The sequence below is a fragment of the Musca autumnalis genome, unplaced genomic scaffold, assembly GCF_047663935.1.
Source record: "Musca autumnalis isolate F117 unplaced genomic scaffold, ASM4766393v1 scaffold_5, whole genome shotgun sequence".
In the NCBI taxonomy this organism is placed as follows: domain Eukaryota; kingdom Metazoa; phylum Arthropoda; class Insecta; order Diptera; family Muscidae; genus Musca; species Musca autumnalis.
This window is the reverse complement of record NW_027412088.1, coordinates 71,014,820-71,303,177: the sequence shown is the minus strand read 5'-3', so window position 1 is coordinate 71,303,177 and position 288,358 is coordinate 71,014,820. Positions and strand designations below refer to the sequence as shown.

Sequence of the window (288,358 nt, the reverse complement as noted above, 5' to 3'; positions counted from 1 at the left end):
TGAACGGATAGAGCTGGAATCCTAAAGTTTTGAATTAAGATTACTGTAGGGGTGTAGGATTGAGATAGTTTTGGAAATTCGTACCTTTGGGTACGAAAAGTACTAAATGGTACTAAATTTGGTACAATTTGGATTTGGATGAACGGATAGAGCTGGAATTCTGAAATTTGGAATTAAGATTAAAGCCGGACAGTAGAATTGAGGTAGTTTTGGAAATTCGTACTTATGGGCACAGAAAGCACTAAATTTGGTACAATTTGAATTTTAGTAAACGGATAGTGTTGGAATTAGGAATTAAGATTACTGTAGGAGTGTAGTATTGAGGAAAGTTTGAAAAGTCGTACGTATGGTTAAGAGAAGTACTAAATGGTACTAAATATGGTACAATATGGATTTGGGTGAACGGGTAGAGCTGTAATCCTGAAATTTTTGTTTGGGAAAGAAATGGTACTAAATTTGATACAATTTGGATTCGGGTGAATCAATAGAGCTGGAATCCTGAAATTTGGAATTACGATTACAGTCGAAGAGTAGGATTCAGATTGTTTTGAAAAAGCAAACTTATGGTTACGAAAAGCACTAAATGGTACTAAATTTAGTACAATTTGTATGTAGTTGAACGGATAGCGGTGGAATCCTGCAATTTGAAAGTATGATTATTGTAGCCCTGTTGCGTTGAGGAAGTTTTAAAAATTGGTACGAAAATTATAAATTGTTCTAAATTTAGTACAATTTTAATTTGGTTTAACGGATAGAGTTTGAATCCTGAAATTTTGAAGTAAGATTACTACTAAAGTGAAGGATTGAGGTAGTTTTGGAAAATCTTACTTATGGGTACGAAGAGTTCGACTTGATACTAAGTTTGGTACAATTTGGAATTAGACGAACGGATACAGCTACCATAAGTATACGAAAATTACTTAATGGTACTCAATTTGTTTTTGGGTGTAGGGACAGTGCTGGAATTTTTATTTTTTGGAGTTAGGGTGTGTATTGGTGTGCAACGTTGATCTCGCTGTTAATGTGTAAGGGTGAGATACGGCTGATCTTTTTGAAAATCGAACTTAAGGGGTACGTACAGTACTAAGATAAAAATAAATATTTATTAAAATTGGTATTAGTGCGACCAAATTTTCAGTGTTTGTCATTTCCATATTATATATTGTTTATTTGTTTTTTTATATCCTTTCCGCATACGAAGTAGCGGGCATTTTGCTAGTTTTACTACAAATGGTTTGACACAGCAATATTTCAATATGCCTTGAGGTAGACAGACCGACCAATGGTTGAGTTCAAAAAATCCAACACTTATCAATGAATTTGTTAAGATTTGCTCTGGTCCAGAACCTGCAACAATCTACTATAGTTCATTTTCTTGACAAATTTATAAAGGAAAAAATTCAAAAATAGCAGGCTGTAGCAGGTTCTGGAACATTTATTAACAAATAAATGATTTCAAAAAATTCAATTTCGAAAACATTCGGTTGACAAACTGTGTTTTGAAGTGATAGCACTTTAACTACCCAGAAATAGATAATCAGTGAAAATCACAATGGTTTTTTACATAATCTATTTCCATAAATAAACTGCAAACATATAGTTGGCTAACTGTATCCCCTTTTAAGTTTTGTAACACCCCAGCAAAATTTTTTGGAAGTTGTGCATGTTGTTGTGTTACCCCCTTCACACCGTGACCGCCCTGGCTACTCTGGTATGGGTCGTGGTTTCTCAACCCTATGTCACCTGAGGGCACAACAAGTAAACTCAACGGATACATACAGGGACTAATAACACTGACAATGGGATTAAGCAACCAACACTTGATTCGGGGACTCCGGGATACCGGTCCCCTTCATTACCCTCCCATCCGTACGCTCCTGGGTCACCAGGAACCCCATTTGAAACACCACCAACAATTATAACCTTTTACATTCCCAACATATCCCCCTTATCCTTCTTCCCCTTCCCTCCAAATAATCTTAGCACAACATATTCCTTTAACAACTTAACATTTATTACCTATTATAAAAAACACATAATTAAAATTATAATAAAAAAACTAATTAATATTTTTAATCTTTTTTTCTCTTCTCTTTTCAGCTTCTATAAAATTATTCCTTAAATACAATAAAAAATTTTAACTTGTAAAAAAAAAAAAACTAATAAATATAATAAAAAAAACTATTAAATTAACCTTTGTTACGTTTTACTTAAAAATGGAAAACAAAAAATTAGAAAAAATTATCAAAAGTGAAAATACTATTAGGATCTAGCCTCAGGGTATTATCTTTGGTATAACTATTGTCCTTAAAGATCAGAAACCCCTACCTAGATTGAGCTCTTTCTAGCAGGAATCCCTACCGGACTAATACCTTGGTGGTTTGCCAAGAATAGATCCCTAACAATTTAAAAAAAATATATATATTCAAATATTGTATTAGAAATAGATCTAAAAAAACTTATTACTAAAACTAACTACGACACACACAGACAAACACAAAATTGAAATTTTGGCAGCTCCTTAGCGTATGCTATAACTTAGCTTGATTTTTGCTCTGTTTCCACACGAATTCCACAGAGTTGGATGTCAAGTGGGAATTGGATGGCGATTTGAGTCTTCACTAACGAAGTCCCACAAAAATTCCACAACTACTGTACAGGCTGATCCGGTGTCAGTGGCTAAATGGCAAATGCGCCTTACGTAAATGTTACGACACGTCGCCGACCACTTTTGCAAAACACCACGTAAGATTTCAAAATAGCCAAGTTAACTGGAAACCAAAGAGCACTATAACAAAGAAAACCATTACTACCACTTTTTTGTTTTAACATCCACACGCACAAACTTACATTTGACCACTATTGTACCAAACTTCAGCAAAATAATTCTCTTGGATTTCAGCAATTTTTTAAACAAAAATTATTCTTCCGCAGTCAATGTTCATAGAGATAAATTAATTAACTTAATTTTTATCTCCTTTCTTTACAAAAAATCGATAAGACTTCAGTTATCCCTTTTCAAATTATCAAGTTTGAACTTTGAGCTTTACTTCACTGTAAAATTACACTGTGTGTGAGACACTTTTCATCGCTGAAACACTTTTGATCATTCTAATACCATTAAAATCCGTCATAGCTCTCATAATATGTTCATCCACCAATCATTTCATTAGCCTGCAGTTGTTCTCCGGTACCCTTAAACTTGTCTCTCTACTACCAACAAAATACCCATGCTTGAACAACGGTCAGGTTCATTGTACGTCTGGCCTTGAAAAATATTCATCTTACGCTCCTTTTACGAGCGTGAAACTCTCTTCCTGTACGCTCTTAAATACAACCCTGAACATACGATTACACTTATCCAGCCCTGGTTTGTCACACAAACGAGTTCCACAAAACAGCTGATCTCATACCACCACTTGGCACTGGTGGTATCAGCACGTTTTAGAAATTACTCCCGAAAAACAAAAAAAACTCATGAAATTTCATACAAAATTCAAGCATCAAAATAAAACAAACAAACATGAGAACTAAACGCAAATCATGGCTGGCCACCACAACACAGCCAATAACAATGTGGCCCTCCAAATCAACAAAAAAAACTCCTACGAGCAAATTTTATTGATGACATTCAATCTTTGCCTGGACATTATTGGCAACAAGAGTAAACACGGATTGTTCCGTCTCCAGGTAACCATCATTGGGAAATATCCCAACGCAATCTGAGCCCTGTTATCTCACCATCCTGTTCCTCAACGTGGCATTCTTTTAACGGAGGTAATCGACCAGTACTCAACCCTTGAGCCATGGCCAGGACTTTAATTGAAACATCATAAACAGTGCATTGGCAAAACATACAGCCACTGCAATTTCTTTACGCTTTATGACGGATGTGGGGCATTTCCCTTGTAAGAAACCATTATGTTCCCCATTCGTTTCCTTCATACCCGGGCAACCATAATTAAAGCCTGTTAGTCCCATCCTTTGTTGGGCCAGCAATTGCCAAATCCACAACATAGCTAACTTCCAAAACGTCACATGCTTTGCAAGAATACCCAAAGTATGCAAATTCTTCGCAACACGATTACCAGTGAGTGAAAATAAATTTTGACCAACTATTTTGTAAACACGGCCCAGACGTTTGCATTTTCCCTAGCTTGTTTGGTACGGAAAATTACATAGCTATAGAATAAAACGGCCTGATGTTTGTTTAATTTTACCTTAACAACCGACATGGCATAAATTTTGCACTTTCTTTTCCTTAGAGGTATACAACCTACCAAGAGGGTATTGCTGGTATATGCCCACAATTATTTTGGTGTTTTTAAGGTTTGAGCCATATTTTACAAAAGAACTTGTTGTAAATTGGTTTAGTTTTCCGAAGTGGTGGAAAATCTCTTCCTAAAAGGCAGGCCGCATAGGCGTATAACATCCAAGTCGATGTGTCCCAAAAACATCCTGACTACAATCTTTATACTCCGCGCTGAACGATATGCCAAAACGCACAGAGGTTTAGTGATTTTTTTTCAGTGTTGAGTAATACGTAAATGTTGGTAGGAAAGCAATAATTTGGCGGTTTGTTCAAGCGTTAACAAGTTTACCAAAAGGACTTCAGATACGTAACCATGATGGTCGTCAGTGTGGCGAATGGTACTTCCGCTTAATTCTTGCACATGACTCAATTGTGAGGGTCAACCAACCATAGGTTCTGAGCATTAGTCATTAGCACTTCGTAAACTACTGCTAATCACCAACAGATCATGAGAAAGTTTGTGCCCTATTGTAGTCTATCGTAGTAGGGAAGGGACTGGCTATGGTGAAGTTGCTCGTCGAGTGAGGCTATGGTCGTTTTGGCCGGACCTCCCACACTTTTTGGTCCCTGATTCATAGTATAGGTCAACCAGTTCCTCCAGCCTACTTCGACTGCCTTACTTCTGTTAAGCTTCTCCACGCGCATGGTGGCTAAGCTTACATGGTTCATCCATTTCCCGTCATTTGTTTTCTAATGTAGAGCAACATCCCTCAACAAAACTCTGGGGTTTCAAAGTACACTGATGAAACGCCAGTGTGAGGGATTATCCGTTTGATCGTCAAGTCGGGATTTTTCTTTTTATACCCTGATTTCTTCACACAATTCCTATGTTTTTTTTTTTTTTTACCTTGAACCGCTCTATATCGTGGTATATTATAATTTTGGATATGTCGCGCTCCCCTTGCGACCTGATTACTTTATAAACTAAATCATCTTTTTATATATATATTTTTGTCAATATTCCTCGTATATAGGAAACAATAGTACCTATTAATTATCGATAGCCCACTAGGGCAAAAGCGGTCTCCGCAAACATTTTCTCCAAACTTAAACTAAACTACGAATATTTCACATCCTTAGAATGCATATATATTTTTTTAAGCTTTATAGTGGATACAATGTCCTTATGTCCTGACATTGTAAGCTAATTGAGCTCTACACATGTAGACATTAATATTCTAATCGACTAACTTAACTATACATAATTATAATGGGGATGTTCATAATATCCCTAACCACGACATTTTCAAGAGCGTTACGGGAACATTAAGGCTATTTTGAGCTTACTAAGTTAACAAGTCGCAAAATAACCTATATCTTTCCTCCATAGAAATTGAGTAAATACTCTTTAAACAACTTTCAATCATTATTTTTGACGCGCCCAACGTAGGCTACACCCACCACTTTCGTTTCATTGAAGTAAACACTTGTATCATGTACGACTGAGTTAGCCGGGCACTAAACTAAAGACTTAAGTCCGCAACTTGCTCGTATATTACTTTGAGTATAGAAAAGGATGGTAAATATCACAGATGTTCTTACCCTATATACGTAAACCTATATCACAGATGAGACATATAACATTGGACGCATATTATACGGCAAATAATTCATATATAAAATAAATCAAGACCGAGACACTACCTTACTCTAATATTGCACCTAGTAAAAAAACATATTGCACTATTGAGTAAGAACTCGGTTACAAGCCTTATTACGCCTCTATTGTTTTATGTCTTTTGAGTGATATACTCCAAGAGGGTCACCTTTCAAGGACTCTAGACGGTACATATTATTGCCAAGAACCTCTGCGACTCTACACTTAGTAAATTTCTTACAGAACTTAGCATTTCGATTATCTTGGAACTTGCTCAGGACGAAATTTCTTTTATAGACCTCTTGGCCTGGAGTGAAACGTACTACTCTGGCTCGCCTGTTGTATCTGAGAGCACTTCTCTCATACGCACTATGCAAATTTTTCTTTATCAAGTCTCTAATAATGCTAATTCTATCATTTTTATCTAATAACATGAGTTCCCCATCGCTCAATGCCTGTAGTTTTCTAGCCAGCTTGTAGTCCTTTCCACATGTGAACATATTATGTCCAAATAGGGCAAAAAATGGTGTAACCCCTATTGCTCGGTGGACGGATGTCCTCAATGCCATCTCGATTTTGGACAAATTTATGTCCCAGTTGGTATGATCATTGTCCAAATAGGATCTAATGGCATTCAGAACACTTTGATTCACCCTTTCGGCGGCGTTTGATTGGGGTGAGTAAAAAGCTGTTTTCATGTGCTCTATTTTATAACCCTCAATCATTCGCTGAAATTCCTTGGACACAAACTGCTTGCCGTTATCTGTATGTATCGTTTCCGGCACCCCAAACTGCTGGAAAACCTGTTCTATTAAAAACTTTATAACATTACTGCTAGTTGCATCCTTCATAGGTTTTAAAAATACAAATTTGGTCAAATGGTCCACCACCACTAAAACGTACGCATTGCCTCTACCCGATCGTGGATATTTGCCCAAAAAATCTACATAAAGTTTTTGAAACGGCCGGTCAGTAATAACCTCGTTTCCTATTTCTGGCATAAGGTGTTGGTTTGAACTCTTACACTCTTTACAGGTGTTACAGTTCCGGATAAAATTACGGACCTGAACTGCCATATTTGGCCAATAATATTTGAGGCGTAAGTGCCCTAAAGTTTTCTTGATGCCTCCGTGTGATTTATCTTCAGGCTCGTGAGCCATTTGTATGAGTGCGTTCGTCAAGCTCTCTGGAATCCATAGCTTCCATTCGAACTCTTCTAATTCCATATCAGCACGGGACGTAGTGCGTTTAAAAACCATGCCGTTTTCGATTTTAACGTCTGGAAATTTCTCCCTATTCTCTTCGACTGTTTTTATCAATTCTAGATACATTTCCGACTCAAATTCTATAGTTTCAAATCCCACTATATCTTCCGGCATCAACATTTCTTCCACGGCCCTTGACAAGGTGTCTGCGACGATGTTTTCAGACCCTTTTTTGTGTTCTATTTGAAAGTCAAACATTTGTAGCTGGAGTGCCCACCTCGCCAGTCTGCCATTGAGGTCTCGTAGTGACATCAGCCACTTCAGGCTCGCATGGTCGGTGATGATCGTGAAGGGCATCAACTCCACGTACGGCCTGAAGCGCTTAACTGCCATTATCGCCGCCAAGCATTCTTTCTCAGTAACGCTATAGTTCATCTGAGCACTATTTAGCTTCTGAGAGAAGAATGCTATAGGCCTTTCGTTTCCCTCACTGTCCTTCTGGAATAACACTGCACCTATACCCACATTGGACGCATCACACTGGATGTAAAATCGTTTTTTGAAGTCCGGGTGAACTAATACCAGGGCATGTGTTAGGGCATGTTTGATTTTGTTGAATGCTTCTTGAACCTCGTTATTTATAATAAACTTCCTGTCCTTTTTAATGAGATTTGTAAGTGGTGCCGTCAATTCGGAGAAGTTTTTGATGAATCGCCGGTACCAACCGGCAACTCCTATGAAACTTCGTACTTCCCTTACGTTCTTAGGCAATGGAATCTTACGGATGGCTTCAACCTTTGCCGGATCTGGCCTCATTATTCCGCCTCCAACTATGAAACCTAAATAATGGAGTTCTTTGTGGCAAAATTTCGACTTTTTCAAGCCTATAGTTAGATTAGCCTGCTTAAGGCATTCGGCTACCTTCGCTAAGAGCTTCATATGTGACTCGAAATCGGAAGAAATGACCAATAAGTCGTCTAAATAGACAAAGACGTTGGTCTTGAGTTCCTCTGGAATTACCCTATCCATGAGCCTACAAAGCCTTTGTGCCGCATTGCACAGTCCGAACGGCATCACCACGTACTGGTAAAGAGGCCGTCCAGGTACTGTGAATGCGGTGTAGGGTCTGGATTTCGGGTCTAATTCTATTTGCCAGAATGCGAACTTGAGGTCCACACTACTAATAAAGTAGGTGTCCTCAAGTCGGCTCAAGATTCCCTCTATATTCTGGATGGGGTATGCGTCCTTTATTGTCCTTTCATTCAATTTCCTGGCATCCAGGCATAAGCGATTTTTTCCTGGTTTCCTCACTAAAGTGGATCTATTGCTCCATGGGCTAGAACATTCCTCGATTACTCCTAACCTAAGCATATTATCGACTTCGGCATAAATAAGCTCTTGAACGGCTGGGGACACGGGGTAATACCGCTCTTTCACCGGCTGAGCGCCTTCCACAAGTTCTATAGTATGTTTTTCTAAACTAGTCCTACCTAACCCATGCTCCTCATATGACTTAAATAACCTTTTCACCTGTTTTAGTTTCTGGCGCATTTCATCTGATAGCTCATGTTCTGAATTTTCGGTTATCAATGGTGGGAATTCTTCTAGTACCTCCTGACTTATCTCATCTATTCCAAATATCCTAGGAGCCAGCTGAAAGGCTTTGAAAAAGTCAACTCCTAAGTAAGCCGTTTGGACCAAGTCGGGGCACAGGTAGAAAACCATCTCTTTCTCCATGTCTTCATATTTCACCAAAACTTTGATCCTGCCTACGACCGAAAAATGATTTCCTCCGGCTGTCCCTATAGAGGTACAGAAAGGTTCTACCTTCGTCTGTAATTGGTCCACTATATGGTCACAATCCTTTCCCAATATACTGACCGAAGCTCCCGAATCTAAAAGGCCTTTCAAATTTATATCACCTATCAAGAAATTAACATACGCTCTATTATCTAAGGAATCTAACATTACAGTGGAACAACTTAAAACTGAACGCTTAACTAGATTACACAATTGCTTCTTATTTCTGAACTTATTTCTAACTTTCCTAATTCTATTTAATTTACCATTATTACTAAACCCAATTGTACCTTCATCTATGTTATTGACTACCTCTCCTAATTTTTCTTGAACTTTTCCCATACTATTGGCCTTTTCTTTATTCACTTTCTCTTCCTTTTCATGCCTATACTCAACGTTCTCACCGATCGGAATATCCTCATTTTCTATACCGCTACTTTCACTCCCAAAAATCCTGTTCCTAACTCTCTTATAGTTTTCCAGCCTTTCCTCATAACTTAATTTATTGACTGGTATTACCCTCCTCACAACCTGTTTACTAATTTGCCCATCTTTTTTCAGAATCTTCACCTTACTTCCGGAGTCGATGGTACCTGATCCTGAAACATCTGTTACTGTGCGGGAGGTGGAGCAGAGTGTGCCTCTCCCGATTTCGACACACTCTTCCGGCCATTTCCCAGACAATTCTGGCATGTGGGACAGGTCACTCCTGGGCATCCGCATCGGTAACAGAATAAGGCCCGTTGTGGAACTGGACATTCAATGAACGTATGTCCCGGAGCCTGGCAGTTCCAACAGGTAAGGGCTAGTTGCTTCCTTTCAGTTGGCCTTTTTTGATGAACTTCTTCTACAACTAGGTCTTCATCTAAGGGATCATCATCATGAGGTTCGAGATAAGCCTCATGCACGGGATATGGACGACGATTTGGCTGTGGAGGTCTAATTGGAGCAAGTGAGTATTTTTCCTTTCTCAAGTAATTCTTCTCCAATTCCTTGCATTCATCCCTTAACTGGTCAATAGTATAAATTTTCATTGAATAAATTATATGTGACAGGTCTGGCCTTAAATTCCTCTTAACTATTCTGATCATTTCTGGTTCGGGCAATGGTGTTCTTAATTTGGCCCTTAGTTTTTTCATCGAGTGAAAATACTCATCAATGGATTCCCCACTCCGTTGTTTCCTCTCTTCCAGATCACGAAGGTATTCATATTCACTTCGGCTGGATCTATATTGCTGGATTAGAGCTTCTTTAAGATCTGTCCAATGATTAATTTGATGGGTTCCAATTAACACCCAAAACCACTCTTTGGCATCTCCCTTAAGAAGAAGTTGAAAGTCCCTAATGACCTCACTCCATGGACAACCATACATTCGTTGAAGATGCTCAATTCTAAATACAAAATCTTCAACATCTAACCCATCTGATTTTCCATCGAAACATAGGTTCCATTTGTCTACTACAATACGGTGCCTATTGGTATAATCGGGATGAACATTTGGTACTGGATGGAAATTTTCCTGAGTAGGTACACCAAAGTCCAACTTCTTCTGAGCTTTATTCTCAGACTTTGACTTGGACTTGGTTGGGGCTCCGCTAACGTTGTCTTTACCCCCCACTAAACCATCTAGTCTAGGGGAACCTAAAGTAGAATTCTCCAACTCTGATTCCGACTGCCTATTTCCAATGTCTAGCCTGTTTAGTTCCCTTATGATCTTCTCAAATCCTACCTGAATACTCTTTTCGATTTTTCTTTCCATCTTTTCTTCCAACTGAGACCTATATTCATTATTAGCATCTTTGATTAAAGCTGTTACCATTGAAGCATACTTCTCTGGACTACTTTTCTGTCGTTGTGATGTTGTGGAAAAAGATGGTGGTGGATGTGAAAAATCAAACATTGGGCTGTTTATGGCTGACCGATTTTCCTCTGCAGAATGTCCTGATGCTGCATTAAAAGGACCGGACAAACTTGGTTTTTGAGCCAAGTTTTTTTCTGCCCCAGACGTGCATGGGGGAGACCGGTCAAGTGGCATCTTGTTGGTAAAGAGAAACAACAATACTATTTGACCTAGATTCAAAAGGGTCTTTAAAACCGTCTAGCAAAATGATTGGGGAATGTAGATCGATATAGAATGACCAAGAGCAATTTAATTTGGTATAATATAGAAAAAATTCAATAAAGTTGGATACACAATATAGCCAAATGTATACACACACTACAACAATAAACATTTAGGAAGGTTTCAAAGGATAAGTTTTCTGAGGATATGTCGTTTTGTTGGTGGCTAAGTGTTGGTTATTCATCCCCATTCTATACTACATACATACACAAATATCAACGAACATCCAAAACTCAAACTATTTGGGCTTCATTTTGCTGTTTCATGGACAGAAATCGAGCAACAGTCTCATTATGTATAAATGGGTCTCGATTTCTCTCACTGGATCACAATTAATAGAAGCTTTTGTAATTAACATGAACAAAACAATTAAAAGGGTACTTTATAAGATTTTGTCTCATGTTCTCTCGTCATAATTTTGATCATATTGACGGTTATTACAAAAACTTATAATTTTCTATTATATTGCCAAAATCACATAGTGATTAAGGCTCTGGATATATTTTATTTGGGCGCCATTACTGTTGTGTTACCCCCTTCACACCGTGACCGCCCTGGCTACTCTGGTATGGGTCGTGGTTTCTCAACCCTATGTCACCTGAGGGCACAACAAGTAAACTCAACGGATACATACAGGGACTAATAACACTGACAATGGGATTAAGCAACCAACACTTGATTCGGGGACTCCGGGATACCGGTCCCCTTCATTACCCTCCCATCCGTACGCTCCTGGGTCACCAGGAACCCCATTTGAAACACCACCAACAATTATAACCTTTTACATTCCCAACATATCCCCCTTATCCTTCTTCCCCTTCCCTCCAAATAATCTTAGCACAACATATTCCTTTAACAACTTAACATTTATTACCTATTATAAAAAACACATAATTAAAATTATAATAAAAAAACTAATTAATATTTTTAATCTTTTTTTCTCTTCTCTTTTCAGCTTCTATAAAATTATTCCTTAAATACAATAAAAAATTTTAACTTGTAAAAAAAAAAAAAAACTAATAAATATAATAAAAAAAACTATTAAATTAACCTTTGTTACGTTTTACTTAAAAATGGAAAACAAAAAATTAGAAAAAATTATCAAAAGTGAAAATACTATTAGGATCTAGCCTCAGGGTATTATCTTTGGTATAACTATTGTCCTTAAAGATCAGAAACCCCTACCTAGATTGAGCTCTTTCTAGCAGGAATCCCTACCGGACTAATACCTTGGTGGTTTGCCAAGAATAGATCCCTAACAATTTAAAAAAAATATATATATTCAAATATTGTATTAGAAATAGATCTAAAAAAACTTATTACTAAAACTAACTACGACACACACAGACAAACACAAAATTGAAATTTTGGCAGCTCCTTAGCGTATGCTATAACTTAGCTTGATTTTTGCTCTGTTTCCACACGAATTCCACAGAGTTGGATGTCAAGTGGGAATTGGATGGCGATTTGAGTCTTCACTAACGAAGTCCCACAAAAATTCCACAACTACTGTACAGGCTGATCCGGTGTCAGTGGCTAAATGGCAAATGCGCCTTACGTAAATGTTACGACACGTCGCCGACCACTTTTGCAAAACACCACGTAAGATTTCAAAATAGCCAAGTTAACTGGAAACCAAAGAGCACTATAACAAAGAAAACCATTACTACCACTTTTTTGTTTTAACATCCACACGCACAAACTTACATTTGACCACTATTGTACCAAACTTCAGCAAAATAATTCTCTTGGATTTCAGCAATTTTTTAAACAAAAATTATTCTTCCGCAGTCAATGTTCATAGAGATAAATTAATTAACTTAATTTTTATCTCCTTTCTTTACAAAAAATCGATAAGACTTCAGTTATCCCTTTTCAAATTATCAAGTTTGAACTTTGAGCTTTACTTCACTGTAAAATTACACTGTGTGTGAGACACTTTTCATCGCTGAAACACTTTTGATCATTCTAATACCATTAAAATCCGTCATAGCTCTCATAATATGTTCATCCACCAATCATTTCATTAGCCTGCAGTTGTTCTCCGGTACCCTTAAACTTGTCTCTCTACTACCAACAAAATACCCATGCTTGAACAACGGTCAGGTTCATTGTACGTCTGGCCTTGAAAAATATTCATCTTACGCTCCTTTTACGAGCGTGAAACTCTCTTCCTGTACGCTCTTAAATACAACCCTGAACATACGATTACACTTATCCAGCCCTGGTTTGTCACACAAACGAGTTCCACAAAACAGCTGATCTCATACCACCACTTGGCACTGGTGGTATCAGCACGTTTTAGAAATTACTCCCGAAAAACAAAAAAAACTCATGAAATTTCATACAAAATTCAAGCATCAAAATAAAACAAACAAACATGAGAACTAAACGCAAATCATGGCTGGCCACCACAACACAGCCAATAACAATGTGGCCCTCCAAATCAACAAAAAAAACTCCTACGAGCAAATTTTATTGATGACATTCAATCTTTGCCTGGACATTATTGGCAACAAGAGTAAACACGGATTGTTCCGTCTCCAGGTAACCATCATTGGGAAATATCCCAACGCAATCTGAGCCCTGTTATCTCACCATCCTGTTCCTCAACGTGGCATTCTTTTAACGGAGGTAATCGACCAGTACTCAACCCTTGAGCCATGGCCAGGACTTTAATTGAAACATCATAAACAGTGCATTGGCAAAACATACAGCCACTGCAATTTCTTTACGCTTTATGACGGATGTGGGGCATTTCCCTTGTAAGAAACCATTATGTTCCCCATTCGTTTCCTTCATACCCGGGCAACCATAATTAAAGCCTGTTAGTCCCATCCTTTGTTGGGCCAGCAATTGCCAAATCCACAACATAGCTAACTTCCAAAACGTCACATGCTTTGCAAGAATACCCAAAGTATGCAAATTCTTCGCAACACGATTACCAGTGAGTGAAAATAAATTTTGACCAACTATTTTGTAAACACGGCCCAGACGTTTGCATTTTCCCTAGCTTGTTTGGTACGGAAAATTACATAGCTATAGAATAAAACGGCCTGATGTTTGTTTAATTTTACCTTAACAACCGACATGGCATAAATTTTGCACTTTCTTTTCCTTAGAGGTATACAACCTACCAAGAGGGTATTGCTGGTATATGCCCACAATTATTTTGGTGTTTTTAAGGTTTGAGCCATATTTTACAAAAGAACTTGTTGTAAATTGGTTTAGTTTTCCGAAGTGGTGGAAAATCTCTTCCTAAAAGGCAGGCCGCATAGGCGTATAACATCCAAGTCGATGTGTCCCAAAAACATCCTGACTACAATCTTTATACTCCGCGCTGAACGATATGCCAAAACGCACAGAGGTTTAGTGATTTTTTTTCAGTGTTGAGTAATACGTAAATGTTGGTAGGAAAGCAATAATTTGGCGGTTTGTTCAAGCGTTAACAAGTTTACCAAAAGGACTTCAGATACGTAACCATGATGGTCGTCAGTGTGGCGAATGGTACTTCCGCTTAATTCTTGCACATGACTCAATTGTGAGGGTCAACCAACCATAGGTTCTGAGCATTAGTCATTAGCACTTCGTAAACTACTGCTAATCACCAACAGATCATGAGAAAGTTTGTGCCCTATTGTAGTCTATCGTAGTAGGGAAGGGACTGGCTATGGTGAAGTTGCTCGTCGAGTGAGGCTATGGTCGTTTTGGCCGGACCTCCCACACTTTTTGGTCCCTGATTCATAGTATAGGTCAACCAGTTCCTCCAGCCTACTTCGACTGCCTTACTTCTGTTAAGCTTCTCCACGCGCATGGTGGCTAAGCTTACATGGTTCATCCATTTCCCGTCATTTGTTTTCTAATGTAGAGCAACATCCCTCAACAATGTGGAGTTATGATTTCACTACATCCTTCGATGCAGTACATGCGGAGTTATGAAATATGCACTCCGTTGGATACAATTTATAAGCAGATGCTTTAGAGATCCCTACAAAAAAAAAAAAATACAATTAGCTAATAGCTACACGCCGCTGGCGAAATAATTTCTACCACAAATAAAAAAGAGTGTATACTTTTCTAAGAATTTGTTATAAAATAAAGAAATAAAAATTTAAGTTGCGAACATTTTTGTGGTAATTCACGAGACGGAAATTTTTAATGGATTGGAGTTGGAGTCCATGTCGAAAGCTGAACTAGTGATGGGAACGCAACATAAAAAGCCTTTAGGATGATGAAGCAAAATTAGATGCGCTTGGATTATTTGGAGAACGGAGAAAGTAAACTCAAAAGTGATTGAATTTAATGGAAACTTTTTTATTTTAACACGTTCGCGGACGTGAATGCTATAGCATTCATTTGCAAAGCCAATTTTTTGTCATTTACTTCTATACAATCGTACGTTTTTGCGATTAAAGTACATAGAACAATTAATTTTATCAATATCCATAATATAATAAATAAAAATTGTAATAGGACTAATAATTATTTAATAGATATAAAAAAACCAACTTCTGAAAAAATTGGGTGTCCGCGAACGTGTTAATTTGTGTTTATATAATAAATTTCTTTGTATTATTGTTTTACACAAAAATTAAATGCATTTTATTTATTCTGGGATATTTCGCAATGGCTTGCATTTTTATTGCATCTTTAGACTGACTAAAAATGCAATCCGTAGAGTGCCTTTAAATTCAATCCAAAACACTACATCAAAAGCTGTGATTTAGATCGAAAATGGAGTGGATCCTAGCTGCGCGCTCTCTTGTAAAATTCAAAAGTGAATTCATAGGAAAAGATGTACTCCAACGGCAAATGTACTGTACACTTGTAGTGATTCAACTGCACCCGCGAATGCAAACTTTTTGCTGGGACGGTATTACTAATCTATTACGTTCCATTCAATGCCACTTCCGTTGATTCCTTTACCAACACTGTATTTTTGCTTTTTATTTTGTCTCAGAACCGTTACGGCATGCACTTGTCTTTCGTTGGTTATTTGAAACATCTGTTTATTTTAAAAAGCAAAGTTGAAAATTCCTGCCTCTCAATTACCATATGTGTAGATTTCCCGAATACTCTCCCTCCCACTGCGCGAATGGGCAGACAGAAGAGAACATTTTGTTTTATTTTTACATTCCACACGAGAAGACACACAGTTCGTGACGCGGACGAAACTAACGGGAATATTTTCAATATTCTTGCGCTTGTGAAGTCGATTCAGTAGTGAAAAAAATAAACAAATAAAAAATCGAATACAAATTTGTGCAGAAAAATATATATTAAGAAATCTATCCAATATGGATATGTGTTTGTTGTGTTTGGAATTACGGCATGAATCGGTTGATTGCATTTATGTTGCATCCGAACAATGGCAGGAAAATAATGTCGAACAATTAATAGAGCAACATTTTTGGCCACTTGTAAGTTTTAAAGAAAAAAAAACGGATCTGAAAATTTGTTTGTGATTCACATTTGAGTGTCTTGTATATATTATAAAGATATTTTATGTAGATGTATAGGAATATGCATTTGTGTGTATATTTTAGTATTTATAATAAAAAAAATTGTCGAATCGAATCGTATTGAAAATGAAAACGAGACAAACGATCAAAGATCAATGTGATTGTCTGTATATGTACAACTAATGAGACTATTTTAAAGTGTAACAAAAAAAAAACGCATTCAGATTAGATAGATAACAGATGTTATAGGAAAGGGTTATTCATGTTTCGAAAAAAATAAACAATAGAAAACATAACATAAACGACCCACTGATTTCTTGATCATCACAATTGAGATTAAAAAAATTGAATAGTAAAAAACCATTAAAATAATTTTTTTTAAATGAATGGATAAGAATGGTGTATTAGATGAAATCAGTTTGAAGCCGAAAACACAAACCTTTGAATAAAGTGTTGTGTCATTTCTGGTAATGTGTAAAATAAGTTGTTCTGTCTTGTAAAATGTTATCGAAATATTCCATTATTTTTCAGACTGCAGATAATGATGCAGCTTTTTTACATTACTTTGTAATGCGTTATTTGGTCATATGGCACCAAAATTTTAGCTGGACAATTCAAAACTCGACAACATGAATTTGTATACCCTACATTACTTTGCAACATGCAAAAAGAACCAAATATACCCATGGTTCATTTTGATGCTCTGCATAAATTCACTTTTTGAATCGTCTGTCTGTCGGTCCGTCTGTCCTTGTACAGTACAAGTATTGTCCGATTCGCATACAAATTTGGGAAGATTTATTTTGGTAAAAATCGGATCAGATTTGGATATAACTCCCATAAATATTTTTGCCCGGTTTTAAGTATTTGATCACGATACGTTTGTTCAATTTTGATGAAATATTTGAAATGTGTGGCGGAATTCGGTCTACACCATTTTCACATGTAATTCAAAGAATTTCAGTTGTAATTTGATCATTTTATTTGAAATTCGAAACATTTCACTTGTAATTTTAGAATTCCAATTGAATTTCGAAATATTTTAAATTTGAGAATTCCAATTGAAATTCAAAATTTTTCATTTGTAGTAGATCGAAATATTTCATTTGTAATTCGAATATTTCCATTTGAATTTTTCTACATGTATTCGAATAATTTCAGTTGTATTTCGAAACATTTCACTTGCAATTTGAGAGTTACAATTGAATTTCGAAATGTTTTATTTGTAATTTGAGAATTCCAATTGAATTTCGAGTTATTTCACTTTTAATTTGAGTTTTTTTCATTTGTAATTCGAATTATTTTTTTTCTATTTGTAATTTGAATTTTTATATTTGTAATTCGAATTTTCCATTTGTAATTTGAATTTTTCCATTTGTAATTTGAATTTTATCATTTGAAATTACAAATGAAAAACTTCGCTTTACAAATATAAAAATTCAAATTACAAATGGAAAAATTCGAATTACAAATGAAATAATTCGAATTACAAATGAGAAAATTCTAATTATAAATGATTTATTTAAAATTTAATTCTTAAAATACAAACGAAATAACTCGACATTCAATTGGAATTCTCAAATTACAAGTGAAATGTTTCGAATTTCAAATGAAATAATTAAATTACAACTGAAATTATTCGAATTACATGTGGAAGTGGTGTAGTTGTAATACAAGTTTTTTTCATTTGTAATTTCAACTGAAAATATTCAATTACGAATGAAAAAATTCAAATTATAAATGGAAAAATTCAAATTACAAATGAAAGAAATTGAAATTATAAATGAAAAAATTGGAACTTCAATTGGAATTCTCAAATTACAAAAGAAATAATTCGAAATTCAATTGTAATTCTCAAATTACAAGTGAAATGTTTCAAATTTAAACTGAAATTATTCGAATAACATGTGAAAATGGTGTAGAAAAAAGTTTTTCAAAAAAATTGAAAACGGTTCAGACTTGAATATAGCTCCCATATATGCTTGACCGATTTCTGTTCAATTTTTATAAAATTTGCAAAAAGTCGCGAAATTCAGACTAGAAATAACTTTGTAAAATTATATTGCCTGCGGTAGTCAGCAAAATTAATCTCCTTTCCATTTGCAGGACATTAATTTGATTTTGCAATTTGCAGTGATTACTCCTATTGCTAATTTCAGATCGAAATTATTCAGGGAAAGTAGAAAAGTGGTACTTCGTTTGGAGAGGATTGGACGTGTACATCTTGCAGCTGCGTTCGTTTTGGCAAATCGGGCTAGCCTTACCTCGATAGCGTACTTGCCGCATAAAATGGCGCAAGGGTGAATTGGCCGAGTTATTGATTGCAACATCGGCTATGCCATTTCCTTCAATGTTGCAATGAATGTTGCGATTGATTATAGGGTCCGCAAAGAGTAGGTAATCCAAGGAGTAGGACCTGAGTGCTTAGAGGACCGCAGGACGAGCAACGTCAACGGTCCATCTATGCCCCTTTTCCTTTTGTTTATCAGTTCTGTAGTCTTTTTGATTGTAAAGACTTCTTCTTGGAAGACACTAAAATTGTCCTTCCACTTATATGAGAATATTGCTGTAGATTCGTGCTCCTGTTCCTTAGAGACAATGGTATAAATCTCTATACCTTCTAGAGGTGGGCTCAGGCCTCTCAATGGGGTATGAGTGTACATGAAAATCTCTCCTGACGTGCCTGGGTGAGGGAAGCATGTCAATTAAATCGTGTTCACTGCGATAACACCCACACAGGTACTTACTTTACTTACTTAGCTGGCCTTTTACAGAACATTTGTTCCACAAGCCGAACTAAGAAAAAATCTCCAATCCTCTCTGTTTGCTGCTGTATTTTCCCTATGTGGGATATGTAGTTTTCTGATATCTCGTTTCACTTGTTCGCTCCAACGATGCTTTGGCCTTCCAGATCTGCGAGAACAGGGTTCATCATCACTCATTCTTATAACATGGCCTAGCCATCGCAATCGTTGTATCTCGATTCGTTCAACTATATTGATGTCATTGTATAGTTGATACAGCTTGTTGTTCATACGACGCCGATATTCGCCGTCAACACAGATTGGCCCGTAGATCTTTCAAATAATTTTTCTCTCGAACGCACACAGCACTGCCTTATCTGCCTTATCTGCTTGAGCATGTACCCATGCTTCGGAACCATACATTAGCACGGGTAGTATCAGTGTTTTGTAAAGTGTTAATTTTGTTTGACGAGAGGTGGCTTTATTCCTAAACTGCTTACTCAGCCCAAAGTAGCATCTGTTAGCCAACACTATTCTTCTTCGTATTTCACAACTGATGTTATTTGTTGTGTTTATGGCGGTGCCGAGGTAGACGAAGTCCTTTACTACCTCAAAATTGTAGGTACCAACATTCACAGATGGTGCGGGGTTTGTGGACATATTACGCGTCGATACCATCAATATGGTTTTTTCGCCGTTTACTGCCAGACCAACTTTAGCAAATTCTCTTTCGACTTTTGCAAAGGTGTCAGTTACTTCCTTTACCGATCGACCCATGATGTCAATGTTGTCGGCATAAGCCAGTAACATATGGCTGTTCGTGTATATCGTTCCATTTCTTTTGACCTTCGCGTCTCGTATGACCTTTTCCAGCAGGATGTTGAATGGATCACACCACAGGCCGTCTCCTTGTCTGAAACCTCTTTTGGTAATAAACTCTTCGGAGAGGTTCTTTCCTATTTTAACTGAGGATCTCGTCTCACTTAATGTCATTCTACAAAGCCGAATGAGCTTTGCAGGAATACCAAAATCAGACATGGCTTGGAACACCTTTGAACGTATAGGGCTGTCGAATGCTGCTTTATTATCGACGAAAAGATGGAAGGTGTCGATCTGCATTTCTTGGGTCTTTTCCAGGATTTGTCTCAAGGTAAATATTTGGTCAATGGTGGATTTGCCAGGTCTAAAGCCGCACTGATAGGGTCCAATAATTTCATTGACCATAGGCTTTAGTCTCTCACACAATATGCCAGATATTATCTTATATGCAATAGGGAGCAGACTTATGCCCCTGTAATTGGAGCACACAGTCTTATCACCCTTCTTGTGGACTGGGCATAGGATGCTCACGTTCCAATCGTCGGGTACGCGTTCTTCCTGCCAGATGGTGATAACTAGCTGATGCATACACATTATCAGCGTGTCGCCTCCGGTTTTGAACAGCTCGGCTGGTAGGCCATCTGCTCCTGCCGCCTTATTATTCTTCAGCCGGTTTATTGCTGTCGTTACCTCATCTTGGCTGGGCGGTATACATTCAATACCATCTTCTGGGATTGGATCTGTGGTATCATCGCCGTCTTCACTGCTATCGGATACCAACAGTTTGGAAAAATGTTCTTTCCATATCCTGAGCACACTATCTGTATCAGTTACCAAATTACCTTTTTGGTATCTACAGGAGGATATGCCTGTACCAAAGCCATCAGTTTGATGCTTCACTCTTTAGTAGAATTTTCGGACTTCGTTCTGTCTCCTGTACATCTCTATTTGTTCACACTCCCTCTTTTCCATCTCTCTCTTTTTCCTGCGTAAAAGACGTTTCTTCTCTCCTTTTCTCCCGATACTTCTCTCGTGGGCTACGCGTTGCTTCTGATTGTAATGTAGCCCTATATGCCGCATTTTTTTCTTCGGTAGCAGCACGGAACTCCTGGTCATACCATGGATTCTTTGGTGGAGGTCTCTGGTATCCAAGTACTAATTTTGCGGCTGTTTGCATGGAGTGGGCAATATTTTGCCATTGTGCTGATATGTTATCGGGACGAGAAGCGCTTTCATTAAGCAATTGGGTCAGTTGAGTGGAATATGCTGTAGCTATCTGTTGTGTTTGCAGCTTAGCGATGTCCAACTTTCGTGTTGTGTCTGTCCGTGCTTTATTTGCAACGTTTAGACGGGTACGTACCTTTGCTGCAACGAGGTAATGGTCCGGATCTATGTTTGCTCCTCGGAACGATCGTACATCCAACACGCTCGATGAATGTCTTCCATCTATCACAACATGATCAATTTGATTACTTGTTCTTTGATCTGGAGACAGCCAAGTGCCCTTATGAATATCGAGATGCTTAATTCTGGTACTGCTAACTACATACCATGTTTTTTGCCACTGCGAAGTCTATCAGCCTCATTCCATTGTCTGATGTTTCACTATGTAGACTGAATTTCCCGACTGTTTGTTCGAAGATATTCTCCTTTCCAATTTTGGCATTAAAATCGCCTAGAACAATTTTAATGTCATGGGCAGGACAACGGTCATATGTTTCTTCTAAGGGCTCGTAGAATATATGTTTGGTCTGTTCGTCCTTGTCTTCGGTTGGAGCATGAGCGCAGATACAGCTGTTGAAGAATTTTGCTTTTAATCGAATTGTAGCAAGTCTTTCACTCACTGGGGTGAAGCTGGAGACCAGATGTTTAACCTCTGACCAACTACAAAACCGCAACCAAACTCATGCTTTGTGTCATGGCAGCTATACTACAGTGCGTCACCTTTAGGTGTTGTTGTGACATCTTTCCCAGTCCATCGTATTTCCTGTATGGCAGTAATGTCGGCCTTGTACTTTTCAAGTACATCTGCCAGCGCGTAAACTGCACCTTCTCTATAATGAGTGCGAACATTCCAGGTGCAGATTCGCAGATCATGGTCCTTAAAGCGTTTGCGGGAGTCGTCAACTTTAGAGGGGTTGTGTTTCTTTTCTTTCGTTTTTTCATAGTAGGCTGCTTTTTTCTAGTGTTTTACTAGCCCGACGCCCAAACAGCATGACATGGTCGACGGTATCGAAGGCTTTCGATAGGTCAAGTGTCACCATGACTGTTCAGTCGCACGGCTATTCTGGTTCAGTCCTCTACTGATATGTATGGATATGGCGTGCAATGCTGTTTTAGTACTATGTATTTTCCGGAATTCATGTTGATGTTGTGTTACTGGATAACTGCTTCTCATCGTGCCTCTAGAATCTGTGCTAACGGCGACAGGAGGAAAATCAGCCTGTACGATTCATTTCTGCTAGCATCCTTGCCGGCCTTCTGTAGCGGGACCACCCTGCCAACTTTCCAGGCTTTCCAGATATAATATGGATGGCTAAAGATAGGTTGATGAGACTTGTTTAATACCCAACTCCGGACATTCTTTGTGGGTTCAACGCTTCGGATGGTTTCGCATTTCGGATGACGTCTGCAACATCGTCCATTGTAAATTGAGAGTGAAACCTCTTCGGCAGGGAGTGCTCTTCTTATACGGCGTAGCACACTCCTCTTCGTCCTATCACTCTCGGAGTGCTCGGTCCGTCCGTCTATTGTAATCACTCTAGCGTTAGCAAAAAATTAGATAGAACCTAAAATATTTGTGTCTTTTTTCCATAGGCAGATCAAGTTCGAAGATGGACTATGTAGGTCCACGTTTTGGTATAGCCCCCATATAACGGTACCACCCGATTTAAGATATTTTGAGGATTTTAGCTAAATTTGTTTACCTAACTGGCTGAATTTTGACAATTGAGGTTCCCAATGGCCACTAAAACTTGTCAAGATAGGTCCACGTTTTGGTGTAGCCCTCCTATAACGGTGCCTCTTAAGGTATTTTGAGGATTTTAGAAACAATTTTTAACAGAAACTTCTCCACCAAAAATCGTTAACATAGGTCCATGTTTTGGTATATGACGGTACCCCCGATTTTCTGTATTTTTGGAATTTTAGCTACAAATTTTAACCGACCTAACTGTAATTTAACACTTGAGGTTTTCAGCGCTCACAAAACTTCTCCACCAAAAATCGTCCACATTTGGGGTATCCGTGGTCAAACCATTTTTGCACTATCAAGAAACTAATTATTCCATTTTAGTTGAGAATATTTTAATGAAGTGGTTATAAAAAGTTCGAAAGAGAAGTTCGACTGTTTATATCAGACTTTAGAATAGTTAATTGAATTTTCATCAAATTTCCTTTCGTATATTCTCTTTGCAGGACTCCATAAAACCGAATTCATGGATGTGCGTACCATGTTTTCATATTCTCAATGAATTTCACAAATTCTACTTACGTATCGAGGAGGCTCATGTGGACTTTGCAATGAGTATGAAAACGGTCACAACAGGATCATCGCCGGAGCAATTACCACCAGAACAGAATGATTTCGAAGAACTTATCGATAAAGATATTCGAAGTATTGATATTGTACTTAAATTTAAAGAAAATAATGAAGATGAAAGTGAAAATGAACACCAAAAGATTGAGGCAAAAGTTACCCGATCAAGAAAAGAAATGCAAAGTGAAAAAATGTTTCAGAAAAATGTTAATGAATTTTCGACAATTTCAGAGGATTCCCAAAAATTCAGAAGTGGTGATAATAATTCAACTCATTTTCCACAATCACCTCTACAAAATACCTCAGATTTTCAGTTACAAGAAAATCAGGAGAACGATCTATTGGTACAAGAGGAATTAAATCGTTTATTAGAAGAAAGTTTTCGGGAAGATTCAAACGCCCTTATGCACGATATAAGATCAGATGGGCTAAGTGTAACGACCGATGTTATTGATGCAGATCAGCAGCAGCAGCTAATGGATCTTTTAGGAGATGAAATTCTTGATAGTTTATCTAGAGATTTTCTAGAAAACCAGAACCAAATGCAACCCTATAATTCAAGCAAAGAAGGCCAAAGAAAACTTGAAGCACACGCAGGTAGTGAAAATAGAGGAAACCAAGTTGACTTTTCTCTTGGCGAATATTGTGGAAAGAATATCCTTAATAACCAAAATGGTGGAATACTTGGCGATTCTTTAAATCAAAAAAGTCAAATAGTCGATCAAGAAGAAACCTCCACGAATAGATTGGATATTATGACAAACCATGAGAAATCGACTACGAATTTGGCTGGGAATGACAAAGATGAAGAAAATTCTGTTTTAAGTTCCAAGGAAGTGTCCACTGAAGACAAAGAAGATGAATGTATGTTGGAGAACAAAGCAATTGATGAAGAACCAATAATATATGATGAATCTAAACCAAGAAAACGCAAGGATCCGTTGGAAAAGAATGTGTTCTCCAAAATTCCTAAAATTGTGATAAAAGTTGATGAAGTAGTAAATGAATCTGGAAAAAATTCAAATTTCGGATTCGGCGAAGAATTAATCGATGATGGCAAAGAACAAAACAATACGCAATGCAAATCAGCATCAAAGGACTTGAAAACAAATACCAAAGACATTCCAAAACGTAATAGAAAATCAAAACGCATAGAAAGCAAGAAAGAATCCAACGAGATGCCACAAACTACTTTTCAATCAACAAAAGAAAACACTAGCAATACAAATGATAAACAAAGTGAACAGGAAAAATCCGAATCGGAAACAAACTTTAAAAATGCCAATGAAAAGCCACGACGCTCACTACGTAAATTATCCACCCGATCCATTAGCAGTAATGAGTTTAGTAGTTACTCTACCTCATCTCAAATCAGCCTCACGGAAACAGAAAATAGCATGGATGGTTTGGAAATGTTGCCGCTAGATGAAAATCCAACGCGAGATACAAATTCAGATTCTCAAAATGATACCGATCCTTCGGCACATTCTTCTGCAATGGAGGAACACACAAAGTTAACACGAAAAGAATACGACAGTTTTCTAGCCAATAATTTTCGTATACACTGCGATATTTGTAAAGAGGAATCGAAAACGTTTCTTGAACTGCGTCGTCACTTTAAGACCGTGCACAATGAACAGGCCTATGTCTTGTGTTGTGATAGGAAATTTTTACGACGTTTTCATCTGGTCGAACATATACGAAGTCATTCGGATACATATAGCTATAAGTGTAAATATTGTGAAAAAGTTATGTCCACAAAACGTTGTCTGCAGCTGCACGAAAAACATGTCCATGAGAAAGAATATAAACGACACATTTGCGATATTTGTGGCAAGGCTTTTGTATCGGCTTGCGTTCTGAAGAAGCACAAATTGATACATTTATCGGAGGAGGAGAAACAGTTCAAATGTGATGAATGTGGAAAGAGGTAAGAATGTGATGATTTTGGATTACTTATTTTCTTAGATGGTCCCCGATACAGAATATTTCTGCCATAAGCCGTATAGAAAAGTAGATTTTAACCTCTATTACTTTTCCAGCAAAAAGTTTGCATTCGCTGATGCAGTTGAATTACTGCAAGTGTACAGTACAAGTGCCGTTGGAGTACATCTTTTTCTATGAATTCACTCCCAGCAAAAAGTTTGCATCCGCGAATGCAATTAAATCACTACAAGTGTACAGTACATTTGCCGTTGGAGTACATCTTTTCCTATGAATTCACTCATGAATTTTGCAAGAGAGCGTGCAGCTAGGATGCACTCCATTTTGCTTCCATAGCACACAGCTAGGATGCACTCCGTTTTCGATACAAATCACAGCTTTTGATGTAGTGTTTTGGATTGAATTTAAAGGCACTCTTCGGATTGTGTTTTTAATCATTCTAAAGATGCAGTAAAAATGCAAGCTATTGCGAAATATCCCTGAATAAATAAAATTCATTTTTTATTTGTTTAAAACAAGAATATTAAGAACTTTATTAAATAAACACAAATTAAAAAAAGTTGTCATTAAATTCAATCACAATTGAGTGTACTTCCTCCGTTCTCCATTTAATCCAAGGCAACTGATTTTGATTCGTCATCCTAAAGGTTTTTATGTTGCCTTCCCATCACTAGTTCGGCTTTCGACATGGACTCCAACTCCACTCCATTAAAAATTTCCGTCTCGTAAATTACCACAAAACTGTTCGCAACTTTAGTTTGTATTTTTTTGTTTTATTTTATAACAAATTCTTCGAAATATATTCACACTTGTTTCTCTTTTGAAGAAATTATGTCGACAGCGACGGGTAGTGCTCAACCAACTGTTTTTGTTTTGTAGGGATCTCTAAAGCAACTGCTTATAAAATGTATCGAAAGGAGTGCATTTTTCATAACTCTTTTGGACTACATCGAAAGATGTTGTAAAATCATAACTTCCAATTTTTTGCTGGGCGGATACAGTTTAATCAGTACAAGTGCCGTTGGTGTACATCTTTTTCTATGAATTCACTTATGAATTTTACAAGAGAGCGCGCAGCTAGGATGCAATCCATTTTGGTTCCACAGCACACAGCTAGGATGCACTCCGCTTCCGATCCAAATCACAGCTTTTGATGTAGTGTTTTGGATGGAATTTAAAGGCACTCTTCGGATTGTGTTTTTTAATCAATCTAAAGATGCAATAAAAATGCTAGCTATTGCGAAATATCCCTGAATAAATAAAATTCATCAGTCTACCTTCAGCATTCATTGTGAACGGTCGATTTTGTGTTAAGCGCTTACTCACAAACAACATTGCCTGTTTTTTGTTTTAACAAATCATAACTTAAAATTTTGTTTTTGTTTGCCATCATTTTTCTTCGGTAAAGGGTGTTAAATTTAATTTGACAAGTGATTGAAAGTTAATAAAACTATGTCTTCCTCTTCTGGAGGAAATTATTATGGGATCTTGGACCCGGGAGGGACGTCCCCAAAACGAAAACGACCGAAAAACCAAACTACGTATAACCTGGGGAATTCCCTAGAATACCCCGAGCTTGTGCGACCTAGATTGAAAAAAGCATGTCCAAAATACATCATTGTAAAAACAACAAATCCGGACAAACCGTTAAAATCATATAACATTTTCCTGGTCTCTAAAGCAATAAAAGGAATATCAAGTGAGCCTACGCTAAAAACCATTATGACAAGAGACGGAAATTTCCTGATTTTAACCAAAAGTGAAGCCCAAGCAACTCGTTTTATCAAAGCTAAAAACTTAGGTGGTATTTGCGACATCGAATGTTCTTTACATCCCAAGTTAAATACAATCCAAGGATTTGTAAGATGTGATTTCCTCACAGAACTTACAGAAAATGAAATAGTGGAAGGTCTAAAAATGCAAGGTGTAGTAGCGTGTAGAAAAATTACTTCCTTTAGAGATGGTAAAATATCTAATACTCCATCTTGTATCTTGAGCTTTAACCTTTACGATCTGCCAGATACAATTGAAGTTGGTATGATTGATGTAAAGGTGAAAGAGTATATCCCAGATCCTTTGCAATGCAAGAATTGCTTCCAACTCGGACACACCAAAAAATTCTGCACAAACGATCCTGTATGCGAAGTTTGTTCTACCACGCCTCATGATCCAACACCCTGTTCAAAACTCATTTGTATTAACTGCAGTCAAGCACACAGAGCCAACAACAAATGTCCAGTGTTTCAGAATTAAAACAAAAAACAAATGCTCATTTAGAGAGGCCATGCAAAATACCCCCAAAGCAGACACATTCGAAACTCCAACAGAAACTCTCGATGAAGCTATTGCCGCACATAAAAAGAGGATAGAAAATACAAGAAATAATAATACCGTTAATGACAGCAACACAACACCAACAAATAGCAAACCCCAGGCCACCGAGAAAGAGAAAACAAATTCCATCACTACTACTCAAAACACAACACCAAAACCTTCAACGTCAACACAAAACCATACAACAAAAACAACCAAAGAACAAAACTCATCATCAAAACCATCAACACAAAACCATACAGCAAAAACAACCAAAGAACAAAACACATCAAACTCAAATTTAAATACTACAACAAACAAAACTGCAATCAACAAACAGAAATTACTTGAGTGCTTCCACTCAAAAATAGAATCGCTCTCTCAGAGCGATGCTAACAAACAAAATAATGTATCTGAAAACATAACACAGAATCCAACATCAGATACTCCAGTTGTATCTGTACCAGCTACAGGTACATCTGCGAAAATAACTTCCAGAAGACCTGAAATAGACTATGGCGACATAGATATGACAGAGAATTAATATTTTGTAATATTAATTCTTTTTTTTTCTCATTATCTATGTCTAATTTCAAAGTTGCCCAATGGAATATAAAGGGCTTAATTAATAACTACATTGATCTCCAATTATCAAAGATCACAACCCACAATTTATATCGCTGCAAGAGACGCACATACCCGTACAATCACACCCAATTGCACCAAATTCTTTTATCTCATACTCGTCCAATCATATTGCCAATACAACCGCTAAAAGCGGTTTGGCAGTATTTATCAAAAACAACATTCCTCATAAACGCATTTTTAATTCATCGAAAATATTAAATATTGTAATTGAAATCACTTTAAATATCAAAATAACAATAGTATCGCTCTATATTCACCCGAATGAAAACTTCGATGTCAATGATATTTTGAAGCTGTTTGAAAACACAAATACTCCCATTTTACTAGTTGGAGACGTGAACAGCTGGAATGTATTATGGGGCTCTGACAAAAACAACCACAGAGGCGTTATATTAGAAAACGCATTCAACATACATGGTCTATGCATCCTAAATGATGGAAAACCAACCCACCTGTCAACTTTATATACATTTACAAACATTGATATTTCTTGCTGTTCTCCATCTCTTCTTCCAATTGTCAACAGCTACACACTCAACGACCTCTACAATAGTGATCACTTCCCTATTATCACAAACATAACTACCACCGTAAATATATCCCGTTCTAAATCTACATCTAAATTTAACTTCAAAAAGGCTAATTGGAGTGGATATCAAAAAAATGTTGATGATCTATTAGAGAACAAACTGCTGGATGGAAATGTAAATAAGGTGAATGCCATATTTACAAAAACAATAAGAACGGCTGCCAATTTGAATATACCACTAAAACATTCCAAAAATAGGCCAATGGTTCCTTGGTGGAATCGAAATCTGGCAATACTTCGTGAAGCAAAGGTTAAAAGCTTTCGTATTTTCAAAAAAAATCGAACTATAGATAACTTAATTATGTATAAAAGAAGCAAAGCCAAATTCAGATATGAAAATAAGAGGGCAAAAGCAATATGCTTCGAGAACTTTACGAAAACAATAAGTAGAGACACTCCTCTTTCTATTGTATGGACCAGGATCAACAGAATATCTTGTAAAAACACCTCACACACTATAACGGCAATTGATGTAAACAACACTCTCTTAACTGACTCAATCGATATTGCAAACTACTTTGCAAGTCGTTGGTCTAACGAATCTTTAAACAGCAACTTCCACTCGGATTTCTGTACTGCAAAAAATACTATGCCTTCAAGATTTATTCAGTCGCCTAGTAATAAACACGCATCTATTATAGAGCAAAGTATCTCCATAGCCGAATTAAAACTGGCCTTAAAAAAAGTAAAAGGAAGCACTCCGGGTCACGACCGAATTACTTATTCCATGATACAAAACCTTTCACATGTAAGTTTATCAAAGCTATTATCCTTATATAATGAAGTTTTCAACATGGGAATTCTACCACACTCATGGAAGTCAGCGATAATTTCAGCAGTTCCTAAACCTCATAAAAGTAAAACTGTTTTTTCCGGTTACCGTCCCATTTCATTATTGTCGTGTGTATCAAAACTAATGGAACGTATTATTTCAAAAAGACTCTCGTGGTTCCTTAGTACCCGCAAACTTATTGCTTTAAATCAGGTAGCATTTAAAGAAAAACAAGGTTGTACAGATGCTCTATTACACATTGACTACTACGTTACAAAGGCACTATCATCTAGAAGCCACGCTACAATATTAGCAATCGACTTTGAAAAAGCGTTTGATCGCGTAGGCATTCACATTATACTTGAAGCTTTATCATCATGGGGAGTTGGATCGAAGATCTTAAACTATATTAAATCATTCTTAACAAATAGGCATTTTCGTGTTAAGATAAACAACAACCTTTCTCAACAATTCCCGTTACACAATGGTATACCCCAAGGTTCACCACTCTCTGTCGTCCTTTTCCAAGTAGCTTTTAATGAAATAAGCGGTATCATCAATAAACACAACATTTACCATTGCCTATATGCTGACGACTTGTATATCATTAGCATAAATAAAAACAATGATGCTACAACAAATATATTCTCTGAAGTTATACAAGAAATCAACAACTGGACAAAAAAATCTGGCGCTAAAATGTCACCATCAAAATCATCTATAATTCACATTTGCAGGAAGCACAATTGTACTCCTCCAGAAGTTTCAGTCAACAACACTGTCTTTCCTCGAGTAAATAATTTGAAAATCTTGGGGATTATCTTTGAAAAAAACTATCTTTGGAATCAACATATACTCAACTTGAAAAAAAATCTTGTCCACAGGGCAAATATTATTAAATATTTGGCTGGTCGAAGTTTTACACACATAACGACATTAACGTACTTAGTTAAAACGTTGGTACTCAGCAAAATCGATTATGGACTTTTCCTATTTGGTAACAGTCCAAAAACTACCCTACAGCATATAAAATCTATTTATCATGATAGCATTCGAGCTAGCACCTATGCCTTTAGAACCACGCCCATTAATATCCTTTACATGGAATCAGGATTACCTTCCCTAGAAGACCGTTATTTGGAATCCAAGCACATGCTTCTGCCTAAAATTATGTCTGAAAACTCATCTATTATAGATGATATGGTCACCAAAATTATCTCTGCTAAGAGAAAACCAAAATATAAATCAGTTATGTATAACTGTGTTCACAACAACATTCTGTCATTTAAGGAAAAACTGACTTCTTATAAGGAAAAATACCCCTCATGGATGTTTCCTGAGTCCAGTTGCGATCTACATCTTACTGCTTTTGTAAAAGCAAGCACTACAAGCGAAACATTTGAACAACATTATAGAAATTTTTTGTCAAAAAATATGGATTCGAAATGGTTATTTACAGATGCATCCAAGAATGGCTCATCAACTGCATATGCTGTCGTCGACAATAGTGGTCAGATTCTAGCAGCACATACTCTAAGAAACGCTGCTTCTATTTTTACCGCAGAAGCAGCGGGAATTTTACACGCCATAAACATCGCTAAATACTCAGCAACAAAAACCATTATATTTACGGACAGTTTATCTGTTATAAAAGCTATATGCAACGTCGCTAACAATAAATGGGCATCTATTAATAATATACGCGATTTGTTAATTGATAACAAAAACAAGATTACACTTTTCTGGATCCCTGGACATATTGGTCTAACCGGAAATGTGTACGCTGACTCTGCAGCAAAATATGCTTGTTCAGCACCATTAGTCACAGATACATTAATGGAAAAAGTCGATTTAAAGAAAGTTATAAAGTCAGAAATAAAAGCTTTTGTTTCCGATAAATACAAGGATTTTACACACCACCATTACAACATTATAAATCCTGATAATTCATTTCCAATTTATTCTTCCAAATTGGAGAAAAGGAAAATTAGAATTTTTTCAAGACTGCGAATGGGACATACAGTTTCAACACACTTGCACCTACTGAACAGGAATTTCGATGATAAATGTACAAAATGTAATAATATTTGCACCGTCCGTCACATCCTTTCTGAATGCCCGTCTCTACATCAAGAACACAACCTAATACTGCACAACAAAGGATTGGATATTCTTAAAACTCCTACAATTGAAAATGTCAACACAATTTTTGAATTTATATCATATTGTAAAATACACATTTAATATGTACTATAATCATTATACCAAAAAATACTCTGTAACTAAATTTGGATAGCTGATGGCCTAAGCTGCTAATGCTATTCTCCAAATTTATCTTATATTTATATAAGATAAATTATATAAATAAATAAAATAAATAAATAAAATTCATTTTTTATTTGTTTAAAACAAGAATATTAAGATCTTTATTACATTAGCAAAAATTATAAAAATTCTCATTAAATTTGATCACAACTAAATCTACTTTCTCCTACTCTGCATTTTATACAACCCCATCTGAATTTGCTTCATCATCCAAAAGGTATTTTATGTTGCCTTCCCATCACTAGTACAGCTTTCGACATGAACTCCAACTCCACTCCATTAAGAATTTCCGTCTCGTGAATTACATCAAAAATGTTCGTCTTTAGCTTGTACATCTTTATTTTGTAACAATTTCTTAGAAAATTAAACAGACTTTTTTCTTGTCTTTAGAAAAAAATGCTAACGCTGAATAGGGATCAACCAACCGTTTTTTTTTTTTTTTTTTTTTGTTTTGTAGGGATCTCTATCTGAATTTGCTTCATCATCCAAAAGGTATTTTATGTTGCCTTCCCATCACTAGTACAGCTTTCGACATGAACTCCAACTCCACTCCATTAAGAATTTCCGTCTCGTGAATTACATCAAAAATGTTCGTCTTTAGCTTGTACATCTTTATTTTGTAACAATTTCTTAGAAAATTAAACAGACTTTTTTCTTGTCTTTAGAAAAAAATGCTAACGCTGAATAGGGATCAACCAACCGTTTTTTTTTTTTTTTTTTTGTTTTGTAGGGATCTCTAAAGCAACTGCTTATATAATGTATCGAACGAAATGCATTTTTCATAACTACGTTGGACTACATCGAAAGATGTTGTGAAATCATAACTCCAATTGCACAACTTCCAATTTTGTTGCTGGGTTGTATTTCCAATTTTAATTCTTATTATTTTTGATATCATTTGATATCATCATCTACCACTTGGGTGGTGCTCTGAGAAAAAACCATCAGATGGGAGGGGCTAGACAAAGATCGTGTTTGAGTGTGCGTTCCCGTACTCAAAAACTTGTAAAACTTTGCAGGCCAAATATTTTCAGGGATACCATAGCGTTTTCTATAACCTTATACTGCATAGTAAACACGCTTAAGCCCGCAACATTTTCTCAGTAAAGTAGGTGAGAACGTAAGTGTAAGATTGTGGTACAGTGCAGACTACCAAAGCGAGGGTTCCCAGCTTTTATGTTTTTTGTCCCTGAGAAACCAAGATAGAGAGCAGGGGCTGGATTATTGCTCTATGAAAATTTGAAATGAAAAATATTTCCTTTCCAGGGGAAATAGTGCTTCTAGAAAGCCTTTTCAGAGGAAAGGGTAATGCAAATGAACCTTTCCAGAGGATAGGGTGCTTCTAAAAATCCTTTCTAGGGGAAAGGGTGCTTCTAGAAACCCTTTTCAGAGAAAAGGGGGCTTCTAGAAAGCTTTTTCAGAGAAAAGGGGGCTTCTAGAAAGCTTTTTCAGAGGAAAGGTGCTAACAAAGCTTTTTCAGAGGAATGGACGCTTCTAGAAAGCCTTTTCAGAGGAAAGAGGGCTTCTAGAAAGCCTTTTCAGAAGAAGGAGGCTTCTAAAAACCTTTTCAGAGGAAAGCGGGCTTCTAGAAAGCCTTTTCAGAGAATGGGGTGCTTCTAGAAAACTTTTTCAGAGGAAAGAATGCTTCTAGAAAGCCTTTTCAGAGGAAAGGGTGCTTCTAGAAAGCCTTTTCAGAAGAAAGGCTGCTTCCCAGAAGTCTTTTCAGAGGAGAGAGTTCTTCTAGAAAGCCATTTCAGAGGAAATTGTGCTTCTAGAAGGCCTTTTCGGAGGAAAGGGTGCTTCTAGAAAGCCTTTTAAGAGGAAAGGGGGTTTCTAGAAAGCCTTTTTAGAGGAAAGGGGGCTTCTAGAAAGCCTTTTCAGAGGAAAAGGTGCTTCTAGAAAGCCTTTTCAAAGGAAGGGTTCTTCTAGAAAGCCTTTTTAGAGGAAAGGGGGCTTCTAGAAAAACTTTTCAGAGGAAAGCGGGCTTTTACAAAGCCTTTTCAGAGGAATGGGGGCTTCTAGAAAGCCTTTACAGAGGAAAGGGTGCTTCTAGAAAGCCTTTACATAGGAAAGGGTGCTTCTAAACAGCCTATTCTGAGGAAAGGGTGCTTCTAGAAAGCCTTTTCAGAGGAAAAGCGCTTCCAACAAAGTTTTTCAGAGGAAAGGTGGCTTCTAGAAAGCATTTTTCAGAGGAAAGGTCGCTTCTAGAAAGCTTTTTCAGAGGAAAGTGTGCTTCAGAAAGCTTTTATAGAGGAAAGGTTGCTTCAGAAAAGCCATTCCAGATGAAAGGATGCTTCTAGAAAGCCTTTTCAGAAGAAAGGGTGCTTCTAGGAAGCCTTTTCTGAGGAAATTGTGCTTCTAGGAAGCCTTTTCAGAGAAAAGGTGCTTCTAACAAAGCTTTTTCAGAGGAAAGGACGCTTCTAGAAAGCTTTTTCAGAGGAAAGGGTGCTTCTAGAAAGCCTTTTCAGAGGAAAGGGGACTTCTAGAAAGCCTTTCAGAGGAAAGAGTGCTTCTAGAAAGCCTTTTCAGAGGAAAGAGGGCTTCTAGAAAACTTTTTCAGAGGAAAGAATGCTTCTGGAGGAAAGGGTGCTTCTAGAAAACTTTTTCAGAGAAAAAGAATGCTTCTTGAAAGCCTTTTCAGAGGAAAGAGGGCTTCTAGAAAGCATTTTCAGAGGCAAGGATGCTTCTAGAAAGCTTTTTTAGAGGAAAGGGGGCTTCTAGAAAGCCTTTTCAGAGGAAAGGGGGCTTCTAGAAAGCCTTTTTCCGAGGAAGGGGTACTTCTAGAAAACTTTTTCAGGGAAAGAATGCTTCTAGAAAGCCTTTTCAGAGAAAAGGTTGCTTCTAGAAAGCCTTTTTAGAGGAAGTGGTGCTTCTAGAAAGCCTTTTCAGAGGAAAGGGGACTTCTAGAAATCTTTTTCAGAGGAAAGAATGCTTCTAGAAAGCCTTTTCAGAGGAAAGGGTGCTTCTAGAAAGCCTTTTTAGTGGAAAGTGGGCTTCTTCTAGAAAGCCTTTCAGAGGAAAGAGTGCTTCTAGAAAGCCTTTTCAGAGGAAGGGGTGCTTCTAGAAAACTTTTCAGGGAAAGAATGCTTCTAGAAAGCCTTTTCAGAGGAAAGGGGGCTTCTAGAAAGCCTTTTCAGGGGAAAGGTGGCAAAGGGTACTTCTAGAAAGCCTTTTCAGGCGAAAGGTGGCAAAGACTTTTCAGAGGAAAGGGTGATTCTAGAAAGACTATTCAGAGAAAAGGATGCTTCTAGAAAGCCTTTTCAGAGGAAAGAGGGGGCTTCTAGAAAGCTTTTTCAGAGAAAAGGGGGCTTCTAGAAAGCTTTTTCAGAGGAAAGGTGCTAACAAAGCTTTTTCAGAGGAATGGACGCTTCTAGAAAGCCTTTTCAGAGGAAAGAGGGCTTCTAGAAAGCCTTTTCAGAAGAAGGAGGCTTCTAAAAACCTTTTCAGAGGAAAGCGGGCTTCTAGAAAGCCTTTTCAGAGAATGGGGTGCTTCTAGAAAACTTTTTCAGAGGAAAGAATGCTTCTAGAAAGCCTTTTCAGAGGAAAGGGTGCTTCTAGAAAGCCTTTTCAGAAGAAAGGCTGCTTCCCAGAAGTCTTTTCAGAGGAGAGAGTTCTTCTAGAAAGCCATTTCAGAGGAAATTGTGCTTCTAGAAGGCCTTTTCGGAGGAAAGGGTGCTTCTAGAAAGCCTTTTAAGAGGAAAGGGGGTTTCTAGAAAGCCTTTTTAGAGGAAAGGGGGCTTCTAGAAAGCCTTTTCAGAGGAAAAGGTGCTTCTAGAAAGCCTTTTCAAAGGAAGGGTTCTTCTAGAAAGCCTTTTTAGAGGAAAGGGGGCTTCTAGAAAAACTTTTCAGAGGAAAGCGGGCTTTTACAAAGCCTTTTCAGAGGAATGGGGGCTTCTAGAAAGCCTTTACAGAGGAAAGGGTGCTTCTAGAAAGCCTTTACATAGGAAAGGGTGCTTCTAAACAGCCTATTCTGAGGAAAGGGTGCTTCTAGAAAGCCTTTTCAGAGGAAAAGCGCTTCCAACAAAGTTTTTCAGAGGAAAGGTGGCTTCTAGAAAGCATTTTTCAGAGGAAAGGTCGCTTCTAGAAAGCTTTTTCAGAGGAAAGTGTGCTTCAGAAAGCTTTTATAGAGGAAAGGTTGCTTCAGAAAAGCCATTCCAGATGAAAGGATGCTTCTAGAAAGCCTTTTCAGAAGAAAGGGTGCTTCTAGGAAGCCTTTTCTGAGGAAATTGTGCTTCTAGGAAGCCTTTTCAGAGAAAAGGTGCTTCTAACAAAGCTTTTTCAGAGGAAAGGACGCTTCTAGAAAGCTTTTTCAGAGGAAAGGGTGCTTCTAGAAAGCCTTTTCAGAGGAAAGGGGACTTCTAGAAAGCCTTTCAGAGGAAAGAGTGCTTCTAGAAAGCCTTTTCAGAGGAAAGAGGGCTTCTAGAAAACTTTTTCAGAGGAAAGAATGCTTCTGGAGGAAAGGGTGCTTCTAGAAAACTTTTTCAGAGAAAAAGAATGCTTCTTGAAAGCCTTTTCAGAGGAAAGAGGGCTTCTAGAAAGCTTTTTCAGAGGCAAGGATGCTTCTAGAAAGCTTTTTTAGAGGAAAGGGGGCTTCTAGAAAGCCTTTTCAGAGGAAAGGGGGCTTCTAGAAAGCCTTTTCCGAGGAAGGGGTACTTCTAGAAAACTTTTTCAGGGAAAGAATGCTTCTAGAAAGCCTTTTCAGAGAAAAGGTTGCTTCTAGAAAGCCTTTTTAGAGGAAGTGGTGCTTCTAGAAAGCCTTTTCAGAGGAAAGGGGACTTCTAGAAATCTTTTTCAGAGGAAAGAATGCTTCTAGAAAGCCTTTTCAGAGGAAAGGGTGCTTCTAGAAAGCCTTTTTAGTGGAAAGTGGGCTTCTTCTAGAAAGCCTTTCAGAGGAAAGAGTGCTTCTAGAAAGCCTTTTCAGAGGAAGGGGTGCTTCTAGAAAACTTTTCAGGGAAAGAATGCTTCTAGAAAGCCTTTTCAGAGGAAAGGGGGCTTCTAGAAAGCCTTTTCAGGGGAAAGGTGGCAAAGGGTACTTCTAGAAAGCCTTTTCAGGCGAAAGGTGGCAAAGGGTACTTCTAGAAAGCCTGTTCAGAAGAAAGGGGGCTTCTAGAAAGCCTTTTCAGAGGAAGGGGTGCTTCTAGAAAGCCTTTTTAGTGGAAAGTGGGCTTCTTCTAGAAAGCCTTTCAGAGGAAAGAGTGCTTCTAGAAAGCCTTTTCAGAGGAAGGGTGCTTCTAGAAAGCTTTTTCAGAGGAAAGGGTGCTTCTAGAAAGCCATTTCGGAGGAAAGGGTGCTTCTAGAAAGCCTTTTCAGAGGAAATGGTGTTTCTAGGAAACCTTTTCAGAGGAAAGGGTGCTTATAGAAAGCCTTTTTAGAGGAAAGCGAGCTTCTATAAAGCCTTTTCCGAGAAAAGGGTGCTTTTAGGAAGCCTTTTCAGAGGAAAGGGTGCTTCTAGAAAGCCTTTTCAGAGGAAAGGGTGCTTCTAGAAATCCTTTTCAGAGGAAAGTGGGTTTCTAGGAAACTTTTTCAGAGGATAGGGTGCTTCTAGAAAGCCTTTTCAGAGGAAAGAATGCTTCTGGAAAGCCTTTTTAGAGGAAAGGGTGCTTCTGGAAAGCCTTTTTAGAGGAAAGGGTGCTTCTAGAAAGCCTTTTCAGAGGAAAGGGGGCTTCTAGAAAGCCTTTTCAGAGAAAAGGGGGCTTCTAGAAAGCCTTTTCCGAGGAAGGGGTGCTTCTAGAAAGCCTTTTCAGACAAAAGGGTGCTTCTAGAAAGCCTGTTTAGAGGAAATGGTGCTTCTAGAAAGCCTTTTCAGAGAAAAGGGGGCTTCTAGAAAGCCTTTTCCGAGGAAAGGGGGCTTCTAGAAAGCGTTTTCAGAGAAAAGGGTGCTTCTAGAAATCCTTTTCAGAGAAAAGGGTGCTTCTAGAAAGCCTTTTCAGAGGAAAGGGTGCTTCTAGAAAGCCTTTTCAGTGGAAAGGGAGCTTCTTCTAGAAAGCCTTTCAGAGGAAAGAATGCTTCTAGAATGCCTTTCAGAGGATAGGGGGCTTCTAGAAAGCCTTTTCAGAGAAAAGGAGGCTTCTAGAAAGCCTTTTCCGAGGAAGGGGTGCTTCTAGAAAGCCTTTTCAGAGAAAAGGGTGCTTCTAGAAAGCCTTTTCAGAGGAAAGGGTGCTTCTAGAAAGCCTTTTCAGAGGAAAGGGTGCTTCTAGAAAGCCTTTTCAGAGGAAAGGGTGCTTCTAGAAAGCCTTTTCAGAGGAAAGGGTGCTTCTAGAAAGCCTTTTCAGTGGAAAGGGGGCTTCTTCTAGAAAGCCTTTCAGAGGAAAGAATGCTTCTAGAATGCCTTTCAGAGGAAAGTGGGCTTCTAGAAAGCTTTTTCAGAGGAAAGGACGCTTCTAGAAAGCTTTTTCAAAGGAAAGAGGGCTTCTAGAAAGCCTTTTGCAGAGGAAAGGCTGCTTCTAGAAAATCTTTTCGGAGGAAAGTTTACTTCTAGAAAGCCTTTCCAGAGGAAAGGGTGCTTCTAGAAAGCCTTTTCAGAGGAAAGGGTGCTTCTAGAAGCATTCTTTCCTCTGAAAGGCTTTCTAGAAGAAGCCCCCTTTCCTTTTCAGAAGAAAGGGTGCTTCTAAAAAGCCTTTTCAGAGGAAAGGGGGCTTCTAGAAAGCCTTTTCAGAGAAAAGGGTGCTACTAGAAAGACTTTTCAGAGGAAAGGGTGATTCTAAAAAGACTTTTCAGAGGAAAGGGTGATTCTAGAAAGACTATTCAGAGAAAAGGATGCTTCTAGAAAGCCTTTTCAGAGGAAAGAGTGCTTCCAGAAAGTTTTTCAGAGGAAAGGGGGATTCTAGAAAGCTTTTTTTAGAGGAAAGACTGCTTCTAGAAAGCATTTTCAGAGGGAAGGGTGCTTCTAGAAAGTTTTTCCTAGGAAAGGGTGCTTCTAGAAAGCCTTTTCAGAGCAAAGGGTGCTTCTAAGAAGCCTTTTCAGAGCAAAGGGTGCTTCTAAGAAGCCTTTGCAGAGGAAAGGGTGCTTCTACAAAGTTTTTCCTAGGAAAGGGTGCTTCTAGAAAGCCTTTCATTTATTGAGTCAAATATAGAGCTAATGGGATCACGATATATTCAACGTTCGGGTGTAGTTAATAGGGAGCACTTTTTAGAGGAAAGGGTGCTTCTAGAAAGCCTTTTCAGAGGAAAGGGGGCTTCTAGAAAGCCTTTTCAGAGAAAAGGGGGCTTCTAGAAAGCCTTTTCAGAAAAAAGGGGGCTTCTAGAAAGCCTTTTCCGAGGAAGGGGTGCTTCTAGAAAGCCTTTTCAGAGAAAAGGGTGCTTGTTGAAAGCCTTTTCAGAGGAAAGGGTGCTTCTAGAAAGCCCTTTCAGTGGAAAGGGGGCTTCTTCTAGAAAGCCTTTCAGAGGAAAGAATGCTTCTAGAATGCCTTTTCAGAGGAAAGTGGGCTTCTAGAAAGCTTTTTCAGAGGAAAGGACGCTTCTAGAAAGCTTTATCAGAGGAAAGGGTGCTTCTAGAAAGCCTTTTCAGGGGAAAGGTGGCAAAGGTTACTTCTAGAAAGTCTTTTCAGAAGAAAGGGGGCTTCTAGAAAGCCTTTTCAAAGGAAGGGTCGCTTCTAGAATGATTTTTTAGATGAAAGGGGGCTTCTAGAAAGCCTTTTGCAGAGGAATGGCTGCTTCTAGAAAATCTTTTCAGAGGAAAGTTTACTTCTAGAAAGTCTTTCCAGAGGAAAGGGTGCTTCTAGAAAGCCTTTTCAGAGGAAAGGGTGCTTCTAGAAGCATTCTTTCCTCTGAAAGGCTTTCTAGAAGAAGCCCCCTTTCCTTTTCAGAAGAAAGGGTGCTTCTAAAAAGCCTTTTCAGAGGAAAGGGGGCTTCTAGAAAGCCTTTTCAGAGAAAAGGATGCTTCTAGAAAGCCTTTTCAGAGGAAAGAGTGCTTCCAGAAAGTTTTTCAGAGGAAAGGGGGATTCTAGAAAGCTTTTTTCAGAGGAAAGACTGCTTCTAGAAAGCATTTTCAGAGGGAAGGGTGCTTCTAGAAAGTTTTTCCTAGGAAAGGGTGCTTCTAGAAAGCCTTTTCAGAGCAAAGGGTGCTTCTAAGAAGCCTTTTCAGAGCAAAGGGTGCTTCTAAGAAGCCTTTGCAGAGGAAAGGGTGCTTCTACAAAGTTTTTCCTAGGAAAAGGTGCTTCTAGAAAGCCTTTCATTTATTGAGTCAAATATAGAGCTATTGGGATCACGATATATTCAACGTTCGGGTGTAGTTAATAGGGAACACGATGCATTCAGCGATCGGATGTAGATGATCAGAAAATGTTAGCACTATGGCTACTGTCTCTTCCATGCGCTACTGGTTCCTATATACGGAATAGAAGTTCGAAGTTCCTGTGGAACCAGTGGAACTGCGACCCGAATGACCTGTGTGTATGAATTGCCCACTACACCTTATTAGGTAGCCTTCAAAATAGAATTTCGAACGTAATGACACCGAGGTGAAAGTTAACAGATATAGAACAGCTTCTTTCAGAAGAGAAGTATTTCAACAGCTGAAATTACTGCCTGCTGAAGTAATCTTCCCTTTGTTATCAAGAGCTGAATTACTTATGTATGTGAACAGTGACAACTTATGTACCGAGGCCTTAACAATCCAAAACATGGCTGAACTTCTATCATAGAGAATTGCTGAAAATACTCAGGAAATGCAAACCAACATTTCGATGAGGGTTTCTTGCTTGCCACCGATAAACATTTTTGATATTGTTTAGCCTTTCCCTAATTTTTCAGAGAGCTTCAATATGACATGGTTTTGGTCGAAGCTTTATATTCCTAATCATAAGTTTATGATAACTGAGAATGTTAGTTGAAATGGTGCGACCATTGAATTCTGGGAAAGATTTCCCAAAGATGGCACTAATTCTTCCTTTTTCTTTTCATAATTTTTTGTTTTCCTCTTTTCTTTCCTTTACAGATACGGTTCAAAACCATTACTCGACGATCATGTACGAACTATACATATGGAGAAATATGTCAAGATTTGTGATATTTGTGGCATGGTATTGCGTAAACAAGATGCATTCGAAAGGCACATGGTGAAACATTCCGATAAACCAATAACATATAAACGATGTGAAATATGTGGAACACGATTTATACATGAACGGGCGCTAAGAAGTCACATGGCACTGAAACATCCCGAGGGTGGTGTTGTTGAGTACACTTGCGATATATGTGGAAAAGTTTCAATTAACCTGCGTAATCATCGACGACATGTTCAGTATAATCATCAAATGACAAGTAAATATGAATGCAACCTATGTCCGAAGAAGTTTAAACAACGAACGGCATTGAAGGTAATTGTTCTATTGAATTGTTGGGATATTAGACTTCTTTATAATCTGTTTTTGGCTTTGTTTTAGGACCATCTTGCTTACCACAGTCAAACTCCTTTGTACACCTGCACCTATTGCCCAATGAAATTTATTTCAAATGGTAACATGCATGCTCATCGAAAGAATGCTCATCCATTGGAATGGTTGGAAGATCGTCGTGCTAAATATTCGGGAAAGTTGCCACCAAACCATATACCCCCGTCTACACTACCGAGAGATGAAAGTGATTCGGCATGCGATAGTTGATGTTAATTATTTTTTTTTTTAATTTTGTTATATATGAAGAATAAAATTTATATCGGATGTTACTGCTTATTAAATTGTTAAATGGTTCTTGTTTTTATAAAAGCAATAGGAAGATAATTACATATGTAGTAATAAATAATTATTGATTAAAAAAGAATGGTAAATTTGTTCATTGATATATAGGGGAAATTACGTTCGTCTGTCCTTATAAACCTTGAAATCACGTTAAAGGTCCTAATTTTAGTCGGATCCTCACGAATGCAGATGGAGTTCCCAGAGAGGAAGAAGCCCTTTTGATGATAGTCAGATAATAATCAGGGATCGGAATGGACAAACATCTGCAGTTTTTTTATACCCTTAGCATTTATGCTAACGAGGGTATGTATATACACTTTCATACGGGCAAAATGTGCCTCATCGAAATAATGATTTTAGACCCCATGTATGTTTGGACGAAATGTGTTTCAGACAATTTGAGCCGATTGAGCAATGTCCGTCCGTCTGTCCGTCTATCTGGCTGGCTGGTGCGCACGATAACTCTCGAACGGATCAACCGATTCGATCCAAACTTTGGCTTTCGTAATATTTTGTACAAACTTAGTTTAAGTTCGAAGATGGGCTATATCGGTCCACTCCTTCCAGTACCTCCCCCACAAAAGTTCGAAAATGTTCGGAAAATTTGTGCGCACGATAACTCTTGAAGTAACCGATTTGGTCCATACTTTGCACATCGTGAAATTTCTACTAAACTTAGATAAGTTTCCAAAATGAACTCAATCGGTCCACTCCTTCTGGTACTTCCCACACAAAATTTCGGATAAGTTCAGATTAGGACCTGCTCTCGAATCGCTTTTTGTTGCAACAACTTGTATTCATTGCCCCCCATACGACGGTACAAGTTTCATCAGGGGCATACTTCCTGAGAAAATATCCTGAAAGATGCAAAAAGCCCCTATAACACCGTGTGCAGTGGATGGAGCGCAAGATAACTCTCGAACGGATCTGCCGATTCGGTCCAAAATTTGGCCTTCGTAATATTTTGTCCAAACATAGTTTAAATTCGAAGATGAGCCATATCGTTCCACTCCTTCAGGTACCTCCCCCACAAAAGTTCAAAAATGTTCGGACAAGTTGTGCGCACGATAACTCTTGTAGGGAATAACCGATTTGGTCCATTCTTTGCACATCGTGTAATTTCTACCAAACTTAGATGAGGTTTCAATATGGACTCAATCGGTCCACTCCTTCGGGTACCTCCCACACAAAATTTCAGAAAAGTTCAGTTTAGGACCTGGTCTCGAATCGCTTTGATTTTTGTTTACGCAAGTTGTATTCGCTGTCCTCTATACGATGCTGTAAGTTTCATTAGGGGCAAGTCCATACTTCCTGAGGAAATAGCCTGAAAGTTACAAAAAACCCTATGACACCGTGTGTAATGGTTGGAGCGCAAGATAACCCTCGAACGGATCTGCCGATTCGGTCCAAAATTTGGCTTTCGTAATATTTTGTTCAAACTTAGTTCAAGTTCAAAGATGGATTATATCGGTCCACTCCTTCCGTTACCTTCCCCACAAAAGTTCGAAAATATTCGGAAAATTTGTGCGTACGATAACTCTTGAAGGAAGTTACCGATTTGGTCATTACTTTGCACATTATGAAATTTCTACCAGACTTAGATGAGGTTCCAATATGGACTCAATCGGTAAACTCCTTCGAGTACCTCCCACACAAAATTTCGGAAAAGTTCAGTGTAGGACCTGCTCACGAATCGCCTTGGTTTTTGTTGTAACATCTTGTATTCACTGTCCCCTATACGAAGGTACAAGTTTCCTCAGGGGCAAGTCCATACTTCCTGAAAAATAGCCTGAAAGTTGAAAAACAAACCCTATGACACCATGTTTATTGGTGGAACCGCAAGATAATTCTCGAACAGAAATGCCGATTCCGGCCAAAATTTGGCCTTCGTAATATTGTTTCCAAACTTAGTTTAAGTTCGTAGATAAGCCATATCGGTCCACTCCTTCAGGTACCTACCCCACAAAAGTTCAAAAATATTCGGAAAAATGGTGCGCACGATAACTCTTGATGGGAGTGACCGATTTGGTCCATACTTTACACATTCTCATAATATCTACCAGATATAGATCAGGTTCGAATATGGACTATATTTGTCTACTCCTTCTGGTAACTCTCACACACAATTTCGGATAAATTCACTTTAAGACCTGCTCTCGAATCACTTTGATTTTTGTTGATACGATTTACATTCGCTACATCCATTACGACGGTAAAGGTTTTTTTCGGGGCAAGTCCATATTTCTTAGGAAAACAGCCCGAACGGTGTTAAGGGTACCTCCCCCACAAAGGTTCAACATTTGTGCCTTAGTGCAGTTAATTCCTAATCCACATGTTTGTCGGCAAGTTCGAATGTCCAGAAAGGGCCACAAAATTCTGAAGAGACCTTAAATACATTCGATCTGTCCGTAGGTGAAAGTTTCACTTCACATTGGCTGAGGGTACATATCTATCGGCAAAGCCGACTGACACATTTTTACTTGTTTACTTAACTATTAGGGTGGGCGATTTGTGCGGAAGGAAAAAAACCTTAATGAGCCCTTCGCGTTTCTGATTCCTGGGATTGAACTGAGCAAAAAAGTCCACTGGACCATATATCTACCGTGAAAATCGAACCTCCCGATTTTGACTTAAAGTTTTTTATTGACGTTTTTTAGATATTTTGGCATATAACAGCCAAGCCATTGAGATTTTCGATCCAACACAAATACAGAAATTGTAGCCAAGACAGTAATTAAGAGCTCTCTAATACATCGCGAAAGCATTGGAACGCTCCTTCAGGCAGTTTTAGCCTTGAGAAGGTGTAAACTTTTCGAAAAATGTCGATAAATGACACTGTGCTACAAAAGTTGACCAGAAAAATATTCAAGTGTTCTGATGCAAAATTTCATCATGTTGGGATCCATGCACAACGACAATGCCTTTAGTTCGTTGAGGTCACTTCGTTTTATTTTTTTATAACGGAAAAAGTAGTGAAAATCTGGGTTTCTTACATTTTCAAATTTAAACGGACATATCTTCTTTTTCTCACAACGGATTTCTATTGATCCTTCTTCCTTTTAAAGGGATGAATAATATCTTTCGAACAAGTTGTTATTTTTTTAAATCGGTTAAAAAATGGCTAAGTTATAGTGGTTTAAGTCTGAAAACCCCCTCAAAAAAACTATAACTGAATTTTTCATAATTTTGAAAATAATTATTGAACAAAACAAAAAAACATTATATTTTTGAAAATTATGAGAAACTCAGTTATAGTTTTTTGAGGGGGTTTTCAGACTTAAACCACTATAACTTAGCCATTTTTTAAACGATTTAAAAAATAATAACTTGTTCGTAAGATATTATTCACCCCTTTAAAAGGAAGAAGGATCAATAGAAATCCGTTGTGAGAAAAAGAAGATATGTCCGTTTAAATTTGGAAATGTAAGAAACCCAGATTTTCACTACCTTAGCCGTTATAAAAAAATAAAACGAAGTGACCTCAACGAACTAAAGGCATTGTCGTTTTCCATGGATCCCAACACGATATAATTTTGCATCAGAACACTTGAATATTTTTCTGGTCAACTTTTGTAGCACAGTGTCATTTATCGACATTTTTCGAAAAAACTGCCTGAAGGAGCGTTCCAATGCTTTCGCGATGTATTAGAGAGTTCTTAATTAATGTCTTGGCTACAATTTTTGTATTTGTGTTGGATCGAAAATCTCAATGGTTTGGCTGTTATATGCCAAAATATCCAAAAAACGTCAATAAAAAACTTAAAGTCAAAATCGGGAGGCTCGATTTTCACGGTAGATATATGGTCCAGCGGACTTTATTGCTCAGTTCAATCCCAGGAATCAGAAACGCGATGGGCTCATTAAGGTTTTCAAATCGCCCCGGCCTATTAACTATTTATATTTTTCTATTGTAATGTAGTATCATCGGCCTTAGTAGGCTTATTTATATTACATCGAAATAAATAAAATGAAAAATGAAATGAAATAGTAAATTTTAATCTGATGCGAGTACCTCCGCATCTATTAAGCGTATTCCAAAAGAAGAGTCTGACAATGAAAGTAGGAAAAATTATTATTTACAATGATGCAAAGTAGGTTGGAGTAGTCTTCTCTATATCCTTGAAAAGCTTGACATGGTTGACGGTATCGAAGGCCTTCGATAGTGGTGGCTCTTGCACCATAACTGCTCCTAAAAATCTTTAAAAAATCCAAGCCTTTTTTGTTTTTAGGGTGCTCCTAAAAATCTTTAAAAATTCCACGCATTTTGTGTTTTTAAATCCACGACTTTTGTGTTTTAGGGTGCTCCTAAAAATCTTTAAAAATTCCACTCCCATTGTGCTGTAAGGGTGCCCCCAAAAATCTTTAAAAATTTCAATCCCATTGTGTTGTTAGGGTGCTCCTTAAAATCTTTAAAAAATCAACGACTTTTGTGTTGTTAGGGTGCTCATAAAAATCCTTAAAAAATCCACGCATTCTGGATTTAAAACATCCACTCTTTTTGTGTTTTAGGGTGCTCTTAAATTTTTAAAACTTCCACTCATTAAAAAATCTAAATCCAAAAATCGACATTTCACAATTTCTGTAATTTTCATAAATTTTGGGTTTTACACCTTCCTTGGTTCCTTGTCTATTTCAATTATACTGTCAATTTGCAATAGTGGCAATCATGAAATTATTGCGGACACTTATCAAATAGTATGAAATGAAAAGATATTACAACATCCCCCAATATGTGTTTTAACCATCAATCATAAATTCATTTTTTTTTCATTCTTATAATTTATTCAACAGTCTGTCTATACATTTAGGTTAACTTTTAATGAAGCAAAACGATAATTGCGACTATTTGTCGAACGAATCAAACATTGTGGCTGTTTTATGTGACACTGTTGACACAATTTCAAAAGTTCACGTAAACCCTCAATTGTCACATAAGCAATGCCACCGACAGTACCTTCGGTCAGGCAGAAATGTGCTGAAGTCATATAGCCAAAACAATCACGAGTTCCTTGTTTTCTTACACTGTACAATGTTTCGGTATTTTCGGGTAGCCATAATTTACACATTGTTTTCATGTGTTCCAAACACATGGCAGACGTATTAGCTGGTCGTATTACAACTTTGGTTGTGCTAGTTTCCTGGAAAAGAAGGAAAAGAAACGCAAACATATGTTTTTAATAAACATGGAATAACACAATAATATTTCAAATAGGATACAATAATTTCTAAAGTATTACTAACCTGCTTCTTACGTTTCTCTCGCACACGCTGCCTCCGCAAACGCTTCAATTGTTTCTTGTGTTGCATGCGTAACCGTTTTCTTTCTTTTTCATCTGTGTCTGGTAATAAAGGCTCCACATAAACTGGTTCATGATTACGATTTTTAATTTGTTTTAATTTCTTTTTAAAATCTTTACGATTTGGCAAACATATTAGTGAGAAATCACCAGGATTTCCTCTTGAGGTCATACTGATTTTCACTTGTATTAGACATTGTGCTGCAGGCAGGTCTTTTGGAAATTTATAAAGTTTTGCCTTTTTAACACATTCTCCAATGTCTTGTAGTTTACAACGATCTCTTAGTATAAAGAAATCGTTAGATTTCTGTTCACCATTTGAATTGTTTATGTCCCAGTCTCTTAATAGTTGTGCAAATGGGGCTCGAAATGGTGATACTATGGCAAATTTACGATAATTACAACGTTTTCCCGGTGGTAAGCGGAAATATTTATTAAACAATTCATTGTAACGGTGACCTGATGTCTGTTGACCTGTGGCGGAAGAAATTTAGAATATGCACGAGAATTAACAGAAATTTTTCGAAGTGGAGTAGGAGGAAGTCATTTTTATTTTAAAATTAAAAAAAAATATTCAAATTTTTAAATCTCTAATTTTTTTATATTATCTGTCTATCCAAAAATTCAAGTGAGATGTAATCCAATACTATGTTATCAAATTTTATGTCTTTCCTGGGTTAAACACTTGAAGCGAAAATGGGGACAGATTTCAAAATTCTTAAAACTATTATCAGTTGCGATCTCAATAGGCAGTTTATATTCTATGATGAATTGAAGGGGGTTTCAATTACAGTGACAAATCCACTTCGATTCTTAAACGGAGTGAGATTTTTTCTGGAATATACGCCAGAGAAGGTGTCAATTCGAAACTATTGTCAACTATTTATGAGCAAGCATTGGTTCAAAGGACGTCGTGAAAGATCCGATATTTTCATCAGGATTTGAGCAAATACCATCGATGAAATAGAAATGACTTTTCTGTTTTTATTTAAATGTGTACAAACATCGAACGGGTGCCACCGTGGTGCAATGGTATGCACACCCGCCTTGTACGCTGAAGGTCGTGGGTTCGATTCCCCGGCCAGTCAACATCAAAATTTTCAACGGTGGCAAAATACCCCTCACTAATGTTGGCGACATTTCAAGAGTATTTTAGCCATGTAAAACTTCTCTACAAAGTGGTGTCTTAAGACACGCCGTTCGGACTCGGCGATAAACAGTAGGTCCCATATCATTGAGCTAATATGAATCGGGGTGTCCTCATTGATATGAGAGAAGTCTCCCTTGTCCCGTATGGGATGTTTGTGGAACAATTATATTATTACAAACATCGAACATTTTGCTGGGTATTATGTTCAGCACTGTTACATACCTCAATGTTACACTGTTACATACCTCAATGAATGGAAGGCATTTCGGATATGGTACGATCTCAAAAAATGACTACCGTTTTACCATTACCAATTGTTAATTTCCCCACAAAACTCGGAACTACGCCCCGTAAGGGTTTTAAGTTTTACTATGCCATGAATAATCACTTCTAGCGACAGTAGCATAAAACTAGATCTTCTAGTCGAAGTAGTATTTCGTCCAGTAGTATCCCTATTAGTTCCAAACATGTAGTCAAACTATTTATTATACTACAGATTCAATCAGTCAGACAATTCCATTCCATCGCGACCAACAATCCGCCTGCTCTTGCAGGGTAGTATTTCATGACTATTACATTTATTATAGTGGTCAACAAAATAGTAAAAATTGCATTAAATTATCTCAACATGTTACCAACAGAAGCAAGCAATCCTTTCGATCGCCACGAACACTTATGGTGGCTCTGCCCTTATCCTTCGATAGTGTCAACTATGCCAAGCAGTTCTTGGATATAGAGAAGACTACCCTCCAGCCGTGTTTGAATCGTTGCATAATCAACTATATGTGCGGACGCCAGTCATATGTAGAATTTAGAAATAAGAAGTCCAAGACCCGTAGAGGAAAATAAGCAGTTCCCCATGGCAAGGTGATATCTCCGGAACTGTTTAACATCTGCCTTTCTGAAATTCCACACCCTCAAGACGACATAAAGATCGTTATGTATGTGAATGATTGTACGATCCTGACGTCGGTTCCTATCGTCGATAACATACAATAGATATGTGATAGGTTAAATGTCTACATAGTTGACTTAATGCAGTTCTTCCATCTGAGAATATTAATATGTACGCCACTTAATCCACTGTCATATTGTTCAGCTGCCAAGGCAAACACGAGTGGATTTAGCACAGTTAGAATCCGAACGATGCAGCCGCCTCAATTCGTATTACTGGGGATTCAGAACCAGGTAACTAAATAAAATAGACTAACGAACATATTTGCTTTTCTACAACAACAGGTTTTGCAAAGACTGGTCTATTGTCTGTATGCAGGTCAAGTTCGAAGATGGGCTATACAGGTCCCCTTTTGGATTAGGCCTCATATAAGAGTACCGCCAGATTTCAGTTATTTTGCAGCTTTTAGTTACGTTTTCTAGCCGAACTAGCTTTGTATTTAGGGTTCATAGTGGTCAAAAAACTTTTCCACCAAAAATTGTACCCATTGGACCACATTTTGGAACAGACCACATATAAAAGTACCACCCAACTTCAGGGAATTTGGAGTTTTTAGCTAAATTTTGTAGCCGAATAAGCTATTATTTGGTATTTAGGGTTCCTAATGGTCTCAAAACTTCTCCACCAAAATTTGTGGACATAAGTCAACGATTTGGAGTAGGCCCCACAAAACGGTACCGTCCGATTTCAGGGATTTTAAAGTTTTTATCCACTTTTTAGGCCCAAATTGGATATAATTTGGTTTTTAGGGTCAATAGTGGTCAGATAACCTCTCCGCCAAAAGTTGTAGACATAGGTCCATGTTTTGGATTAACATCCATATAACGGTACCGCCCGATTTCAGGTATTGTAAAGTTTTTATCCATATTTTCGTCTCAAATTGGATATAATTTTGCTTTTAGGGTTCCTGATCATCACAAAACTTCTCCGCCAAAACCTGTAGACGTAGGTCTTCGTTTTGGAGTAGCATCCATATAACGATACCGCCCAATTTCAGGTATTTAGAGGTAGCTACATTTTCAACCAAACCTAACCTACCTTTTCATAGAAGATTTTACTGATAAAATCGCAAACTCGTTCTTAGTTGGGAAGTTTACACTAGCAAATTTAGGCTAGATAACTCAGCTCATGATTACTTAAAAATACAATTATTATATCAAAAAAAAAAAAACTTACCCCCTATGGTATCTGGTAAATGTTCTTCTGTACCCATTTCTCTTGCTACCGATTCGAATTCTCTCAAACCGCCGGGACGAGCACCCCACATAATGAACGATAACCATAAGGACATACCATAACCTGCTGGTGCTATAACATCCCAACCACAAGCATATGAAAGACGTTTATAATCTCCTTCCTGTGATGCGGGTCTTTGTATCAACACTATGGGTATAGGTTGCATTGCATCTTCAAATTTACAAGGTTTACCAGGAACTATAGAATGTTTTGCTCTCAAAGAACAATAATCATGGGTACTTAACATTTCATCAGATATACGATTTCTGGTTTCTTCACACCATAATGCCGAAGAACTAAGCTCAGGAACTATATCGCAAAGTAGTGGCTGATTTGATTCGTGGAATGCCTGTTCATTATAGGTGATTAAAGCTTTTGTACGTTTTTGTGGTCGGTTCAGACGAGGATCTTCAACATTAAGAGCCAATATCATATTCGATAGTAACTCAGCTGGGGAGGTAATAAGTTTTTGACATTTATGCCAAAAATCTTGTTGTTGTTTATGCAGCGCAGAGAATTTGTGTATTTGTGCTTTTTCACATATCCAGGTACTTTGTTTATTGTCAACTTTATCTAGGTCAACAACTTTTAAAGCTTTTTGCAAAACACTTTGACTTAAAGGTCCAGTCAAACGAAACCTATTCAATGTGTCCTTCAGCTCCTTTAGTTGTACCATAGAATCTTCACTTTTGTAGATAGGAACATTATGTCGGGTCTGTGTTTTTGTCATAAATTGCAAACGTCTTTGGATTTTTTGGGACTTCACAATAGGCTTCTTTTGCTGATCCACCACAGTGTTTGCAGACTGATTTTCTGTAGCATCTTTTGTAGGCTCTTCATCTTTTAAAGGCACTTTAATGGTTTTTTGACTTTTCAGATCGAATACCTTTATGAGTTCTTCTAAAATCTGAGTATAACCGGCAGGATGTAACCACAACCAAAGTGTTCTTGGAGCATTGTAGTCATTTGTTTCTCCTTCTTGATGACGCCATAAAAAGCTCACTTTCCCCAATGCTTTGTGTGGATATTGATGATCTTTAAATAGATCCACACAACCTTCCCTTCGACCAGTCACAAAAGTTTTTGCAGTAATGGACAAGCCACATTCCCTGCTTGTCAGCCTATCAAGTCCTTCCTTTAATCTATTAATTGCTCCCCTGATTTCAACACAGCCATAAAATGAAATATCCTGCAGAAGACAGTGTTCAGCGGTGGCTCGATAACAAGCACGATACGTTTTATCACAGCTTGCATATGGAAGTTTATAGCCCCATTTTTCAATCATATGAAATCGTTTGGCATGCCATATATGGGTCTCCAGCCATTTGTGTTTCCTTTGGCGCCTTAAATACTCCTTTAAAAGATTTTTAGGACGACGTCGATATTTCCTTGATGGCCGTTTTGTCTGTGTCGGTTTTCCAGATTTTGACATCTGATGTATGTGACCAGCTCTATATTTTCGTGGCAGTCTCTTGGGATGATGAGACATTGCCCTTCGACGCATATGCTTGGGCAATGATTGAAATATAAGTTTTGTTGATGTTGTCTGCTTCGTGGCATTGACCAATTCCTTAATTTCCTGATATGCAGAGGCTGCATATTTGTATGTTGGCATATGTGTACCCAGTACCACTGGCCCTCCCAACGTGGAGTCATATTCAAGTTTGCGTTCATCCATTCTTTTTATTTGTAATAATCTAATTCGAAATCAAACAAGAATAACTTAACAAAACAAACCGAGTGCACATTTCATTGAAAGCATGGGTGAGGAGATGGGAATTTGCGTTATAACGGCGTCTACCGGCTTTTGAATAAATACCAAATAACGCCGTTGGAAAACAGTTGAGCCAGCGAACTAGTAATGCTATGTTTATACTACCTCCGTTGTAAGTCCATATTTATATTAGGTAATTTTACTTGCGGCAATTGTCAATTTGATGGAGAGAGAGGTAAGGCATATGGTAACCCTTTGCCTCTCGACACCCTCTCTCATCGACAAGCTGACAATTGCTGGTTACCCTAAAACTTCCAACAATTTACACCAATTGTTGCCTTAAGTCGTCTGTTAACACAAAAAGTCAGCAACAGAGAGCGATTCGAGAGAGACATTTTGACAGTTCTTTTACTGAGAGTTTGCAAATTCTTGCTGGACAAATTTCTTCTAGCAAGCACTAACAATTCTTCTTCTTCCGAAAACAATCAATCACCTTTTTTAAATTGTTTGTTGATTTATGTTTATTTTATTGTGGAAATAGCAAGCATAATTGTATTTTTCTTTTCTTTTTTTTTGGAGAACAAAGTTGCGTAGTGGAAAAATCCTTTTTTGGGTCATTTTGTTTTTTAATTTTTAATAAAATACAACATTTTTGCTTCCTTTGGTTTCTTTAGTGGCGGACAAATTGTTCTGTTTTGCAAGTCAGCTAATTGCTTGCTGGTTTTTGCTGGGAAGGTGTCTGTTTACTTTGTACAATTTTCTTGTCAAAGAGAATAAAAACTCCGTATACTATGTTTACATTTACGAAATCCACTCGATTTCATCTGCATTTCATCGATTTCCCGTTTGCATTTAACCGGATTTAATAAACCCTCTGGTTTCCATAGCGCAAACGTCAAATAAATGCTCACAAAGAAGGTTAACCCGGCAAAAACTTTGATGCAAACGCCGTTCAAAGGAGGGTAACACATCAAATGTAAATCATCTTTTACATGGCAAAGGGCTCTTAAGGCCTAGGTACAGAAGCTACCTCGCCTGCTTGCCTTGCTTGCCTCTAACCCTGCGTTTACAAATGACAGGACAGTTGACTTCATGTATTGGTTGTCAAAATCCCACAACTTGCCTGTGTGACGTAGGCGTCCCGACAAGTGCAAAAACAGTTGTAAAATTATGAATGAAAATCATCGATTTCCTTTTGTTTCCCGTTCACAAATTTTGTTTTTGTTCATGTTCTTTTGTTTTCAACACATTTCAATTATTATCTCACACATTTTTACAAAAATGTCAAAAATTTGTTAACAATACTGTCTGTGAAAAACTGAGGGACAGCTGGGAGACAGCCGACAAATGTATGTATGTGTTAGTAAATCAGAGTTGTATTTGAAGACAAACTGTCTGGTGTAAACGCCTAGTAATAAAAGAATAAAAAAGAAAAGGGCAACACAGTTCGAAATTTCTTACTTGAAATTGAGCGTGAAGCAAGCAACAAAGGTCATTGTTTTTCTACCTTTATGTCATGGTAGAACAAGAAAAGGTAGCAGCAATACCCAGCTGACTGAACTGGGTTGTAGTGTTAGTGTCAAATTCCATTCGACATTTTATGTATTTATTTCTATGTTCGATGTATATTAGGGATATATATTTTTGAAGAACAAATTTATTCATCAGAAAAAAAACTATTTCCCATAAAGACGGCTTCATATCATTGACATGTAACCTCCTCCAGGTCCGAACGACATGCCGCACACTAAAACACCGCTTATAGAGGCGGTACAATATTTGTTAATATGTGTGGTATTTTGTTAAACTTGAAAAGAATAAAGCCCTAATAAACATGTGTTTTTTTGTTTTCAAAAGCAAATGATTGAAACATCTTCTCTTTTTTCAATGAATTACCAGCGACCCGAAACATTTTTGCAAGTATTCTACTTTCTGCGAGAAATTATGCATTTAGTGGAATGATATGGAAATATTCAAATCGAAAATCTAACGAGTTTTCATTCATGTTTTCCAAAATATTCAATCAAATGTGAAAAATTATTAGTTTTTTAAATTCCAATAATTTATAGACATTTCCTTGTTTTGTTTACATTTACGTTGACACTAAGGTTTACAAACAAAAACAAATTCCTTTGTGGTTGTTGTTCGAGTTGTATTTGTTCTAGTATTAACTTTACCTTGTATTTGTTCTACCATGCCTTTATGTAAACAAGCTTTCAGTTTACATTTTGACACGAATTTAAATGAGGTCGCACAGTTCCGCAGTACATTTGAAACGATCACATTTCCTTTTTCAACAAATATATACATTTTAATAACAAAAGAAATATTTTACGCCCATATTTACGTACATTATTTTGTTTCCCCTTTATCATCTGTTCAATACAATAATTTATTAATTGACTTCTATAATTAATTTAATAAATTGAACTCAAATACCGATTACTCCATATTTCCACGCCGGAAGTACTCGGTATTTTTTGCAAAATTTTTAACGCCGTTGCTAAATTTTCACTCGCCGCAGTTTTCCCAAGTTGTAGCGTCATAGCGTCGAAAAATTTTGTGGATCTAGTGTGCGGAGACTAAAAAAATTGGGAAAAAATATTTTAGTCTGTTATTTGTTTAAATAAACGTTTTTGTATTATAATAAAATATACATATTATATGTATAAACAATGTTTTTGTTCGCGTTAAAACGTATAACATAAAATTTGTTATTTATTCGTTCGAAGAAAAAAACCCGTATACATAGAATATTGGAGTGGTGTGGTGGTGGTTGAAATAAAAAAATCGGTGTTTGCTTAGACCGAAGAACATTAAAGCGAACAACATGGTTAAGTGCATTCTGTGCCTGGAATATCCAACAATACCAGGTCCAAAGTTCTTGGACATCTTTTCCGAGGAAGGTTTACGCCTGGGCATAAGTGCGATTATTAACAAACATTTTTGGATAAAGGTAAGTTGATGTTTGCAAAAATCGATTTTTCATCAGCCTTGAATGCAATTATTTTGTGTGTATACAGACATATCGTAATGGCGGCGGCGGCGAGAAGCAGCAAGTTTGCATGACATGCTGGGAAGTTGTGCGAGACTTTCATATACTATACGAACGAGTCGAAGAGGCTCATAAGCACTTGGGAAATGTAAGCACAATAGATATACTAGATGATCCGCTACCTCACCAAGATGTGGTTATGCTCAAATCTGAGGATACCCCTGTGCCTATGATGCTACCAGATCCTATAATGGGGCATTCTTCAATGGGCAATAATATATTTGATCCGGAAGTTAAGGTGGAAGTAAATGATTTGGATTTATTGCCACAAATAGAGATTTTAGAAACTGGTCATGATATATCGATGGGTGGAGATGGTGTGGGTGGTGTTACTGATGAAGATGTAAAAACAAGACGCACACGCAATGCACCGGCGAGTCCTAAAACAACGGCCGGTGCGAAACGCATAAAAAAAGAATCGTCTCCAACATTAGATAATGATTATGATGACGATGATGTCGATGTTTTCGGTGACAGTGCTCCTCAAGTTGCCTATTCTAGTGATGAAGATTCTGACAAACCATTGTTGCCACCCTCTTTGAATGTCACACAAGAAGAGGAAGATAATAAAGAAAAAGGAGTAACACGGCCTAGAAGAGGTAGACCTCGCAAGTCTGAAGCTGAAAAGGCAGCCGCAAAGACTACAACTTCGTCAGCCAAAAAGACGCCAGTTGCGCGTAAACGTAACTCCAAAAAATCGGTGGCCTCAACAATTAAAAACGAGGGTGACGAAAGTGAAGAACCATCATGTTCAACATCAGCGGCGGCAGCAGCAGCGGCGACCACACACATCAAAACTGAAGGTGAAACAACCGAGGACCAACAGAATAAGCCTAGCACAGCAGATGCAAGTGGTGCCGGTGAAGGGTTTGATATACCTGACTTTACGAATGAAAATGAAGACGATGATGATGATCCCGAATATGGGGACAATGACAATGATTTTGTTGCCAAAGATTCGGATGATTCCTCAAATTCTGAATCTGAAGAAGAAAATGATTCAGATGCCTCTGACTGGGCAGATAAGGGAAAATCAGAGAAATTCGCTGTGATTTTGAAAAAAGAACGCAACACGCCCAAAAAATATAAGAAACGCGAAAAGACTGCTGGCGAACCTAAGAAAATGTCTAAAGAGGATATTGCTGCCCGCCAAGCTCAACAAGCTGAATATGATAATATTATAACCAAGTTCTTTGAAAAATTACGCTGTCCCAAATGTGAGCTTATGGTACACACCTTTAGTGACATGCGTGCCCATTTCCGTCTCGATCACAACGATGACCATGGCTTTGTTGAGTGTTGTGGTCGCCGATTTGCTACACGTAAATTTTTGGCTGAGCACATTATGGTCCACTATAATCCCGAACACTTTAAGTGTAAAACATGTAATAAAATATGTCGTGATTCAACACAATTGGAAGCTCACGAGCAAACCCACTTACCCAATCCACCCGAAGCTAAATACAAAAAGACCTTCCAATGTGAGAAATGCTCAAAGACATTCTCATCGAAAGCATCATTTGAACATCATATGGTGGCCAAACATGTACCACGTGAAGAATTCAAATTCGAGTGTCCTGAATGCAAGAAAAAGTGAGTACCATATTTTCATTTTTTACTATATAGTCTTATTTTTGCCAAAAAAAAACATAGTAACGAAAGTTGGAGTTGTTTGAGACAACGATGAAAAAAGAAAACACTAAAAACAAATGCTTCCCTACCTTAAGTGGCCTAGAATATTATGTGATATTAGTAATAACTATTTCTCTTGCTCTCTCTTTTTTGCAAATTTAAAATTTTGAGAAAGTCAAAACTAATATCATTTCAAAATTCTTTATTGAATAATTTACGGAAATCTTTTTAAAAATTTGATGTGATTTTTTCCGGTTAATGGTGATGAAAAATTTTAAGAACATGTAGGGATTTCGATTTGGAATTAGAAATTGTAGGTTCGGTTGTAGTGCCTTCACTCCCCTTTAGGGTGATTAGTTTAATTATTTTTTCCGGTTATTTTCAAGGTTTTTTTCACACACAACCCCCTACACAATGAGCTTCACGTAAAATAAGCTTAGCTCATGTTTAGGAAGCTTAAGTCATGTTTCGGGCCCGGTCTGTGATCGTTTTGAACTTACAACTTATTTATAAATGTATCCAAATCTGTACTTCCCGATATGGGAACATTTAAACTTCCTTAAACGTTCTTGCTTAGTACCCAAATATTTAAAAACTAATTACAGTCGAAATCACTTAAAACGGTCGTTATAGACCATATTAATAAAAGTATGTGAATATATATTATAGGAAGTGATTTTAAGACAAAACGTTTGAATATTAAACTTAATTCAGCCGGAGATGAGTATTAAATTCAGTGTTCCGGTAGATATATTACATAAATATGGAATGACGTACTATTTAAAATAGTCTGTTATTTTAGTTCGGGATCCACCGTAGTGCAATGGTATGCACACCGCCTTGCACGCTGAAGCTCGAGGGTTTGATTCCCCGGCCAGTCAATATCAAATTTTCAACGGTGGCAAAATACCCCTCAGTAATGTTGGCGACATTTCAAGACAATTTTAGCCACTCTCTACAAGTGGCGTCTTAAGACTCGCCTCTCATTGAGCTAATATGAATCGGGGTGCACTCATTGATATGAGAGAAGTCTCCTTGTCCCGTATGGCATGTTTGTGGAACAATTATTATTATTATTTTACTTTGAGCCATTTTGGACTTCATAACTCAAAGATGAGTTCTAACAGGTTCTCCAAAAAACTTTGTTTGCTTGTAAAGCCTTCTGAGACTGAGTAAATAAGATTTTGTCCAAGCCCATCTTCGAACTTTTTTACATACGTTGGGAGTACCTATTCCTGACCGCTTCTTTGTTTTTGAAAAATACAACAAGAAATGTTCCTTCTCCGTATCTTTCGTCGTTATAATCGCTATAAAAATTCAAATATTGCACGAAAACAAGTCGTTACATTTCGACGACATTACAAGCGCGATATTTATTTATGTGGGATATAATGGGCAGAAATGTCGTTATGTCGTAATAAATGATGACGTTTTAAGCGATTTCGGCTGTAATTAAATAAAAAAGTGTGACAGAATTCCATCGCGCATCAAATCTACACATACTAGGTTATTGTGTAATTATATAAATTACACACTTATACAATATTTATATTCATTTCATAAATAAAGCAACCCCATGTGTTTTACATGTCCACAGGAGAATATTTTATTTTTTGATAAGAGTTTCTCACGTAGAAGATTTCCATTTTCGCTGCTTTTTTAAGCAATCATATTCTAGGTTAGGTTAGGTTTAAAAGAGGGGCGAGTAATCGCCACATGTCCTGGTGGACATACACATAAGCCATGAAGTAGGCCTGTTGTGCGCTCTAGTCTAAGTTTTTTGAAGAAGGCGACTCTACTATAAATTATATTTAAGGAACTCTGTTCATTTTCTAGAGATTTTAATTTTTCACTTTTCAAATCGCATCTAGGAGAAGTACGGGAAATTATGAAGTGAAGAATTTTTTACTTTTTTCGACTGGTGACACATCCAAAAAATCTCTGCCCCATAGTTGATCAATTTTTACCAAGCGTTTGAAGATCACAACATTTCTACCAAACTTGGAGCAAATTCACTTCTGATTCAACGTCCAATAAAATTTCGCCCCTCAAACCAGTTCTATCTATCTTATAGTTCCTAAGACTCCCTTTGGTCACCATCCAAAGTTATTATTCTACTCCAAACCAGTTTTATTTCCTCACACAAACAAATTTCACCCTTATATTATTTATGAGACCCACTCTGATATATGGTTCAAACTTTGCAGTTCGTAATATTTCTAACAAACTTAGGTTATAATCCGAAATGGGATGATATATGTCCCAATTTTGAATTTTGTACACCATCCCTCTAAATTTAGTTTAAGGGCAGAAAGCTATTCGTTGTTACCTACTACGGACCAATCAACCAAAAACTGAAATATAAAATGAAAATTTTGTCTATTAAGGGGCGAAGATCATTTTTAATAGTAATTTTTTTATTAATTTCTCGTTGGAAACGAGCTTAATGACCATTTATTTTTGCAAGTGAAAATGGAAAGCCGAAGATTCGAACCCACACAACCACCACTACGTGACATTTATATTGAAAGCTCGTTTTGTTAGTAGCCGATGTTAGATATGGTCGAGGTTGAAAGAAAAACTGTTGTTTCAGCTTATTCCTACACAAAGGTTCAAAACGCGATGAAAAGAAAATTTGGAATAAATGGGCAGCACAGAGCCCATACTCCCTTCGTTCATTTTACTCACGTCTTCCCTAGTAGGCTTGGCTGGGATCACCGTAGTATACAGCTCGTAGCCAGTATTCATTTCAAGTTGAGAAACATGTCATCTGGGAGTATGCCCTGATTCTGTTCTTCTGGAACAAGTCTGTCCCGTAGGCCGAGAAGTACCCTACTCTGTTTCTCCAAGTGATCTTCAATAGGTAGGTCTTGGGTCGTCCCCGTTCAAAGAATCGATCCTGTCAGCCATAGACTGCTTTAACCACATCTTGGCTATATCTTTTGGCTTAAGAATCGCTGATCCGTCAACTTTCCTATCGTTAGTTTTGTGTTCTTGTAGCACGTACACCTGTAGGTGCCATGGCATCCACACATAAAACAGCCGGATCATAATCACTTGATCTCGACGACACATGGCTCATCAACGCCTGCCGCCCATACTGGGTTATTTATGCCCTGCACTGTAACATTATTCCGTTTATTTTTCCTACTCGTCGTAGTAGTTAGGAAACTAAAACGATCCGTCTTTGGTCCAGAGGAGCAGACATTTATTAGAGGTCATCTCTGTTATGCCACATGCCACATCTTTAATCACAGCTTACTGAATTTCCAAATGATCCCCAAGATTGTCGAAATAACCCCCTTTTCATCCGCTACAAGGGGGCGCGTCTTACCAGTAGGAATGGAATCTCCTCCTTAACGATAACCATGAATATCCAATACCAATTTTTTCGCTGGATTTAAGACTTTCCTTTTATTTTCGAAAGTGCCCTCTCCTCACTTTTCGGATGAGAACGACCACTATTTATAAACATATTTCTTTCCCCAGTTCCTCTGCAATGATGCAATACTATATTAACGGTTATAATGGTCCATAATTAAATAGAGTTTTTTCTTTACTTTATAACCATATTGAAAGTCAATTCCTTTAAAACTGGGTTATGGGTAGTGCTACACTTTTTCCTTATATGCTCTCTTCTTTAGGACAGACAGTTAATTCCTTGGTACATAAGAAGCCTCGTCTGCTTGCCTTGCTTGCTTGTGATAAAAAGAATAAAAAAGAAAAGGGGCAACCTATTATTATTATTCTTTTGTCAGAAGCAAGCAAATAAAGGAGGCGAGGCTTCTTACGTACCTGGGTCTTAAATCTCTAAATACACTTCAAGTGTCTCGTTATTTAGCACTACTTCCACTGGCGCCATGTTTGCAAATTTATTCTATGTTTGAGCTTTAAAATAGGAAATTTGGTATTCCCACTCTTTACTTTTTAGTTAGAGTGACCTCAGTCATTCTCAAAACATAAACATAGTCAGCAGGATATTCTTCTTAATCATCTTAACTTCATGTTTAATGTAGGTCTCTTAAACTTGAGGATAACTTCAAAATTTTGTCTTTCACCATCTTTTACACCATTCGTCATCCGGTTCTCGTAGTAAGTTTATACTCTGCAATTGTGGGCATGTAGTTCACAAAGCTTGTGGTTTATACTACACCGATATTCCTAGGCTATTCAGATAGGCCCACGGATTTTAAAAGATTTTTTCGTCTAACATCGCAAGGCGATGGTTTTGGATAGGTGCACATATAGTGATCTTGTTGCGATCAACAACGGACTATCAAGCGATCAAATGGACCTGAGCAAAACCCCTAAACTGGACTTAAGCCATTAACCCCATTAAACAAAAAAAAGTTAAATCGTTATATTTAATCTATTTTATGGACTGGTTTTAGGTAGTATTTGTGAAATAGTTTTCAGCTGATAATAATAAAGTTTTGGACATACAGTAAAGTACAGATAATTACACGGAAATAATACATACGAATTCCCTAAGATTAATATACACCGAGCAAAAGGAATCGGCAATCTGTTACAAATTATGGTGTTGGGTTATTGGGTATCTCTGTATGAAATACATCGGTGATCGTAACAAAAATTTTGGTTTTTTTTCCAAAATTACTCATTTGGCTCAACAAAAAGCAATAATAATTGAATATACTGCAATGATAAACTGATAATATTTACAACTGTACATATTTTTCCTAAAATTGCTTATATTACTATTTACGTTTGGATGTAATTTTTTTTCAACAATTATATCAAACCTCGTCTTTACTCTATTACGTCGTGGTTTCATGAAATCATTAAAGTTTCAAGTCTGGTGAATAACGAAAAAAGTGCAAAAGCAAAGAAAGAAAAAGAAATACAAAAACTGTGGATGATCAATAATCAAAATTTTGTAAGTTACATCAATATTTTGTAAAATTTCAATAAATCTCTATCTATTATTGTCTTTATTACAGATGTCCAACAGATCGTAAGCTTAAAGATCACATGAAATCTGTTCATGATCCACAACGATCGGTGATCTGTGATAAATGTGGTAAAACTCTTAAAAGTGGCTATAGCCTTAAGAAACATCATGAGCTAGAACATTCAGATAAACCAAAACCCATTCCCATACCACAGCAATGTGAAATTTGTGGTGCTTGGCTAAGGCATGTGGCGGGTTTAAAACAGCACATGAAAAATATGCACGAGTCTGTTGAGGCCGAGCATCGTTGTCACATTTGTAATAAGGTCTCATCAACATCTCGGGCCCTGAAAAGGCACATCTATCATAATCATGAATGTGCTAAGAAATTCCAGTGTACCATGTGTGAGAAGGCATTCAAAAGGGCTCAAGATTTGAGGGTAAGTTTTGCCAGGTTGAAAATGAATTCATTTTTTCTAATAATTTATATTTATTGTCTTTTCAGGAACACACCTCTGTACACACTGGTGAGGTTTTATACACCTGTCCCAATTGTCCCATGACATTCTTTTCAAATGCCAATATGTATAAACATCGTCAGCGTTTACATCGTACAGAATGGGAAGCTGATCGTAGTAAACCCATTCCACCCAATATTATGCGGCAAGCCAAACAGGGCAGTAAAATGATTAAAAAACGCAAAAGTAGCGAACTAACTGAAAGTGATGACGATAATAAGTTGTTGGTTCCATTAGTGCCGATTACACCCGCCACAATAGCCAATCAACAGCCACCATTTCAAAATCCCTCTTTAAATATATCCTATACTATGGCAATGCCTTAAGTTGTTTACCAACAATTTTCCTACAGAAATTTTAAAAATGGGTATTAATGTACATATTTTTAGCTTTCTTTATAATTATTATTTTTGTATTATTTTTTAGCTCTAAGTATTATTATTTTAATAAGATTTTCCCAAGTTCATAGACTGTGTTTACCCTCTGCAAAAATTCGATCGCAATAAATTAACTTATTTTCTCCCCCCAATGATTCTTCTGCATTATTGTGCAAGGGTTTTGTTTTCTACGGCTTTCACATAAACATGATTTCTCCAAACATTATGGAAAACATAACTTTGAAATGAATACTAAAAGATTTTAAGGTCACCTAAGGTATGGAGGAAACGTAAGCTAGGTAGTAGTTTAAAAATGTAGTTTTTAAGTTATCACTAAATTACTTACAACACAATCATCATATATACGGCACATTTGAATTTATATACAAATTGCATAGCTGTTGTTATTACATTATTACATATATAAAAGTATATTACCTATAAGCCAACAAATGTCATCAAACAACATGTTGCAGAAGTTGTGACAAGAAGGTAAGTACCCCTATTTATGTATATTTATTTCTATTATAAATATTTTATATATAAATAATGGACAGCGAATAGACGACATACTGGTGATATATGTACTGTGCAAACTTATATTTGGGAATATACTTGGACTGGAAAGCTTAAATATCATGGCACAAATATTCTTGACCAATGACCAAATAAAATCAGATAAAACTTTCTGGAACACAACAATATTTGAAGGACATTTGGCAAAACCGCCATTGCTAACTGGAAAATCGCCAAGACATATTTTTGGATTATGACATGACAAATTTATTTAAAATTGATCAAAACTGCATGAACAAATGTAGAATTTCATAAAACGGAATCAAAGGTGAATGCCTCTCAGAATACCATAAAAACGCGGTTAATAGTATATATGCCCAAGCAATTAATATTGTCTGATTATGAAAACGATATATTTATTTCAATTGAACAGAGTGGTTTGGAACATACATTATATTTATATTATGAAACTAATATTATATTAATGATGGTTTATTTCGATGAATGCCCTTGAATATATTAGTTTTAAAAGAAGGTATACTGGACCTGAAATTTGATTTATACTCGTCACAGAAGAAATGTCATCCAAGACAATATCATACTTAAATTATTGAATTCAATTCTTACAATATTTTGGATATAACATCTGTGTATATTTCAACAAAGCAATCCAAACTTAATATTCTTATCATACTTTGTTGGTTCTGTGTGGGAAATAAGTGTACTGCAATATCTATTTTAGTTTTTTTTTTTTTTAATGTGTAATTCTTTGAAAATACTTATGCTTTGCTTACGTTTCGAAATGTTTTTGAAATTCGGGAATAAATCATCCTGAATAAAACAGTGAATTTGTGATCGATTGCAACATTTCAAACAACAGTTTCTCTATAAGTGATTCATAGTGATAGTTAAAAGCAGAAATAACTATACAAGGACGATTAAACTTCCACCAAGAACTGGCGCTCTTTTAAAACATTTTTTATCAAAGACATGGTCATCCAGCTAGAAAATTTCAAAATCTTCTATAAAAGGTAAGTTTCAAGGGAAATTATTTTATAGAATTAATACAAATAATAATATGTCCATGGAATTATTTAAAATTTGAATGGAGGGAACTTAATTAAATGTTTATATTAAACGAAACATTTGAATATCTAAATATATAGATATTTTAGTTGCGTTCTAAAATCATTGGATATTCATTAGATACCGTATTTTGGAAACTCTTAAATCGTAAATATTTGATTTTATATACACTAAAGTGAATTTTCGTAGAACTAAATTCTTTTTCATAGTTTCAAAATAAAATATAATAATATTTGTGTGGTGTTTCATATTAGCCGTTATAATAACTTGAAGTTTTTGCATTTTCATTACGGATAAATGTCTTTAAAACATGTTACTAAAAATATAAAATCCGGTACAATGAACCCGAGTGATTGAAGCCACCGAAATGAGGTTGCCTCTGTTTGTTTGAAGCAAATTGTTACTGTACACGAAATCGATTATGTTGCTTTCAATAATCGGGTATAATTTCAGAAAATCCAAAAAAATAATGGCTTATTTGAAAGTATAAGTAGCATAGAATATGTGGTAAAATTATTAAGACGCTCGGAACAATATTGCCTGAGCTATGGGCGTTGGAAAGCTAAAATTCATTGTGTTCCTTTTCGAAATGGCATTTTGAAATCGGCGAAAACTCTAGCTCAAAAACTAATTAACCGCTTGTCATATATTTTTTTGCTTATCAAGAACATCAAAATCTAGAAAATCATCGATCGATTTTACTTTTAAAAATTGTTGCTGCCCGTATTATCACTAGAAACGTCAGTTTTTAAGCCAAAAATTGAAATTTTGACTTTTTCTGCCCACCATTTCCTAATATTTTTGTACTAGTACGGCTTAAAACTAGTTCTGAATTAATAAAATTAAGTCAATTATAATTTTCATTGCTAAAATGGTAGAAATGTCAAAACCACTCCTGTCAGAAATGACTAAATGGACTTATCAGGAGCAAGTAAAACTGCTCCAAGATTTTAATATTAAATTTTGTCCAATAAAATATTATAGACGAGAAAATACAGTATGTTTGCTCTTTTTTTAAATACAGTCGAAATCGCTTATAACGTCGGTCAAGGGACCGACGGAATTTGTCGCTATAACCGATATGTCGTTATAAGCGATAGCGCTATAAAGGGCCCCAGAGATTTGGGACTTTTGGATATCGTTATAACGATATAACCGATATGACGTTATATGCGATTTCGACTGTAACACTGGTCAGTTAAATGTGGCCTCGGACTATAATTACATCCATTTTCCGGCCATTTCTGAACCTTGAACGCCTTGATTTTCTCTCAAATTAAAATTGTACCTCTCTTTCAGTACAATTTCTCTCTTGCTAAAGATTGCAGGGTAGTCATGTTTGCCAAAATTATTTTCGAAATCTCTATCGTTTTTTCGTCGTGGGCAATTTTTATTTTTTTACGACTTCTACTTTATCTTGTGTCAAATTTTCATGTTGATATCTCTAAAACTTAACGAGTTAGAGTTTACTTTCTGTGATTTTGGCATAAATCAACTTGCACAGAATATAGCACTGATATTTGGATAGCTCTTTATAAAAGATGGTTCAAGTTGTTATTTTAATTTTTTTTAAGTTGGGAAGTCCAGTAACAATCTTCAACTTAAATCTCGTTTTTCTTCAGACTTGATTTTTTGAGATGTGACACTCTTTGTGTAAATGGACGATATGTATGTTTTTGGAACCGACATTAAGTCATCAACGTTATTGGGACCCCTTGGAAGGATTTTATAAAAGTTGAAAAGTTTTAGTTTTTATAATTTCTTACAGAGAAAAGAAAGGAATGGCATTGACTAAAATTTTATAGCGGTTGATATGAAAACACACACTCGTTTACTTAGTTTCCATGTCGATATAATTATGAAATATTTTGAAGGCTTCGGTGGCTAAAAGTTTTATTTCTTAATACAAAAACAAATTAGTTCAAAACTGTGTTCTTGTCTGAGTGTCTGTTTACAAGCCTTGGTGAAAACTTTGTTGTTATTTTAATGTTCGGAAGTGAAATAGATTTGTGTTTATTTTATGCGCGTCACCCGTTCTAGTCATTGAAGAGGTTGTCAAACCCAGCACCGGATTGACTTGGAAGAATCTTTCAATAAGGGCCGTCACCACCTCAATAATTATGTGTTTTTATTGAAGAAGTAGTGAAACATTTACTCAGACTGCAACTCCCGAGACCATAGCTTGAATACGAAGCTTAAAAATACTCTTGTGCTTCGTTTTTAAAAGTGAATTTAAATTGATTTCGTGATTTTAGTGCAAGTCAGTCATCCGTCTGAATCTTTAGTGAAATATATGTTTATTACAACATGAGGCACAGATTCGGCCTTCAACTCCGTCATTCTTAAATCTTTAGACCAAAACATTGTGTACAAGTTCGAAATTTCAAATGAAGTTGAACTCGTATTCAATGAAAATCTTATGTTTGAAAGGTTAAAGTAGTAGTGAAATTTTACTTTGAAATATATAATCCGTTTAAGTCGTTCGAAAGAAATGTCGTACTAAATGTGTGTGTCAGTGTTCAAAAGTGATACAATATGGATCCAAGCGAATCGTATAAAGAAAGGTACAAAATTAACAGAAACCTGATCAAGAGGAATATTGTACAGAAAGCAGATGGTGCACGAGATTCCAAACACAAAAAGAGGTGGGTATCGTTCAAATGCAGAATTTTCCTTCATTTCTTATTATCGCGATATGTTTATATACTGTGATATTTTTAATTTAAAATTGTGGTATTTTAGTGATATATAATGCAACTGCGAATGTATCAGAAATAAAAAATGATACATGCTTGCTTTTTTACTGCGTCAAAAATGCACAAATGTGATGTTCTGATATACATAACTTCGCAATAGCTATGAAATACAGTACTTAAAACATATGCAAAGGAACTGACGTTTCGGGAGTCAGTCATACTATACTGTCATTTTAAATGAAATTGTCGATGTCTGTTTGTTGGAATTGCATCCGTTTTATTGTGTTTCAGAGTTTTGAACTTGATTTTTCTGTTGTTTCTCCATGATCAGATATATTCGCTTTTAACATTTTTAAATTTATGGTTACAGTATAGGGATATGAATTTTCGCTTTAAAGGGGATCGTTCGGTCGAAATCACTTATAACGACATTGTTTATAACTCTGTAACGGTTTTATGGGAATAAAGAAAACACGATTTTCTTTCCCAGCTTTATAGCCCACACAAACGAAATCAACTTTGATCTTTGCTATAAGCGATTTCTTCGACTGTATAATTTTACTTTTCATAAAAATGTCTGAGGATGAGCATCGATTTTTTTGTCAATTAAAGAAAAATTGAACAAATTTTAACATTCATCGTTTTTTGCAGAACTAATTACACTACCCTTTTTTAAGTCTATAAACATGAACACAGTTCTTGTGACACATGCACATCTTTATTAAATTTTGAGAAATAACCAATTTCGTTTGTCTATATAATTTTCTTCTGAATTATGATCACATTTCGGTACCTGCAACTCTTTTTTTTATTACGTGTTAGAAGTGAAAAAGTGATAAAATAAGCAAATGTCGTGTTAAAGGACATTGAAACAAGTTTTAAGAGTTGCATTTCGTGTGATCCTTTATATTCTCGTACCTATTTTACAAGATTATACAAAACGACATTTTTGTCACGTAAACGTTATTATATTATTTGCAATTTAAGAATTCTGTGGATAGTTACATATATAAATGTGATAAATGAAACAAAACGACAAGCCACTTAGGGTAAGAGAGTATCAACCAACCAAACAATACTTGTTTCCAACTGAAAAATACTAAATCAACCGCATTTGTTTTTTGCCCCTTCTTCTTTAATCCTCCATCCAGATGGCCCTCAAAGGCAAAATTACAAAAACACATGACCAGCCATGATATAAGCAAACAAAAGATATGCGATCAATGTGGTAAAACGTTCCGTTGCAATACCAGTATGCGAAAACATGTGGAAGCTGAGCATTCGGAAATAAAGCCCGAACCACAACAGTGTACGATATGTAATACTTGGTATCGAAATTTGTCTGGCCTAAGGACACATCAAAAATTCATGCATGAAAATGTGGGAGGAGAAAATCGTTGTCATATTTGCAATAAAGTTTCATCAAATTATCGAGCATTACGAAGGCACATCTACTTGAATCATGAATGTGAAAGGAAATATAAGTGTCATATGTGTGAGAAGGCATTTAAACGCGAACAAGATTTGAGAGTGAGTTGAAAAACAACAACAAATTAGACGTTTAAAAAAAGAAATAATTTAAATGAAAATTGTTGTTATTTTGTTATTTTTTACTCCCTTTTGTTATAGGAGCACATATCTGTACATACTGGTGAAGCGTTATACACCTGTCCCAATTGTCCCATGACATTCTCTTCCAGTGCAAATATGTACAAACATCGTCAACGCTTACATAAAGCCGAATATGCTGCACACAAACAACAACCATTGGCTGTTAATATCATTAAACAGGCAAAATCAATGCCCAATACATTGCGCACAAAACGGCGCATGCCAACGTCAGAAACACAAAATGCCAATAATGCAACAGAGTCTGCTCCTCCTCCTCCTACAACACCAGCCGCCAATTCAGCAACATCACCACCTGTTGTTGTACCGCAAACATCACTGAATTCTGCAGCAGCATTTGTCAATAATCATTTAATAGCACCACATTTTCTGGTGGGATCACATTTTCCCACGAAAATGGAATAATTTGAACAATAATAATAATATCTTTTGTTTGAAAGTAAAATACATCACTAATGTAGATTTGTCACAGAAAATGTCATCATTGACGACTTTTTTCAAAAGTAAAGGTTGTCGCTGACAACTTTTACTACAAGAAAAGGTAATTATTGATGACTTTTCTAATAGGAAAGATCATCATTAATGAAATTCCTGTAGACCAGCTTGTTGTCATTAATTACTTGTTTCTTACATATAAGTTCAACATTAGTGACTATTCCTAAAGATAAAAACATTAGGTTTGATTTTTTTTAAAGGCGCTGCTCATTGATGTCTTTCTTAGCTTCTTTTCCCAATATCTATTAAAAAAATGCCCATCATTAAATGTCATATTGAAACCACCAGCCATTAATTGATAATTTCCGATATTGATAACATTTGACATTTCTCAATCACATTGAAATAAGTTAGGTTATAAAATACATACTCTTTAGCATGTACAAATTCATTTTAGTACATATTTAATTTTTTTTAAGTTAATTATGGTTTGAGACCATATAAACATACATTGATATTTGCCACAGATATTACTTTTAATATATATACATTAGGGATATAACTTTTTGCACTTTTTTGCAAATATCAAAAATACCACCACATAGCCGTGTAGAGCATGAAAAACTATTATGAAATACGGTGTCAATTTTTCTCTACCGCGAAAAAAGTTTCCGCACCAAATGCATTGAAGTTCTGTAATGCATTTTTTAATTTTAGCTGTTATGACAACATATTTGCTTTTCATTAAAATTTTTATTTTTTTGTAATCTAATTTAAAATCATTATCAAAGCGTTCTGGACCAATTTGTTCTAAAATCGCGCCATTTCGGACCATATTAGGATTTTTTGACACTATTGCAATTTTTGGTTTTTCTTTATAAACTCGTGAATTTTATGTTTATATTTTTTTAACCTATCGGACAAGAGAATATGGAGTCATTTGCAACTAATTCGCGAAAGTTACAGGCTGTTTTTGTTGACTTTGCCTGTGAGAATTTTATTTTTTGCTACAAATATTTATTCAAACAAAGCAAATTTAAAATTTTAAGTAGAAAAAATATCAAAAGGGTTTTAGTAATCACGGCCGGTGCGGGAACTTTTTTCACAGAATCGGTCTTAGAAACGCGTTTTCATTATTAGGACAAAATTCCCCACATGGTACTGGTGTTGTATTTTTGTAGAAAACAAATACGATTCTCACAAGCAAAGTCAACAAAAACAGCCTGTAACTTTCGCGAATTCGTTTCAAATGACCCCATATTCCCTGGTCCGATAGGTTAAAAAAATATAAACATAAAATTCACGAGTTTATAAAGAAAAACCAAAAATTGCAATAGTGTCAAAAAATCCTAATCTGGTCCGAAATGGCGCGATTTGAGAAGAAATTGGTCCAGAACGCTTTGATAATGATTTTAAATTAGATTACAAAAAAATAAAAATTTTAATGAAAAGCAAATATGTTGTCATAACAGCTAAAATTAAAAAATGCATTGCAGAACTTCAATGCATTTGGTGCGGAAACTTTTTTCGCGATAGAGAAAAATTGACTCCGTTTTTCATAATAGTTTTCCGTGCTCTACACGGCTATGTGGTGGTATTTTTTTGGTTATAGCCCTAATATACATACTTACAAAAAATGTATGAAACGCCAATACATTTTTATAAAAAAACTGAACCATTATTATGTAACTTACTCAAAGTAATTGTACTTTGAAAGAAATTAATAAATATTAAAACAAGAAATCTAGTATAAATTCATAATGATTCCCTGGTTAAGGTTTTACATGGGTGGGCGAAACATAATTTATTTGCGAGTGAGGGAAATGTTCATCGGATATGCATTTTCATATAGAAAGTTTCATTGGAGATGACTTTTCGTATAGAATGACTTCTCTCCTATGAAAAAAGTTAATCCGGGGTGACTTCATCATTGGTAAAGACTTTTTCCTATAAGTATCTCCCGTATCTTTTCCTACAAAAAATCATCGGAGATGATTTTTCACTTAAAAACAATCATGGGAGATGGCTTTCTGTAGCAGAAAGGAATATAGAAAAGAAGGAATTTTTGGGTATTTCTAAAAAATTAATATTGTATCACCAAAATTATTAACATAAGAATTTGATGATATGTGATTACTTTTCGCATAAAAACGTTCTTCACCTTCCTAATAGGAATATATATTTACAGATTTTTTAAGTGATATGGGGATTGTTGTGGTCTTTATGCTTCCTAAAATCATTATTGTATTCTTAATTCGGATGAAAAAGAAAAACTTCTTCGAAAAATACATACTTCATTGGTAAAAACAATGTGTAAAAAACTAAAAAAAGCCACTTAGGGTAAGCATTTCGGTTTTGTGTAGGGGTTCTCCAAAAATAATTCCATTTTACCTTCATTTCCTCTTTGTTTTAGATTCCCTACACAAAGTAAACAGAAAGAGCATATGAATAGCCATGATCCCACAAAATGGCACATCTGCCCTGAATGTGGTAAATCGTTTAAGAGCCTGATCGGTATGAGAAACCATGAAGTTTCTGAGCATGCCGCAGTTAAACCCGAACCCCAACAATGTCTCATTTGTAATACATGGTATCGTAATATTGATGGTCTCAAGACCCATCAAAAGAATATGCATGTTGACGAGGGTGCCGAACATCGTTGTCATATTTGTAATAAAACTTCAGTTACAAATCGTGCTCTTAAACGACATATTTACTTGAATCACACATGCGAGAAGAAATTCAAGTGTACCATGTGTGAGAAGGCATTTAAGCGTAAACAGGATTTGAAAGTGAGTTTGTATGAAATACTCATTAGTAGATTTTTGTTAAATTTTTAACTTGTATTATTTCCTTTATAGGAACACATATCGGTACACACAGGTGTAGCCTTATACACATGTCCCAGTTGCCCAAAGACATTTTTCTCTAGTGCCAATCTGTATAAACATCGTCAACGTTTACATAAGGCTGAATACGACGCTTGCAAGTCACAAGCAATGCCTCCTAATATTATTAAAGCTGCAAAATTGTTACACAATCGATAATCCAGAGAAATTTATTTTTTTAAGTCCTCCATTATTGCCCCATAACATTTGAAGGTTATAACCAGGGTTAGCCACAGTAGCGCTTACACACCAAAAGAAATGCTAATGTATTGAAACTTAATTTTTAAACCCCCTAAATGAATAGAAAATAAAATTTAAGCGGAAGCGAAAAATAGAAAATCAGATCTTATTGAATAAAGTGCAATATACTTTGTAAACAGTTTAAGGTTATTACAGATTCCATATTTCATATTATAATCTCATATTTCCATATTTTGTATAATTAAAATTGTACATAAACCTTTTAGTATAAAAAATATAGAAAACACATCGGAAATATTTTTTTCGTATAAAAAGTTCTAGGAAATAATTTTTTCACCGAAAAGATTGTTGGAGATGACTTTTATACATAAAATGTCATCAGAGACGACTTTTCCTATAGAAAAGATCATCGGATATGACTTTTCTTACTTTTCCTATAGAAAAGTTCATCGGAGATGACTTTTCGTATAGAAAAGTTCATCGGTGATGACTTTTCGTATAGAAAAGTTCATCGGTGATGACTTTTCGTATAGAAAAGTTCATCGGTGATGACTTTTCGTATAGAAAAGTTCATCGGTGATGACTTTTCGTATAGAAAAGTTCATCGGTGATGACTTTTCGTATAGAAAAGTTCATCGGTGATGACTTTTCGTATAGAAAAGTTCATCGGTGATGACTTTTCGTATAGAAAAGTTCATCGGTGATGACTTTTCGTATAGAAAAGTTCATCGGTGATGACTTTTCGTATAGAAAAGTTCATCGGTGATGACTTTTCGTATAGAAAAGTTCATCGGTGATGACTTTTCGTATAGAAAAGTTCATCGGTGATGACTTTTCGTATAGAAAAGTTCATCGGTGATGACTTTTCGTATAGAAAAGTTCATCGGTGATGACTTTTCGTATAGAAAAGTTCATCGGTGATGACTTTTCGTATAGAAAAGTTCATCGGTGATGACTTTTCGTATAGAAAAGTTCATCGGTGATGACTTTTCGTATAGAAAAGTTCATCGGTGATGACTTTTCGTATAGAAAAGTTCATCGGTGATGACTTTTCGTATAGAAAAGTTCATCGGTGATGACTTTTCGTATAGAAAAGTTCATCGGTGATGACTTTTCGTATAGAAAAGTTCATCGGTGATGACTTTTCGTATAGAAAAGTTCATCGGTGATGACTTTTCGTATAGAAAAGTTCATCGGTGATGACTTTTCGTATAGAAAAGTTCATCGGTGATGACTTTTCGTATAGAAAAGTTCATCGGTGATGACTTTTCGTATAGAAAAGTTCATCGGTGATGACTTTTCGTATAGAAAAGTTCATCGGTGATGACTTTTCGTATAGAAAAGTTCATCGGTGATGACTTTTCGTATAGAAAAGTTCATCGGTGATGACTTTTCGTATAGAAAAGTTCATCGGTGATGACTTTTCGTATAGAAAAGTTCATCGGTGATGATTTTTCGTATAGAAAAGTTCATCGGAGATGACTTTTCCTATAGAAAAGTTCATCGGAGATGACTTTTCCTATAGAAAAGTTCATCGGAGATGACTTTTCCTATAGAAAAGTTCATCGGAGGTGACCTTTCCTATAGAAAAGTTCATCGGAGATGACTTTTCCTATAGAAAAGTTCATCGGAGATGACTTTTCCTATAGAAAAGTTCATCGGAGATGACTTTTCCTATAGAAAAGTTCATCGGAGATGACTTTTCCTATAGAAAAGTTCATCGGAGATGACTTTTCCTATAGAAAAGTTCATCGGAGATGACTTTTCCTATAGAAAAGTTCATCGGAGATGACTTTTCCTATAGAAAAGTTCATCGGAGATGACTTTTCCTATAGAAAAGTTCATCGGAGATGACTTTTCCTATAGAAAAGTTCATCGGAGATGACTTTTCCTATAGAAAAGTTCATCGGAGATGACTTTTCCTATAGAAAAGTTCATCGGAGATGACTTTTCCTATAGAAAAGTTCATCGGAGATGACTTTTCCTATAGAAAAGTTCATCGGAGATGACTTTTCCTATAGAAAAGTTCATCGGAGATGACTTTTCCTATAGAAAAGTTCATCGGAGATGACTTTTCCTATAGAAAAGTTCATCGGAGATGACTTTTCCTATAGAAAAGTTCATCGGAGATGACTTTTCCTATAGAAAAGTTCATCGGAGATGACTTTTCCTATAGAAAAGTTCATCGGAGATGACTTTTCCTATAGAAAAGTTCATCGGAGATGACTTTTCCTATAGAAAAGTTCATCGGAGATGACTTTTCCTATAGAAAAGTTCATCGGAGATGACTTTTCCTATAGAAAAGTTCATCGGAGAGGACTTTTCGTATAGAAAAGTTCATCGGAGAGGACTTTTCGTATAGAAAAGTTCATCGGAGAGGACTTTTCGTATAGAAAAGTTCATCGGAGAGGACTTTTCGTATAGAAAAGTTCATCGGAGAGGACTTTTCGTATAGAAAAGTTCATCGGAGATGACTTTTCGTATAGAAAAGTTCATTGGAGATTACTTTTCGTATAGAAAAATTCATCAGAGATGACTTTTCGTATATAAAAGTTCATTGGAGATGACTTTTCGTATAGAAAAGTTCATCGGAGATGAAATTTTATCATTTATAATTTTTTATATAAACATTGTTTGATCTGTGATTACTTTTCCTATAAAAAAATGCACCTTCCTAATATTAGAATATCTTCGTGCAATTACTTTGTTTGAGAGTGATGGTGATTGTGACGGTTTTTGTTTTTATTCCTAATATTCTTATTCTATTCTTAATTCGGTTTGAGCTTTTGGAAATGCTTCCAAAAATACTTCTTCATTTCTACTGTCATTGGCAAAAACAATGTGCGAATGTGATTTTATTTTCCTAGAAAATATAAAGAAAAGAAACCTAAAACAGCCACTTAGGGTAAGAGAAACATGCATTTCAATTTTGTGTAGTAGTTTTTTTCAAAAAAAGAATTCCATTTTACCTTCATTTCTTCTTTGTTTTAGATTCCCTTCACAAGCTAAACAGAAAGAGCACATGAATACCCATGATCCGACAAAATGTCACATCTGTCCTAAATGTGGTAAATCTTTTAAGAGCATGTACAATATGAGAAAGCATGAAGATTCTGAGCATGCTGCAGTTAAACCCGAACCTCAACAATGTCTCATTTGTAATACATGGTATCGTAATATTGATGGTCTCAAGACCCATCAAAAGAATATGCATGTTGACGAGGGTGCCGAACATCGTTGTCATATTTGTAATAAAACTTCAACAACTAATCGTGCTCTGAAACGTCACATTTATTTGAATCATATATGCGAGAAGAAATTCAAGTGTACCATGTGTGAGAAGGCATTTAAGCGTAAACAGGATTTGAAAGTGAGTTTGTATTAAATTCTCATTAGTAGAAATGTGTTTAATTTGTAACTTCTATCATTTCCTTTGTTATAGGAGCACATATCGGTACACACAGGCGAAGCCTTATACACTTGCCCCAGTTGCCCAATGACATTTTCCTCTAGTGCCAATATGTATAAACATCGTCAACGTTTACATAAGGCTGAATATGCAGCCTGCAAGTCACAAGCAATGCCTCCTAATATTATCAAGGCTGCGAAATCGTTACCCAACACATTGCGTACTAAAAGACGTTTTATGCCCCCAGAACCTAAGCAAGAGTTCATATCAACTCCACCACCACCATCAGCAATTAATTCCCAATCACAATCTCAATCACTATCACATCCTCCACCACCAACACATTTACAACTGCAAATTCCACCACCTATTATTACCCCAACACATTCACAGTCACAATCTCAATCGCATTCACAGCCACACTCGCCAACATCATCGATGATACCGAGAAATCCCTTCTTAAATCCTCCATTACTGCCCATAAAATTTGAAGGTTATAACCAGGGTTATCCACAGTAGCGCTCTCATACGAAAAGAAATGCTAATGTATTGAAACTTAATATTATTAAAACATAAGATTACAATAAAGCTTATATATAAAATATATCGAAAGATTTTCGCTTTTCAATATTTCAAATCCCTAAAGCGATAGAAAATATGAGAGGAATTTTTGTAAAAAAAAATCATTCATAAAGGAAATAACGTCGGGAATACTTTTCGTATACAAAAGACCATCGGAAATGAGATAGAAAAGATCATTGGAGAGGACTTTTCATATAGAAAATATAATTGACGATTACTTTTTGTACAGAAAAGATCATCGGATATGACTCTTAGTATGGAAAGGATCGTCGGAGATGACTATCGTGTAGAAAAGATTATGGGAAATGATTTTCGTAGGGAAAGATTGTCGCCGATAACTTTTCGCATGGAAAAGATTATCGGAGATGACTTTTCCTATGGGAAAGATCATCGGAGATGACTTTTCCTATGGAAAAGATTATCGGAGATGACTTTTTCCTATGGAAAAGATTATCGGATATGACTTTTTCCTATGGAAAAGATCATCGGAGATAAAGATAATCGGAGATAAAGATCATCGTAGATGACTTTTCATATGGAAAAGATCACCGTAGATGACAGTTCCTATTAAAAAGAGCACCGGATATGACTTTCCTATGGAAAAGATCATCGGAGATGATTTTTCCTATGGAAAAGTCATCTTCGGAAAAGATCGTCGTAGATGACTTTTGCTATGGAAAAGATCATGGTAAATGACTTTTTCCTATGGAGAAGAAAATAATAGTTTTCCTATGGAAAAGATCATCGTAGTTGACTTTTCCTATGGAAAAGATCATCGTAGTTGACTTTTCCTACCCAGCAAAATTTTATGGAAGTGGTTCCATGAGATGCCATGATTTCACTGGATCCTTTGCATTGGTTCAAATGAAGTCGTGAAAGATCCGATCTTTTCATCAGCATTTGAACCCATTCGAAGGAAGTCGTGAAAGATCCGATCGTTTCATCAGCATTTGTACCAATTCAAAGGAAGTCGTGATAGATCCGATCTTTTCCTTAGCATTTGAACCCATTCCATCGATCCAATAGAGATGAATTTTGTGTTTTTATTTTTACACATGTACGAGTATATATTCTTTTATTTATCTACTCGTAAATACATATGTACGTTTAAAGCAATGTAAAATTTATTATGCTAGGAAGTCCCAATCATTGGGCTAAAAGTAGAGTCGGACTGCACTCTTTGGTATTAGTCGTGTTCCTTTACGTGCCTGAGGTTACCAGTTTTTACCCGCAAAGTGTTTCCTTACTTTTAAAAGCATACAATTTATATGAGAGCAGTTCACCACTTTTACCATTTTTGCAAGAATTACCATTTTTAAAAGTAAAGGAACAGACCAATTATAAAAGTTTCCTTGCTTGCTCTACAGAACCCTGCTCAACAAGTCGATTTGTAGATCCCCACAAAACAACAAACATTTCCAAAACGTTGTAAAATAAAATTCACGAAATAGTAATCGGCAGTTGGAGTTAATGTCGAAATCTGCATTGCACTGATGGGAAGTAAAATCCTTTTATAAGATGAATAAAAACCTGGTGCGGAGGAAGTAAACTCTGTTGCCAGCAGCGGCGGTGGGACGGCCGGAAGTCAAGTTCCTCACTTAAATTTACAACCTGTCGCTTGCCAAACACATCGTTCCCGAAGTCTGGAAAATATGCCAGCTACTGAAGCCCGAAAAGGATGCCAGCAAAGGTGAACCTTACAAACCAATTTCGCTTTTGTCACCCGTAGCAAGGCTTTAGTTCTTCCAGCATCAGAAATAACTTTCCAGTTGCCGATCAATAGCATAGGATCCGTAAGCAAGCACCCTCGTTGTTTGATGTCATCGAACAGACTATGCACCGTCCAAGTTTGAAACGTTGGATAATAAATTTTAAATGTGGATGACAGTAGTACGTAGAATTTAGGATCAAGAATTCCAAGACCCGTAGAGTGAAGAAAACCTCTTCTGTATTCCAAACGCTGCAGACGGCATTGAGATCGTAACGTATGCGAATGATTGTACTATCTTGGCGTCAGGTGCTTCCCTGCCGACATTTGTGAAAGACTGAACTCCTTTTTGTCTGATCTTACCATTTTTTCTACGCGAGGAATATGCAAATACCAGCCAATAAATCTACGGCCACTCTGTTCACTACCTGGGCGTCCGAGTTGGGAACAATAGAGTTGAATGTCATGGTCGATGACAGCAGAATTCAGACCACAGACCCAGGCAGCCAGGGGATCTTCATAATCTAGAAAGAGAAGTCTAGCGTTACAAGAGAGAACCTCTAGATCAACAAGCCTTTCAACCAGGTTTAAGTAGCAATCACACGAATGCAGTCGCAGATGCAGTAAACAGTTATCGTGTGAATGCGGCCCTTGGAGAACATCCACCATCTATCGCAGCTGAGAAGCGCCAGCTGTCAGGACAAACCAGAGTAGTTTTGGGTCAATACGCTCGGGATGGTGCAGCCGTCAAAATTCCTACAGGGCAAGTACTGATGACACCGTGGAAAACATCTGCCCAGCTATCCTGCTAAGAAACTTAAGTTTGCAGCTTTGTGGTTACAAACCATATAAATAGCGAAATAGCCACATTCTTACGACTGATAGACCCAGATTCAGATTAAGCAGAAAAATGAGAATACAAACATATTAACTACTGTTACAACAACGAGAACAAACTGCAATTATAGATGTAAACTTTATGATGATAAATAAATTATAGTTATTTCATTAATTCCTTGGAATTAATAAAATAAAAAATGAAAATCATTTTTCAATACAGCATTTTCCATTTTCCGAACAAGACGTGAAAATTACATGCCAAAGATTAGTGAAAATGCTATTCTTGGGAATTGGTTAAGATGGCATGCCGAAGGATTGGTATAGATGCCATGCCGAAGGATTGCTATAGATGCCATGCCAAAGAATTGTTGAAGATGCCATTCCATCGAGTTAGTAAACATGACATGCTTAGGATCTGAAAATGAATTGCATCTTTTGGGGGTCACGCTCTTGTAAAAAGAATGAGTGAAGATGCTGAAAAAATGACATTCCATTTCACTTGCACCCATTCTTGAATAGCATCTTTGGCATCGAACATTTTGCTGGGTATGGAAAAGATCATCGGAGATGACTTTTCCTATGGAAAAGGTAATCGGAGATGACTTTTCCTATGGAAAAGATCATCGTAAATGGCTTTTCTTATGGAAAATATCATTGGATATGACTTTTCGTATGGAAAAGTTCATTGGAGATAACTTTTCGTATGGAAAAGTTCATCGGAGACGGCTTTTCGTATGGAAAAGTTCATCGGAGATGACTTTTCGTATGGAAAAGTTCATCGGAGATGACTTTTCGTATGGAAAAGTTCATCGGAGACGGCTTTTCGTATGGAAAAGTTCATCGGAGATGACTTTTCGTATGGAAAAGTTCATCGGAGATGACTTTTCGTATGGAAAAGTTCATCGGAGATGACTTTTCGTATGGAAAAGATCATCGGAGATGATTTTACCTATGGAAAAGTCATCTTCGGAAAAGATCATCGGAGATGACTTCCTATGGAAAAGATCATCGGAGATGACTTTTCCTATGGAAAAGATCATCGTAGATGACTTCGTATGGAAAAGTTCATAGGAGATGACTTTTCATATGGAAAAGTTCATCGGAGATGACTTCGTATGGAAAAGTTCATAGGAGATGACTTTTCATATGGAAAAGTTCATCGGAGATGACTTTTCGTAAGGAAAATTTCATCGGAGATGACTTTTCGTATGGAAAAGTTCATCGGAGATGACTTTTCGTATAGAAAAGATTAAAGGAATTTTTTATAGAAAATATTGATCGGAAATGAAAATTTTTATAGACAATTGACGGCAATAGAAAAGTTTTCCGGAGATGACTTTGTGTATCAAAAAGTTTTCCGAAGATGACTTTTCGCATAGAATAGGTCTTAGGAGATTTCTGACAAGGTGCATAAAGTGGCCGTCGCCATCTTTATACAATCTGGTTAGGGTCTGTCGTATAATGTTCAAAAGAACTCTTCGATAATATATTCTTTGATAGCACTGTATTATATTTTATCGGAGGCTTCCACCTGCCCATGCCCTGAGGCAGCTCGCTAGAATGCTGCAGACAAATATGTTTTCAATTGCTCTCCAATCATTATCTTTAAAATTTTTGTCCAGTTGAACTTGAACAGGCGTAATTTTACGCGCACATCCTTCTTTTGTGCTTTCACAGCAGCTGTCGCCATTAAAATATAACGATGATAGTGATGGTGATCGTCTTAGCCTCACATTCAGCATTCTGTAGATCAGCTCGGACCGATTTTTCCGCTTTGCCAGTTATGGTTCGTTCTGGGAGTCAAAGCTAAAATTTATACAGAATCCAAAGTAGCGATTAATTTTCAGTTTACAATATTATTTTCGGTAGTCTCTTCTAAATATTCTTGAAGCATTTATCCCTAGCGTTATTGGGAAACTGCTATGTCCAATTTTCTATAATACAAATTAAAGATGTTTTACAAATTAAAGATGGTATAGAACTTTTGAAATTGTATTTTAAAGTTAATATTTTTCATCGTCCCCAGAACCCTTTTTGGGCGCAATTTGATAACATTTTTATAAGACGGTGTCAAATGTGTTTGTTTTCAAAACTTCGGCTTTGACATTCTAACATAATTTCAAGGGCCACTTAGGGAAGAAAGGAATAGGCGGCAAGCAAGATATTGTTTTCGCAAACAAACCCCAACGTTTCTTCTATAAATTTTCAATCAATCTACTTCTGGATCATATTCCTTGTATATTTTTAGATTCCCTCTAAAGTCGAAATTACGAACTCATATGAAATACCATGGTGGCACAACTCGACAAATTTGTGATAAATGTGGCAAAACATTTCAAAATAAATACAATCTTAGTAAACACATTGAAAATGAACATCTAAGGGTTGAGTCTGAGCCACTACAATGCCTTATTTGTAATACATGGTATCGTAATCCCGATGGCCTAAAGGCACACAATAAAAATATGCATTCAAATACCGATACCGAACATCGTTGTCACATATGTCAAAAAGTCTCTACGACACATCGTGCCCTATTGCGTCACATAAATTTCAATCATGTGCGGGAACGTAAATTCAAGTGTACCATGTGTGAGAAGGCTTTCAAACGTAGTCAGGATTTGAAGGTGAGTTTGAGAGATGTGTGGAGACAGCTTTAATGAGCGTTCTTTTAATTTCCTCCATTTTGAATAGGAACACATTTCTGTGCACACGGGGCAACCATTATACACCTGTCCCAAATGCCCCATGACATTTGCGTCTAGCGCCAATATGTACAAACATTTGCAACGTTCCCACAAGGATGAATATGAAGCTCAGAGAAAACAAAAACAGCCACCAAATTTTATAGAACAAGCCAAAGCCGGGACGGGTTTGCTAATGGCCAGCGAAAAAGTGTCAAAAAAGCCCATGAATAAACGTTTAGCGTCAGACAGAGAACAAATGTTCCAATTACCATCGACTTCAGTTTCTAGTGATCTGCCCGAAGCTATTTTGGATACTCCTGATATCATACGAATTGAATGGACGTCGCCTTAGATTAATGATGATAAACGAGTTTTTAAAGTAGTTTAATTTTCCTTTGAAAATTTAACCTTATTTTTAATTTTAAAATTAATTGAAAATTAATTACAATTGTTAAATTACATTTAATTAATTATGAAATGCACTCTTAGTTTTTAATTATTAAATGATGCGAATGTTTGAATTAATTTATGCATGAAAAAAGTTTCATAGAAGAAAAACTGGGATGACGTGTAAGAGCAGAATGTTGTTGAGTTTATGGAAAGGATTTTAGGTAACTAGATAGAATAGGTCACAAGAGTACGTATGTATATGTAAATAATTTTACTAATTTGAGAAATTTGTATACGATTCAACTGACCCCACCTTGGTCGTCAACACGACCGTCTATCAAACAGTTGTCGATATAAAAAAACGTATGTAGAAAATTCCCAGGGATAGGAGGTTTAGGTCTCAGGAGCCAACAAAACAGTGAACCCTTTACTCGGAAACCATTGATCTATTTTGTTTAACCTGTTTGTTGAATTGGGGATAAAGATGAAGAAATTTCGGGGATATTGTTGTTGTTGTAGCAACGCAAATATGTATGCTCGTTTTTGTATTATTTCTGTTATCCGGTTGTGGTTCCTCTGTATCGAGACTCAAAAATTCTGCAACCTGGAGTGGCTGCGTCCATAGAAAATCAGGAGACAGGTGAATTGATGTTAGCTGGGCCGCCAAACAAATCCAGCGTGTCGTTGTTGTTGTTGTAACAGTGTTTATAATTATGTTTGTATATTCGTTCTTCTGTTCAATCTGGCTCTGGGTTTATCTCCAGTTCCAGGAAAGTGGCTGCTTCGATGGGATGTAACCACAGATCCACTGGAGTTAGATGAGTAGGTTTGGCTGGGAAGTTGAAAAGGTTTTTTGTGTCGTGCGGGCCCATGCCGCATGCTGGGCAGATGTCTTGCACGGCTCAGCCGATTTACGCCCAATAATAATTTAGGCGACTGCAATATCGCGAGTGTAGTTAAGCCAAAAGTACTCTAGTTTGTTGTGGCTGCTGACGCTCCTCAGCTGCGATAGATGGAGGGATGTACTCGGAGGACTTTATTCACACTATATTTGCTTATGTCCTTAGCAACTGCATCCGTGTGAATACCATTTTAAACCTGCTTGATATGCCTGTTGATCTAGGGGTTCTCTCCTATGTGCTCTCTAGAGCATTAATATCCTTCCTGATATGCCTGAATGTGTCGGGCCTTGCCAGCAGATGGTGATTGGGATGGCTCTCAAGGTAACACCCAAGTAAGTACTGCAACGAAAGCATCTCATTGTGTTAAAGAAGAATCTTTGCCTCCTCATGTAGATGGTCCGCTAAAGATTTGAGGAGGCACCCTTTTGCTCTTCCGGCATTCCGGCAAGTTTGACTATTTTTCCAATTCGTATCACATAATCCCGGGGACCAGACTGGCTCCGCATAGCTTACCACAGCGTGTCGTGTGGTCCCCAATCATGGCTTCAATTCGGGCCCAATATGAAATGTGGCTGCATTGTCTGGATCTTAACTGGGATAAAACCACTCGTGTTTGCATTGGTAGCTGTCGTTCCACTGCATCTCCATACTGCCTGCGCGACTACATACTATCGTGACTGAATACTATCTCCACGCGTGCCTGATACATAGGCTCCTTGGTCTAGAGGTTCTCGTTTGTTCCTTTGGTTTGGATCTCTCTTTAGATCATGAAGATTTCTTCTGACGTGCCTGGGTAGGAGAAGCCTGTCCACCTGATTACATTGGCGATCAGAATTGACACGTGCCCTTGAAGGCTTTCTATATATTGATAATAAATAAATAAATAAATATGTTCAAAGATGGGCCATAACGATTTCTTTCGGTGCCTGCCTCCCCCACCAAAATTCAAAAATGCCCGCAAAAATTTTGCGCACGAAAACGCTCGAACGGATTAATCGATTTGGTGCAAAATATTTCAACTCTGCGAAAGATTTCTTTCAGACACAGGTCAGGTTCGAAAATGGACTATATCGGTCCACTTCTTCAGGTACCTCCCATATAAAATTTAATTTTTTTTTCGCACAAGTGCAGTTTTATTTACACATCTAGCATCGTTTTGATTTTTTTGCAACGGGGCAATTGTTTTCAGAGCCTAGTCCGGAGATTATGGATGCTTCTACGGACCTTTTCTTAAGGCAATGACCCTTTCTGAGAGATAGGGTACTTCTATAGACCCTTTCTTAAACAAAGGAGATTATGGATGCTTCTATAGATCCTTTCTGCAAGAAAGGGTGCTTTTATGGACCCTTTCAAAAGGCCATAACTAATTTGGTCCATACTTTGCATATCGTAATATTTCTACGAGACATAGATCAGGTTCGAATATGGACTATATCGGTCCACTCCTTGGGATACTTCAGACACAAAAATTCGGAAAATTGCGGTTTAAGGTCATTTCTCGGATCGTTTTGTTTCTTTTTCAACACCTTGCATTCGGTGTTCCCCTTACAAAGGTACAATTTTGCAGTGGCACCACCATACTTCCCTTGAAAGCGCCCCGAAAGCTGTAAGAAAAACCCCCACGCCCACAATAACTTTCGCACTGGATACTCCGTTAGTCCAAACTGTACATATTGTAATATTTCTGCAGATCTTAGATAAATTTTGAATATTGCGCTCATCAGTCCACTCCTTGTGATACCCCTTCCCCACGAAAGTTCAAAATTATTCGCTAAAATGCTACAGGCGATATCTCTTAAACGGAACAAACCGATTCGGTCCAAACTTGGGATTTCGTAATATTTACACAAAACTTAGTTTAAGTTCAAAAATGGACCATATCGATCTACTCATTAGTTTACCTCCCACACAAAATTCAACATTTCGTCCTCCTCCGAAAGTACTCCTTGTGGTCCTATTCACAGCGATATTTTTATTTATTTTATTTATATTGAATTCTTACATGCAAACAAAGCCTCTTGGCCTATTAAAATGGGGGTTAATCTGAACGAAAATTCCTCGTGAGTTTTCTCACTTTCTCCTTTATGTTGAAACGGTTGAAAGACAGAACGCACGGGGAATTTCGGTTCAGAATAACCCGTTATGTTTTTGGTGGGCGATGCCATGGTTCCGGAGATATAATAATGGCCCAAAAATTCTAAACCAACCAACTGACCACCTGATACGACTGGTAGGCGGCGCAATATCAAGCGAAAGGAATGACTCGCAAAATAAGAAACTTCTCTAAAATAGACTATGGTCGGTCCATTCCTTCCGGAGGTACCGCAACACTTGTGAGTTTTAATCCAAATCCATATTTTTGTCGGCAAGTTCATACGACTAAAGTTCTGAAAACATGTTTTTTAGGGAGAAAGGGCGTTTCAGTTTACACAGGCTGTGGGTGTTATATCTCTGTTGGCAATGCCGACTGATACTTTTTTACTTTTTTGTTATCTTGCATGGAATTTCTTAATTATTTAGGTTTATAGCTCCTGACTGGTACATTTTTATTTGTTAAAATATGAAATATTGAATTTTTTTCACGATGAATTAATGGATTCGATTAACAACGATGGAATAAACCAACCTCTCTACCTAATTTCACTTGCCTCCTTGGCCTTACAACAATCATCGGCGTTTTTTTAAGAACCACTTCATTGCAAGCATAATAACGTCTTCCACTTGGGGTAGGGAATGCCACCAACTATGTTTCGGAGCAACATCCTACTATAAATGCTGTTGCTTGATTTCCACATTCATAACAAATTACTTTTTTTCCCATATACTCGTAGATCAAAATAGCTGATCAATTTTTGCCCATAAAAAAAAAAATGTTTCATCTGCTTTTTTAGATTCCCCATTAGACGTAAACTTGATTCACACATGTTAACGCACAATGAAGTATTTAATTTTATATGTGACATCTGTGGTAATAAGTACAAAACAAAGTACAGTTTGAAAAAACACTATCAAAAATATCACACGGACATGGTGCGTACCGATCTGGAACCGCAACAATGCCCAATATGTTTGAAATGGTTGCGTGGCCTGTATGGCCTTAGGGCTCACATGAAAAATCTCCACGAAGATCCGGGCGCGGAACATCGTTGTAAGATATGTAATCATGTGTCAACAACGGCCAGGGGTTTGCGAAATCATGAGGCATTCCGACATAAGCGTGAAAGAAAATATCAATGTTATTTGTGTGATAAGGCCTTTAAGCGACCGCTGGGCTTGAGGGTAAGTTGTTGTGCATGGCAAGTCAAGTACGCCGCGAATATTCATTAAATTTTCTTCTCCTATCATTTAAGGAACACATTGCAACCCACACAGGCGAATCATTGTATAAGTGTGCTGAATGTCATGCCACATTTAAATCAAATTCGAATTATTATCAACACATACGGCGTTTCCACAAAGAAAGACCGAAAAAAGATTTAATGATAAAAATCGAAGATATACAACAGAAACAAGATACACATATTTTCCTATAATTTCTTAGAATTAAGAAATGTTTGGGTTTCTTTTTTTATTGTAAAGTATCGTTATAAATTTTAATGTCCATTGAAAGTAATGTTTGTGTTATTTTATCATTAAGAGCTATGCATAGGTTTGTTACACAGTAGAAAAGGGGAATTCGGATTTATCGTCTTAAAAATTTTTAAACTTTTTTACAAGTACCGTTAGTACAAGCGCAGTATTCTTTTTCTTTTTGATATGAGAAAAATTCCCTCTATGTCTTCTTTGGTTTAGTTTTGTGTCTGCTGCTGGTCTGGTTTAAGTGTTTCGATGGGACGACTGGGTGGAAGTAGTAGGTTTAAAATATAAATAATGAATGTCTCTAAAAGTATTTCTTTTAAATTTGTATACATACGTAAGGGTGGGACGATTTGAATGCCTTATTGAGCCCTTCGCGTTTCTGATTCCTGGGAGTGTACTAAGCAAAAAAGTCTACTATACCATATGTCTACAGTTAAAATCGAGCCTCCCGATTTTGATTTAAAGTTTTTTATCCACAAGGCTAAAACTGCCTGAAGGAGCGTTCCAATGCTTTTGCGATGTACTAGAGTGATCTTAATTATTGTCTTGGCTACAATTTTTGTCTTAGTGTTGGATTGAAAATCTCAATGATTTGGCTGTTATATACCAAAATATCCAAAAAAAAAAAAAAAACGTGAATAAAAAACTTCAAAATCGGGAGGCTCGATTTTCACCGTACACATATCGTCGGTGTCATGCTTAAGTGTTCCACACGCCATTTGCCTGATTCGAGAAAAACTCAAGTTAATGTTTAAGGCCATACAGGATAAAAGTGGTGCAATAATCCAATACTTTAAGAGCTCAGTTCTACTTAACTAAACTCACAGAGTATATCAGTAGTTTATTTTAGTCAGATATCGGTGATAGTTATGGCCAATTTTTATAATTGCAAAAAGTTGCTGAATTGTTCCATGGAATCTTTTTTTTTTTTGTTTTGTCACATTTTAACCAAAACACTTTTTATCAGTCGTGTTCCACCTCACTTATATGAAGTGCTACTGTGGAGTTTAAAAATCAGGACTTTAAATTAAACATTTATTTTCTCATATAAATACAATAAGGAGCATTATTATAGGTTTCTCTAACATTTATTTAAGGGATTGCCTTCACTTATCACGATTTTTTTGTGGTAAAAGTTTCCATCGGACAAAACTGATTGATATTTTTCATTTCTAAGGTGACATAAAACATTTAAACGCGGTTTTCTTATAATACCATTTTTGTAGTCGGTGTCCCACACTAGCCTCAAGTCGAATGGACGTTTTTGCGTTTATTTTTGTGGACTTACCTCAAAATTTTGTCTTCAAACTACGGATTTTTTGTTTAAACGATTGATAAATTTTCGTTTTCATATAACAATACAATATTCAAAAATATTTGGATTTAGAAATTATTATACATACTTCAGTTTTTAACCAAGTCCTTTAAAACAATTTGTTCCATACGCCACAAAATGGGCAATTTTTTGTTCCAAACGCCATCATTTTTGGTGCGGAACAATTCGTGTTTGTCTCTTTTTATTCCATACGCCAAACGACATGGATATGGAACTAAAGAGTTCAAAGTTGTTTTGTTCCATACGCCAGGCTTTATGGATATGGAACAAAACTACAAGATTTTTTGGGTCACAAAGCGGATATGGAACATACAGGCATCTGAATATCTCAGAAACTATAAGAGATAGAGAAAAACCGACCAAAAAATCTGAAAGAGCATGGTTCAAAACCTTGTAAGGTACCTTTATCTCAAAGTGTTAACAATGGCGTATGGAACACTTAAGCATGACACCGACGATATGGTATAGTCGACTTTTTTTGCTCAATACAATCCCTGGAATCAGAAACGCGAAGGGCCCAATAAGGTGTTTTTCGATTCATATTAGCTCAATGACATGGAACCTACCAAAAGATGTCTTTTTCTATGGAAAAAGTTGCCTGAATTGATTTCCTCTATAGAAAAATTTGCCTCAATTGACTTTTTCTATAGAAAAAGTTGCCTCAATTGACTTTTTATAGAAAAAGTTGCCTTAATTGACTTTTTCCATAGAAAAAGTTGCCTCAATTGACTTTTTCAATAGAAAAAGTTGCCTCAATTGACTTTTTCAATAGAAAAAGTTGCCTCAATTGACTTTTTCTATAGAAAAAGTTGCCTCAATTGACTTTTTCTATAGAAAAAGTTGCCTCAATTGACTTTTTCTATAGAAAAAGTTGCCTCAATTGACTTTTTCTATAGAAAAAGTTGTCTCAATTGACTTTTTCTATAGAAAAAATTGCCTCAATTGACTTTTTCTATAGAAAAAGTTGCCTCAATTGACCTTTTCTATAGAAAAAATTGCCTCAATTGACTTTTTCTATAGAAAACGTTGCCTCAATTGACTTTTTCTATAGAAAAAGTTGCCTTAATTGACTTTTTCTATAGAAAAAGTTGCCTCAATTATCTTTTTCTATAGAAAATTTTGGCTCAAATGACTTTTTCTATAGAAAATTTTGGCTCAAATGACTTTTTCTATAGAAAAAGTTGCCTCAATTAATTTTTCTATAGAAAAAGTTGCCTCAATTAATTTTTCTATAGAAAAAGTTGCCTCAAGCCAAAATTTTCTATAGAAAAAGTCAATTGAGGCAACTTTTTCTATAGAAAAAGTTCCTCAATTGAATTTCGCTGAATTGACTTTCTATGGAAGAAGTTACCTACCTCTTTTTAGCCGAGATCAAACGACGTATCTTACGACACCACTTATCGAGAAGCTTTACATGACTGGAATACTCAGGAAATGTCCCTACATTACACGGAGGGTTATTTTGCCACCGTTGCATGGCGGACGTGCTTACCATTGCACCACGGTATATCATGTATATCTTTTTAAAAGTTTTAAAATCATTTATAAGAGTATTTTTTGTTGTTGTTATGAAACAAACCACATGAAATTAGGCGTTCTTCGATCGAGTTCCCCACTACTGCAATTTCATAAAATTACTCTAGTATGGAACTCGACCTAAGAACGCCTAATTTAATGAGATTTGTTTCATGACAACAAAGCAACTGACGTTTCGAAAATTATCCTTACTTATAAACAGACACAAGGGTTCGGACTCATAAGATACAAAGGAGTTTCAATGTCATTGCGCTCTAATTATAGAATTGGACTGCACTAATTTATATGTCACTTCATTTATAGTCTTATACTACGTTTACATTTACGAAATCCACAGTTGAAATCTGTCAATTCCTTTGCGCATACGTCAAATGAAAACTCATCTAAAATCCATTGGATTTCATTTGACGTTTAACCAATGGAATTGACAGTTGAAATCGAGTGGATTTCGTAAATATAAACCAAACATTAGTTACCAGTCAATAAAATCCAGCACTAGAGCACCCTTGGCCTTACAACAATCGTCGACGTCTTAAAGTAATTTCTATTTTTTTTTTATAAAAGAGCCACTTCTCTTTACACGCATAATGTCGCCTTCCACTTAGGGTAGGGAATGCCACCAACTAAATTTCGTATCAACTTTCAAATTACGCAATTCTGTTGCTTGAGATTTCAAATTCATAACAAATTACTTTCCCCATATACTCGTAGATCAAAATAGTTGATCAATTTTTTTGCACAACAAAAAAATTTGTTTTATCTGCTTTTTTAGATTCCCCATTAGACGTAAACTTGATTCACACATGTTAACGCACAGTGAAGTATACAATTCAATATGTGACATCTGTGGTAATAAGTTCAAAACAAAATACACTTTGAAAAAACACATTCAATATTATCACACGGATATGGTGCGGACCGATAAAGAGCCGCAACAGTGCACAATATGTTTGAAATGGTTGCGTGGCATGAAAGGCGTTAAGGCTCACATGAAAAATATCCACGAAGATCCGGGCGGTGAACATCGTTGTAAGATATGTAATCATGTGTCGACAACGGCCAAGGGTTTGCGAGTGCATGAGGTATTCCGACATGAGCGTGAAAGAAAACATAAATGTTATTTGTGTGATAAGGCCTTTAAGAGACCGCTGGACTTGAGGGTAAGTGTTGTGTCAGGTACGCAAACATTCATTTAATTTGGACATGTTTTTTTCTGTTTCTTCTTTCGTCATTTAAGGAACACATTGCCACCCATACAGGCGAATCATTGTATAAGTGTGCTGAATGTCATGCCACATTTAAATCAAATTCAAATTATTATCATCACATACGGCGTTTCCACAAAGAAAGATCGAAAAAAGATTTAATGATAAAAATCGAAGAGATACAACAGAAATAAGTTTCCAGTTTTATATTTTTGGATATTTTTTTCTATAATTTCTTAGAATTAAGGAAATGTTTGGATTTCTTTTTTATTGTAAAGTCTCGTTAAAGAGTTTGTAAATTGTAATGTCTCGTAAGTCTGCAACAATTTAAGTTTTATTAAGTAAACAAAATGTATGCCATTTTTTAAAAGTAATATTTGTGTTCTGTTATCATTAAAATCTATGCATAGAGGTTGGTTCCACAGTAGAAAAGAGGAATTCGCATTTATCGTCTTAAAATTTGTAAAACTTCTCTACAAGTCATTTTTTTGGCACGCCGTTAGTACTCCTAAATATCAGTACAGTATTCTTTGATTTGATTGTACAGGACAAAAAGTAGTAAAGATGCCGACTCAGCTGTCATCTCACCCTGAACTTTGAGATCTAATCATACAATGACCCGTTATTAGTCACACAGTGATGTTATCGAGTGAGAGAAGGTAATGGTTCTATTTTGGGAGATCGCAGGCCAGATTGCTTTAGATATTCTGCATCCATGTTCCATCAGCCATCTGTGGTGCGCCGCACAGTTGTTCAGAATTGTTTTTTCCTGGTCAAAATTCTGTAACTTTTGAACGAAAAGACATATTTTCACAATTCTTTTTTTGTTAGACAGATAACACAATCGGTTTTCCGGTGAATTATAAGCCGTCAAATTCAGTCTGTTAGCTGCAGTGGAATTCAAGGTAAAAATTAAACTTTTGAATTTTTTTTTACTATTTTTCATCAAAATATCAGTGTTTTTGTGTTTTTATATCTTCTTATATATTAAAGATGGTCAAACAACGCCAATAAATAAACTATAAAAATACAAAAAAAATATTCGAAAAAAAATTTAAAATTATTTTCACAAATTTTTCACAAAAAAAAAAAAAAAAAATTAATTTTTTCAAAAATTAAAAAAAGTGCTTCTTGGGTTTTCATAAGACTTATATAACTCATTAAAAACTCATATACTCCAAAAATGTTAATTTGTGTAAAAAAGCTGCAATTCATATGGAAATGGTATGGAAAAACACACATTTTTACTCATGTAATTTTAATAAATTTAAAAAAAAGTGTTAAACGGGCGGAACGGGACGGGAACAAAAGTATATATAAGCTGAAAGAGGAGACTCTCGGGCATAATTCTGTGAAAGCAAAACATTGTTCCATGTTGTTCCACAAAAAACTTCTAGTCCACTAAATTTGGAATTTTATAAAATTTAGTATCTGAGAAAAAATAAAATAGCTCATGTTGTGTAAACGCTACGGTAGTTTATTAAACTGATTTTTAAAGGCAAAAATCCTACCTACGTAACAAGAAAACAGCGAACGCAATATATGTTATAGTTTCCAAGAAATAGCTATTTCTTTCTCCAGAAGTTTTCAAAAAATACGTATTTCTCAAACATGGGTAAAAATGTTCGTCTTTAGGGGCACCCCACGCCCGCACCTTCCGATATTTTGACCTAATTTTTTGGTTTCGTTAGTTGCAGTATGTTTACTATCGAATCCCATAAAGAAATTAAATATCTGTGACAAAACTAAATTTTGATTTTTGGCCAGGAAAATCGTTTCTTGAACCATTGTGCGCCGTCTAAAAGTAGATCTTACGAAGTCGTAGGATATGGGTGGTCTAACAGATACAATAATTGGTGATGTATTATTCGTGCTAATTTGTCAACTAATTCGATTCTCATTATTTTACTATGTCCTGGAACCCATAGTTTACCGGTATTATGTATATCCTGCAGAGCCCTTCTGTGATAAATTATAACTCAAAAATTTATTAACATATAGGCTAACTTCCGAAACGTCATAAAACTGTTTTGTTTCAATTATTGCTCGTGCATTGTAAATGTATTTTAAAAAGCACACCGTTGCAAAGTCTCCTTTGGTGGTCAGGTTAAACCTGAAAGAGGTGGGCATAAAATCACATGTGTGATTAATGTCATAAAGCTCAAGCTCTAACTATCAATTAACTTCAAGGGTGACATTGAGTAACTTGCAGAGATATCATGGTTCCACCGTGTACAAAAGGGATCTTTGTGCCACATACCAATCTTTCGGATATTATATTGATAATGAGAAATGTAGGTTATCTTGGATGATTGATTAGGATGGGGAGTTGTATACATAAACTTGTGTACATAAACCTTGACAAGAACATCGCATTGTTGAAAATTCGCCTTTGGCCCCCATACAAAATACTATGGAAATAAATATCGGTCAGGGGACACAAGTTATCGTTAACCGATAAAGCGATAAAGATAAAATAAATTTTTGAGGAAATCATTTTTAGCCACAGCAATGAACTGGTAAAGATTATTCATCGATTGAACCATAATTACGGCCTTTACAGAATTTTCGTGAAAATGCACATTTGGCTTCAGACAAATTACTATGGAAACTATGATAGATAGGTTGGCATTGGGTTAACGTTAATCGAGAGCCATAAAATGTTTTTGGATTAAATGGAAACAAATTAGGGGGTAGGAGTTCAAAACAAAGATTTTGTTTGGATCACTCTAGAGCACACGTACTATGGTTTCCCAATGTTTAACCGGATATTCTTTGCGACAAACCCATCTTTCGGATAGAAAATATTAGTCAGTACCTGAGTTTTGGTGTCATATCAATGTAATAATAAGCGTGGTCGCCATGTGCACTGAAATGAAGTAATGAAAAGCTTTATATAAAAAGTATTTCCTAGGTTGTTATAACAAGGATTTTTTTTACCAAAATTGTATAAAAGACGTGGTATCTACGTGACGAACCAGTCCTATAGATAGGACATTCAAAGTGTTCTCCTGTCTTAGGTATGCCAAGCAATTTTGTAATGGCACCATGTGGTGGCAACAGTATGGATAATAAAACCAGTAGGAAAAGACCAAAGTCGGGCGGGGCCGACTATGTAATACCCTTCACCAGTCGAAATATGTAAAAATGGAATAATTAGTATACATCCCAATACGCAAATTGGAGCCATATTTGGGGAAAATCGTTAAAATACCTAAAATCGGGAGGTACCGTTATATGGGGGCTACAAAAAACATGGACCTATCTTAACAATTTTAAGTGGCGAAATTTCGTGGCCACTGGGAACCACATATGTAAAATTTCAGCTAGTTCAAGCAAAAAATGTGGCTAAGATCCATAAAATACCTTAAATCGGGAGGTATCGTTATATGGGGACTATACCGAACCGTGGACCTATCTTGACAATTTTTAGTGGAGCAATTTCGCTGCCATTGGGAACCTCAAGTGTAAAATTTCAGCTGGTTTGGGCAACAAATGCGGCTAAGATCCTTAAAATACTTTAAATCGGGAGGTACCGTTATATGGGGGCTATACCAAAACTTGGACCGATATAGCCCATCTTCGAACTTGATCTTCCGACGGCTAAAAAAATGGTATTCCCCATTTTTTAGCGAAATCGGTCAACAAATGCTACCTGTATGTTGCGAACGGACGGACGGACATGCATAAACCGACTCAGAAAGTGATTCTATGTATATCCCTAGAAGGAACTATGGGTCTATCTCGCTTCCTTTTGTATGTTACATACAAATGCACTAACACATAATACCCCTTACCACATAGTGGTGTAGGGTATAAAAACTTCAGAATCAACTTCTTTATTAAAGGTAAAAATAGAAAGATCAGAAAGTCGTCTTCTTATGTGAAATTCTAAATCGTTCGGTCGAGTTTTCTGAATGAGTTTTGAACCTGGGTCGTCTCCAACAAACAGACAATGTTGTCGAGGTCTTAGCATTCTAAGCCTATCATATTCTTGATATGATATCAACACATTTCCGAAATGGAAGGCATTACAATTCATAAAGGAAACCTCCCCAGCTAGCATTTGGAAGATTGTTTTATCAAAAATCACATTGCGGAGTCTTTTTAGAGTCCTTTTGGTTAACGAAAAGTGATTAAGTCGCTTGTATGTTCAGAAAGGCACTCGAAAGTGACTCCCTGTAATGATTAAAAAGAGTTCAATTAAAAATGCAACAACAAATGTGTAGCAATCACAAATAAATCATTGAGGCGTTTAAAATGTGACTATTTTTTCGTTATTTATTATCACATTTTGGTGTTCATGAAGTTTGAAAAATGCTTAATCAAAAAAGGGTCATGCAGGTGTTTGAAAAGTGATTAAAATTATGTATCTTCTGATCATGTTTTGAACAGATAGGTGATTAAAAACTGATTGTTTTGTTTTATTTTTGTTTGGTTGTAAATAATTCTCATATACACTTTCTATAAAACGTTGATATATATGTAACGTATAATATTAAGTGTATATAGAAACACAACATATGTTCAGGTTTTGCCAAGTGAAATGAAGAAGCAGTATACTAACCACCGAGCAACATAAAGGATAATGAAAAGACATAACAAAGCAGAAAAGACTATAAAACAAAGGAAAGAAATAAAGAAGAATAAAAAGAAAATTCTTTTAATTTATTTCGTCAAATAAAAAGACTCATAAATGACTCCTTAAAGACTCATAAACGATTATAAAGATGACTCGAAAAAGAGTGCCAAATTAGTCAACAAATCACCAATAAATGATTGCAATACGACTCTAAAGACTTTATATACCATCAGAAAATGGGCAAAAATGACTCGAAACTAATGTACCTCTACTCATTTGTGATTTGTTTAGAAGAGTCGCCTGAGGTTACGTTTTCCTCCCGACAAAGGAGTCGTTTATGATCAGAAAATGAGCTCATATTCCAGCTTTTTAATCGTGCAGTCGGATAAAAAAGGACTCCAATTTGATTAAAATTTTCAAAAAAATGCTGGCTGGGCCTTCGATTGTACATGTGTATGTATTGAGAAAATGATCCCTAGACAAGACACTAGGGTGACTTGATATAGAAAAAGACTTCAAAAAATACTTCATATCTAAAAATTTGTAAAAATGGTTGTATATAAAGAAGTTATCAAAAACCAACCTTTGTGTTCTAGCCATTTACGTTCAAAATATGCCTGATGAGCTGGCTTAAACCATCAGCGAAACGATCGTAGCATAGTGGTTGGGTGTGTGATCCTTCGCTAGAATTAATCTTTCAATACAAACTCCTTAGGTTATGTTAGCTCGATTTATTCAATTAATTAATTAAAAATTTTAAAGATTTGAAGTTCTAACTAAAGTGTCTAAGAAATTCATCTTTTCCAACTACCGAATAAAGAAATTGTAATATTTTTATACCCTCAGCATTTATGCTAACGAGGGTATATACACATTCATACGGGAAAAATGTGTCTCATCGAAATAATGGTTTTAGACCCCAAGTATGTTTGGACGAAATGTGTTTCAGACAATTTGGAGTCGATTGAGCAATGTCCGTCTGTCTGTCTGGCTGGAGCGCACGATAACTCTGGAACGGATAAACCAATTCGGTTCAAATTTGGGATTTCGTAATATTTTACCAAACTTAGTTTAAGTTCGAAGATGGGCTATATCGGTCCACTCCTTCCGGTACCTCCCCCACAAAAGTTCGAAAATGTTCGGAAAATTTGTGCGCACGATAACTCTTGAAGGGAGTAACCGATTTGGTCCATGCTTTGCCCATCGTGAAACGTGTACCAGACTTAAACAAGGTTTTAATATGGACTCAATCGGTCCACTCCTTCGGGTACCTCCCACACAAAATTTCGGAAAAGTTCAGTTTAGGGCCATCTCTCGAATCGCTTTGATTTTTTGTTTAACAACTTGTATTCACTGCCCTCCATACGACGGTACAAGTTTCATCAGGGGCAAGTCCATACTTCTTGAGAAAATAGCCTGAAAGTTGCAAAAAACCCCTATGACACCGTGTGAGGTGGTTGGAGCGCAAGATAACTCTCGAACGGATCTGCCAATTCAGTCCAAAATTTGGCCTTAGTAATATATTGTCCAAACATAGTTTAAGTTTGAAGATAAGCTATATCGGTCCACTCCTTCAGGTACCTCCCCCACAAAAGTTCAAAAATGTGCGGAAAAATTGTTAGTGTGGTAACTCTTGAAGGGGGTGGCCAATTTGGTCTATACTTTACTTTATCTACCAGATATAGATCAGGTTCAAATATGGACTATATTTGTCCACTCCATACGGTACCTCCCACACAAAATTTCGGATATGATCTCTTTAAGACCTGAAATCGAATCACTTTGATTTTTGTTGAAGCAACTTGCATTCGCTGCCTCAATTACGATGGTAAAAGTTTTTTTAGGGGCAAGTCCATACTTCTTGAGCAAACAGCCCGAAGAGATCCAATAAATAAATAAATAAATAAATAAATAAATAAATAAATAAAAACCCCCTAGGCACCATATGTAGTGGATGGAGATCCACTTCCATAATGGTCAATGTCGATCCATTCCTTTAAGTATCTCCTCCGCAAAACTTTTGATCTTTAATCCTAATCAACATTTTTGTCGGTTCTTTTTTAAAACCCCCTAAATACATACATATTTGGGGAAAAAATTGTTTCAATATACACAGGCTGAGGGTATATCTCTGTCGTCAAAGCCGACTGATACTTTTTTACTTGTTTGTAATAGGTTCACACTCTGATTAACAACTCATTCCTCTCCTAAAGGCCCACAAATTTACCCATAGATTCAGTAGGTATAATACTAGGAGTCATTTGAAATATTAACACTTTGCTATAGCGTTAATTTTCATGTTGATGAAAAATTACTTGAGCATTAAAATTCCAATTCCAATTTTTGTTAATATAATTTTATACAATCTTAACATTTTGTCATTTAATATATACTTTCCAATATAACGAGACCCATAGATTCATTGTGTTCTTTGGTATTATTTTATTTTTTTCTCGTTGATTTTAGAGACAACCCAATAAATTCACCTTTAAAAATAAAAGTTGGTCGCGACATTTTGCCTGATCATGGAGGAAACCACCCACAAACGCATGTTAGATACGCTCCAGCAGAAACATTTATTCCAGATGCACACTATCAGGAAAAAATTCCCAAACCTGAAAATTACAAACGTAAAACATATTTTCTGAAGTGCAAATATTGTTACAGGCAAAAAATAATTAAATTCACATCATACCGATGTCAGAACTGTGTAAATAAACCACCATTGTGTCCCGGGGAGTGTTTTCGATTATGGCACTTGCCTCCTGAAGATCCAATACGGATCTGAACACATTCACCAATATAATTATGAACAAAAATATATGGTCTGTTCCAGAACTGCAAGAATCCACTAATTTTTACTATTTTTTCCAATAACATAACGGAAAAAATTTTATCGTAGTAGTAGTAGGTTCTGGAACAGAGCATTTTTTAGAATTGTTGTCATATATAATATCAATCGATTTTACTTATTCAGTTTTAGATTTGTAGACAAAATTGAGTTATTGTTAAATAAAAAGTGCAATAAAATTAAAATAACTGGGTTTCTCTTGTAGTCTATGGATGAGAGTGCTATATCATACAAATCACTCTGGTTTAAACATATTTATGTATATCGTCGAATTATAACTTCCATAGGATTTAACCATTCAAATGCAACGTTTCAACTTCTCTTATAATAAATATATGCCTAATTAGATTTTTAATAATACGTCCTATTTCAAAAATATTTGGGTGTAGTCGTTTGCTTCGGTGAACCTGTTGTCTATATCTATAAAAATCTGCGAAAGCCTGTAAATTGTAATATGACATATCAGTCATACTTTACTTCAGCAATATTTTTAGCCATCTATGAAAAATGTCCGCAGACATTTCTAATTGTATATATTCGATAAAGAGGTGCCTGAGACCCACGTTTGGCGCCATTTTGTTTGTTCACTGACCATACTTCAAACCTTGTCTTATGGTGTTTTGATAGTTGTCATTTTTTTATCCTCAGTTAATTTGAATTTATTTTTCTTAATGCTGCCACTCTCTTTGGGTTTCTACAAAGAAAAAAAAAAAAAAATCGTGTTAATATTGTGTAGTTTTTTCAATATTCTGGCCATTTCCTTATTTACCACCAAAAGCATTGTGTTTGTTGTTTCTCCTCAAAACTTCAACTTTCTTCTTTCCACAAAATACATAAATTTAAAGACAAATCTTCAATATTTGTTTGTATTATCCAATTCTCTTTTAGATTCCCCACATCTGAACGTCTGAATAGACATTCAAAATTACACAATCCGGAGAAACTTTTCGTCTGTGATCAGTGTGGTAAAACATTCCCCGATTTAAGCCGTTTAAAATTGCACAATAGACACGAACATTTCAATGAACCCCGACCCGAAAGAGTGCCACAGCAGTGCGTATACTGTGACAAATGGTATTCGAGTGCCTCATCGATATACAAACATTTGCGTAACATTCACAGCAACAATGATGTTGAACATCGATGTCATATTTGTGGTTTTGTTTCGACCACAGCCACGGCACTCAAGAAACATATCCAGTTTAATCATGAAATGATACGTAAATACAAGTGCAGTGTTTGTGAGAAGGCATTTAAAAGGCCACAGGATTTAAAGGTACGACCGATTTGCTCTTCTTCTCTGCTTTAGTATTGTTTATTGTTTTCCTTTAATTTTGTTGTTGTTGTTGCTGTTTAGGAGCACATGGCAACCCATACAGGTGAAGCTTTATATTCATGTGAAACCTGTGGTACAACATTTAAATCCAAGGCAAATATGTTTCATCATCGCAGACGTTTTCATAAATCCGAATGGGCATTGGATTGTACAAAACCATCTGCAGCAGCAAATACTGCTGCTGTCAAATTAGAGAAATCTGATTTAGACGCCACAACAACGACAGCACAAATATCAACAACGACCCCAGCCCGAAACCCAACACAACAAATGCCGCCGCCGCCAGCAGCACCGGCTGCCCCAAGTCAATTGCCTACACCTCCGTCGTCGTCACATCACCAACCACAACAATTTTGAAATGAGGACTTGTTGTAAATTAAGAAAATTATAAAATATTAAAACAAAAACAACAAAAATTGAGCCAGACTATTTTAAAAATAAAAAAACTGAAATTATTAAGAAAAAAAAAATAAATAAATAGAAAGCTATGTTTTGAATATGCGGATATATAAATTTTACTGCACTATTTCCACTTCATGTCGTTTTAACAACGAAGGACCCAAATTTAAATTTTAGCACAGTCAACTTAATTTCTTTAGATTCTTGTGGATTCAAACTTACAAAGTAAAAAATATCAGTCGGCTTTGTCGACAGAGAATACCCTCAGCCTCTGTGAATTGAATCTTTCAAACGGACCTTAAACTGCACATAAAACACAAATTTTGGACTTTTGTGAGTGAGGTACCCTAACGAGTATCGGTTCACTCGTGGCCCATATTCGAACTTTATACTATGTTTGGACAAAATATTACGAGATCCATGTTTGAGAGCAAATCGGTTGCTCCGTTTATGAAATATCGCGCGTACCATGTTAGTGAATATTTTTGAACTTTGTTGGGGGAGGTACTGGAAGGAGTGTAGTGATAAGTACCTTCTTCGAATTTCATCTAATAATAAGGAGCACCCTATAGAAGCAACCTTTATTTCCGAAAGCGCCTATAGAAGTACCCTTTCTGTCCGAAATGGTCTAAGGAAGCACCCTTTCTGTGCGAAAGGGTCTAAGGAAGCACCCTTTCTGTGCGAAAGGGTCTAAGGAAGCACCCTTTCTGTCCGAAAGCGTCTAAGGAAGCACCCTTTCTGTCCGAAAGCGTCTAAGGAGGCACTCTTTCTGTCCGAAGGGGTCTAAGGAAGCACCCTTTCTGTCCGAAGGTGTCTAAGGAAGCACCCTTTCTGTCCGAAGGGGTCTAAGGAAGCACTCTTTCTGTCCGAAGGGGTCTAAGAAAGCACCCTTTCTTTTCGAAGGGGTCTAAGGAAGCACCCTTTCTTTCCGAAAGTGTCTATAGAATTACCCTTTCTTTCCGAAAGTGTCTATAAAAGCACTATTTTTTCCCGATTGTGTCTATAGAAGTACCATTTCTTTCCGAAAGTGTCTATAGAAGCTCCATTTCTTTCCGAAAGTGTCTATAGAAGTACCATTTCTTTCCGAAAGTGTCTATAGAAGCTTCATTTCTTTCCGAAAGTGTCTATAGAAGCTCCATTTCTTTCCGAAAGTGTCTATAGAAGCACCCATTCTTTCCGAAAGTGTCTATGGAAGCATCCTTTCTTTCCGAAAGTGTCTAAGGAAGCACCCTTTCTGTCCGAAATGGTCTATGGAACCACCCTTTCTGTCCGAAAGCGTCTAAGGAGGCACTCTTTCTGTCCGAAGGGGTCTAAGGAAGCACCCTTTCTGTCCGAAGGGGTCTAAGGAAGCACCCTTTCGGTCCGAAGAGGTCTAAGGAAGCACCCTTTCTGTCCGTAGGGGTCTAAGGAAGCACCCTTTCTGTCCGAAGGGGTCTAAGGAAGCACCCTTTCTGTCCGAAGGGGTCTAAGGAAGCACCCTTTCTGTCCGAAGGGGTCTAAGGAAGCACCCTTTCTGTCCGAAGGGGTCTAAGAAAACACCCTTTCTGTCCGAAGGGGTCTAAGGAAGCACTCTTTCTGTCCGAAGGGGTCTAAGGAAGCACTCTTTCTGTCCGAAGGGGTCTAAGGAAGCACTCTTTCTGTCCGAAGGGGTCTAAGAAAGCACCCTTTCTTTTCGAAGGGGTCTAAGGAAGCACCCTTTCTTTCCGAAAGTGTCTATAGAATCACCCTTTCTTTCCGAAAGTGTCTATAAAAGCACTATTTTTTCCCGATAGTGTCTATAGAAGTACCATTTCTTTCCGAAAGTGTCTATAGAAGCTCCATTTCTTTCCGAAAGTGTCTATAGAAGCTCCATTTCTTTCCGAAAGTGTCTATAGAAGCACCCATTCTTTCCGAAAGTGTCTATGGAAGCATCCTTTCTTTCCGAAAGTGTCTATGGAAGCATCCTTTCTTTCCGAAAGTGTCTATCAAATCACCCTTTCTCTCCGAAAGTATCTATAAAATCACCATTTCTCTCCGAAAGTGTCTATAGAGGCACCCTTTCTTTCCGAAAGTGTCTATAGAAGCACCCTTTCTTTCCGAAAGTGTCTATAGAAGCACCCTTTCTTTCCGAAAGTGTCTATAGAAGCACCCTTTCTTTCCGAAAGTGTCTATAGAAGCACCCTTTCTTTCCGAAAGTGTCTATGGAAGCATCCTTTCTTTCCGAAAGTGTCTATCAAATCACCCTTTCTCTCCGAAAGTGTCTATAAAATCACCATTTCTCTCCGAAAGTGTCTATAGAAGCACCCTTTCTTTCCGAAAGTGTCTATAGAAGCACCCTTTCTTTCCGAAAGTGTCTATAGAAGAACACTTTCTTTCCGAAAGTGTCTATAGAAGAACACTTTCTTTCCGAAAGTGTCTATAGAAGCACCCTTTCTTTCCGAAAGTGTCTATAGAAGCACCCTTTCTATTCGAAAGGGGTTTAAAAAGCACATTTTCTTTCCGAAAGTGTCTAAAGAAGCACACTTTCTTCCCGAAAGGGTCTATGGAAGTACCCTTTCTTTCCGAAAGGGTATAAAGAAGCACGCTTTCTTTCCGAAAGGGTCTATAGAAGCACTATTTCTTTCCGAAAGGGTCTATAGAAGCACCATTTCTTTCCGAAAAGGTCTATAGAAGCAACCTTGCTTTTGCCTCGGAGTAAAACTTCAGTTATCCTTCCGAAAAAACATTTTTGGAATATACATACATCGGGAATTACACAGTCCCATAGACACAACTGTTTATGCGGTAAACTATTACTTACCCGTAATGCCTTGGTCAAGTACATGACGGCGGTCTATTTACACAAGGCGCCAAGAACAAGGCAGCAGTGTGTAAATATTTTGAATATGCATGTCCCTGCCGATGTCCGAACATCGTTGTGAATCTGTAGTTTTGTGTCGTCTTCGCGTGAGGTCAAATAACGTCACGGTGTTCAGTTTGTGATAAAGAGGAAAACTGCTTGTTGGCGTATGCTTCCTTTAGTACGTTTATAATGCATTTTCATCCTGCCAAGGACTATCTGATATGACTCCGCGCTACTTTTAGAATAGTCAGATATCACTCATCTGGTAAGCGTGGATACAGCTGCTTCGATTGTTTTCTTTCGCTTGGATGGGTGGATGGTATTAGCGTCAGCAAGTTTGCGTCTGGAGTAACCAATGCAGCCTCTGCTCTCAATTTATAGTTTATGGAGGTTCTGTTCCTCTTTGCACTACCATGTAAAACTGATCCTTTGCACAGGTTGATTGAACAGATAGTTGCGGCAAGTTTAATGTATTGCCCCATAGGATCGAACCCACGACCTTCAGCGTGCAAGGCGGGTGTGCATATCATCGAACCACGGTGGCACCGTGGAAAAAAATAAATTAAAAAATATAAAATTTCAAAGCGACAATGTAACGACAAGTTTCTTCAACTCTGTAATTTGTAACTTTTTATCCTTTATCAAATCTCGAGCCCCTGCTCGGGCGCCACTGTATTTTAGTCATTGATAAGCTAAATTCCATTCAAGAAACATGTTTTTGAGAAAAAAGTCAAGAAATTATCGCCCTATTATTAAATTTAGTTAGGCTAAATATTGAGGTTTTGAAAAAAATCATTATAGCCCTTAATATAGTTCAACACAAGCAAAAACTGTCCTAAATTCGCTATAAATTCAAAATTTCTTGCAGTTTCAGAAAAGTTGGGAAAGGATAGGACAAATATACATACATATAATCCGCCGATATCTGATATATAAATTTAAATGATATTTTAATAAGAAATCCTATCTAGGAAAGAATAATTGAGTCATAGCTCTTTCAATTTGCTACTGCTTCCAGTATCTCTTTTATCCCTTTTATGTTTCTCACCTTTCAGAGTGAATGAGAATTATTTCTTAGAAGCATTACATTCTTTCCATGCTACACAATTCGACTTAGGCTTTAATGCTGCTAATCATATCAAGTGGTCAACTTAATGGGAATCATTTCTTTGTGGTGAAAAAAAAAAAATACAAACAACTTTCAATACTATTTATCCCCCTAAATCGGACTTAATAGATTAGCTAGATTGTTTTTCCGAGTTTTTCTATTCTCTATAATTATCGCTTTGTGCACATTGAAATTTTCTTCTAGATACCCCACATCTAAACTTTTAGATAGTCATCTTAATGTTCATAATCCGGAAAACCATGCCATATGCGATCAGTGCGGCAAAACGTTTCTATCGAAGCATAGTTTAAAAAATCACATCCGCATCGATCATTCGAATGCAGCTAGACCGGCAAAAATACCCGAACAATGTACCCATTGTGGTAAATGGTATTCCAATAAATACTCGCTGCACGGACACGTAAAGAACATGCACACCAATACTGGGACCGTAAATCGTTGCACTGTCTGTGGTTTTGTTTCGACCACATCGAAAGCCCTTAGGAAGCACATACTCTTCAATCATGATGCGGTGCGAAAGCATAAATGTAATTTATGTGAAAAGGCATTTAAGCGGCCACAAGATTTAAGGGTATGTCATTTTGTAAATCTGAATGATTCACTCCAGATGAGCTCTCCCTGGTTATTGATCTCTTTTTGTTTCTCAATGTTTTTGCAGGAGCATATGGCCACCCATACAGGTGAACCTCTGTACACTTGTGTCAATTGTGATGCCACATTCAAGTCCAAGGCAAATATGTTTCTTCATCGTAGACGTTTCCACAAAGCTGAGTGGGCTGCTGATCGCACTAAGCCACCAAAAGAGAAATATTCACGAAATTAGTGTTTTAAGTAGTTTTATGTTCCCAGATTTGATTTAGACTTAATGAGCACTGTTTGTGTATAATAAAAAATAACAACTTAAATGAAGTTTTAAGTTTCAACAATTTCCGGTTTCATCACAACCCTCACATACTCTTTCCTGCTGCTGGGATATCGTTTTTTAATTTTCTTTTTCTGAATTCTATGGAATTTAGGTTTTTTTTGTTTTGTGAATTTTCAGATATCATTCCGAACCAAACAGTTTGAACATACATAGGGAATTACGCAACCCTACGGACGCAGCCGTCTGTGAGGTTTGCGGTAAACTTCTACTTACTCGTAATGCCTTGGTCATGCACATAAAGGCGCTACATTTACCCAAGGCATCGAAAACAAGGCAGCAGTATAAATATTGCAAAGCTAACCACTTAAGTCGTCTTCGCCTGAGGTCAAAGAACGCTACATACAATTCAAACATAATCCCGAAAACGGCACGTTACTGTCGAATGAGTCCGTGCTACTTTCAAAACAATCAAATTTTCTTTTTCGCTTGAATGTGTAGTCCAGAATTTTTACCTTAAGCATTTATCAACTGTTTATTCAATTCTCCAGTCCCTGCTCGGGCGCCACTGTATTTCAGTCATTGCTAAGATAATGTTCATTCATTCCAGCTACAAGAAAAAACACTTTAAAAAAAAAGTAAAACATTAACGCCTAATGCTTTATTAGGCTAAATACTAAGTTTATATAAATAAAAATCACAGGCAAAATTAATACCAAATTCCCTATAAATTTAATATTTCTTGCAGTTACATAAAAGTAAGGACAGGAAATATATATATTCCTCCGATATGTGATAAATATATATACATCAGATTGTTTTATTTCAGAATGCTGTTTAACTCTTAATTAGAAACCTATCTATAAAAAGAATAATGAGTCATAGCTCCTTGAATTTAACACTGTGAGCTTCATTATATCCCCTTTATGTTTTCTGCCTTTTAGTATCAAGTGGTCAACTTAAGGGGAATCATTTCTTTGTCATGAAAAAAAACTATAAACAACTGTCAAGACTATTTATCCACACAAGTCGGCCTCATAAATTGATAGATTTTTTGTCTAATTTTTTTTTCAACTGTCAAGACTATTATCCACACATGTCGGCCTCATAAATTGATAGATTTTTTTCTAATTTTTTTTTCTATTGTCTATAATTATTACGTTGTACATTGTGTATCGAAATTTTCTTCTAGATTCCCCACTTCTAAACGTTTGAATGCTCACAAAATTGTACATAATCCAGAAAATCATGTCATCTGCGAACAGTGTGGCAAAACGTTTCCATCCAAACAGCGTTTGAACTATCACATCCTTTCCGATCATTCGACAAATCAATCGAGACCGGTAAAAATACCCGAACATTGTGCCTATTGTGACAAATGGTATTCCAGCAAATTCTCGCTGAACGCTCACATAAAGAACATGCACACCAATACTGGCATCGAACATCGTTGTAAGGTCTGTGGTTTTGTTTCGACCACACCGAAAGCCCTCAAGAAGCATATATTCTACAATCATGGTGTGGTGAAAATGCATAAATGTAATTTATGTGAAAAAGCGTTTAAGCAGCTGCAACATTTGAGGGTATGTCATTTGGTATTGTTTTTGAGCTCCTTGGCTATTGATTACTTTTCTGTTTTGCAGGAGCATATGGCCACCCATACAGGTGAAGCTCTGTACACTTGTGTCAATTGTGGCATCACATTCAAGTCCAAGGCAAATATGTTTCATCATCGTAGACGTCTCCACAGAGCTGAATGGGCTGCTGATCGCACTAAGCCACCGAAAGAAAAATATTCACGCAATTAGAGGGAGATTTTAGTTTTATGTTACAGGATTTATTTTAACTTAATGATATTTTTTGGGGAAAATAAAATAATCACAATTTAAACTTTTACTTACCCGTAATGCCTTGGCCTTGGCCATGACGGCGGTCTAATTACCCAAGGAGCCGAGAACAAGGCAACAGTGTAAATATTGCGTACGCATATTCTGAATATGCTACTTTTAGAATAATCAGATATCACTCATCTGGAAAGCGGGGACACAGTTGCTTCGTTTGTTTTTTCGCTTGGATGGGTGGATGGTATTAGCGTCAGCAGGTTTGCCTCTGGAGTAACCAATGGGACCTCTGCTCTAAATTTATATAGGAGGTTCTGTTCCTCTTTGTACTACTATGTCAAACTGATCCTTTGCACAGGTTGATTGAACATATAGTTGCGGCAATTTTAGTGTATTGCCCCATAGGATCGAACCCACGACCTTCAGCGTGCAAGACGGGCGGCATACCATAGCACCACGGTGGCACTGTGGAAAAAAAATAAATTAAAAATATAAAATTTCAAATCGACAATGTAACGACAAGTTTCCCCCACTCTGTAATTTGTAAATTTATATCCTCTATCAAATCTTGAACCCCTGCTCGGACGCCACTGTATTTTAGTCATTGATAATCTAAATTCCATTCATTCCTGCTACCAAAAACATTTTTTTGAGAAAAAAGTCAAGAATTTATCGCCCTATTATTAAATTTAGTTAGGCTAAATATGCCCATGCACATGAAGGCGGTCCATTTACCCAAGGCGTCGAGAACAAGGCAGCGGTGTGCATGTCCATACCGATGTCGAACATTAACAGTCGAATTTTCTCATTCGCTTGGATGTGTAGTTCAGAATTTGTACCTTAAGTATTTTTCAACTGTTTATTTAACTTTCGAGTCTCTGCTCGGGCGCCAATGTCTTTTAGTCAATGATAAGCTAATGCTCATATATTCCTGCTGCAAGAAAAAAAAAATCAAAAGTGTATCACCCTACTATTAACCTTCGTTATGCTCAAGATTTCAGAATGCTATTTAAAACTTGTTAAGAAAACCTGTCTATGAAAGTAATGAATGAGTTATAGCATTCACAGTTAATGAGAATTATTTCGTAGAAGCCTCTCTATTATTTCTATGCTATACTATTCGATTTAGACTTTAAAGCTGATCAACATTTCAAGTGTTTAACTTTGTCATTAAATATCTACAAACAACTTTCAAGACTATTTATCCCCCTAAATCGGGTCCATAAATTAGCTAGATTGTTTTTCTGATTTTTCCCTATTCTCTATAATTATTGCTTTGTACATTGAAATTTTCTTCTAGATTCCCCACATCTAAACTTTTAAATACTCATCTTAATGTACATAAAACGGAAAATCATGATATCTGCGAACAGTGCGGCAAAACGTTTCCATCGAAACATCATTTAAGATACCACATCCGATTCTATCATTCGAATGAAATGAGACCGGTAAAAATACGCGAACAATGTGCCTTTTGTGAAAAATGGTATTCAAGTAGCTACTTACACGAACACATAAAGAACATGCACACGAATACCGGGGTCGAACATCGTTGTACGATTTGTGGTTTTGTTTCGACCACATCGGAAGCCCTTAAGAGGCACATACGCTTTAATCATGATGTGGTGCGAAAGCATAAATGTAATTTATGTGAAAAAGCGTTTAAGCGGCCGCAAGATTTAAGGGTATGTCATTTTGAATTGTTTTGTTTTCGTTTCTTTCTTGATATATATACATATGTACATATATCGGAAAGAAGCAGTCCTGAGCCTCCTGGCTATTGATATCCTTTTGTTTCAATGTTTTTGCAGGAGCATATGGCCACCCATACAGGTGAAGCTCTGTACACTTGTGTCTATTGTGGCGCCAAATTCAAGTCCAAGGCAAATATGTTTCATCATCGTAGACGTTTCCATAAAGCTGAGTGGGCTGCTCATCGCACAAAGCCACCAAAAGAGAAATATTCACGAAATTAAAGAGTTTATAGCAGTTTTACGTTTCAAATTTTTTTTTAACATTTAATGGGATTTTTGTTTGTGTATAATAAAACTAACAATTTAAATGAAAATTAAAATTATTGGTCTATTTCCTTAAGACGATTCAAATCAAAACTAGTTCGAATTACTACCAAACTCCTGTAATTGTCGAAAATTTTTGTTTGATTGAAAACACAAACGAAGCAAATATTTTTCAAAAAACAGAAGTTTGGTTCGAATGAATTCGAATCGTCTTAGTAAAACAAGGCCCTATGTTTTAAACAATTTTCGACTTTTCTTCATCGCCATCATTGAGTGGGATTGAGTGTTTTTGTTGGTTATGTGAAATTTCATTCCGAAAATGTTTAAACAGCCGTTTGTGCGGTATGCGGTTAACTTTTACTTACCCGTAATGCCTTGTCCATGCACATGAAGGCGGTCCATTTACCCAAGGCGCCGAGAACAAGGCAGCAGTGTAAATGTTGCAAAACATGGCTAGCTTCCAAGTCACGATTGCATATGCATATTCTGAATATGCATGCCCATGTCGATGCCGAACATCATTGTGAAATTTGTAATTTGGTCGTCTTCTCCTGAGGCCAAAAAGTGTCACATACAATTTAAAAATAATCCCGGAAAGGGGGACGGACTTTCTACCGCTGTTAAATGAGTTCGTGTTCGAATTTTCTCTTTTCTTTCACGTGGATGTATAGTTCAGAATTTGTACCTTAATTATTTATCAACTGTTTCTCGACTCCCTGCTCGGGCGCCACTATATTTTAATCACGGATAAGCTAAAGTTAATTCATTCCTGCTACATGAAAAAATTTGAAAAAAGTAAAACATTAACACCCTAGCATTAACCTTCGTTAAGACTGATGTGTTCTACAAATAAATATAAATATTTTTGAAAAATCATAGACCTTAATTAAAGTTCATCACTAGCAAAATCAAACCAATATTCACAATTAATTCAAATTTTTTTGCACTTACAGAAAAGTTAGGAAAGGACAGGAATCATATATATTCAGTCAATATCTGATGTCCATATTTACATTAGACAATTTTCTTTGCGGCAATTGTCAGTTTGTCGGTGAGAGAGGGTGTTGAGAGGCAAAGGGTTACCATATGCCTCACCTCTCTCTCCATCAAACTGACAATTGCCGCAAAGAAAATTGTGTAATGTAAATATGGACATACATGAATAAGTCATAGCTCCTTCAATTTACCATTGTAAGCTTCATTGTATCTCCCCTTTAGTCTTTATGTTTTCAAACTTTCATACTTATGAGAATTATATTTAAGAAGTATAATATTATTTCGATTCTTCACTATTAAATTTAAGCATTCAAGCTTATCGTATAAAGTGTTCAACTTAATGGGAATCATTTCTTTGTCGTTAAAAAAAAACTACAAACAACTTTCAAGACTATTTATCCAACTAAATCGGGTTCATAGATTAGCTAGATTGTTTTTCTGAATACTTTTTTTTCTATTCTCCATAATTATCGCCTTGTACATTGTATATTGAAATTTTCTTCTAGATTCCCCACATCTAAACGTTTAAATACTCATCAAAATGTACATAATCCGGAAAATCATGCCATCTGCGAACAGTGCGGCAAAACGTTTCCCTCCAAACATCGTTTAAAATATCACATCCGTTTCGATCATTCGAATGAATCGAGACCAGCAAAAATACCCGAACAATGTGCCTATTGTGACAAATGGTATTCCAGTAAATGCTCGCTGTACGAACATATAAAGAACATGCACACCAATACGGGGGCCGAACATCGTTGTACGGTTTGTGGTTTTGTTTCGACCACATCGAAAGCCCTTAAGAAGCACATACTCTTCAATCATGATGTGGTGAAAAAGCATAAATGTAATTTATGTGAAAAAGCATTTAAGCGGCCGCTAGATTTAAGGGTATGTCATTTTGTATTGTTTTTCCCCCTTTTTTTTTTTGATATTACTGAACGATGTCTTCCAGAGCCCCCTGGTTATTGATCTCTTTTCTGTTTCAATGTTTTTGCAGGAGCATATGGCCACCCATACAGGTGAACCTCTGTACACTTGTGTCAATTGTGGCACCACATTCAAGTCCAAGGCAAATATGTTTCACCATCGTAGACGTTTCCACAAAGCTGAGTGGGCCGCTGATCGCACTAAGCCACCAAAAGAGAAATATTCACGCAATTAGATAGTTCTTAGTTTTATGACTTAAGATTTTTTTTTAATTTAATGAGAATTAATTGTGTATAATAAAGAGACAACTAATATTAAGTTTTAAGTTTAAAAAAGTACGAGTTTTCTTCATCACCACCATCTTCTTCCTGCTGCTAGGATTTTTTCTTTTGCTGAATTCTATGGGTTTGGGTATTTTTGTTTGTTTTGTAAAATTTCAGTTAAAAAAGTTTGAACATACAGTTGCGTTCAAAATAATAGGAGCGCCCATACAAGAAAAGAAAATTGTCAAAAAATATGGTTAAACTTACCCATTTTCGTTTATTTTGAATTTGTTTAACATTGTTGACATCCCAACAGTTAATTCATCAGCAGAAATGTGGCAATCTGTTTTAAATTATTTACTGTTTACACCAACATTATAAATCGTGTTTAAAGTTTTTGTTCAATTAGAACATTGGTGGCGTTTATTTAATTGGGATAGCTGTTACAATTTTGATTTTTCAAAATAGTCTGGCTTAATCCCTTTTTGTTGTTTTAATATTTAAAACAACAAGTTTATTAGTGGAGAAGATTTGGCATTGTTCGCCAAGGGGTAAGGCAAGGAAGACTAGTTTCGATCCACGCCACTGGATCTCATCATTTGTGTTAGGTTACCAAAGAAAAACTTCTCATTGAAGGGTTTTCTTTGTTTACGTTTATACTTCGAGCTGACGATTGATGTTTGGGTATAAAAAGTTCCTTGTTGAAGAAGTTATTGAAAAATAACTTCGGTGGAGAATATCCACAAACAGGAAAAAAAGGGAACTGATGAGATCCAGTGGCGTGGATCGAAACTAGTCTTCCTTGCCTTACCCCTTGGCGAACAATGCCAAATCTTCTCCACTAATAAACTTGTTGTTTTAAATATTAAAACAACAAAAAGGGATTAAGCCAGACTATTTTGAAAAATCAAAAAAAAGTTTTTGTTCAAAAAAATAGGAGTGTGGAAGAAAAAGGACGATAAAAATAGTTTTAGTTGAGTTTAGGATCAAAATTGTCAATATTTTAGTTAACAGTAGTAAATCTAATAGATTTTATGAGATTTGATTGCTGTTTGAGGTAGCCAAAAAGAGGCGATTGTCCTTGCAGAATTTTTTTCCATAAATTGAGCACTTATTGGGCAACTCAATGGATTTTGTAGACAGAAGCTTTAACGATTAGATTTGTTAGAGGCTATGGATGTTATCTCTAACAATATATAATGACTGGTATCCCATAAATTTGTGTATTTTGATCCTTGAGCCAAGTTTAAGACAGTTTACATTAGCCCTTAAGGTAAGGATCGGCCAAAAAAGCGTATCTATAAGGAATTTATTCCCCAACCAAATAATATTTGGAAGTCCTTAGGATGCTAACCTTGTGTATGCAATCAATTTCGCTTCTATTCGAAAAATGTTTAAAACGTGAACGGTTGAAATGTAATTTGAACCATTTAGTGATAGGCAGGCTGGGATTGCACTATGGTTGGTATATGCCGTAATATATTTTTCAATGTAAACGTACGTTTTTAACTCAAAAATACTTTATTTAGGTTAGTTTCATTAGAAAACTGTTTATTATACGATGCAAAACCTAATAAAAATAATCTTAGGCCAACTTCAAAAGTTTGTCTTTAACGTTTCCTTCTCAATGTGCCAATCATCCAATTATTCAAAAATGAACCATATAATGAATTCTGCGTGCAGTTAAGATGCTAAGGACCTCAAAACATCACTTGATCTAGAAATTAATGCCTTATAGATACGCATTTGTTAACCGATCCTTACGTAAAGAGGTAATGAAACCGGCTTTAACTTAGCTCAAGGATCAAAATACACAAATTTCTGCGATACCGATCATTATATATTGTTCGAGATAACAGCCAGAGCATCAGAAAACCCTAATCACTAAAGTTGTGTCTACAAAATCCATTGAGTTACCCAATAAGTGCTCAATTTATGGGAAAAATCGCTGCAAGGACAATCACCTGTTTTTAGGCTACCTCCAAAAGAACTTTTGTTTTCAAACAGCCATCAAATCTCATAACATCTATTGGATTCCCTACTGTCAACTAAAATATACACAATTTTGATCTTAAACTCAACTAAAAATATTTTTATTTTCCTTTTTCTTCCGCACTCCTATTTTTTTGAACAACAAATTTGAAGGCGATTTATAATGTTGGTGTAAACAGTAAATAATTTAAAACAGATTGCCACATTTCTGCTGATGAATTAACTGTTGGGATGTCAACAATGTTAAACAAATTCAAAATAAACCAAAATGGGTAAGTTTAACCATGTTTATTCGACCATTCCCGTGGTGTGAATGAGCACTCCTATCATTTTGAACACAGCTGTACATACATCGAGGCTTACACATTTACAGCCTTTTATGCGGTATGCGCACAGTTTTACTTACCCGTAATGTCTTGGCCATGTACATGAAGATGGTCCATTTACCCAAGGCACAAAAAACAAGGCAGCAGTGCAAATATTGCATAGCATGGCTAGCTGTTAAGTCGGGATTGCGTACTCATATTTTAAATATGCATGTCCATGCCGATGTCGAACAATTCTGTAAAATTTGTGGTTTGGTGTCGTCTTCGCTTGAGGCCAAAAAGCGTCACATACAAATTTAAACATAATCCCGAAAAACGGCACAAGTGTGATCACGCGAAAAGCTGATGACCGACATCTTGGAGCTTATAACAAAGCGTCTTGCAATGTCTGTTAGCTTGTGTTTCCTGTATAGTCATCCTCCCAAGGACTATCTGTACTGCTGTCGCATGAACAATAGAATGTCACTGATCTGGTAAGCGTGGACACAGTCGCTTCCACTGTTCTCTTTCGCTTGTCACTGGAGTAACGAATGGGACCTATGCTCTCAATTCGCAGTTTATTAAGGTTCTGTTCGTCTTTGAACATCCAAGTCAAACAGATCATTTGTGCAAATTGATTGATAAGATAGTTACGACAATTTCAATGTTTTGCTCTATAGGGCATTAAGCCATGGTAGAACAAATATAAGGTATTTGTTTGTAGCGTTACTGTCATCGGTATATGTAAACAAAACAATGAAATGTCTATAAATTATTGGAATTTATAAAACTAATATTTTCACATTTGATTGAATATTTTGGAAAACATGAATGAAAATTCGTTACATTTTCAACTTGAATGTTTCCACATCATTCCACTAAATGCATAATTTCTCGCAGAAAGTAAAATTCTTGCAAAAATGTTTGGGGTAGCTGAAAATTCATTGAAAAAGGAGAAGCTGTCTCCTACTTTTGTTTTTGAAATCAAAAAAGAACATGTTTTTAAGGGCTTTATGTTTTTCAAATTTAACAAAATACCACACATATTAACAAATATTCTACCGCCTCTATAAGCGGTGTTTTAGTGTGCGGCACGTCGCACTATGGGCGAAATTGAAATCTAGCGGGGAAAAAGTCTGAAACTGACCAAGAGCTACAAAAAATCATTAATGCAGTACTTTTCCAAACATACTGGTGAACCTAAAAATAACAATCAGTATTGCATTTAATGGTTATTAGCCGTTATAACGGTACATTTACTAGGAGTTTTTTTGCAAGTGATAAAATCGACTTTTTTTGATGACTTGTATATTGACAAGTAATATGGACAAATAAAAATAAATATGACCGTAATTTTTTTTCTTTCATTTCATTTATTTATATAACAATACAATGAGTGTCCCATCGCCATTAAGACATTATTGGGACAAGTCGGCAAATATTGACAGGCTTAGCATATTAATGAATAAATAAAAAAAAATATATAACATTGTTACAATGTTTCAGCAAACTTCATCATGAAAATTACGATTTGTCTAATTACATTAGAAGCATTTCCATATTATTCAGTAAAAATTCTTTTAATCTGTTTTTGAAAACTGAGATGGTTGCTGCATTTTTCACAGCAATAGGGAGATGATTGTACTCTGTGCAACCACTATGTTCTATTCTCTGTTTCGTTGTTTCCAACCGACACCTCTTAATGTGCAAGTTGGAGCTGTTACGAGTATTAACTCGAGATTGATTTACAGTGAAGGTTATATAGTGATAACCAATGTTATGTACTGCTTTAAACATGTATGTTAGCAGTTGCATCTTATATAATCCATATATTGGTAGGATTTGCTTACAGATATCTTTATACAAGGATATAGTTGCATGTAAACGAGGGAGATCATGAACAAATTTTAGTGCTCTATTTTGGACACGTTGAAGAGCTTTTAATTCCACACTTTTCTTATGGGCGTATATTATTGGAAGATAATTCAAATGGCTGTGGATCAATGCTTGGTATATTAACAATTTTGTACGATCAAACTTGTTTCGGAATTTATACAAAATACCAATTGCCGGTGATATTTTATTTTTTAAATTACGTATGTGTGATGTCCAAGCTAAATTACTTTGTAGTTGAATACCCAGATATTTCAGAGAAAAACATTCCTGTACTTCTCTACCACCAACCGATATTGCAAATCCTTCTTCATTACGACTAAAAGGTTTGAATCTCACAAGTTTCGTTTTTTCCCAGTTCAATACAAGTTTATTCTAACATATTCCATTATCAAATCCGCATCATGTTCCATTTGAGCTTTTAAGATCACATAATGTTTGTAGGGGTAAAATAGACTTATGTCGTCAGCATATATTACAAGCTTTCCACACAGCTTTAGGTTAGAGATATCATTTAGAAAAACCTTAAACAGCAAAGGCCCTAAAACGCTGCCCTGTGGTACACCATACTCTATTGTGTTTATTTTTTCAGATAGTTTGGAAGTAGTGTTTATTAAAAAAAAAGTAATAATTTGATGTTGTAAATATTCTGAAAAAAATCTTAAAACATTTATAGGAGATTTTTTCTACTTAGAGCATTTTGAGTAAAGTGCAACTTATGGGAAACAAACGGAAACACTACAGGACTTTTTTAATATTAAATTACATACTCCGAGGTATCTACTCCCAAAATTTCGTCTGCCTTTTTTTGCCTTTTTTTATGTTATCAGCAATTTTATGAACCCATTTTTACATGAAAATACGTAATGTAAAGTAGGACATTTGTATGGGGAATATACCAAAACGTGAACCTAAGTGAATAATGTTTGGTGTGTAGATGTTTTGTCTAATAAAAACCCGAAAACAAAATTAGCAGCCATTTCCGTTGGAAAATATTGCTAAAACCTTCTGAATTCTGGATATCGGGAGATACCCATATATAGGTATCTCCCGATATAAAAACGTTGATCTAAGTTGAACATTTTTGGTACGGAGTTTTTGTGTGTACTTAGAATCCAAAATACCAAAGTACAATCAATTTGATAGAAAAATATGAAGAATACATTCAAAATAACGAAAATCTCAGGGATAAACCAAAACGTGGACCTAAGACCTCCATCATTGGAATTAAGGTTATATACCCCCTGAAGATCCTAAATACAAAAGTACAGCAAAATTAACAGTGAAATGTGGTCCACATACCCAAAATACCTTATATGAGGACGTACCGTTACGAGGACGATATGCTTTAACGGTGAGCTATATTCGCCATACTCAATGTAATCATACCTATACACATAAGTAACATCTGTACCAAATAATAGCCGCTTACCTCAATTAGTATAGGAGTTATTAATTTTCCCCCGCTAGATTTGGATTTCGCCCACAGTGCGTCGTTCGGACTTGGAAGAGGTTACATTTAATTGATATGAAAAAATAGTTTTTTTTTCTGATGAATATATTTATCCCTAATGTATATATCTATATATATATGTCCCTAATATATATATATTAGGGCTATAACCAAAAAAATACCACCACATAGCCGTGTAGAGCATGGAAAGTTATTATGAAATACGGTGTCAATTTTTCCCTACCGCGAAAAAAGTTTCCGCACCAAATGCATTGAAGTTCTGCAATGCATTTTTTAATTTTAGCTGTTATGACAACATATTTGCTTTTAATTAAAATTTTTATTTTTTTGTAATCTAATTTAAAATCATTATCAAAGCGTTCTGGACCAATTTCTTCTCAAATCGCGCCATTTCGGACCACATTAGGATTTTTTGACACTATTGCAATTTTTGGTTTTTCTTTATAAACTCGCGAATTTTATGATTATATTTATTGTACCTACCGGACAAAAGAATATGGGGTCATTTGCAACGAAGTCGCGAAAGTTACAGGCTGTTTTTGTTGACTTTGCCTGTGAGAATCGTATTTGTTTTCTACAAAAATACAACACCAGTACCATGTGGGGAATTTTGTCCTCATAATGAAAACGCGTTTCTAAGATCGATTCGGTGAAAAAAGTTCCCGCATCGGCCGTGATTACTAAAACCCTTTTGATATTTTTTCTACTTAAAATTTTAAATTTGCTTTGTTTGAATAAATATTTATAGAAAAAAATACAATTCTCACAGGCAAAGTCAACAAAAACAGCCTGTAACTTTCGCGAATTAGTTGCAAATGACTCCATATTCTCTTGTCCGATAGGATAAAAAAATATAAACATAAAATTCACGAGTTTATAAAGAAAACCCAAAAATTGCAATAGTGTCAAAAAATCCTAATATGGTCCGAAATGGCGCGATTTTAGAACAAATTGGTCCAGAACGCTTTGATAATGATTTTAAATTAGATTACAAAAAAATAAAAATTTTAATGAAAAGCAAATATGTTGTTATGACAGATAAAATTAAAAAATGCATTACAGAACTTCAATGCATTTGGTGCGGAAACTTTTTTCGCGGTAGAGAAAAATTGACACCGTATTTCATAATATTTTTTCATGCTCTACACGGCTATGTGGTGGTATTTTTGATATTTGCAAAAAAGTGCAAAAAGTTATATCCCTAATATATATATATATAGGTTATACAAAAAAAATAATGTTTTTGAAAAATCATTATAGCCCTTAACAGGGTTGTCGAATATGACGATTTCTTGCCAAACGCGGCGATTTCTTGCCAAACGCGGTTTGTAGGCCATTGGAATACTTTGCGACCCTATGGAAATTCAGGTTTTAGGTTTCGTATGTTGTTTTAAAAAGTACTAAAACTTCCCTCAGTCTATTAAAATAACGGTTGCTTTCGTATCAGATTATCTTCCTCCAAATCTGGGCCATGTTTCTAAACCTTTTAACGGCAGACTTGTTCGCGGAAAAACCATTTTATTGAACAAAACATCTCATGGTTTTTATAAGAAATTTTGACGTTTTTCATAATTATTTTGAAAATGTTCCATCAGTATCCGAAGCACTCGATTGTATCCGTCGAGGTTGTCTGTATCATATTCTATCTTATTGTGAAGAAATATGACATAACTGCGCGACTCCAATTGATATTCTGAGATGTTTCAAATATCTGTCAATTTAAACTCTTTAAACTCGCGGAATTATTTATAGGATTTCTTTGGTGAAAAATTATTAGAAAGCCTTGCTTTATCGACTGAAAGAAAATTCGGCGTTAATATCTCAAAAATTCGCGAAAATTAAGTGACTGTTCTATCTTGATGACCAAAAATAAATGCCTATTCTTCATAGTACTATCGGAAAAATTACCAGAAAATCATTTGGCGAAGAACTAGAAACATAATTTTTTTTGTGTTTGATATGGAACATTATCGAGTTTAGATCCCTACAAAATTGAAAACGTAGATTCATTCGCTTCGGGATAAATAGGCTAACATTAATAGAAATTTAGGTGTTCTATTCTACTGACGTGTTTTATATACATATGTACATCAGACAATATCTTTATATTTCAAATTGTTATTTAAATTTTATTAAGAAAAACCTATATATGAAAAAAATGAATGAGTCGTAGCTGCTTTAATTTGCCCATTTTCCACCTTTCAGAGTTAATGAGAAATATTTCTTAGAAACATTACATTATTTCTATGTTGCACTAACCGATTTAGGTATTTAAGGCGTGTTTTAGTTAATGGGAATCATTTGTTTGTCGTTAAAAACTTCAAACAACTTTCAAGACTATCCACCTAAGTCGGGTTCATAGATTAGCTAGAATTCTTTTCTGAATATTTGTTTCTATTCTCTATAATTATCGATTTGTGTACATTGAAATTTTCTTCTAGATACCCCACATCTAAACTTTTAAATACTCATCTTAATGTACATAATCCGGAAAATAATGTCATCTGCGAACAGTGCGGCAAAAAGTTTCTATCGAAGCATAGTTTAAAACATCACATCCGTTTCTATCATTCGAATGCAGTGAGACCGGCAAAAATACCCGAACAATGTACCCATTGTGACAAATGGTATTCCAGCAAATTATCGCTGTACGCTCACATAAAGAACATGCACACCAATACTGGGGCCGAACATCGTTGTACGGTCTGTGGTTTTGTTTCGACCACATCGAAAGCCCTTAAGAAGCACATATACTACAATCATGATGTGGTGCGAAAGCATAAATGTAATTTATGTGAAAAAGCGTTTAAGCGGTTGAATGATATAAGGGTATGTCCTTTTATATTGTTTCCCTCTTCTTTTTTTGATATGCATATTCCGAACCATCTGTTTCAATGTTTTTGCAGGAGCATATGGCCACCCATACAGGTGAACCTCTGTACACTTGTGTCAATTGTGGCGCCACATTCAAATCCAAGGCAAATATGTTTCATCATCGTAGACGTTTCCACAAAGCTGAGTGGGCTGCTGATCGCACTAAGCCACCAAAAGAGAAATATTCACGCAATTAGAGGGAGATCTTAGTTTTATGTTACAGGATATGTTTTCACTTAATGAGAATTTTTTGTGTATAATAACAAATAACAATTTAAATGAAGTTTTATGTTTCAAACAATTTCCGACTTTTCTTCCTGCTGCTAAGATTTTGTTTTGTTGTTTTCATTTGCTAATTTCTCTGGGATTGAGTTGAGTTTTTGTTTGTTTTGTGAAATTTCAGATATCCTTCCGAAAAAAGTCTGAACATACATCGGGAATTACACAATCCCACAGACACAGCCGTTTGTGAGGTGTGCGGTAAACTTTTACTTACCCGCAATGCCTTGGCCATGCACATGAAGGCGGTCCATTTACCCAAGGCGCCGAGAACAAGGCAGCAGTGTAAATATTGCAAAGCATGGCTGGCTTCCAAGTCGGGCTTGCGTACTCATATTTTAAATATGCATGTCCATGCCGATGTCGAACATCGTTGTGACATTTGTGGTTTTGTATCGTCTTCGCGTGAGGCCAAAAAGCGTCACATACAATTTAAACATAATCCCGAAAAACGACACAAGTGTTCGGTGTGTGAAAAATCGTTTAAGGTGGCCATTCTATTGCGAGTAAGTTTTTTGTTTGTGGACATGGAAATTTCTAGATTTGATTTTGTTAAAATTTTCCTCTTTTTTTGTTTATTTTAAAGGAACACATGGCCACTCATACCGGTGTTGATCTGTACAAATGTTTGTATTGTGATGCCACATTTAAATCGAAGTCGAATCGTTCGACTCATTCGAAACGTGTACATCCGGTTGAATATGAAAATGCCATACAAAGGCGTCCCAAGCCTTGTGGCATAAAAAGTTTCGAAACGGCATCATCTTAAAGCGGTTTGACTTTGTTGTTGTGTTGAGTTGTTTTACTTTTCTTTTTTAATTTTAAGCAAAAAGTTTTTTATTAATAAAAAAATATCCAAAAAATTTAAAGTTTAAACATTTTTGGCTTCCAATTTTACAATGGACCGGCAAAGTAAAACGGTGAAGAGAGGATGAGTGAAAAAATTCGGGTTTATTGTTCATTGCACCGATCATGTTTTCTCTCAGACATTAAAAGACACGAACAAAATTTCCTTCCCTGAAAAAATATTAAATATTTGTATTGAAATTTCAGCACATTATTTCGAGAAGTAAATTTCCAGCAGAAATACCCCTTATAAACACCTTACTAAACCATTATTAGTGGTTAATGTTTAATAGCTCAACTAAGAAATTACTAATAACAACCACTTATTACCCGCGACAAGTCCTTGATAAAATAATGGGTTAGTAAGAGGTTTTGTAAGGGCTATGTTTGCTGGGTTCGTTAATGGATGTGGACATGGTAGACTATGTCCATTTTTATATTAGGCAATTTTCATTGCGGCAATTGTCAGTTACAAGGAGAGAGAGGTGAGGCCTATGGTAACCCTTTGCCCCTCAACACCCTCTCCACCCACAAACTGACAATTACCGCAAGGAAAATTACCAAATGTAAATATGGACTTAGTTCTACGCCCCTTTACCTCGGGAAGTAGAAGAAAAACTTCTTCACATTAATGAATTCTTACTTTACATTAATGAAATTTCTTCATTGATTTTGAATTAACGCAGAACTTCATTGAATAAATGAAAAAAAGTTTTATTAAAGTAAAATTAACGAATTTGTTCAATAATGCAATGAAACTTCTTCATTGATACATTGCCTCTTCTTCATGAATGCAATGACATATTTCCATTATTGTAATGTAACTTTTTCATTATTGCTATGAACCGGTTGCATTAATACTACGAAACAGTTACATTACATTAATGAAAGAGTTTTATTGCATTAATGAAAAAATTATTTGTATTAATGTACATATTCATTATTTGTAATATTCTGAGATACTCAATAAAACTTTTTCATTCACATATTTTTCTTAAGTTTCATTACCTCAATGAATTTATTTTCATTTTCACAATGAAACTAAAAATCATTAAATTTTTCGTAACGTTAGGTTTCATACCCTGAATGAAAAATTTCATTACATTAAAGAAATATTTCATAGCATCAATGAAAAATAATCAATGAATACTTCGAGGTTCTCTATAAAATGTCAGCAAAAAAAAAAAACGACCACCTTTTCGGATTTGTCACAACCACGCTGTTAAGCATGACTGATGTTCCATCATCTTTTTTTTTCAATAACGCCTTAACCGGTATCCACAATTTACTACTACCGGTTCCAATATCGCGGCACTTCTGATGTTCTAACCACTTTTTCCGCTTGTGCTCAGCGGACTAATCTGTTGACTTTCGGTGTTAGTTTTCTGACTCTGGGTTCAATAGGGTGTGTACGGCAAAACTCATCACGTAGCATAATTCCTACCACGAACTACCCTAAGATTCTAGGGGTCACATTCGACAGCATATTCACGTCGTACGTGCATGCCACAGATATCTTCGACAAGCTGAGATCAAAGTCATCAAGTCCCTAGCCGAGAGCACTTGGGGTACAGATGAAGCAACCTTGTTGTCCACATATCGCATAACGCGATAGGTCGATCAAGAAAATCGTGGATTTTCAAAAATAAAAAATTCTAATTTTTTAAAAATAAAAAATCGAGGATTATTTTTAAAGAAACCTTGGATATTTTTTAATATAAAAAATCGTGGATTTTTTTAAAATAAAAAATCGTGGATTTTTTAAAATAAAAAATCGTGGATTTTTTAAAATAAAAAATCGTGGATTTTTTTAAAATAAAAAATCGTGGATTTTTTTAAAATAAAAAATCGTGGATTTTTTTTAAAATAAAAAATCGTTGATTTTTAAAAAAAATATCGTGGATTAAAAAAACATGGATTTTTTAAAATAAAAAAATCGTGTTTTTTTAATAAAAAATCGTGGATTGTTTTTTAAGAAACCTTGGATTTTTTTAAATAAAAAATCGTGGATTTTTTAAAAATAAAAAAACCGTGGATTTTTTAAAAATATAAAATCGTGGATTTTTTAAAAATATAAAATCGTGAATTTTTAGAAATAAAAAATCGTGGATTTTTTAAAGGTAAAAAATCCTGGATTTTTTAAAAAATAAAAGATCGTGGATTTTTAAATATAAAAAATCGTGGATTTTTTTAAAAATAAAAAATCAAGTACTTTTTAAAAATAAAAAATCGTGGATTTTTTAAAAATAAAAAATCGTGGACTTTTTAAAAATAAAAAATCGTGGATTTTTTAAAAATAAAAAATCATGGATTTTTTAAAAATAAAAAATCGTGGATTTTTTAAAAATAAAAAATCGTGGATTTTTTAAAAATAAAAAATCGTGGATTTTTTAAAAATAAAAAATCGTGGATTTTTTAAAAATCAAAAATCGTGGACTTTTTAAATATAAAAAATCGTGGATTTTTAAAATAAAAAATCGTGGATTTTTTAAAATAAAAAATCGTGGATTTTTTAAAATAAAAAATCGTGAATTTTTTAAAATAAAAAATCGTGGATTTTTTAAAATAAAAAATCGTGGATTTTTTAAAATAAAAAATCGTGGATTTTTAAAATAAAAAACGTGAGGGTTTTTTAAATAAAAAATCGTGGATTTTTTAAAATAAAAAACGTGAGGGTTTTTTAAATAAAAAATCGTGGATTTTTTAAAATAAAAAACGTGAGGGTTTTTTAAATAAAAAATCGTGGATTTTTTAAAATAAAAAATCGTGGATTTTTTAAAAATAAAAAATCGTGGAATTTTTAAAAATAAAAAATTGTGGATTTTTTTATAATATAAAAAATCGTGGATTTTTTAAAATAAAAACTCGTGGATTTTTTTTAATAAAAAATCGTGAATTTTTTAAAAATAAAAAATCGTGGATTTTTTAAAAATAAAAAATTGTTGATTTTTTAAAAATAAAAAATTGTGGATTTTTTACAAATAAAAAATCGTGGATTTTTTACAAATAAAAAATCGTGGATTTTTTAAAAATAAAAAATCGTGGATTTTTTAAATAAAAAATCGTGGATTTTTTAAAATAAAAAATCGTGGATTTTTTAAAAATAAAAAATCGTGGAATTTTTAATAATAAAAAATCGTAGATTTTTTAAAAATAAAAAATCGTGGATTTTTTAAAAATAAAAAATCGTGGATTTTTTTAAAAATAAAAAATCGTGCATTTTTAAAAATAAAAAATTGTGGATTTTTTTAAAAATAAAAAATCGTGGATTTTTTAAAAATAAAAAATCATGGATTTTTTAAAAATAAAAAATCGTGGATTTTTTAAAAATAAAAAATCGTGCATTTTTTAAAAATAAATAATCGTGGATTTTTTAAAAATAAAAAATCGTGCATTTTTTAAAAATAAAATATCGTGGATTTTTTAAAAATAAAAAATCGTGGATTTTTTAAAAATAAAAAATCGTGGATTTTTTAAAATAAAAAATCGTGGATTTTTTAAAATAAAAAATCGTGGATTTTTTAAAAATAAAAAATCGTGGATTTTTAAAAATAAAAAACCTTTGATTTTTTTAAAAATAAAAAATCGTGGATTTTTTAAAAATAAAAAATCGTGGATTTTTTAAAAATAAAAAATCGTGGATTTTTTAAAAATAAAAAATCGTGGATTTTTTAAAAATATAAAATCGTGGATTTTTTAAAAATATAAAATCGTGGATTTTTTAAAAATATAAAATCGTGGATTTTTTAAAAATAAAAAATCTTGAATTTTAATTAAAAAATCGTGGATTTTTTAAAAATAAAGAAATCTTGAATTTTAATTAAAAAATCGTGGATTTTTTAAAATAAAAAATCGTGGATTTTTTTAAAATAAAAAATGGTGGATTATTTTTTTAAATAAAAAATCGTGGATTTTTTAAAAATATTAAATCGTGGATTTTTTAAAAATATAAAATCGTGGATTTTTTAAAAATATTAAATCGTGGATTTTTTAAAAATATAAAATCGTGGATTTTTTAAAAATAAAAAATCTTGAATTTTAATTAAAAAATCGTGGATTTTTTTAAAATAAAAAAACGTGAATTTTTTTAAAATAAAAAAATCTTGGATTTTTTTTAAATAAAAAATCGTGAATTTTTTAAAAATAAAAAATCGTGGGTTTTTAAAATTAAAAAATCGTGGATTTATTAAAATAAAAAATCGTGGATTTTTTAAAAATAAAAAATCTGGGATTTTTAAAAATAAAAAGATCGTGGATTTTTTAAAAATAAAAAATTGTGGATTTTTTAAAAATAAAAAAATCGTGGATTTTTTAAAAAATAAAAGATCGTGGATTTTTAAAAATAAAAAATCGTGGATTTTTAAAAATAAAAGATCGTGGATTTTTAAAAATAAAAAATCGTGGATTTTTAAAAATAAAAAATCGTGGATTTTTTAAAAATAAAAAAATTGTGGATTTTTTAAAAATAAAAGATCGTGGATTTTTTAAAAATAAAAGATCGTGGACTTTTTAAAAATAAAAGATCGTGGATTTTTTAAAAAATAAAAGATCGTGGATTTTGAAAAATAAAAAATCGTGGATTTGTTAAAAATAAAAAATCGTGGATTTGATGACAATAAAAATCGTGGATTTTTTTAAAATAGAAAATCGTGGATTTTTACTATAAAAAAAAATCGTGGATTTTTAAAAAAAAAATCGTGGATTTTTAAATAAAAAATCTTGTATTTTTTATAAAAAAATTAAATAAAAACTCTTGAATTTTTTAAATAAAAAATCTTGTATTTTTTATAAAAAATTAAATAAAAACTCTTGAATTTTTTAAATAAAAAATCTTGAATTTTTTAAATAAAAAATCGTGGATTTTTTTAAAATAAAAAATCGTGGATTATTTAATAAAAAATCGTGGATTATTTAATAAAAAATCTTAGATTTTTTTAAATAAAAAATCGTGGATTTTTTTTTTAATAAAAAATTATGGATTTTTTTAAATAAAAAAGTCGTGGATTTTTTAAATAATAAATAGTTGATTTAATATTTTTTTCTAATAATAAAAATAAAAAATCTTGGGTGACTAGGGTCAGGCTCTAAATTAAAAGTAATCGACAATTAATCGATTTATAAAGTATTGTTATCGACAACTTTTCTAAATATTAAAAATGTTATAGAAAACATTTCTATATAAAAATATTATTATAAACAACATTCCTATATATTGGGAAGATAAGTAAGCTCAAAAAATAAATAAATACAATTTGAAGTTAATAAAATTCTGTGTGTAAGGTGTGGCCCAAACTGAAATGTGATTCGGATTTTTTTTTCAACAAATTAATCGTTTTCATCAAACACTCCATCCATACAATTATATCAAAACAAAATATCAAATACCAATTTTTGTGTTTTTAGTCTTCTTCATGATCTCTCTCTCCTATTTCTATTGTGAGTATTCTGAAATTGAATTGCCCTCCTTTGTTGTGTTTCATTACAATTTCAGATTCTCATGTGAAAAATTATTAGCTAAACATCAAAAAGATCATCCGGCCAAAGAGTACATTTGTGAAACATGTGGCAAAGTTACACCCACCCTTGCCGTACTCAAACGACATGTGCGCAAGGTCCACGATCCAAAAGTACCTGCCCAGTGCACCTATTGCGGTAAATGGTACGTTACACGTTCCCTCATGTTACGGCATGTCCTTAATATGCATACCACGGCTGATAGTGAACATCGCTGTGATATTTGTGGTTTTGTATCATCGACACGTTCGGCCACAAGACAGCACAAACGTTTCAAACATAATCCCGAAAAGCGACACAAATGTACGATGTGTGAGAAGGCATTTAAAACGCCCACACTTTTGAAAGTAAGTCTCTGCAATTCATTCCCCAGAAAAAAAATGCTTCCCAATATTTTACCTAACAATTTGGCTTCTTACAGGAGCATCTGGCCACCCATACCGGTATTGATTTATATAAGTGTGCCTATTGTGATGCCACGTTTAAATCTAAATCGAATCGTTCGACACACTATAGGCGTCATCATCCGGTTGAATATAATGCCAATATGATAAGACGACCAAAACCTACAGCTATACCAAAATATGAGCAACAACAACAACAAGTAGCTTCATCGACCAATACAGATATCAACGCGCCCACTAATCTAAATTATGATACGACGTCACTGCAACCTCCTCCTCCGACCTCTGCTATGGGGAATGAACAGACTTCAAATCTTGTCTAAAAAAATTAATATTTTTAAACCAAATCTTGGGGGTTTTTTTGTTAAAAATAAAAATTATATTTCTAACCAAGGCAGTTTTGAAATTAACAATCACTTTTGCATGCACGATCATATTAAGAATTTCAATATTGAAATTGCGGAATTATTTTAGAATTGTATTTAATAAAATTATACATTTTCTCCGAAATACACACCACTCTTTTTCTTAAAGCTGTTGAGGGGGATGATCAACTATTTCAAAAGTTGTTATCAACATTTTTTTATTAAAAATTTTTAAACATAGAAAAGTTGCCGATAACAGCATTTCTACACAAAAAAGTTATCGATAACAACTTCTGTTATCGACAATTTTTTTATGTAAAAATTTCGTTTTCGGCAAATTTTCTATTTTTAAAATTTGTTATCGATTACTTTTTATGTAAAACAGTTGTTATCGACAAATCTTTTATGTAAGCAATTTGTTATCGACACATCTTTTATGTAAGCAGTTTGTTATCGACAATTTTTTATGTAAACAAGTTGTTATCGACAACTTTTTTATGCAAAAAAGTTCTAATTGAAATACTTGTAGCTATCGAAAACTTTTTTAGGAAAAAAAGTTGTTATCGACAACTTTTTATGAAAAAAAGTTGTTATCGACAACTTTTTTATTTCAGTTTTTATGGACAACCTTTTTATGTCAAAAATTTGTTATCGACAACTTTATGGGAAAAAGTTGTTATCGACACCTATTTTTGTAAAAAAGTTGTTATCGATTTTTTTATCTAAAAATTTGGTATTGATGAATTTTTTATGTAAAAAAAGTTGTTATCGACGACATTTTTATCTAAAAAGTTGATAGCGACAAAACATTTTTATGTAAAAAAGTTGTTATCGACAAACTTTTTTATGTAAAAAAGTTGTTATCGCCAACTTTTTTATGTAAAAAAGTTGTTATCGCCAACTTTTTTATGTAAAAAAGTTGTTATCGCCAACTTTTTTATGTAAAAAAGTTGTTATCGCCAACTTTTTTATGTAAAAAAGTTGTTATCGCCAACTTTTTTATGTTAAAAATTTGTTATCGACAGTTTTTTCATGCAAAAAAGTTGTTATCGACAACTTTCCCATACAAAAAAGTTGTTATCGATTTTTTTTTTAAAAATTTCGTATTGATGAATTTTTTAAGTAAAAAAAGTTGTTATCGACGACATTTTTATCTAAAAGTTGATAGCGACAAAACATTTTTATGTAAAAAAAGTTGTTATCGACAAACTTTTTTATGTAAAAAAGTTGTTATCGCCAACTTTTTTATGTAAAAAAGTTGTAATCGCCAACTTTTTTATGTAAAAAAGTTGTTATCGCCAACTTTTTTATGTAAAAAAGTTGTTATCGCCAACTTTTTTATGTAAAAAAGTTGTTATCGCCAACTTTTTTATGTAAAAAAGTTGTTATCGCCAACTTTTTTATGTAAAAAAGTTGTTATCGCCAACTTCTTTATGTTAAAAATTTGTTATCGACAGTTTTTCATGCAAAAAAGTTGTTATCGACAACTTTCCCATACAAAAAAGTTGTTATCGACAACTTTCCCATACAAAAAAGTTGTTATCGACAAACTTTTTTATGTAAAAAAGTTGTTATCAACAACTTTTTTATGTAAAAAAGTTGTTATCAACAACTTTTTTATGTAAAAAAGTTGTTATCGACAACTTTTTTATGTAAAAAAGTTGTTATCGACAACATTTTACGTAAAAAAGTTGTAATCGCCAACTTCTTGATGTAAAAAAGTTGTTATCGACAACTTTTTTATGTAAAACGTTGTTATAGACAACATTTATTTAAAAAAATTGTTATCGCCAACGTTTTAATGTAAAAAATTTTTTGTAGTCAACTTTTATAATTGAAAAGACAATTTTTTATGTAAAGATGTTGTTATCGACAATATTTTTATGTAAACAAGTTGTTATCGACAACATTTTTATGTAAAAAAGTTGTTATCAGCAACATATTTATGTAAAAAAGTTGTTATCGACAACTTTTTGATCTGAAAAAAAGCTGTTATCGACAACTTTTTGAGGTAGAAAAGTTGTTATTGGCCACTTTTTTTGTAAAAATACAACTTTTTTATGTAAAAAATATGTTTTCGGCAATATTTTTATGTAAAAAAGTTGTTATCGACAATACTTTTATGTAAAAGTTGTTATCGACAAAATTTTTATGTAAAAAAATTGTTTTCGCCAACTATTTTTTTTTGCTATCGCAACTTGTTGATATAAGAAGTTCTTATCGACAATTTTTTCTACAATAATGTTGTTATCGACAGTGTTTTTATGTAAAAAAGGTTGTTATCGACAGTGATTTTATGTAAAAAAGGTTGTTATCGACAACTTTTTGATTTAAAAAAGTTGTTATCAGCAGCATTTTTATGTAAAAAAGTTGTTATCGACAACTTTTGATCTGAAAAAAGTTGTTATCGACAACTTTTTGAGGTAAAAATTTGTTATCGGCAACTTTTTTTTTTTGTAAAAAGACAACTTTTTTATGTAAAAAATATGTTATCGACAATATATTTATGTAAAAAAATTTTTATCGACAATACTTTTATGTAAAAAGTTGTTATCGACAAAATTTTTATGTAAAAAAGTTGTTATCGACAACTTTTTGATTTAAAAAAATTGTTATCGCCAACTATAAAAAGTTCTTATCCAAAACATTTCCTGCAATAATGTAGTTATTGATATTTTTATGTAAAAAGGTGTTATCGACAGTATTTTTATGTAAAATAGTGCTTTTATAGGTGCATCCCTTTCAGGGATAAATCGAGAGTAGATCCTGTGAAAAATTATATGCCATAGTTTCGACTGTTTCCTTTTTTACGTGTCAGGATAATTGCAAGCAATTTTTGAAGATCTCTTCACACTTGAAACTCTCAATGTTTATTCTAAAAATCGCTTTCATTGAACACTCCATGCTTTCATACTATATTCCGAACCAATGGGTACTGAAACTATTTGGTTCCTTCACAGCAAAAAATTATAAAAGCTTATTAAAAATCGACCAACTAACATATTATTTTAATAAGGACTTGTCATCAGTAATCCGTAGTTTTCTCTTGGCCACTAAAAGTAAATAATTTAATTATACAACTAGTTATTCGTCGAATTTTAGTGGCCGAGAAATTAGTACTGATTTCTGCTGACATATCATTGTTAAAATAATGTGTTTGCAGGTCGATTTGTAATGAGTTTTTTTTTGCTGGGTTGCTATCCATCTCTCTCCAATTATGAATGAGTATTCTCAAGTTTGAAATCCCCCCCAACTGTGCTTTAATTTCAGATTCTCATGTGACACACTATTTACCGAACATCAAAAAGAACATCAACAACAGCTTCCCATCAAACAATTCATGTGTGAAATATGTGGCAAATGTTTGCCCAAACGAAAAGCTCTTACGATGCACAAATTCAAGGTGCACAAACCGAAAAAACCGGCACAGTGTAACATTTGCGATAAATGGTTTGTAACGCGTGATAATATGCGGTGGCATCGCTTCAATATGCATACCGCTGCCGATGTTGAACATCGTTGTGATGTTTGTGGCTTTGTGGCATCATCACCGTCGGCATTATATCAACACAATCGTTTCAAACACGATCCCGAAAAGAAACACAAATGTACGGCATGTGAGAAGGCATTTAAAACGCGGAAACAATTAATTGTAAGAAGATTTTTTTGGAAGATGGGAAGAAATTATTTTACACCATTTTTGGTCTGTTTTGTTTGCAGGAACACATGGCAACTCATACTGGAATTGATTTATACAAGTGCCCATGTTGTGATAAAAGCTTTAAATTTCAATCGAATTATACCAACCATTTAAAGCGTATACACCCCGAAGAATTTGCCAACAAGAAAAGAAACCGTTCACAACCCCAAGCTGTTATAGTGAAATATGACATAGAAGTCATTCATGATATCGAAGATTATGATATGGATTTGGCTTTAACAACAGATTATTGATAACAAGTTGTTTAAAGTAAGGTTGAGGGCGGAGGAAATATTGAAATTTATTTTTCTCAGAATGCAATTTGCTTGGCTATTGAAATGTAATTTGCATATATTTTTTGTAGACTTATTTAATAAAAAACTAAAATGAATTATATAAAAAGTTTCCAATTTTTTAATACAATGCCTGACTTACAGTCTTGTGTTCATAAATGCAGTATGTCTTCTTGTAGACAAATTATTGCGTTCATACTTGTCAAATTTGTGCAGTGTTACTACAGTCGGACCTCGATTATCCGTGATGGTCGGGACCGGAGGCATTACGGATAATCGATTTTCCCGGATAATGGGTAATGAAGTTTATAACGAAAAATAGAAGAAATGGAAAAAAGTCCAACATTTATTTTCTATCACGGATAATGGAGGTTCCCGGATAATCGATTCACGGATAATCGAGGTTCAACTGTATTTGTTTGGCTTCGAAAGTTCTTAAAATACTCCATGGCTTGGATAGTGGAAGGATATTTCATAAGTTATTTAAATAATCGATTCGATTTGAAGTTTTGAAGGAGTTAGTTAAAGTTAAAGGAGCTAGTTAAAGGAGATATCAAAAACCTTTAAACAAGCCACAAGCTTTGGTAGATGAAATATTTATTTTATATAAGTCTCGAACTGGGAAGCTGAAGGAGGCTCCTAACGTTCTTTAGTTAAAGAAGGCTTCAAATTTGGGTACTTGAAGGAGGGTTCAAAAGATCTTCAAATAATCCTCGATTTGGATACTTGAAGAAGGGTTCAAAAGATCTTCAAATAATCCTTGAGTGTGGTAGAAGCAGGAGGCTTCAATAATCCTTGATTTTGGAATATGTAGGAGGGTTCAAATAGGTTCAAAAGATCTTTAAGTAATCTTCGATTTTGGTAGACGAAAGGGCCTTCAAATATTCCTTAAATAATCCTCTATTTGGGTAGTTGAAAAAGGGTTCAAAAGATCTTCAAATAATCCTCTCTTTGGGTATTTGAAGGAGGTTCAACTGATCTTCAAGTAATCTTCGATTTTGATAGTTGGAAGAGGGTTCAAAATATGTTCAAATAATCCTCGATTTTGGTAGACAAAGGAGGCTTCAATAATCTTTGGTTTGGGTAGACGAATCCTCGATTTGTGTGGTTGAAGGAGAGTTCAAACAGTCTTCAAATAATTCCCGATTTGGGTACATGAGGCTTCAAATAGTCCTCGATTTGGGTACTTGAAGGAGGGTTCGAAAAATATTCAAATAATCCCCGTTTTGGGTACTTTAAGGATGGTTCAAAAGATCTTCGAGTAACCCTCGATTTCTGTACTTTAAGAAGGGTTCAAAAGATCTTAAAAAATCATCGATTTCAGTACTTGGAGGAGGGTTCAAAAAATCTTCAAATATTCCTTAAATAACCCTTTATTTTTCTATTTCTAATATTCCTTAAATAATCCTCTATTTGGGTATTTGAAGAAGGATTCAAAAGATCTTCAAGTAATCTTCGATTTTGGTAGTTGAAGGAGGGCTCAAAAGATATTCAAATAATCCTCGATTTTGGTAAACGAAGGAGTCTTCAAATCGATTTGTGTGGTTGAAACAATCTTCAATAAACCCTCGATTTAGGTAGTTAGAGGTTGAAGTTCCTCAAATAATCTTCAATTTGGGTATTTGAATGAGGGTTCCAAAGTTCTTCAAATACCTCGATTTTGATAGTTGAATGAATGTCCAAAAGATCTTCAAATAATCCTCAAAGGTGGTAGACAAAGGAGGCTTCAATAATCCTTCATTTTGGAATTTGAAGGAGGCTTCAAATATTCCTTAAATAATCCCTTTTTTGGGTACTTGAAGGAGGGTTCAAAAGAATTTCAAATAATCCTCTATTTGGGTAGTTGAAGGAGGTTTCAAAAGTTCTTCAAATAATCCTCGATTTGGGTAGATGAAGGAGGCTTCAAAAGTTCTTCATATAACCCCCGATTTGTGTGGTTGAAGGAGGGTTTAAAAAATCTTCAAATAACCCTCGGTTTGAGTAGTCGAAGGAGGCTTCAAAATCTCTTTAAATAATCCTCGATTTGGGTATTTGGATGAATGTTCAAATGACCTTCACGCAATCCACGATTTGAGTAGTTGAAGGAGGGTTCAAAGGATCTTCAAATCATTTTCGATTTGGTTAGGTGAAGGAGGCTTCAGAAAATCATAAACTACTCTTCGATTTTGGTAGTTGAAGGAGGCTTCGATATTCCTTAAATAATCCTCGAATTGGGTAGATGAAGGAGGTTTCAAAAGTTATTTAAATAATCCTCGATTTTGGTATTTGAAAGAGTGTTCAAAAGATCTTCAAAAAATCCTTGATGTGGATAGATGAAGGAGGCTTCAAATATTCCTTAAATAATCCTCGATTTGGGTATTTGAAGGAGGGTTAAAAATATCCTCAAATAGTCCTTGATTTTGGTACTTAAAAAATACCCTCAAATAGTCCTCGATGTAGGTACTTGAAGGAGGGTTCAAAATATCTTCAAATAATCCTCGATTTTGGTAGTTGAACGATGCTTCAAAAGCTCTTTAAATAATCCTCCATTTAAGTAGTTGAAGGAGGTTTCAAAAGATCTTCATATAATCCTCGATTTTTGTAGACAAAGTAGGTTTCAAATATTCCTTAAATAATCCTTGATTTGGGTAGTGGAAGAAGGGTTCAAAGGATCTTCAAATATTCATTAAATAGTCCGGGTTTTCGGAAGTTAAAGGAAGGTTCAAAAGATCTTCAAGTAATCCTCGATTTTGGTAGACAAAGGAGGTTTCAAATATTCTTAAATAATCCTTGATTTGAATAGTTGAACGAGGGTTAAAAGGTTCTTCAAATATTCCTTAAATAATCCTCGATTTGGTTATTTGAAGGAGGGTTCAAAAAATCTTCAAATAATCCTCGACATGGGTAAATGAAGGAGGGTTCAAAAGGTCTTCGAGTAATCCATGAATCCTCGATTTGTGTGGTTGAAGGAGGATTCAAACAATCTTCAAACAACCCTAGATGTAGGAAGCCTCCTTCAAAAGTTCTTCAAAAAATCCTCGATTTGGGTAGATGAAGGGTGCTTTAAGGGTTTTTAAATAATTCTTGGTTTGAGTAGTTAAAGCCTTCCAAAAGAGATGAAGGAGGCTTCATATAATCCTCGATTTGTGTGGTTGAAGGAGGGTAAAAAAGATCTTCAAATAATACTCGATTTTGGTAGCTGAAGGAGGGTCCAAAAGATCTTCAGATAATCCTCGATTTTGGGAGTTGAAGGAGCCTTCAAAAGTTCTTTAAATATTCCGCGATTTGGGTTTTTGAAGGAGGGTTCAAAAGATCTAGTAATCCTCGATTTTGGAAATTGAAGGAGTGTTCAAAAGATTTTCAAAAAATCCTCGATTTGTGTAGACGAAGGAGCCTTTAAATATTCCTTATATAATCCTCGATTTGCCTATTTGAAAGAGGGTTCAAAATAACCTCAAATAGTCCTCGATTTAGGAACTTGAAGGAGGGTTCAAAATATCTTTAAATAATCCTCGATTTGGGTAGTTGATGGACGGTCCAAAAGATCTTCAAATAATCCTTGATTTTTGTAGACGAATCCTCGGCTTAGGTAGTTGAAGCCTACTTCAACTAAAAAATTTAAAAATTTCTCAAAAAATCCTCGATTTAGATAGTTAAAGGAGGCTTCACAAGTTATTTAAATAATCCTCGGTTTGGGTAGTTAAAGGAGGCTTCAGAAGCTCTTTAAATAATCCTCCGTTTAGGTAGTTGAAGGAGGTTTCAAAAGTTCTCCAACTAATCCTCGATTTGGGTATTTGAAGGATATGTTTAAAGAAAACATCAAAAGTTCTTTAAACACTCCACGACTTGGTAGCTGAAGGGGGCTTCAAAAGTTCTTTAAAAACCCTCAACTTGGGTATTTGACTTTAGCTTCAAATTTTCTTCAAATAAACGGTTTGAAATTATGGCTTAATAATTTTCGGTAGTTCAAAAGTTTTCTAACATAGGCAAGACTTGGGTAGATAAATGAGTCTGCAAAAATTTCTTTAAATAATCCTCGATTTGAATAGTTGAAGGTAGCTTCGAAATTTCTTTAAATATGCCACGATTTGGGTAAATAAAGGAGCATTCGAAAGTTCTTTAAAGTAGTTGAAGGTGGCCGCAAAGTTATGTTTCAATTATATTGCTTAAGTGGCTCTGTTCATTTTTCCGTAGACCTGAGATAGGCTTCTAAACGTTTCGGTTTTCCGCTCTACTCAAACTTATACTTAAGTTTCGAGGTGACTTTCCATCGAAAATTATTATTCATCGGCAACTGTCGTCAGCAGTTTCAAAGCTTTGAACACTTTCATCCATTCTCACTACATGATCTTATTTGCTTGCATTAGCTCCAAGAACGCCACAGTGTCTTATAAGGAGTCAATTGTGTATGTCACTTGGGATTGTTTTCTGTTAGAGCGGCTAGCTTAAATAATGTCCTTTGCACAAAATGTCTAATTTATCCCCACAAACAAATAAAAACATCGTTTCCATCAAACGCTCCATGCTTTCATAAATTGTTGCTCAGTTACTCTTAATCGATCTTCTGAAATTGAATCCCAAATGTTTTTCATTGCAATTTCAGATTCTCCTGTGAACAATTATTGACTGAACATCAAAAAGAACATTCTTCGTCTTCTTCTTCTTCTCCCCCTACCAAAAAGTTTGTCGTCTGTGAACTGTGTGGCAAGGTCTTGTCTAAGTTAAAAGCACTCTATGCCCACAAACGTAAAGTTCATAAACCGAAACAACCGGCACAATGTGAGCATTGTGGCAAATGGTTGGCAACACGTGCCAGCATGTATGAGCATGTCTATAATGTGCACACTGCCGCCGGTAAAGAATATCGCTGTGATATTTGCGGCACTTTTGCATCATCACCTTCGGCATTATATCAACACCATCGTTTCAGACATGATCCCGAAAAGAAGCACAAATGTACGGTGTGTGAGAAGGCATTTAAAACCCGAAAACAATTGAATGTAAGCGGTTTTTTGTAACGAAGGGAGGATGTATTTTTCATTTTTTTTATTTTGTTAACAGGAACATATGGCAACTCATACTGGAATTGATTTATACAAGTGTCCATGTTGTGATAAAAGTTTTAAATTTCAGGCAAATTATTGCACCCATCTAAAGCGCATGCATCCCCTGCAATTTGCTGCCAGCAAGAAAAGAGGACGTTCACAATCACAACCCCAAACTGTAGTTAAATATGAAATAGAAATCGTTGATAATAATAATATGGAAGATCTTGAATTAAGTGCAGATTTATAAAGAAGATATTTTTCAAAAAAATGTTTAAATAAAAGTTTTATATTGTTTAATTATTAATTTTGGAATTAAAAAAAGTTTATCCAGAATGCGAAAAGGAGTATTCAAAAGTTGTTTAAAACTAGATTTGAGTAGTTGAATGAGGCTTCCAACAATCCTCGATTTGAGTAGTTGAAGGAGGGTTAAAAAATTCTTCAAATAACCCTCGATTTGGGTAGATGAAGGAGGCTTCAAAAGTTTTCTAAATAATCATCGGTTTGGCTAATTGGACGAGGCTCCCAATATTTCTTAAATAATCCTCTGTTTTGGTATATGAAGGGGGCTTCAAATATTCCTTAAATAATCCTCGATTTGTTTTTTTAAAGGAGGGCTCAAAAGATCTTCAATTAATCCTCGATTTGGGTAGTTGAAGAAGGCTTCAGAAGATCTTCAAAACATCCTTTATTTGGGTAGACGAAGGATGCTTCAAATATACCCTTAATAACCCTCGATTTGGGTAAATAAAAGAGACTTTTAAATGTATTTAAATAATCCTCGATTTGGGGAGATCAAGGAAGCTTCAAAAGTTTATTAATAATCCTAGATTTTTTTGGTTGAAGGAAGCTTCAAAAGTTCTTTAAATAATTCTTTAAACAATTCACAATCTGGGTAGCAAAATTTTTTTTAAATAATTCAAGACTTGGGTAGTGGAAGGAGGCTTCAACATTTCTTTAAATAATCCTCGACTTGGCTAGTGGAAGGAGGCTTCAACATTTCTTTAAATAATCCTCGACTTGGAAGGAGGTTGAGAAGTTCCATAAATAATCCACGACTTAGATATTTGAATGAGGATTAAAAAGTTCTTTAGATAATCCCCGATTTTGGTAGTTGTAGGTGGCTTCAAAAGTTCTTTAAATAATCCTCGATTTGCGTAGATCAAGAGGGCTTCAAATATCCTTTAAATGTTTCTCGATTTGGATATTTGAAGGAAGCTTTAAAAGTTCTTTAAATAATCCTCGATTCGGGTAGATGAAGAAAGCTTCAAAAGTTCTTAAAATAATCCTCGGTTTTGGTAGTTGAAGAAGGCTTCAAAAGTTCTTCAAATAATTCTTGATTTGCGTTGTTGAATGAGGCTTCAATTATTGCTTTAGTAATATTCGGTTTTTGTAGTTGAAGGAGGCTGAAAATATTCCTTAAATAATCCTCGGTTTTGGCAGTTGAAGGAGGCTTCAATTATTACTTAAACATTCCTTGATTTGGGTAGTTAAAGGAGGCTTTAAAAAGTTCTACAAATACTCAATTTCAGTAGTTGAAGGAGGTTTCATATATTCCTCAAATAATTTTCGGTTTGGGTAGATAAGGGAGGCTTTAAAATTTCTTCAAATCTTCGATTTGGGTAGATGAAGGAGGCTTCAAATATTCCTTTAACAATCCTTGATTTGGGTAGTTAAAGGAGGCTTTAAAAAGTTCTACAAATACTCAATTTCAGTAGTTGAAGGAGGTTTCATATATTCCTCAAATAATTTTCGGTTTGGGTAGATAAGGGAGGCTTTAAAATTTCTTCAAATCTTCGATTTGGGTAGATGAAGGAGGCTTCAAATATTCCTTTAACAATCCTTGATTTGGGTAGTTAAAGGAGGCTTTAAAAAGTTCTACAAATACTCAATTTCAGTAGTTGAAGGAGGTTTCATATATTCCTCAAATAATTTTCGGTTTGGGTAGATAAGGGAGGCTTTAAAATTTCTTCAAATCTTCGATTTGGGTAGATGAAGGAGGCTTCAAATATTCCTTTAACAATCCTCCATTAGGGTAGATGAAGGAGGCTTTAAAAGTTCTTTAAATAATTCTAGATTTGGATAGTTGAAGGAGAGTTCAAAAGATCTTTAAATAATCCACTAATCAGGTATACGAACGAGGCTTCAAACGTTGCTTAAATAATCCTCGATTTAGGTCGATGAAGGTGGTTTCAGAAGTTCTTTGTATGATCCTTAATTTGGGTAGTTAAAAGAGGCTACAAATATTCCGTAAATAATCATTGATTCTTCAAATAATCCTCGGTTCGGGCTTCAAACGTTCTTCAAATTCTCCTCGATTTTTTTAGTTAAAGGAGGCTTCAAATAATCCTCGATTTTGGGTTGTCGAAGGAGGCTTCAAATAATTCTCGATTTTGGGTTGTCGGCTTCAAATAATCCTCGATTTTGGGTTGTCGAAGGAGGCTTCAGATATTCCGTAAATAGTCTTCGGTTTTAGTAGTTGAAGACGGCTTTAAATATTCCTTAAAAATCTTCAATTTGGGTTGTTGAATGAGGCTTCAAAAGTTCTTTAAATAATCCTCGATTTGCGTAGTGGAAGGAGGGTTCAAAGGTTCTTTAAATAATCCTCGATTTTAGTAGGTGAAGGATGCTTCAAAAGTTCTTTAAATAATACTCGATTTAGGTAGTTAAAGAAGGGTTCAAACGATCTTCAAATAATCCGCGATTTGGTTAGATGAAGGAGTTTTCAAAACTTCTTCAAATAGTCCTCAAGTTGGGTAGTTGAAGGAGGATTCGAAGGATCTTCATATAATCCTCGATTTGGGTAGTTGAAACAGGCTTTAAAAGTAATCCTCGATTTTGGAAGTAGAAGAAGAATTCAAGAGTTCTTCAAAAAAAATTCTATTTGGGGTAGGAGGCTTCAAAAGCTCTTTGTAATAATCCTTGATTAGGGTCGTTGAAGAATGCTTCAAAAGTTCTTCAAATAATCCTTGATTTGGGTAGTTGAAGGTGGCTTTAAAAGCTCATTACATAATCCTCGATTTTGATAGTTGAATATTCCTCGATTTGGGTAGATGACGGAGGTTTCAAAAGTTTTTCAAATAATCCTTTATTTTGGTATTGGAAGGAGGCTTCAAAAGTTCTTTAAATAATCGTCGATTTGGGTAGATAAAGAAGGCTTCAAAAGCTCATTAAATATCCCCGTTTTGTGTTGTTGAAGGAGGCTTCGAATATTCTTTAAAAAATTCTGAATTTGAGTAGTAGTTGGGCAGATGAAGGAGACCTCAAAAGTTCTTCAAACAATCCTCAATTTGGATAGTTGAAGGAGGGTTCAAAGTATCTTCAAATCATCTTCGATTTGGGTAGATGAAGGAGGCTTCAAAATTTCATTAAATAATCCTCGATTTGGGTAGTTAAAGGAGGCTTCAAATATTCCTTAAATTAATTCTCGGTTTGGGTAGTTGAAGGAGACTTCGAAAGTTCTTTAAATACTCCTTGATTGTAGTAGATGAAGGAGGAGGCTTCAAATATTCTTTAAATAATCCTCGATTTGGGTAGATGAAGGAGGCTTCAAAAGTTCTTTAAATAATCCACGATCTGGGTAGTGGAAGGATGCTTCAAAAGTTCTTTAAATACTCCTCCACTTGGGTAGTGGAAAGAGTTTTCACAAGTTCTTTAAATTATCCTCTACATGGGTAGTTCAAAGAGACTTCAAAAGTTCTGTAAGTAATCAACCACTTGGTTAGATTAAAGGAAGTTTCAAAAGTTATTTTTAAAGTTGAAGAAAGATTCAAAATTTATTTTTTAATTAATCTTTAAATTGGAATTCAAACGGTAAGAGCCCGTCTTTGGTGTTTATCCCTTCTCCCCCCAAAGACATCGTTTCCATCAAACACTCCATGCTTTCATTAAGGACTATCTTCCACAAATTCCACTGTATTTCCATTACAATTTCAGATTCCCTTGCGAAAAACTTTTGAGTGAACATCAAAAAGACCACTCTTCTCCGAACAAAAAGTTCGTCTGTGAAATATGTGGCAAGGCCTTGCCCAAGTTAAAAGCACTCTATACTCATAAACGTAAAGTTCATAAACCGAAAAAACCTGCCCAGTGCAGTTATTGTGGCAAATGGTTGGCAACACGTGCAAGTATGCACGAACATGTCTTTAATATGCATACAGCAGCCGATAAGGAACATCGCTGTGATATTTGTGGCATGTGTGCATCTTCACCATCGGGCCTCTATCAGCATAAACGTTTCAAGCATAATACCCAAAGAACACACAAATGTACAATGTGTGAGAAGGCATTTAAAACGAATATGATATTGAAAGTAAGTCGAAGGAGGAAGTACTTCCTTCTTGGGGGAATTTCTTTTTAAAATGTTGTTCTTCTTTAACTTTCCAGGAGCATATGGCAACTCACACTGGAATTGGTTTATACAAGTGTGATCATTGTGAAACCACGTTTAAACATTATTCTAGTTATTTTACACATCGCAAGCGTTTCCATCCGCTGGAATATGCTAAGAAAGTTAAACGGACACAACCCACAGCTGTAAAAGAACACCAATTAATGGCTAATGATGATGATCATGATGAAGATGATTTAAAAGTAAAACAGCTAACATCTGATGATGAGGATTTACATGTTAATGAAATAAAAGCTGATGGTGGTGAAGATGATGATGATTTAGAAGTAACAGCTGATGCTGCTGATGATTTCATAATAGAATATGTGGCAACAGATGATGATGATGATAATAATTTTCAAATTTCATATGAAATTGAAACAATAGATAACACATAATTTTTAGCTTTGAAACTTAGTTATATATCGTCACCATAAATGCCGGAAGACGTAACCCACAAAAATAAAACTTTACAGGAGAAGCAAAAAACATTATAAAATGAAAACGGTGTTATAAAATATCGAAAATTTTTAGTATCGTGTTTTAAGACAGAGAAGAAATATATTTTTGGAAAAAAATTTAATTTTTTTCCAGAATGTTAGAAGCTGTGTGGGTTACGTCTTTTGGTATTGTATTTTTCTGAAATGCCAAACGACGTAACCCACAATTTATTGAGTATACATTTGAAAAAAGTAGTATAAATGAACAATTATAATTAAATTAGAACTAGTTTATTGGCCTACGCGGCTAAGCGAACTTTAAACTAGCAATCTGACGGTGTTGGGTTCAATTCCTAATCTTAACGGTGATATTTCAGTGGATCACAATTAGGTGAACCGTCTATTCCAACCAGCACTGCAATTACTTATAATATCAAGTGTATTAGACGATATTTAAAACATCAGATCCAGAATAATATATTTTTTGTGGTATTTAAGTCAATTTATCGACAAAATATAGTTAATATAAATTAAGTGATGTGTAACAATTTAAATGTAACTTTTAATTCTCATAAAGAATGTTGCCATAAATGTAATGACAATCACTTGGAATTAAGTGTTTTAAGTCTAGCAGGTGCTGAAGTTTCTTTTTTGAAACTTTTAGCCTCTGTGCGTATATCTAAGGAGGACCCATTGCCCCAAAATCTCCGGATCAAACGCTAATGATTGCAGTTTATTGGATCTCCTGTCTATTTGCATAAGTAAACAATACAGAAAAGTTGCGTTTTTCTCTGGACCTCATTAAAATCAGTTGAGTTTATCCAATCTCAAACCATTATATATGTTATACCACGGGTTGATAAGAAAATTTTTCGGCAAACTTACACTATAATCGAAGTTGTCTTTAAAAAACATCTTTATTTTAGACCGATGAAAAATTTGAGCATATACACGTTTTCGGGTCAACGTCTCATAAGACTTGTCACGTGCATCAGTTTTAGTTGCCATTTGTCTTCAAAATAACCACTTACTTTTTTGTTGTTCTTGGGAGGTTTATCTAAATCATGGTATAGGTCGGTCTTCAGACATCATCTTCAATTAGACACTTCAATCACTTTTTTTATTAAAACTTTCGACATTTTACCAAACCTGGGTTTTGCCTATGACCTGCGTATAAGGGGAAATATCCAAAAATCCCACAAATCTGAATTTTGGTGCAAAAAGTTATTCGAGTTACAAAAACTGCCTAAAGTAAAAGTTGTAGATGTAAAAATTAGCAACAAGAATGGTCTTTATAATTTTTAAAACGGAATCACCAGTCATGAGGTTTCGTCATCTGAGAGTCAAACTAAACATATAGGGAAATGAGCCGCATAAGAGTCGAACCGGTTAAAATAACCACGCCATGTGATAGGTATTTCTATAAGCTTCCAAACGACACCCACTTTGTTTTTTAATCCGGACTTTCGGATCAAATAACCGGATAACCGGATCCGCCCCAAAGGAAATTATACATTTCCGTAATCAGCTCAATATACCCTCCCTCTGACATTATATTTGCTGCAAAAATCAAAGACTAAATTGTTTGTACTGCTGTTTAATTTTCAAATAATGTGGATTACGCCTTTTGTGTTTTATGAAAATTACAGTATGCTGTTACGTCCTTTGGCATTTCGTGAATAGGACCGCTATTTTTAAACGCAGAACTTTGAAATTTTGCCAGAGCATGTATTTTAGCTTAATGTATCAGATTCCACCAAAAAAGGAATTTCAATTTTCTTGTCGGTTACGTCTTCCGGCATTTATGGTGACGATATGTAACAACATTTTGCTTTGAGCTACGTAGAAAAGTACCTATGTATGTCTAAGGACATATGTAGAAATATTTTCTATGTACTGTTATTTAATAATAAAAATGATTAAGTTTTCTAACTAAAAAAACCAATTTTTATTGATGTAATTCTTTAAATAATCGACCACCTTAAATAATCGTCGATTTGGGTAGTTGAAGGAGGCTTCAAAAGTCCTTCAAATAATCTAGGACTTGGGCTTTAAATAATCTACGACTTGAATAGTGGAAGGAGGCTTCAAAAGTTCTTTAAATGATCATCTACTTAAAGAGTTGAAGGAGGCTTCAAAAGTTCTTTAAATAATCTTCGACTCTAAGAGTTGAAGGAGGCTTTAAAAGTTCCACAACTTGGGTAGTGGAAGGAGGCTTCAATAGTTCTTTAAATAATCCACGACTTGGTTAGTACAAGAAGGCTTCCAAAGTTCTTTAAATAATCAACGACTTGGGTAGTACAAGGAGGTTTCAGAAGTTCTTTAAATAATCAACGACTTGGGTAATGGAAGGAGGATTCAAAAGTTCTTTAAATAATCCACGACTTGGATAGTACAAGGAGGCTTCAAAAGTTCTTTAAGTAATCAGCAACTTGGGTGTAGGAAGGAGGCTTCAAAAGTTCTTTAAATAATCCACGACTATTTAGTGGAAGAAGGCTTCAGAAGTTCTTTAAATAATCCACGACTTGGGTAGTGGAAGGAGGCTTCAAAAGTTCTTTAAATAATCCACGACTTGGGTAGTGGAAGGAGGCTTCAAAAGTTCTTTAAATAATCCACGACTTGGGTAGTGGAAGGAGGCTTCAAAAGTTTTTTAAATAATACACGACTTGGGTAGTGGAAGGAGGCTTCAAAAGTTCTTTAAATAATCCTCGACTTGGGTAATGAAAGGAGGCTTTAGAAGTTATTTTAATAATCCACGACTAGGGTAGCACAAGGAGGCTTCAGAAGTTCTTTTAATAATCCACGACTAAGGTAGCACAAGGAGGCTTCAGAAGTTCTTTTAATAATCCACGACTAGGGTAGCACAAGGAGGCTTCCGAAGTTCTTTAAATAATCAACAACTTGAGTAGTGGAAAGAGGCTTCAAAAGTTCTTTAAATAATCCACGACTTAGGTAGTGGAAGGAGGCTTCAAAAGTTCTTTAAATAATCCACGACTTGGGTAATGGAAGGAGGATTCAAAAGTTCTTTAAATAATCCACGACTTGGGTAGTGGGAGGAGGCTTCAAAAGTTCTTTAAATAACCCACGACTTGGGTAGTGGAAGGAAGCTTCAAAAGTTCTTTAAATAATCCACGACTTGGGTAATGGAAGGAGGATTCAAAAGTTCTTTAAATAATCCACGACTTGGGTAGTGGGAGGAGGCTTCAAAAGTTCTTTAAATAACCCACGACTTGGGTAGTGGAAGGTGGCTTCAAAAGTTCTTTAAATAATCCACGACTTGGGTAGTGGAAGGAGGCTTCAAAAGTTCTTTAAATAATCCACGTCTTGGGTAGTACAAGGAGGCTTCAAAAGTTCTTTAAATAATCCACGACTTGGGTAGTGGAAGGAGGCTTCCAAAGTTCTTTAAATAATCCACGACTTGGGTAATGGAAGCAGGATTTAAAAGTTCTTTAAATAAGAAGGAGGCTTCCAAAGTTCTTCAAATAATCCACGACTTGTTTAATGGAAGGAGGATTCCAAAGTTCTTTAAATAATCCACGACTTGGGTAGTGGAAGGAGACTTCAAAAGTTCTTTAAATAATCCACGTCTTGGGTAGTGGAAGGAGGCTTCGAAATTTTTTCAAATAATCCTCGGTATAGGTAGTAGAAAGAGGCTTCTAAAGTTTTTGAAATAATCCTCGATTTGGGTAGATGAAACAGGCTTCAAATATTCCTTAAATAATCCTGGGTTTAGGTAGATGAAGGCGGCTTCAAAATATCTTCAAATAATTATTGATTTGGGTGGTTGAAGTAGGGTTCAAAAATTCTTCAAATAACCCTTGTTTTCGGTAGTTAAAGGAGGTTTCAAAAGTTGTTCAAAAAATCCTTGATTTGCGTAGCTGAAGGAGGCTTCGAAATTTCTTCAAATAATCATCGGTAAAGGTAGTGGAAGGAGACTTCAAATGTTCTTTAAATAATCCTCGAATTGGGTAGTTGAAGGAGGATTCCAAATTTCTTCAAATAATCCTCGGGTTTGGTAGTTGAAGGAGGATTCCAAATTTCTTTAAATAATCCTCGGGTTTGGTAGTTGAAGGAGGCTCCAAATACTACTTTAATAATCCCCGATTGTGGTAGCCGAATGAGGTTTCAAAAATTCTTTAAATATTCATCGATTTGGGTTGTTGAAGGAGGAGGTTCAAAAGTTCTTTAAATAAACCTTGATTTCAGTAGTTGAAGGAGAATTCAAAAGATCCAAATATTCCTTATATAATCCGTGATCTTGGTAACTGTATGAAAGTTCTTTCAAATAATCCTCCATTTGGATGGATGAAACAGGCTTCAAATATTCCTTAAATAATACTCGGTTTGGGTAGTTGAAGTAGGTTTCAAAATTTCTTCAAATAATCCTCTATTTCGGTAGTTGAAGGAGCCTCCAAGTTGAAGGATGCTTCAAAAGTTCTACAAATAATCCTCGATTTGGGTAGATGAAACAGGCTTCAAATATTCCTTTAATAATCCTTGGTTTGGGTAGTTGAAGGAGGGCTCACAAATTCTTCAAATAACTCTTGTTTTCGGTAGTTGAAGGCGGTTTCAAAAGTACTTTAAATAATCCTCGTTTTGAGTAGTTGAAGGAGGCTTCAAAAGTTCTTCAAAAATGCTCGATTTGGGTAGATGAAACAGGCTTCAAATATTCCTTAAATAGTCCTCGGTTTAGGTAGGTGAACGAGGCTTTCTCGATTTGGGTAATTGAAGGAGGCTTCAAAGGTTCTTTAAATAATCCTCGACTTTGGTAGTGGAAGAAGGATTAAAAAAGGAGGGAGCAAAATATTCTTTAATAATCCATGGTCTGTTAAGCTTCAAAAGTTCTGCAAATAATTCTCGATAATCCACTATTTTGGGTACTTGGAGACATTTTTTATATAATTAATATAATGCTCCATTCTCATTGTTAAACGAGGCTTCAAAATGTCCTTAAATTATCCACGACACAGGTAGCTGTAGAAGGAATCGTTTCGTCCAAACACTCCATGCTTTCGTAAATTGCACAATAGGTATACATACATACATATGCTGAAATTGAATTCCGATTTCCAATATCATTACAATTTCAGATTCTCATGTGAAAATTCATTAACTGAACATCAAAACAACGAACATTCTTCTACTCTCCAAGATTTCGTCTGTGACATTTGTGGCAAATCCTTACCAAAGTTAATCGCCCTTAATGTTCACAAACGTAAGGTTCATAATCCGAAAAAACCGGCACAGTGTAAATATTGTGGCAAATGGTTGGCAACACGTGCCAGTATGAACGAACATGTTTTCAATATGCATCTTGCAGCCGATAAAGAACATCGCTGTGATATCTGTGGTCATTGTTCAACTTCACCATCGGCTCTGTATCAGCATAAACGACTCAAGCATAAACTATCATCCGTGGATAATTGCGAAAGAAAATACAAATGTACATTGTGTGAAAAAGCATACAAAACGAGTATGAATTTGAAAGTAAGTCGGAAAGGATTTCTGTTTCATGGATTTATTTTTGAAACGCTTGAGTTTTTTTTTTTTGTTTTCCAGGAGCATATGACATCTCATACTGGAATTAAAATATTCAAGTGTGAATATTGTGAAAGCTCTTTTAGACATTATTCTGCTTTATTTAATCATCGTAAAAGTTTCCATCCACTGGAATATTCCAGGATGATTAGACGGACAGTCCCTGATGCTTTAAAAGAACTCGAACAACAGATGGATGAGGACAATGGTGGTGGTGGCGATGATGTAAATGTGAAAAATGAAGTAATAGATGATGAGGATGTCAAACGAAGATACGAACCTAATGTTTTAAAAGAAAGCGAACTAAAGCTGGATTATAATGATGATGGTGGTGTTGGTGTAAAAGTGAAAACTGAACCATTGGATGATGATGGTTTAATGGAATTCGTACTACCGGATGGTGCCAATGATGATTATAATTTTCAAGCCTAGTTTGGAAATATTGAAAACTTAAATTATTAAGCAATCATGCCAGGCAATTGTAATCGCAAATAAACATTTATAAGAAGAGATTTTTGAAAGGGAATAATAGAAACATATCAGCAAGCATTTTCTTCTATTGCGAAAATATACAAAAAAAGTCATCACCAGGAGATGAAATCGCCATCGATGATGTCGTATTTTTAAGGAATGAGATAAAAAACATGAACAACTCGTTACTCTGCACATGTTGCATTAATATAATGAAATGTTTCATTAATGTAATGAAACAATTTCAGTAATGCAATGAAATGATATTAACCCAATCACTGCGGTGGTACCATATGGAACCACTTGTGTTATTTTACTTTTTGGAAGAAAAAATCCACATATTGAACATATTTACATTAATATTAGTATTTTCTAACAGTAAAGCATTACAGCTGTCTATTTGCCTTCTATAATTCGGTCATTCGGGTTCCAATTCTTGTCCTTAAAGCAGGATAGAGTGAAAAAATATGCATTTTTACACAAAACCTTCGCAGGGATTGGGTTAATGTAATACAACGGTTTCATAGAATGAATGTAACCGTTTCATAGCAATAATGAAGAAGTTTCATTGCAGTAATGAATATGTTTCATTGCAGTAATCAAGAAATTTGATTGCATTAATAAAGATGTTTCATTGCAATAAGGAAATTGTTTATCTTTAATCAATGAACAATTTTTTTCATGTAACGTAAAGTCTAATTTATATTGTGAAGTTTTTTCTTTTAGTGTATTTTTTACCACTTAAAAGTATCTACTTCGTAACGATTGAAAGTTACTGAGGCGATCATGTTTGAATTAGCAAAAGAGTTCATTTTGCGGTATCTATTTTATTGCCGCTGGAACAATTATTTGCCTAATGTGACCTTACCTTAAGTCACTATGTCACGAATTAAATACCTTTAAGAGGTAGGGTGTTGGTGGTTGCGATCAGCGACCAATGCTTTTTGTCGCCCGGTGTTGACTTTTTTATATATTTTTTAAGCAATTATTATGTTAATTTAATCAGTATTTTTTCGGAGTTTTTTTTTTAACTCAAATATTTAAAAAAATACGTTTTAAAAAACATTATCGCTATTTTTTTCAAAATGTATAATTTTCTCGAAATTTTGAGTCTTACAGCGTTCAGGAGTCTTACGGGGAAAGAAAACTGCTTTGTTGCAATAATGATTATTTTTCATTGATGCTATGAAATATTACATTAATATGATGAAATGTTCATTCATGATTTGAAGCCTTGCGTTGCCTAAAATTTAATGGTTTTTGGTTTCATATTTTGAAAGTCTAAATACTTTTTGAGTGGAATGAGAATTAAGTCTGCTGTATAATCCAGTCGAAATAGAAAAAATTCCCTCGAAGCTGAATTTTGTTTGAGTGCTGGGATTTATCATTAAATCCAATATCCTAAAAGCACCATCGATTCTATGTGTACCAAAATTCGTTATTGCATTAATGAAAAAGTTTCATTGAGTTTCATAAAATGACAATTAATGAATACGTTCATCAATACAACGTAAACTTCTTTATTAATGCAATGTAAAACTTTCATTAATGCAGTGAAATATTTTCATTTAATGTAACTGTTTCATAGTATTAATGTAACAGTTTCATAGTATTAATGTAACCGTTTCATAGCAATAATTAAAAAGTTACATTACAATATTGAAATCTTTCACTGAATTTTTATAAGATTTTCCCTTCGATTATACAGATTACATTCCTTTTACTTTTATATTGTATTTTGAGTATTGTAATGTAATAATAGAGAGTAATAAAACAAATAGAACAATGTCAATTGTTTGTGTAAACTCTTACCTTATTCCGTGTCACTAAGAAGAGTTATTACAGACATTTGGAATTGGGTAACAATAATTTTATTATTTTTAAATTGCACGCCCTTTTATGGTATTTTTTGTTTTAAGAACTGTCCAAGTATTTCCAATTGTTATATTAAAATATGCTTTTAGCCTAATAAACAAATTATTGAAATATATTCTATTTAGTTTTATTTAATAAACAATTGTGAATTTTATCCTGGCCAATCATAAATATTTCCCGCGAAATTTTCCGCACGGAAAATAATTTTAAAAAGTGAAACTCTTTTAAAATAAATATTTCAATTCGTTGAAAACTAGAAACACTTAATTATGGAATATTCTCGCCGAATCGACAAAAATGTACCATTCTTGGACATAAGATGGAGATAAAAAATTGTGAAATTGGGGAAAGCGAAAAAAATCCACAGGGAATTTTTATTCAAGATTGTACGTACGAGGCCTAATCGAAAAGCCTGTAGACAAAAAAAAAAAAAAAAAAAAAAAAAAAAAAAACAGAAACTCGAATATTTATTATCAAAAATATTTTTTTAGTTTCTAAAGTATTCTACAGCATGACTTGTACACTTTTGTAAGTGCTCAAACCTATTGTCAAAGCACTTTTTCCATTCCGATTCAGTCACCTTCAAAACATGGATTTTAACACGTCAACAGCATCTGGTGAGAAAACCGCTGACCACATCTTTTTTCCCGATGTGTGGGAATAAAAAGAAGTCATTGGGTGCTAATTCAGGGCTGCACGGCGGGTGACCGCGACCAATCAATTCCACGTTTTGTCCTTTCAAGAAGGCGCTCGTTTAAATCGATGTGTCAGAGCTTGCATTGTCAATATAATATTCTTAAGACTAAAATAAACAAATAAAAAAAGGATTCGCGTTCTCTTGTTCGTTTTTTTGATTTTCTCCAAAAATTTAAGGCAAACAAATTTTTGTGTACCACTCGCAATTGACCTTCCTACGTTGCTTAAGCAGAATAGTCGCCACGTGGCCAGTCTTGCAGAAGAAACAGGCGACCATTTGTTTTGAAGTGCTTCTTCCATGAACAACTTTTGCCGGATTTGGCACGTCTTTGAAGATCCATACGGTAGATTACTGTTTTGTTTCGGGTTCATATGGATAGATCTATGATTCAGCATCAGTGATGATCCTGTAAATGTTTTTTGAAACTCTCTAAAGATCGTATTTTTATACCCTCAGCCGTTTGGCTAAAGAGGGTAATACACTTTGATACGACCAAAAATGTGACTCATCGAAATAATGTGGTTGGACCCCAAATATGTTTGGACGAAATCGGTTTCAGACGATTTGCAGTCGATTGAGCAATGTTCGTCCGTCTGTCTGTCCGTCAGGTTGGCTGGCTGGTGCGCACGATAACTCTCGAACGAACCAACCGATTGGGTCCAAAATGTGACATTCGTAATATTTTGTCTAAACTTAGTTTAAGATCGAAGATGGACCATATCGGTCCACTTCATCCGGTTACTCCCCCACACAAGTTAAAAAATGTTCGCTTAAATGGTGCGCACGATAACACTCGAAGGACGTAATTTAATTGGTCAAAACTTTGCATATAGTAATATTACTTTCAGGAATAGATTGGGTCCAAAAACGGACTATGTCGGTCCACTCCTTCGAGTACCTCCGCCACAAAATTGGGAAAAAGTGAAGTTTAAGATCTCCTTTCTAATTGTTTTGATTTTTTCCAGCTGATTGTCCCTTTACGACGGTACAATTTCTTTCGGGGGCAAGTCCATACTTTCTGAGATAATGGCCTAAAAGCTCAAATCCGCAAGACAAGTCTCGCAGGCAGTTTGTGATTGGCTTTGCAAACTTTGGCAAACTTTGCACATCGTGGCTGACTTCCGTATCGTCAGTTGCTTTACAAATGACTGAAAATGTGCCAAGTATTATGTTTCTTAACTTAAACATCTTCAAATAAACCACGAATTTTGAAGAGTGGGGACGCTTCTAAAGTTCTTTCAATAATCTACGGCTTGTGCATTAGAAGCAGGCTTCAAAAGTTCTGCAAACAAATCTTGTCATGGGTAATTCAAGGAGACTTCAAAATGTCTGCAAATAATCGTTGGTATAGGCAGTTGGAAGAGGCTTCAAATGTTCTTAAAATAACCCACGATTTGTGCATTGGAGGCAGGCTTGAAAAGTTCTTTATGTAATCCTTCACTAAACGAAAAAATGCATCAATGAACGGGATTCATTGATTATTTTTCATTAATGCTATGAAAAATTAACTTAATATAATGAAAAATTTCATAAATGCAATGAAACATTTTCATTAATGCAATGAAATGCTATTATAATCGTTTCATAGTAATAATGAAGAGATTTTATTGCAGTAATGAATGAGTTTCATTGCGTTAATGAAGAAATTTCTTTGCTGTAATGAAATAAAACGTTTTTAATCAATGAAACATTTCATTGATGTAACGTAAAATTTCATTTATGTCATAAAGCTTTTTTATTCAGTGTATCCTGGACTTGAATAGTTGTAGGAGGTTTCAAAAGTTCTTCAAGTAATTCTCAACTAGGGTGTTTAAATAGGAATTTAAAAGTTCAATAAATATAATCACAGACATTGTCATGCAAAAGAAAATGCATACTGGTGTTTATTGCGAAAAGAAAACATCGTTTCCGACAAACACTCCATGCTTTCATAAACTGAGCTGTTGCTCTCGAACGATTTTCTGAAATTGAATCCCAAATGTTTTTCATTACAATTTCAGATTCTCATGTGAAAAATTATTCAGCGAACATCAAAAAGAACATTCTTCTTCTTCTTCGTCTTTTCCTATCAAAAAGTCTGCCGTCTGTGAACTGTGTGGCAAAGTCTTACCTAAGTTAAAAGCACTCTACACCCATAAACGTAAGGTTCATAAGCCGAAAGAACCTGCACAGTGTAAGCATTGTGGCAAATGGTTGGCAACACGTGCCAGCATGTATGAACATGTCTATAATATGCACACTGCCGCCGATAGAGAACATCGCTGTGATATATGTGGCCATTGTTCATCTTCACCGTCGGCTCTATATCAGCATAAACGAAACAAGCATCAGTTCGAACGGACATACAAATGTACGGTGTGTGAAAAAACGTTTACAACAAATTTTTCATTGAAAGTAAGTCGTCATTCTGCTTAGTAAGAGAAGAAATGAGAAATGAGATCTGTTTATTGCGGATTTATTTTTCAAACGCTTGAAATTTTTGTTTTCCAGGATCATATGACAGCAGCTCATACTGGAACAGGAAAATATAAGTGTGAACATTGTGAAAGCATTTTCAAACATTATTCTAGTTATTTTTTACACCGTAAACGTTTCCATCCGCTGGAATATGCTGAGAGGAAGGTTAAACGGACACGTCCAACACCTTTAAAAGAATGTAAACTAAAGGTGGACGATTGTGATGCTATACAAGTCAAAAATGAACTAATAGATGATGACGTTTTAATAGAATACGACGTACTGCCGGACGAGGATGAAAATAATATTTAAGTTTTTAATCAAGCCTGTCAGTTGTAAACGATGGGCTGGCTATATTGTGTTATTTTCTGTAACGGAAATATACAACGGTATATATTTTTTGCAATTATCAGATTGTGAGCAAAAAATTGTTTGTATAAACAATGAACTGTCGTATTCTCATCTTCTTTCATGCCACTAAGAAGTCAGTGCAGATGTTTGAAATTAGACAACAATAAATTTGTTATAGTAAAATTAAACAGAGTATCGTTTTTTTAGGGATGATCCAAGTTTGATCTGAAATACTTTTATATGTATACAAATTTATTGATATTTTTAATCATAATTTGTTTAAAAAAAAAATTTGGATTTTTTTCAACTGAAACAAGTAAGAAGCTATCAGACAGCTGTTTATTGCTCTGATATCCCATGAACAAAATATTCTTTAAAAATCCACATTTATTACTCTAATATTCCTGGGAAAAATATTTTTTAAAAATCCACATTTATTACTCTAATATTCCTGGGAAAAATATTTTTTAAAAATCCACATTTACTACTCTAATATTCCTGGGAAAAATATTTTTTTAGAAATCCAGTTTATTGCTGTGATATTCCTTGGAAAAATATTCTTTAAAAATCCACGTTTATTGCTCTGATATTCTTTGGGAAAAATATTCTTTAAAAATCCACGTTTATTGCTCTGATATTCTTTGGGAAAAATATTCTTTAAAAATCCACGTTTATTGCTCTGATATTCTTTGGGAAAAATATTCTTTAAAAATCCACGTTTTTTGCTCTGATATTTGTTGAAAAAATATTCTTTAAAAATCCACGTTTATTGCTCTGATATTCTTTGGGAAAAATATTGTTTAAAAATCCACGTTTATTGCTCTGATATTCTTTGGGAAAAATATTCTTTAAAAATCCACGTTTATTGCTCTGATATTCTTTGGGAAAAATATTGTTTAAAAATCCACGTTTATTGCTCTGATATTCTTTGGGAAAAATATTCTTTAAAAATCCACGTTTATTGCTCTGATATTCTTTGGGAAAAATATTCTTTAAAAATCCACGTTTATTGCTCTGATATTCTTTGGGAAAAATATTGTTTAAAAATCCACGTTTATTGCTCTGATATTCTTTGGGAAAAATATTCTTTAAAAATCCACGTTTATTGCTCTGATATTCTTTGGGAAAAATATTCTTTAAAAATCCACGTTTATTGCTCTGATATTCTTTGGGAAAAATATTCTTTAAAAATCCACGTTTATTGCTCTGATATTCTTTGGGAAAAATATTGTTTAAAAATCCACGTTTATTGCTCTGATATTCTTTGGGAAAAATATTCTTTAAAAATCCACGTTTATTGCTCTGATATTCTTTGGGAAAAATATTCTTTAAAAATCCACGTTTATTGCTCTGATATTCTTTGGGAAAAATATTGTTTAAAAATCCACGTTTTTTGCTCTGATATTTGTTGAAAAAATATTGTTTAAAAATCCACGTTTATTGCTCTGATATTCTTTGGGAAAAATATTCTTTAAAAATCCACGTTTATTGCTCTGATATTCTTTGGGAAAAATATTCTTTAAAAATCCACGTTTATTGCTCTGATATTTGTTGAAAAAATATTGTTTAAAAATCCACATTTATTGGTCTGATATTTGTTGAAAAAATATTGTTTAAAAATCCACATTTATTGGTCTGATATTTGTTGAAAAAATATTGTTTAAAAATCCACATTTATTGGTCTGATATTTGTTGAAAAAATATTGTTTAAAAATCCACATTTATTGCTCTGATATTTGTTGAAAAAATATTGTTTAAAAATCCACATTTATTGCTCTGATATTTGTTGAAAAAATATTGTTTAAAAATCCACATTTATTGCTCTGATATTTGTTGAAAAAATATTGTTTAAAAATCCACATTTATTGCTCTGATATTTGTTGAAAAAATATTGTTTAAAAATCCACGTTTATTGCTCTGATATTTGTTGAAAAAATATTCTTTAAAAATCCACGTTTATTGCTCTGATATTTGTTGAAAAAATATTCTTTAAAAATCCACGTTTATTGCTCTGATATTTGTTGAAAAAATATTCTTTAAAAATCCACGTTTATTGCTCTGATATTTGTTGAAAAAATATTCTTTAAAAATCCACGTTTATTGCTCTGATATTTGTTGAAAAAATATTCTTTAAAAATCCACGTTTATTGCTCTGATATTTGTTGAAAAAATATTCTTTAAAAATCCACGTTTATTGCTCTGATATTTGTTGAAAAAATATTCTTTAAAAATCCACGTTTATTGCTCTGATATTTGTTGAAAAAATATTCTTTAAAAATCCACGTTTATTGCTCTGATATTTGTTGAAAAAAATATTCTTTAAAAATCCACGTTTATTGCTCTGATATTTGTTGAAAAAATATTCTTTAAAAATCCACGTTTATTGCTCTGATATTTGTTGAAAAAATATTGTTTAAAAATCCACGTTTATTGCTCTGATATTTGTTGAAAAAATATTCTTTAAAAATCCACGTTTATTGCTCTGATATTTGTTGAAAAAATATTCTTTAAAAATCCACGTTTATTGCTCTGATATTTGTTGAAAAATATTCTTTAAAAATCCACGTTTATTGCTCTGATATTTGTTGAAAAAATATTCTTTAAAAATCCACGTTTATTGCTCTGATATTTGTTGAAAAAATATTCTTTAAAAATCCACGTTTATTGCTCTGATATTTGTTGAAAAAATATTCTTTAAAAATCCACGTTTATTGCTCTGATATTTGTTGAAAAAAATATTCTTTAAAAATCCACGTTTATTGCTCTGATATTTGTTGAAAAAATATTCATTAAAAATCCACGTTTATTGCTCTGATATTTGTTAAAAAAATATTGTTTAAAAATCCACGTTTATTGCTCAGATATTTGTTGAAAAAATATTGTTTAAAAATCCACGTTTATTGCTCTGATATTTGTTGAAAAAATATTGTTTATAAATCCACGTTTATTGCTCTGATATTCCTTGGAAAAAATTCTTTAAAAATCCACGTTTATTGCTCTAATATTCATTGGAAAAAAATTCTTTAAAAATCCACGTTTATTGCTCTGATATTTGTTGAAAAAATATTGTTTAAAAATCCACGTTTATTGCTCTGATATTTGTTGAAAAAAAAAAAATTCTTTCAAAATCCACGTTTATTGCTCTGATATTCCTTGGAAAAAAATTCATTAAAAATTACTCGTTTATTGCTCTGATATTTGTTGAAAAAATATTGTTTAAAAACCCACGTTTATTGCACTGATATTTGTTGGAAAATATTCTTTAAAAGTCCACGTTTAAGCTCTGATATTTCTTGAAAAAATATTCTTTAAAAGTCCACGTTTAAGCTCTGATATTTCTTGAAAAAATATTCTTTAAAATCCACGTTTATTGCTCTGATATTTGTTGAACAAATATTCTTTAAAAATCCACGTTTATTGCTCTGATATTTGTTGAACAAATATTCTTTAAAAATCCACGTTTATTGCTCTGATATTTGTTGAACAAATATTCTTTTAAAATCCACGTTTATTGCTCTGAAATCCCTGGAAAAAAGGAAACACTCCAAACTTTCATGAGTTACTAACGGATTCTCTGGTTCCTTCTTATTCATTTCTTCCCCTATTGTGAGCCCGTATTCTGAAGTTGAATGTGTTTTTAAAATTTCAGATTTTCATGTGAGAAATTATTTCGTGAACATCAAACTGAACACATTCCCACCAAACAATTCATCTGTGAAATATGTGGCAAAATTTTAACCAAACGAAAGGCCCTGCATGCCCACAAACGTAAGGTGCATAAACCGAAAAAACCTGCCCAGTGTCAGTATTGTCAACAGTGGTATTCGACACGTGCCTACATGTTGGAGCATGTCTCGAACATCCACAAGGCAGCTGGTAATGAATATCCCTGTGATATTTGTGACTTTTGTGGAAAGTCACCTGCATCCCTATACCATCATAAACGTAACGTCCATAATTCCGTAAAGAAACTCATTTGTACGGTGTGTGAGAAGGCCTTCAAGACGCGCTTCCAATTAAAAGTAAGTTTTTGGAAGAAGCTTCTCTTTTGGGAAAATATTTTTTGAATTTTGATTTAATTCAAAATCTTTAAAAATCCACGCTTAGTGGGCTAAAGGTCTTTGAAAAAAAATCTTTAAAAATCCACGCTTAGTGGGCTAAAGGTCTTTGAAAAAAATCTTTAAAAATCCACGCTTAGTGGGCTAAAGGTCTTTGAAAAAAAATCTTTAAAAATCCACGCTTAGTGGGCTAAAGGTCTTTGAAAAAAATCTTTAAAAATCCACGCTTAGTGGGCTAAAGGTCTTTGAAAAAAAATCTTTAAAAATCCACGCTTAGTGGGCTAAAGGTCTTTGAAAAAAATCTTTAAAAATCCACGCTTAGTGGGCTAAAGGTCTTTGAAAAAAAATCTTTAAAAATCCACGCTTAGTGGGCTAAAGGTCTTTGAAAAAAAATCTTTAAAAATCCACGCTTAGTGGGCTAAAGGTCTTTGAAAAAAAATCTTTAAAAATCCACGCTTAGTGGGCTAAAGGTCTTTGAAAAAATCTTTAAAAATCCACGCTTAGTGGGCTAAAGGTCTTTGAAAAAAAATCTTTAAAAATCCACGCTTAGTGGGCTAAAGGTCTTTGAAAAAAATCTTTAAAAATCCACGCTTAGTGGGCTAAAGGTCTTTGAAAAAATCTTTAAAAATCCACGCTTAGTGGGCTAAAGGTCTTTGAAAAAAATCTTTAAAAATCCACGCTTAGTGGGCTAAAGGTCTTTGATAAAAATCTTTAAAAATCCACGCTTAGTGGGCTAAAGGTCTTTGAAAAAAAATCTTTAAAAATCCACGCTTAGTGGGCTAAAGGTCTTTGAAAAAAATCTTTAAAAATCCACGCTTAGTGGGCTAAAGGTCTTTGAAAAAAAATCTTTAAAAATCCACGCTTAGTGGGCTAAAGGTCTTTGAAAAAAAATCTTTAAAAATCCACGCTTAGTGGGCTAAAGGTCTTTGAAAAAAATCTTTAAAAATCCACGCTTAGTGGGCTAAAGGTCTTTGAAAAAAAATCTTTAAAAATCCACGCTTAGTGGGCTAAAGGTCTTTGAAAAAATCTTTAAAAATCCACGCTTAGTGGGCTAAAGGTCTTTGAAAAAAATCTTTAAAAATCCACGCTTAGTGGGCTAAAGGTCTTTGAAAAAAATCTTTAAAAATCCACGCTTAGTGGGCTAAAGGTCTTTGAAAAAAATCTTTAAAAATCCACGCTTAGTGGGCTAAAGGTCTTTGAAAAAAATCTTTAAAAATCCACGCTTAGTGGGCTAAAGGTCTTTGAAAAAAAATCTTTAAAAATCCACGCTTAGTGGGCTAAAGGTCTTTGAAAAAAATCTTTAAAAATCCACGCTTAAAGGCCCTTGAAAAAATCTTTAAAAATCCATGCTTAGTGGGATAAGTGCCCTTGAATAAAAAAATATTTAAAAATCCACGCTTAAAGGCCCTTGAAAAAAATCTTTAAAAATCCATGCTTAGTGGGCTAAAGGCCCTTGAATAAAAAAATCTTTAAAAATCCATGTTTAGTGGGCTAGAGGCCCTTGAATAAAAAAAATCTTTAACAATCCACGCTTAGTGTGCTAAAGGTTCTTAATTTTTTTTTTTTAATCCAAACTTAGTGGGCTAAAGGTCTTTGAAAAAAATCTTTAAAAATCCACGCTTAGTGGGCTAAAGGTCTTTGAAAAAAATCTTTAAAAATCCACGCTTAGTGGGCTAAAGGTCTTTGAAAAAATCTTTAAAAATCCACGCTTAGTGGGCTAAAGGTCTTTGAAAAAAATCTTTAAAAATCCACGCTTAGTGGGCTAAAGGTCTTTGAAAAAAATCTTTAAAAATCCACGCTTAGTGGGCTAAAGGTCTTTGAAAAAAAATCTTTAAAAATCCACGCTTAGTGGGCTAAAGGTCTTTGAAAAAAATCTTTAAAAATCCACGCTTAGTGGGCTAAAGGTCTTTGAAAAAAAATCTTTAAAAATCCACGCTTAGTGGGCTAAAGGTCTTTGAAAAAATCTTTAAAAATCCACGCTTAGTGGGCTAAAGGTCTTTGAAAAAAATCTTTAAAAATCCACGCTTAGTGGGCTAAAGGTCTTTGAAAAAAATCTTTAAAAATCCACGCTTAGTGGGCTAAAGGTCTTTGAAAAAAAATCTTTAAAAATCCACGCTTAGTGGGCTAAAGGTCTTTGAAAAAAATCTTTAAAAATCCACGCTTAGTGGGCTAAAGGTCTTTGAAAAAAAATCTTTAAAAATCCACGCTTAGTGGGCTAAAGGTCTTTGAAAAAAATCTTTAAAAATCCACGCTTAAAGGCCCTTGAAAAAATCTTTAAAAATCCATGCTTAGTGGGATAAGTGCCCTTGAATAAAAAAATATTTAAAAATCCACGCTTAAAGGCCCTTGAAAAAAATCTTTAAAAATCCATGCTTAGTGGGCTAAAGGCCCTTGAATAAAAAAATCTTTAAAAATCCATGTTTAGTGGGCTAGAGGCCCTTGAATAAAAAAAATCTTTAACAATCCACGCTTAGTGTGCTAAAGGTTCTTAATTTTTTTTTTTTAATCCAAACTTAGTGGGCTAAAGGTCTTTGAAAAAAATCTTTAAAAATCCACGCTTAGTGGGCTAAAGGTTCTTTAAAAATCCACGCTTATTGGGCTAAAGGTCCTTGAAACAAATTTCTTTAAAAATCAACGCTTATTGGGCTAAAGGTCCTTGAAAAAATTCTTTAAAAATCCACGCTTAGTTGGCTAAAAGTCCTTGAACAAATTTTCTTTAAAAATCCACGCTTAGTGGGCTAAAGGTCCTTGAAAAAAATCTTTAAATATCCATGGTTAGTGAGCTAAAGGTCCTTGAAAAAAATTTTTAAAAATTCACGCTTAGTGGGCTGAAGGTCCTTGAAAAAAATGTTTTTAAATTCCATAGTTAGTGGGCTAAAGGCCCTTGAAAAAAAATTCACGCTTAGTGGGCTGAAGGTCCTTGAAAAAAATGTTTTTAAATTCCATGGTTAGTGGGCTAAAGGCCCTTGAAAATAATTTTTTAAATTCCATGGTAAAGGTCTTTGAAAAACATCTTTAAAAATCCAAGCTTAGTGGGCTAAAGGTCTTTGAAAAAAATCTTTAAAAATCCACGCTTAGTGGGCTAAAGGTCTTTGAAAAAAATCTTTAAAAATCCACGCTTAGTGGGCTAAAGGTCTTTGAAAAAAATCTTTAAAAATCCACGCTTAGTGGGCTAAAGGTCTTTGAAAAAAATCTTTAAAAATCCACGCTTAGTGGGCTAAAGGTCTTTGAAAAAAATCTTTAAAAATCCACGCTTAGTGGGCTAAAGGTCTTTGAAAAAAATCTTTAAAAATCCACGCTTAGTGGGCTAAAGGTCTTTGAAAAAAATCTTTAAAAATCCACGCTTAGTGGGCTAAAGGTCTTTGAAAAAAATCTTTAAAAATCCACGCTTAGTGGGCTAAAGGTCTTTGAAAAAAATCTTTAAAAATCCACGCTTAGTGGGCTAAAGGTCTTTGAAAAAATCTTTAAAAATCCACGCTTAGTGGGCTAAAGGTCTTTGAAAAAAATCTTTAAAAATCCACGCTTAGTAGGCTAAAGGTCTTTGAAAAATTTCTTTAAAATCCCACACTTGTGCTGTAAGGGGCCTTGTAAAAATGTTCTTTAAAAATCCAAGCTTAGTGGACTAAAGGTCCTTAAAAAAATAATAACCATAGTGGACTAAAGGTCCTTGAAAAAACTAAAGATTCACGGTGAATGTTGTAAAGGTCAGCAGTAGATTAGATCTCGAAATCCAAGTCAGACATACCAAGACTGCGTTGAACACGTTGAGTTTCATTAAAATAAAATTAACGAATCAATGAAGTAGTTTCATTGCATTAAAGAACAAATACAATGAAAATTCTTCATTGATCGTTGCATCTTCCCTATTAATGCCATGAAACTTATTTGTTTATGCAATGAAATAATTTCATTATAGTCATGTATCGTTTTCAATATTACTATGAAACGGTTTCATTAATATTATGAAACAGTTACATTACATTAATGGAAGTATTTCATTGTCTTAATGGCAGTATTTCATTGCATTATTGATAAAGTTTGTATTAATGAACATATCCAATAATTGTCATTTTATAAAACTCAATAATACGTATTCGTTTATGTCATGAAATTATTTCATTATTGTAATGTGCCGTTTTCATTATTGCTATGAAATGGTTTCATTAATACTATGAAACGGTTACATTAGGAAGTATTTCATTGTCTTAATGAAAGCATTTCACTGCATTATTGATAAAATTTTTTTGTATTAATGAACATTTTCATTAATTGTAATTTTATGAATCTCTATGAAACTTTTTCATTAATGCAATAACGAATACTTTCACACATAGGATCAATGGAGCTTTTAGGACATTGCTTCAAATGTCAAATCTTAGCTCTTGTGAGAATTTTTGCTATTTCAATTTCTATTTCCACTGGACGCTAAAATTTCATTACAACCATGAATACGTTTCATAAATACAATGAAACCAAAAATCATTTAATTCTCGGTAACATGAGGTTTCATTACATGAATGAATATTTCATTATATTAATGTAACATTTCATTATATTAATGCAACATTTCATTATATTAATGCAACATTTCATAGCATCAATGAAAAATAATCGCTGAAACTCCATCATTGATGCAACGAAGCATTTTTCTTTCACTTTAGCAATATTTGTCATCAGTATCATGTTTAATTTAAGAACTAAATCTTAAGATTACATTTTAAAATACATAACCTAAAAAAGTCATCTCTATAGTAGACGTTTTCAATTTGAAGAATTTGTCTCCATAAATAATTTGTTTCTCTCAAACACTCCACGCTTTCATGTATTGCAAAATACGAAATGTTACTAATGGTTTTTGGTACCTTCTCAATAATGTGAGGTTATTCTGAATTTGAACCGACTCTATGTGTTTTCATTACAATTTCAGATTCCCCTTTAAAAGATATTTAAGTCAACATCTAAAAAATCACAATAAACCGAACAAAAACGAGGTCATTTGTGAAATATGCGGTAAAGATTTACTCACATCGAAAGCACTCAGTGCTCACAAATACAAGGTGCATAAACCCAAAAAACCTGCCCAGTGTGAATACTGCGGCCAATGGTATGCAACACGTGCCTATATGTTGGAGCATGTCTCTAACAAGCATCTGGCAGACACAAAAGAACATCGCTGTGATGTTTGTGATTATGTTGCACCTAACCATGGTTCCCTGTATCGGCATAAACGTTTCATGCATACTGCCAAGGGGAAGTTCCCGTGTACGATATGCGAGAAGGCATTTAAATCGAAATTCCAATTGAAAGTAAGTCCCGCAACTTTGGGATTAAAATTTTCCTTTGTTAAAACTTTGTTTTGTTCTGTTTTTCCAGGAGCATACCGCAACACATACTGGAGCTAAATTATTTAATTGTGAATATTGTGATGTTTCTTTTCAATATTATGCCACTTTTTTGAGTCATTCTAAACGTGCCCATCCGCTGGAACATGCCAAGAGGAAAAAACGTTCACGTTTCGCCGTTGTAAAAAATGAATTACAAGTTGATGATTTAATAGAATATGAACCAACAGCAGTTGCAGATGATTTAATCGAAAATGAACCAAAAATTGAAGTTGATGATTCCATCGAAGATGGACCAACCGTGGCGGATGATCTAATCGAAAATGAGCCAAAGCCTGAAGATGATGATGATGAAATCATCGAAGATAAGCCAACAATTGAAGATGATTTTGTAGAATGTGAAGAAGAAATGGTTGTTGAAGAATATGAGATATATTATGAAGACTTTGTTGCTTCCGATTGCGAATAGGAGGGAGGTAGTTCGTTAGGCTTAACCGATTTCTTTGTAATTGCTACATGTATTATTGACATAATTTCTTTTCATTGTTATTGAATAAAATTAATGAATTTTCTTAAATAAAAATAATTAAAGCATAGCAATAAAACTTTTTTCTCCTTATAAAGAATTTAAAATTTAAAAAATTTCAAACGGGGTAGGTCTTTGTAAATCGCCAGAAAAATTTCGAACAAGCCAATTTTAAATTATGTGAATGTCATTTTCTGAAATTAGAAAAATATCACTGTTTGATGTTAATTATGTAATAAATGTTGAGGCAAAAAAAAAAAAAAAAAAAAACTCCCGAAAAAGCAATGAGGAAGAAGGCGGCGCACAAACATGACATATACCCTCTAAGTAGAATCTAAAATATTGTTTTTTTTAAGGACAAAAAATTTCGATCCTATTGTGTCTGTAATGGGTGTTTATAAATTTGTTCCATCCCACACTGATAGAGCTTTATAACATCCCCCCATACCATTGCTATCGAAAACGATATCGTTTTCGAATGTTTCTCGAGAGTTTTGCGGATATTTTGTTCGAGAACGACACACGAGAATGAATTAAAAACGATTCACTCGTCGCTCAGTTTGTGGCAGGAAATCCTTCGATTTCGAATATCGTTAATAATATTATTAGCGAATGATTGACGATAGTTTTACGATAGTGGCGAAAAACATTTTTTGTGGAGTTTCTTGATGTTTCTGTTATGTACCTTTTCCGTTTTTATTTCTTTATGTTTGCGACGCGATATTTAACTGTTGATAAACATTGTTGTCTTGTGTTTGGCAACCTACCCATATGTTGTCTTTATCAACACTTATTGTCTATATTATACGTAGCATTTATATCGAAATTATTTGAAGAAAGCAAATGGGAATTTTTTACAAACAACGTAAATTTTTTTTTTTGAAACAAAAAAATTTTCAAAGTAAAAAATGTTTCTCGAAACAATTTTTCTTGTGAAGAAAAAACATTCGCCAAATGTTCGAAAACGATATCGTTTTTAAACTTTTGACGAACAAAAGAACAACATGCTTGTGTACACCCGAAAAACAATTGCCAATTCTTCGAATGTGATATCGTTTTCGAAAGTTGTGTCGAACATTCGAATAATATCCGCAATTGGTATGAGGGGATAAATGAAATCTTACCTTACATCTATGAAATTTGTCATTGATTTCATTGAAAAATAAAAAAAAGTTTCATTGAGCTTTATGAAATTAAAATTCACGAATTTGTTCATTAATGCAATAAAACTTCTTTATTGATGCAACGAATCTTCTTCATGAATGCAATGAAACTTCTTCTTATTTCAAATTTCATTATTGCTATGAAACGGTTACATTAATACAAAGAAACAGTTACCTTGTATTAATGAAAATATTTCATTGCATTAATGAAAGTGTTTGCTTTCCTTAATGAACATATTCATTAATTGTCTGTTTATGAATATTTTTCATTAATGTAATAACGAATTTATGCATTTTTAGGATCGATGGTGCTTTTAGGACATTGCTTCCAATGTCAAATCTTAGCTCTCAACTATAACTCTGATTGGGAATTTTGATACATCATTTAATTGTAGGTAAAGCCAGGTTTCATAGCTTGAATTTACATTTCATTATCCCAGCAAAATTTGAAGGAAGGGGTTCTATGCGATGACGTGATTGATTTCATGGCATATTTTGCATTGGTTCAAAGCAAGTCGTGAAAGATCCGATCTTTTCATTAGCATTTAAACCCATGCAAAGAAAGTCGTGAAAGATCCGATCTTTTCATCAGCATTTGAATCATTTGTACAGATCACTAGAAACAAACAGAATTTTCCATTTTCCAAACAAGACATGAAAATGTCATGCCAAAAGGTAGGTGAAAACAATTAAAAAAGTGTCAGTCGGCTTTGCCGACAGATATATACCCTCAGCCATTGAAGTGAAACTTTCACCTACGGACAGATCGAATATATTTAAGGTCTCTTCAGAATTTTGTGGCCCTTTTTGGACATTTGAACTTGCCCACAAAAATGTGGATTAGGAATTTTTTAAATATTGTGGAGAAGTACCGGAAGTTGTGGACCGGTATTGCCCCATGAAACTAAGTTTGAATATAATATGACGAAGACCAAATGTTGGACCAAATCGGTTGAACAGTTCGAGAGTTATCGTGCTCTCCGACCGCCACATATGGTGACATAGGGGGTTTTTACACCATTCGGGCTGTTTTCCTAAGAAATATGGACTTGCCCCTGAAACAACTTTTACCGTCGTAATGGAGGTAGCGAATCCAAATCGCTCCAACAAAAATCAAAGTGATTCGAGAGCAGGTCTTAAAGTGAACTTATCCGAAATTTTGTGTGAGAGGTACCAGAAGGAGTAGACAAATATAGTCCATATTCGAACCTGATCTATATCTGGTAGATATATTAGGATGTGCAAAGTATGGATTACATCGGTCACTCCCATCCAGAGTTATCGTGCGCACAATTTTTCCGAAAATTTTTGAACTTTTGTGGGGAAGGTACCTGAACCGATATGGACCGATATGGCTTATCTTCGAATTTAAACTATGCTTGAACAAAATAATACGAAGGCCAAATTTTGGACCGAATCGGCAGATCCGTTCGAGAGTTATCTTGCGCTCCAACTACTACACACGATGTCATAGGAGTTTTTTGCAACTTTCATGCTATTTTCCCAGGAAGTATTGACATGCCCCTGATGAAACTTGTACCGTCGTATGGGCGGCAGTGAATACAAGTTGCTGCAACAAAAATCAAAGCGATTCGAGAGCAGGTCCTAATCTGAACTTATCCGACATTTTGTGTGGGAGGTACCCGAAGGAGTGGACCGATTGAGTCCATATTGGAAACTCATCTAAGTCTGGTAGAAATTCTACGATGTGCAAAGTATGGATTAAATCGGTTACTTTCTTCAAGAGTTATTGTACACACAAATTTTCCGAACATTTTCGAACTTTTGTGGGGGAGGTACCGGAAGGAGTGGACCGATATAGCCCATCTTCGAACTTAAACTAAGTTTGAGCAAAATATTACGAAAGCCAAATTTTGGACCGAATCGGTTCATCCATTCGAGAGTTATCGTGCGCTCCAGCCAGTCAGACAGACAGACGGACGGACATTGCTCAATCGACTCCAAATTGTCTGAAACACATTTCGTCCAAACATACTTGGGGTCTAAAACCATTATTTCGATGAGGCACATTTTGCACGTATGAAAGTGTATATACCCTCGTTAGCATAAATGCTGAGGGTATAATGACATGTCAAAGCATCGGTCAAAATGACATGCTTAGGATCCGACAATGAATGTCATCTTAAGATCCGAAAATGAATGTCATCTTATGGTGGTCACGCTCGTATAAAATTCATGAGTGAAAATGCTAAAAAGATGACATGCCAGATCACTTGCACCCATGATTCAATAGCTGGGTATATTAATGCAAAATTTCATAGGATCAATGAAAAATAACCCAGCAAAATTTAAAGGAAGAGTTTCCATGCGATGATTTGATTTCATGACATCTTTTGCATTGGTTCAAATGAAGTCGTGAAAGATCCGATCTTTTCATTAGCATTTTAACCAATGCAAAGTCGTGAAAGATTCGATCTTTTCATCAGCATTTGAACCCATGCAAAGGAAGTTGTGAAAGATCCGATCTTTTCATCAGAACTTGAACCCATTCCATCGATCCAATAGAGATGAATTTTGTGTTTTTATTTATACACATTTTTCACATTTTTGATGTTGTCGGATGCTTGAAATCGCATCCAACGTTGTTAAAACTCTCGTCGTAATGATAATGTCATTGCAAAGGGTTGGTGAAAATGGCATGCCAAAGCAATGGTGGAAACGACATGCCAAAGCATTGGTGAAATGACATGTCAAAGCATTGGTGTAAATGACATGCTTTGGATCCAAAAATGAATAGCATCTTTTGGGGTCCACGCTCATATAAAATTCATCGATGAAGATGCTAAAAAGATGACATGCCAGATCACTTGCACCCATTATTGAATGACATCTTTGGCATCGAACATTTTGCTGGGAAGCGAGGACGCGCAATCATGATATATACTCCTATAAGTAGAATGTGAAATATTATTTTTTTACGGACAACAAATTTCTATAGTACGGATCTGTAATGAGTTATAAGAATTTTTTCCATTTGCACTTTGCCAGAAAGAGTCTCATAACGTAAATGAAATCTTACGTTACATCAATGAAATTTGTCATTGATTATGGACCAGCGTGTAGAGCTTCATTGAATAAATGAAAAAAAGTTGAAAACCTTGTCTATTACGGCGACGATCTTCATTGAATAAATGAAAAAAAGTTGAAAACCTTGTCTATTACGGCGACGATCTTTTTTTTCAATATTAATGTTAATTAATTTCTCGTTAGAGTCGATCTTCAAGTGAAAAAGAAAGCCGATGATTCGAACCCACACAACCTCCACTATGTGACATGTTTCGCCTTTGGTATAGTCTCATCAGACATATCGGCTTCGCTATCATTTAACCATTTTAGTTCAGAATTTTATGGTGAAGGCTATAAAATATTCGGCCCGTGCGAACTTCAAGATTTTTTAACAGTTTTTTTTTCATTACATAAATTAAATCTTACCTTACATCAATAAAATTTGTCATTGATTTTGAACTAACCTAGAACTTTATTGAATAAATTAAAAAAGTTTAATTGAGTTTCCTTAAAGTAAAACTAACGAATTTTGTCCAATGTAACCTTCTTCATTAAATCTTTTTCCATTAATGCAATGAAACGTCTAATTTCTCATTACATTATTGCTATGAAACGTTTACATTAATACTATGAAACAGCAGGTACATTGCATTAATGAAAGTAATTCATTGCAATAAATAATTTTTTGGGGTTTTGGCCAGAAAAGTCGGTTTCTGAACCAGAGTGCATCGTTACCATTTTAGCTCAGAATATATAAATATATAAAATATTCAGCACGGCCGAATATAAGAAATTTTTGAATTGTTTTTTTTTTTTTTTTCTTCAAAATATACTCTGTCGATAAAAGATATATATACATAGCTTTCATTTAAACTCATTCAATGAAAATTGAACGTCAAATTCAATTCAGATTCAAAGACCAATCGATGTTTATGGAATAAAACGTTAAAAAAATCGATGGTGATATAAAAATCGAATGGTCATATTTTTTTAATGAAAAGCCCCGTCCCTGAAGACTACTGATATCCTTCACTAATCGTTTTCTTCAAACACTCCACGCTCGTTCGTTATCGATTCTCCTTTATGCAATTCTTTTAATTTGTGTGCACATTCGCACACTTTTGGCATATTTACAATTTCAGATTTCCAAGTCGCATGTCATTGCTTATACATCTAAAGGAACATAAATCGGGCGAATCGATTTGTGAAATATGTGGCCACGTTGCAGTCTCACATCCAAAACTAAAAAGGCATGTTTACAGGGTACATACGATGCCAAAAGTGCCGACACAATGTAAATATTGTCTCAAATGGTACACATCACGTGCAAATATGTTGTTGCATATTAAAAATGTGCATACTGACAATGAATATCGTTGTAATATTTGCGGTAATGTCGCCTTATCACGTGCCGCATTTTATCAGCATAAGCATCTTAAACATGGTATCGTAAAGGAACATAAATGTACCGTGTGTGGAAAACCATTTAAAAGTCCGGGTATATTGAAAGTAAGTCTCTGTCTGTGTATATCGCTTTCTACAAGGATATCCATCCATTCTAAAAATTACCCCGATTTCTGATTTTTACAGCAACATATGGCAACTCATACCGGTATTGATATATTTAAGTGTGAATATTGTGAGCTTACTTTTAAATACCAATCAACTCGTTATACACACGTCAAACGTATGCATCCAGCGGAATATGCTAAATTGCCAAAAAGAACCAAACGAAAATCTGATAAAGAAGAAGAAGAATTCATTGTGACAGAAGAGTACATTGTGACAGAAGAGAGTGATGTTGGTGACGATTCTTACATGTGATTTTGGGAAATTGCTTTACTGTATTCAAGCAGAGAAGATATATTGGGTGGGAGCAATCTAAAAATATATAATCTTGCTTCAACCATATACTTTGTGTTGCACCAACAATATATATTTTCAGATTTTTAAAATACCGTATTTTCTTCTTAGAATATGATTGCTCCTGCAATATCTCTTCTCTGCGTCTTGTTACTTGTTAGCAGTGACAATTTTTAAACTTTTTTTTTGATTTATGTTTGAAATGAATTCATTTTATTCTATAATTCTTTAATAAAATCCCTAAAACATAGAATAACATTATTGTTTTTTTATACCCACCCTACACCACCTTGTGGTAAGGGGTATTATGTCTTTGTGCATTAGTTTGTAACATGCAAGAGGAAACGAGAAAGACCCATAGTTCCTTTAAGGGATATACATAGAATCACTTTCTGAGTCGATTTACGCATGTCCGTCTGTCTGTCCGTCTGACCGTCTGTCCATGTATTTTTGTAAACAAAGTACAGGTCGCATTTATTGTCTGATTCGCATGAAAATTGGGGAAGATAGTTTTTTTGGCCAAAGGACGAACGCTATTTATTTTGGTAAAAATCGGTTCAGATTTGGATATAGCCCCCATATATATTTTCGCCCGATTTAAGGCATTTGGTGCACGAAACACGCTATATATGTCCGATTTCAATGAAATTTGGAATGTGCGACGGAATTTAGTCTAGAAAGAGGTGTGTATATAGGAGCATACATTCTTGGCCGATTTTAGGTATTTAATGCACGAAACGCGCTATATATGTCCGATTTCAATGAAATTTGGAATGTGCGACGGAATTTAGTCTACAAATAAGTGTGCCAAATTATATAGAAATCGGTTCAGATTTGGATATATCCCCCATATATATTTTCGCCCGATTTAAGGAATTTGGTGCACGAAACACGCTATATATGTCCGATTTCAATGAAATTTGGAATGTGCGACGGAATTTAGTCTAGAAAGAGGTGTGCCAAATTATATAGAAATCGGTTCAGATTTCGATATAGCCCCCATATATATTTTCGCCCGATTTAAGGCATTTGGTGCACGAAACACGCTATATATGACCGATTTCAATTAAATTTGGAATGTGCGATGGTATTTAGTCTAGAAATAAGTGTGCCGTATTATATAGAAATCGGTTGAAATTTGGATATAGCTCCCATATATATTCTCGGCCGATTTTAGGTATTTGATGCACGAAACCCGTTATATTAGTCCGATTTCAATAAAATTTGGAATGTTTGCCGGGATTTGGCATAGAAATAAGTGTGCCAAATTATATCGAAATCGGTTCAGATTTGGATATAGCTCTCATATATATTTTAGGCAGATTTGAGGTATTGATGCACGAAACACGCTATATATGTCCGATTTTGATGAAATTTGGACTATGTGACGGAATTTGGTCTACAAATAAATGTGAAAAATTATATCGAAATCTGTTCTGATTTGGATTTAGCTCCCATATATATATTACATATTCACAGTGGTGTAGGGTATTATATAGTCGGTCCCGCCCGACTTTGATCCTTTCCTTACTGGTTTTTATTAATAATTCTTTCGAGTTGAGCTTGAAATCCTAGAGTTCAAATGAAAAACGAAGGAAGCTACAAGAACTTGAAACTTAAACGTTTCTAGAGGCTATAGAAAAAAGTCTCTTTCATATATACGAAACGATAATAAGATCGTTTGTCTCTGTTTATCTAAAGAATACCTCATGCAGATCTTCTGTCTAAAGAAGATCTCATGATGATAGTCTATAAAATATCATGAAGTTATTCTTAACACATTGTTATTCTAAAACACAGCTATTCTATCTATAGAAGACTTCAAAAGATTTCATATTAAAAGAGGTTATTCTAAACGAAAATTATCCGTGAGTTTTGTCTTTATTCCGTTTCAACTTAATGGAGAATGTGAAAAATACTCACGGGGAATTTTTGTTCAGAATATCCCCAAATATCTTTTTTTCCAAATTGAAATACAGCGCTTTTCGATTTCGTTTTTCACTTGTTTACTCCATAGAAGAAGACTTGACCTTTTAGTTCTGCATGTACGCCTTTTTAGCAGGTTCATCATCGCTCATTCTTATGAAATGGCCTAGCCAAAGTAATCGTTTCATTTTCATACGTTTAACTATACCGATGTCGTTGAAGGCCGATACAGCTCACTGTTCAAACAACGCACAGTGGTTCGGAATTGTTTTTCCTGGTCAAAACGCTGTAAGTTTTGAACGGATAGTGAGATATTCTCATAATTTTTTTTTTGTTCGACAGATCAGTCTACAAAATGCTGAAACCATTTTTATACCCTCCACTATAGGATGGGGGGTATATTAAGTTTGTCGAAATAATCATTGAAGACCCCACAAACTATATATATTCGTGATCAGCGTGCAATTCTACATCGATATAGCCATGTCTGTCAGTCTGTGGAAATCACTCTAGCGTCCGAACGGATTTACGTAGTTGGATGAAATTTTGGGAAAATCTATTATATGTTCGTAGGACTTTTGGTATTGAAAGCGGGCTATGTAGGTCCACGCTTTCGTATAGTCCCCATACAAAATGAAGTGTGACGCGTCGTCGTTTTAAGGAATTTTTAAGATATTTCTCCCATTTTACCACCGAATTGGTTGTAATTTGGTATTTTGTGTCTCCAAAGGCAAAAAAACATTCCTACCAAAGTTGGTTTATATAGGTCCAAGTTTTGGTATAGCCCCCATATACGCGTCATTTTAATATATTTTGAATGTATTAGTCCCATTTGACAACAGAATCGGTTGTAACTTTGTATTTTGCGTTTCCAGAGGCTAAGAAACATTTCTACCATTAAATTTTTATATAGGCCCTCGTTTTGATATAGCCCCCATAGGACGATATCTCCCGATTTTCGGTATTTGTAAGGTTTTGGCTTCATTATCACACCGAGATGGCTGAAATTTGGTATTTAGTCTTCGTTGAGGGTATAAAACGTTCCCCCAGAAATTTGTAGGTATAGGTCCACGCCATCATATAGCCCCCATAGAACGGTACCTTCCGATTTTCGGTATTTTGAAGGTTGTGGCCACATTAATCCATTATAATTGATGGCAGTCCATCCAGGTGAACTAAAAAAACTCATAAAACGCCTTAGTTTTCAGATATTCCTGGTATAAGACCTATAGGACTCTGTTTACATGTAATATGACCTGGTACTCCCTTGGTCCGTAGGGTAACTTTCCATTAAATGTCGAAAACATTTATTTGACAGCTTGAATTACATGTAGTTATTGGTTTTCGCTATTTTTTTGGACTACGTGGGTTAATTTTTTATTCATACATCCTATCTTGTCTTTAATAAGTCTACCAACTATTTTTTGCAAAAAATCCTACATTTGTATCCCAATTATCAGTCATTTTTCATAAATTAATATAGTATATGTTAGTTTTCTTGGTTCGAAAACCATTACTTGACAAACTGCATATCGACTGTGGAGTGGATTCTCTGTCATCAAACTTTTTTTTCAAATGTAATTTGTTTGTTTAAAGTGACGAAAGTGGAAGATTGGAAGCCACACAACAACCATTATGTAACCGGTTTCGCCGTTGGTAGCGGCTATCAGACATATCGGCTGTGGAGTGGCTTTTCTGTTTTTTATGGATATTTGTCCATTCAATCTATATGGCTTCCATAACAAACGCTTAGCACAGCCTTTGGAAGCTACGAGTTTTGGCTCTGGGCGCTAACACGCCGTGAAAACACTTTTTTCACAAACAAAGAACAAACATTTTACCCATGCAATTTCAATAAATTAAATTCTTCATTAATCCAACGAATCTCCTCCATTAATGCAATGACATAATTTCATTTTTGTAATACAAATTTTTTATTATTGCTATGAAACAGTTACATTACATTAGTGAAAGTGTTTCATTGCATTAATGACAAAGTTTTGTTGCAACAATACACATATTCATTAATTGTCATTTTAAGAAACTCAATGAAACTTTTTCATTAATGCAATAACGAATTTTTTGCTCTCTTAGAATTTTTTTAAGACATTGCTTTTCTTTAGAATTTTTCTCATAGAATTTCTTTTAAGACATTGCTTCTAGTGGCAGATCTTAACTCTCAACCAAAATTCCGCTTTGTGTGATTTTTTTCTATTTCAATTTATTTTTCGACAGGATAATACAGTTTCATTACATCCATGAAATGGGTTTCATTAATACAATGAAACAAAAAAATATTTAATTTTAGGTAACGTAAGGTTTTATAGTATGAATTAATATTTCATTACATTAATGCAACATTTCATAGCATCAATGAAAAATAATCGATGAAACCTCTTCATTAATGTAAAGAAGGACAAAGCTCATACAAAAACCCATTAATTTCAACAAAAAAAAAAAATTAATTTGTGTAAAACAGCTATAATTCATATTCATATTTTTTTCTTCAAAATATATTCATCATAATATAAATAAAATCTTACGTTACATCTAGGAAATTTGTCATTGATTTTGAACTAAACTAGAGCTTTATTGAATAAATTAAAAAAGTTTCATTGAGTTTCATTAAAGTAAAATTAACGATTTTTTTTTCATTACTCGAATGAAACTTCTTCATTGATGCAACGAATCTTTTCCATTAATGCAATGAAACTTCTAATCGTAACCATTTTAGTTCAGAATTTCATGGTGAAGGGTATAAAATATTCGGCCCGGCCGAACTTAAGGATTTTTGCAATTTGAACTTCAAATTTGGGGTGTACAAAAGACCAATCCATCTTTTTGGATTAAAACCTTTAAAAATCGAAGAAGATTTTTTGGTAATATAAAAATCGAATTGTCATCTTTTTTTTTAATGAAAAGTCCCATCCCTGAAAACTACTGATATCCTTCATTAATCGTTTTCTTCAAACACTCTACGCTTTTGTGTGTATCGTTCGTTATCCATCCTCCTTCATGTAATTCTTTTAATTTGTGTGCACATTCTGCCAATTTTGGCATATTTACAATTTCAGATTGCCAAGTCGCAAGTCATTGCTTATACATCTAAGGGAACATAATTCTAGCGAATCGATTTGCGAAATATGTGGCCACGTTGCAGTCTCACAACCCAAACTTAAAAGGCATATTTACCGAGTACATACATCGCACAAAGTGCCGACACAATGTGAATATTGTCTCAAATGGTACCCATCACGTGCGAATATGTTGGTGCATGTTAATAATGTACATACTTACAATGAATATCAATGTGATATTTGCGATCATGTCGCCTCATCACGTTCGGCCTACCATCAGCATAAGCGTTCTAAACATGGTACCGTGAAGGAGCATAAATGTGCCGTGTGTGGAAAGCCATTTAAAAGTCCAGGAGTATTGAAAGTAAGTCTCTGTATATCGCATTCTACAAGAATATAGGTTCTAAAGATTACCCTGATTTCTAATTTTGCAGCAACATATGGCAACTCATACCGGTATTGATATATTTAAATGTGCGTATTGTGAGCTTACTTTTAAATACAATTCAAATCGTTTTACACACCTCAAACGTATGCATCCACTGGAATATGCTGAATTGCCAAAAAGACCCAAACGAAAACCAGTTAAAGAAATCTATGTGACAGAGAGTGATGGAGATGATGATGATGATGACGATTCTTACATGTGATTTTATGAAATTGCTTTATTGTATTCAAGCAGAGAAGAGATAATTGAAAACATATATTGTTGCTTCAACCATGTATTTTGTGTCTGGCACCATAATGACACAAAATATATTATGGCACTGACAATATGTATTTTCAGATTTTAAAAATACCCGTATATTCTACTTAGAATATGATTGATCCTACAATATCTCTTCTCTACTTGCTGTTAGTTGTCAGCTGTGACAAGCTTGAACTATTTTTTTCTTCTCTGATTTAGGTTTGAAATGAATTCAATTTTATGTTATAATTCTTTAATAAAATACGCAAAAACCTACAATAAAAATGTTGATTTGGTTTTATTAATTTATTTTTCGAGTTGAGCTTGAAATCGAAGAGTGCAAATGAAAAACGAAGAAAGCTAGAATAACTTAAAACTTAAACGTTTCTTAAGGCTAAATGAGTCTAAGAAAAACTATTCGAAATACAATGTTACGAAACCTTAATAAGGTCATTTGTCTATAACAGTCCCCGTTTATCTAAAGAATACCTCATGCAGCAGATCGTCTATCTAAAGAAGATCTCATGTTGATTGTCTATAAAATACCAAGAAGTTATTCTATCTGAAGAAGACCTGAAAAAAGGTATTCTATCTATAGAAGGGTTAATATTTAGCCGAAATACGATTTGTACTTTATATCTTGAAAAGAAAATCTGCATACTGTAAATATGAAATTTTATTTCCAATACTAACAAATAACAAATTCAGGGCAATCATTTAATCTTAAAATTTGAAATTCTAAATTAATATTTTGAAATTTTGAAAACTACTAGAATCACTTTAGTTATGGAATATTCTTTACGAATATACAAAAATATTCCCTTTTTGGACATCAAAAAATGATCGAAATTGGGGAAAAACAGAAAACAAATTCCGCACGGAATTTTTTATTTATGATTGCCCTGATTAATTTTCATAAGGATAATATGATGGACAGAACAAAAAAATTTATAACGATTTCATAAACAAATTCAAGTATTCAATTAAATTTTGATTGATTCTTTGCCGATAAACGAATTGTCGTATTTACAAACTTGTTTATCAGACATTTACCCGAACATTTTCAGTTTTTTGACGTGCTCTTTTGTTAGCGTAGTTATTTATTGAAAATATAATAACTTTTCGTCTTTCAAAAAGTTAGTTACATTTTAGTTATTTACAAAATACAAATTTTGATAAAGCTGTTTATCGGAAACGTTTTTTTTTCTGTGGGTTTCTCAAAACATTTACGGGATCGTTATCGTGCTCACTGAAAGAAAAGTGATTCGTTGCATTAATGAAGAGGTTCATCGATTTTTTTTTTCATTGATCCTATGAAATTTTGCATTAATATAATGAAATATTCATTCATGCTATGAAACCTTATGTTACCTGAAATTTAATTTATTTTTGTTTTTAATTAATTGCTCGTTGAAATCGAGCTTAATGACCGTTCATTTTTGCAAGTGAAGAAGGAAAGCCGAAGATTCGAACTCACACAACCACTATTATGTGACGTGTACCGCCGTTGGTAGCAGCTCATCAGACATATTGGCTGTGGAGTGGTTTTTTTGTCATCGAACTTTATCTCTTTCAAATGCAATTTGTTTTTACCGAGGTAGATATTTGTCCATTTCTGTATGGGTTCCATGACAAACGCTTAGCACAGCCTTTGGAAGTTATGAGTCGCCTTTGGAAGTAATATTTTGTCAAGGACATGGTTTCAGCCTCAGCCTGGCTCAAGCTGATTTTTTATTTATTTGAAAGTTTTGCATATTAGGGCGAAGATCCTTTTTAATATTAATTTTAATTAGTTTCTCAGTGGAGTCGAGCTTAATGACCAATGATTTTTTTGGAGGAGAAAATGGGAACCACCTTTATGTGACCGGTTTCACCACTGGTAGCGGCTCATCAGACATATCGGCTGTGGAGTGGCTTCTTTGCCATCGAACTTTTTTCTTCCGAATGCAATTTGTTTTTCCACAGGGATGATTTTTTTTTAAATACTCCTCAGGTTTTCATAAAACTCATACAAAAATTTATTTATTTACAAAAATGTTACTTTCTGTAAAAAAGCTATAAATCATATGGGAAAGCAGAACACAAAGGTCCTCAAGTCCCTAGCCGGCAGCACTTGGGGTGAAGATAAAGAAACCTTGTTGACCACATATAACGCGATAGGTCGGTCTGTGGTAAGCTATGCGGTGCCAGTCTGGTCCCCGAGATTATGTGATACGAATTGGAAAAAGATTCAAACTTGTCAGAATGCCGACCTGAGAACAGCAACAGGGTGCCTCCTCAAATCTTCAATGGACGATCTACATGAGGAGGCAAATATTCTTCCAGTAATGCAACACAATGAGATGCTTTTTGCGTTGCAATACCTGCTTCGATGTTACTGTGTGAGCCATCCCAATCACCAACTTGTGGGTAGGCCCGGCACATAAAGGCAGATCAGGAACGATATCCATGCTCTAGAGGGAGAGGTCCAACGATACACAGGAGAGAACCCCTAGATCAACAAGCGTATCAAGCAGGTTTAAATAGTATTCACACGGATGTAGTTGCCAAGGCCTTAAGCAGTTATAGTGTGAATAAAGTCCTCGAAATACATCCCCCATCTATTGAAGCTGAGGAGCGTCAGCTGCCACGACAAACTAGAGTAGATTTGGCTCAACTACGCTCGGGACATTGCTGTCGCCTAGATTCTTATTGGTCGGAAATCGACCGCGCCGTGCAAGACATCTGCCCAGTATGTGGCATGGGCCCGCACGACTCAAAACACCTTTTCCACTCCAGTGGATCTGTGGTTACATCCCATCGAAGTAGCCACTTTCCTGGATCTGGAGATAGACCCAGAGCCATATTGAACAAAAGAACGAACATACAAACATAATAACAAAGACTGTTACAACAACAACAACAAATTTTTAGCAATGTAATTTCAATAAATTAATTTCTTCATTAATCCGACGAATCTCATGCATTAATGCAATGGCACTTTTTCGTTTATGCAATGAAATAATTTCATTATTGTTATGCAACTTTTTCATTATTGCCATGAAAGAGTTACGTTACATCAATGAAAGTGTGTTTCATTGCATTAATGAAAAAGTTTCTTTGCATTAATACACATATTCATTAATTTTCATTTGATGAAACTCAATGAAACTATTTCATTAATGCAATAACGATTTTTTTGCTCTCTTAGGATCGGTGGTGCTTTAAGACATTGCTTCTAGTGTCAAATAATGACTCTCAACCAAAATTCAGCTTTATGGGAATTTTTGTCATTTCAGTTTATTTTTCAACAGTTTCATTACATCCATGAAATGTGTTTCATTAATACAATGAAACAAAAAACCATTTAATTTTATGTAACGTAAGGTTTTATAATATGAATTAATATTTCATTATATTAATGCAACATTTCATAGCATCAATGAAAAATAGTCAATGAAAACTCTTCATTGATGCAGCGAAGCATAAAACTTTTTTTGTAATTTATGAGTTTTTATTAATTTCAAAAAAAAAAAAAAAAATTAATTTCTGTAAAAAAGCAATAATTCATTTTTATATTGTTTTTTTTTTTTTTTCTTCAAAATATATTCTTCATAACATAAATTAAATCTTACGTTACATATAGGAAATTTGTCATTGATTTTGAACTAACCTAGAGCCTTATTGAATAAATTAAAAAAGTTTCATTGAGTTTCATTAAAATAAAATTAACCAAGTTGTTCATTAATTGAATGAAACTTCTTCATTGATGCAACAAATCTTTTCCATTAATGTAATGAAACTTCTAATCGTTACCATTTTAGTTCAGAATTTCATGGTAAAGGGCATAAAATGTTCGGCCCGGCCGAACATAAGGATTTTTGCAATTTGAACTTCAAATTTTCTGTGTACAAAAGACCAATCCATTTTTTTGAACTAAAACCTTTAAAAATCGAAGAAGATTTTTTGGTAATATAAAAATCGAATTGTCATCTTTTTTAATGAAAAGTCCCATCCCTGAAAACTACTGATATCCTTCATTAATCGTTTTCTTCAAACACTCCACGCTTTTGTGTGTATCGTTCGTTATCCATCCTCCTTCATGTAATTCTTTTAATTTGTGAGCACATTCTGCCAATTTTGGCATATTTACAATTTCAGATTGCCAAGTCGATTGTCATTGCAAATACATCTAAGGGAACATAAATCTAACGAATCGATTTGCGAAATATGTGGCCACGTTGCAGTCTCACAATCCAAACTGAAAAGGCATGTTTACCGGGTACATACAACGCACAAAGTGCCGGCACAATGTGAATATTGTCTCAAATGGTACACATCACGTCCGAATATGTTAGTGCATGTTAAAAATGTGCATACTGACAGTGAATATCGTTGTGATATTTGCGGTCATGTCGCCTCATCACGAGCGGCCTATCATCAGCATAAGCGTTCTAAACATGGTACCGTGAAGGAGTATAAATGTGCCGTGTGTGGAAAGTCATGTAAAAGTCCCTGTTTATTGAAAGTAAGTCTGTCTGTCTGTCTCTGTATATCGCATTCTACAAGAATATCCATTCTAAAGATTACCCTGATTTCTGAATTTGCAGCAACATATGGCAACTCATACCGGTATTGATATATTTAAATGTGCATATTGTGAGCTTACATTTAAATACAATTCAAATCGTTTTACACACCTCAAACGTATGCATCCACTGGAATATGCAAAATTGCCTAAAAGACACAAACGAAACCCGGATAAAAAAGAAGAAGAAGAATTCATTATCACAATAGAGAGAGATGTTGGTGATAATGATGATGATGATGATGATGATGACGATTCTTATATGTGATTTTATGAAATTGCTTTATTGTATTCCAGCAGAGAAGAGATAGAGATATTTGAAAACATATATTGTTGCTTCCTTCAACCAAATATTTTGTGTCAGGTATCATTATAACACAAAATATATTGTTGTGTGGACAATATATATTTTGAGATTTTTAAAATACACTATTTTGTTCTTGAATGTGATTGTTTACACAATATCTCTTCTCTGCATGTTGTTACTTGTGAGTACTGACAATTTTGAATTATTTTATGTTTGAAATGAATTCAATTTTATGTTTAATTCTTTAATAAAATCTATAATTTTTTTAATAAAAACATACAATAACAATATTGTTTTTTTTTTTTTTAAATTTTTTACTCTTTCGAGTTGAGCTTGAAATTGTAGAGTTCAAATGAAAAATGAAGAAAGCTAGAAGAACTTACCGCTTAAACATTTCTTAAGGCTATATAAGTCTATGAAAAACTCGTCCATATACAATGTACATAGAAAATAATCCGGCGATAAAAAGATTGTAATATTGACGAAATTCGATAAAATTATTTGATCACAAAGTAAAAATACAATTGATAAAATATTTCACATATTGACTAAAATATTTATCGATTTTTTATACATTTTATTTTCATCAAGAAAATATTTTTTTTTTGAAGCACAATGTGGAATATTTTGATAAATATTTTTGTCAATGTGTGAAATATTTTATCAGTTGTATTTTTACTTTGTGATCAAATAATGTTATCGAATTTTGTCAATATGACATTTTTTTATCGCCGGAAAATCGATAAATTTTTTATTGAATCTTTGAATTTTTTTATCAAATGGCTAAAATTGTTTATGTGTGTACGAAACCATAGTAAGGCAGCTTGTCTATAACAGTCCCCGTTTATCTAACGAATGTTTCATGCAGATGTTCTATCTAAAGAAGATCTCATGCTGATTGTGTATAAAATACAAAGAAGTTATTCTATCTGGAGAAGACCGGAAAATAGGTATTATATCTATAGAACACTTCAAAAAAAGTTATTTTATAATTTATATCTTATAAAGAAAAACTGGAATCTGCAAACTGTAAAATTTTACTAGAGCGGAATTTCTTATCATTCCCAATACTAGCAAAGGATATTCAAGGCAATCGTGAATTTCTTCCTCGGAATTTTCCGCACGGAAAATAATTTTAAAAAGTTAAATTCTTTTAAAATCAATATTTTGATTTTTTTGAAACTAATCACTTTATTATGGAATGAATATTTTCGCCGAAGCGACAAAAATATTCCTTCGTTGACATAAATATGGAAATAAAAAAATTTTTAAATTGGGGAAAGATAGAACAAATTCCGCACGGAATTTTTATTCATGATTGCCCTGATTAATTTTTATAAGGATAATATGATGGTTATTAAACATTTAACATAAAAGAAAAATTATTCAAACAAACAAACAAAATTATAAATTTATTGCATCTTGTCGAACTAGAAATTAAAATAGCAAAAATTTCCACAAAGTTGAATTTTGGTTGAGAGCTAAGATTTGACATTAGAAACAATGTCCTAAAAGAGTACCACCGATCCTATGTAGTCAAAATTTTTTTATTACATTATTGAAAATGTTTCATTGAGTTTCATAAAATGGCAGTTAACGTTCATTAATACAAAAAATAGAAAATTTTTTATTGGGTCAATTTAAAGCACAGATAGAATAGAATGACTTTTAAAAAATTTCGAATTGTTCGGACAAAAACTGGTTGAAATATGAGAGTTGGAAGGATACAAATTTTGAAGTTTTAAACGCCCTTTTCTCGAAATGGCGTTTTTGACAGCGGTGTCCACTGTAGCCCGAATAAAGATGATGCGATCTTCATATGTTTTTGGGATATTATTACACATAAATGGAATTTTTATGGAAATTTTGACATTGACAAGGTTATTAGGTTCTTAATGATCCCACAAAAATATATGTGGATCGGTTGTAACAGATGACATATCGTAAATCTGATTTTTTTTTTCAAAAATCATTATTGAAAAATACTCTTGTCGAATGGTGCAAAGAAATTTTTAAAAAGATACGGTCGCGTTGCTTCAGGAGCGTCTATATGATCGTCACAGGTGACGAATAATGGATCAATGAATATGAAACCGTAACAAAACAGCAATCGACCGTGTGGGTCTTCGAAGGCGAACGAAATTAGGCATGTAGCGACTACTCCGCTTGAGCACCGTATGACGGTTAGTTCTGAGTGGTACACCACAATTTGTTTGCCTCCAGTCTTTTGAGCAATTCGAAAAATGAACAAGAGAAGACGAATCATTGTGAAGCATAACCATGAGAGCTTTCACACATTCGCTCAAACCAGAGTGTAAATAAGGATCCGATGCGTGGAAAGAAAACACTTCTTTCCTATATGAATGCTTAACATGCACTGTTTATTAAAAGTAAAATTATTCTTAAGAACTAAATAGTAAAATATTACTTAACCTACTTAACTAGTGTGTAGAAAAGAGAAAGTGAGAGTGCACATATGTGTACGAACGCATCTGCCATACAATCTTATGGAGAGGTCGTAAAATACTCTTATCTTACATGCGCATACATGTAGCAAGCAACCACATGGCTATTAGACTGCTCATAGATTGCCTGTACCAATCTATTTCAGACATACCACATGTGGGAATGGAAATTCTTATCTCCTTTCTTATAATGACCTCCCACGATAAGGAGGTCTGCGTGCCACATGTTTACCCTTTTCAAGTGGACTGTATTTAAACTAGATCCCTATTTAACAAAATGATCTCTAATCTACACATGCAACCCTCACCAAGACATTCACTATCTTTAAGTATTACAAAACAAATATGTTCACGTGAACACAGAGCCTTTTTTGAAATTGGTGGGCTTTCCGCCCACACTTCAAGAGAAAAAATGTTTGGTTTCGTTGCATCAATGAAGTGGTTTCGTTGATGCTATGAATTATTGCATTAACATAACGGCATGTTCATGCATGCTTTGAAATCGTACGCTACCTAAATTTTAATGATTTTTTGTTTCATTGTATTGATGAAACGCATTTCATTGATGATATGAAACTTTTTATTTCTATAAATTTAAGAAAAAAATAATGAGTGGTACACCACAATTTGTTTGCCTCAAGTCTTTGGAGAAATTCGAAAAACGAACAAGAGAAGACTAATCATTGTGGAACATAACAATGAAAGCTTTCCCACATCCGCTCAAACCAGAGCCTTTTTTTTGGAAATTTGTGTGTCTTCCGTCCACACTACAAGAGCGAAAAATGCGTGGTTGATGCAACGAATCAATAAAGTGGGTTCGTTGATGCTATGAATTATTGCATTAATATAACGGCATGTTCATGCACGCTTCGAAATCGTATGTTGCCTAAATTTTAATGATTTTTGGTTTCATTGTATTGATGAAATGAAACTTTTTATTTCTATAAATTTAAGAAAAAATATGTAAATCAAATATGTTTTAAAATTGCATATATTTTTTCAGTTAAATGAGAATTATGCCTGCTGTACAGTCCAGTCGAAATATTTATTTGAAATAGCAAAAATTTCCACAAAGCTGAATTTTGGTTCGGATCTAGAATTTTCCATTAGAAGCAAAGGTATTACCATCAAAAGGTATTACATTAATGAACAAGTTTCATAAAATTACAGTTAATGACTATGTTCATTACGGCAAAAAAAAAAAAAAACTTCTTCATTTAAAGTTATTTTTTCATAGCAATAATGAATAAAAAAATAAACAAAAATAATAGATATTATGAATATGATAAATAAATAAATATATATAATTAAAAATTAAAAAAATAGTGTTTCCTAGGTGGTCCTAGGTTACCAAAAAACTGCGCAATATTTAAAAAAAAAAAAAAAAAAAAAAATCCGAAAGGTGTGACATTTTACATGAAAAAGAAATTTCCTGAAAATGCTTGGTAGTTCATAAAATTATAGTTAATGAATATGTTCATTACCGCAAAAAAAAACTTCTTCATTAATGCAATGAATTTTTCATTAATTCATTTATTAATAATTAAAAAATAATAAAAATTAATAAAAATAGTGTTTCCTAGGTGGTCATTTATCAAAAAGCTGTACAATATTTTTCAAAAAAAAAAAAAAAAAAAAAAAAAAAAATCCGAAAGATGTGAGCTTTTACATGAAAAAGAAAAGAAAAAGTCTTATAAAAAATTCAATTCAAAAATTATGTTTTTTGGAGCTCAATATTGCTTTGAAATGGTTACATTAATACTATGAAACAGTTTCAATAAAATAGATCAAATATATTCAAGCCTTAGATCTTGGGTGTAGGCCGTAAGGTGAGGTTGTTTCAACCATTGGACATGTTTTTCTCACGTTTTCTTCGAACACTCCATGCTTTCATATCTCTAAGGTTGTCTCTTTCTCTCTCTCTCTCGCTTTCTAATCTTTTAATACGTTGAGCATTCTGAAATTAAACTCATTTACAGATTCCCAAGTCGTGGAGCCCTTACAAAACACCATAATCTACACTCAACTAAAGAATTCATTTGTGAAACATGTGGCAAAGTTACAAACAATATGGCCGTACTCCGGAGACATGTTAAAAAAGTACACTCACCAAAAATACCTGCACAATGTCAATATTGTGCCAAGTGGTATAACACCCGGGCGCTAATGTTAATGCATGTCCTTAATATGCACAAGAGAGCTGATATGGAACATCGCTGTGATATTTGCGGTCATGTTTCATCATCCCCCTCAGCCTATTATCAGCATAAACGTTTCAAGCATGATCCCGAAAAGAGACATAAATGTTCTGTTTGTGAAAAGGCATTTAAAACTCCAAGTCAATTGAAAGTAAGTCGAGCAAATGTTTGGATCAATTAGAAGTATAATAATTTCTGGAATTTGTTTTCTTTTCCAGCAACATACAGCAACCCATACCGGTGTATCGTTATTTGTATGTAACTATTGTCCAATGACATTTAAACACAATTCAAATCGTTTTACCCACATGAGGCGTATGCATCCACAGGATTATGCTAATATGGCAAAAAGGCCACGACCAACATCGATAAAAGAATATGAAGAAATGATTTTGAATATTGAAGTTCTTGATGAGTCCCAAGATATGATTGAAATGAATTGAAACATCTATTAATAATCCTCTTATTTTTTTTTTTTTTTGAACTCATTGAACTTTATTTGAAATAATTTAAAAAGACTAGGTTTCAACTCGAAACTGTAAGACATTGTTGTTTCTTTGAATAAATAATTAATTTCAGTGAAATGCTTAAATAAATAGTTAATCTTTTTTTATTCATCTTATGGATCGATTATGTGTTGTAACAAAAATTGAGATACCTTGCCAGTTGTAATTGCCACTGAATAAAAATGTGTGTTGCTTCAAGCCACTGAAATCGGATGCCGTTAGCTCGTTATGATATCTTAAAGGAGCGCAATTTTCTTAATTTGGGCAATGAGAAAACTGCAAATAAACACAAAAAAGGAAACTTTAAGATTTTAACAGTTCTGAACTTTTTTATAGCCATCTGTTAATTCTTTCAAAATTCTGCATCTTTTGAACGGATAGGGATATTTTTGTTCGACAGATGACACAATCAGCTTTCCGGTGAAACCAAAGACGATCAAATTCGGTCAGTAGTCGCAGAAGAAATCATGGTCAATGTTAAACTTTTGAGTTTTTTTTTAACTATATAATAAACAAGTAAAAAGTTTTTAAGTTCAGCCGGGGACCGAAAACAGTCTAAATTAAAATGGAATAATTTTAAATGGAAAAGATTTTCGACCACTGATTACCCCAAATATCTAAATTTTCTAATCTTATTCCAAAAAATATCTTCAGCTAGGTGAAGGGCACCACCTACGGGGCTATATCAAAGTGTAGACCTATCTTTACAATTTTAGGTAGAAACATTTTATAACTGCAAGGGACCTTAAAAATCAAATTACAGTTAGTTCGGTTAAAAAATACAGCTAAAACCATTGGAGCTATACCAAAACATGAACCTATAATGACGATTTTTAGTGGAGAAGTTTCGTGACCACTGAGAACCTCAAATGTCAAATTACAGCTATTTTGGTTACAAATTGTAGCTAAAATCCTCAAAATACCGAAAATCGGGAAGTACCGTTATATGAGAGCTACACCAAAACATGGATCAATGTTGACGGTTTTTGGTGGATAACTTTCGCGATCATTGAGAACCTTAAATGTCAAATTACAACTAGTTCGATTACAAATTGTAGCTAAAACCCTCAAAATACCGAAAATCGGGAGGTACCGTTATATGGGAGCTATACCAAAACATAGACCAATGTCGACAATTTTTGGTGGAGATGATTCGTGATCAATGAGAACCTCAAATGTCAAATTACAGCTAGTTCGGTTAAAAATTATAGCTAAAATCCTCAAAATACCGAAAATCGGGAGGTTCCGTTCTATGGGGGCTATACCATAACATGGTCCAATGTTGACTAGATTTGGTGGAGAACTTTCATGACTACTGAGAACCTCAAATGTCAAATTACAGCTAGTTCGGTTAAAAATTGTAGCTAAAATCCTCAAAATACCGCAAATCGGGAGGTTCCGTTATATAGGGCCTATACCAACAAATTGACCTATGTGGACGATATTTGTTGGAGAAATTTCGCGACCGCTGAGAACCTTAAATGTCAAATTACAGCTAGTTCGGTAAACAATTGGAAGCTAAAATCCTCAAAATACCGAAAATCGGGAGGTACCGTTATATGGGGACTATACCAACAAATTGACCTACGTGGACGATTTTTGGTGGAAAAGTGTCGTGACCACTGAGAACCTCAAATATCATATTACAGCTAGTTTGGTTAAACATTTTAGCTAAAACCCTCAAAATACCGAAAAGCGGAAAGTACCGTTATATGGGGGCTATACCAGAACATGGACCTATGTTGACGGTTTTTAGTGGAGAAGTTTCGTGACCACTGAGAACCTCGAATGTCACATTACAGCTAGTTCGGTTAAAAATTATAGCTAATACCCTCAAAATATGGAAAATTGGGAGGTACCGTTATATGGGAGCTATACCGAAACATAAACCTGTGATAACGATTTTTGTTGGAGAAGTTTCGTGACCACTGAGAACCTCAAATTTTAAAATACAGCTAGTTTGGTTAAAAATTGTAGCTAAAACCCTCAAAATACCGATAATCGGGAGGTACCATTATATGGAAGCTATACCAAAACATGGACCAATGTTGACGGTTTTTGGTGGATAACTTTCGTGACAACTAAGAACCACAAATGTCAAATTACAGTTAGTTCGGTTGAACATTTTATCTCAAATCCTTAAAATACAGAAAATCGGGAGGTACCGTTATATGGGAGCTATACCAAAACATGGACTAATGTTGACATTTTTTGGTGGAGAACTTTCGTCACCACTGAGAACCTCAAATCTCAAATTACAGCTAGTTTAGGTACAAATTGTAGCTAACGTCTTCAAATACCGAAAATCGGAAAGTACCGTTACCTGGGAGCTACACCAAAACATGGACCAATGTTAACGATTTTTGGTGGGGAACTTTCGTAACCACTGAGAACCTCAAATATCAAATTACAGTTAGTTCGGTTAAAAATTATAGCTAAAACCCTCAAAATACTGAAAATCGGGAGGTACGGTTATATGGGGGCTATACCAAAACATGGACCAATGTTGACCATTTTTGGTGGAGAACTTTCGTGACCGCCGAGAACCTCAAATGTCAAATTACAGCTAGTTTGGTTAAAAATTATAGCTAATACCCTCAAAATATGGAAAATTGGGAGGTACCGTTATATGGGGGCTATACCAACAAATTGACCTATGTGGACGATTTTTGTTGGAGAAATTTCGCGACCGCTGAGAACCTTAAATGTCAAATTACAGCTAGTTCGGTAAATAATTGTAGCTAAAATCCTCAAAATACCGAAAATCGGGAGGTACCGTTCTATGGGGACTATACCAACAAATTGACCTACGTGGACGATTTTTGGTGGAAAAGTGTCGTTACCACTGAGAACCTCAAATATCAAATTACAGCTAGTTTGGTTAAAAATTGTAGCTTATATGGAAGCTATACCAAAACATGGACTAATGTTGACAATTTTTGGTGGAGAACTTTCGTCACCATTGAGAACCTCAAATCTCAAATTACAGTTAGTTCGGTTAAAAATTATAGCTAAAACCCTCAAAATACTGAAAATCGGGAGGTACGGTTATATGGGGGCTATACCAAAACATGGACCAATGTTGACCATTTTTGGTGGAGAACTTTCGTGACCGCTGAGAACCTCAAATGTCAAATTACAGCTAGTTCGGTTAAAATTGTAGCTAAAACCCTCAAAATACCGAAAAGCGGAAAGTACCGTACCGTAACATAGACCTATGTTGACGGTTTTTAGTGGAGAAGTTTTGGGACCACTGAGAACCTCGAATGTCACATTACAGCTAGTTCGGTTAAAAATTATAGCTAATACCCTCAAAATATGGAAAATTGGGAGGTACCGTTATAGCTTTGGTGGAGAAGTTTCGTGACCACTGAGAACCTCAAATTGTAAAATACGGCTAGTTTGGTTAAAAATTGTAGCTAAAATCCTCCAAATTCCAAAAATCGGGAGGTTCCGTTATATGGGGGCTATACCAAAACATGGACCAATGTTGACAGTTTTTTTGGTGAAGAAGTTTCGTGACCACTGTGAACCTCAAAAGTCAATTTACAGCTAGTTATGTTAAAAATTGTAGCTAACATACCGAAAATCGGACGGTACTGTTATATGGGGGCTATATCAACACATGGACCTATGTTGACGATTTTTGGTGGACAAGTTTCGTGATCACTGTTTTACTCTTTGGTAGAGTTTTCGGACTTCATTCCGACTTCATGTTGATTTTTTACATTCCCGCTTTTTCAATTCTGCGAAAAAGACTTTTTTATTCTCAACGTTTCTCCCTATACCTCTCTTTTGCGCTATGAGTAGCCCTACTGATTGTAGAGTAGCCCTATATGATGCATTCTTCCCTTCGGTAGCAGCACGGCATTCCTGGTAATACCAGCATTCCTTGAAGGTGAAGGCCTCTGGTATCCAAGAATGGATTTTGCGGCTGTAATTTTCCACGGCAATAATTTTCCACTGTGCAGATATATAATTGAGACGAAGGGTGCTTTCATGAAGCAGTTGGGTCAGTTGAGTGGAATATGTCCAACTGATGTCTATTTTCCGTTTAGACGGGTACCTACCTATGCTGCAGCAAGAAAAAGAAAACGTTTTATTCTTATGCGAATATCTTCGCTTCTATTAGGGGTATTCCTAAAGTAAACCCTGTGAAGAGCCCAGCAAACCAAATGTCGGATGTCCGACACGTCTGAACTATTTCGGAAGCAACGTCGTTCAGATTTCGTTCCGATTTCTAAACGATTTTCCGGAGCGGAAATATATCGGAACAAATGTCGGAAAAAAATTTCCTTTCCGAATTTCCCAAGGATTTTCTTCAGATTTCGTTACGAAATCGGATAGAAATCGATACGATGTCGCTGCGACATTTCGTTCCGAAATTATGTCAACCACTTCATACAACTTTAGTTAAGATATCGTTACGATTTCGGATCAGACGTAGGACGTATCGTCCGAATTTTGTTCCGATTTCGTTAAGATGTCGTTACGATTGGTTTGCTGGGAGTTCATTTTTTAGAATTTTTTCTTGTAAAACTTTAAATGTTGCCCATTAGTATTAAAGCATTGCAACACAGTGAGTTCTTAACAAATCGTTCCTATCAAACACTCCAAGCTTTTGGAACTATATGTATGTATGTATGTTACTAATCATAAATAGTTCCTTGCTATCAATTCTCCTCCTTCTACATTGAACTCCAATGTGTCTGTGTTTTTTTGCATTACAATTTCAGATTCAGAACTAAACGATATTTTAAAGAACACGTTAGAGACCATTCGAACCAAAAAGAATACATCTGTGAAAAATGTGGCAAAGTTTTTCCCAAACAAAAAGCTCTTTATATTCACAATAAAAAAGTTCATATGCCAAAAGAACGGTCCCAATGCAACTATTGCTGTAAATGGTATGCCTCAAGACCCCATATGTTAACACATTTTTATAATATGCATACAGCAGCTGATAGTGAACATCGCTGTGATATTTGCGGTCATGTTTCATCTACACCATCAGCCCATTATCAGCATAAACGTTTCAAGCATGATCCCGAAAAGAAGCACAAATGTAGTCTGTGTGAAAAGGCATTTAAAAACCCAAGTCAATTGAAAGTAAGTCGAATTGTCGTTCAGCTCAACCAGAAGTTTAATAATTTCAGGTTTGATTTGGTTTTTCCAGCAACATTTAGCCTCCCATACCGGTACATCTTTATGTGAATGTAAATATTGTCCAATGACTTTTACCCACTATTCAAATCGTCATACCCACATGAAGCGTATGCATCCTCAGGAGTATGCTAAAATGGTGAAAAGGCCACGACCAACAGCTATAATACAATATGACGAGAGTATTTTGGATATTGAAGTTCCTGATGAGTCCCAAAATATAATTGAATGATATGGAACCTCTAATAAATTCCTATTAGTAATTCGATTCATTTTTTTTTTCATACAATTAACTTTTTTATTACATTAAATTAATAATTTAAATGAATTTAATTTTTGTTATTTTTTTCGAATAATCACTAACTTGAATGAAATGCTGAAATAAGTTGTTAATCGTTCTTTCCTTCATCTAATGGGTCGATTATGTATTGCAACAAAAATTCTGATGTCCTGCCAGATGCACTCCCCTTTAAATAATAAATGTGTGTTAAATAAAGCACCCTTTCTTTTTTAGAAAGGGTCTATAGAAGCGCTCTTTCTTTCAGAAGGGGGTGCATAGAAGCACCCTTTCTTTCAGGAAGGGTTTTTAGAAGCACCATTTCTTTCAGGAAGGCTTTTAGAAGCACCCTTTTTTAGAAGCACCCTTTTTCAGGAAGGGTTTTTAGAAGCACCCTTTTTTCAGGAAGGGTCTAGAAGCACCCATTCTTTCAGGAAGGGTCTATAGAAGCAACCTTTTTTCAGGAAGGGTCTATAGAAGCACCCTTTCTTTCAATAAGGGTCTATAGAATCACCCTTTTTTCAGGAAGGGGGTCTATAGAAGCACCCTTTCTTTCAATAAGGGTCTATAGAAGCACCCTTTCTTTTAATAAGGGTCTATAGAAGGACCCTTTTTTTCAGGAAGGGTTTATAGAAGTACCCTTTTTTCTGGAAGGGTCTATAGAAGCACCCTTTTTTCAGGAAGGGTCTATAGAACAACCCTTTCTTTCAGAAAGGATCTATCAAAGCACCTTTTCTTTCAGAAAGGATCTATCGAAGCACCCTTTCTTTCAGAAAAGGTCTATCGAAGCACCCTTTCTTTCAGAAAGGATCTATCGAAGCACCCTTTCTTTCAGAAAAGGTCTATCGAAGCACCATTTCTTTCAGAAAAGGTCTAGCGAAGTACCCTTTCTTTCGGAAAGGGTCTATCGATACACCCTTTCTTTCAGAAAACGTCTATCGAAGTACCCTTTCGTTCAGGAAGGGTCTATGGAAATACCCTTTCTTTTAGGAAGGGTCTATAAAAGCACGCATTCTTTCAGGAAGGGTCTATAGAAACACAATTTATTTCAAAAAGGGTCTATCGAAGCACCCTTTCTATTGAAAGGGTCTATCGAAGCACCCTTTCTATTGAAAGGGTCTATCGAAGCACCCTTTCTATTGAAAGGGTCTATCGAAGCACCCTTTCTATTGAAAGGGTCTATAGAAGCAACCTTTCTTCCAGAAAGGGTCTATCGAAGCACCCTGCCTTTCAGAATGTGTCTAACGATGCACACTATCTTTCAGGAAGGGTCTATAGAAGCACCCGTTCTTTCAGGAAGGGTCTAACGATGCACCCTGTCTTTCAGGTAGGGTCTTTAGAAGCACACTATCTTTCAGGAAGGGTCTATAGAAGCACCCGTTCTTTCAGGAAGGGTCTATAGAAGCATACTTTCTTCCAGAAAGGGTCTATCGAAGCACCCTGTCTTCCAGAAAGGGTCTATCGAAGCACCCTGTCTTTAAGAAAAGGTCTAACGAAGCACCCTGCCTTTCAGAAAAGGTCTATCGAAGTACCCTTTCTTTCGGAAAGGGTCTACCAAAGCACCTTTTCTTTCGGAAAGGGTCTATCGAAGCACCTTTTCTTTCGGAAAGGGTCTATCGAAGCACCCTTTCTTTCAGAAAAGGTCTATCGAAGTACCCTTTCGTTCAGGAAGGGTCTATGGGAATACCATTTCTTTCAGGAAGGGTCTATAAAAGCACACTTTCTTTCAAAATGGGCCTATAGAAGCCGTTTTTCTTTCAGGAAAAGTCTATAGAAGCACCCATTCTTTTAAGAAGGGTCTATAGAAGCACAATTTATTTCAAAAAGGGTCTATCGAAGCACCCTTTCTTTTGAAAGAGTCTATCGAAGCACCCTTTCTTTTGAAAGAGTCTATAGAAGCACCCTTTCTTCCAAAAAGGGTCTAACGATGCACCCTGTCTTTCAGGAAGGGTCTAACGATGCACCCTGTCTTTCAGGTAGGGTCTATAGAAGCACACTATCTTTCAGGAAGGGTCTATAGAAGCACCCTTTCTCTCAGAAAAGGTCCAACGAAGCACCATTTCTTTCAGAAAAGGTCTATCGAAGTACCCTTTCTTTCAGAAAGGATCTATCGAAGCACACTTTCTTTCAGAAAGGATCTATCGAAGCACCCTTTCTTTCAGAAAAGGTCTATCGAAGCACCATTTCTTTCAGAAAAGGTCTATCGAAGCACCATTTCTTTCAGAAAAGGTCTATCGAAGTACCCTTTCTTTCGGAAAGGATCTATCGAAGCAACCTTTCTTTTAGAAAAGGCCTATCGAAGCACCATTTCTTTCAGAAAAGGTCTATCGAAGTACCCTTTCTTTCGGAAAGGGTCTACCGAAGCACATTTTCTTTCGGAAAGGGTCTATCGAAGCACCTTTTCTTTCGGAAAGGGTCTATCGAAGCACCCTTTCTTTCAGAAAAGGTCTATCGAAGTACCCTTTCGTTCAGAAAGGGTCTATGGAAATACCCTTTCTTTCAGGAAGGGTCTATAAAAGCACGCTTTTTTTCAAAAAGGATCTATCGAAGCACCCTTTCTTTCAGAAAAGGTCTATCGAAGCACCATTTCTTTCAGAAAAGGTCTATCGAAGTACCCTTTCGTTCAGGAAGGGTTTATGGAAATACCCTTTCTTTCAGGAAGGGTCTATAAAAGCACGCTTTCTTTCAGGAAGGGTCTATAAAAGCACGCTTTCTTTCAGGAAGTGTCTATAGAAGCCGTTTTTCTTTTAGGAAAAGTATAGAAGCACCCATTCTTTCAGGAAGGGTCTATAGAAGCACCCATTCTTTCAGGAAGGGTCTATAGAAGCACAATTTATTTCAAAAAGGGTATATCGAAGCACCCTTTCTTTTGAAAGGGTATATCGAAGCACCCTTTCTTTTGAAAGGGTCTATAGAAGCACCCTTTCTTCCAGAAAGGGTCTCACGATGCACCCTGTCTTTCAGGAAGGGTCTAACGATGCACCCTGTCTTTCAGGTAGGGTCTATAGAAGCACCCTTTCTTTCAGGAAGGGTCTATAGAAGCACCCTTTCTTCCAGAAAGGGTCTATCGAAGCACCCTGTCTTTAATAAAGGGTCTTGCGAAGCACCCTGTCTTTCAGAAAGGGTCTAACGAAGCACCCTTTCTTTCAGAAAGGGTCTTTCGAAGAACCCTTTCTTTCAGAAAGAGTCCATCGAAGCACCCTTTCTTTCAGAAAGGATCTATCGAAGCACCCTTTCGTTCAGAAAAGATGAAGCACCATTTCTTTCAGAAAAGGTCTATCGAAGTACCCTTTCTTTCGGAAAGGGTCTACCGAAGCACCTTTTCTTTCGGAAAGGGTCTATCGAAGCACCTTTTCTTTCGGAAAGGGTCTATCGAAGCACCTTCTTTCAGAAAAGGTCTATCGAAGTACCCTTTCGTTCAGGTAGGGTCTATGGAAATACCCTTTCTTTCAGGAAGGGTCTATAAAAGCACGCTTTCTTTCAGGAAGGGTCTATAGAAGCCGTTTTTCTTTCAGGAAAAGTCTATAGAAGCACCCATTCTTTGAGGAAGGGTCTATAGAAGCACAATTTATTTCACAAAGGGTCCATCGAAGTACCCTTTCGTTCAGGAAGGGTCTATGGAAATACCCTTTCTTTTAGGAAGGGTCTATAAAAGCACGCATTCTTTCAGGAAGGGTCTATAGAAACACAATTTATTTCAAAAAGGGTCTATCGAAGCACCCTTTCTATTGAAAGGGTCTATCGAAGCACCCTTTCTATTGAAAGGGTCTATCGAAGCACCCTTTCTATTGAAAGGGTCTATCGAAGCACCCTTTCTATTGAAAGGGTCTATAGAAGCAACCTTTCTTCCAGAAAGGGTCTATCGAAGCACCCTGCCTTTCAGAATGTGTCTAACGATGCAACCTTTCTTCCAGAAAGGTTCTATCCAAGCACCCTGTCTTTCAGGAAGGGTCTAACGATGCACCCTGTCTTTCAGGTAGGGTCTTTAGAAGCACACTATCTTTCAGGAAGGGTCTATAGAAGCACCCGTTCTTTCAGGAAGGGTCTATAGAAGCATCCTTTCTTCCAGAAAGGGTCTATCGAAGCACCCTGTCTTCCAGAAAGGGTCTATCGAAGCACCCTGTCTTTAAGAAAAGGTCTAACGAAGCACCCTGCCTTTCAGAAAAGGTCTATCGAAGTACCCTTTCTTTCGGAAAGGGTCTACCAAAGCACCTTTTCTTTCGGAAAGGGTCTATCGAAGCACCTTTTCTTTCGGAAAGGGTCTATCGAAGCACCCTTTCTTTATGAAAAGGTCTATCGATGTACCCTTTCGTTCAGGAAGGGTCTATGGGAATACCATTTCTTTCAGGAAGGGTCTATAAAAGCACACTTTCTTTCAAAATGGGCCTATAGAAGCCGTTTTTCTTTCAGGAAAAGTCTATAGAAGCACCCATTCTTTTAAGAAGGGTCTATAGAAGCACAATTTATTTCAAAAAGGGTCTATCGAAGCACCCTTTCTTTTGAAAGAGTCTATCGAAGCACCCTTTCTTTTGAAAGAGTCTATAGAAGCACCCTTTCTTCCAAAAAGGGTCTAACGATGCACCCTGTCTTTCAGGAAGGGTCTAACGATGCACCCTGTCTTTCAGGTAGGGTCTATAGAAGCACACTATCTTTCAGGAAGGGTCTATAGAAGCACCCTTTCTCTCAGAAAAGGTCCAACGAAGCACCATTTCTTTCAGAAAAGGTCTATCGAAGTACCCTTTCTTTCAGAAAGGATCTATCGAAGCACACTTTCTTTCAGAAAGGATCTATCGAAGCACCCTTTCTTTCAGAAAAGGTCTATCGAAGCACCATTTCTTTCAGAAAAGGTCTATCGAAGCACCATTTCTTTCAGAAAAGGTCTATCGAAGTACCCTTTCTTTCGGAAAGGATCTATCGAAGCAACCTTTCTTTTAGAAAAGGTCTATCGAAGCACCATTTCTTTCAGAAAAGGTCTATCGAAGTACCCTTTCTTTCTGAAAGGGTCTACCGAAGCACATTTTCTTTCGGAAAGGGTCTATCGAAGCACCTTTTCTTTCGGAAAGGGTCTATCGAAGCACCCTTTCTTTCAGAAAAGGTCTATCGAAGTACCCTTTCGTTCAGAAAGGGTCTATGGAAATACCCTTTCTTTCAGGAAGGGTCTATAAAAGCACGCTTTTTTTCAAAAAGGATCTATCGAAGCACCCTTTCTTTCAGAAAAGGTCTATCGAAGCACCATTTCTTTCAGAAAAGGTCTATCGAAGTACCCTTTCGTTCAGGAAGGGTTTATGGAAATACCCTTTCTTTCAGGAAGGGTCTATAAAAGCACGCTTTCTTTCAGGAAGGGTCTATAAAAGCGCGCTTTCTTTCAGGAAGTGTCTATAGAAGCCGTTTTTCTTTTAGGAAAAGTATAGAAGCACCCATTCTTTCAGGAAGGGTCTATAGAAGCACCCATTCTTTCAGGAAGGGTCTATAGAAGCATCCTTTCTTCCAGAAAGGGTCTATCGAAGCACCCTGTCTTCCAGAAAGGGTCTATCGAAGCACCCTGTCTTTAAGAAAAGGTCTAACGAAGCACCCTGCCTTTCAGAAAAGGTCTATCGAAGTACCCTTTCTTTCGGAAAGGGTCTACCAAAGCACCTTTTCTTTCGGAAAGGGTCTATCGAAGCACCTTTTCTTTCGGAAAGGGTCTATCGAAGCACCCTTTCTTTCAGAAAAGGTCTATCGAAGTACCCTTTCGTTCAGGAAGGGTCTATGGGAATACCATTTCTTTCAGGAAGGGTCTATAAAAGCACACTTTCTTTCAAAATGGGCCTATAGAAGCCGTTTTTCTTTCAGGAAAAGTCTATAGAAGCACCCATTCTTTTAAGAAGGGTCTATAGAAGCACAATTTATTTCAAAAAGGGTCTATCGAAGCACCCTTTCTTTTGAAAGAGTCTATCGAAGCACCCTTTCTTTTGAAAGAGTCTATAGAAGCACCCTTTCTTCCAAAAAGGGTCTAACGATGCACCCTGTCTTTCAGGAAGGGTCTAACGATGCACCCTGTCTTTCAGGTAGGGTCTATAGAAGCACACTATCTTTCAGGAAGGGTCTATAGAAGCACCCTTTCTCTCAGAAAAGGTCCAACGAAGCACCATTTCTTTCAGAAAAGGTCTATCGAAGTACCCTTTCTTTCAGAAAGGATCTATCGAAGCACACTTTCTTTCAGAAAGGATCTATCGAAGCACCCTTTCTTTCAGAAAAGGTCTATCGAAGCACCATTTCTTTCAGAAAAGGTCTATCGAAGCACCATTTCTTTCAGAAAAGGTCTATCGAAGTACCCTTTCTTTCGGAAAGGATCTATCGAAGCAACGTTTCTTTTAGAAAAGGTCTATCGAAGCACCATTTCTTTCAGAAAAGGTCTATCGAAGTACCCTTTCTTTCTGAAAGGGTCTACCGAAGCACATTTTCTTTCGGAAAGGGTCTATCGAAGCACCTTTTCTTTCGGAAAGGGTCTATCGAAGCACCCTTTCTTTCAGAAAAGGTCTATCGAAGTACCCTTTCGTTCAGAAAGGGTCTATGGAAATACCCTTTCTTTCAGGAAGGGTCTATAAAAGCACGCTTTTTTTCAAAAAGGATCTATCGAAGCACCCTTTCTTTCAGAAAAGGTCTATCGAAGCACCATTTCTTTCAGAAAAGGTCTATCGAAGTACCCTTTCGTTCAGGAAGGGTTTATGGAAATACCCTTTCTTTCAGGAAGGGTCTATAAAAGCACGCTTTCTTTCAGGAAGGGTCTATAAAAGCACGCTTTCTTTCAGGAAGTGTCTATAGAAGCCGTTTTTCTTTTAGGAAAAGTATAGAAGCACCCATTCTTTCAGGAAGGGTCTATAGAAGCACCCATTCTTTCAGGAAGGGTCTATAGAAGCACAATTTATTTCAAAAAGGGTATATCGAAGCACCCTTTCTTTTGAAAGGGTATATCGAAGCACCCTTTCTTTTGAAAGGGTCTATAGAAGCACCCTTTCTTCCAGAAAGGGTCTCACGATGCACCCTGTCTTTCAGGAAGGGTCTAACGATGCACCCTGTCTTTCAGGTAGGGTCTATAGAAGCACCCTTTCTTTCAGGAAGGGTCTATAGAAGCACCCTTTCTTCCAGAAAGGGTCTATCGAAGCACCCTGTCGTTAATAAAGGGTCTTGCGAAGCACCCTGTCTTTCAGAAAGGGTCTAACGAAGCACCCTTTCTTTCAGAAAGAGTCTTTCGAAGAACCCTTTCTTTCAGAAAGAGTCCATCGAAGCACCCTTTCTTTCAGAAAGGATCTATCGAAGCACCCTTTCGTTCAGAAAAGATGAAGCACCATTTCTTTCAGAAAAGCTCTATCGAAGTACCCTTTCTTTCGGAAAGGGTCTACCGAAGCACCTTTTCTTTCGGAAAGGGTCTATCGAAGCACCTTTTCTTTCGGAAAGGGTCTATCGAAGCACCTTCTTTCAGAAAAGGTCTATCGAAGTACCCTTTCGTTCAGGTAGGGTCTATGGAAATACCCTTTCTTTCAGGAAGGGTCTATAAAAGCACGCTTTCTTTCAGGAAGGGTCTATAGAAGCCGTTTTTCTTTCAGGAAAAGTCTATAGAAGCACCCATTCTTTGAGGAAGGGTCTATAGAAGCACAATTTATTTCACAAAGGGTCCATCGGAGCACCCTGTCTTTCAGGAAGGGTCCATAGAAGCACCCCTTCTTTCAGGAAGGGTCTATAGAATCACACTTTCTTTCAGGAAAGGTCCATCGAAGTACCTTTTCTTTCAGAAAGGGTCTATCGAAGCACCCTGTCTTTCAGAAAGGGTCTATCGAAGCACCCTTTCTTTCAGAAAGAGTCCATCCAAACACCCTCTCTTTCAGAAAGGGTCTACCGGAGCACTCTTTTTTCAGGAAGGGTCTATAGATGCACCCTTTCTTTCAGAATGGCTTTATAGAAGCACCCCTGGAATAAATCAGTAGAACATTGTTTGTATAAATTTTTAATTGAAAGAGCGTTATTAATTATGAAAATCTTACTCGAATTTTATCCACATACTCATGATACTTCTTAGATCTCTACCTGAGATGTAAAGCATTGCAAGACAATGAGTTCAAAATAAATCGTTTCCATCAAACACTCCAAGCTTTCATACTATATTACAAAATCTATGTATGTATGTATGTATTCCTTGTTATTTATCTTCCTCACAATTGGTGGAGGGATAGACACATATACACATATTCATATTGTACTCCAATGTGTGTTTTTTGCATTACAATTTCAGATTCAGAAATAGGCGGTATTATAGGGAACACGTTAGAGAACATCATAATCCGGATCAAAAAGATTACATCTGCGAAATATGTGGCAAAGTTTTGAGCAAAGCAAAAGCCCTTTATATTCACAATCGAAAAGTTCATATGCCGAAAAAACGGTCACAGTGCACCTATTGCGGCAAATGGTATTCCACAAGACCGCATATGCTGGCGCATTTCTATAATATGCATACATCAGCCGATGATGAACATCGCTGTGATATTTGCGGGCATTGTGCATCTTCTCCGTCGGGTCTGTATCAGCATAAACGTGCCATGCATAATACGATCAAGAAATACAATTGTACTCTATGTGAGAAGTCGTTTAAAGCACCGAGTCTATTGACTGTAAGTTTACTTATTATAATATGAGGGGGGAGGGTATATTTTGCTGGAGTTTTTTAAAAAAAATATTTCTTTTGTTGTTGCAGGAGCATATGACAACTCATACTGGTCTTGAAATATATCCGTGCGATTTTTGTGCTAATAAACAATTTAAACGTCGTTCTCATTTATATAACCATTTAAAACGCATGCATCCCGTGGAATACGCAAATAGAGAAAAACGGGCACGACCTCAGACTATAGTAGATCAGGATGAAACAACAGCCGATGCTGATGATTTACAAATGTAAAATGATGGCAATTTATCACCAACCTTTCTCTGTCGTATAAATTTTACAAAATCAGAAATCTGAAATTCTCCTTGTTATTTGAAAATAAATATTTTAAAACCTTGAATATAAACCATTAATAAAAATGTTTTTAAAAATGTGATTTTTATTTATTTGAAAATTTTGCTTATTAGACAATTAGTTTCATTAAATTAAAATTAACAATTTTTTTTTCATTGCTGCAATGAAATAATATTGTTATTGTAATGTAACCTTTTCATTATTGTTATGAAACGTTTACATAAATACTATAAACCAGTTTACTCACTTAGTTGGACCTCTACAGAACAGTTGTCCTATAAGTCGAAATAAGAAAAAAAAAATACATTCCTCTTTATTTGTTGTCTTGCTTTTACAATTTGGAATACCTGTTTTTCGTTGGCGTTCCAGTTTTGCGTGTACCGCCATGTGAACCCTATTTATATGTACGTCATTTTAGCAAGTTCATCATCGCTCATTCTTATGACATGGCCTAGCGAAGGAAATCGTTGAATCTCGATACGTTTAACTATAGCTGGCGGTTCATACGACGTCGATATCCAACGTTAACGCGGACAGGCCCATAGATCTTTCGAAAATTTGTTTCTCTCAACTACTACTATATTTTTTTTCTTCAGGTACGAAATTGTTGTGAAATTCAAAATTTAATGCAGTAGAAATTTTGGGGAACAATATGGAAAGAAAGGTGTAGAACTGCCTTGGTAGAGTTGCTGAACGTATACATTCCGCCGATAAATAGCTGTATCAAAAGAAAGGGTGCATCGATAGACTCTTTTTAAAGAAATGGTGCTTCTATAGACCCTTCATGAAAGAGAGGGTGCTTCTATAGACCCTTCATGAAAGAAAAGGTGCTTCTATAGACCCTTCATGAAAGAAAAGGTGCTTCTATAGACCCTTCATGACAGAAATGGTGCTTCTATAGACCCTTCATGAACGAAAGGATGTTTCTGTATACCCTTCCTGAAAGAAAGGGTGCTTCTATAGACCCTTCTTCAAAGAAAGGGTGCTTCTATAGACCCTTCATGAAAGAAAGGTGCTTCTATAGACCCTTCATGAACGAAAGGGTGCTTCCCTTCCTGAAAGAAAGGATGCTTCTGTAGACCCTTCCTGAAAGAAAGGTTGCTTCTATATACCCCTTTTGAAAGAAAGGGTGCTTCTATAGACCCTTCATGAAAGAAAGGGTGCTTCTATAGACCCTTCATGAAAGAAAAGGTGCTTCTATAGACCCTTCATGAAGGAAAGGGTGCTTCTATAGACCCTTCATGAAAAAAGGGTGCTTCTATAGGCGCTTCATGAAAGAAAGGGTGCTTCTATAGACCCCTTCTCAAGGAAAGGGTGCTTCTTTAGGCCCCTCCTGAAAGAAAGGGTGCTTCTATAGACCCTTCATGAAAGAACGGGTGCTTCTATAGACCCCTTGTGAAAGAAAGGGTGTTTCTATAGACCCCTTCTGAAAGAAAGCGTGCTTCTATATACCCCTTCTAAAAGAAAGGGTGTTTCTATAGACCCTTTATGAACGAAAGAGTGCTTCTATAGACCCCTTGTGAAAGAAAGGGTGCTTCTATAGACCCCTTCTGAAAGAAAGCGTGCTTCTATATACCCCTTCTAAAAGAAAGGGTGTTTCTATAGACCCTTTATGAACGAAAGAGTGCTTCTATATACCCCTTCTGAAAGAAAGGGTGCTTCTATATACCCCTTCTGAAAGAAAGGGTGCTTCTATATACCCCTCCTGAAAGAAAGGGTGCTTCTATATACCCCTTCTGAAAGAAAGGGTGCTTCTATATACCCCTTCTGAAAGAAAGGGTGCTTCTATATACCCCTTCTGAAAGAAAGGGTGCTTCTATATACCCCTTCTGAAAGAAAGGGTGCTTCTATGTACCCCTTCTGAAAGAAAGGGTGCTTCTATAGACCCCTTCTGAAAGAAAGGGTGCTTCTATGTACCCCTTCTGAAAGAAAGGGTGCTTCTATAGACCCCTTCTGAAAGAAAGGTGCTTCTATAGACCCCTTTCTGAAAGAAAGGGTGCTTCTATAGACCCCTTCTGAAAGAAAGGGTGCTTCTATAGACCCCTTCTGAAAGAAAGGGTGCTTCCATAGACCCCTTCTGAAAGAAAGGGTGCTTCTATAGACCCCTTCTGAAAGAAAGGGTGCTTCTATAGACCCCTTCTGAAAGAAAGGGTGCTTCTATAGATCCCTTCTGAAAGAAAGGGTGCTTCTATAGACCCCTTCTGAAAGAAAGGGTGCTTCTATAGACCCCTTCTGAAAGAAAGGGTGCTTCTATAGACCCCTTCTGAAAGAAAGGGTGCTTCTATAGACCTCTTCTGAAAGAAAGGGTGCTTCTATAGACCCCTTCTGAAAGAAAGGGTGCTTCTATAGACCCCTTCTGAAAGAAAGGGTGCTTCTATAGACCCCTTCTGAAAGAAAGGGTGCTTCTATAGACCCCTTCTGAAAGAAAGGGTGCTTCTATAGACCCCTTCTGAAAGAAAGGTTGCTTCTATAGAGCCCTTCTGAAAGAAAAGTTGCTTCTGTAGACCCCTTCTGAAACAAAGGTTGCTTCTATAGACCCCTTCTGAAACAAAGGTTGCTTCTATAGAGGCCTTCTGAAAAAAAGGTTGCTCCTATAGACCCCTTCTGAAAGAAAGGGTGCTCCTATAGACCCCTTCTGAAAGAAAGGGTGCTTCTATAGACCCCTTCTGAAAGAAAGGGTGCTTCTATAGAGGTCTTCTGAAAGAAAGGGTGCTTCTATAGAGGTCTTCTGAAAGAAAGGGTGCTTTTATAGAGCCCTTCTGAAAGAAAGGGTGCTTCTATAGACCCCTTCTCAAAGAAAGCGTGCTTCTATAGACCCCTTCTCAAAGAAAGCGTGCTTCTATAGACCCCTTCTGAAAGAAAGGGTGCTTCTATATACTCCTTCTCAAAGAAAGCGTGCTTCTATAGACCCCTTCTGAAAGAAAGGGTGCTTCTATATACCCCATGTGAAAGAAAGGGTGCTTCTATATACCCCTTGTGAAAGAAAGGGTGCTTCTATAGACCCCTTCTCAAAGAAAGGGTGCTTCTATATACCCCTTGTGAAAGAAAGGGTGCTTCTATATACCCCTTGTGAAAGAAAGGGTGCTTCTATAGACCCCTTCTCAAAGAAAGGGTGCTTCTATAGACCCCTTCTCAAAGAAAGGGTGCTTCTATTGACCCCTTCTCAAAGAAAGGGTGCTTCTATAGACCCCTTCTCAAAGAAAGGGTGCTTCTATAGACCCCTTCTCAAAGAAAGGGTGCTTCTATAGAGGCCTTCTGAAAAAAAGGTTGCTCCTATAGACCCCTTCTGAAAGAAAGGGTGCTCCTATAGACCCCTTCTGAAAGAAAGGGTGCTTCTATAGACCCCTTCTGAAAGAAAGGGTGCTTCTATAGAGGTCTTCTGAAAGAAAGGGTGCTTCTATAGAGGTCTTCTGAAAGAAAGGGTGCTTTTATAGAGCCCTTCTGAAAGAAAGGGTGCTTCTATAGACCCCTTCTCAAAGAAAGCGTGCTTCTATAGACCCCTTCTCAAAGAAAGCGTGCTTCTATAGACCCCTTCTGAAAGAAAGGGTGCTTCTATATACTCCTTCTCAAAGAAAGCGTGCTTCTATAGACCCCTTCTGAAAGAAAGGGTGCTTCTATATACCCCATGTGAAAGAAAGGGTGCTTCTATATACCCCTTGTGAAAGAAAGGGTGCTTCTATAGACCCCTTCTCAAAGAAAGGGTGCTTCTATATACCCCTTGTGAAAGAAAGGGTGCTTCTATATACCCCTTGTGAAAGAAAGGGTGCTTCTATAGACCCCTTCTCAAAGAAAGGGTGCTTCTATAGACCCCTTCTCAAAGAAAGGGTGCTTCTATTGACCCCTTCTCAAAGAAAGGGTGCTTCTATAGACCCCTTCTCAAAGAAAGGGTGCTTCTATAGACCCCTTCTCAAAGAAAGGGTGCTTCTATAGACCCCTTCTCAAAGAAAAGGTGCTTCTATAGACCCCTTCTCAAAGAAAGGGTGCTTCTATAGACCCCTTCTCAAAGAAAAGGTGCTTCTATAGACCCCTTCTCAAAGAAAGGGTGCTTCTATAGACCCCTTCTCAAAGAAAGGGTGCTTCTATAGACCCCTTCTCAAAGAAAGGGTGCTTCTATAGACCCCTTCTCAAAGAAAGGGTGCTTCTATAGACCCCTTCTCAAAGAAAGGGTGCTTCTATAGACCCCTTCTCAAAGAAAGGGTGCTTCTATAGACCCCTTCTCAAAGAAAGGGTGCTTCTATAGACCTCTTCTCAAAGAAAGGGTGCTTCTATAGACCCCTTCTCAAAGAAAGGGTGCTTCTATAGACCCCTTCTCAAAGAAAGGGTGCTTCTATAGACCCCTTCTCAAAGAAAGGGTGCTTCTATAGACCCCTTCTGAAAGAAAGGGTGCTTCTATAGACCCCTTCTGAAAGAAAGGGTGCTTCTATAGACCCCTTCTGAAAGAAAGGGTGCTTCTATTTACCCCTTCTGAAAGAAAGGGTGCTTCTATTTACCCCTTCTGAAAGAAAGGGTGCTTCTATAGACCCTTCTATATACCCCTTCTGAAAGAAAGGGTGCTTCTATAGACCCTTCTATATACCCCTTCTGAAAGAAATGGTGCTTCTATAGACCCTTCTATATACCCCTTCTGAAAGAAAGGGTGCTTCTATAGACCCTTCTATATACCCCTTCTGAAAGAAAGGGTGCTTCTATAGACCATTCTATATACCCCTTCTGAAAGAAAGGGTGCTTCTATAGACCCTTCTATATACCCCTTCTGAAAGAAAGGGTGCTTCTATAGACCCTTCTATATACCCCTTCTGAAAGAAAGGGTGCTTCTATAGACCCTTCTATATACCCCTTCTGAAAGAAAGGGTGCTTCTATAGACCCATCTATACATAGGGATAACATTCGACAACATATTCATGTCATACGCGCATACTACAGCTATGTGCGATAAGAGAACAAGTCTTGCGGCGCCAGTGTGGTTCGCGAATCTAAGCGCAATGCGATGGAAGAATATGGGCTCGGGATGGTGAAGCCGTCTGAATACCTATATGGCAAGAATCGATGATACTGTGCAATACATCTGTCCAACATGCGACACAGGTCCGCACAACACACTACACCATTTCAGCTACCCTACTGACTACCAAACCTACTTAACTAACTCCAACAGATTTTTGGTTACATCCCATCGAAGTAGCCACATTCCTAGGACTTGTGATAGACCCTGAGCCAGATTAAGCAGAAAAACTAACATATAAAATATTGTTAAAACAAGAAAACAAACTCACCAAAACATTTTTTTGCCTCAGCGCCGAGAGAAGATCGTTTCATTAAAGTAACATTACCAATTGTTTTCATTAGTGCAATGCTATTTTTTCATTAATGCAACGAAACTTCTTCATTATTGCAATGAAATAATTTCATTATTTTGAAACTTTTTCATCATTGCTATGAAACGGTTACATTAATTCTATGAAACAGTTTGGATTTCATTAATGAAAGTCTTACATTGCATTAATGAAGATGTTTCTTTGTTGTAATGAACATATTTATTAGGAGGCATTTTATGAAACTCAATGAATCTTTTTCATTAAAGCAAAAACGAATTTTTGCACACATAGGATCGCAGGTGTTTTTAGGACATTCGATTCTAATGGTAAATCCAAGCTCTCAATTAAAATTCAACTTTGTGGGAATTTTTGCTATAACAATTTGCCCTTTTTGACTGGATGACTATATAGCAGACTTAATTACACTGTGCAACATTTTCAGGGTAATTTTGTGCAAACAATTTCAAATGCGGTTTTTATGAAAGTACAGACGCAATAGACAAAAACCCTATTTCCGTTTTGTTTCGTTAGATCGGATTCGGATTTTATTGCCCTATCTAAACATGGCTAAATATTGACTTTTTAAAGAAAATCGGGGCTATATCTTTGAAACCAATACGAATCTTTCCATGACATCCGCAGCACACTTGTGGATAAGAACAAGAAGAAGGTATTTGGAAACATAATGAACACGAATAACATCATTTATTGCCTCAAATTTTATAATATATCTAAAATTTCCGTGATTTGTATATATTTCGCAGCGTATCTCCAAAACCGTAAAATTTTTCTTAATGTTATCTTTGGGAAAAATATTCGCTGGAATGTAATGCATAACTCTTCAGAACATATCATTGTTGTAAAATTCCTCTATGGCGTTGTTTCGATCATATTTTTCAACGACAATTTGATAAATATACCAACAATACATTGAAATTTCAAATATGAGAATAAACAGCCTGTGTGAACGTTGTTTGAAATATGTTTTGTAGAAAGTATGATATGAAATACCGCCTAAACAACATGAAATAAGTGTTTTACAGTTTCGGAATGTTCTGAAGAATTGCTGAGGACATTATTTGGAAAATTTTTGCGAAAGGCTACTTGGTTCAACTCTCAATAGTTTGGCAGTTACTGACCATAATTACAGAAATTATGTAATATTTCCCATATTTTATCAATTTTGATGCGCTATATGCGGTTTTTCGTATTTCGTCTGTTTGACATATAAGTTCTACTACTTTAATACTACAATATTGCTGAAGACTGCAAAGCAAAATTCTTATTAGTTTATGAGATAAAGCACGAATCAATTGAAAAAAGGTATATATGAGGCCATAAAATCTAAACCCGATCTAAAAACACGAAACCCAACTAGAGGTTTTGTAGCCTTAATATGTACTTTCAGAAAATGCCCACTAGAGGTTGTTTGCATTTTCAGTGTTGCACAGTGTTATCATTCTACTAAAACGGTATTTGGACTTTCAAAACATGTTTATTTCATTTTTTTTCTTTATAGAGATAAAATATGAAAATAAAAAGTTTCATTACATGAAACAAACAATATATTAAATTTAAGGTTTCGTAGCATGCATAATAGGCCGGGGCGATTTGAAAACCTTAATGGGCCCTTCGCATTTCTGATTCCTGGGATTGAACTGAGCAAAAAAGTCTACTGGACCATATGTCTACCGCGAAAATCGAGCCTCCCTCGCCAACACGATAGAATTTTGTAACAGAACGCTTGAATATTTTTCTGGTCAACTTTTGTAGCACAATATCATTTATCGACATTTGCCAACAAATGTGCACTTTATCAAGGCCAAAACTGCCTGAAGGAGCATTCTAATAATTTCGCGATGTACTAGAGAGTTCTTAATTATTGTGTTGGCTACAATTTTGGCCATTGTATTGGGTCGCAAATGGTTTAGCTGATATATGCCAAAATATCAAAAAAACGCCAATAAAAAACTTAAAGTCAAAATCGGGAGGCTCGATTTTCGCGGTAGACATATGGTAAAGTAGCCTTTTTTGCTCAGTTCAATCCCAGGAATCAGAAACACGAAACACAAATCACCCTGCCCTAATGCATAAACATTTGATTATATTAATGAAACATTTCATAGCATCAAAAAATAATCAATGAGACCCCTTTATTGATGCAACGAAGCATTTTTCTTCCTGTCTGAAGTTGACAAAAGTTATTGTTGGATTCACAATACAACATATGAAATCTGACAATATATTTACAATGCATATTTTGCTCTTCTTATTGGATTAATTGGATTGGATATTGGATTAATCATATTTTTTTCTCTGCATGTAGAAGTAACCTAAGATTAATGAAGTCACATCCGAATGGGTAAATAAATAGTGAAGTAAAATTTGGCTGATTTTTTTTTTTTTTTTGTTTTTGAAAACTAAAGTCGGAATCCTATTCGTTCAATATTTGATAATCGGTTTTTTTCGATGAGGATTCTGAGTCCTAGATTTATGTACATATATAAAAAGAAAAAGTAGTTAAGGGATGAAGAATATCCTATATACAGCAGACAGTTACATAGTCGAGTGTAAAACAAAGAAAGTGAAAATAATTCAGGATAATCATGAATAAAAATTCCGTGCGGATTCGGATTCAACGTTTTCAAATATTGATTTTTAAAAGAATTTCACTTTTTAAAATTATTTTCCGTGCGAAAAATTCCAAGGGAATTATCCATGATTGCCCTGATTGAGATAATCGGAAACAGTTTGTCATCTGTAGAGCGATTCAAAATGTCGGTAAGTTAGCCACCAAAATGAATTAGTTACCAAGATTTCCCTGAAAAAGTGTCGATTTTTTTAAGTTTTGCATTAATTTTTGCCATCAAACACTCCATACTTTCAAACTATGTTCCAAAAACTTCACCCAGCTATGAGTTGGGTACATATTGTGGCATTCAACTCCAATGTGTGTTTTCTCATTACAATTTCATTACAGATTCGCTTGTAGCAAATATGCTCTAGACCATCAAAAAAGATATCACAATCCGACCAATAAAGTTTTTGTCTGTGAAATTTGTGGCAAAGTTTTGCCCAAAGAAAAGGCACTCTATGCCCACAATCGCAGGGTTCATATGCCGAAGAAACCGGAACAGTGTAAATATTGTGGCAAATGGTATGCAACACGTGCCAATATGTTGGCGCATGTCGCCAATATGCATAAGGCAGCAGATAATGAGCATCGCTGTGATATTTGCGGTGCTTGTTCATCTTCACCTTCGGCGCTATATCAGCATAAACGATTCACACATAGTTCCGCAAAGAAGCACCAGTGTACGCTTTGTGAATGGAAATTTCAGACTCCCCAGCAATTAAATGTAAGTTCGTTGTAATAGAAAGAGGGTGGGGGACGTTTAATTTTTTTACAAATCATTATTTTCCTGTATGTGTTTTTTACAGGAACACATTGCTACTCATACCGGAATTGATTTATATCGCTGCCCCTATTGTGAGAATAAATCTTTTAAACATAAAGCTCGTTATTATGTTCATATAAAGAATGACCACCCACTGGAACATGCTAAGAAGGAAAAGCGGTCGAGACCACAATCTATAAAAGAATTGACGGGGACCGATGGTGGTGATTTACAAATACAATAGATTTTTTAATATAATATATAATATTGTTAGGAAAATAACTGATATATTTTAAGTTAATTTGGATTAATTGCCGTTTTCTAAGAAGAGTTATTAAGCATTTACCTTATTTAAATCGATTTTACAACAACAATTACTGTTTATAATTGCACTCGCCATTTCTCACGTTTATTTCCTTATTGTTTTTTATCTTTCTTTCTACACTCTCTCGTATTTATTACCTCTGGCCCTATTGCCCCAATCCGTCCCCAATTGTATGTGTGTTTGCGAATCGATTAACATTTCGCTTGGACATTTTAGAACATACAAAATTGAGGATGCTAGAACAGTCTATGCATTAGCGAGCGTGTATAAATACGGAGTGTGTTGTAAATCTTATCGCGAACTAAAACCGTCAGCTAAGTAAAGTGTAACCTAAGTAAAGAAAAGCTGTGTGCTTAGTAGAGTCAAGCTGTGTGCGTAATAAAGCAAAGTCGTGTGTGAATAAATGAAGTAACTTTAATAAAGGATTGTAATAAACCGCTTCGGGGAATAAAACAACGTTTAAGTTAAGTTAAAACTAATTCCATAACAATATCATAGAATTATTTATTAATGACCCTGTTTAATATATTTTCTAATTCCCGGCGCGACATATTAATATATTTACATTTTTATTACAAATACATTTTAAGGATTTAAAACAAAAAATTGTCATAAAAACTTTTTAAATGTGTTTATTTGTGGAAATAAATATTATAGATTTACTAAAAATTATATTTTGTGTTTTGTTTTTACAACTTTCATATTATTGACCACGATGTACTATTTCGGCGCAGTGTTCATAACACTACGGCTGACTTCCGAATCGTTAGATGCTTTGCGGGTTTTAAACTTCGTCAAAATATTTCAGTTGCACACTCGTGCATTTTTACAGATGACAGATATTATTAGATGACAGGTATTATTAGGGAAAACAGACATTTTAAAACCATCTGACGATTCGGAAGTCAGCCTACGTACATGTGTTCTACTTTTGTGGTGAAAACGCCAAAGACGTGCGTCAAGATTTAGGTCACTGAAAGTAAGGGGTTTCTGTGATCCTATGAAATGTTGCATTAATATAATGAAATGTTCATGAATGATAATTTTTTAATGAATTTTGAATTTATTTTATCAATGAAATGTATTTCATTGTACTAATGAAACGCATTTCATTGTATTAATAAAATGCAATTCATTGATGTAATGAAACTTTTTATTTCTATACATTAAAAAAAATATATATGTGAATTAAGCATGTTTTGAAAGTATAAATACTTTGAATGTAATGAGAACTAAATCACATTGAAATTGAAATAACAAAAATTCCCATAAATCTGAATTTTGGTTGGATTTACCATTAGAAGCAATGTTCTAAAAGCGCCATGTGCGGAAATTCTTTATTCATTCATTTAACCAAAAGTTTCATTGAGTTTCCTAAAATAAGAGTTAATGAATATGTTCATTAATACAATGAATCACTTTCATTAATCGAATGAAATACTTTTAATTTAATACTTTAATACTTTTTTACAATGAAATAATTTCTCTGCAACAAAAATGAACAAATTTCATTGTATTAACGGAGAAGTTTCGTTTCATTTGCAATGAAGAAGTTTCATTGCATTGATGAACAAATTCGTTAATTTTATTTTTTCATTCATTCCAATGAATTTTTTTCATTCATTCCAAGAAGCTCTACGTTGGTTCAAAATCAATGACAAATTTCATAGATCTTACGTACAATATCATTTATGTTTTGAATCTTTTTCTTACAGTGTTCCAAGGACGTGCACTGAAAGGAAAATTCTTCGTTGCATCAATGAAGTTGTATCATTGATTACACTGCTCAACAAAATTGAAAAAGTTGAATGTTTCAGACGAAGTTGTAGTTGTTTCTAGATGAAATCGGCGAGTTATTTTCAAATCCGGTCCCGGTTTTTCTCCATCAGCTCTTGTTTTTGAGATATAGCTCAAAATCGGTTTTTACGAGTTTAACCTAGACTTTAGTTATTTTCGGATACAAACAAATATTTTTTGTGGGTTTTTCGACATTAAAATATTAAGGAGATGTTGTACGCTCGATACAAGTAGTATTTGAAGTAGTTATGGTGAGTATGTATCAAAAAAATATAGAAAATATACGACGGACCTTGTAAAAATTGCATATTTTGAGTACTTTAAGCTGTAATTACGTCATCGGGGGAAGTCATAGGATCTCCATATGGCAATGCGGATATGCTTAGAGTGTCTACTATATAGTCCAGTATTCAAATATATAATATAAAGTTCATAGCGCCCATGATTCGGCCATAACCTAAAAATCATCATGAAGACTGCCATTGAAAAGTAAATGGCTTATGTGGTAATGATATCACTGGTAAATTATTTCCCTTTACAAGTCTTCATGGCGATTTTTAGTTTATGGCCGAATCATGGGGGCTATGAACTTTATATTCTACATTTGAATACTGGATTATATAGTAGACACCCTAAGCATATCCGGAGTACCATATGGAGATCATATGACTTCCTCCGATGACGTAATTACAGCTTAAAGTACTCAAAATATGCAATTTTTACAAGGTCTGTCGTATATTTTCTATATTTTTTTGATACATACTCACCATAACTATTTCAAATACGATTTTTATCGAGCGTACAACATCTCCTTAAAATTTTAATGTCAAAAAACCCACAAAAAATATTTGTTTGTATCCGTAAATAACGAAAGTCTGGGTTAAACTCGTAAAAACCGATTTTGAGCTATATCTCAAAAACAAGAGCTGATGGAGAAAAACCGGGACCGGATTTGAAAATAACTCGCCGATTTCATCTAGAAACAACCGCAACTTTGGTTGAAACAAAAGTCCTGTTGACCAGTGTTATTTTTCATTGATGTTATGAAATGTTGCATATATAATAATTGTTCCACAAACATCCCAGATGGGACAAGGGAGACTTCTCTCATATCAATGAGTGCACCCCGATTCATATTAGCTCAATGATATGGGACCTAGCCGAGTCCGAACGGCGTGTCCTAAGACACCACTTGTAGATAAGTTTTACATGGCTGAAATACTCAGGAAATGTCGCCAACATCGCTGAGGGGTATTTTGCCACCGTTGAAAATTTGATGTTGCCTGGCCTGGGTGTGCTTACCATTGCACCACGGTGGCACCCATGAAATGTTTATTCATGCTATAACTTATATTACCTAAAATTCAATGATCTTGGATTCATTGTATTGATGAAACGCGTTTCATTGATGTAAGGAAACTTTTTATTTCTATAAGTTTAATTAGAATTAAGTCTTATGTATAGTCCAGTCAAAATAGAAATTAAAATGGCAAAACTTCACACAAAGCTGATTTTTGGTTGAGAGCTAGGATTTACCATTAGAAGTAATGTCCTAAAAGCACCATCTATCCTATGTGCGGAAAATCAGTTATTGCATTAACGAAAAAGTTTCATTGAGTTTCATAAAATTACAGTCAATGAATATATTTACAATTTGTATATAAGTCAAGCTTAATCTCATATTTGTTGTTTTCAAATTTAAAAAAGTGGGTGTAGTTAAAATTGATTACTTTTGGGGATGGCAGAGAAGACTAGTTTCGTCCAATGCCACTTGGACTCATCAGTTCTCTTAGTTCTTAGTATTGAAACAATGAACCCTTCCCCAATTTTATGACGAGCTCAAGAATAAGTGTGACTGATGAATTCGTTTAAATGCAAATTCAACCGAAACACCTAAAAACTCTCGTAGACGCATATGTAAACCAAATTAACTACTCACTCCCACTGTCATGTGTCTCCACATTGCAGAGAATGCACATAACTCTTTTGATAGTTGTCGAAAAATAACAACAACCAATCGTCCACCGTGCTTTCTGTCTATTTTTAGATTCACTTTGGCAGTTTTGTTGAGATGTGTGTTTTACTTACTATTTGTATGTAAGTCAAGCGTAATCTCATATTTGTTGTTTTCAAATTTAAAAACAACAAGTTTAAACTGGGTGTAGTTAATACAAAGAAATTTCTCCCTTTATGCAATGAAACACTTTCATTAAGGCAATGAAATACTTTCATTAATGTAATGTATCTATTTCACCGTATCAATGCAACCGTTGCATAGAAATAATGAAAAAGTTACATTAAAATAATTAAATTATTTCATTGCATTAATGAAGGAGTTTCATTGCATTGATGAACAAATTCGTCAGTTTTACTTTAATGGAACTCAATGACCCTTTCATTCAGAAATCTATTTATTTCACCGTATCAATGCAACCGTTGCATAGAAATAATGAAAAAGTTACATTAAAATAATTAAATTATTCATTGCATTAATGAAGAAGTTTCATTGCGTTGATGAACAAATTCGTTAGTTTTACTTTAATGGAACTCAATGACCCTTTCTTTCAGAAAGGGTGCCTCTATGGAGCCTTTTTGAAAAAAGGGCGCCTCTATGGACCCTTTCTAAAACAAAGAATGCCTCTATGGAGCCTTTTTGAAAAAAGGGTGCCTTTATGGAACCTTTCTGAAAAAAGTGTGCCTCTTTGGACCCTTTCTAAAACAAATAGTGCCTCTATAGACCCTTTCTGAAAGAAAGGGTGCCTCTATGGACTCCTTCTGAAGGACAGGGTGACTCTCTGGACCGTTTCTGTATGAAAGGGTGCCTCTATGAACTCTTTCTGAAAGAAAGGGTGCCTCTATTGAAGTTTTCTGAAAGAAACGGTGCCTCTATGGACTCTTTCTGAAAGAAAGGTTGACTCTATGTACCCTTTCTGAAAGAAAGGATGCCTCTATGGAGCCTTTTTGAAAAAAGGGTGCCTCTATGAAGCCTTTTTTAAAAAAAGGTGCCTTTATGGACCCTTTCTGAAAAAAGTGTGCCTCTTTGGACCTTTCTAAAACAATTAGTGCCTCTATGGACCATTTCTGAAAGAAACGGTGCCTCTATGGACCCCTTCTGAAGGACAGGGTGACTATCTGGACCGTTTCTGAATGAAAGGGTGCCTCTATGGACTCTTTCTGAAAGAAAGGGTGCTTCTATTGAAGTTTTCTGAAAGAAACGGTGTATCTATGGACTCTTTCTGAAAGAAAGGTTGACTCTATGTACCCTTTCTGAAAAAAAGGATGCCTCTATGGACCCTTTCTGAATGAAAGGAGTCTCTATGGAGCCTTTCTGAAAAAAGTGTGCCTCTATGGACCTTTCTGAAAAAAGGGTGCATCTATGGACCCCTTCTGAGGGGCTGCCTTTATGGACCCTTTCTGAAAGAAAGTGTTCCTCTATTGACACTTTCCGAAAGAAAGGGTGCCTCTATGGACCCTTTTCTAAAAAAGGGCCCCTCTATGGACCCTTTATGAAAGAAATGGTGCCTCTATGGACCGTTTCTGAAAGAAATAAAGCTTCTAGAGACTCTTTCTGAAAGAAATTGAGCTTCTATAGACCCATTCTTAAAGAAAGGGTACTTCTGTAGACCCTTTCTGATAGAAAAGGAGCTTCTTTAAACCGTTTTTGAAAGAAATTGAGTTTCTAGAGAGAAATTGGCCCATTCTAAAAAAAGTGCTACTATAAACCCTTTTTGAAAGAAATTGAGTTTCTAGAGAGAAATGGACCCATTCTGAAAGAAAAGGTGCTTCTATAAACCCTTTTTGAAAGAAATTGAGTTTCTACAGAGAAATGGACCCATTCTGAAAGAAAAGGTGCTTCTGTAAACCCTTTTTGAAAGAAATTGAGTTTCTAGAGAGAAATGGACCCATTCTGAAAGAAATAGATCCTTTCTGAAAGAAAGGTTGCTTCTATGGACCCATTTTGAAAGAAATTGACCCTTTCTGACCAGTAGTGGAATCCTGTATCTCATTTTTGTATTGTCAAAACTTATCAAACCTAGCCTAACTGGCCGACCTTTTATAACCCTTGATAATTGGCTTAAGTATATTGAAACACATCGAATATTTTGAATAATTTATTGGCTTGAGGGAAGGGGAAGCAATTATTTGTTTAGACATGCGGAATTAGAACATTTCCAATTTTCGATTGTTGTCTATTTTTTTGGTTATATTCTCATCACTTTTAGTTAAACATCTCTCTGAAAACACACACACAAAATCTCCGTTAAATGAGTCTATTCTGAATATCCCTCCAACACATTTTCTTTCCAATCATATCATATAATTTCAGATATGCATGTGAAGCTTATTTGTCTAGGCATCTTAAATATCATTTTCCCGACAAAGAATTTATTTGTGAGATATGTGGTGCGGTCAAACCCACTCTTGATACCCTCAAAAAGCACGAGAAAAAGGTACACGCTCCCAAGGTGGCAGCACAGTGTAAATATTGTCAAAAATGGTATGCAACCAGATCACATATGTTACGGCATGTTCTCAATATGCATACAACGGCCGATAATGAACATCGTTGTGAGATTTGTGGTTTTGTTTCGACGACCCGAACAGCATTGAGACAGCATAAACGATTCAAACATAATCCGGAAAAGAGACATAAATGTCAAATGTGTGAAAAGGCATTTAAGACACCGACACTATTGAAAGTAAGTGGTTGATAAATGTTCCCTATATGATTTATTTGTAATTATTATCCTTCTCTTATTGGCTTCTTCCAGGAGCATATGGCAACACATACGGGTATTGATTTATATAGCTGTGCCTATTGTGATGCCTCATTTAAATCAAAATCGAATCGTTACACCCATTATAGGCGCCATCATCCTGCCGAATATAATGCCACAATTGTGAAACGTGATTTACCCAAAGCCATATCCAGTTATCAATTAGATACGACGGAGCCCACGAACTCCACAACGACAAATGTTGTTTCAAATCAAACAGAATTTTTGAATCAAGGAGATATGAATTGAAAAAAATTACTTTTTAGTGGAGTGACCAAAATTCATCGTAAATAGTATTAACTGATAATATAATATAGTATTTACTGATATTAAATAAAAATATTTTTTTATTTGCTAATGAAATTACAACATGTTTTTGCTCTTAAAAGAACGAAAAAAGAATATAATAATATTGGGTAGGGGTAAAGAAATTGCTGAACCAACTTAAAAAAAATTAAATTTCGAAATGAAGAAAAGTTCTCAGTGGAATTGGAAAACTTTAACTTTAGACTTAGACGTTTTCTCTAAACTGACCTAAAAGGACCGTAATACGATCAGCACAGGAAACCCCCAAGTAAAGTGCCGCCGAATTAAATCGGAATTTAAGGAATAGTCTAGGAATTAATTTTTCTGGCCACTCTCTTAGTAGAGTAATCCAAAAGAACGGCTATAATAAAAGAGTTGCAGGAAAAAATCCTTTAATATGACCTGAAAATATCCACAAACGTTTCGAATACGCCCACAAAATACGAAAAGATTCATTTTAGGATCCTACGTTCTAGGAAAGTGAGATTATACCCTCAGCCTTTAGGCTAACGAGGGTGTATATACACTTTGATATGCCCAAATATGTGACTAATGGAAATAATGGTTTTAGACCCTAAGTATGTTTGAACGGAATCCGTTTCAGACAATGTTGAGTTGATTTAGTCATGTCCGTCGGTCTGTCTGTCTGGCTGATGCGCACGATAACCACACGCAGAAAAATTTATGTTAGAAATATGTTTGGATCCAAACAAATATATGTTTGGGACCGGTTGCAAACAAATTAATTTTTGGATCCAAACATAATATGTTTGGGTCCAAACAAATATATGTTTGCAACATTTTGTAACATATCTCAATTTGATATGTTTCGGTACCAACATATTTTTTATGTTAGAACATTTTTTTCATGGGTGGAGAGAGGATGTTTGTCAACGAGAGTAATAACAGTGCTCTCGCGGCTGTGGATTGCTGTTTTATAATGAAGAGTTGTGTGTATTGTATAATAGAAGACGTAGAAGCGAAGAAGGGGGCTTTGGTGGGGTGTATGCGACAAACTCGTGTGTTTCTTGTTTTGTTGTTGTTAACCAACTTAGGAGGAGAAGAAGAAAAGAAGAAATGATATGAATTATATTTTATTTCTTTCTTCAGTGTTTTAGATGCCTTTGTAGAGTCAAGACGGTAAAGTGAGTGAATAAATCAGTGTTTTGTGTTTTCTTAAAGAAATTGTGCTTTTTAGTAAATTATATGCCCAATACATTTTATAATTGAATCGGAAAGTTGAATGGAATTATTTTATTGGACAAGGAAGAAATCGCATTTAATATTGGTAATTACATACATACTTATGTATATTTGAAATATGGCATATCCATATTTATTTATTACATTACATAATCATTTGATTCTAGATGCCGATTCCCCGCTGATGATTTCAACTATGAGGACAATTTGTTTTATTTCACAACAAAGGAGAAGCGTTCAACTACGTTTCTATATATTTTTCTTTTTAAAAGTGTGACTATTTACAAATTATTTCAATCAGTTTTTCTTTTATTAAATTGTGTTATGTATTTCTTTGGAATTTTGTATGTACCTATGTGTTTGTTGTTCTTTTGCCTTCCAATAAACAACCTCAACATTTGTGTGTATACTATGGAGATAGCCAGTGAGTTCTTACTGAGAGCAAGTGAGCACACATTTTAAAGTGTTTTACATTGAATTTTACGCTCCCTTGCTCTTAGTAAGCGCTCACTGGTGCATGTGTTTGTTTTTTTGTGCCTTTTGGGTTTGTATTTTTTTGCCCCCAACCATATAAAATGTTTGCACCCAAACATAAAATTGTTTCCACCCAAACATAAAATTGTTTGCACCCAAACATAAATATCTTTGCACCCAAACATATATATGTTTGCACCCAAACATATATTTGTTTCCACCCAAACATATATTTGTTTGCGGACCCAAACATATATTATGTTTGGGACTGTTGCAAACATATATATGTTTGCTGCAAAATATGTTTGGGACATATGTTAGAGAGGCCGATTTTTTTTTTGCGTGCATCGAGCGAGTAAATTTTGCACTTCGTAATATTCTGCCCAAACTTTGTTTAAGTTCGAAGATGAACCAATTACCTCCCCCACAAAAGTTAAAAAAATGTTTGTAAAATTGTGCGCACGATATCTCTCGAAGGGCACGCAGAGAAAAAATATTTTTCGCTTTTGTTGGAACAAAACTATCAATTTTGCTCCGGAGCATATCGTAAAATTTCTACTAGACATAGATCAGGTTTCAATATGGGCTCTATCGGACCACTCCTTCGGGTACTTCCCACAAAAAATGTTCGGAAAGGTGCAGTGAAAGACCTCCTCTCGAATACCTTTGATTTTTGTTTTGCCCCCATAACGACCCCATTGTTTCGAATTCGGACAGAATTTCTGAATAAATTTCGGATTCTGATGCCGAAGTTGTATGGACGTGGTCACCGAATTCGGAAAGAATTTTCTAAGGAAATTCTAAAAAAATATTAGAGTTTCGCGACGAATTCGGAAGTAAATTCTTGGAAAATTCGGAAAGAAATTTAGATTTTCTGACAGAAATCGGTTCGAATTTGGAAGAAAATCTGGAAAATTTAGATCTTATGAAGAAAAGTGTTCAATATTCTGAAAAAAAATCGGAAAAAAATTCTTGGGCGATGACGAATTTGGTGTTGACGAATTCGGAAGTAAATTCTTGGAAAATTCGGAAAGAAATTTAGATTTCCTGACAGAAATCGGTTCGAATTCGAAAAAAAATCTGGAAAATTTAGATTTTATGAAGAAAGGTGTTCAATATTCTGAAAAAAAATCGGAAAAAGAGTTCTTGGGCGCGAATTTGGTATTGACACAACACAAAACAAACCCCACTCAAAGACAATTTTCTTTTAATTTGTGGAAGATTTAAATTTCAATAGTTCTAATGATTTTCCCTATTGTTATCATTTTGTTGTTAGTAGTAGAACAATGTAAACGATTTTTACGAAGTATGTTGAATCAATACTACATAGCTTGAATTATTATATGTTGCATTTATATGGACAAAATTAAAAAAATTTTATATGCGAATTTTATAGCCAATCACTTTGTTTTTCGTTAACAACCGAAGAAAAAATCTCTTAGAAAATCGATTAGAAATCAGAACGATTTCGGAACGAAGATTCTTTAGAAAACGTGCAGAGATTCTCAAAAAAAAAAAAAAATAGAAAAACGGTACAATTTCTAGGAGAACTTTGAAGAAATTGGCAAATTTCGAAAAAAAAAATAATCAGAAAATATTTGAAAAAATCGGAAATCAGAGCCCTCGGACAAAAAATTGTTAAAATGTTTTAAAGCGGCAAGTTCATACTTCCTGAGAAAATCATCCGAAATCTGCAAAAAAAAAACCTATGGCACCATGTGAAGTTCTGGAGCGAACCGATTCGGTCCAAAATTTTACAGTCGTACTATTTTGTCGAAACATAGTTTAAGTTCGAAGATAAGCGATATCGGTTGATTTCTGCTGTAACAACTTGTTTTCGCTGCCTCCATTACGACGGTACAAGTTTTTTTCAAGGGAAAGTCCATACTTCCTCAGAAATGGCCCGAAAGCTGTAAAAAAACCTTATGGTTCCATGTGTAGTGGCTGGAGCGCAGAATAACTCTCGAACAAATCAGCCGATTCGCTTTAAAACTTGGCCTTCGTAATATTTTGTCCAAATTTAGTTTAACTTCGAAAATGGTCCATATCGGTCGTCTCCCTTGGGTACTTCCCCCACAAAAGATCAACATTTTTGTTAAATGCAGTTTAAAGGGTGCTTTTATAGATCCTTTCTGAATAAAGGGTTCTTCTATGGGCCCTTTTTTAACGAAAAGGAGCTTTTATAGATCCTTTGTGTATAAAGGGTGCTTCTATGGGCCCTTTATTAACGAAAGGGAGCTTCTATAGACCCATTTTGAAAAAGGGGAGCTTCTATAGACCCTTTTTGAAAAAGGGGAGATTTTTTAGACCCTTTTTGAAAAAGGGGTGCTTCTATGGACCCTTTCAGAAAAAATGGTGCCCTCGTTAGCCTAAAGGCTGAGGGTATAAAAATCGGTCTAACTGGCCGACCTTTTTTTATAGCCCTTGATAGTTGGCTTATGTATATTGAAACATATCGAATATTTCTGAATAATTTATAGGCTTGTGGGAAGGGGAAGCAAGTATTTTGTTTCATCATACGGAATTCAAACACTTCCAATTTTCTATTGTACTCTATTTTTTTCTTATATTCTCATCACTTTTAACTAAACATCTCTTTGAAAACACACACTCTCAGTTAATTGTGCCTATTCTGAAATTCCCCACACATTTTCTTTCCAATCATATCATATAATTTCAGATATGCCTGTGAAGCGTATTTGTCTAGGCATCTAAAATATCATTTTCCCGACAAAGAATTTATTTGTGAGATATGTGGTGCGGTCAAGCCCACTCATGATGCGCTAAAAAAGCACGAGAAAAAAGTACACGCTCCCAAGGTGGCAGCACAGTGTGAATATTGTCAAAAATGGTATACGAGCAAATCACATATGTTACAGCATGTTCTAAATATGCATAAAACGGCCGATAATGAACATCGTTGTGAAATTTGCGGTTTTGTCTCGACCACACGTACAGCATTGAGAAAGCATAAACTATTCAAACATAATCCGGAAAAGAAACATAAATGTCAAATGTGTGAAAAGGCATTTAAGACACCGACTCTGTTGAAAGTAAGTGGTTGTTCGTTCGATTTTTTTTACACGATATGTTCTTACATATATATACAAAATGTATATGCCAAGTGGCAGCACATATGCGAAATAACATATCGTGTAAAGTACCCATTAGTAATTATTCTCTCTCTCTCTCTTATTGGCTTCTTTCAGGAGCATACGGCAACACATACGGGTATTGATTTATATAGCTGTGCCTATTGTGATGCCTCATTTAAATCGAAATCGAATCGTTATACCCATTATAGGCGTCATCATCCTGCTGAATATAACGCCTCTATTGTGAAACGCGACTTACCCAAAGCCATATCCAGTTATCAATTGGATACAGAGTCCACGAACTCCACAACGACGAATGCTGTTTCAAATCAAACAGAATCTTTGAATCAAGAAGAAATCAACTTAACATTTTTTTAGTGGTGAAAGAAAATGATCGAAAATAGTATCAACTGATATTAGAGTATAGTATTTACTGATATTTAATAAAAACAAGTTTTTGGACCATTATTATATGTTCTCTTTTACAATTGGATGGATTTGAAAACGCGAAATAAACCAATTTGGAAGCACTAAATATATAATTTTCATATTTAAAGTTAGTGTAAAGACTGACCTCCTTGAAATTTTAAGTCTTTCAGTGAAATTGGAAAACGTTTAAATTGAAAAAAGTCAACAACAGTCAATCATAAATAACTGACCGCAATACGCAATCAGCACTGGAAACCCCAAGCAAAGTGCGGTCGAATTAAATCGGAATTACAAAAACGCTCCTATTTTGATGCAAAGTATTAAAAAACTCAAAAGTTTAACTTTAACATTGAATTCCTCTGCAACTACTAGACGGAATTTGGTTCACCAGAAAACTGAAAAGTTTACCTGTCGAACATAAAAAACAAATAAATAAAAATTATGAAAATATCTTCATCCGTTCAAAAATTACAGAATTTTGACCACTGCTGGCCGTACCCAAACGTATGTAAATTTGATAAAAATCCGAAATCGAGTAATTAATTGTACGTTATTTTCTTTTAAAAGTATGAAGTGATAATAAATCTAATTTACGTTTTTATAACACTGTGCGAAAAAAATAACCACATTCTGACACCGCAGTGTGATAGAAGACGAAAAATAAGAAGACACGTGTCTTGGCACGTGTCAACAAGCAACTACAAAAATGTACCTAAGATCTCAGTTAACAACTTTCTAGAACATATGAACATTCTAGGAGCGGCCCTTTAAGCTCAAAATTCCATTAGGTTTACTCATTCTTTCCTGGTCAGGTCCGTAAATAACAAACCTTTCAAATTTTCTAGAGTGTTGAACAGTTTGTTATTTCCAGACCTGAGCGTTAACCATAATATAATTGTTAGTGAATTTTGAACATGAAGGACCGTTCCTAGAATGTTCATATGTTCTAGAAAGCTGTTAACTGAGATCTTAGGTAAATTTTTGTAGTTGCTTGTGTTCTTGAATTTTGAACGGTTCGGAATCAATGGACCAGAATCGGAGAAAAAAGTATAAAAATCGAATATTTTCTAAAGTTTTTTTTTTGCTATTTTGACCTTTAAAAACAGTTCGTAGTGGGCTCTGATGTTCCACAAAGTTGTATACTGATTTATTCGCTACATTATTGTGGTTGAATGTTTTCTTGAATTTTGAATGGTTTAATTTCTATGGAACAGAAACCGAAAAAAGAAAATAAAAATTGCATTTGTTTTGCTATTTTGACCTTTAAGAACCATTTCTACAGGGTTCGTATGTTCTAGAAAGTTGTTTATTGAGATCTAAGGTACATTTTTGTAGTTGGTTGTTTGATTCAATTTTGATCGGTTTGATATCTGTAGGCCAAAATCTGAGAAAAAATTATAACGGAAACTTGGCCTTAACGATTTTGACCTTGAAGATAAGGTTGAATGGATTTTATGTCTTCACAATTATTATTCTTTAAGATGAGAGCTACAACTTTGCCTCCACGAGTAAACCAAAATTCTTAGCGGTTTAGAAGATATGAGCCTGACAAAATGGTCCTTTTTGACATTAAGGCCTCAGGTTTTTGGGGGCCCATAACCGCGAAATTCGAAGTAACAGGAAAAAACGCCGAGACACGTGTCTTCTTATTTTTCGTCTTCCATTACGCTGCGGTGTCAGAATCAGGGTTTCGGAGTCGGAGTCGGAGTCTACGAGTCGGAGTCGAGCAATTTTGCTGGAGTCGGAGTCGGAGTCTGAGTCGAAAAAAATAACTCGACTCCGACTCCGGGCAAAATTTTTTCCACGATTTAGAAATGTAATATTAAATTTGGAACAAGAACTTTTTTTAAAAATCATTATTTATTTTAAAAGAAAGGTATAATAAAATATATATGCTAATTATGTATTAGACGAAGTTAAATGACAATTCACAGGATATTTACTATCCTTTGAAGTGTAGTCAATTCATCCCTATTTTGTTGATCCAATTGATTCGTTACATTTTTGCAAACAAAAGTAAAGTTCTATGACAATCGAATTAAGATTGGACCTTTAACCTCTTTCGTCAGAAGTCTAGCTAGTCTTCTCACAAAGTTCTATTGGTATTCTCATCTTGTTTTTTATGAGAAGTCATCCTTGTCTTCTATTAAAGACATTGTGGTCTCTATGGGAAATCTTACTGAATACCCTGTGACACAAAATGCAAGTTAAGATCTGGGGAAGGAAAATTCCTTTCGGGAATGAAAGCCCCAATTGAGAACCCTAAAGGATCCCATAGCTTAAATTTCTGAGTCATGACATAATGATTTTTTTGATTGTTTGGAGATATTGTTTCATCATTTTTAGATGACATGTTTTCAGTTAAATGGAATGAGGAACATTTCTGTCAAATATGCTGTCCTCCTAGCTCAGTTCTTCCATGTCCTTTTAGTTCTTGAACTCAAAAAGTAAAACAAAATTAAATGTTCTAGAAAAATGTTCCACTGAAAATTATATGTAGATTTCCCATATCCAAGAAATCGACATTGTCACGTTTTCATTGTCCTTTATCAGTTTTTCCATTTACTTTGTCAAAAAAACCTATGTTTATGTGTTTCGGTAAATTTCGCATAATCTATTAACTGTTTATCAAATTCGGATGGTTACGCTTCTGAATTAGGCATCATAAATTCGTTGTTGGTTAACGACAGATTCATCCCGCTATAACTCAGAAGTCTGACAAACGGCGAATCTTCCTACTAAGATTCATTATATACTCAATGAGGGCTTTAGATGTAAACATTGAAATAACCGGATCTGTCCGCCAGGAACAGATATAGTTAATGTGTATTCGAGTTTTCTACACAATCAATTGCATATACGAAATTCAATGAAATACATAATCATAGAGTTTTCATGAGAAAGGGTCTGGTAAAAGTGATAAAGGACAATGAAAACATGACAATATCGATTTCTTGTCCTAGTGAACGGACCGTCCCTGCATAAAATTTTCCTAGCAACATTTTTGTAGAATATTTTCATGCTCGAAATCTCATCGTTTGCTAATTTTTCAGTTCCAGAAAACATCTATCTGCCTACGTGCTGAATGGTGTACACAATATATCTCAAATATTTCAATAAAATTATCCACTCCACACCAAAGTTCAAAATTTGAGCGCTGAATTTTAGTTTAAGGGGTGATCCCTACATACAAATTTCAGAAAAAAGTAGAAATTATAGGTAGCATAGAATATGTGGTCAATTTTCCACACGGCCGCAAAAACATATGACAATTGGTTTACTAGTTTTCCAGATAGGGTTGGCACCGTAAAATGCTTTAATAAAAACAAGGTTTCGTAGACGACCTCAAAACTTCGTAATACTTTTCTTTTTAAGATGAAGAAAAAAATCTGGCAAAAAGTTACGTAGTTTTCTAGAAAAAAAGTCACGAAAAATGGCTTTTATTGAATTTTTACAACTGGGGGTCTCCATTTAAGGCTAATCACACTAAAAGGTTGAAACTTGGTCGGGAATTGCTTATAGTTTTTATTGCATGTAGTCCTTACGATTTGTATTGCCCCATCATTTTCACATATTTTGAAGGATTAAAGATTTGCTCACGCGGAAGAATTCCGTCCAGAATATACTCGTTCAAAAAAGGAAAACGGACAAAAACTTTCTAACTTTGCTATTTTTCAATGTAAGATTCGGAGAAACAGTATTGATATCTTCGAATGTATTCGAACGAATGCCCTTTCTAAGGAATATGTAAGGAAAAACTAACACATTAGCCTATATACGCCAAAATATAGGAAGTTAAAAAATTGTGCACATTTTATTCATTTTTAGTGGGATAGGAATTCCCTCTCGGAGTCGACCCGGAGTCTGAGTCGGAGTCGTGAAAAAAACTCGCCTGGAGTCGGAGTCGGAGTCGAGCCAAAAATACCTCGACTCCGAAACCCTGGTCAGAATATGGTTAATTTTCCATAACACAAAAAATTACACACAGTGTAATAAAACATGATTTCAACTAATGCTACGTTCCCATTTTGTGTAACAAAAACTTAAGGGGTGACCCCCACTTATAAAGTACAATTAAAGTCATTTTTCATGAATTTTTTCCAAGAAAATTATGAAACTTTTTAGTAGATTTTTTTTCCATCTGAAAGGGCACATCTTAATCTACTTTCTGAATTTTTCTTGTTGAAAAATATATTGTAGTTTTGTGGCAATTGACCGTCTACCAAATTTTTTGCTAAAATGGTATGTGCAAATCTCTTAAACGGAGCCACCGGTTTGGTCCAAACCTTGGATCTCAAAATATTTTGTCCAAGCTATGTAAGTTTAAGTTCCAACTTCTTAGGGTACGTCTCCCACAAAAGTTAAATATTTTTATTTAAATGCAGTTTAAGATTTTTTCGAGGATTATTTGAACATTTTTACCGAAGGTACTCCTAGTGGTCCTGTTTACAGCGATACTAGTTTTTTCCTATGTAGGTAAGTCCATGTTTCCTGATATAATGGACCAAAAGCTCTACATTCTATGGTGACCTACAGAAATGACTGGCGGGCGCGATGTCTATCGAATGGAATGTATTCAAAAATAGATTCACTTCCAAAATAGACTACGTCGGTACATTCCTTCAGGTACCTCTTCCCCAACACTTTTGATCTTTGATCCAAATCCATATTCGTACGTTCAGAAAGGGACACACAATTTTGAAAACCACCAAAATACAAAATTTTTGGTGAAAAGAATTCTTGTTGTGTAGCAGGTATTCGATGGGTCTATGGATTAAAGTTTCAATTCACACAGGCAAATAGTCTCTGACGGCAAATCCGACTGATACTGTTTTACTTGTTCTCTATAATTTATTTGTTATGACTATTTGACCTGTTTTCTCAAAAATGATTTCAGTTTCTGGAATAGAGCAAATGTTTACGAAACTTAACCATTGATCGGTAGCAAAAAATTATGAGAGACAAATTTTATTTCCTCCTATTTTATTATTAACAAAAAAACAAACAATTATTTCTTAAAAAGAACGAAAAAATCCACTTCAAATTAAAGAAAAAAATTCTTCACTTTTTCTTCATTGCCATTGCAGATTTTCTAGTAAAGTGTTGTTGACGAGTCATATTAAGATTCATGAACCCTCAAAGGGTATTATTTGTGATATCTGCGGTACGGTAACGACATCCATCAATTCGCTGCAGCATCACAAGAAAAAAGTTCACGAACCGAAAATACCACGACAATGTGAACATTGTGGCAAATGGTATTCAAGCCTTTGGTCAATGCAACGTCATGTCATAAATATGCATGTCCATGCTGAAGAAGATCACACGTGTGAAATATGCGGTTTTGTATCCTCCACCCGGGAGGCTAAAAAGAAACATATACAATATCGTCACAATCCCGAAAAGAAACACAAGTGTACAATGTGTGAAAAAGCCTTTAAAACACCGACTTTATTGAAAGTAAGTTTTGAAATAACACACTTGAGTTTTTATGTTTTGTTTTACTAACTTCTTTCTTCTCTCTTTTTCTCTGGCATCACTTGCAGGAGCATATGGCCACACATACCGGTATTGATTTATATAAATGTTTATTTTGTGATGCAACATTCAAATCACAATCAAATCGTTCCACCCACTATAAACGTCATCATCCCACGGAATATATACCGAATATGACAAGACGTACCCGACCAACGGCAATTGTTAAAAATATGGAGAATTATGTTCAAAATCCTGATTCTGATCAAATAAATGCCACCATAAATGAGAATGAAAGCAATAATCCTAATTTTAGAGTAGAATATGAGGCAAATGAATCACAAGTCTCTCAAGCGGGTCTTGGCTAGGATTGCATTAAGAATACATACAACATGTGACACCCAAGAATGACCTCTAGTCGTAAAACTTTCAACATTTTTGTGTAAATACCATATTTGTCTTTTAAATATAGATAAAGATTCAATTCAAAATGATTTCTTAAAACTATTTTTTTTAACTTACTTAGGTGGCCTGATATCGAACATTTGTCCAATAAGGCTATCTATCTGTTCCCTTTCTTCCAGAAAGGGTCTACAGAAGCACACTTTCTTTCAGAAAGGTGCTAAATAAGCAGCCTTTTTTCAGAAAGGTGCTAAAAAAGCAGCCTTTCTTGCAGAAAGGTGCTAAAAAGCAGCCTTTCTTTCAGAAAGGTGCTAAAAAAGCAGCCTTTCTTTCAGAGAGGTGCTAAAAAAGCAGCCTTTCTTTCAGAGAGGTGCTAAAAGAGCAGCCTTTCTTTCGGAAAGATGCTATAGAAGCACCCTTTCTTTCAGAAAAGTGCTATAGGAACAACCTTTCTTTTAGAAAAGTGCTATAGGAACAACCTTTCTTTTAGAAAGATGCTCTGGAAGCACTCTTTCTTTCAGAAAGGTGCTATAGAAGCACCCTTTCTTTCAGAAAAGTGCTATAGGAACACCCTTTCTTTTAGAAAGATGCTCTGGAAGCACTCTTTCTTTCAGAAAGGTGCTATAGATGCACCCTTTCTTTCCGAATGGTGCTATAGAAGCACCTTTTTTTAAGAAATGTGCTATAGAAGCACCCTTTCTTTCAGATAGGTGCTATAGAAGCACCCTTTCTTTTAGAAAGGTGCTATAGAAGCACCCTTTCTTTTAGAAAGGTGCTATAGAAACACCCTTTCTTTCAGAAGGGTCCTCTGTAAGCACTCTTTCTTTCAGAAAGGTGCTCTGGAAGCACTCGTTCTTTCAGAAAGGTGCTGTGGAAGCACTCTTTCAGAAAGTTGCTCTGGAAGCACTCTTTCAGAAAGGTGCTCTGGAAGCACTCTTTCAGAAAGGTGCCTGGAAGCACTCTTTCAGAAAGGTGTTCTGGAAGCACTCTTTCAGAAAGGTGCTCTGGAAGCACTCTTTCGAAAGGTACTCTGGAAGCACTCTTTCAGAAAGGTGCTCTGGAAGCACTCTTTCTTCCAAAAAGTTGCTCTGGAGGCACTCTTTATTTCAGAAAGGTGCTCTGTAAGCACTCTTTCTTTCAGAAAGATGCCCTGGAAGCACTCTTTTTTTCAGAAAGGTGCTCTGGAAGCACTCTTTCTTTCAGAAAGGTGATCTGCAAGCACCCTATCTTTCAGAAGTGTGCTGTAGAAGCACCCTTTCTTTCAGAAGTGTGCTGTAGAAGCACCCTTTCTTTCAGAAAGGTGCTATAGAAGCACCCTATCTTTCAGAAGTGTGCTATAGAAGCACCCTATCTTTCAGAAGTGTGCTATAGAAGCACCCTTTCTTTCAGAAAGGTGCTATAGAAGCACCCTTTCTTTCAGAAAGGTGCTATAGAAGCACCCTTTCTTTCAGAAAGGTGCTATAGAATCACCCTTTCTTTCAGAAAGCTGCTATAGAAACACCCTCCCTCTCAGAAAGGTGCTGTAGAAGCACCATTTCTTTCAGAAATGTGCTACAGAAGGGTCAGTAGAAGCACGCTTTCTTTCAGAAAGGGTCTATGAAAGCAACCTTTAATTCAGAAGGCTCTGCGGAACCACCCTTTCTTTCAGAAAGGCTCTATATAGAGGCACCCTTTTCTTCCAGAGTGGATCTGTGTAATATATTCAGTATATATAAGCACTCTTTCTTTGAAGGTACATTTTAGCTCAATTTTCATAGGCCCTCATCCTTAGTTGGTAAAAATACGTGTGAACATTGAAAAAATATCTTAAAACTTCATTAAAGGTTGTCTCAAGGTGATAAACAATTCCAGCAATTCCTTCCAACTACATTTTTACCCATTTTTTGGTTCAAAATTGTTCTTGATTTTTCTTGATTACTCCTCTTTCAGATTTGCAACAAAAATTCTTTTGCACAGTCATATTAGATATCACAGTCCCTCGAATATTGTTGTCTGTGATATCTGCGGTAAAACTATGCGTAGCGCTGATACTCTGAAAAAGCACAAAAATGCTATCCACATTAAGAAACCAAAAGTTCCTGCACAATGCAACTATTGTGGTAAATGGTATTCCACACGTGGTACGCTACAAACTCATGTCCTCAATATGCATATTTACACCGATACCGAACATCGTTGTGAGATTTGTGGCTTTGTGTCTACAACACGTTCGGCTAAACTGAAACATATACGCTTCAAGCATAAGATAGAAAAGAAATTCAAATGCGGTATGTGTGAGAAGGCTTTTAAGGTGCCAACACTGTTGAAGGTAAGTGAAACATGGATTTGTTTTGTTAAGAGATTTTACTTAATTTTTGTTTTTTTTTTTATTTGCAGGAACATATGGCCACCCATACCGGAGTGGATTTATATAAATGTGAATGGTGTCCAACAACATTCAAATCAAAATCGAATCGTATAAATCACTGTAAACGTCATCATCCAGAGGAGTATAAAAAATCGGTGAAACCACGATCCGTACCCCAATCTGTAAAAAATGAAATACTTCAAAAAAATATTCTAGATAATGATGACGATGACCACAGTGTTACTTATGAATTTGAAGAAATTGACGATATAAATGAAGTGCTTTTGTAAAATAAAATAGAAATGAGTGAATTAAAAATCAATAGAATTAAATAAAAATATGCAAAGTGATGCCTTGAATTTGTGGATAAAAGTTATTGCCTTATAAGAAAAACTATTTAATAATTCGAAATGGGCGCAGTGAAATAGCCTTTCATAACACTGTACAAAAATGCAACCAACTTCCAGTAGACAATTTTTTGAAAGTGTATATTGAGTCTACCAAAACCCTAGTTTTGTTTTGTATTCTTAGATCGAGCTTGGATATTAAGGCCCAGTCTAAACGGTCTAACCTTTATTGCACTGACTTTATCTTAGAAACTAATAGTAATGTTGCTTTGCAGTCCCCAGCAGTTTAAAATAGATGAATTAGAAAAAAACTACATCTAAGGCATCAAAATCGAAAAAATATAAAACATTTTACAAAATTTTTGGAGTTCGGGTCAGTAGCAACTAAACTATTGGGAGTTCAACCAAGTAACTTTTTACAAAAATTTTCCAAATAATGTGTTCAGCAATTTTTTAGAAAATTCTGAAACTTTTAAATGATTATTTGATGTTCTTTCAGAGGTATTTTAGTTGATTTAGCCATGTCCGTCTGTCTGTCTGGCTGGAGCGCACAATAACTCTCGAACGGGCCAATAATTCGGTCCAAAATTTGGCTTTCGTAATATTTTGTCCAAACTTAGTTTAAGTTCGATCGGTCCACTCCTTCCGGTACATCCCCCACAAAAGTTCGAAAATGTTCGGAAATTTTGTGCACACGATAACTCTTTAAGGGAGTAACCGATTTCGTCCATACTTTGCACATGGTGAAATTTCAACCAGATTAAGATGAGGTTCCAATATGGACTCAGTCGTTCCACTCCTTCGGGTACCTCCCACACAAAATTTCGGAAAAGTTCAGTTTAGGGCCTGCTCTTGAATCGCTTTGTCCATACTTCCTGGCAAGTCCATACTTCCTGAGAAAATAGGCTGAAAGGTGAAAAAATTCCTATGACACCGTGTGTAGTGGTTGGAGCGCAAGATAACTCTTGAACGAATCTGCCGATTCGGTCCAAAATTTGAAGTTCGTAATATTTTGTCCAGGGTTAATTTAAGTTCGAAGATGAGCCATATTTGTACACTCCTTCTGGTACCTCCCTGACAAAAATTCTAAACTTTTCGCTAAAATGGTGCGCACGGTAACTCTCCAAGGTAGTAACGTACCAACTCGGTTACTACATTCGAGAGTTACCGTGCGCACCATTTTAGCGAAAAGTTTACTGTGCACATCGCAATATTTCTACGAGACATAGATTAGGTTCGAATATGGACTTTATATGTCATCTCCTTCGGGTACCTCCCACACAAAATTTCCGGAAAAGTGCAATTTAAGAGCTGCTCTCGAATCCCTTTGATTTCTGTTATAGCAGTTTGTATTTGTTGCCCCCATTACGGCACAAGTTTTTTCAGCGGCAAGTCTAAGTTCCTGAGAAAATGACCCGAAAGCTATAAAAACCCCTACGACATCAGTATAGAGCTGGCAAACTATCGATAGTCAGACTATCGTTTTGAATGCGGGAGCGCACGGTAACTTTTGAAGGGGTCAGCCGATTCGGCCCAAAGTTTGGCCGTAATATTTTGTTCAAACTTGGTTTAAGTTCGAAGGTGAGCCATGTCGTCCACTCCTTCGATTTGATTGGTACCACAAATATTTTCTTCATGCTCTTATCTACAAATTAGCTGAAGAGGTTAAAAAAACATTCGAATTGGTTTCAGAGATATTGAAGTGATTTGTTCTAAAAAGTCAATATTTAGGCATATTTAGATGGAGTCATAAAATCCAAACTCCATCTAACAACACAGAACAGAAGTTTTTTGCACTCGATGGCATGGACTTGCCCACGAAAAACTTTATATCGCTGTAAACAGGACCACGGCAGCGGGTTCTTTCGTAAAGGATTGTAGCCGAGCACACTTCAAATTGCGTCAGGCGTACGAACATAAAGGGTTGTTTAAATGCTTACATGTACACCACAAACTGTTCTTTGTTTAGTTAACAAAAAAACTCGCGTGCCCACGGTGAGCATTGAACACACAACCCTTGGTTTTATAGTCGGACACACATAATCTGTTCCACCCTACTCATTACTTAGTAAGGAGTACTAAAGTAGGTATTTTTGTTTATATTACTCTATAATGGTTACATCATGACTAACGGATCCGAATTTTTGCTGGGTGGGGTCTAAAACCATTACCATTTCGATGAGGCACATTTTCATCTTACCCAAGTGTATATGAGGAAAAGCCAACATTTTTTAATATTCTATGTGAACAAAATTAAAAAAAAAAAATTTTGAAGCTACATGAACAATTTTTGGTACATGAATTGAGAAAAAATTCCCATTCTCAAATCTGTTCGAGATACTAATTTTGGTTATTGCGCGCAAAAGTTACGGCATTTACAATTCATGTAAGCGTTTGGTTTTTCTGCAAAGCTTATGTGGCTTTGCAAAATGGAATTAACAAATACGCTATCTCCCGTTACAGATAGGAAAAGCCTTTCTGAACAATTCAGGACCTTTTTTACGTTTAAAAAAATTAATTATAGGAATGTACTTTGAAACTTTTTTCCAAACATTAAGTGAAACAGACCCTGATAACCCTTGATCCAACAATTCAATAAGAACAACAACAATTTAAATAAGAAAAATAAATGTGCTGAGACCCTTTTCCGTAGTTGGTAAAAACGTATGTACTGTCTTCAATTCCACAATTCTTTCCAAGTATGTTTTTTTTTTTAATCACCACTTATGCAGTGTATTTATTGATATTTCTTGATTACTCCTCTTTCAGATTTGCAACAAAACTTCTATTGTACAATCACAAAAAATATCACAGTCCCTCGAATATAGTTGTCTGTGATATTTGTGGTAAGACAATGCGTAGCGTTGAAACACTGAAGAAGCACAAGAATGCTATTCATTTTAAGAAACCAAAAGTTCCCGAACAATGCAGTTATTGTGGTAAATGGTATTCCACACGTGGTACGCTACAAACCCATGTCCTCAATATGCATATTTACACCGATCGCGAACATCGTTGTGAGATATGCGGATTTGTGTCTACAACTCGTTCGGCTAAATTGAAACATATTCGTTTCAAGCATAGAATAGAAAAGAAATTTAAATGCGGTATGTGTGAGAAGGCTTTTAAGGTGCCAACACTGTTGAGGGTAAGATAAGCATGGATTTTTTGTTTAGAGATTTTCGTTATTTAATTTTTATTTTTTTATTTGCAGGAGCACATGGCCATCCATACCGGAGTGGATTTATATAAATGTGAATGGTGTCCAACAACATTCAAATCAAAATCGAATCGTATAAACCACTGTAAACGTCATCATCCAGAGGAATATAAGAAATCTGTGAAACCACGTTCCGTACCCCAACCTATAAATGTTAAAATACTTGAAGCAAATGTTATTGACAATGATGACGATGTTGTTACATATGAATTTGAAGAAATTGACGATATAAATGAATAGCTTCTGTAAAAGAAAATTGAAATGAATGAATTAAACATAAATTAAATTGCATTAAAAATATGTAAAGTGATGCCTTTAATATGTGAATAAAAGTTATAGCCTAATAATGACAATTTCTAATAATTCGGTATGGGCGCTGTGAAATATTTTTTCAACAAACTGTGCAAGCGTGCAAAATGCAAACATCTTCTTTAAGACATTTTCTGAAAATGCAAAACCCTAGTTGGTTTTTGTGTTATATTGTGTTATTGTAGATTGTTCTGCCTTATCTAGGCCGAGCTAAAATGAACCTTTATTGTATTGATCGGGGCTTTATCGCAGAAATTAATAGGCAGTTTCATTTTAGTCTTTAGCAATATACGAACTAGGACAAACAGAATATACAAAATTTAAATCAATTTCTGGAATTCTGGTCAGTAGCAGCTAAACTATTTGGTTTTAAACCGGCTAACTTTTAGCCGAAAAAAATTCCAAATACTGTGCTTAGAAATTCTTCAGAATATTCTGAAACTCTAAAAAACTTGTTTCATGTTGTTTCAGCGGTATTTTATATCATACCTTCCAAAAAACGTACAGTATAATCTCGATAATCCGGACAACACATGTTTCGGCGGTGTCCGGATTAGCTAATTGTTCGGATTACCGAGTAAAAACAAAAAATATAATTTTTTACTTTTAATGTAATAATGGACTTTTACTAGACAATAACCTGGTAAAATATTCATATTAAGCAAATATTATGGGTTGCAACTATTTTAAGACCAGAAGCAGCTTCCCTGACTACCAAATTTACGTTTTATATTCCTCCAGCGTAATTTCGGTGAATTTTGCTGATAACTTTTGTAATCTAAAACTTCTCTGCAGCTAGTGTATATTTGTGCACGTTGAGGGTTACGTCTTGGGCATTTCAGGTGACGATGTATTGATTTCCCTTGCCCATGGGACATGAGCCGTTTATGAATCGCGATAGAACATCAGAATTCAAATACATTCATCTCATTATGGGGAATATTTAGCGATTTCTATAATTATTACCAAATGACTTCATCTCGTTGACGAAATCAAAAAAAAAAAAAAACATTGTTTTATATAAATATTATAGCTAAGGAATAAGACAAAATGTAATTTAAATCTATTAGTTGCATAACTACGAGAATGCAGTACAACACTCTTTAGTTACCGTTGATTTTGAATGTCAAGGAAAGAAAATACAAGGGTCATACTTTTTACATACTTTGTTTTAAATTTATTTAAATTCCTACTCGTAAGCAATCTACTCGTTTCCTCGTTTAGCTATAAATCCCAATGAAAACTAACCTATTAATGACAACGCTTTAAATGATTTAAACATTTCTAGGTAAAATATCCTTGGAATACCTTGAACTAATTCCTTTAGAAGAAAAGGGCAACTCCACATCGATTTTTCAGTTAAGCAGGACATCCAACCCTAGGTTTTAAATACTGTTGCTTATCATGGCCAGTCATCAATGGTTGAACGATAGAAAAACAAGTAATAAAGTATCAGTAGGCTTTGCCGACAAATATATACCCTTAGTCTGTGTGGATAGAAATAATGTTTTTCAAAAAAAAAATATGAATTTAGGGGGGTTTTCAAAATTTTCAAGCTCAAAAATTTGCGGTGATATCGATAGATAGGGGTTTTTTAACATACTAGTCTACGAAAAAAGTAATATCGCTGCAAACAGGGCCACTAGGAAAACCTTCGCTCAAAATGTCGAAAGAATCTTTGAACAGACCCCTAACCACACACAAATGTTGAACATTTGTGAGGGTGGTACCCCAAGGATTGGACAGATAGGGCCCAAATTTGAACATAAACTAACTTTCGACAACATTTAGAGATCCAAACTTTGGACCAAATCGGTTGCTACGTCTATGAGAAATCGCGCGTACCATTTTAGCGAATATTTTCGAACTTTTGTGGGGGAGGTACCAAAAGGCGTGGACCTATAAGCACCACCTTCGAATTTCATCTAATATTCGAAGAAGTATTACGATATCCAAAGTGAGGACGAACGCAGTATTCGGTTCGAGCTCTCCAGCCACTACATATGGTGCATGGAGCTGTATTCTCAAGAAGTATGGACTTGCCCCTGAAAAAATTTTACTGTCGTAATTGAGGCAGCGAATGCAAACTGCTTCAAAGAGCAGGTCTTAAAGTGAATTTATCCAAAATTTTGTGTGGGAGGTACCCGAAAGAGTAGGCAAATATAGTCCATATTCGAGCCTGATCTATATGTGGTAGATATATTAGGATGTGTAAAGTATGGACCAAATCGGTCACTCCCATCAAGAGTTATCGTGCGCACAATTTTTCCGAACATTGTTGAACTTTTGTGGGGAGGTACCTGAAGGAGTGGCCCGATATGGCTTATCTACGAACATAAACTAAGTTGGCACAAAATATTACGGAGGCCACATTTTGGACGAAATCGGCAGATCCGTTCGAGAGTTATCTTGCGCTCAAACCACTACCCACGGTGTTATATGGGTTTTTTGTACCTTTCAGGCTATTTTGTCAGGAAGTATAGACTTGTCCCTGATGAAACTTATACCGTCGTATGGGGAGCAGCAAATACAAGTTGTTACAACTTTTCCGAAATTTTGTGTGGAAGGTACCCGAAGGAGTGGACCGATTGAGTCCATGTTGGAAATTCATCTAAGTCTGGTAGAAAATTCACGATGTGCAAAGTATGGACCAAATCGGTTACTTCCTTCAAGAGTTATATATAAGATATAACCCATCTTCGAACTTAAACTAAGTTTGGACAAAATATTGTGAAAGCCAAATTTTGGACCAAATCGGTTCATCCGTTCGAGAGTTATCGTGACAGACAGCAGACGGACGGGCATTGCTAAATCGACTCCAAATTGTCTGGAACACATTTCGTCCAAACATACTTGGGGTCTGAAACCATTATTTCGATGAGGCACATTTTGCCCGAATGAAAGTGTATATACCCTCGTTAGCATAAATGCTGAGGGTATAAAATGGCCCACTTATGTAGTTTTGCAAAAAAATATATCAGTAACTGAACATTTTTTCAAAAACGGAAAGTGATATGGAAAGCTCTCAAAAAGTACAACAACGTGGCACCAGTAAATCAAAATTTGCATAAGTCGACATTTGCCGTTTTCAAAGAAAATCACACAATTTGTAGTTGATTTAGCCAAGTTCGTCAGTCTGTCCGGCTGGTGCACACGATAACACTCGAACGGATCAACCGATTTGGTTTAAATTTTGGCTATCATAATGTTTTTTCCAAACTTATTTTAAGTTCCCTAGTTTAAGTTTCGCTAAAATGGAACGCACTCTAACTCTTGAAGGGAGTAACCGAATTGCTCATAACTGTGCATATGGTAATATTATTTACAGGCATAGATCAGTAGTGCAATTTTGTTTTTTTTTTTTTTTCAAAATAGTCTGCCTTAATCCCATTGTTGTTGTTTTATTATTTTAAAACAACTAATTTATTAGTGGAAAAAGTTTGGCATTGTTCGCCAAGGGGTAAGGCAGGGAAGACTAGTTTCGATCCACGCCACTGGATCTCTTTGGTTTATTTCGCAAACATTTTCGTCGGAGTTGTGTTAGGTTGCCAAAGAAAATCTTCTCATTGTTCACCTTTATACTTCGAGCTGACGATTGATGTTTGGGTATAAAAAGTTTCTTGAAGAAGTTATTGAAAAATAACTTCGGTGGAGAATATCCACAAACAAGAACCAGGGGAACTGATGAGATCCAGTGGCGTGGATCGAAACTAGTCTTCCCTGTCTTACCGCTTGGCGAACAATGCCAAACTTTTTCCACTAATAAATTAGTTGTTTTAATATAATAAAACAACAACAATGGGATTAAGGCAGACCAAGGTAAATTTATAGAAGGTATGTGCATGAATTACAACAACTAACAAATTTACAAAAACAACATTGTTGGTATTGAAAATTAATTGTCAAAGAAAATATTGAGTAATAGGGTCGTTCCAAAAATTTTCTCTGCAAAAAAATAAATACATTTTGAAAGTCCTCCAAAATAGAACAAATTTGAATGACAATGTAAATATAAAGCATTCAAAACGTGTAATAAGTTTAGGAAGAAAAACAGTATTTTATGGTAGCAAATTTCGAAGTTTCAAATTTCATGAGTAGACCCTATTACATTTTGAAAACTAAATTTACAAAAAAAAGTAAGAATACAGCTGATTGTCACTTCTACCTTGTATAAATGTACCGTGAGGCAGACTATTTTGAAGAAACAATAATATCGACGCCACCAATGTTCGAGTTGATAACTGGAAAATTTCATTTGCTTATAATTTCGGTAATTAACGAAATATAATTAACCAAAATAAAGTTGTCGGTAACGCCTACCGATACTTCAAGTGTTGTCAACTTGTATTTCAATTTATCATTTATAATTTTGCGTTTTAATTTTACCGAATTTTGTTGGCAACGGCAAAAAAAAGTTACGGAATCTCACTACAGATTTGAACATGGATTAAATCGGTATACTCCTTCCTTCGGTATACCCACACAATATTTGGAAAAACTACCGTTTAATAGCTCGTCTCGGATCGTTTTATTTTTTGCAACAAGTTCTTTTTGTCATCTTCTGGATAGCGCAATTTTTTCCGGGGGGGGCTAATCCATACTTGACCATATAATGAATCAAAATTTAACAAAAGCCTGCCGCCACCAACTAAACCGGGTAATACGTAAGAAGGGAGAAACCGATTTGGTCCAAACGTTAAACGTAGTATTATTTCTTACAGTCTCGGAATATGTCCGAATATTGACTAAATCGGACCACTCTTTTGGATACCTCCCACACAAAGTTTGGAAAGAGTGCAGTTTAGGGACTCGCCTGGGATCGTTTTTAAATTTTTGTCAACAATTGTATGCTGCCCTAGTTACGACAGTACAATTTTTCGCGGGCAAGTCCGTACTTCCTGAGAAATAGACGTCAGAAGTATTGTGTTAACTTCTTTTCTTTAGGTCCGTGGCCGAGGCTTTCTTACTAGTCTAAACTCAGATCGCTTATCAGTTAATCTCTACACTGCATAGTCATGTACATTTTTCTGGAATATCATACCATATTTGGAAAACCTTTGACCATATTGGCAGCATTTTGCCTCTGCTCATCAACCAGTTGAAAGTTAAGTTAAAGCACGCACGTTTCTAGAGCCTAGTCCAGGGATAGACCAATTGTCGCCTATCAGGTTAACTTATATAAATACAATTGATTGTAAATGATAATTATACTTTTAAGAAAAAAAACTATGTTTCTCACAAATCAACTTTCGTCACGGCCATTAATTCTTCATTATTACTAAGGTAGTTTCTGTATTTGCTGCTAAGCCATATTTGGCTTTCAGTTGTCGAGTTTTCGATTTTACTATATTATTTTAAAATTCCTTACAATTACAGATATCCAAGTAAAAAACGTCTCGCCCGGCATCTTGAATACCATGATCCCGCTAAAGAGGTCATGTGTGACATTTGTGGTAAAGTGTTGCGCACTCGTAACTCCCTATCGAAGCACAAGAGGGCTGTTCATTACAAAAAACCCAAAACAGGACCCGTACAATGTTCCTACTGTGACAAATGGTATTCGACTCGTAGCACTCTACAGTTTCATGTCCTCAATATGCATATTCACGTTGACAGAGAACATCGTTGTGAGATATGCGGATTTGTGTCCACAACACGTGAGGCCAAAAAGAAACATATTCGATTCAAGCATAATACTGAAAGGAAGCATCAATGTACACTGTGCGATAAGGCATTTAAAGTGCCAACCCTATTGAAGGTAAGTGTTTTGATAGATCGTGTATTTTGGAGCTATTTATTTTATTAATTTTTATCTTTATTTACAGGAGCATATGGCCACCCATACCGGTGTTGATTTGTATAAATGTGAATGGTGTACTGCAACATTCAAATCTAAATCGAATCGTATAAATCACTGTAAACGTAATCATCCGGAGGAGTATAAAAAATCGGTTAAACCACGCTCCGTTCCCCAACCTATAAATGCCGTTGAAATAGTTGAGGAACATTTTCTTAAAGAGGAGGAGGATGAGGATGATGTTATTTATGAATATGAACTGATTGCAGAGGAGGAGGAGGAGGAGAATTCAGATTATAACTGATATATTGTGTTAAAATGAAGTGGATAATAAAATTAAAATGAAATAAAATGAATTTAATTTAAAAAAGCTATTGTTAAACACCATTTCTTTAGTATTAATACCTATTCGGAAAGATATTTTCTGAAGTTTTGAACACCAGACACGCATTACCACCCTTTTCATTTTTATGTTAACATTCGAATTTCCAAAATTCATTACAATTTCAGATTTTCTTGTCGAAGACTTATGGCCAAGCACATTAAATATCACAGCCCATCCAATTTAGTTGTCTGTGATATTTGTGGTAAAACTGTGCGCAGTGCTGACACTTTGAAAAAGCATAAAAATGCTGTGCACATTAAAAAACCAAAAGTTCCCGAACAATGCAGCTATTGCGGCAAATGGTATACGACTCGTAGCAATCTACAATTGCATGTCCTTAATATGCATGTTCACGCTAATGAAGAACATCGCTGTGAGATATGCGGATTTGTGTCCACAACACGTGAGGCCAAAAAGAAACATATTCGCTTTAAGCACACTGCTGAAAAGAGGCATAAATGTGGATTGTGTAATAAGGCTTTTAAGGTGCCAACATTATTGAAAGTAGGTGTTATTTATTTTTTATTATTTCCTTTGTTAATGCCTACCTTGTTTATGCTTGTAGGAGCATATGGCCACACATACCGGAGTGGATTTATATAATTGTCAATGGTGTCCAACAACATTTAAATCAAAATCTAATCGTATAAATCATTGTAAACGTCATCATGCTGAGGAGTATGCAAAATCCGTTAAACCACGCTCCCAACCCCAACCTATTAACACAGAAATGCTTGATGAAAGTTGTGCTATTGAAAGTGATGGTGTTGCCTATGAATATGAAGTGATTGAAGATGGTTCAGATATGCATGTATTGTTTAAGGACATGAAATGAATTATTTCAATTATTATTATATCAATAAAATAAATTTTAATATCACATATTTTTAAAGCGTAATGATGGTTTTAAATATATTCACCGTGGTGTAATTAGTTGTAAGTGTATTGTGATGTGTGTGTAAACTAAAAAAAAAAAAAACAAGTAACAAAAGTGCCGACAGAGATAAATCGAACCTAAAGGAAAGAAGTAAACACAATACTTCGGACGTCCATAGAGGTTTTTTGAGTTTCTGGGCCAATTCTCAGGACGTATGGACTTGCCCCGGAAAAAAATGTGTATCGTCGTAACTAAGGCCGCATACACAAAATGTTGGCAAATATTTAAAAACGATCCCAGATGAGTCCTTAAACTGCACTCTTTCCAAACTTTGTGTGGGAGGTACCCGAAACAGTGGTCCGATATAGTGAATATTCGGACATAATCCTAGTCTGTAAGAAATGATACGATATACAACGTTTGGACTAAATCGGTTTCTCACTTCGAGGGTAAAGTTTGTGCCGGCATGCTTTTTTTTTGTAGTGTTTGGGTCATTATATCAGGAAGTATGGACATGTCCTCGGCAAAGTTGCGTCGTCGTAGCCAGGGTTTCGGAGTCGAGGTATTTTTGGCTCGACTCCGACTCCAGAGGGGTTTTTTTCACGACTCCGGCTCCGACTCCGGGTCGACTCCGAGAGTGAATTCTTCTTATACCATTAAAAATGAATAAAATGTGCACAAATTTTTAACTTTTTCCTATATTTTGGCCTATATAGGCTAATGTGTTAGTTTTTCCTTACATATTTATTAGAAAGGGCAATAAGGACTACATGTAATAAAAAAACTATAAGCAATTCACGACCAATTTTCAAAATGGATGTAAGCCAACATTTTAGTGTGCTTAGCCTTAAAAGAAGACCCCCAGTTGTAAAGCTCAATAAAGCCATTTTTCATGATTTTTTTTTTTTTTTTTTTTTTTTTTTTTTTTTTGAGAAAGCTAGGTAATCTTTTTTGGCAGATTTTTTCTTCATTTGAAAGAGAAAAATATACGAAGCATTGAAGCCGTCTACGAAACCTTGTTTTTATTAAAGCATTTTGCGGTGCGAAAACTAATAATCCAATTGTCATATATTTTTGTGGGCGATTTCGAGAAAAACACAGTTTATTGTTCCCATCCAACGCTCATTCTGAGGCATTATTGTTCCGATCGACTTAAAAATCTGACCACACATTCTATGCTATTTATACTTTCTACTTTTTTCTGAAATTTATAAATAGGGATCACCCATTAAACTAAAGTTCAGCGCTCACATTTTGAACTTTGGTGTGGAGTGGACAATTTTATTGAAATCAGCACGTAGGCAGATGGATGTTTTTTGGAACTGAAAAATTAGTAAACGATCAGATTTCGTGCATGAAGATATTCTACAAAAATGTTGCTAAGAAAAGTTTATGTAGCGTCGGTCCACTAGGACAAGAAATCGACATTGTCATGTTTGCATTGTCCTTTATCACTTTTACCCGATTGGGTACTTTCTCATGAAAACTCTATGATTATGTATTTCATTGAATTTCGAATATATAATTAATAGTGTAGAAAACTCGGATACACATGAACTATATCTGTTCCTGGCGGACAGTTCCGGTTATTTAATCCGGTATTTAATAGAAGACAAGGATGACTTCTCAAAAAAAAAGATGAGAATACAAATAGACCTTTGTGAGAAGACCAGTAAGACTTCTGACGAAAGAGGTTAAAGGTCCAATCTTATATCGATTGTCATAGAACTTTACTTTTGTTTTCAAAAATGTAACGAATCAATTGGATTAACAAAAGGGGATGAAAAGACTACACTTCAGAGGATAGTAAATATCCTGGGAATTGTCCTTTAACTTAGTATAATATGTAATTTGCATATATATTTTTTTATACCTTTCTTTTAAAATAATTAATGATTTTTAAAAAAATTCTTGTTCCAAATTTGATGTTATATTTCTATAACGTGGAAAAAAATTTGCCCGGAGTCGGAGTCGAGTTATTTTTTTCGACTCAGACTCCGACTCCGACTCCAGCGAAATTGCTCGACTCCGACTCGTAGACTCCGACTCCGACTCCGAAACCCTGGTCGTAGCCCGACCAGCAAGAATAATTTGTTACAAAAAAATTTGGAAAACTATCCGAGACGAGCTTTTTTTCCCCAATTTTGTGTGGGAGGTACAGCGATGGTATAGCGATTTAGTCCATCTTCAAAACAGATCTATACCCGGAAGTAATATTACCATTTTCACAGTTATGACCAATTTGGTTACTCCCTTCAAGAGTTAGAGTGGGTACTATTTTAGCGAACAATTTTGAACGTTTGTGGGGGAGGTACCGGAAGGAGTGGACTATCTTTGAACTTAAACTAAGTTTGGACAAACAATTAAGAAAGTATCGGTCAGCGGTGCCGAAGGAGATATACCGTCAGCATCTGACCGAAAGAGAAGCAAACAAAGTTTGAAAGAAATGTTTGAAAAAGTATGGCAGGGTTTTTTGGAGCTTTTGGACCATTATCTCAGCAAATATAAACTTACTCCGGAAAAAAATTGTACCGTTGTACTAAAGCAGGTGAAAACAATCGTTTGTAAAAAATATCCCAGACGAGTCTTCAAACTGCACTTTTCCCAAATTGTGTGTGGGGAGTACACGAAGGAGTGGACAGATAAGGTCCATATAGCAGCCTGATACACGACTTGATAAAATAATACGATGTGCAAAGTTTAGACCAATCAGAAGTTATCAAGGGTTATCTTTCGGATTTGCCATTTCAGTTGGTGCTCTGAGAGCACTGCTCTCAGTGTTTCTTGATGCTTTTAGGCCATTATTTCAGGAAATATGAACTTGCCACCAAAAATAATTGTACCGTAGTGAAGGGGCCTCAAGTAGGGATAGGTAATGGAAAGCAATAATCGATTTTTCGATTTTGGTCTAAAACTACCCAGCAAAATTTGACGGAAGGGGTTCTTTGCGATGACGTGATTTCATGTCATCTTTTGCATTGGTTCAAATGAAGTCGTGGAAGATCCGATCTTTTCATTAGGATTTGAACCAATGCAAAGGAAGTCGTGAAAGATCCGATCTTTTCATCAGCATTTGTACCCATTCCATCGATCCAATAGAGATGATGTTTGTGTTTTTATTTACACACCTGTTTATTTTCATTTTGGTATGTTCCAGTACTGCAAAAATCTACTAATTTTTACTATTTTTTTCCGATAACATAAAGGAAAAATTGTTATTGTAGTAAAAATAAGTAGATTCTTGCAGTTTCTGGAACAGACCAAAGTTGTAAGAACTGTCGTCGTGATGTTGTCTTACATTTCCTGCATATCAAACAACTAAAACTTCTAAACAATTGGTATTATATGAAGTCCCAACCATCGAGCTAAAAATAGAATCGGACTGCACAAATTGCTATTTTAAAAGTTCCCTTGTCTGTTCTAAATCTGACATAGAATGAAATCAATCAAATCTCGCTTCTTGCAATTTGGAAAAAAAGTCCGAAACGAAAAGGAACAAGAATCTGAAAATAAAGAAGAAACTACTTTTGGAAAGAAACAATTAAAAATAAATTAATTAAGCATAAATGGTATTTTCCATAAAAAGTCTCTCCTCCCCGTTCGTTACATTTTGTTCTTAGAGATCCCTAAAGCAAGCCGGGTTGTAGATCCCTACATATTTCCGTCACTATACAAAAGAGTATAAATTACCAAAATGTTGTTATAAAATAACAAAATTATAAAATAAAAGTAATTTACGAAATAAACATACTTAAAGGAGAGCATTTGGAGTCCATGTCGATGGGAAGATAATTCAAAAAAACCTTTTGTAAGATGAAAGAATATCAGTTGCGGAGAACGGAGGAAGTAATCTTTTGCGTTGCAGCGGTGGTGATAACATTGCAATTTTGGATGTAAACTTTTGAAAAACTAAACTGATAAATTAATTGTAGTTATTTCATGAATTCGTTTGAATTAATAAAGAGTTTTGTTTTTCATGAAAACCATATTTCAATACAGCATTTCCATTTTCCAAACAACACATGAAAATTTCATGCCAAGGGGTTGGTGAAAATGACATGCCAAAGCATTGGTTAAAATGACATGTCAAAGCATGGGTGAAAATGATGTGTCAAAGCATTGGTGAAAATGACATGTCAAATCATTGGTGGAAATGACATGCCAAAGCATTGGTGGAAATGACATGTCAACGCATTGGTTAAAATGACATGCGTAGGATCCAAAAAAGAACGTCATCTTTTGGGGTCCACGCTCATATAAAATTCATCGATGAAGATGCTAAAAAGATGACATGCTAGATCACTTGCACCCATGATTGAATGTCATCTTTGGCATCGAACATTTTGCTGGGTATACTACAATAAATACAATGTACATTTCTTAAATGCTAACAATAATTTAAAATAATTTAAAATTAAAAATAAATTTATTTGAATGACATCTTCTTTTGAAAATGTAAAACCGCCAAGTCAGCAATCAATGGGCAAACTCGAAAATCGATCACAAGATAATCGATTATGCGATTTTCCCTCCAGCCAAAAGTCTACCACATTTTTTAGACTTTTAACTGCAAAAACTCGACTAATCGATTAATCGAAAGTCGACTTACCTATCCCTAGCCTCAAGGACAACCGCCTGAAAAAAAGTTTCAAATAGATCCGAGACGAGTCCTCAAACTGCACTTTTCCCAAATTTTGTGGGGAATGTACCCAAAGGAAAGGACCGATATAGTCCATATTCCAACCTGATACATGATTGTATGAAATAATACAATGTGCAAAGATTGGACCAATCAGAAACCCTCTGTTAGAGTTATTTTGCGGATTTGCCATTTCAGTTGGTACAGTCAGGGTTTCTTGGAGTTTTAAGGCCATTATCTCAGAAAGTATGGACTTTTAGCTCTTAAATTTATCTTTTTCCAAATTTTGAGAGGGAGGTAGCCAAAGGTGTAGACCGATATAGTCCATGTTCGAACATGATCTATGCCTAAAAGTAATATTGTCATACGTAAAGTTGTGACCAATTCAGCTACTGACTTCGAGAGCTATCGTGCGCAGCATTTTAGCGAAATTTTTTAACTTTTGTGGGGGGGGGGGGGGGTACCGGAAGGAGTAGACCGATATGGTCCATCCCCCATCGAATTTGAACTTAGTTTGAACAAAATATTGCGATACCCAACATTTGAACAAAATCGATTGATTCGTTCGAGAGTTGTCGTGCGCACCAGTATGACAGACAGACGGACGAACATGGCTAAATTTACTCCAAATTGTCTGAAACGGATTACGTCCAAACATTCGATCAGACAAAATTTTGGTCGTAGCCTAAAAGTTGAGGATATAAAAATAAATAAAAAAAAGTAAAACAACACCCTGTGTACGTCCCTGCCATGTGAACCCCCCTCTGAATTTGACCCAGATATATTCAACACCCGTGACAATTCTGGCTCCTATATACATCATTATTCACCAGCTTCATCGAATCTGTGCTAATTCTAGTACTCCCGATCAGTGGTAGTTCGAGTTCTTCGTTCGCCGGAGGTTGACAGTTAAGCTGAAATCCTGAGTAAAAATAGATTTCAATAAAGCAATCAATGATAGTCGGTCGAAACGTTTTCCATTGAGTGCCACCAATAAAATAGTAATAAAGTAAGCCCATTGGCGATAGATCGGCTTCGGACTCTATAGGAGCCAAAAATCACCTCTTTGACCTAAATACAGATAGTGTTTGAGGCTTCAAATACATTATTACGCTTTTGGATGTTGGCCTGTATTTGGAGTGAGATCTTGAGGTCTTTGAAGATGGTTCAAGGTCCGGTGGTCAAACTCCGGTCCAACTTCTGCGATCGCTTGACGCGAATAGTTAAAGATATGGTTTGGTTTGTGCACGTTTTCAGCTTCTTGGACTGTTTGATTTAGATTACGCATCAGCGATGTAGCCAGTTACAATCGGCTGGTGTCCGATTAAATGACATCCCGTTCTTTTGACTATATCGCTTAATCTCCTTCTGAATTTGTCGTTGTTGTTGATGTAGCAACGCAAATATGTTCGTTCCTGTATTCTTGCAGTTATCTGTTTCCGGTTCCTCTCTACCCGCAATCCCACGGCGGCCGGTTCTATGCACTGCATTGACTTGGGCAAGGGCAGTCACCTCAACAATTATGTGTTTTTGATCGAATTTGTCATGGGGGTGGATCCTGATGGACTATTTCGTGGTTGCTGACATAATTATGTAAGTGAATGATCAACATGTTCTGTTGCTGTACGAGTTGTTTCAGGAAGCGATATCGATGTTTGCGGTGCGATCAACATTATTTGATTGCAACTCCTTCAATAAAAGTGATTGGTGAGGTCGATTGTCTTTTGACTTTTTAGATGACAACAAGTATCTCTTTGCTCCTATCCCACATAATGACCGAGATAGCTTTGAGTACCTTACTATGTTTTTGGACTTCAGTCTTCCTTTGCAGTGGTGTCTTGAGGTGCTAGAAGCATATTATTATTTTCTTTCCGTGGGTCAAAGCGTATGGCTTTTGCTAAAGCATATTATTATGTCGAAGAATGTCCGTCTCTTCAGGTATTAAGATAGAAATATAATCAGTTCGTTGCTTGCTTTCCAAATTTCAAATTATATGGGGGAACGCCGTCGGAATTGCGAAGAGACTCTGGCATTCCTTTATAATTTGATATTTGGAAAGCAAGCAACGAGCTGATTCTGTTTCTACCTTTAGATCCTCAAATATACACAAACTTCTTAATGGACTATGGAGACTTGTCTTATATCAATGTGTGCACAGCGATTCGTTTCATTTTTCACATATAGATCTTATAAATTTTTTCCTTGGGGAAGATCGAGTGGAATTTATATGTATTTTATAATTCTAGATCTGAAACCCTTTCATTAATTTCTCGTTGGAGTCGAGCTTAATGACCGATGATTTTTTGCAAGTGAAAAAGGAAAGCCCAAGATTCGAACACACACAACCGCCATTATGTGACCTGCTTTCGCTGTTGGTAGCAGCTCATCAGACATATCGGCTGTGGAGTGGCTTCTATGTCTTCGAACTTTTCATTTTTCAAATGCAATGTTTTCTAAGGTGATGAGCTTTATTTACATTCAAACATTTTCTCCAATCCTTTAGTACAATATGTATGTAAATAGCTCACTTTTCTATTGTCACCAAAAGCTGCTAAGAACAACTCTTTCCAAAATTTCATTACATTTTCAGATATCCCAGTAAGAAACGTTTAAACAGCCATCTTCAATATCACAACCCAATGTATGAGGTCGTCTGTGATATTTGTGGCAAAGTGTTGCGCACCAGCAACAGCCTGTCAAAGCATAAAAAGGCCGTTCATTTTAAGAAACCCAAAACGGGTCCTGAACAATGCAGTTACTGCCACAAATGGTACACCACGCGTAGCAACCTACAATTACACGTTCTGAATAAGCACATACATACGGATCGTGAACATCGTTGTGAAATATGTGGATTTGTTTCGGCAAGTCGTGAGGCTAGAAAGAGCCATATACGTTTTATGCATAAGTCCGAAAAACGGCACAAATGTACAATGTGTGAGAAGGCGTTTAAGACACCAACAACATTAAAAGTAAGTTGAAACTTGGAATATTTTTAAAAAATTAATTTAATTTTTTTTTTTCTAATTGTTTTACAGGAACACATGGCCACCCATACCGGAGAGAATTTATACAAATGTGAATGGTGTACGGCTACATTTAAATCGAAATCGAATCGTATAAATCACTGGAAACGTCATCATCCCGTGGAGTATAGTAATTATCCTTTCAAAAAAGCCATCATGCCCTTTCATTTGAATATTGAAATGCTTCAAGGTGATGCTGCCGCAAAAGATGATAATAGTGGCATTGTTGAATATGAATGAATTTATTTAAATGTAATGAAAAATGAATGAATATGTTGAATTACTGTTTTTTTTTTTGTTTGCTTAATAAAAAGTAATGGGTCTTAAAACTTGTTAAGAATTTTTAATCTACAAAACATTATCTATTTAGTAAAAGACTACTTTGGTCCTAATGAGAGAATAGTTCAGGCTACTACAACAAAACATTTATTTAAAGTCCAACTTGTAGGCCTATTCGGTAAAGTTGTTAAAATTTATTTTGTTTTTGTAACAACTACAAAATAAACAAATGGAATTGTTTTAAAATAAACAATGAGTAAATTCAAGGCGAATTTAACAAGGTGATCCAATAGTTGACGTTAGGTTGTAGTCTTCATTTGCTGTCAAATTTTTTTTGCGCGAAATATCCACAACGTTTAGAAGAAAACGTTAAAATATTATTCGCGAAGCTTAAACAAAGATGTTGTACACAGATATTTTTTATAGAAGCGAAATATTTGTTATTTATTTTTGATTAAAAATATGTTTTGACAGCAAATGAAGACATAGGTTGCTATTATTGTATCACCTTCTTTCTTACACCATGAGTAAATTTGTTAAAAAGTTACTGAATAGGAGGGCTGTAGGGGAATTCTCTAACTCATTTTTCGAGTTACAAAACACAAAATTATTAATGAAAATTTTTAATTTGATATCGGTAAGACTTAAATTAAATTTTGATATCGGTAAGACTTAACTACTGCTACATTTTTGTCGCTGTCTTAACAAAAAAAATCGTTAAGTACCGAAATTGTAAGCATTTTAATTTTACCGATTTTTGTCGGTAACTCGAAAAATGAGTTACAGAATCACAGTACTAATGGTATATTTTAATGATTTTAGTATTTCAAACATTTTTTCAAATTTTGTATCCGAACAAATTAAATTGTGTACAAAAACAAGAAATGTTCAACATTTCAATGAAGAATTTTGTGTATAGTTTATTTTAATATATGTAGCTGGTAACTATCTATACAATTATCTTCATCAACATTGATTGCTCCATTTTTAAATTCATTACATTTTCAGATATCCAAGCGAAAGATATTTAAAAGCCCATCTAGAATATCACAAACCTAACAATGAATTTGTTTGTGATTTTTGCGGTAAAGTGCTGCGCACAATGAACAGCCTGGATAACCATAGAAAAGTTGTACACATTAAGAAACCCCAAAAAGTTCCCGAACAATGTAGCCAATGTGGCAAATGGTATGGTTCACATAGAAATTTACTAGTGCATGTCCTAAATATGCATAGACACAGCGATCGTGAACATCGTTGTGAGATATGCGGTTTTGTATCGACAACTCGTGACGGCAAAACGAAACATATACGACTTCAGCACCGCGCTGAAAAAAATCATAAATGTTCATTGTGTGATAAGGCTTTTAAGGTTCCCATACAATTGAAAGTAAGTAAGCATGGGGAATTTTTCCATTTCTTTTTTTCTTCCATTTGTATTAATTCGATTTTTTACATTATTTTCAGGAACATATGGCCGTACATACCGGAGAGAATTTCTTCAAATGTAAATTTTGTGATGTAACTTTTAATTCAAGATGGAATCGTCGGAATCATTATAAACGGGAACATCCCGTGGAATATGCCGAGTCATTGAAACCACGCTCCTATGAGTGAATATTATTTGTAAAGTGAAATATCACGGTGCCCTTGAACCAAATTTAAATGGAAAGTGCTTACACCTGGGAAGTTTTTGCGTATTCTGAAACTACAATGTTCATAGATGAGAAAAATTAAAAACAAAAAAAAAAAAAAAAAACAAAAAATCGCCGGAGCGCTTTTTAAATAAATCGCGATTCAAGTTGACATTTTTAAGGTTTTTTTTTAATTTTTCACGATTTTGCTTAGAAACCGCAATCCCTATGGAAATGAGACTAAAGAAAATATTGTAGCTATGAAAATTTTCTACAATATTGATTTTCATGATATCTTCGTAGTTTTCACCGTTATTGAGATATAGAAGTTCAACTTAGGACAATGGATTGACTGTATGGCCTCTTTATAAAACAATGCCATTACTGCAATTTTCCAACTTAAACTTATATATCTCAAAAATGGAACAACCCAGAAAAAATTACGAAAGCCAATCATGTAGAGAATTTTCACAGCTAAAAGATTCCCTCTAGTCCCATTTCGATAAGACTTACCGTTTTCAAATCGCAAATCGTGAAACTCTAACAAAAAACCTAAAACTGTGACTTGAACATCTATATATCTCAAAAATGGTAAAACCTTGGAACAAATCATAACGGTCACTTCTCTAGAGAATTTTCACAGCTACAACATTTTCTTTAGCCCCATTTCGATAGGACTTGAGGTTTCCAAACAAAATTGCGAAAACCTAAAATATACCTAAAATTGTGAATTTTGCTTGCGATTTATTTAAAAATCCATCCACCGCTTTTTTTTCTTGTTCTTGGATTTTTCTCATCTATGAACATTGTAGTTTCAGAATCCGCAAAAACTTCCCAGGTGTAAGCACCTTCCATTTAAATTTGGTTCCAGGGGCACCGTGATATAAATTGAAGATTAAGATGAGGAACAAAAAAAGAAGAAGAATGAAAATGTAATTGAATTGTTCGTTATAAATAAAACTTATTGAATTATAGAATAATGCAATTTTGTAATAATTGATTTAATTAAATAATATTTTTTCTAATACAAAAATTTGCTGAGATTCCTCTGTTTTCGGGAATCTAAAAATAACGAAGGAAACAAGTAAAAAAGTAAAAGACCCTCAGCCTATGACATAAAGAAAGGAAGCTACCCCAATATAATATTGTATTAAGAACTGCAAGAACTATCGGAAGTAAAATTTTTTATTTACCCAGAGACAGGGTTCTCAACTTTTCTTATGACTAAATGTTTGAACTTTTGTGATGGAGTTACAGGAAGAAGTTGTGAATCCCTCCTAAAACGTGGACTCCTTTTAAGATATATTTTGAGCGAAATTTTTGAACTTCTTTGTGGGAAGTACCCGATGGAATAGACCGATATAGTCAATATTCGAACGTGATTTACGTGTGAGAGTATTATTATGATGTACAAATGTTGGACTAATGTCATCGGGAATTGTAGATTGTCGCCGCAGGATTTTTTAGTGGATTACGTCAGGAGTCATGGACTTGTCAACGAAAAAAATTATTTCGTTGTAAGGTAAACATTTCCAATCAATCCTCGAATAGCCGTTAAACTATACATATGCGAACATTTGGAACTTTCGCGAGGGAGCTAATCGAAGAAGTTTTGAAAAATAGTCCATCTTGGAAACTATAGCGGGATTTCATAACTTTTTTGCCGTTAATCAATAAAATTTAAAGTCAAAATTGTGAATGAAAAGATGAAAAAAAGTTCACAACACTTGCGGTATCGGTAGAGCTTAGCAACAACTTTATTTTGGTCGATAGCTTTACTACAAATTCCGTCAATTATAATTATAATAAAAATATGCATTTATTGATCGTCGTCGGTATTTCTCTCATTAGCTAGTTACAGAATCGCTCTACTGATGTATGTTTGGAAGAAATTTTACGACGTGCACAAATTTTCAAAATATCAAGGAGTAACCGATACTCAATTCTTTTGGTTTTGGTGCTGCAATTTCAATATCCGAGCAAGTTAAATTGTGTAAAACACAAGAGATGTTCACCATTTCAATGATGAATTTTGTGTATAGTATCCTTTAACATACATATGTAGGTGGTAGCTATCTTTACAATTACCTACATCAACATTGATTGCTCTATTTTCAAATTCATTTTAATTTCAGATATCCAAGCGAAAAATATTTAAAAGTCCATCTAGAATATCACAAACCTTCCAATGATTTTGTTTGTGATTTTTGCGGTAAAGTGCTGCGCACAATGAACAGCCTGGATAAGCATCGGAAAACGGTACACATTAAGAAACCCGAAAAAGTTCCCGAACAATGTAGCTATTGTGGCAAATGGTATACTACGCATACGAATTTACGGGTACATATCCTAAATATGCATGTACACACCGATCGTGAACATCGTTGTGAGATATGTGGTTTTGTATCGGCAAGTCGTCAAGGTAAAAAGAAACATATACGAATTCGGCACATTGCTGAAAAGATTCATAAATGTTCATTGTGTGATAAGGCTTTTAAGTTTCCCATACAACTGAAAGTAAGTGGATTTTTTTATTTCTTTGCATTTGTATTAATTTGATTTTTTTATGCATTATTTTCAGGAACATATGGCCATACATACCGGAGAGAAATTCTTCAAATGTGCCTTTTGTGATGGAAATTTTAATTCAAAATGGAATCGTCGGAATCACTGTAGACGTGAACACCCCGTGGAATATGGAGAGTCATTGAAACCACGCTCCTATGAGTGAATGCTGAAATATTTTGTGTAGTTTAAGATGAGGAACAAAAACGAAGAATTGAATGGAATTGGAATTAAATTAAATTGAATTGTTCTTTATAAATAAAAATATTGAATTCAAAGAATAATGAAGTTTTGTAATTAGTTGCTTAATTTAATGTGTTTGGTCTGTTCTTTTAAAATTTAGAAATCACAAAAGAAATATTTTTTTCTAATAAAAATAATTGCTGAGATTTAATTGCTTTCGGGAAACTGAAAATAATAAAGAAAACAAATAAAAAGTAATAGATCCTCAGAAAAGAATCAACCCCAATATGGGTTGTTTTACCCAATACTGTTGTAATAAGAACTGCGAGAACTGTCGGATATAAAGACATGTCTCAATCTTCTCTTAAGCCTATATGTTTAAATTGTGTTCGACTAATGTCATCGCGAATTTTAGTTTGTCATCGTAAGATTTTTTAGAGAATTATATTAGAAATTATGAACTTACTCACTAAAAACATTATATCGCTGTAAACGAGTGCACTTAAGCGAACATTTAGACCTATCGTGAGAGATGTAACTCATGAAGGTATCCAATATAGACCTTCTTGGAATCTGATGTAAGTTTGAAAAAAATTTACAACGTGCACAAAGTTTCAAAATTTCAAAGAGTAACCGTTACTCAATTTGTTTTCGTGCTACCCATCATTCATTTCTGTTGATGTCGCCAGCGTTTCTTAGAACTCTTGGAGACATTATCTCAGGAAGTATTGACTTGCCACCGAAAAAAATTGTATTGTCGTAAAAAGGACTGTGGGTACAAAAAAGTTTAAAACTATTCGGCAGCTGTTCAAGTTGTTGTTGTACCAGCATATTGTATGTTTGTAAGTTCGTTTTTCTACCTAATATGGCCCTGGGTCTATATACAGTTCTAGGAATGTGGCTGCTTCGATGGATTATTATCCCAAAGCTGCATGAGATTGTTGAGTAGCTTTGGCAGGGCAGTTGAAAAGGCACAATGTATCGTGTTGGGCAGATTTTTTGCACGGTGTTATCGATACTTGCCATATAGGAATTCAAACCATCCCGAGCGTAATTAAGCCAAAACCACTCTGGCTTGTCGTGGAAACTGACGTTCCTCAGCTGCGATAGATAGGCGATGTTCTCCGAGGACCGCATTCATACGATAGTTGTTTATGGCATCTGCAACTGCATCTATGTGAATGTTGTTCAAACCTGATTGATAGGCTTGCAGAAATAGGGGTTCTCTCTTGTAACATTGGACCTATCTTTCTAAATCATGAAGATCGCTCCTGACATGCCTGGATGGCGGGGGTCATATCCACCATATGATGATTTGAATGGCTCTCACAGTAACACCCGAGCAAGTGCTGCATCGAGAGTTGTTGTTGTACTGGAAGAATATCCGACTTGGAATGTAAATGGTTCAATGAAGACATGAGGACCTCCTCACTGAAGACATGAGGACCCTGTTGGTATTCTGACAGGTTAGAATATTTTGCCATCGCATTGTACCTATATTCGTGGACCACACTGGTACCGCATAGCTTACCACAGACCGATCTATAGCGATATATGTGGTCAACAAGGTTTTTTATCTTTACTGCCGGCTTAAGGAATTTGTTCCTATATATCAGCTTGTCGCAGGTAGCTGTGACATGCGCGACACCCCTACAATCTTGGGATAGATAGTTTTCCAAATTCTTCTAACATCGACCATGACATTTAAAATCAGGGTTCCCCTCCGCAGTCTATGTGGTGAACAGATGGCCGTAGATTTAATGGCGAATATTTGCACATTCCTCGCGTGGGAAGAAGTGGTAAGATCAGTCTAATAGGAGTTCAGTCTTCCACAAATAACATCAGGGAAGTTACCTGACGCCAATATATATAATCATCCACATACGTTACGATTTCTCTGTCGTCTGGAGGAGGTGGAATACAGGAGAACTAGATGTTTAGCAGTTACTGAAATAAAACATCAATCTGAGGAACTCTCCGTTTCACGCTACAAACCTTGGACTTCTCGTACGACAGGCGTCCACACATATAATTGATTATCCCACGTTTCAAAATGGGTCCGAGGGTAGTATGCTAGACGTCCTCAAACAGCTTGGACCGCATGACATTAATGGGCCGATTCCGTACAGCGAGGCGGCTTATTCTGGTTGAGCTCTCGACTAATATGTGTGGAGATGGCGTGTAGCCATGCTGATGATCTCCAACTGGATAGCTATTTCTGACACTGGGGAGGACTAAAACCTCAACGGTCTTTGCTACGAGAGACAAAAGCTAAATCGGTCTGTACGATTCACCTTTGGGACCACCCTGCCCATATATAAATAGTGACGTGGGTGATATCTCAAAAATTGAATCAAGCCAATATATTTTGTTTTTACGTTAGGTCTGTACGATAACTTTGCAAGTAAAAAGTAGAGTTGGGCAATCTCGTTCAATTGAACGATCCGGATCACTGTCCTCCGAATGAGTAACATCACAAAAACCAACGTGTGAAATTAAGTATATGCAGTTTTGTCAAAGAAATTACCGGTGTCCATTGAACGAGATTGCCCAACTCTAGTAAAAAGTACTTCCAAGCACTTCTCAGTTCTCTTTTACTGACCAAGTTTGTTATAGAACAGCATTTTTAAAAGTTTGTACAAACTTTTGGGTTATCGAACAGACTTTTTACTAACTCTTGGTCCACAATAAAGTTATAAAATCATCTAGTTTTAAAATCAATACCTTTTTTCAAACATTTCTCAAACCTCCATACAAAATATAAGAAATGTGATGTTGCTCTTTACTCTTTAATATAATTTTTAATATTTGGCTTAAAAACAAAAAATAAAAAAAATCACCAAGGTTAGCATGATATAATTTTTCTAAAAGAAAACCCCTTTGTATTATTTCTTATTTTGTACAATTTCAGATTCCCATGTGAAATGTATTTGACCAGACATCTGGAACGTCATTACCCAACCAAACAAGTTATTTGTGAATCCTGTGGAAAGGTGATACACTCCCTTGATGCCCTAAAACATCATATGCGTCGGGTGCATGATAAAGTTTCCGAACAATGTACCTATTGTGGTCAATGGTATTCTAGTCGAGCGACAATGCGTCGCCATTTGTTAAACATGCATGTTCATGCTGATGAGGAACATCGCTGTGAAATATGCGGTTTTGTATCCTCGTCGAAAACGGCAAAGAAACGTCACATAGAATTTAAACATAATCCCGAGAAGAAACATAAGTGCACAATGTGTGATAAGGCATTCAAGACACCTACCCTACTGAAGGTATGTTCGATGATGTTTTTTTATTACACAGATATTTTGTTGAAATTATAATGGATTTTGTTTTTGTTTATTTCATAGGAACACATTGCCACCCATACCGGTGTTGATCTCTACAATTGTGCCTATTGTGATGCCTCGTTTAAGTCGAAATCAAATCGTTCCACCCATTATAAACGTCATCATCCTGCAGAGTATATGGCCAATATGAGAAGACGCCCCTGTCCCAGTAGCATTAATAATTATATACAAAATCCAGTGGTTAATCCAGTAGAAATGCAAAAAGTAGTGGAAAATTAAGAAAACAAAAACAATAAAAAGGGCTTTTCTGCAGTGTCATGTAAACATTGTGTTTGTTTTAAAGGTTTTGGTGGGGTTATCCAAAGGGACTTTTCTTTCATGTTGGTGAAATTGTGAAGGTTAAATTGATAAGTGTAACATATAACTCTAAGAATATGCAAAAATCAACAAAATCCACTCCAACTCTCGAAAAAAAAGAAACTGTGTAGGTATTAAATATTTCCATAAATTTACATGATTTTTCTGTTTACTTCCCATGCTATTTTCAGATTCCCATGTGAAATGTATTTAATACGCCACCTTAAACACCACACTCCACCCACGGAATTTGTTTGTGATACCTGTGGCAAGGTATCACATACCTTACATGCTCTACGAATACATCAGCTAAGGGTACATGCCCCGAAAATTCCCGAACAATGTACCTATTGTGGTAAATGGTATTCGTCGCGTTGGACCCTAAAGAGTCACGTCTTGAACATGCATGTACGGGCCGATCAAGAACATCGTTGTGAAATTTGTGGTTTTGTATCGAGTTCTCGCACTGCCAAACGGCGTCACAAACAATTCAAACATAATCCAGAGAAACGTCACAAATGTACAATGTGTGAGAAGGCTTTTAAGACACCCACTCTCTTGAAGGTATGTTGGAAGTGGCAAATGATAAGATTTTGTATTCTAAAAAAATGTCTGTTTTACAGGAACACACAGCTATCCACACTGGAATCGATTTGTACAACTGTGCCTATTGTGATGCCTCATTTAAATCGAAATCAAATCGTTCTACCCATTATCGCCGTCGTCATCCTGTTGAACATAATGCCAATATGACTAGAAGGGCACGTCCCACAGCTATACCAAATTATGAATCAATATAAAATGGGAAAATTATGTTGGGGGTTATTCTGAACAAAAATTCCTTGTGAGTTTTTTCGCCGTTACAACTTAAATGGGAAAATGGAAAAACTCACGGAGAATTTCCGTTCGGAAAAACCCCATTCTCCTCTTTTTGTTGATTTATTATTATTTTTTCAATATAAGTTATAATTAAGTATATAATAAAGGCTTTCAATTGAGAAGCAAATTAATCATTTATAATTTCCACGAAAATTTGAAGAGGAATAGGGGGGAGACTTATTCCATATTAAGAAGTCCAGCCGGATTAGAAATTACTTGTACAGAATCTTTCCTTTGCTGTCATTACATTTTTTGACATGAACAACAAGTGTTCACGGGTTGTGATCTCTCTTCCTTTATGAGAGATTAATAATTTTTTAGATTGTTCCGTTCCTAAGGTATTTTGAGGAAGTTTTAGATGTTTAAATGTTTAATTAACTATTCGGGAAGAATATTTGGTAGACGGGCACCCACCATAGAGTCATCTTTATTAATTTGACACAAACAAAAACGTAAGCATATTTTTTCACAATTATGTACAAAAAATAATGTCTTTGTTCTCTTACAGATTTTCCTGGAAAGTACATGGTTAGTCATGTTAAAAATAAATATTAAATAAACCAAAGGTATTTTCGATATCGGCTGTTCTAAGTTTATTAAAAAAACAACCACACATTGCTTACAAACATGTGTATGTCAAACTTCCCAGCAGAGGCGAGGGGATTAGCATATGAACGTGATGAGCTTAGTCGGAGCTGTAGGAATTCTGTAACTCACTTTTTGAGTTATCGACAAAAATCGGTAAAATTAAAACTCAAAATTGTGAATGAAAAGTATCAATAAAAGTTGTCAAAACTGTTGCTATCGGTAGAAATTAACGACAACTTTATTTTGGTTGTTAACTTACTGAAATTTTTCTTTAATTGTCGAAATTATAAGCATTTTAATTTTACTGATTTTTGTCGGTAACATGAAAAATGAGTTACAGAATTCCAGTACTGACACTGTAACTTGGAGCAGGTTGGTCGGTGAGCATAAGCGGAAGAAGTGGTTAAATCATATGAAGAGTTGCAACATTGAAGTCGGAATAAGTGAATTGTGCGCAACGGTGATGTCACTCTCGAACCCTGGCAAGAAGAAAGATAAGACTTCAGTCACGTTTGGCGACGTTACGCTGACTGATCCAAAGAAGTGCACAAGTGTCAAGCACCCAGGAAGTGACAGGACGAAGAGAAGAGTACTACGTCACATTATATCCCTTCCTGCCGAGGATGAACCACCACAATTTTCAATGGTTGATGTTGCGAATGTCATCAGGAACGCTAAATCATCCAAAGCGTTGGGCTCTGATGGAATTTCCATGGTATTTCTGAAACAGCAGCATGAGCAGGGAGTGTAGTATCTCACGAAAGTTCTCAATCTGTCACTAGCCACCCACATCGTTTTCGAAATCTGGAGAATGGGCAGGATAGTCGCGTTACTGAAACCAGCCAAGGATGTTTGTTAATCTACAGACCGATTTCGCTTTTGTCGCCCGTAGCAAAGACTCTTGAGGCTTTACTCCACCCTATCGTCAGAAAAAGCTATGCAGTTGCAGATAATCACCATGGTTCTATAAGCAGCACAGCACGATAACAGCGCTAACGCCATCTCCACACATAGATAGAACAGTCATGGTGGTACTTGACTTGTCGAAAGCTTTTCACACTGCCCAGCACGCTGTTTAAGGACACAGCCTCAACCACATTTAAAACGTTGGATAATCAATTACATGTGTGGTCGCCAGTCGTACGCGGAATTCAGAAACAAGAAATCCAAACCCCGTATAGCGAAACACGGAGTTCCCCAAGGAGGGGTGATATCTCTGCCCTCTACATAACACTTGTCCTATAAATCGAACGAAGAAAAAATTTTCATCCCTCTCTATTTGTTGCTTTACTTCTCCAATATTTTTTGGATCTCGTCTTCCACTTGTTTACTCCATCGAAGCTTACCAGATCTGCGTGCACCGTCATGCGGCCCGTACATACGCCTTTTTAGCGGAATCATCATCGCTCATTCTTATTTCATGTTTAACCTCTATCTCTCCTGAGTTGCGCCTCCTCCAGACGGCATTTATGCGGATGATTGTGCAATCTTGGCGTCAGGTACCTTCCTTGATGTCATTTGTGAAAGCCTAAACCCCTATTTGACTGAAATTACCACCTTTTTCCACGCGAAAAATATACAAGTATCCGCCACTAAATCTACGGTCACTGTGTTCACCACGCGGGCCGCAGAGATGAAAACAGAATTGAATGTAATGATCGATGGTAGCAGATTTTTGACCACTTACTACCCCAAGATTGTAAGGGGTCACATTAGACAGCATGTTCACGTCGTCCGCACATGTCTGCGACAAGCTGAGTTGCAGGAACAAGGTCTTCTATTCCCTAGCCGGCAACATTTATGATTCATATAAAGAAACCTTGTTGACAACATATAACGCGATAGGTCAGTCTGTGGTAAGCTAAGCGGCGTCAGTATGGTCCGCGAATGTAAGTGCAACGCGATGGAAAAATATGCAAACCTGTCAGAAGGCTTCCCTGAAAATTGCAACAGGGTGCACCCTCATGTCTTCAGTGGACCATCTAAATGAGGACGCAAAGATCATTCCCGTGCAGCTCGTGTGTTACCATGAGAGCCATCCTAATCACCTTATGTTGGATAGGACGCCCCACCCCAGGCAATGTTAGGTGGGATCTTCATGATTTAGAAAGAGAGGCCCAACGTTACAAGAGATAAACCTATCAAGCAGATTTGAATAGCATTCACACAGATGCAGTCGCAGATACATACCATAAAGAACTATCGTGTGAATGGGGTCCTCGGAGAACATCCACCATCTACCGCAGGTGAGGAGCGTCATCTGCCACGACAAAGCGCAGTAGTATTTGGCTCAGGATGGTACAGCCGTCTAAATTCATATAGCGTCTAAATTCATAACGACACCGTGAAAAATAGATGTAGACTCGTCCATATGAGGGACTACGACAGGGATTAGGTTGCTGCGTGAACACAGCCCCCAGTGAATAGTCGTCGTCATCTGAATTCGAGACTCCCCCGTTGTCCCCCCAACAGCAGCCTCACACGTAGCACTTGACATCAACCGTTGCTGCTCTAGTCACTGAAAATGCATCATTTTGCAATTTAGGAGTTGTGATGGCTACAACATACTTAGGGAGGGTCACCTAAAAATTCACGTATGACAAGTCACTTGCACCCATGATTCATTCACCTCATGATTTGTTATCGAATGTAGGGAGACACATTCTGGTTCATAGAGTTCCCAAAATGTCAAATTACCTATATGGTCCATATTCGAACTCCAACTAAGTTTGGAAGACATATGTATTAGGCCTTACAAAATTTGGGTCGAATCGGTCGATCCGTTCGAGAGTTATCTTGTGTAGTATTAAGAAAATCGCTTCAGTTTTTTTTATTTCTTTTCAAAATGGCGCAAATATGCGCCAAGTAAAAATGTTTGGAATGTTAAATAAATGTTTTTTTTTAATAAAGTTAATAAGCAAGTTTATATTGTTATTAAGTATGTGTTGCAAATTTCGAAATTAAAAACTATGGTCATTCTAAGATTATTACTAAAACCGTGCTTCACTTTAGAAATTCGAATTAGGACCCAGCAAAATTTATTTGAAGTTGTTCATTGTGAAGTAGTGATTGAATAGCTTTTTTTGAAGCAGTCCACGCAGAGTCATGAAAAATGCAGTCCGTTCTTCACATTTTGACAATGTCCGACTTGAATCCATTTCATAAATTTTTCACATTTTAGAAATTTCAAAATTTTGCAAAAAAAAGAACTTAAAAAGACAAAGAACTTAATTTGTTTCTTGTTAATTATAATAACAGCAATATGTTTGCATCCATAAAAAGTAATTTGTATACAAAAAATAATAAAAGTGATTTCGAACTACATCTTTGTTTGTAGCCAAAGAAGTAGTTGATTCATATGTTGTTGTGATTTATTCACTACAAAGAACTAATGCAAAATGTGTGCTTAAGAAGTAAATTAGACAGTATCCTCACTGCACCATGCCCTTGTAAAAATCATGACTTCTTTCACGTAAAAAGATGTAGTCCGGAATCACTTGCACTCATGATTTAACTACTTCTTTGGCTACAAACATTTTGCTGGGGAATTAGCTTCCTCTGGCTGAGTTCATTGATCCATTGCAGATTGCAATATTTGTTAAAACTTACTAAATTCCATACCTATCTTATCCACATCTTCAAAAATAACACAGGTACTAGTAAGAAAATCCAAAAATTGTTACCATATTTTATTTATTTCATCCTTTTTCATTCTTCTTTTCAGATTTGCCTGTGAAGCTTATCTAACACGACATCGTGAACTACACACGACCATGAAATTTATTTGTCCTACATGCGGTAAAGGTGAACCAACAAGAGGCGATTTAAAGAAACATGAGAAAAGGGTTCACGCACCAAAGGTACGGCAACAGTGTCCATATTGTGAACAATGGTATTCTAGCGAAAGGACAGTGCGTCAACATATAATAAATATGCACGAAACGGCCAATGAAGATCACACTTGTGAAATATGTGGTTTCGTATCATCGACCAGAATTGCTAAAAAAAGACATATCAGTTTTAAACATAATCCCGAAAAGCGGCACAAGTGTCCAATGTGTGAGAGGGCATTTAAGACGCCAACACAATTGAGGGTAAGTGAAGAATAGAAGAGAAAGGTTTCTTGATGAAGTTTTAAAAGTTTCATTTTTTAAATGTTTCTTTTTTTAGGAACACATTGCTGGCCATACTGGTGAGGATTTGTACAATTGCAACTATTGTGAGGCGACATTTAAATCAAAATCAAATCGTCGTACCCATTATCGTCGTATTCATCCCTTGGAATATAGTGAAAATATGACTGTGCGACCCGGACCAATGCCGATTTTTTGAGACAACGTTGAATTGGAATGTATGAATGAGAAATAAGTGTTTCAATTGTAATACACTGCTAGATTTAGTAAAGGATTTCTTAAAAATCTAACTTAAATGTTTTCTGTGTATATTTTTTCTTGTAATAAATAAAATGTGCTTTACCATTCCAAACGTTTTTATATATGTATGTATGTATATGTGGTTCAATGTTAAATCATACAAAAATCGTAAAATATGCTAACGATGTTTTAAATTATGATTGTAGATTTCTGGTCTGTTTTAGAACTCCAAGAATCTACAACTTTCTACTATTTTTTCGATAACATAAAAGAAAAAATGTTATCGTAGTAAAAATGTGTAGATTCTTGCAGGGCTGGCATTTTAGTTGAAACATTTCCTCTTTTAACAATATCCCCATAAAGTGAAGGAGTTTGACTCAGTATGGTATCATATTAAACAGTCCAAATTTAAACAAATATGTAATTTCAATGTATAATATATAAATTTGTAATGTACATAATAATCTTAAAAATATTTTATCTAGATACATAATTTATTCTGAGACTCGTAGTGAAATTTTGTGTAGATTTTTTTTTCTTTTGACACTTTAAGCGACAACTAAGTTTCATGGTACTTTAAGCTATCAACTCGAGAAACACATGAAAAAAATTACATCAACAAATTTTGGAATTCGCGCTTTTCGTGTTTTTTTGAAAAAATTTAAACTGATATTTTTCACGATATGATATGAAAATTGATGAAGAATATTTTTACTTTTGACCTCATCCCGCTAAAGTTATGTTTTTATACCCTACGTCACATTGTGGAAAGGGGTATTAGTCTTTGTGAATTTGTATGTAACATGCAAAATAAACGAGACAAACCTACAGTTCCTTCTTCTAGGGATATACATAGAATCACTTTCTGATTCGATTTATGCATATCAGTTCGTCCGTTCTTAAGTTACAGATTGCATTTATTGTCGGATTCAGCTGAAATTTTGGTATATAATTTTTTAGCCATAGAACTAACTCTATCGCTTTTTGTGAAAATCGGTTCAGATTTGGATTTGGCACCCATATATATTTTCGGCCAATTTCATGAATTTCATGCACCAAACAGGCTACGTATGCCCAATTTCAATGAAATTCGGAATGTGTGATGGAATTGGGTCTAGAAAAAATGTTTGCCAAATTATATTGAAATCGGTTCAGAATTGGATATATATATATATATATATATATATATATATATATATATATATACAGTTGCGTTCAAAATAATAGGAGCGCCCATACAAAAAAAGAAATATGTCAAAAAATATGGTTAAACTTACCCATTTTGGTTTATTTTGAATTTATTTAACATTGTTGACATCCCAACAGTTAATTCATCAGCAGAAATGTGACAATCTGCTTTAAATTATTTCTTGTTTACACCAACATTATAAATCGTGTTTAAAGTTTTTGTTCAAAAAAATAGGAGTGTGGAAGAAAAAGGACGATAAAAATAGTTTTAGTTGAGTTTAGGATCAAAATTGTCAATATTTTAGTTAACAGTAGTAAATCCAATAGATTTTATGAGATTTGATTGTTGTTTGAAAACAAATGTCCTTTGGAGGTAGCCAAAAAACAGGCGATTGTCCTTGCAGAAATTTTTTCCATAAATTGAGCACTTATTGGGCAACTCAATGGATTTTGTAGACAAAAGCTTTAACGATTAGATTTGTTTGATGCTATGGATGTTATCTCTAACAATATATAATAATTGGTATCCCATAAATTTGTGTATTTTGATCCTTGATCCAAGTTTAAGACAGTTTACATTAGCCCTTAAGGTAAGGATCGGCCAAAAAAAGCGTATCTATAAGGAATTTATTCCCCAACCAAATAATATTTGGAAGTCCTTAGGGTGCTAACCTTGTGTATGCAATCAATTTCGCTTCTATTCAAAAAATGTTTAAAACGTTAACGGTTGAAATGTACCTTGAACCATTTCGTGATAGGCTGGCTGGGATTGCATTATGGTTGGTATACGCCGTAATATATTTTTCAATATACACTTACGTTTTTCACTTAAAAATACTTCATTTAGGTTAGTTTCATTAGAAAACTGTTTATTATACGATGCAAAACCTAATACAAATATTCTTAGGCCTACTTTAAAAGTTTGTCTTTAAAGTTTCCTTCTCAACAAAGCGTTTTGAAAAATGTCTCATATGTGCCAATCATCCAATTATTCAAAAATGAACCATATAATCAATTCTGCGTGCAGTTAAGATGCTAAGGACCTCAAAACATCACTTGGTCGAGAAATTAATGCCTTATGGATACGCTTTTTTAACCGATCCTTACGTAAAGAGTTAATGGAAACCGGCTTTAACTTGGCTCAAGGATCAAAATACACGAATTTCCGGGATACCGATCGTTATATATTGTTCGAGATAACAGCCAGAGGATCAAAAAACTGTAATAACTAAAGTTCTGTCTACAAAATCGATTGAGATACCCAATAAGTGCTCAATTTATGGAAAAAATCGCTGCAAGGACAATCACCTGTTTTTAGGCTACCTCCAAAAGAACTTTTGTTTTCAAACAGCCATCAAATCTCACAAAATCTATTGGATTCACTATTGTCAACTAAAATATAGACAATTTTGATCTTAAACTGAACTAAAATATTTTTATTGTTCTTTTTCTTCCGCACTCCTATTTTTTTGAACAACAAATTTGAAGACGATTTATAATGTTGGTGTAAACAGTAAATAATTTAAAACAGATTACCACATTTCTGCTGATGAATAAACTGTTGGGATGTCAACAATGTTAAATAAATTCAAAATAAACCACAATGGGCAAGTTTAACCATGTTTATTCGACCATTCTCTTGGTGTGAATGAGCACTCCTATTATTTTGAACACAGCTGTATATATATATATATATATATATATATAATATATATATATATAATAATATATAATTGTTCCACTAACATCCCATAAGGGACAAGGGAGACTTCTCTCATATCAATGAGTGCACCCCGATTCATATTAGCTCAATGATATGGGACATACAGTTTATCGCCGAGTCCGAACGGCGTGTCTAAGACACCACTTTTGTAGAGAAGTTTTACATGGCTGAAATACTCAGGAAATGTCGCCAACATTACTGAGGGGTATTTTGCCACCGTTGAAAAGTGTTTTGATGTTGCCTGGCCGGGGAATCGAACCCACGATCTTATCTGTGCAAGGCGTGTGTGCATACCACTGCACCACGGTGGCACCCTCAGAATTGGATATAGCTCCCATATATATGCTCGACCGATTTGAGGTTTTTGGTGCGCCAAAGCCCAATTTTAAAGAAATTTGGAAAACTATAATTTTATTGAATTAATTAATTCAATTAAATAAAAACTCTCACAAATAAATGACCCTCGTTGTAATAAGACACCAATTAAATATAAATAATTTTGCCAAATCATATTAAAATAGGTTCAGATTTGGTTATAGCCCCATATACATAAGTTCGCCCATTGGAGGTATTTGGTAGAGTTGTGCCAAAGGAACTATATGGAACTATCTCGTTCACTTCGCAGTTCCAATGGCCCACCTTTTTTCTTTGAACAAACTGCGTATACTTACTATCACACGTTATATTTAATGATGTTACTCATACGCTTTGGAACTAGTACCAGGAACTAGGAACTAGATGGCCCAACTCTAGTATTTGGTGCGCCAAACACCCAAATTCTGTTAAATTTTAATGAAATTTGGAAAATGTCATAGAATTCAAAGTAGAAATATGTTTGCCAAAATATACTGTCATCGGTTCAGATTTGAATATAGCTCCCATGTACATGTTCGCCCGATTTGAGATATTTGGTTCACCAAACACAAGTTCTGTCCAATTTTCATTAAATTTTCAGTCGATATGACGCAATTTGGTTTAGAAAAATTTGGAAAATTACAGTAAAACCTCGATTATTCGGGAGTCGGAAAAGATAGACCCTTTTGTTTGATTAACCGTGAAAATCTTTATAAAAATCTATAGACAAAAACGATACAAAAATGAATTATTTTAGAACATCTTTAACCTTTTTAACTTCACAATAAATTCACTATTGGTCTTATTTATAAATATTTGCAAAAACGCATATATTATTGATAAGTCTGCACCGTCCGACATTGAACTTTTATTTACTGGTTAATTTGTACATATACCTGGCGTTAATTTATTAGTTTTGATTCTTCGACCTTTTTTGTTTTCAATTTTGGGAATAAGTTATTCAAGCTCGAGGTCGTGATGTTTCGTATATTTAAATCATTTATTTATTGGTATATCAATATTTCGCAATTACTTGAATTGCATCTTCAGGATAAGTGATCTAGTTCGCAATAATATTTGACGTGTATATTGCGAACTAGATCACTTATCCTGAAGATGCAATTCAAGTAATTGCGAAATATTGATATACCAATAAATAAATGATTTAAATATACCAAACATCACGACCTGGCGTTTAGATAAGATTTACCGACGAATAATGTAGAATATTTTGATCTGATTTGATCTAATCACAGTTTAAAGGAGTTTTTGAAAGATTTTCGAAAAAAAAACCTAAAAACCTTTTGTTTACCCGCATGTCGGTTAATATTTTTAACAAAAGTATTCCCCACATCCTCCTCAGTAAATTTGTCAAAGACACTAATATATGTAACACTGTGCAACATGAAAATTATTAACCATATTCTGACACCGCAGCGTGATAGAAGACCAAAAAAGGGAGGACACGTGTCTCGGCGTTTTTTCGTATCTCATCAACTTTCGCGGTTATAGGCCTCCAAAGGTTTGAGGCTTTGATGTAAAAAAGGGTCACTTAGTCAGGACTATATCTTTCAAACCGTTAGGAAATTTGAAATTATCTCAGAGGCAAAGTTGCAGCTCTTGCCTTGAAGAACAAAAATTGTGAACACATATAACCTATCAAACTTCAAACCAAATTTGAAGCAAACAACCAACTACAAAAATGCACCTCAGATCTCAATAAACATCTTTCTAGAATATACGAACCCTGTATGGAAGGTTCTTGAAGCTCAAAATAGCAAAGCAAATGTGATTTGTATACTGTTTCCTCTGGTTCTGGTCCATAGATACTAAACCGTTCTATATTCAAGAAAACAAGCAACTAAATAATGTAGCAAAGGCATCAATAAACAACTTTCTGGAACGTGCGAAATGTCTATGAACGGTTCTTAATGGTAAAAATAGCAAAAATCTTTTGAAAATATTCAATTTTTATACTTTTTCTCCGACTCTGGTGCAAAGATACACAACCGCCCAAAAAAAAAGGATACAGTCAACTATAAAAATGTACCTTAGACTTCAATAAACAAGTTTTTAGAACATATAAAGATACTAGGAACGATTCTTTAAGCTCAAAATTCGTTTATTTTAGATCATTCTTTCCTGTTCAGTTCCGTAAATAACAAACCTTTCAAATTTCCTTGAGTTTTTAACAGTTTATTTCCGAACCTGAGCAGGGGAAATGTTAAAAATAATTTAATTGTTCGTGAATTTCAGCCCTAAGAATCATTCCTAGAATCTTCATATGTTCTAAAAGTTGTTTATTAAATCTTAGGTACATTTTTTGGTTGACGGTATCCTTAATTTTTGGGCGATTCGGTATCTGTGGACCAGAATCGGAGAAAAAACTGTAAAAATTTAATATTTTCAAAAGTGTTTTGCTATTTTTACCATTAATAACCGTTCATAGACATTTTGTGTGTTCCAGAAAGTTGTTTATTGATGCCTTTGCTACATTATTGTAGTTGGTTGTTTTCTTGAATATTGAACGGTTTAGTATCTGTGGACCAGAACCAGAGAAAACAGGATAAAAATCCCATTTGCTATGCTATTTTGACCTTTAAGAATCGTCTATACATAGTTCGTATGTTCTAGAAAGATGTTTATTGAGATCTGAGGTACATTTTTGTATTGGGTTGTTTGCTTCAAATTTGTTCGGTTTGATAGCTGTATAACAAAACTTGAGAAAAAATTAAAATAAATTTGACCCTGGCGATTTTGACCTTGTAGATGAAGTTTGATGGATTATAGGTGTTCACAATTTTTGCCTCTGAGATAAATTCAAATTTCCTAATGGTTTGGAGGATATAGTCCTGACTAAATTGCCCTTTTTATATCAAAGCCTCAAACCTTTGGAGGCCTATAACCTCGAAAGTTGATGAGATAGGGAAAAACGACAAGACACGTGTCTTCTCTTTTTTGGTGTTCTATCACACTGTGGAGTCAGAATATGGTTAATAAAACATGACTCAAAAAATTAAACACAGTGTAATATTTCGAAAAAAAAAAAATAGAAATAGGCGGCACTTGCCCCGACTACTTAGGTTACTTCCCAATGTAAATCGTTAAAACGTCGCCCTACTTTTATAATCTAAACTGTTTTACCGTGATTTTGAAAAAAAAAAAATGAATTTTGTTGCACAGTAAATATTAAAACAGCAAAAATAAACATACACATGTTTTTCAACATTATACCCATATCTTCAGGGATGTTTAACTTAATTTAAATATTCTTATTATTCTATTTAAGCAGAACCTACATACCATCATTGTCGTTCAAAAAAAAGGTTGTCCAAAACACTTCAACTTTCGAGATTATATGTAATTTTAAAATACACAACACACCCACGTACATTATACAGATTAATTTATCTTTTAATTTTGTTTTTTTAGTTACTCCTGTCAGGCATATTTGAATAAACATATTAAAAATATCCATGAAAAAAAGAAGCCCCGACCATATGCATGTGAATTATGTGGCGAGAGTCAACGCACACCGAGAGGCTTACAGCGGCATATACGTAAAATGCATATGCCCCGAGATCCCGTACAATGTACCTATTGTGGTAACATGTATTCATGTAAGCCATCACTACATCGGCATGTGCTAAATATGCATATATTGGTTGATACGGAACATCGTTGTGAGATTTGTGGATTTGTTTCGTCGACACGAGAAGCTAAGCGCAAACATATTGAATTTCGTCATAATCCAGTAAAGAAACATAAATGTCCAATGTGCGAGAAGGCATTTAAGACACCAACTTTATTGAAGGTAAAGTGTGATGGATTTTTTATCTTATTTTTTGGAATTAATTGTGGCGCTTTCTTTTTTCCAGGAACATATTGCAACTCATACAGGCATAGATTTGTACAAATGTGCCTATTGTGATTCCACATTTAAATCGAAATCAAATCGTGCCAATCACTGTAGGAAACATCATCCTGTGGAATATAAGCATAATATGTTAATACGACCACGTCCAGATGGAGCTCAAGCTCCTCAATCAAACCAAATGGAGGAGGAGAGTTTTTATTGTTAATCCTAATATTTTCTTTTCTCCCATAATGCTTGACAAAGAATGCCAACATTTCACCACAAATAAATAAAAGACAAATGACTAAAGCACACCACAGCTGCTGCACATTTTTTGAAAGTTTATATTGTGACTATCCTAATTGATTTTGTTACACTGTGCAACACGAAAATTACTTACCATATTTGGGCACCGCAACATTATAGAAGACGAAAAAAACCGAATGATTGAATATATCCCACGAGAGGGCTTCTTTCGAACCGCATTGACCCGAAACCATAGTGTTTCGGACAGCGGCTGCCAGCCAACCCAGCATCAAACCTACGTTTCTACGTAGGTTTATATGCTGCTACAACAACAACAATACATACCAAAAAAGAAGACTTGTCTTCCCGTTTTCCCCTATTTCATCAACATTTGCTGGTATGGTCCCCCAACAATTTTGGGACTTTGATGTCCAAAAGAATTATTTTTTGAGGCTCATATCTTGCAAACCGCTTAGAATTTCCATTTTCACTCTAAGACGAAGTTGTAGCTTTGTCATTTAGAACAAAAATTTTCTCCTAAGATCTGAATAAGCAACTTTATAAGCATAGGAATTTTAAGGAATGGTTCTTAAAGGTCAACATTGCTAAAAACTGTAAAAAATTATAAATTTGTATCTTTTTTTTGCCGGGTTTTGGCCAATAGATACCAAGTAACGGTTCTCCAAGGTGAAAATATTTTTGTCGGGTTTTGGCCAATAGATACCAAGTAACGGTTCTCCAAGGTGAAAATAGTGAAACAACTTTAAAAAATTAATTTTAATACTCTCAGCCTCATTGAAATAATGGTTTTAAACTCCAAGTATGTTTGGACGAAATCCGGAATTGAATTAGCCATGTGCTTCCGTTTGTCTGTCTGGCTGGTGTGCACAATAACTCTCGAACGGTTTAACCGATTTGGTTCAAATTTTGGGTATCGTCGGTCCACTCCTTGCGGTATATACCCCCCAAAAGTTCAAAAATTTTCGCTAAAATGGTGCATACGATAACTCTCGCAGGGATTAACCGAATTCGTCATAACTTTATATATAATTGTTCCACAAACATCCCATACGAGACAAGGGAGACTTCTCTCATATCAATGAGTGCACCCCGATTCATATTAGCTCAATGATATGGGACCTACTGTTTATCGCCGATTCCGTACGGCGTGTCCTACGACACCACTTTATAGAGAAGTTTTACAAGGCTGAAATACTCAGGAAATGTCGCCAACATTACTGCGGGGTATTTTGCCACCGTTGAAAAGTTTGATGTTGCCTGGCCGGGGAATCGAAACCACGACCATCTGCGTGCAAGGCGGGTGTGCATACCATTGCACCACGGTGGCACCCAAACTTATATAACTTTGCATATGGTAAAATTACTTCCAGGCATAGATCCGGTTTGAATATGGACTAAATCGATATACTCCTTCGTGTACCTCTCACACAAAATTTGGAAAAAGTCCAGTTTAACAGCTCGTCTCGGATCGTTTTGAAATATTTTGCAATAAATTCTTCTTGCAGAGGATGTTCAAGGGCAAGTTCATACTTCCTGAGGCAATGGTCCCAAAACTTCAAAAAAGCCCGCCGGCACCAACTAAAATGGGTAAGACGTAAAATAACCATTGAAGGTAGAAAATGAATTGGTCCAAACGATGTACATCGTATTATTTCTTACAGACTCGGAATATGCCCGAATGTTGACTACATCGGACCACTCTTTCGAGGTACACGAAATTTGAAAAAGGTACAGTATAACAACTCGAATCGTATAGTTTTTAAATTTTTGGCAACATTTTGTGTATGCGACCCTAGTTACAATGGTACTACAAATTTTCCAGAGAAATTGGTCCAAAAACTCGAAAAACCTCTTTAGAAGTCATATGTATTGTGTTTACTCCTTCGCTTTAGGTCCGAGGCTGAGGGTATTACTCTGTCGGTACAGTTGACTGATACATTCTTACTTGTTTATCCATTTTCTCGATTCTGGTCCATAGATACCAAACCGTTCAAATTTCAAGAAAACTATGAACTACCAAACTGTTCCTAAGATCTCAGTAAACAACTGACACTTCTCTCTTGCACTAACCGACTGGTAAGCATCTCTTCTCGTCTCTAACGTTTTTATATTTAATAAATTGAATTACGCTTTATAACGTTTATTGAAAAAAACTAATTTTTGTGTTTTACTTCTCTCCTCATTTCACCGCAAATTATTCCTCATTGGCTATGAGGAATAATTAATATCAAAATACAGTCCACTCTGCTCGTTGATGTTCCTGTTGGATTACTTCTGTGGCTCTACCAACAAGACGTCAGCATTGTTCATGGTATCAAATGGTATAAAACCTTCATTTTTCCTTGAATTTTAAACTGTTGATGAGATAAGGAAAAACGGCGAGGCACGGGTCTTCCCTCTTCAGGTCTTCTACCAGGTTGCGGTGTCAGAATGTGGTTAATAATCCTCGTCACACCAAAACTAAAAAAAAAAAACAAAGTTGAACACAAAATTCTAAAATTCTTTGCAAAAATCTTGTTAAATAGCCGGCGGTGGTCTTTATAATGTTCATAAATCCCAAAATTCGTTTTGGGCGTTATGAAATATCCCCTTCCGGAAATGCAGCTTAGACAGGGTAGGTTGAATTCAAAAAGATTCTGAAATCTAAATAAAATTTTGTAGTGTAATTATGTACTTTTTGTCTACTAGAAGAGTTTTCATTGAACTTGGTGTGTTGCACAGTGGAATAGCATAAAATGATGAAACAAAAACTGTAACTGTAACTGAAAACGCTGTTGATGTTTTTGGGGTCCTTTTAGTATGATGACAGAACAAAATCTATTAAATATAATAGTTAATATCAATAATCAATACATATTGAAATCAGTAGAGAAAAATGGTTGCGGTTCTTTTGCTAAAATATAAAAGTTTTTGCATTGTGAACATAACCTAAAATAACTAAAATTATTTAAAAAATCTAAAAAGTAATTCTTCTACTAAAATATCTTGTATAAATTACATTTGACTAGCAAAAACACAAAGCAGAATCCAAACATAGTACAATTTGGAAGTTTTTTGGTACTTGCAAGGTGGTGTACAAAAAATACAGTAAAAGAGTTATTTTAAGTTAATATTCTTGGTGTATTTTGTAATTACGGTGGCACTAAATGTATTAAATAAAATAAACAATAAATACAACAATTTGCTTGAAGTCAATAAAAATTGTTTTTATTTTAAAAAGGCAAAAGGCTGTCCTTTGAGTACATAACCTTAAATTACTAATTATTCTAAAATCAAAATGCAACTCATAATGGTTTAGTTTAAATCCACACATCTCTGTATTTAAGATAAATATTCAATAAAGTCTATGCTACTTATAATTGCTTAAGTATATGTGTTCCTATTACAGAAAAATATCTGGCTGAATTGGGAATACACAATGTCATAAATAAACACAATTCACGGAATCAATTAAGCATAGCATATCAGCCTGATCTAGAGCTGGAAAGTAGTTCTATTTTTTTATATTTTTTAATTTGAGTACGTCCCAGGATAATGCTATTTATGGGCCTTGGAGGCTTTGCAAATCTCTTTCAACATTAACTTATTAAATTAGTAAAAAGTTTGTACTACAAACATCCAATAATTTATTTTCAACAAAAAAAGACATTGTCCCAAATACTTCAACTTTCGTGAGCATAAAGAAACATTATAAAATACTAAGTAAAATGTATGTATATACAAAAATTCTATATAGATTACTTGATTTTTGACACTTTATTTTTCAGATACCCATGTCATGCATATTTGACCACGCATCTTAAGAAAATCCATGCAAGACAACCATTACCATACCGATGTGAGGAATGTGGTTCCGGACAACGTACAGCTAAAGCCTTAGAGAGACATAAAAGTAAAGTACACATGCCAAGAGATCCGGTCCAGTGTAATCATTGTGGTAATTTATATTCAACAAAGGCAATACTTACACGTCATATATTAAATATGCATGTATTGGTTGATACCGAACATCGTTGTGAGATTTGTGGCTTTGTTTCGTCGACACGAGAAGCTAAGCGAAAACATATACAATTTCGTCATAATCCCGTAAAGAAACATAAATGTTCAATGTGTGAGAAGGCGTTTAAGACGCCCACTTTACTGAAGGTAAGTATGATGGAATTTGTATCTTAGATTTTTTTCTTAATTAATCATGGCTTTCTTTCTTTTTTCCAGGAACATATTGCAACTCATACTGGCATAGATTTGTACAAATGTGCCTATTGTGAGTCTACATTTAAATCGAAATCAAATCGTGCCACCCACTGTAGGCGTCATCATCCTGTGGAATATAAACATAATATGTTAATACGACCACGACCCGATGGAGCTCCACCACTTCATATAGAGCAAGAGAATTTTTCTTAAAAAAATCTAAAGTTTAATTAATATTTGTATTTTTAATTTTTCTAAAAGCTGTGCAACGTTTCAAAGTTAGTCTCTTTCAAACAACTTCTATTGACCATGTTTTTGATTACATATTTAGACTCCTTTTGCATATTAGTAAAAGTGTAATGTCTAAAAATTGTTTTAATATTTTCAACTTTCTTCGGTGGCTATACTCTTGAGAAGTAATTTCTTGAAAATTAATTTTTGACCAGTTTTAAATTTCTACTTTCCACTGTAGTAATGTTATTAACAATACCCAGAATGACCACGAGGAGTTGTGGTAGACTTTATGGCTTTCGTAATGCCCTAGACTAAGTTATAATTCATTAAAAACAAGATATAGCCGGGTTTAGTTCAATCCAAGCCAAATATCTTTTAGATTTTTTTCTTGAATTTGCACAGCATAACAAAATACATAAAAGGGGTCTTTTAAGGTAAACATTTCCTTTAAACAAATCATATAAAAAGCACATTGACGCCAAATCTATAAAATAAAATAGTATATAATAAATAAATTCGATTGAAAACAATAAAAATTGATTTTGTTTAAAATAATAAAAGCTATCCATTAACCTATCCATAACCTTATTTATAAATTATTTTTTAAGATAAAATATGTAATTCATCTTGCATGATTTCATTTAAATTGAAATCATTTTTCAGCTATAGTTATAACTTCTTATTCTACGTACACTGCCGCTCACTTGAATAGAACCCCCCTGCAAAATTTGTTTTCAACCTCCATTTTTTCCGAATTACACAAGATATGAAGTTTTTAAGGTTTATTATATTTTCCTTCATGTGTTTGGAGTAAACTTAGTCATTCATTTGCATTCAAATCCAATTTGTATAAGAATTATGCAAGGAAAACAAAATAAAGTCAAAAATTGAATTAAAAAATTTGGCTCATTTGAATAGAACCCCCCTTTAAATGTTGTGAATACAGAAAGATTGTATGAGAATATCGATGCATATTTACTCTATATTGAAAACAAAGTCCTTTCAGTAATATTCAGTAAAAGTATATCCCTCCTGATTAAGGATACACCCGTATATCCTGCTTTGGCAAGGATTCTTTACATAATCAGGTGTAATGCCCAACAAAGCTTGCTTTTTTCATTCAACAAGTTTATTTTTGGAAGCGTACTGTCTCCTTTAGTCGTATATTTTACGCATACGTCATTCCCATACATTTTAGAGAATATTTACCACTGTAGAATATGGCGGCACCTCCAGGATATCAGCATTATTGAAAGGCATACTGAAAGGACTTCGTTTTCAATATAGAGTAAATATGCATCGATATTCTCATACAATCTTTCTGTATTCACAACTTTTAAAGGGGGGTTCTATTCAAATGAGCCAAATTTTTTAGTTCAATTTTTGACTTTATTTTGTTTTCGTTGCATAATTCTTATACAAATTGGATTTGAATGCAAATGAATGACTAAGTTTACTCCAAACACATGAAGCAAAATATAATAAAACTTAAAAACTTCATATCTTGTACAATTCGAAAAAAATGAAGGTTGAAAAAAATTTTGAAGGGGGGTGCTATCCAAGTGAGCGGGAGTGTATGTTTTTTGTTTTTGTTACACTATGCAACACAAAAATTATTAACCATACTCTGATATCGCAGCATGAAAAAGACCAAAAAAAAAGAAAACTCGTGTCTCTATCTCATCAATTTTTGTTGTTACCGGCGCTAAAGGTTGAGGCTATGATGTCGAACGGGATCATTTTGCAAGCTTCATATCTTCTAAACTGTTAAGAATTTTGATTTACTCTCGTAGACAAAGTTGTAGTTCTTTTCATAAAGAACAACAATTGTGAACATATAAAATCCATCAAACTTCATCTTCAAGTTCAAATTTCTTTTGTAATTTTTTATTTCTCGGATTTTGGTGTTATTTTGACCTTTAAGGGCAGATTCTACAGAGTTCGTATGTTTAAGAAAGTTGTTTATTGAGGTCTTAGGAACATTTTCGTAGTTGGTTGTGAGTGTGATGTGTTGCTACATAAGATTACATAAAATCTTAATTATAAAGTGATTCGATAAAAAAAGCTTACTCACAAAAAACATTTTAAAGTTTTTATTTTTCACAACTTTTGACCATTTTTTGAAGTCACTATAAGCAGATATTTATCTGAAAACTATAAGCAGATATTTATCTGAAAACGACATAACCGTTGGTTTCTTACTATTTTATCGTCATATTATTACATACATATATATCATTTTATATTATATAACATTATTTCATAAATCATAAAAATTAAAAGTGGCTTTTCAACATTTATGTGACCTTTTTCAACATTTATGTGAAATAAAAGTTATTTTAGCCATTAATATATATAAATTGGCAAAAGGTCATTCATTCGTGAAAACAGGATATAATTTTTGTGAAAAAATGTCAAAAAGTCATAACCCTGTTATACATCCAGCCGGTAAAAAAATTGTACTCCAGGTTTAGGCAAAAACCACCTGTTAGTGGATTATGGCATTCATTCCCTTTTAGCTAATGACGAGAGGAGTATGGCACTTGCATATCAAATAGATAGCTATTCGTTTCGCACGCTGAATGAAGGCGTCCCCACCCGAATTAGTGGAGAGTGTTATTATTCGCCAACCAAACACATCATGTCACATATACGCAAACAAACACAATTGCTCAGGTGATGACCCCTGATCCGGCCGCAGCTGTTACCTGGTGCGATAAGTGACGTCATTTCCCTTAGCTCAGACCATATTCGCTAACAGACCACCCGATTTCATAGCCTCTGATCGCCGTACTTTTCCGAACCGCGGAAAATCTTATTAACAAGGATTTAGAGAATTTAGAAAGAAAGAAAACTTTCCGGGATATTATCCAAATTTCCCAGCATAGACGACAGGACTAGCAAATGAGCGCGATGAGCTTCGTCGTACGAACCTTCAAGACCTAAGGGCTATGGAATTTACTCTTAAAAACAACAGGCTAGTAGCATAAGCGGAAAAAGTGAACAGACATTGGTACAGGATTAAGGGGTCGATCGTCGATAACAATTATCGTTGAGTGGCGTTGCCAGTTGTCAAAATTGATCCACGTATGGCAACTCTCAACTGAAGTTGCGAATCTCAGTTGACGAAGCGGCTGTTTTTCAGCAACCACAAATTTTCAGTTGCAGTGAACATTTTCGAAGAAACAAGAAGTAAAATAGAAGGAAAAATAAACATTTTATTAACAATTATTGATTCTTTGCATCATTAATTAATTTTGTGTATCAATATGGTGAAAATAACGACAAAGCAGCAGTTCGAAATATTAATTGATAAACTGAGTGAAAATCCAAACTTAGCCCGAGGAGTTCGGGAGTTTTGGTGAAACCAAAGCCACAGCGGATGAAGCGTGGAGGTCCATTTCGGACAGTTTAAACAGCCATGAACCTCCAACACGAACACCTGAAGAGTGGCAGAGTCTGGATTCACTTTAAAGCAAAGTTGAAAAAGAAAATGCCTCAAAATAAAATAAACTTCAACGACACTGGTGGTGGTCCATCACAATAAGTGAATTTATCGCCTTTGGTGCGGAGGTTCAGTTTAAGTACAAATGAGGAACATCCTCCATCTATACAGCCAACTACACCAGGGAATTTAGTTTTTGAATAAAAATGGTTTTTATTATGTCTTTTTTCCTCCTTCGTCAACTTCGAAAGATCCAATTTTGGCACAATTTGTCCTCTATCAAGTGGACAACTTCCTTCAATACGCTCGACAATGTAGATTGACCCATGTAATTGTTGAAATCATTGCCATGGGACTTTTGGAAACTTCCGTCCGCAAAGAATCTCAACGCTGCGCACACTTTTAAAAGTGGGGGTATTGCTGTTGATCTGTAACTTTGAAGTCATCCTTTAACGTTACCACAATGTAAACTACGGCATCTTTGGCAATCGAAAATACGCCTTAAACCTGAAATCATTTACTGATTATACAGTTCTTTCCACATGAACATCAACTCACAGTGCAGATGGCAATTCCAATGGATTCGACTTGTCCCTCAAATTTCTTCTAATAGATGCAATGTCCTGTACATTTTCTTCATCATCAAAAAATAATTCCACCGAACTTATCATTTTTTGCAAATAAAACTTGACGATCCGAAGATTCAATGGCCAGGTTATATTTCAATCTTGGGTTGTTTTCCAAATTTGCTCGAAAACTCAGCCAAAATATTAAAATATTGTCCAGAATTCACAAAAGAGTTATCCAAAGCGCAATTATTTTTAAAATGTTTTTTTTTTTTGCGAATAGAGGTCACAAGTTTGAAAAAACACTGATCGATAACATGTTTATCGACCACCCAGTTGAGTTGACATTAATGGTACAACATTTCATCTCAGTCGCGCAGACAACTGACAACTCAACTCAAGTTAAGTGGCAATGCAAGATAGACCCATAAGTAAATTGTGGATGATAAGAAGGCTGGCTGGCTGACTTCCGAAACGTCATAAAACGGCGTTGTTTCAGTTATTGCTCGTTCATTGTAAATGTATTTTAAAAAGAACACCGTTGCACAATCTGCCCAATGCATCTGTCTTCTACCTGATGCTTATTTTGTGTGTATACTTCGTTTCAAATGCGCAACAGTGACGTTTTGGAGTGCAATACTTTAATTCTGTATCACTGCGATATGGAATAGGATGCTCAAGACATTAACAAAGCATATGACATTTCGAAAGTCAGCTTCTGTTTCAAGAGCGGCACATTGACGGATCCGAAAAGGTGCGCGTTTTTTAACCGAGAGTGATAGGGAGAAAATGTGCATGCTATGTCGTATATGAGCCCTATCGCATGTCATCCGAAACGTGAAATCACCCAAAGCGTTGGGCCCACATGGAATTTCAAAAATATAAAACCTGATTTGAGTAAAAAACCGGAGTACCAGCAGCCTGAAAAGTTTGCAGAGTGATCCACTACTGAAGCCAGCCGTAACTTTACCAGCATTACTCGCCATATCCGCAGATATTAGTCGAGGTCTGAACCAGAACAGAACCGATCAGTCATGAATAAAACGTTGGATAATCAACTGTATGTGTGCTCGCCAGTCGTTTGTGGAATTCACAAATAATGGGGGTTATCACGAATGAAATTTCCCCGTGAGTTTTGTTTTTTCGCCATTGCAACTTAAGGGAGAAAGTGAAAAAATTCACGGGGAATTGCCGTTCATGATAACCCCCAATAAGTCTACAACCCGTAGAGTAAAACAGGTGTCACCAAAGCGGGGTGAGAACTCCGGATACACTTCTACCTTACTGAAATTATTGAACGCCCACCAGATATCGTAAGATTGTAATATACGCGGGTGATAGTAGGATGTTGGCGTCTGGTCCTATCGTCGATGACATACCTATGTGATAGGTTAAATATCTGCATTGATTAATAAGTGCTGTTCTTCCATCTGAGGATCCTCCTGAACATATTGGTCGATGGCGTGCGAGCACTAACTACCCCAAGACATTGGGTGTAACGTTTTATAGCATGTTTAAGTCGTTCGTTTAAGCTAGATCAACGAGCCTATCAGGCGGACTTGCATAGCATTCAATCGATGCAGTTTCGCAAGCAGTCCAAAGTACAGTGTAAATGCCGTACTAACAGACCATTCTCCATCCATCGCAGCAGAAGAACGCCAGCTACAAAGGCAAACACGAGTGGTTTTACCCCAGCTAAGATCCGGACGATGCAGACTGCCTCAATTTATATTGGCCTGAAATTGTTAACACGATATCCAACAAATGCTCTGCATGTGGACTGGGACCCCACGACAGGCTGTATTTGTTTAGCTGCCCAGAGTAAAAGGAACCAGATATCTGAAATAATACATGAACGATCACATTTGCGTTTCTACAACAACAAAACACTGTGATTTCCGCGTATTCAGATATATCTGGATGGCTGACTTCCGAAACGTCATAGAACTGCTTTGTTAAAATTATTGCTCTTGCATTGCAAAAGTATTTGAAAATGCACACCGTTGCAAAGTTTAGCTAATGCATCAGTTTTCAACCTGATGCTTATTTTGTGTGTATTCTGCGTTTCAAATTCACCTCAGTGACGTTTTGAATTGCAATACTTCGCATTAATTCTGTATTACAGCGATATGGAATAAGATGCTCAAGACATTTACAGACATTAACAAAAATATACGCGGATTTCTGAGTGAAATCGCACACTTTTCAAAAAGTTGTTTTGATTTCCTTTAATTTTTGCTGTGTTAATGCTGCCCATCAGCAAAACATTTCAGTATATTTTCAGATTTTTTGACCAAAAGTTCCAGAGATATTGCGCCTTGAAAAAAGTCGAATTCTGTAAAAATTATGTGCAAAGAAATACCCGTAAGTTCTTTAATATTGGTCCAAATAGAAAAAATGTTTTTTTTTTTACTTTTTCAAAAAAGTGTCGGATTTCACCCAGAAATCCCCATACATACATATGTACATATGTATGTATTTGCATTGAAAACCTCTGTAGATTCTAAAAATGGTTCTATATAAGGATCAACTTATTCAATAATGTTACGGGTTTTTGTCCATAGCATGCATGGCAAATCAAAGACACTAGCTATAAATACGCCGTTAGCATTAGAACTTTTTGCGGGGTTAACCTTCTTGATCAGGATTCATTTTGGCGTATACGCAATGGAATTTTTTATTAAAATTGGTTATATGCAAACGCAATATTAACTTTATAAACCAAACCATACAGTAAAAACAAAGCAATGGAACCACCTTATTATAAAATAGTGATTAAGTATATTTTTGAATGCCGTATAATTCCCCTTTACATTATTTTCAGATTTTCATGTGAAGCGCATTTAAATCGTCATCTGAAATATCACAATCCAGCAAAAACGTTAATTTGTGATATTTGTGGTAGAGCGGAGACAACAATAACTACACTAAGGAAACACAAAGAAAATGTCCATGAACCCAAAGTTCCAGAACAATGTAAATATTGTGGTCAATGGTATTCGAGTCGTAGAACAGCCCTCCGGCATATACGTAACATGCATGTCCATGCCAATGAGGAGCATCGTTGTGAAATCTGTGGCTTTGTTTCATCTTCAAAACCGGCCAAGAAGCGGCACATTGATTTCAAACATAATCCAGAGAAGAAACACAAGTGTACGATGTGTGAGAAGGCCTTCAAGACACCCACATTGTTAAAGGTAAGTATGGTTAGAAATAATCGTTACAAATGGAAATAATAATAATTATTATTTTTTCATTTTAGGAACATATGGCCACTCATACCGGTATAGATTTATATAAATGTGCCTATTGCGATGCAACTTTCAAATCAAAGTCCAATCGTTCAACCCATTATAGGCGTCATCATCCAGTGGAGTATAATGCCAATATGATTAGACGTTCCCGGCCAACAGCAATTGAAAATTATACCACCACAACAGCATAATTGTAGTTATAGTCAGTAAAAGTAAACGTTTATGAAATAAAAAATAATTTTCTTCTAAATTTGCTAGTGTAAAGGAAAAATAAAATGTATATCCCTTAAAAATAACATTCTTGTAAAATCCTTATCTTGTTTTTTTCTCCTATAACGGTAACTCGTGATAATTTACTGTGTGTTGTGAGTCAGTTAAACTTTTTGTTAGCAACAATTATGAAAGTTGACATTGAATTAATTATATTAACAAAATTGTTTAAACACAAATTTAATACTTAGTCAATTCCACTGTATGTCTTTAAACCAAAGAAAGTTCCATTTACATTTCTAATTTTAAAACATCTCATTCTCTTTCAGATTCTCCTGTGAAGCCTATTTGCTACGGCACATGGAATATCATAATCCAAATAAGGAATTTATATGCGATATTTGCGGTAAAGCCTTACCCACTCATGATACCTTAAAGAAACACAACAACAAAGTGCATACACCAAAAATACCCGAACAGTGTCAATATTGTGGAAAATGGTATTCTAGTCGTTGGACAGCACAACGTCACATGTTAAATATGCATGTAAGGGCCGATGAGGATCATACTTGTGAAATATGTGGTTTTGTTTCGTCCACCAGGGAGGCGAGGAAAAAGCATATGGAATTTAAGCATAACCCCGAAAAGAAACATAAATGTACAATGTGCGATAAGGCATTTAAGACACCCACACTACTAAAGGTAAGTCTTCAATGGGAGGAGTATAGATATTAATTTATAATTCTCATTGCAGGAACATACAGCCACCCATACTGGCATCGATTTGTATAAATGTGCTTACTGTGATGCCACCTTCAAATCGAAATCAAATCGTTCCACGCACTATCGTCGCCATCATCCTGTAGAATATAGTATTAATATGATACGTCGTCCTCGTCCCAGTGGTATTAATAATTATGAGAACGTAAACCAAAATGTCAATAGTAATAATTCTACTAATGACAACACTACTAGCAATAATACTAACAACAACACCACCAGCAGCAGCAGCAACAACGCTAGTGTTTAATTGGTAGTATTGCTTAGGCATCTTAATTAAATTTTTAAATAAATTTTCGGCTTTTTCATTCGCATAATATTAAATTTTAAAAACTTTTTGTTTTTTAAATTTGAAAACAACTAATATGATATTAAGCTGACTTACTTTAAAAATAATATGTAAACACACATCTCAACAAAACTGCCACAGTGAATCTAAAATTTGTGTGAAATAGTTAATTTACAAGTTCAAGTTCATACGCCCAGAATTCTTCTTGAATACTTTAGCACTTTAAAGTAAAAAATCGCTACAACACTGCAACAGTGGTTTTTGTACGTAAAGTATTTGTACATTTTACCCATATTTTCTAACTAATTTCGCCAAATGTTGATATTTTGAGTTCTTAGTAAATATTAAATCTCTATACTTGGGGTAACACAGAACCCTCATAGAAATCCCAGGAGGACGGATTGGGTAAATTCGAAGCTCTGACGGCCTCAAAACTATGTGGAGGTGGAAGTAACACTCTCCATACTGTCGAGGAGGTTGAGAGAGCTGTGGATTCCCTAATCAAAACCCTTCTGACGTGCTATGAGGACTCTTGTCCAATCACCTATCCGGTGAAGAAATCCCAACCGGTGTGGTGGACTAAACAATTAGCCAATCTGCGTAAACCAGCAAGGCAATCCTACAATAAAGCCAGTAAGACGAAATTCAGCACGGATTGGCATGCCTACAAGGTCAATTTCAACAAGTAAAAGAGTGAAATCAAGAAAGCTAAGCGAAATTCTTGGGTTAGTTTCATCGAGTCGATAGAAGGGGTTAGTGAAGCTGCCAGGTTCTGTAAGATACTATCTAAGGACCCAAAATCCATAGGTAGTATCAAACGGAGCGATGGTTCCTGGACTTACTCCGGTCTAGAGACTTTGGATCTGCTGTCAGGGGTTCATTTTCCCGGTTGCCAACAGCAAGTCACAGTCGAATCCGAACTGTCGAAGATGAACATCTGATTGACAGAATAACTAATCACACAAGAATTCGGTGTTGATCGCCAACAATTTCCAGCCTTATAAATCACCGGGACCGGATGGTATAATACCGGCAATGCTACAGAATGTGGCTGAGCCGGCGATATCAATCCTGGTAGAAATTTTCAAGGCTAGTTTTTTGTTATCGTACATACCTGGTCTGTGGAAGGAGGTTAAGGTGACCTACATCCCCAAAGCGGGGAAGCCAAGTCATACTCTACCAAAAGACTACAGACCAATTAGTCTTTCTTCCTTTCTCTTATAAACATTAGAAAGGTTACTGGATCTTGAAATTAGAATACAATTAAACCCCATTAACATCAGCAAATCGCAACATGCCTACACTAAAGGCAAATCAGTGGAGACTGCCTTGCATGAGGTGGTCGGGCATGTTGAGAAGCATATGAAAATTCAGGCTTCACGCTGGCGGCCTTCCCCTATATAGAGGGGGCTTTCAATAACGTGAAACTTGAATCAATCCACAATGCTCTTAGCAACACAGGCAATTCCTCCATTCTTGTGGAATGGATTGATGAAATGCTGAAGAGTAGAATCGTCAACTCATGCATAGAAGAGAGTTCCGTGAGGGAATCTGTTAACAGAGGCACTCCGCAGGGAGGAGTTCTCTCATCCCTGCTATGGCTTCTGGTAATAAGTAAAATACTTGTGTGCTTCGACCGGCTGAAGATCAAGGTGGTTGCTTATGCTGATGATGTGGTTGTGCTGATAAGTAGCAAATTCCTGCAAACTGGGCCCAGAACAACGGTCTGGGAGTAAACCAGAAAAAAACAGAGCTTGTACTATTCCAAATTTCGAGCCTCCAGTCCTGGACGGGTGGCCCTGGAACTTTCTACGGAAGATAAATACCTCGGCACTATTCTGGACCATCGCTTGTCATGGAAAAGAAATGTAGAGGAGCGAACGAAGAAAGGACTCATGACACTCTATTTCTGTAAGAACTCCATTGGGAAAAGCTGGGGATTGAGACCACAGATCATACACTGACTGTATGTAACCGTGGTCCTGCCCATACTGACCTATGGTGGACTGGTCTGGTGGCAAGCTCTTGGGAACAAAGCGTTACTTTCCAAATTATCGAGTGTACAAAGAACCGCGTCACTGCTGATTGCCGGATCGATTTAAAGGACTCATCAAGCTGCTTTAAACGTCATCCTGAATCTCCAACCTCTGGACATCCTAATCCAGTTTCAGGCGGCGAGAACTCCGGGAGTCAGGGTGTTGGCGTGGTTCACACTTTGGACACTCGAATGTCCTAAAACTAGTTCATAGTTGACTTGAGTTAGGTGACAATGGTTGCGTAAGCGGTTATATGCCTACCTCATTCAAGTTTGACTCCTTAACTGTTATATTTCCAAGCAGAGACGCATGGGCTCAGTGCATAACTCCTCTGGACGGTCTGGCAATTTACACAATTTACACACAGACGGGTCCAAGATGGAAGAAGGTACTGGCGCTGGCGTCTACTGCGAGAATCCACTAATTAAAAACTTATATAAGCTTGACGATAATTGTAGTGTTTTTCAGGCGGAGATTCTTGCTATCAAGAAAGCAGCTGAATTGGTGAAGTGGCTTAAAGGCAGTCTTACAGGACCGGTGACCCTCAAGGCTCTCAAGTCACGGACCATAAATTCAAGAGCTATTCTTGATTGTAGGAGAGCTCTGCAGGATATACACGATATCGTAAAGCTATGTTGGGTTCCGGGTCATAGCAATATCATGGGAAACGAGGTAGCAGATGAACTGGCTCGATGTGGCTCTAGGTCTATCGACTTATCAGTTTATGAAACCGTTCGGGCACCGCTGTGCCACTACATCGGCAAAGTTCGGGAGATCTTCAATGAGAAAGCACATCAAAGATGGATATTGGAACCTGGTTGTAGGGTATCCAAGGCAATCTGGCCTGTGGTTTCTCGTCGAAGAAGGGCTTCCCTCCTCTCACTTGATAAGTTAGGGATGAAAATCGCGGTGGGACTTATAACAGGTAACTGCAGAGTGAGGTCCCTAAATTCAAAATGAGACGACAGTGGCATTGACTACTGCAGACTATGTGAAGATGCGGAGGAGATAGAGACTGTCGAACATCTGCTTTGTAGGTGTCCCATGTTGCAAACAACACTAGGGAGATATGAGATAATTCCTTGGCGTCAATCTCCATATCTCCCACACTCACCATCATCTCATAATCTCTATCCCATCATCCTCATCTCATCAAGCTGCATCAAAACTCTATCATCTCCTTCATCTTAAATCATCTCAACAACACACCTCCATCCTCCTTAAATAGCCTACACAGGATGACCACAATGGGCCAACGGCCTCAGAGTGAAGCAGTCACCTATTTAAATAGAGGGCTGCGCATCCTTAAACCTAACCTAAATATTAAACGCTCTATGCAAAAGATCATCAAAATAGGTCCAAGTTTTGGTATAGCTTTCATATATAGGTACCCCTGATTTTAACTATTTCGAAGGTCTTAGCCCATTTTCCAATTGATTAGGTTCTAATTTGGCATCTTCGCTACGCACAACTTTTCAATATAGGACCTTGTTTTACCTATTTCGAGGGTCTTGGTCTCATGTTCCAATCAATTAGGCTGAACATTTACATTTTTTTTTTCGAAGTAGAAAATTATTATGCTTCTACAGCTTCGTAAAAAGAATAAAAGCTAGGAAGATAATGAATATAGCGTATAACCTGACAAAGACGCCTAATAAACCAACCTAAGCGCAGTAGGCCTAACATGATTAGTTGTTGTTGTAACATAGTTTTTATTTTATGTTTGTACGTCCTTCAGTTCTAGGAATGTGGTTAATTCGATGGAATGTAACCACAAAACCATTGAGTAGGTTTGACAGGGCAGTTGAAAAGGTGCAGAAAGTCGCGCGGGCCTGTGTCGTAGATGTTTTGCACGGTGTCAACGATCCATGTCCTATAGGAATTCAGACGGCGGCACCATCCCGAACGTCGTTGAGCCAAACTACTCTGATTTGTTGTTTTAGCAGTATTTTATATGATTGTATGCTCGTGTTTCTGCTTAATCTGGCTCTGGGTATATCTCCAGTTCTAGGACTGTGACTACTTCGATGGGATGTAATCACAAAGATACTGGAGATAGTTGAGTAGGTTTGGCAGGGCAGTTAAAAAAGTGAAGTGTGTCGTGCGGTCCTGTGCCGCATGCACGGTGCCATCAAACCTTGCCCTACTGACATCTGCGACTGCATCCGTGTGAATGCTATTTAAACCTGCTTGATATGCTTGTTGATATAGATGTTCTCTCATGTAACGTTGGGCCTTTCTTTTTAGATTATGAAGATCCCTCCTCCGATCTATTGCGTTATATGTGGTCAACAAGGTTTCTTTGTCTGCACACCAAGTGATGTCGGCTAGGGACTTGAGGAGCTTGTTCCTCAGCTTGTCGCAGATAGCAGGGGCATCCGGCATGAACATGCATTGCTTGACAGCATCAAAGGCTTTTGATAAGTCCAGCGCCACCAATACTGTCCTTGTTCTGGTTAGGTCTTCGACTAATATTTGTGGAGATGGCGTGCAGTGCTGTGCTGCTATGCTGATGATCGGCAACAGGTTAGCTATTGAGTTCCTTTCTACCTTCTTCCCAGGGTTCGAGAATGACTTTACCGCTGTCCACAATTCACTTGGAAGTTCCGGCTCCAATGTTGCAACTCTTCAGATGATTCCGCCACTTGTTCCGCTTATACTCGCCCACCAAACGGTTGACTTCCAGCGTCAGCTCCCTGTTTTATCTCACCGCCGTTGCTGGGAAATTTGGTTCCACTTTGGGTATTCGACCAGCAGTTACATATATGGCGAGGGACTGCAGCTATCTGATAATGTCTCCGAACGTACTCTCTGCTACACGAACATCAGAAGGTTTGGGCAGTTCTCTGAAGCGATGATTAGTAAACTCCCTGAAACTATGCCAATTAGCTGACGAAATCGGGTGGTCAGTTGATGGAGACTATTATAGATGGTCGACCCAAGCGAAACGACGGTCCCCAAAGTCGGTCATGACCTTCCAAAAGCGGGAGGACTAACTTCTGAGTCCATTGCAAATAAATTGCAAAGATTATGAATTTCCAGCGATTGGAACATCAAAGACTGGTGTTAGGTGCGATTGCTATTGGGGGACTGCAGCGGAATCTCATATTCTGATGGCGAAGATTACACACTGGGGCTGTGTTATCACAGCATGCATCAATATAGTGCCTGTCCTAAACCCTCCCATGGACGAGTTCAGAACAATACCTTGAGATGTAACCACTCCCGACATCTATTGTATCTCACCGAAGTTGGAGTGTGGCGGAGTACATCCAAAATGGTCCTTGGGTTTTCCCCCGTCCCGACACAGACCAAAAGAATATGGAGCGCTAAAAAACAGAATTAATGGAATGCAAATTGCCTCTCGAGTCTTTAATGCTCCACATCAATAGAAAAAATATATAAATTTACCAGCCATCATCATGAATTTCGTATAAAAAAAATATATCATGAAAATGGCACTGAAAGTGCAGGTCGGCGTTATTAAAAAATTCCGACAATCTGATAAATGTTGACAAGGAAACTTTTTTGGTCTCTTATAAATCGGTGCTGGAATGCTCCGCGGTGCAGTAAACACATATTCATACCTTATCAGAAGACAAATACTGTTCCTGTTGTCCAAATCATACATTGCCCCAAAGAATTATCGTACATATCAGTCAGTCACGCAAATGGGCGTATAGAACTTAATCGAATATGAAATGGATTTGACCATTAGAATGAGAATATGTATATAACATATGCATACACATCCCCGAAGGTACACCGGAGACTTCTCCCACATTAATGAGTGCATATCAATTCATAGTAGCTCAATGTGCATTAATGTTAATAATCATGGTTCATCATATAGGAGGTAGTGCCAACTTTTTACCTCCCTCCTTTAAAAGTCATTCAATGTACATAAGTTGAAACATTATACCTACAATTTGCAACGGTTCAATAAAATATCTATGACTGTATTAAATTTAAAATAATAATTTTGAATATTCAACCGGAGACAATAAGCTGATCATATAACCTAAATTTAGCTAAATTGCGATCTTCCTAAATAAAAGAATTGGTTTTGAATCCTGATATTGTATCATGGTTTTTGAATACATTTTAAAAGTTTGAAAACAAAATCTCACCTCCCTTAAAAGGTTATTATCGTGTGTGACCAAGGTACATGGATTTGCTATATTTTCTCCAAAACCAACTTCGAGTATCAATACACAATCTTCATAATTTTTTTTTTTTCAATCATCAAATGTTTTATTGTCCTGTGGTATATCAATTGTCAATTCCATATATGGCTCTCTATGCAGTTCAGACCATCGTTGCGCCACTCGGGGATCGCTAGCCTTGCGAAATACCATACAGGTAATGTGTGGTAGCTTCTCAAAACGTATTCGACTGAAACCCAACACACCCATAGTGTAACGCCAATTTTTCATAATAGCAGCATTCTTCCCGACATGTTGTGAATCGGGTGTAATAATAATCAAGATACCTTCATACTTTAAAAGTTCATAGGCTTTACGGCAACATTGCAAACGTAATTCTGAACTAGGAATGTATTCCAGTAACAAGCTAAATACCACACATTCATAATAGGCAGCGGGTAAGGTACAAACTTCCTTGTCTTCTAAAACAATTTGCGGATTCAGCATATCTTGTATTTGGATTTTCAAAAAATCACCTTTCAACACATCATCTGTAGCTGGACACAAATCAATGGCAGTCACATCAAACTGTTGTGATTTTCCAAATGGATTGAAACAGCTTCCAACATCCAAGACGTGTATTTTCTCGGGTAATGTTTCAAGATATTTACATTGGCCACAGTCGAAGCCTTCCCATGACTCCAGCAATCGTTGTTCCCTTAAACGTTTCTCCAAGTAAATACGTTCCGAAAAGAAATATGCCATACAATATTCTATTGTCCATTTTACTCTACTCCTTGCCATTAAATCTTGATTTGTGGTATTATTCTCCCAAATATTTGCCAGTTTATGCATTGCCTCAGCGTATTCTTGCAAACGCTGTTCATCTTTGATATGCTCCTGCCATGCTTTTTCTGCTCCATACTGTTTGGTAAGGATACGTAAAGAATCGTGACAGGATTTGATTATATTTGCCAATCGTTTGTGTTCTTCTGTCGCCATTTGTGCTGCTAGGAATGGGTTAAGCAATGTGTCTTCACAGACAGCTGTTTTTAAGTTACATTACAAAGCCTTCTTTACAAAAATGACGGCGTAGAAAGAAGAATCACAATAAAAATAGGTATGTCTGTTTAACTACGCAGCATTTCTTTTTTAAAGTACGAAATATAATCCGAGTAATCATCATGTTAAAAAAAGTGGAAAAAGAACCTTTCCGTCGCACAGTGGATCCACTTGTATGGAGAAAGTGGCCAAAAATATTTACAGTGTAAATACCAAGCTAATACACTGGTTAAGGCCGCGGTACATAAGGCCCCGGCACATACGGTTCGTTGCGAGTCGCGTCGCGCGTTAAGAACACCAACCACATGAAAAATGTGTAAGTGATGTCTAATGGGTACTTTACACGATATGTTTTTTACATATGAATTGTCACTTTGCATATACATTTTGTATGGCAGAAGTGACAACTCATATGTAAAAAACATACCGTGTAAAGTACCCCTAATTTGTTCTCGAATTTTTCATGTGGTTGTTGTAACGCGTGCTGGGGCCTTTTAGTCCAATCAGTTAAGTTAATTAAAGGTTGCGGAACACGAGAAAAGAATGAATAAAGTGGATTTGGAGTCCTTGCCAAAAGCTGAACTGGTTATATGAGGACAATCAGGGCAATCCTGGGTAAAATTCTAAATCGATATATCCATGCCCGTCTGTTGAAATCAAGATACAGCTCGCAATTTTTAAGATAGAGCCTTGTAATTTGGTACAGAAGTTCCTATTACTCCTAGGATGTCTGGTATTGCAAATGGGCTATATCGGTCTAGAACGGTACCTCCCGATTTTTGGTATTTTGAAGGATGTGGCCTCAATATCGTTCCGAAATGGCTGAAATTTGGTATTTAGTCTTCATTGGGAGTACAAAACATTCTACCAGAAGGTCAACGCCTTAATACAGACCCCATAGAACGGTACCACCCGATTTTCGGTATTTTGAAGGTTATGGTCATAATAAT

General features: G+C 35.4%; 8 protein-coding genes and 1 long non-coding RNA gene across 56 annotated transcripts; 7 read left to right on the top strand and 2 right to left on the bottom strand.

Moving 5' to 3' along the window:
* The first annotated feature begins 3,409 nt into the window (after positions 1-3,409).
* Positions 3,410-12,087, top strand: LOC141387199 (uncharacterized). Its single transcript, XR_012408502.1, has 4 exons — positions 3,410-3,690; positions 9,476-9,712; positions 9,772-9,866; positions 11,993-12,087. It is a non-coding gene; the product is annotated as an uncharacterized lncRNA (long non-coding RNA).
* A 1,216-nt stretch (positions 12,088-13,303) lies between these two features.
* Positions 13,304-41,875, top strand: LOC141387189 (uncharacterized). Of its 3 annotated transcripts, none has more exons than XM_073956451.1 (4): positions 13,304-13,584; positions 23,480-25,530; positions 41,127-41,508; positions 41,575-41,875. In XM_073956451.1, exons 1-4 carry the CDS (start codon positions 13,438-13,440, stop codon positions 41,791-41,793), a joined length of 2,799 nt encoding a protein of 932 aa, XP_073812552.1. In that variant the 5' UTR covers positions 13,304-13,437; the 3' UTR covers positions 41,794-41,875. The 3 variants fall into 3 exon arrangements, with proteins under 3 accessions (XP_073812552.1, XP_073812554.1, XP_073812553.1); XM_073956453.1 differs by having other exon boundaries at positions 13,304-13,984; XM_073956452.1 differs by lacking the exon at positions 13,304-13,584 and adding an exon at positions 15,998-16,457.
* Positions 41,876-46,627: 4,752 nt separating this feature from the next.
* Positions 46,628-52,393, bottom strand: Pop1 (POP1 ribonuclease P/MRP subunit). The gene is made up of 3 exons (XM_073956504.1): positions 50,447-52,393; positions 47,110-47,639; positions 46,628-47,006 (listed from the first exon to the last, which is right to left on the bottom strand). Exons 1-3 carry the CDS (start codon positions 52,182-52,184, stop codon positions 46,665-46,667), a joined length of 2,610 nt encoding a protein of 869 aa, XP_073812605.1. The 5' UTR covers positions 52,185-52,393; the 3' UTR covers positions 46,628-46,664.
* A 2,289-nt stretch (positions 52,394-54,682) lies between these two features.
* On the top strand, positions 54,683-280,209 carry LOC141387190 (uncharacterized). Of its 46 annotated transcripts, none has more exons than XR_012408501.1 (5): positions 54,734-55,176; positions 55,244-56,868; positions 68,164-68,542; positions 68,642-69,625; positions 70,700-70,819. XR_012408501.1 is itself a non-coding variant. In XM_073956502.1 (5 exons), the coding sequence occupies exons 1-4, from the start codon at positions 55,051-55,053 to the stop codon at positions 259,762-259,764; spliced, it is 2,283 nt and encodes a 760-aa protein (XP_073812603.1). In that variant the 5' UTR covers positions 54,734-55,050; the 3' UTR covers positions 259,765-259,783; positions 266,503-266,541. The 46 variants fall into 46 exon arrangements, 45 of the variants coding, with proteins under 45 accessions (XP_073812561.1, XP_073812582.1, XP_073812603.1 ...); XM_073956502.1 differs by lacking the exons at positions 68,164-68,542; positions 68,642-69,625; positions 70,700-70,819 and adding exons at positions 259,157-259,526; positions 259,603-259,783; positions 266,503-266,541; XM_073956500.1 differs by lacking the exons at positions 68,164-68,542; positions 68,642-69,625; positions 70,700-70,819 and adding exons at positions 246,936-247,317; positions 247,395-247,553; positions 248,433-248,546.
* LOC141387197 (uncharacterized) lies at positions 95,689-99,586 on the top strand. The gene is made up of 4 exons (XM_073956509.1): positions 95,689-95,746; positions 97,097-97,746; positions 97,857-99,048; positions 99,130-99,586. Exons 3-4 carry the CDS (start codon positions 98,986-98,988, stop codon positions 99,463-99,465), a joined length of 399 nt encoding a protein of 132 aa, XP_073812610.1. The 5' UTR covers positions 95,689-95,746; positions 97,097-97,746; positions 97,857-98,985; the 3' UTR covers positions 99,466-99,586.
* LOC141387193 (uncharacterized) lies at positions 150,751-151,737 on the top strand. The gene is made up of 2 exons (XM_073956506.1): positions 150,751-151,138; positions 151,235-151,737. The coding sequence occupies exons 1-2, from the start codon at positions 150,956-150,958 to the stop codon at positions 151,511-151,513; spliced, it is 462 nt and encodes a 153-aa protein (XP_073812607.1). The 5' UTR covers positions 150,751-150,955; the 3' UTR covers positions 151,514-151,737.
* On the top strand, positions 188,008-188,753 carry LOC141387194 (uncharacterized). The gene is made up of 2 exons (XM_073956507.1): positions 188,008-188,374; positions 188,442-188,753. Exons 1-2 carry the CDS (start codon positions 188,132-188,134, stop codon positions 188,658-188,660), a joined length of 462 nt encoding a protein of 153 aa, XP_073812608.1. The 5' UTR covers positions 188,008-188,131; the 3' UTR covers positions 188,661-188,753.
* On the top strand, positions 272,008-279,195 carry LOC141387198 (zinc finger X-chromosomal protein-like). The gene is made up of 3 exons (XM_073956510.1): positions 272,008-272,055; positions 278,457-278,829; positions 278,895-279,195. The coding sequence occupies exons 2-3, from the start codon at positions 278,668-278,670 to the stop codon at positions 279,075-279,077; spliced, it is 345 nt and encodes a 114-aa protein (XP_073812611.1). The 5' UTR covers positions 272,008-272,055; positions 278,457-278,667; the 3' UTR covers positions 279,078-279,195.
* Positions 280,210-286,428: 6,219 nt separating the features above from the next.
* Samtor (S-adenosylmethionine sensor upstream of TORC1) lies at positions 286,429-287,395 on the bottom strand. The gene has a single exon (XM_073989642.1). It carries the CDS (start codon positions 287,346-287,348, stop codon positions 286,440-286,442), a length of 909 nt encoding a protein of 302 aa, XP_073845743.1. The 5' UTR covers positions 287,349-287,395; the 3' UTR covers positions 286,429-286,439.
* Between the last annotated feature and the right edge of the window lie 963 nt (positions 287,396-288,358).

What these genes read in the sequence shown, in the direction of transcription:
- LOC141387189 (XM_073956451.1), top strand. Translation starts at nt 13,438, where the DNA reads ATGGCTGGCCACCACAACACAGCCAATAACAATGTGGCCCTCCAAATC. An exon ending in TGTGATGAATGTGGAAAGAG is followed by an intron (nt 25,531 to 41,126) that starts GTAAGAATGTGA and finishes TTTCCTTTACAG; the next exon opens with ATACGGTTCAAAACCATTAC. An exon ending in AACAACGAACGGCATTGAAG is followed by an intron (nt 41,509 to 41,574) that starts GTAATTGTTCTA and finishes GCTTTGTTTTAG; the next exon opens with GACCATCTTGCTTACCACAG.
- Pop1 (XM_073956504.1), bottom strand. Translation starts at nt 52,184, where the DNA reads ATGGATGAACGCAAACTTGAATATGACTCCACGTTGGGAGGGCCAGTG. An exon ending in TTTACCAGATACCATAGGGG is followed by an intron (nt 47,640 to 50,446) that starts GTAAGTTTTTTT and finishes CTTCCGCCACAG; the next exon opens with GTCAACAGACATCAGGTCAC. An exon ending in GAGAGAAACGTAAGAAGCAG is followed by an intron (nt 47,007 to 47,109) that starts GTTAGTAATACT and finishes CTTCTTTTCCAG; the next exon opens with GAAACTAGCACAACCAAAGT.
- LOC141387190 (XM_073956454.1), top strand. Translation starts at nt 55,051, where the DNA reads ATGGTTAAGTGCATTCTGTGCCTGGAATATCCAACAATACCAGGTCCA. An exon ending in ACAAACATTTTTGGATAAAG is followed by an intron (nt 55,177 to 55,243) that starts GTAAGTTGATGT and finishes GTGTGTATACAG; the next exon opens with ACATATCGTAATGGCGGCGG. An exon ending in TGTCCTGAATGCAAGAAAAA is followed by an intron (nt 56,869 to 75,156) that starts GTGAGTACCATA and finishes TCTTTGTTTTAG; the next exon opens with ATTCCCTTCACAAGCTAAAC.
- LOC141387197 (XM_073956509.1), top strand. Translation starts at nt 98,986, where the DNA reads ATGATACGTAAATACAAGTGCAGTGTTTGTGAGAAGGCATTTAAAAGG. An exon ending in AAAGGCCACAGGATTTAAAG is followed by an intron (nt 99,049 to 99,129) that starts GTACGACCGATT and finishes GTTGCTGTTTAG; the next exon opens with GAGCACATGGCAACCCATAC.
- LOC141387193 (XM_073956506.1), top strand. Translation starts at nt 150,956, where the DNA reads ATGTATGAACATGTCTATAATATGCACACTGCCGCCGATAGAGAACAT. An exon ending in CAACAAATTTTTCATTGAAA is followed by an intron (nt 151,139 to 151,234) that starts GTAAGTCGTCAT and finishes TTTGTTTTCCAG; the next exon opens with GATCATATGACAGCAGCTCA.
- LOC141387194 (XM_073956507.1), top strand. Translation starts at nt 188,132, where the DNA reads ATGCCAAAAGAACGGTCCCAATGCAACTATTGCTGTAAATGGTATGCC. An exon ending in AAAACCCAAGTCAATTGAAA is followed by an intron (nt 188,375 to 188,441) that starts GTAAGTCGAATT and finishes TGGTTTTTCCAG; the next exon opens with CAACATTTAGCCTCCCATAC.
- LOC141387198 (XM_073956510.1), top strand. Translation starts at nt 278,668, where the DNA reads ATGCATGTCCATGCCAATGAGGAGCATCGTTGTGAAATCTGTGGCTTT. An exon ending in AGACACCCACATTGTTAAAG is followed by an intron (nt 278,830 to 278,894) that starts GTAAGTATGGTT and finishes TTTTCATTTTAG; the next exon opens with GAACATATGGCCACTCATAC.
- Samtor (XM_073989642.1), bottom strand. Translation starts at nt 287,348, where the DNA reads ATGGCGACAGAAGAACACAAACGATTGGCAAATATAATCAAATCCTGT.